Genomic DNA, 286,417 nt, shown 5'->3' on the forward strand with positions numbered 1-286,417 from the left:
TACATTTCTTTGTGCTGAAATGCCCAGAAGCTGCACAGAGGAAGTAGATTACTTTCTTGTTTTTGTTCTTTTTTCCAGTGGACTCACTTTTTTGTTCTTTTAACTCGTTCCAATAGGTCCAACTTTGTCTCAAATACCTCCTTCCATCCCTGAACATTTCTCTGCAGACATCAATTGGGACATCAACTGACCAAGAACCAAGGGGCTTTGATTATCAAGGTGTTAGCAGCCCATGAAGAAAGTCCTTTCTTTGAACCAAAGAATAATGTGGAATCCTCCTAGATGTTAATCAGGACTTTTTAACTTGTAATGGTGCAGCAACCTTTTGTTTGACTGTTTGACAGTTGTGGGAGCCTACCAGTCCTCTCTGAACCTCAAGTTGAAAGAACCCAACAAAAGGAAGACTGTGAAATATTATTAAATAGGTACTAAATAGCAGAAATTCATTGCTCAGGAAATGTTTGCTCTGAAAGTCTGACTCTCTCTGTAGGAAGTAAGGCAGATGAAGAGACTGCAGTGGGGTTGGAATGAGCTACCCTCCTCTCCCCTCTACCCCCTCCAGGTCTGACAGCTGGTGGGAGTACATAGTTGAAAATGGTGGTTCCTTTCTATACACTTTTAATGTAATTCCACAGCCATTGGTCCTTAAAGCAGATAAAAATACTTTCTGGGGATGCGTCTGGGAAACTGAAATAAAAAAGGGTTTTCTGCATGTGATCCTCAGCTGATGTTTCATACAGTGATCTTTGGCTAACAAGGGTCACAGATGCTCTGATCTTTAGGAACATCTATGCTCTGTTCTGTAGGAATTTGCTCCTTTAGCACAGACACAATTGTATGTGATCAGAAACCATCAGGGGCTCAGCGTTGCTGTACAGGTTGGCCTATAAAAAGGGGAAGGCTTGACCCTGGGATACCTAAAATGGGAGAACGACTGACAAATGATGTTAGGGACCCACTCCTCTTGAGTGTCCTGACGTCTCCTAATGAAGCAGTCCATGCCTCCTGCATCACCGTGTCTGCAATTTCACCATGGAGCCTCTGCCACTCCCAGGAAGGTGGTCTGTGACTTTTAGATAGAAGTCCTGTTCCCATTCTCTCCCTTGCCCTGCCCAAGTTGTTTTCTAAGACTAGATGTTTTTATCTTTGTTGGGAGTTTCCATTCTTGATGTCTCCTTGTTTTAATAATTTAGAATAATAGGAAAGAAGAGTAAAACAAAAGCAAGAGTAAATTTCCCTTTGGAGCTAGTCCTAGGATTTTTCTGTTTTATATCTCAGCCTTTTTCAAATATTGGATTCCACTGAATGAAGTAACAAGATAGAAAGACGATCCCAACTTCATACAAAAAAATCAAAGATGGAACCAAAGCCTCAGGCCTCACTAAAATGCAGAAGGAACCAACCAACACTCTCCATGATATGGACTCCATGTTAGGCAATGGGGCACATGAGTTCCAGGCCTCATGAGAGAATTATGGAGCAGTTACAAAGGGATCTTCAGCATGAATAAGGAGATGAAAACATGAAGGTGAACCCACAGCCCTTCCCTGCTGGGCAGCCGAGCAGATCCCACTATCTGCTCATGGCCACTAGATCCCTTCAGCCTTGTCTGGTCCTTCTTACTTTCCCCAGCATTATTTTATATATGTATGATGTATTTGTTATATATATTATATATAATATATAACAATTACACATAAATTACATAAATGATTTATAAAAAAATTTTTTCCCCTTTACTCCTTACTGGGACTCCACAATTCCCCAGCCTTTGGAGGCCTGAAGATCTCTCAGAAATTTTTACTAATTCCCAGAGTATTTTTTGAAACATTTTTTTGAAGCATAATACAGTTATGATCTAATAATGTTCACAAGCTACAATATAATTTATTTGGAATTAAATCCTACACAGTGAGGTTGTATAGTCTTTGTATTCATCCGATAGCTCTTGTTAATTTCCTAATTTCAAAGATCTTTTTTATTTTTACCATTATAGCCCAAATTTCCAGCACTCCCCACCTCTTATTGTTACATAGTTATAGAGGATGTAAGTAAATAATTGAAGGTTGTGGGAATAAGTAAAAATTGCTTTGTAGAGAGGCATAAATGCCACAAATGCATTAAATCTTTTCTGGAAGAAGGTGGACACACACACACACACACACACACATATACATACACACACATACGTACATATTGAGTAAAGAAGTGGGGATTTCTGGCAGGTTCACATTTTGTTTTCCATGTGTTTTCTAACTCAACCAATCCATAGATTCTGTTTTGTAATAAAAAATATGCACCCAGTTTCCATCAAATACTATCAATCCCGAGTGCCCCCCAAACTCCAATTATTTTATGAAATTGTATGGAATAGGAAAGACTCTGGATATCTCTTATTAAGTGTTTGGTTGGTATATTTTGGTTCTTTTTTAAAGATTGGACTGTTTCTCAGCAAATGTGCAAACAGATGAGTACGAGGTCCCAGAAGCCATGAAACCCTGCATGTCATGACGAGGACTATGAGCCAAGATTGTGTCCATGATCAAGAGTAAAAGGTCTTTGATATGTCCGCGTAATTCCCCTGTGGGTAATTATAAACATGACTCCAGTTTATGGTCCATGGAGAGAAAATCACAATCCTTGGCTAGATGCTTAATGGAGTTCTTATTGTTGCCATCAGAAAGAAATTTTAGTTTGTGACTTGAGAACTATGTATTTCAGAAGTTCCGCCGGTGATTCTTTTAGCTTGGGTGTGTGCAGGACTCATTAAGCATGTTATTTTGCTCCTATTTCTTTATAGTTGTTTAAATAGATAATTATTAGAGAAATAATTTCATTTGTATTGCAGGAAAAATATTTATTGGCTTGTAATTTAATTATAGTGCATGTTTTTAGTATAGAATTAATAAGATGTATAGACAATGCTTTCCTGTTCTACCTCAATAAGTAGAAAATAATTGTTATGATTGTCATTACACTAGGGCTCTCTTAGTTTATTGAGCAATTTTGGAGGCTGTGCTATGATATACCTTCAGTGGTCCCCAATCTTTTTTGCACCAGGGACTGGTGTCATGGAAGACAGTTTTGCCACAGATGGGGGAGGCAATCTGTCAGGAGGCGGAGCTTAGGCAGTGGTGTGCAAGATGGGGAGCAGCTGTAAATACGGATGTAGCTTCGCCTACTTGCTCTCTACTCACTTTCTGCTGTGTATCTTGGTTCCTAACAGCCCATGGACTGGTACCTGGTCTGCAGTCTGCGGGTTGGGGACTGCAGTCCTATAACCCCAGGAGATACCTAGTAAATCACAGCTGTTGTAATGGACTCGCAAGATTGAAATGTTTGTACAAAATTGCAGGAGAGAATAACATAAAAAGCAGGTAATAGCTTAGAAAGTCAGCAGGGCTCTGATGAATCCACAAAAATTGTCTTAACTTTTCAAAGGATTCTTCCACTAATGGGATTTTTGGAAAAAAAAAAAAAAGAAATATGCAAACAGGAAAACCCTTAAAATCTTCCAAAGTGGGGAAAAATAATAAACCAAACAAAAACCGTCCCACATATCCTTGAATCCAAATGGAATGAGGCAACTTTGTAGCCCACCGTTGCTTTATGGGAAAGGTGAATCCCAGTTACAGAGAGCTGAGGTGGTGCTATCAGTTAGTGGAAAGTACTTGCTACAATTTAAAGTACTTGCTGGTTATAAAGCACATAGTAATTTGCAGTATTGCCCAGGAAAGATATATGTCATCTTAACTGCAAGTTCTTTATAACTTGTTATTGCTCAGACACCTTTATATTAGTTGATTTTGTGTTATATTGATCAAATAGGATCAATCCAATTTCTCTCCTTCTAACTGGCCCATCAAAGTGACACAGGCCACAAGCGACTTCTGCCACTTAGAGACAATGGTTTAAATAGCTGTGACATTTCTTTAAGACCTCTTTTTACCTGAGGGCAAAAGGAGAAGAAAGTAAGATATTTTCAAGGTCTTGGAAATAAGGAATATAAAATTTCTCTTTTATTATTAAACTACAAAGTTGTAAATGGATGATAAAAGTAGAGACAAGAAAAGCCAAACTCCTATGACCTCAGCCCAAAAGGTGGGATAAGGATATCTGAAAACTCTTTCTTCTATAAAAGCAGTGAGAGTGAGGGCAAGAAATGGTCAGAATCTACTTTTTCAGAACTCTGGAAATTAAAGTTAATCTAAAAGTGTCAATGCTTTTGAGATGTCCTGCATTGGAGTTCATGGTATAAATCTTCAATTTATTGCAGTCTCCCTTCAAATGACAGCGCACCACTTCATGTGTAGTAAAAGTTAATTCTATTTGTCTCCCTCTACCCTGTATGTGGTTATACTGTTAGAACTGCACACTGTGTTGTTATTGATTTGCCTTTTTTTTCAATGATTAACTTTTAAAGAGATTCTAAAAATAAGAGAAAGAGATATATCTTTACCCATGTATTGACCATTCCTGGGGTCTTCATTCCTTAAGGGTAGATTCATGATTGCCCTCTGCTCCCGTGTTACTAGGGAGAATTCATTCCTTGCCTCTTCCATCTTCTGGTGGCTGCTGGCATTCCTTGGCTTGTGGCCACAAAACTCTAATCTGTGCCTCTGTGGTCACATTGCTTTCTTCTCTTCTGTGTCTAATCTTCCTTTGCCTCCCTTTTCTGAAAACATTTGCCATTGTATTTAGGATACACCTGGATAATCCAGAATAGTCTATCTCACATCCTTTTTTTTTTAAATGTGTATATATAGCATTTTTTTCTTTTTCTTTTCTTTTCTTTATTTATTTTTTATTAAATCATAGCTGTGTACATAGATATGATCATGGGGCATCATACACTAGCTTCATGGACCTTTTGACATATTTTCATCACAATGGTTAACATAGCTTTCCTGGCATTTTCTTAGTTATTGTGCCAAGACATTTACATTCCACATCTACTAAGTTTCACATATACCCCTGTAAGATTGCACCGTAGGTGTAATCCCACCAATCCCCCTGCCTCTACTCCCTCCCCCCTCCCTCCCCTCCCTTTCCCCTTCCCCCTATTCTTAGGTTGTAACGCATCTCAAATCCTTAATGTAATCATACTTGCAAGAGGCTCTGTTACCGTGTAAAATAACATTCACAAATTCCAGGAATTAGGACGTGGATATCTTTGTGGGCTCTCATTCAGGCTACCTCATCCTTCTATCTTTGTTCTTTCTTTCTCAAATGTCAGCTGTTGGGTTGGCTTTCTGCTTTTCTTACTTTCTCTCTCTTATTTTCCTCATCTGTCTTTTTGTTCTACCATCTATATTTCTTTTTCTTAAGTATATTTTCTAAATCTCCTTTTGAAATTTTAATTTGTTTTATATGTTTAATTTCCAAACCTTCTTTCTTGCTTTCACAATACTCTTGAAAGCATCTTTTGTTCTTATTTCACACGTGTAATATTTCCTCAAGGTCTTGTGATTCCTGGCTGGCAGTGTTATTCATACTTAGGAGGGAGACAGCTAAAGGTGATTTCTGAGTAGGGCTTGTTGAGAGGCAAGAATGTGCTCTAACTTTATTGGTAGTTCTCTTTTCCTGGGCTGCTAATTTTCCCTTGAGCAGAAGACTTCAGTAGCCCACATTTATCTGCTTTGGTAAGTCCATTGGCATCTGTTTGCCATCTTCTAACTTTCATTTTATCTCTCACTTGTTATTTTATTTTTTAAAATAAAATATTTTATTTTATAAATATTTTATAAAATATTTTTATTTATTTTTTTAAATAAAATTTTTTTTATTATTTTTAAAAATGGGGATAAAATTTATCAAACATCAGATTAACCATCTAAAAGTACAATTCAGTGGCACTCAGTACATTTATAATACTGTGCTCCTCTATTGAGCTCCAAAACATTTTCATCATCTTCAAAAGAAACACTGCACCCCTTAAGCAGACATTCCCCATTTCCCCCGCCCCTATTCCACCTCTGGCAACCACAAATATGCTTTCTGTCTCGATAGATTTACCTATTCTGGATATTTCATATAAATGGAATTATAAAATGTATGACCTCTATGTCTGGCTTTTCTTCACTTAGCATAATGTTTTCAAGTGTCATCCATGTTGTAGCATCAATATTTCATTTGTTTTTATTGCTGAATAATATTCTGTTATATGGATATACTGCATTTTGATATTTTGTTAATCAGTTCATAGATTCATCTATTGTCTTACTATTCTGCTCGTCTTGGTGGACTTGTGCCATTTTATATCTTTAATGACATGTCTGTAGGATTTGGAAAAGCAGAGAAAAGTATGTGTTTGATCTGCCATATTTAATCCACAGTATGTCATAATTTTTAAAGTAATGATATCCATATATTGTACTCTCCTTTTTGACAAACACATAAGCAAAAAATTGAGCTTTTACAATGCAAATTAGAATTTATCTTATCCTCTGACAGCCCACAGTCAAAAGCAGCAGGTAATGACTTGGACTGATGTTCCTTATTAAAGCTGTATGTATCCATGTATTCATTACTTTCCTGGAACTGGCTTTTCAAATGGCATGTGTTGAATATTTGATTTTTATTCTGTTTTTACTTTTTAATATAGTATGATTACACATTATATCATCATTGACACCAATTAGAACTGGCTGTAAAATTCACCCCCTTTGAAGAGTTTCAGTTACTGAAAGTATTAGAGTCTGAGTTAGCAGCCCCACTCGCTGTCTGGAGTAATTCTGGATAATATCATAGGATGGGTTCTAAGCAGAAATTGCTACGTTCATTTGGTTAGAAATATGATAAGTAATGATTTTAAATGTTTCATATTTATTGTGTCCTTCCTTTTAAGTTTATTGTCAAGACAATATTATAATGAAAATTAAATTCGAAAAGTCTGCAATCCTTCAATTATAACAAATTGTGAGATTTTAATGTTTCCTCTAGTCCTTATATATGGTATGTACATCTCTAATATTTACATAGTTACAATCATTTGGATAAGTGCAATTTAATATCTTGCTTTATTTCGAATACATTGTTTCATGAACATTTAGTTTTATTGCTTTAAAACTTTTATAATCATCACTTAGTGGCTGAACTATATTTTATTATATGGGCATACCATAATTAATAATTTTCTTAAGGTTAGGCATTTGGGCTGTTTTGATGAGTAACTGTGATACTTGAATGGGAGCAGTTAATACACATTTGGGGGAATGTAGTCCTACTTATAAATCATAGATTCTCTTCTTGGCTCAACTATTAGCTTTGTGGTCTTGCGTAAGCCATTTCCTACTTATTTTAAAATGATAGTACTTGACTGAGGTCTTATCTACATATAGTAAAATGCACAGATCTTCAATGTGTAACTCAGTAAATTTTTACATACAGTAAATTTTTCTATGTATCTGTACGACCCTATCCATGCCCTTCAAATATACACATTATTCTATTCTCATTTATAACTCTATGAATTAGTTTTATATGTCAAAATTTATATAAATGGAATCATACAGTATGTATTCCTTGGCATCTCTTGTTTACTGTTTTTGAAACCACCTATGTTGTTGTATTTATCAGTTTAGAAGTCTATTCTTTTTAAAATTATTGAGTGGTATTGCATCGTATAGTTTTGCCAATATGTTTATCCGTTCTTCTGCTAAAGGAAATTTATGTTTCTATTTTGTGATTATTACGAATAGAGTTGCTATGACTCTTTTGCACAAATCTTTTTTTTTTTTTTTTTTTTTTTACAGATACACACACTCAATTATTTTGGGTGTCTATCCAGGAGAGAAGTTGCTGTATTATAGAGTGAGTAAGGGTAGTTGATGAAGTCGACAAATATGAAAAATGTGGTGCTGTAACAGTATTGAATGGGATAAAAAATATGCCAGGAACAGACATGGGCAAATCTTTTAATCTCTCTGAACCTGTTTCATCAACTCTAAAGTAAAAATAATAATACCTACCTTGAGGAGTCACTATGGAGATTAACATATGTGAATAGTACAAAGTGCCTGGCCTAGAATCTGGGCCCTAGTAAAGTATTTATGAAATGAGAGCTGTGATATTGGTGGTGATGATAATGACAAAGAGGACAATGGTGACATAACTCTTTTATGTGGACCGATGTGCAGACTTGTTGCATTAAAAGACAGAGCTGACTACTTTCTCTCTTTCTTGAAAGATAGTCGGAAAACATCTGTAAGGTCCCCTTGTACCTTGGCTGGGCCTGTGGTTCTCAAAGATTTCAGCTTTCCACTCCTGAGATTCTGATTTAATTTTCAAAGGATGGGCTCAGGTATCTGTTACTTTAAATGTCCTTTGGTGAGTTAATTGCTATTACGCCTGAAAACCACTTCCTAGCAAATGAATTGATGTACAGCTCACTTCCCCAGACTGCCATTTTCCAGTACTCTGAAGTAGCAGATTTGTTGCATTACTTCTGCACAACTGAAGACCCTAAAACCCCTCTAAGGTTTATGTCTTACTGGTGAGCTTCCTTCCTTCTTTCCCTCTTTTTTCTCTTACAAATTTCAAGTCATTGCTTTTAGAGGGTATCTATGTTTCCCAGTTGCTACTTGGTTTCCGTATGCAGTAGTAGTCTTCCCTAATGTCACCTTATCAATATTTTCTGCTTATTCTCTCTGTGTTTTTACTTTTTCATTTAAATAAACACAAATAGGGCGACCCCCCATGGCCTCCGGCAGCTGGCAGCCTGCATGCTTGGCTGCTCTCGCCTTCGAGGTGCAGATTTCCTGGCAGACTGTTGAAAATTGTGATTTAAAGAGCAGCTGGTTTTTCTTCTTTCTTCTTCTTCTTTTTTTAAACTTTACTACATTCTCTTTCTTAATTATCAAAGGAATATATGTATACTCTGGCAGGAAATTTAGACAATTAATTATAAAGTTTCAAAAACAACAAAAATCGGGAGAGATTAAAGATGGCAGCCGAGTAACAGCTTCCTTGCAACTGGGAACAGTGAGTCTGGGGAGACAAGACTCCAGGCATCTCTGGCCGGTGGGATCTGCCTATAACCATCCCTTTGAGGATACAGGGAGCCAGCAAGGGACTTCTGGACCCCAAGAGGAGGACAAAAACAGTGGAAAACTGACAAGTGGTTGCGTGTGTTTGATTGACCTAATCATGCTGGCAACTGTAAGTACAAGCAGCAGTGAGACTGCAAACCGGAAAGGCTTTACCTGTGAACTGTTTCGGTGTTCTTGGACTTGGCACTCAGTTGAACTGCCTTGGGGAGAGCTTGAGCAGGAGTGTGGAGAACTTTGGGCATTGTCTGTGGCCCCAGACTGAGCCACTGAGCTGGGCGCAGGAAGCCATTGTGAAAGAACTGCCCCGGCAAGCTCCGCCCTCAGGGTCTTAGAGCAAGGATTGGGCGGGTCAAAGTAACCTACTGACTGAGCAGCCTAAAGGTGGGGACTGAGCTGCCTTACAGCCTTAATCCTTAGGGGCAGAGTGAGATGGTTTTGGCACACTGGAGCCTTGGGCTGTTGCCCTGGGTAGAGTGCCGTGACATTACAGTTCATAGCAACCTCAAACTTCTGGGCTTGGCTCCACCCAGACCTCCATAAGAGCTGTGCAGCGACCCCCGACCGGTGACCCGCATCCACTGGGCCTCCACATTGCCTGACCAGGAACTGCAGGAGCCACGCAACCCTGCGTCCTCCCTCCTGTGTCCTCTCAGCTTCCACACTAGCCCATTCATCTGGACAGGGACTCTGGTAGCTGTGTGCCCTTTGGAGCCCTCCCAGCCTCTGCGCAGAGCTCTTCTCCTGGCCAGAGACTGCTGCAGCCTTGGGCTCTCTGTGCGAAGGTCACTGGGCGCCTGGCACTCCCAGAACTGTCTGCACCACCCCCAGCCCGTTGCTGGATCCAGGTGTGTCACAAACCGGAGCTGCTTCCACAACCAGAACTCCCTAGCTAGAGCAGCCCCAGAGGAACTACACAGGGTCACTCCCTACAAAGATCCAGCAATAATAGAGTGATCCCGCTGGGGTCTAATCTTGGAGAGATACCTCCCCAACTCTGAGGACAGACAGAGGCAATGGTGAAAAACAATCAACAGAAAAACTCTGGCAATATGAATAATCAGAGTAGATCAACTCCCCCAAGGATCAATGGGGCAGAAACAGCACAAGACCCCATGCCCAAACAAATAGCTGAGATGTTAGAAATTGAATTCAGGATCTGGATAGCAAATAAGATCAAATTAGAATTCCAAAAGTTATCTCAGGAATCCAACGGATTCAAAGACTAAATGACCAAAGATTTCGACACATTGAGACAAGAAGTTTTATTCCTCAAAGATCTGAGAAGCACAGTAGAATCCCTCAGTAACAGAATGGAGCAAGCAGAAGAAAGGATTTCTGACATTGAAGACAAAGCTTTTGAATGCTCCCAAACCCTCAAAGAAGAAGGGAAATGGAGAGCAAAAACAGACCACTCTCTCAGAGAGCTCTCGGATAATTTGGAGAAAACCAATATTCGTCTTATAGGGATCCCCGACAGTGATGAAGTGGCTTCACAGGGCACAGAGTCTCTTCTCCATGAGATTATGAAGGAGAACTTTCCAGACATGCCAAGAGATTCCGAAATTCAGATAGCAGACAGTTTCAGAACTTCAGCACGACTCAACCCAAATAAGGCATCCCCCAGACACATCATAATCAATTTCACTAAAGTTAATATGAAGGAGAAAATTCTGAAAGCTGCCAGGCGAAAGAAAACCATTACCTACAAGGAGAAGAATATCAGAATAACTGCAGATCTCTCTGCTGAAACCTTTCAAGCTAGAAGAGGATGGTCATCGACTTTTAATCTCCTAAAACAAAATAACTTTCAACTCAAGATCCTGTACCCAGCTAAACTGAGCTTCATTTATGATGAAGAAATTAAATACTTCAACAACATTCACATGTTGAAGAAATTTGCCACAATTAAACCAGCTCTCCAGGAAATTCTTAGACCTATCCTCCATAAAGACCAGTATAATTCTGCACCACGAAAGTAAACCCACCCCAAAAATTTTTGATCAAATTCCAACTTCCACAGTCGCAAAAGGATTAAAAATGTCCACTTGTCTCTCGAAAGGCTTATCAATACTCTCAATTAATGTGAATGGTTTAAATTGTTAAAGAGGCATAGGTTAGTGGACTGGATACCAAAACTGAAGCCAGATATCTGCTGCATCCAAGAATCGCATCTTAGATTAAAAGACAGATATAGACTCAAGGTGAAGGGATGGTCATCTGTATTCCAGGCAAATGGAAAGCAGAAAAAAGCAGGTGTTGCAATACTGTTCGCAGACGCAATAGGCTTTAAACCAACCAAAATAATTAAGGATAAGGATGGACACTTCATATTTGTTAAAGGTAACACTCAACATGATGAGATCTCAATTAATAATATTTATGCACCCAACCACAACGCACCTCAATTTATAAGAGAAACTCTAACAGACATGAGCAACTCGATTTCCTCCACTTCCATAGTAGTTGGAGATTTTAACATCCCTTAGCAGTCCTGGATAGATCCTCCAGAAAGAAGCTAAGCAAAGAAATTTTAGATTTAAACTCAACCATTCAACATCTGGACTTAACAGACATCTACAGAACGTTTCATCCCCCCCAAAATGAATACACATTCTTCTCATCAGCCCACGGAACCTACTCCAAAATCGACCACATCCTAGGCCACAAATCTAACCTCAGCAAATTTAAAAAAAATAGAAATTATTCCTTGCATCTTCTCAGACCATCATGGAATAAAAGTTGAACTCAATAACAACAGGAACCTGCATACACATACAAAAACATGGAAGCTAAACAAACTTATGCTGAAGGATACATGGGTTATAGATGAGATTAAGAAGGAAATCATGGGCGGCGCCTGTGGCTCAGTGGGTAGGGCACTGGTCCCATATGCTGGAGGTGGCGGGTTCAAACCCCAGCCCCAGCCAAAACAAAAAAAAACAACATTTGTACCCTCATATTAATTTGAAATAAAAAAATTAAATTAAAAAAAAAAAAAGAAGGAAATCACCATATTTTTGGAACAAAACAACAATCAAGACACGAATTACCAGAACCTCTGGGATACTGCAAAGGCAGTCCTAAGAGGGAAATTTATAGCACTGCAAGCCTTCCTCAAGAAAACGGAAAGAGAGGAAGTCAATAACTTAATGGAACATCTCAAGCAACTGGAGAAAGAAGAACACTTCAACCCCAAACACAGCAGAAGAAAAGAAATAACCAAAATCAGAGCAGAATTAAATGAAATTGAAAACAAAAGAACTATACAACAGATCAATAAATCCAAAAGCTGGTTTTTTGAAAAGATCAATAAAATAGATAAACCTTTGGCCAACCTAACCAGGAAAAAAAGAGTAAAATCTCTAATTTCATCAATCAGAAATGGTAATGATGAAATAACAACAGACCCCTCAGAAATTCAAAAAATCCTTAACAAATACTACAAGAAACTCTACTCTCACAAATATGAAAATCTGAAAGAAATCGACCAATACCTGGAAGCACGCCACCTACCAAGACTTAGCCAGAACAAAGTGGAAATGTTGAACAGGCCTATATCAAGTTCTGAAATAGCATCAACTATACAAAATCTCCCTAAAAAGAAAAGCCCAGGACCAGATGGCTTTATGTCAGAGTTCTACCAAACATTTAAAGAAGAACTAGTACCTATACTACTAAACCTCTTCCAAAATATAGAAAAAGAAGGAATATTACCCAGTACATTCTACAAAGCAAACATCACCTTGATCCCCAAACCAGGGAAAGACCCATCAAGAAAAGAAAATTATAGACCAATATCACTAATGAATATAGATGCTAAAATACTCAATAAGATCCTAACAAACAGAATCCAACAACACATCAAAAAAATTATACACAATGACCTTCCATAGAAGGGACATTTCTTAAACTGATAGAGGCCATCTACAGCAAACCCACAGCCAATATCGTATTGAATGGAGTTAAATTGAAATCATTTCCACTTAGATCAGGAACCAGGCAAGGTTGCCCATTGTCTCCATTGCTCTTTAACATTGTAATGGAAGTTTTAGCCGTTGCAATTAGGGAAGAAAAGGTGATTAAGGGTATCCACATAGGGTCAGAAGAGATCAAACTTTCAGTCCTCGCAGATGATATGATCGTATATCTGGAAAACACTAGGGATTCTACTACAAAACTTTTAGAAGTGATCAAGGAATATAGCAATGTCTCAGGCTACAAAATCAACACCCATAAATCTGTAGCCTTTATATACACCAACAATAACCAAGCCGAACAAACAGTCAAGGACTCTATTCCTTTCACAGTAGTGCCAAAGAAGATGAAATATTTGGGAGTATACCTAACAAAGGGCATGAAAGATCTCTACAAAGAGAGAACTATGAAACTCTAAGAAAAGAAATAGCCGAAGATGTTAACAGATGGAAAATATACCATGCTCATGGCTGGGAAGAATCAACATTGTTAAAATGTCCATACTGTCCACTGCCCAAAGCAATATATAATTTAATGCAATTCCTATTAAAGCTCCATTGTCATACTTTAAAGATCTTGAAAAAATAATACTTCGTTTTATATGGAATCAGAAAAAACCTCGAATAGCCAAAACATTACTGAGCAATAAAAACAAAGCAGGAGGAATCACGCTACCAGACCTGAGACTGTACTATAAATCCATAGTGATCAAAACAGCATGGTACTGGCACAAAAGCAAAGAAGTAGATGTCTGGAACAGAATGGAGAACCAAGAGATGGATCCAGCTACTTACCATTATTTGATCTTTGACAAGCCAATTAAAAACATTCAGTGGGGAAAAAGATTCCCTATTTAACAAATGGTGCTGGGTGAACTGGCTGGCAACCTGTAGAAGATTGAAACTGGACCCACACCTTTCACCATTAACTAAGATAGATTCTCACTGGATAAAAGATTTAAACTTAAGACATGAAACTATAAAAATACTTGAAGAAAGTGCAGGGAAAACTCTTGAAGGAATTGGCCTGGGTGAATATTTTATGAGGAGGACTCCCCAGGCAATTGAAGCAGTATCAAAAATACACTACTGGGACCTGATGAAACTAAAAAACTTCTGCACGGCCAAGAACATAGTGAGTAAAACAAGCAGACAGCCCTCAGAATGGGAGAAAATATTTGCAGGTTATACCTCCGATAAAGGTCTAATAACCAGAATCCACAGAGAACTCAAACGTATTAACAAGAAAAGAACATGTGACCCCATCTCAGGGTGGGCAAGGGACTTGAAGAGAAACTTCTCTAAAGAAGACAGACGCAAAATCTACAAACACATGAAAAAAAGCTCATCATCCTTAATCATCAGAGAAATGCAAATCAAAACTACTCTGAAATATCACCTAACCCCAGTAAGAATAGCCCACATAACAAAATCCCCAAACCAGAAATGTTGGCGTGGATGTGGAGGAAAGGGTACACTTCTACACTGCTGGTGGGAATGCACACTAATACATTCCTTCTGGAAGGATGTTTGGAGAACATTTAGAGACCTAAAAATAGACCTGTCATTCGATCCTATAATTCCTTTACTAGGTTTATACCCAGAAGACCAAAAGTCACAATATAACAAAGACATCTATAACAGAATGTTTATTGCAGCCCAATTCATAATTTCTAAGTCATGGAAGAAGCCCAAGTGCCCATCGACCCATGATGGGTCATGGCACATGTATACCATGGAATACTATGCAGCCTTAAAGAAAGAGGGAGACTTTACCTCTTTCATGTTTACATGGATGGAGCTAGAACATATTCTTCTTAGCAATGTATCTCAGGAATGGAAGAAAAAGTATCCAATGTACTTAGCCCTACTATGAAGCTAAATTATAGCTTTCACATGAAGACTATAACCCAACTATATGACAAGACTATGGGGAAAGGGCCAAGGAAGGGGAAGGGAGGGGGGAGGTTTTGGTGGAGGGAGAGTTATGGGTGAGGCCACGTCTATGGTGCATCTTAGAATGGGTACAGGCGATTGCATTAATGTACACAGCTATGATTTAACAATAAAAAAAAAAGAAAAAAAAAACAACAAAAATCTTCTGTGCACTTTTCTCTTTATACAGTCAACATCCAGTTTCAGCTCCAGCAGTTCCTGTGGTAATGACACTGGGTTTCTTCTCTTTTTGAAGCCTGTTGCCTCATGTGTTAAAGATGGATGATAACAAAATAGAAAAATGGGCTAAAGACATGAGGGATAACTCACAAAAAAAAGATGAAAATGGTCATTAAATATATACAAAATATTACATTGTACATATAAAAATGCAAATTAGTGGCCATTTAAAAACTTGAGAACATACTTTTCTGGTGAGGTAGGGGAAAAGCAAGTATGCTCATACACTGCTAGGGTCAGCACAATGTGGCATGCTCTAAGGGAGGGGGCGATGGCAATGCTTACCAGACGCTAAATGTGTATATATTTGATACAATAATCTCACGTCAAAGAATTTACTCTGAAGGCGTACCTCAACAATAGTAAAAAAAAAAGAAAGCCCAAGGTTACTCATTGCAGCGTTATTCATAAATGTGAAATATTGGAAATAACTAAAATCTCTAAATATTTTTAGGGAAATTTTTATTAAATGAACTATGTAATGTTCATACCATGAAGAACTCTGCAACTGTAAGAAAGAAGGGAAAAAAAATCTCTATAAACATAGATAGATACAGTAATCTGTGAAAAAAGCAGAAGGCAAGTGAGTATATATAGTATGTTACCTTTTGTGTAAGGAAAAAGTAATAAGAAAATATACATTGCAAGAAAGATGAATAGGAAATTAATGAGATTAATTAGGGATGGATAAGAACAAGGTGAACGCACAGGAAAGTCAATGATGTTTTTCTGAATATTTTCCATTGTGTAGCATCATGCTAATGTTTTCTACTCTAAAAATAAATAAATAAAATCAACAATAATGTAGGGAAAAAATATCCTAAAATGAAATACAAAGAGAAGCTGATGAACCTAACCTTCAAATGAATAACGTACTACACTGAATAGTGAAAGAGCTAACTCATCTAACTTTGAAGATAGTACTTTCGCTGTTTACTGTCAGTCAACAATCTCTAATCATATTTATTAGTGATTTTCCCCAACAGCATATGGGTCAGTAATTCTGAAATTACATTCTATGTATGGTAGGACTGAGCAAGGGAGTAAATACATTGGCTATGCTGGCAACCAGATTTCCTAGCTGGGCAAAAGAGATACAAATAAAAAGCAGGAAGGCTGTGGTCTTTGGTGTGGTATTGCAGATAGTATGAATATCCATTATGTGCTTACATAGGCGTATATGTCCGTATGTACTTATATGTGTGTATACACTTGTCAGCACTATTTATGTATATGGATACATATGTATCCATATGTGTGTATATATAAGCATATATATGAAAGTATACACACATATTTTTTAGCTGCTCACTGAAGAGACATAGAAGAAAATAACAATAAAAATAGGCTTTTGTTTTTAGCTATCATGTCCCATTAAAAATAGTTGGTGATGCTTGGATTCATGATTGATTGTAGGGCCAGAGAAGAGAAAAATCAAGATAAGATTGGCATATCTTTTGGCTAAAAAGTAAGAATGTGCTTAAAAAGTAATGGTAATCCATGTTAGATAGGATTCTCTGGAGAAACCGAACCAATAAGGTGAATGGATACACACACACGTATGTAATTAGAGATGTTTATCATAAAAAAAAATGGCTTATGCAATAATGAAGGCTGGCAAGTCCCAAGAGCTGCAGCATGAGTCAGCAAGCTGAAGACCCAGGAGAGCTGCTTGGTGTAGTTCCATTCTGAGTCTGAAGGCTGGAAAACCAATGGTGGTGGTCCAGTCCAGAGGCCAGTAGGCTCAACCCTAGGAAGAGCCAATGTTTCAGTTGGAGTCAGACAGGAAAAATGGATGTCCTAGTTTGAAGACCATCAGACAGAAATAATTCCCTTTTTTGTGGAGGAGGGATGGTTTTTTTGGTCTAGTCAAGCCATCAACTGATTTGATCAGGCCCACACAGATTTTCCTCACTCTATTGATTTAAATCTTAATCTCATCCAAAACACCTTCACAAAAATGTTTGTGATAATATTTGACCAAATGTGTAGGCACCTCATGGTCCGGTTAAGCTGACACATAAAATTAACCATCATAGGATCTACAAAAAAGAAAATAAATAATGATATGAGATTATAATTCATTAAATAAAATAAGAATTGTGAATCCATAGTGGTAATAGACAAAGAAGAAAAAGAAAAAAGAAATTTCTTCCTTATGGGAGAAAATGAGAACTGGTAGAGTTGGAAGATTACCAGATGGCAAACATTGTAGTAATAACTGATTCAGACAAATATCTATAAATATTTCATTAGTAAATAAAAGTTTGATAAGGCAAAGCACATATACCTACTCTTAAAGAATTACAAAAAAGATAACTACCATGGAAAAACTTGATTGACCCCACATAGGGGTCAAATATGATTAGAGATTGTTGACTTTCTACCCAAGATGTGCAGAAAATGGCATGTGTGTGCACGCGCATGTGTGTGCAGAAAGAGAGACAGAGACAGAAAAGCAGAGAGACAGAGAAAAAGATAAAAAGAGAATGAGAAGAAAGACAAAACAAGTGTGGAAATTATTAATTGGCAAATCCAAGTAAAGAGTCTAGAACAGTGTTTTTCAACCTTTTTTAAATCCCAAGGCACACTTGAACCTATAGTTAAACTCCTATGGCACACTGAAATTGTGTTGATCAAAATAATAATAATAATAATAAAGAAAAAAATATACTTACTGTGCTTTGAAATTCTTTTGGAAATAGTTTAATGATCTTTAAAACTTTTCATGGTACATGTAAACTCCTATCACAGCACACCAGTTGAAAATCACTGGTCTAGAAGAGTTCACTGTGATATTCTTGCAAGTTTTCTGTGAGAAGTTATTTCAAAATAGTTTTTAAAGTTTTTTTTTTTTTTTTTTGGTCGGGGATGGGTTTGAACCCGCCACCTCCTGCATATGGGACCGACGCCCTACTCCTTGAGCCACAGGCGCTGCCCGGTTCTTAAAGTTTTTTACATTGAAATGAATACTTAATAGTCTTGCGATAAAGACTAAATGAAAAAAATCTATAAAAAGGGTTTAGCATAGAACCTGGCATGGAGAAAAAGTCTCAATTGTTAGCTATTACCAGCACTAATATGAACACAGTATCAAAATAGTAACATTTGATCATTATACTAATTTACATCAATCAAAATATTCATATAAATATCAAAAATTGGCATCAATATTATAATATTTGACCAATATATTTACTATATTGATGATAGCATTGATACCCTAATAGCAAATACTAATATTAATATCAATATCAATATATTAATATCTACTATTATAAGAAATTTTATTTTTAAAATGCGTAATAATAATTATATTACAGACTTCCTTTTTCCTTCAAATTATGCCTTAAGAAATTTTATTTTTAATGAGGTGTGATAATTTATTATTTGTCTATATCACAGTTTAAAAAGTTTTCTAATTTTAGGTTTTTATATTCTACTTTTCTTTTTGGGGGGTCTTTTATATTTTTGAGAAATTTTCATAGATTCAAGGGGTACAAGTGTTTTTTGTTACATGAATTAACTGTATAATGCTGAAGTCAGGGCATTTAGTGTCCTCATCACCAGAATAGGATACATTGTACCCAATAGGTAATTGTGTTTTCCCCACCCCTCTCTCTAACACCCCCATTTTTAGTTTCCAGTGTCCATTATACCACTTTATGGCCATGAATACCCATCGTTTAGCTCCTACATAGAAATGAGATCATGTCTTTTGTTTTTTTATTCTTGAGATACTTCACTTACAATAATATCTCCAGTTCCATCCAAGTTGCTGAAAAAGACATTATTTCATTCCTTTTTATGGCTGAGTAGTACTCCATGATATATATGTACCATCAGTACATGGGCACTTACATTGATTCCACATCTTACAATTGTATATGTGCAAATACATTTGGGTGCACATATATTTTTGATATAATAACTTTTTCCCCCTTTAGCTAGATACCCAGTAGTGGGATTGTGGAATCAAATAATAGGTCGACACCAACATCTTTTGTTTTTCGACTTACTAATAGCAGCCATTCTGGCAGGGATAAGTGAAATCTTATTGTGGTTTTAATTTGCATTTCTCTGATTATTGATGTTGAGCATTTTTTTTCAGATATTTGTTGGCCATCTGATATCTTCTTTTGGAAAAAAATCTGTCCATGTCCTTTGCCCACTTTTTGATCAGGTTGTTTGTTTTCTTCTTGCTGATTTATTTGAGTTCTTTGTGGATTTTGGATATTAGTCCTTTGTCAGATGTATAGTTTGCAACTATTTTCTCCCATTCCATGTGTTATCTGTTCTGTTGATTATTTCTTATGCTGTGAAGGAACTTTTTAGTTTAATTAAGTCCCATTTATTTATTTTCGTTGCTGCTGTATTTGCCTTATATAAGACCCTTATGATTAGGGTCTTAATCATAAGTTCTTTGCATAGGCCAATGTTCAGAAGAGTTTTTTTCTATATTTTCTAATAGAATTTTTATGTCTTTAGGCCTTACATTTAAGCTTTTAATCCATCTTAAGTTAATTTTTGTGTATAGTGAGATGTAGGGGTACATTTTTATTCTTCTGGGCTGTCCAATTTTCCAGCAGCATTTATTGAATGGGGCTTCTTTTCCCCCGTGTATATTTTTGTCCCTGTAGGATGTTTTTCCAGTTGTTTATGTCATTCGTGATGTCTTTCATCAGTGCTTTGTAGTTTTCTTTGTGTCTTTCAAATACCTGGGAGTATATTTATTTAACCAAGGAGGTGAAATAGCTCTCCTTTTATTCTTTTATAAATAAATAATACATGATAACCACAGTATTATATATAAAATTGTTCATAAACTTATAAAATAACACAAAAATTATAAATTTGTGTCTTTTTTCTTGATTATGTAGGACTGAGTCTTTGAGATGATATTTACTTTTTTAAATTTAAAAATTTTAACATTAATTTTTTTTAAACTTCAGAATATCAGGTGGTATACGTGTTTTGTTTACATTGTTTTTGTACTGATTGAGTCAAAATTGTACATGTAAATATGCCCTTCACCCAGACAGTGTGCACTGTTTAAAAAACTCTTGAGTTAGCTGCCAAATGACTTTCCAGAAAAATTTCTCTCACTTTCTCTTGTGGGATATGAATGTGTTTGTCCTGTTTTTCCCTCACCAACATTGCATATCAGCAGTTATTTTGATTTTCAGAAGGAGTTGATTTTCAGGCATTTCTGAGTGATGGAATTTTATTAGTTTAAAAATTCTCTACTTTGTATGTTTGTCTATCAGAAGAAGGAGGGGAAGTAGGAGGGAGAAGGGAAGGGGCAGGGAAAAGGGAAGGAGAAGAAGGGGAGAAAGAAAGAATAAAAAAGAAGACTTTAATGGTGACCAAAGTAATAAGGGAACCAGTGCAGGTGGCATGGATCTTAGTATCTGCAAGGGAAAGCATTTCTCCCTGGAAAATTACAAGTCTCCTTGTGTGTCTAAGCCTGAGATAGATTTTCCACGAGGATCTCATATGTTGAAAAACAAGGTTTTGGCCTTAGAGAGACCTGAGTTCAATTCTTGATTCCTCCACTTATTAGCTTCTGATCTTAGGCAAGTTACTGGATCTTCCAAGTCTCTGTTTTGTACAGGAAAAATGAGAATAAAGGTGTTTTTCTTACAGGATTGTTGGGAATTTTAAATGAGGTAATGAGGAAAACATGGTAACATACTACATGTTAACAATTCATGAAACAGTGCGTTTTCTTTTCTTTTCTTTTTTTGCAGTTTTTGGCCGGGGCCAGTATATGGGGCTGGTGCCCTACTCCTTGAGCCACAGGTGCCACCCTGAAATAGTGTGTTTTCTACCCATATATGTAGTGCCATATGTAGTGAGTTAGGAAGAGAATACTGTATTGCCAAAGTGTTACAAACAGAAAGTAAATTTTGGGGGTAGTTAGGTGTTGTTCTAGGATTATAATCCCTAATTTCTATGACTGTTGTTATTAACAAACTAAAGCCAAGATCTGCTTGCCAGATGATCACATCCTAAATGCTTGAGTACATTGCTACACTTGCTCAGGAGACCACCAAAGAACTGCTTCCTGCTGATTAGATTCTGAGCTAAGACTTTTTTAGATAGGAGAAGCAGCTTTATTTGTTTTTGTTCCGAAAGTAACAAAACCAACTGTTTGCATAAAAAACATTGTAAAACAGTATTTAGATTACCTAGGAACTGGACATATGTGGGAAGATGTGACCATTTCACTATTCTTTAAATCAGTTTTGCCTTGATTGAAAATGTCTAACATATCTCCCCACCAAAAGACCTCTTAACAGAGCAATCGTCTACTTTTAACTGGCGATAAAGGAACTACAGTTCCCCCCAGCTCTAGGTTCTCATTGTAAAACCAGATAATTACTTGTAAATGTGCTGTTAATTCAAAGCTTAAAAGAATGAATGTTGAAAAATTAAGTTTTTTTTTTTCAGTTTATCTCTCCAGGAAATAGTCATCATAAAATGCAATCCATTGCCTCTTGATAGTAAGCAGATGCCACACTCCCACAAAACAGAGCTCCGGAAACCTTAGCCTATGAAGCAGAATCTGCCATGAATGTCTGAGGATATTTACTTGGCCAAGATTTATGTTATATTGAAATTAAGTCTAATCTTAAAAGAAATCATCCATTTAATTAATATTTATGCATACTGGTAGATAACTTGAAAACATATGCTATATATTTCTAATATGGAGTGGGAAGGCAATGTGCAATCACACTGATGCATAGACGGAAAACTACCCTGTTTCCCTGAAAATAAGGCATCCTCCGAAAATAAGACTGACTTACAGGAAAGATAAGACGTCCCCTGAAAATAAGACCTAGCGCATCTTTGGGAGCACACCTTAAAGTAAGACACTGTCTTATTTTCGGGAAAACAGGGTAGAGCTTGGTTTAAAGAAAAAGAAATTTCAAACTTCCCTTGGATAGTGCCTCTTTTCCGAATTCCCAAGTTGCAAAAAATAATGTCAACAAGGGTAAAAATAGAAACACATCCCAAAGTTTCAATTTGTGAATAAGGGACTATTAATTTACATCCATTATAACTTTTTTGAATGTAGAGATAAACTCGGTGGTGCCTGAAAATACCCAGGTGAAGCGTCTTTGCAGAATTTACAGAAACATGGGGAATTTCATCAATTATTCTGGTAAAATTACTTCCTTAATTCTTTAACTGTCTAGGTGTGCTATACTGGGGCCACAGTTGGGGAGTGTGTAAGGCACATCAGGTCATATTTTCAAAGCTTGCTTTTGTCTTTGAGTTCTCTGATGACTATATAGCCCAACTTGTGACTGTGATGTTTGGCCTTTTTACAAAGGGACACTTTATTATTGTTTTTGCTGAAGCTACATTGCTGCTGAAATGTGATGACTTGCTTAGGGAAGGTACAATGTAGTGTTGACTTGCTATTCCCTGGTAGTTACTCTAAAGGCACTTAATGCATTTAGAGAGTCTTTCCTCCTCATGCTCTTGTTTTGGCAAGTATAGGATTCTGTCATTCTGATACAAAAACCAGTTTCAAATGACCAAAATTTGGCAAATTTCATAATCTTGCATGATGGGGATGGGTTAGAATTCTCTAGGCAAATTTAAGAAGGTAGTTTTAAAGAGCAAATTCTTACCTCACTCTCCATTCTCGCCTTCAAACCCCACTGCCCTTTTCCTTAATGCTGCTACAGTTTTAATTATGGTATAATAACTAAGTGACTAGTACTATCTGGAAGTTTTTCAAATATAAAAGTTGCAAATTTATACTTCAAATGTTTAATTAACATTTATTTGGAGAACTCAAAAGCTTCCTATTAGTATAAGGTATTATTTATTTTAAAAGTGATTGAGTATTCATTACTAAGTATTAAGATGCTTGTATATTTAGGAATTTTTGAAGCCTTTTTAACAACCATGCTTAAAGGTGCTCCTGGCTCTAATTACCTTGTTTAATTACCTACTTCAAATTATTGATATTTCTGTGAATATAGCAATAATAGAACTTGTCTACATGGTTAGAATCTCTTATTTAACTACTCCCAAATTAAAACTAAAATCTTTGTTACCTAATACTTGGCCATCTTACTCAGTAAACAATTTATATTTTGTATTTTATATGTCATTTTTAGTTGATTTCTTAAATTAGAAGTTGGCTTGGCATTAATCTCAAGAAGAAATGGAAGCATTGATCATAACTTGATCACAGGTTTAAGAAGAAAATCAAATTGTGGGGGAGAAACTCACTAGTTTGTGAAGAACTTTATAGAGAGAGAAAGAAAATTATCAATAAATCACAGAATAACTGTTCAATACTTGGTCTTAAGAAAGGATTGCAAAACCTGTCTTTTTAAAATTAATTAATTAACTTTAAAAAGAATCTTAATAATTTTTTTTTTTTTTTTTTAGTAGAGACAGAGTCTCACTGTACCGCCCTCAGGTAGAGTGCCGTGGCGTCACACGGCTCACAGCAACCTCTAACTCTTGGGCTTACGCGATTCTCTTGCCTCAGCCTCCTGAGCAGCTGGGACTACAGGCACCCCCCACAATGCCCAGCCATTTTTTTTTGTTGTTGCAGTTTGGCCGGGACTGGGTTTGAACCTGCCACCCTCGGCATATGGGGCGGGCGCCCTACTCACTGAGCCACAGGCGCCGCCCTTAATAATTTTTTTTTTAATTTAAAAACTCACTTGGTTCTCTTAAGGTTTTTAACTGCTATCAGTCTGCTGTTTTAAAGACAGGTTCCAGTCTTTTTGTGGAGTATATGATATTAACTTATAGTTTTTTCTCAGACGATACATTTATTTCTAGCCTCAATTAGACTGTGCTTACTTTTAGTGAATGAAAAGGCAAGATGCATATTTGACTTCTTGACTCTTGAAATACACAACAACTTTCAGAAAATCAGCTTCATTTAAGATATCTTCAGGTTTGATGAAAACAGGTTTTAGAGAAAACAATGAAGACTTTTTTGAAAAAAACAAGTCAGGAGGATAAAACTGATTAAGAATTTGGTGGTGCCCGTGACTCAATGGAGTAGGGCGCTGGCCCCATATGCCGGAGGTGGCGGGTTCAAACCCAGCCCTGGCGAAAAACTGCAAAAAAAAAAATTATATATATATTATATATATATATAATTATGGATTTGTAAAATATTCAGACACAAAGTTAATTTAGTGAATATTTAGGTAAAATTCCTACTTTCAGCTACATGGAAAGAATCCTTGAGAGAGTGTCACAAATATCTGTGTTCCAATTCGGTTGGATGGATCAGTCACTTAACTTCTTTGGGTCAATCTCCTAATCTGTTAAGAGATCTGAGAATTAAATAAAATTATGGAAATAAACGTAAAATCATGAACCATGACACAATTTGTGGAGACAGAATAAATATATGCCTAATATTCTTTGATAGAAAGTACAATTGTTTCTGGGTTTCTGTGAGCTCCATTTTCTTTGATTCCATCCTGGCTAGTAGAATGCCAGACTAATCCAGGAGCTTGATACATTAAGGAGATTTAGAATGTCTGTGAGATATTTGTTTAGACCAGTAGTTTTCAAACTGTAAGTGTTGCTTGTCACTCTAAAAAATTGTTGGAGATCCCCAAAAGCTATTGTTTATTTGAGTTATACCTATCTATATTTGCCGTATTCGAAATTAGAACTGAGAAATAGTTACTTATTAGAAAGAAATGACATTTATTATATATAAACATAAATATGTATTTTGGTGAAAAATAACTATATTTTTGAAAACAAAAAAATTAGTGAAAAAGTGGTGGTGTATATTTTTACAAATCTCTTTATTGTCTGCCTTAATGAAAAACAGCTGGATCTTCACAGCTGCTTCTGTATTCAGTATCTTGTGATATTACACGTCATGTAGCCTCTGGAAAATTGCATTCTAAACTCATGAGAGGATGTGAGTGAACAAGTAAAAGAATATCTTTGTATTAATATAAAAATAATTTTAACCTTGTACCTTCCCTAGCGTCCCTGACTGCTTTGAGGATTGCAGGCTTAGAAGATACTAAAGATGTAAGTTGTAGTACATGTTGTGATGAGGGCACCTTCAATCAGAATGATACCCGAATCTGATTTAGTAATCATTAAGATCTTACTAAGCTATTATTTAAAGATCCAATCAGTTAACAATCTCCTATGAATTTAACAATTGTTTTTATAGCTAAAGATACAATTTGTTTTCAGGGGAATGGAGTTTTCTGTTACTTCACTTGTATGTAAAGTGATGAAATATCTTTTTGTAGGGTGGCACCTGTGGTTCAGTGGGTAGGTGCTGGCCCCATATACCAAGGGTGGTGGGTTTGAACCGAGCCAAATTGCAACAAAATAATAGCCAGGCATTGTGGCAGCCGCCTGTAGTCCCAGCTACTTGGGAGGCTGAGGCAAGAGAATCGCCTAAGCCCAAGAGCTGGAGGTTGCTGTGAGCCGTGATGCCACAGCACTCTACTGAGGGCAACAAAAAGAGACTGTCTCTAAATAAAAATAAATATCTTTGGGGGCAAGACACGATCGCAAGAGGGACTTTACCTAACAAATGTAATCAGTGTAACCTGGCTTATTGTACCCTCAATGAATTCCCAACAATAAAAAAAATAAAATAGATAAATATCTTTTTGCAGTCACAAGAATATCAGGACTGCTTGTCTGATACTGGCTTATTTTTATAATTGGTGACTAGATTACAAACTAATTTCTTTAAGCAACTTAAGAGGAACAATACACTTTGACAGAAATGTAAGATGGTATTCTCATTGCAGATGAGACCCAGGAAAGTAAGGGATTTGCCCCACATCATGCAGTAGCCTGTTGGGAACACTGCAGATAGAATCCAAAGTGCTTTTTTCATGACTCATTCTCACCCCTTTAGATGGAAAACTTAACTTTTAGTAGAAATAGGGAAATGCTACCAGCCTAAGAGCAGATCAGAATGCCTGTTGTATGTTCCCATGGTGGCTTTCAGTTCTGCTTTGTAACACTCATCATGTTCTAATTTCTAGTTTGTTGTTCACCACCCTACAGGTGGTAAACCTCATGAAGGCAGGCTGGCATCAGCCTGGTTCACTGCTGTCATCTGTGTTCAGTCTGGGTTCTCCAGAGGGAATTCTGTGAATCAATAGGACATATGGCTGGGCATGATGGCTCACACCTATAATCCTAGCACTCTGGGAAGATGAGGCAGGAGGATTGCTTGAGCTCAGGAGTTTTAGTCCAGCCTGAGCAAGACCAAGACGGCTATGTTAACCATTGTGATGAAAATGTGTAACATGGTCTATGAAGCGAGTGTATGATGCCCCATGATCATATCAATGTATACAGTTATGATTTAATAAAAAAAAATAAAAATAGAAAAGTTAACTGGACATCGTGGTAGGTGATTGTAGTCCCAGCTACTCAGGAGGCTGAGGCAGGAGGATCACTTGAACCCAGAAGTTTGAGGCTGCAGTGAGTGAGGCAACAAATAAGAGAAACATAGACATATAGAACAAGTTTTATTATGAGAGGTTGGCTCATGTGACTATGGAGGCTGAGAAGTCTCATGATCTGCAGTCAGTAAGCGAGAGGCCCGCAAAACCCAGTGGTGCAGGTCTCTTTAAATCCGAAGGCCTGAGAAACAGAGGAGCAGATGGTATGAGTCCTGGTCTGAGTCTAAAGGCCCAAGAACCAGAAGTGCCACTGTCTAAAAGCCAAAGAAGAGAATGTTCCAGCTCAAACATTCACCCTTCCTCTGTCTTTCTGTTCTATTCAGCAGATTGGTGTTGCCCACGTAAATTAGTGAGGGTGATCTCGTTCTACCATTTCAAATGTTAATCTCTTTCAAAGAAACCCTCACAGGCATCCCTACAAAAAAATGTTACCAGCTATCTGGGCATGCCTTAGCCTAGTTAAGTTGCAAGTAAAATTAACAATCATAATTCCTTACACATAGTAGATGCTAAACAAATATTATTGAATTTATGATATTGTAACAAATCCACAGATTTAGAGCCAGACCAGGTTTGACTGGATGTGGAAGTTAATGTTATTTGTTAAAATTCTGCCTCAAGATGCTGTGGCTAAAATATATAACTCATTTATAACATAGCCATTTTAGGCCTGAAAACATACCCAAGAGAAATTAGTACATAGGTCCCCCTAATGACATGCACAAGAATGTTTATAGTATCTTTATTCATAAAGCCCCAAACTGGAAATAGCCCAAATGTCCATCAATAGAGAATGGACAAATAATTTTTTTTTTTTTTATTGTTGGGGATTCATTGAGGGTACAATAAGCCAGTTACACTGATTGCAATTGTTAGGTAAAGTCCCTCTTTTGAGTATTCATACAGTAATATATTACACAGTAATAAGAGAAGAAACTATATGTGACAAACATAGATTGACCTCAGAGATTTTATGTTGAGTGAAAGAAGCCAGACACCAGACAAATACACTGAATACACCGTATGGTTCCACATATACAAAGGTCAAGAATAGGCGAAACTCATCTATAGTGATTGAGGCCAGCAGTGACCAGAAGTGAGAATCTCTAAGTGTATGTGTGGGGCTGTTGATGGGGCAGGGAAATGAAAAAATCTTTTGGGATATTGAAAATGTGCTGTATGTTGATCAGGATGATAGTTACATGAGTGTATTTGAATGTGTACATTCATTAAGCTCTATACCTAGAATTAACGTACGGGGTGTCCAAAAAATCACCCCTAAAGTCACCATACATAGAGAAAATGGGGAACAGTTCACCCATGGTCAGTTCCTTGCTAATATCCCTTAAAAGAAACTCTGTGAATACATTCTGTGAATATGAGCCTCAGAGGCAGCACCTTGATGCAGATTGCAGCTACAAGTCATTGATTTTTCTATCTGGGAGATGGACGCATAATGCCCAAATTGCAGTGTTTTCTAATGATCAAACAATGTTTATGAAATAGCTTTGGAAATAGAAAAAGGCTTCCAGACATTATATTATGCACATTATTTGCAATAATCAATTAGAATCATTAAGGCTCATTGGAGATCAGCCAACGGCTCAGATCATTCGCATCTTTTTCTTCACATACTGAGTCATAGTGCTGCCCATCAGATGCTGCAGTTTATGTTTTTAAAATCTTTAGGGCCACTATAAGAAGCCAGAGTTGCAACACATTTGGTAGTTCTACCAATGATTGTGAAGAGTCAAGTCTAGAGGATTCACTATTTAAGAAGACGAAAACACTTGACAAATACCCTCTTGGTTCCAAGATACCATGGCAGAAGTTGAGGAAAATAGTAGATCAGTGGACAAGCAGGGACCAGATAGGTAATAAATTTCTACTCCATTCATCATGGCAGTAAGCATTTGTTTTGCTAGTGATGCTGTTCTGATATAGCATGGAAAGAGTGTCTTTACAGAATAAATTTTGGGAAATGGAGTTTCTGGAATTGTGTAAGGCCTTTTTGAACCCTATTAATCAGGGTTGTGACAGATCTGGGTGTCATCTTGTAACATTTAGTGATGATAAAGCATCTAGAGTCACAGTTTAGATTCAAACAATTGCGGTCCTGTCTAATTAAATGTCTCAAGGGATCCAAGTCCAAGAATTGTAGAAAGACTTACATTTCCATTTCTCAGAAATAGATGATTAAAAAGCACCCCACCCTTTTTTATTGCTGTTGTTAGAGCCTGGGTCTTGCTTTGTAACTCAGGCTGGAGTGCAGTGGCGTGATCATAGCTCATTGTAACCTCAAACTCCATAATTAGCAGCTGTGGTGTCAGCACGCTTTCCAGGCATTCGGTGCTGCCATCAGCAACACGTGCTGAAACTGAGATCCTCTGGGGAGGGGGGATGTACAATACGGAAAACGGAAGATGTCAGGAAATTCTCCACCATTTTTTAGTGATAGTGTTTTTTCAAAAGAGGAAATTAGATGACAGGAGAATGCTGAGTTGGGCACCTTTATCACTGACAGTTAAAACCCCTGGGGACAAGATAAAACTATAATGAAGATTGGGGTTGATAAGTATGCTGTAAAAAACACAGTTAGGGTGCACTGTTGGAGACTGAGGCTGAACGTGAGGGTGAGAGCATATTTATCATGACTGGGGCAGAAGTACAAACAGCCCTGCTGGATTACCGAGAAGCGTACACAAAGTTGTTAATGGCAACCATACACATTGTTGCATGTCATCAGAGATTGCTGGGAACCTGCCATATCATATCAAAATCACAAAAGGCCAGAGACATGGGCTCCTTTCTGTTCAGAGTGATTTATCCCATGCAGACTCAACCATTTGTTCTCCAATGCCAATAGGGCAAAGACTAAGCTCTTTGGCAAAACATTAAAAGCCCTTCAAACTCTAGGTCTTTGCCTGGATCACTTTATTTTCTGGTGCCTTTGACCTTCTGCCGGAAGCTTCAGTGACACCCATTTTCTTGCAGTTTTTACTTGTATCTATGCCTTTGGTCTCTCAAAAGCTGCTGGTTAAATAATCTCCCTCCCTCTTTCTATATTTGCTCCTCCTTATTCCTCCTTCCAGACCAGCCCTGACAGGTAGGTCCTCTAAGAAGCCTTCTCTGAACGCACATCTTCCTCAATTTTGGTTGGTTACAAGCCCATTCTTCCCATGGTACCTCACATATATTCTGTCATTTTATGTGCTATCTTATTATGCTAACATTTCTAGTCCCTTTTTTAGACTGAAACCTTAAGGGAAGGGACTGTGTCTTGGGGAGACACTTTTCTCTTGTGTTTCTGTATGTGTTATGCATTGATTGCCTTTGCTTCGAACTACCCTTTCAAGGATGTTTGAGCAAATAGCCTTGGCAGATAGACATAGTGTTTCTCTCCCGAGCAAAGGCAGGTTTTTTTGACTGTCCAGTATAATAAAGAAAATGTTTTACATCAGGGAAAGTGGCAGGAAAGTTAATATACCATATATAATGTGATATTCAGGTTCCTTAAGCTCAAGTTTTCTCTCATATACAAATGCATACTACTGTAGATGCAGCTATTATCTGACCTGCACATTGTCTCGTGATAACTGAATTTCATGGGAGTGGTACAAATGTTAATACATTGGCTACTGCTATTGCTGTGAGTAATAAAATGTTCTTTGTTTCAGATCCATATGTTTTGTGTCTTCTGCAAGCATCCATGAAAAATTGTGGCAGGCTAATTTTTATTTTACTTTATTTTATTTTATTTTACTTGCAGCTTTTTGGCCAGGGCAGAGTTTGAATCTGCCACCTTTGGTATATGGGGCTGGCGCCCCACTCTTTGAGCCACAGGTGCCACCCCTGGCAGGCTAATTTGTTAGCTTGCAAGTAGAGTCAAATCCCAGATTCTTTATAGTTCTTTAAGACTATATTACTATAAGTCAGTGGTTCTCAACCTTCCTAATGTCATGACCCTTTAATACAGTTCCTCATGTTGTGGTGACCCCCAACCATAAAATTATTTTCATTGCTACTTCATCACTGTAATTTTGCTACGGTTATGAATCATAATGTAAATATCTGATATGCAGAATGTATTTAGGCGACCCCTGTGAAAGGGTCGTTCGACCCCCCCAAGGGGTCATGACCCACAGGTTGAGAACCGCTGCTATAAGTAATAGTGATTATTATACTTCTAGCACCAAAGTAGTATTCAACATATGCTTAGTGTTTAAAAAAAGTTAGATGAATGAATGGACTTCCTCTAGAGAATAAAAAAGAGAGTAGCACAAAGCGATTAGTCCACTTAGACATTCATTTGTAGCATGAATCCAAATTGTCATCACCATCACCATCATTTGTTCCATGCTTACCAGGGCGAGATACTGTGATAATTTTCATACCATTGAGAGATGAAGCTTATGTAATTCCTTTGAATTACTGAGCTTAGATACTATGCAGCATTAAAAAAAAGGAGACTTTACCTCTTTTATGTTTACATGATGGAGCTGGAAAATATTCTTCTTAGTAAAGTATCTCAGGAATGGAAAATAAAATATCCAATGTACTCAGTACTACTGTGAAACCAATTTGTAATAATTCACACTTTAATATGAAAGATGAATCACAATTATAGCCCAGGATGAAGGAGGGAAGGGGAAGAGGAGGGGAAGGGAGGGGGGGGTGGGTCAATAAAGGGAGGGTTAATAGGGGGACAACACCTATGGAGCATATTGCAAGTACAAGTTGGATCTATCAGGTGTAGAACACAAATGTCTTAACACTGTAATTGGGTAAATGAGGTGAAGGCTGTTAATTAGTAGGATGTAAGCACTCCAAATTGTACAAATAATCAACACATTGAATCCCATAATGGCATAAATGTATTCATGATCTATGTACAAATGAATTAATAATAAAAAAATATAATAAAACACTAAAAAAAGAACAGACAGCATTAAATGCATATGTATTAAATAGGCAAACCACAGAATTATACAGCACAGAAATTAAACTAGAGAAATTAAATAAAAACATTAAAGACTAAATATTTACAGCCTCTTGCGCATTATAGGAAGTTTAATAGGTCTTTATTATTCATGGGTATATGGCACATACTTCTTGGGTGAGAAAGGCACAGCTATAAATCAGACTAACCTTACATGTGTTTAGTGTTTATACCCTCATATTAATCTGGAATTCTAAGAGCTAGATATTTATTGAAGGAATGTATTAAGTATGGCAGAGAGAGTCTTATTTTCAGAGGGAGGAGCTGTAAACTCTACACACAGAGCTGCTACTAAACAGCAGAGCTTTCTTGGATAATTCAATTACTCTCTCAGCCTTGGTTTACTTTACTGTAGAATGAGGGTTCCATATTCAAATACTTCCCTCTCCCATAGATAATGTCTCCTGGGTCCTAGGATTTCTGGCAGGTGTCCCTCAACTGTAGAATGCTGAAATGCAAGAGATGGGGGGTCTCGGTCTTTTATTCCCGCTTTCCAAATAAAGAACTTTACTTATCTCTGTTGTATGTATTAGGATACTATGACAAATTTTATTTACAAAATGATGCAATGCTTAAAAACAGTTGAAAACCCAAAATTTAAGTTAGAAAATTTCTGCGGTCGCTTTCAACACTAACTGCTTGAATTGTTCTTACTACAGAATCCTCACTTCATCCAGTTTCCTCCTCAGAGACACGTAAGCACCATGTCTGCTGGTATAATTAGTTGACTATAGTTATTCTCATTTTGTGTGGCAGATACAAGTCTCCAATACCACAGGGTTTTTGGGAACAAGAGCCATATAACATATATCCTTTCACTAATCCTAATCAGTATTTAATAAAGAGCCAGAAATGTAATGAATATTCATACCCACCTCCTTTATTCACAAATCTTTAGTGAGCACTTGACATTCACAAGTCTCTAAAGATTTCATTCCCTCAGCTTTAAAATGGGAGAAAAAGGCTGGGCACGGTGGCTCTCACCTGTAATCCCAGCACTCTGGGAGGCCAAGGCGGGTGGATTGCTTGAGCTCATACGTTTGAGACCAACCTAAGCAAGAGCAAGATCCCGCCTCTAAAAATAGCTGGGCATTGTGGCAGGTGTCTGTAGTCCCAGCTACTCGGGAGGCTAAGGCAAGAGAATCGCTTGAGCCCAAGAGTTTGAGGTTGCTGTGAGCTGTGACACCACATTCTATGGAGGGTGAGAAAGTGAGACTGTCTCAAAAAAAAAAAAAAAAGAAAGAAAAAAGATAAATAAACAAATAAATAAATAAATAAATAAATGGGAGAAAGAGTATTTTCTTCAGAGGTTTGTTTGGAAGGTAAATGGAAACCATACATTAAATAAGAACAGCAAAACTATGGTGAGATGGAGATTCTGGGCAAGGTTCTTCCCTCACCACCTGGATGATCAGGGCCATGTCCCTTGTGTAATTAAAATCCTTTAATGGCTCCCTATTGACTGAAAGATTGAACTAGACACAACTCATGGTGCCTGACTCTCCTGCCCAACTGCCTTTCTATCCCTCTTCCCCTGCTACTCTTTGGAAGATCTTTATCGACTCCATGTGGTTCTGATGTGTCAAAGTTCAAAACCCTACTCCTTCCCCAGTTGCCCTGGGACTTTTCTGTCAAAAAAAAAAAAAAATTCAAACAACAAGTCTCTTTCTTTTGGATTGCAAGTCATAGGAGTGAAGTCCTGGCCTACTGGTACTCTTCTTTCCTATGACAAACTTGCATATAGTAGGAGATAAGGTTAATATACAAAGTGAAGCAAAGACAGCTTGGTGAAGGGAGAACTAATGCTCTTGTGTGAGCCCTTAGATACACTCAAGGCATTAAGGTTTTTGACAGGTTTAAATGAATAAATGCATACAAATAAAAATGTACACAGTGTGTACATGATCAATAACTTTGCTATCTTCATTTGTGTCTCAGTGTCTTTCTCTGTATTCTTATCTTCTTGCTCCATCTGGAATGCAAGGTTTTTGAGAGTGGGTACTAGATCTTACTCTTCTCTGTACCTCCAACTATTAGTACAATGCCGGACTTATGCTAAGATTCCATAACTCACATTGAAGAGGTCAGCATATTCTGGTTCCTGTGACACACAACCAGCAAGTGACTTCAGCCTCATCTTTCTAAACAAGTCTGATTTTGGTAATAGAATTGTGATATTTACTCCTTAGAGGTAGAAAGCATCTTTGGCCTATGGTTTTGTTTTGTTAATTTCAGAGTGTTCTGATTTGGGCTAAGCTTCCATGATAACTGTTTTTATGCAACAACTATTTTCACTATTGTTTTTTATCATGCAAAATGCATTATCTTTTGAGACACCTGCAGTTAGAAACTTTTTCTAGAGTCACATTAAAAAAAATAATAAAGTACCAGGAATAATGGCTCATTCCTATAATCCCAGAACTTTGGGAGTCCAAGGCAGGAGGATTGCTTGAGGCCAGGAATTTAAGATCAGTGTGTACAACATAGTGAGCTCCTATCTCTACAAGAAATAGAAAAGTTAGCCAGGTGTGGTAGTATGCACGTCTAGTCCCAGCTACATAGGAGGCTGAGGCAGGAGGATCACTTGAGCCCAGAAGCTCGAGGCTGCAGTGAGCTATGATGATGACATTGCACTCTAGCCTGGGTAGCAGAGTGAGACCCAGTCTTGAAAAAAAAATATATAGGTCAGTAAGAAAAGATTCCCCACTCCTTGAATTATCTTTGGAAAGATGAAACTGCTCCTGATGCTAAGCTTTGAACACACCAAATCACTCCCAAGTCCCATAGAGATAATTACAATAGAAAGCATCTTAAAATTAAATTCTTTATGTTGCCTTTGGTGCATTTTCTTTTTTCTGTAAAAGATGGATATAAAAAGGATTCCTGAAATTTTTTTCCATGTTTTAAAGGCACGTGCAAAATCCTAACGTCTGTTTAACACTAGCATTTGAAGCTGTGTTTAAGTTAATTATTAATGAGGAAAATGCATCACCAGTTTGATTATCAGTTGTGAAGGCAGAGTGGAATGGAATGAATAAGTTCATTTTCATTTTCTGCCTGAATTGAGTGGGCAAGTGGGATTGATAATATAATGAATAGAATATTTAGCCTGAAGTTTTCATGTCCACAGTGGTAGTATTGAATATGAAGGATGAGAAATGTTTGCTCAGATGGATTCACGGAAGCACGTGATTTGAGTTTGAGCCCTCATAAAGTCAGAGGACCCAGATCCTTCAGAAATATAACTAAGTGCTGGGAGAAGGATTTCTTTGTTATTAACAGCTATAAGTGTGCATGGCCTGTACATGTGTGTGTTTGGAAAAGTCTGTCCAGTCAGAAGCATCCTCTTCCAAAGCCCTCATTCAGACCATTTCTTTAAAAACTCTTGTCTGAAATAAAACACTGGCCTGCTGCCTCAGGGTCTTTGAGATAATTGCTGTATTGAAATTAGTGTGCATCTTTTTCATCTATATTTTTATATTTTTGTCACATATGTACCAATAAACAATTCAGTTTTGGGTTTTGAATTTAAAAAATTACATGGCATTATTCTGTTCACCTATTTTTAAAATGGTTTTATTAAGATAACTGATAAACAAAAAACATCCATATTTAATGTATATGATCTGATGAGTTTGAACACACACATACATACATATATATACACCACAATCAAGGTAATAGATATATAAATCACCTGCAAAAACTTCCTTGTGTCTCTTGTTTTTTTTTTTTTTTTTGGTGATAAGAACATCGGATGTGAGATCTATCTTGACAAATTTTTAAATGCACAATACAGTTTTGTTATCTATCAGCTTAATGTGCAGCTGATTTCTGGAACTTTTTCTTCTTGCATAACTGAAACTTCATTCACATTGAGCAGCAGCTCCCTGTTTCTCCCCCAACCCTGACAGCCACTATTCTACTCTTGTTCCTGTGAGTTTGACTGTTTTAGTCTTCACGGAAGTGGAACCCTGCAGGCTGTGTCCCTCTGTGACTGGCTCATTTCACTGAGCATAATGTCCCCAGCTTCATCCATCTTGTCACATATGGCAGGATTTTCTTCTTTTCAAAGGCTGAATAATATTCCATTGTATGTAAAAACCATATTTTCTTTTTTTTCCTTTTTCTTGCTTTTTTTTTTTTTTAGATGGATTCTCACTTTGTTGCCAAGGTGAGAGCTCTGTGACATCAGCCTAGCTCACAGCAACCTCAAACTCCTCAGTTCAAGTGATTCTCCTGCCTCAGCTTCCCAGATAGTTGGGACTACAGGTGCCTGCCATGATATCCAGCTAATTTTTCTATTTTTGGTAGAGATGGGGTCTTGATCTTGCTCAGGCTGGTCTTGAACTCCTGACCTCAAGGGATCCTCCTGCATTGGCCTTCTAGAGTGCTAGGATTACAGGCCTGAGCCAGTGTGCCTGGCCCTGAAATCCCATCTTCACTACCAATTCATCTGTTAATGGATATTTAGGTCATTTCCGTATCTGAGCTGTTGTGAATAATGCCATAGTGAACATGAATGTGTATAGATCTCTTCAAGATCCTGATTTCAATCCTCTCGGTTGTGCATCTAAAGGTGGGATTGCAATATCCTATGGTAGGCCTATTTTTAATCTTTTTGAGGAAACATCAGACCACTTTTCATAGTGGCTGTACCATTTTATATTCCCACTAACAGTGTACAAGGGTTAAAATTTCTCCACGTCTCCACCAACACTTGATATTTTTTATTTTAAAATATAAAATAAATATCCATCCTAACATGTAATGTCTCATTGTGGTTTTAGTTTGCTTTTCCCAGAGGATTAGTGATACTGCACATTTTTTAAAATTGGATATCTTTTGTTCATTTTTTTTCTTTCTTTCTTTTTTTTTTTTTTAATTGTTGGAGATTCATTGAGGGTACAATAAGCCAGGTTACACTGATTGCATTTGTTAGGTAAAGTCCCTCTTGCAATCGTGTCTTGCCCCCCAAAGGTGTGGCACACAGCAAGGCCCCACCCCCCTCCCTCCTTCCCTCTCTCTCTGCTCTCCCCTTCCCCCACCCCCACCGTGATCTTAATTGTCATTAATTGTCCTCATATCAAAATTGAGTACATAGGATTCATGCTTCTCCATTCTTGTGATGCTTTACTAAGAATAATGACTTCCACTTCCATCCAGGTTAATATGTAAAGTCTCCATTTTTTTAAATGGCTGAATAGTATTCCATGGTATCCATATACCGCAGCTTGTTAATCCATTCCTGGCTTAGTGGGCATTTAGCCACATTTTGGCATTTGTAAATTGAGCTGCAATAAACAGTCTTGTACAAGTGTCCTTATGATAAAAGGATTTTTTTTCCTTTTGCGTAGATGCCCAGTAATGGGATTGCAGGATCAAATGGGAGGTCTAGCTTGAGTGCTTTGAGGTTTCTCCATACTTCCTTCCAAAAAGGTTGTACTAGTTTGCAGTCCCACCAGCAGTGTAAAAGTGTTCCCTTCTCTCCACATCCACGCCAGCATCTGCAGTTTTGAGATTTTGTGATGTGGGCCATTCTCACTGGGGTTAGATGGTATCTCAGGGTGGTTTTGATTTGCATTTCTTTACTAGATAGGGATGATGAACATTTTTTCATATGTTTATTAGCCATTCATCTGTCATCTTTAGAGAAAGTTCTATTCATGTTTCTTGCCCATTGATATATGGGATTGTTGGCTTTTTTCATGTGGATTAATTTGAGTTGTCTATAGATCCTAGTTATCAAGCTTTTGTCTGATTCAAAATATGCAAATATCCTTTCCCATTGTGTACGTTGTCTCTTTGCTTTGGTTGTTGTCTCATTGGCTGTACAGAAGCTTTTCAGTTTAATAAAGTCCCATTTGTTTATTTTTGTTGTTGTTTTAATTACCATGGCAGTCTTCTTCATGAAGTCTTTCCCCAGGCCAATATCTTCCAGTGTTTTTCCTATGCTTTCAATGAAGATTTTTATTGTTTCATCCCTTAAATTTAAGTCCTTTATCCATCTTGAATCAATTTTTGTGAGTGGGGAAAGGTGTGGATCCAGTTTCAGTCTTTTACATGTGGATATCCAGTTCTCCCAACACCATTTATTGAATAGGGAGTCTTTCCCCCAAGGTATGTTCTTGTTTGTTTTATCAAAGATTAGGTGGTTGTAAGATGTTAGTTTCATTTCCTGGTTTTCTATTCGATTCCAAGTGTCAATGTCTCTAGTTTTGTGCCAGTATCACGCTGTCTTGACCATTATGGCTTTGTAGTATAGCCTAAATTCTGGTGTGGTGATGCTCCCAGCTTTATTTTTATTACTGAGAAGTGTCTTAGCTATGCGGGGTTTTTTCTGGTTATACGAAATGCAGAATCATTTTTTCCAAATGATTCTTGAAAGTACGAAGTTGGTATTTTGATAGGAATGGCATTGAATAGGTAGATTGCTTTGGGAAGTATAGACATTTTAACAATGTTGATTCTTCCGATCCATGAGCATGGTATGTTCTTCCATTTGTTAATATCCTCTGCTATGTCCTTTCTGAGGATTTCATAATTTTCTTTATAGAGGTCCTTCACTTCATTCGTTAGGTATATTCCTAGGTATTTCATTTTCTTTGAAACTATGGTGAAGGGAGTTGTGTCCTTAATTAGCTTCTCATCTTGAATGTTATTGGCATATACAAAGGCTACTGACTTGTGGACATTGATTTTATATCCTGAAACATGACTGTATTTTTTGATGACTTCTAGGAATCTTGTGGTTGAGTCTTTGGGATTCTCTAAGTATACGATCATGTCGTCAGCAAAGAGGGAGAGTTTGACCTCCTCTGCTCCCATTTGGATTCCCTTTATTTCCTTGTCTTGCCTAATTGTATTGGCTAGAACTTCCAGCACTACGTTGAATAGTAAAGGTGACAGAGGACAACCTTGTCTGGTTCCAGTTCTAAGTGGAAAAGGTTTCAATATTTTATTCAGTAAAATATTAGCTGTGGGTTTGTCATAGATAGCTTCAATCAGTTTTAGAAATGTGCCACCTATGCTTATACTCTTCAGTGTTCTAATTAGAAAAGGATGCTGGATTTTATCAAATGCTTTTTCTGCATCTATTGAGAGGATCATATGATCTTTATTTTTGCCTCTGTTAATATGGTGAATAACGTTTATAGACTTGCGTATGTTAAACCAGCCTTGAATCCCTGGGATGAAACCTACTTGATCATGATGTGTGACTTTTTTGATGATAAGCTGTAATCTATTGGCTAGGATTTTGTTGAGAATTTTTGCATCTATATTCATGAGTGAAATTGGTCTGAAATTCTTCTTTTTGGTTGGGTCTTTTCCTGGGTTTGGTACCAGGGTGATGTTGGCTTCGTAGAACATGTTGGGGAAGATTCCTTCCTCCTCGATTTTTTGGAATAATTTCTGCAGTACAGGAATAAGCTCTTCCTTGAAGGTTTGATAGAATTCTGGTGTGAAGCCATCTGGACCAGGGCATTTTTTTGGTTGGAAGCTTTTTTATTGTTTCTTTAATCTCAGTGCTTGAAATCGGTCTGTTCAGGAGCTCTATTTCTTCCTGGCTAAGTCTAGGGAGAGGATGTGATTCCAAATATTGATCCATTTCCTTCACATTGTCAAATTTCTGGGCATAGAGTTTCTGGTAGTATTCAGAGATGATCTCTTGTATCTCTGTGGGATCAGTTGTTATTCCCCCTTTATCATTTCTGATTGAGGTTACTGGAGATTTTACTTTTCTATTCCTCATTAGTCTGGCCAATGGTTTATCTATTTTATTTATTTTTTCAAAAAACCAACTCCTTGTTTCATTAATTTTCTGAATGATTCTTTTGTTTTCAATTTCATTGATCTCTGATTTGATTTTGGATATTTCTTTTCTTCTACTGGGTTTAGGCTTAGATTGTTCTTCTTTTTCCAATTCCACAAGATGGCTTGTAGTTTGTTGATGTGTTCTCTTTCTGTTTTTCGAATGTAGGCATCTAAAGCGATAAATTTTTGTCTCAAAACTGCTTTTGCAATATCCCACTGGTTTTGGTAGCTTGTGTCTTCATTGATGTTATGCTCAAGGAAGTTAATGATTTCCTGTTTTATTTCTTCCTTCACCCATCTGTCATTCAACAAAAGGTTGTTTAATTTCCATGCCTTTGTGTGGGGTCGAATGTTTTTGTTAGAGTTGAGTTCTACCTTTAGTGCCTTATGGTCTGAGAAGATACAAGGTAAAAGTTCAATTCTTTTGATTCTGTTAATATTTGTTTTGTGTTCCAGGATATGATTACTTTGGAGATTGTTCCATTGGGTGATGAGAAGAATGTGTATTCTTTATCTTTGGGATGGAGTGTTCTATATGCGTTATGAAGCACAGTTGTTCTAGGGTCTCATTTAAATCTCTTATATCTCCGTTTAATTTCTGTTTAGAGGATCTGTCCAGCTCTGTAAGAGGAGTGTTAAAGTCCCCTGTTGTGATGGTATTATCAGATATCATATTGCTCAGACTGAGTAAGGTCTGTTTCAGGAATCCGGGAGCATTTAAATTGGGTGCATAGATATTTAGAATTGAAACGTTTTCTTGTTGTATTTTTCCCTTGACCAATATAAAGTGACCATCTTTGTCTTTTTTGACTTTAGTTGCTTTAAGTCCACATGTATCTGAAAATGATATCACAACTCCTCTTTTCTTCTGAATTTCATTTGCCTGAAAAATTGTCTTCCAACCCTTGACTTGGAGTTTTAATTTGTCTTTTGAAGCCAGGTGTTTTTCTTGCAGACAGCAAGTAGATGGCTTTTGTTTTTTAATCCAGTCAGCCAATCTATGTCTCTTCAGTGGGAAATTCCAGCCATTAACATTTATTGAGATAATTGATAAGTGTGGTAGTGTTCTATTCATCTTATTTTGTGAAAGTCCATTGCTTAATTTTATCTTTTGCATCAGTGTGGAAGTTGGGTTCTGTCCTTTAATTTCTGAGTGCTTACTTTGGTGCTGATCCATTGTGATGGTCAGTGTGTAGAATAGGTTGAAGTATTTCCTGTAAAGCTGGTATTATTGTGGTGAATTTCCTCAATGTTTGTATATCAGTAAATGATTTGATTTCTCCATCAATTTTAAAGGATATAATAGAGCTGTATACCAAAACAATTTCTGGGCTGGAAATTGTTCTGTTTAAGTAGATTAAAGGTAGACGACCATTGTCTTCTTGCTTGGAAAGTTTCATTAGAGAAGTCTGCGGTCACTCTGATGGATTTGCCCCTGTAGGTCAACTGGTGCTTACTCCTGGCAGCTTGAAGAATCTTTTATTTTGTCTTGAATTTGGACAGGTTCATCACAATGTGTCTTGGAGAAGCTCGGTTAGAGTTGAGGTAACCTGGGGTCCCATATCCCTCTGAAAGCAGTGTGTCAGAATCTTTGGTGATATTTGGGAAATTTTCTTTTATAATATTCTCTAGTATGGCTTCCATTCCTCTGGGGCAGTCTTCTTCCCCTTCTGGGATTCCTATAACTCGTATGTTGGAACACTTCATAAAGTCCCATAATTCTGACAGTGAATGTTCTGCTTTTTCTCTCTTCTTTTCTGCCTGTTTAATAGTCTGAGTTATCTCAAGAACTTTGTCCTCTACCTCCGAAATTCTTTCTTCTGCATGGCCTAACCTGTTGCTGATACTTTCCATTGCATCTTTAAGTTCCCTAATTGATTGCTTCAGTTCCTTCAGCTCCGCTATATCTTTTCTATATTCTTCATATCGTTTATCTCTTATTTGATTCTGTTTTTGGATTTCCTTTTGGTTATTTTCCACTTTAGTAGCAGTTTTCTTCATTGTTTCCATCATTTTCTTCATTATTTTCATCATGTGTCTTCTAAATTCCCTTCTGTCATTCCTAACATTTCTTTATAGGTGGAATTCTCTACAGTAGCTACCTCGTGGTCTCTTGGAGGGGTTGCTCTGGACTGATTCTTCATGTTGCCAGGAGTTTTCTGCTGATTCTTCCTCATGAGTGATTTCTTTTATCTGTTTCCTTACCCTAATTTTGCTTTCACTTCCTTTTGCTCTTTAAGTTTCCATGCCTATGGACTAAGGTTTCGATGAGTTCTTTTGGTACAGGACCAGAAGTATGAGGAGGTTGAAGAGTAAGAAGGGATAAAAGAAAGAAAAGGAAAGAAAGAAATAAAGAAAGAAAGAAAAGAAAATAGAGAAAGGAGAGGGGGTGTGTAAAAGGGAATATTGACAGAAAGAAGAGAGGCACAAAAAGAGGGAGACAGAGCAATATAGGTGTCCAGTAGGTTGACGCAACCTTAAAAAAACCCCAACTTCTGGTGGTGCCAAGTTGGGTGGTTCCCTAGAGGTCAGCAGCTCTTTGCTAACCTGATCAGACACAGTACCCCACCTCGACCAAGTAGAGAGGAAAGACAAAAATGCTATGAATCTAACCAAAACAAAGAAACAGAAAACTTAACGGGATAAAATTGGGTGAAAAACCAAATAATAGGGGTAGAAACACTAGCAAAAATGAAGTTCTAATTATTGAAAAAGGCAGAAATGGGAAATTGTATTTAAACTAGAAAATGGGGAAAGAAAAATGGGGAAAGAAAAGAAAAGAAAAAATCTGTACAGAAAAGATTGAAATTAAAAAACAAGATAACAACAAAATAAAAAACAAACAAACAAAAAAACAACCAAAAACAAAGCAGTATATATATCTTGTTAAATATTATTTGGGCAACAGGTGGTCTGGGCAACAGGGGTATGGGATGTTAATCACAGTGCTGAATCGACTGGAGGCCTTCGCTGATTTCTCAAACCCTACAGGGTGGAGACCCTAAATCTCTCTTCAGTCCTCTTAAAAGGCACTTTAAACTTCTAAACTTGGCTAAGCAGAAGCTTTCCCAGGAAAGTGCTTGTTGCTGGGATCACTGTTGAAGTGGCTATCCACTTACCCTGTGTACCCAAACCGGTCTCACTCTGCCCCTGAGGGTTAAAGCTGTAAGGCAGCTCAGTCCCCGCCTTTAGGCTGCCCAGTCACTAGATTATGAGCTCCCGCCTGATCCTTGCTCTGTGACCCTGAGGGCAGAGCTTGCCTTGCTCTGTGAACCTGAGGGCAGAGCTTGCCGGGGCAGTTCTCTCACAGTGCTCCCTGAGGCTCACAGCCGAACACTATTAGCTCCGTCCTTCTGGCTCAGCAGCTCAGTTGGGGCCCTAGACAACGCCAAAAGTTCTCTGCACTCCTGCTCAAGCTCTCCCCAAGGCAGTTCAACTGAGTGCCAAGTCCAAAAACAACAAAACAGTTCACTGGTAACTTTTCCAGTTTGCAGTCTCGCTGCTGCTGTACTTACAGCTGCCAGTGGGATTAGACTAATTGAACACGCAACCGCTTGCCAGTTTTCCACTGTTTTTGTCCTCCTCTTGGGGTCCGGTAGTCTCTTGCTGACTCCCTGTATCCTCAAAGGGATGATTATAGGCAGATCCCACCAGCCAGAGATGCCTGGAGTCATCTCCCCAGACTCACCGTGCCCAGTTGCAGGGAAGCTGTTACTTGGCAGCCATCTTGCTATCACTCCCTTTTGTTAATTTTTTAATTTTTTGGGTGTTGAGTTATAAGAGTTCTTTGTATGTGTTGGGTATTAATCCCTTACCATACGTATGCAGATATTTTCTCCTTTTCTTCAGATGGCCTTTTCACTCTGTGAATGTTTTCTTTGATGTGCAGAAGACTTTTAGTTTGATGTATTTCCACTTGTCTAATTTTGTTTTTATATTTATTTATTTATTTTTTAATTTTTTTTTTTTGAGACAGTCTTACTATCTTGCCCTCGATAGAGTGCTGTGGCATCATAGCTCACAGCAACCTCAAACTTGGGCTTAAGTGATTCTCTTGCCTCAGCCTCCCAAGTAGCTGGGACTACAGGCGTCCACCACAACAGCACCCAACTATTTTTTGTTGCAGTTGTCATTGTCATTTAGCTGGCCCCAGCCGGGTTCAAACCTGCCAGCTGCAGTGCATGTGGCTGGGCCGTAACTGCTGTGCTAAAGGTGCCAAGCCCAATTTTTCTTTTATTGCTTGTGCTTTTGGTATTGTGTCAAAGAAATCTTTGCCAAGAATATTTAAATGATTTTCTTTTTATTAATGATTTGTATAGGTTTCTAGAGGTTCTTTAAATTCTAAACATAAATGTTTTATAATTTATTTTTATTGTGAGTTTGTGTGTTTTCTTCCAGTTTGTGTGTTTAAAAAAAACTCTATGTCTTTTGGTCTATGGAAATTTAAAATTCTAATATAAAATATATAAAGTTTTTCTTTTATATTTAAATATATCGTACTTAAGAAATCCTCCCCAGCTTAATATTAAGAAGATATTCACCCATTTTTTTTGTTCCAAAAGTTAAAATGTTTGCTTTCAAATTAAGATATTCAAACTAACCACAATTTATTTTGATATATGGTGTGAGGTGAAGATCTAGTGTTAGGTTTTCCCATATGGGTGCCCAATTGTCCTATCATTTATTCAGTTGTCTTATCATTTCTTCACTGACTTCTATTCTGAAGTCCTGGTTATAAATCAGGTTGCTATGCATGAGTAAGGTGCTTCTGAACTTTTCTAGTCTCTTTCTTTGCTTTTTTCCCCTTTCACTATGTCAATTCTATAGTTTTTTAATTATTAAAACTTTATAATATTAATATTATAGTATAAAAATTCATTCTTAAATTTATCTTCTTCAATTAGTCTTGGAAAGTCTTAGCTTTTACATTTTCAGATAAATTTTAGTATCAGCTTGTTAAGTTATATATATACACACACACACACACACACACACATATATACACACATACACACACACAGTACATGTCTTGTTGGCATTCCAGTTGCCTTTACATTGGAATTTTAATTTGGGGAGAATTGACATTTTTATAGCATTGAATCTTCTCATCCACTTAGATATCCCTTTCTGCTTATTTACTTACATCTTCTTTTATGCCTTTTAATAATTTTTATACTCTTCATAATAATTTTACCCCAATTTAATTAATTAATTAATTCATTCCGAGGCTCATTAAAATTTTGTTGATATTATGAAAGTTGTCTTTTAAGAAATATATATAATCAGTTGTTATTAGTATATGTATATGAATGTCATTGATTTTTGTATGTTTATGTTACGTGCAAAAAATTTGCTGAGCTCTCTTAATAATTCCAGTTCTTTTGGATATTTTACAGAGAGACTCATATCTTTTTCAAATAATGAAAAGTTAATTTTTTCTGATCTTCATGTCTTATTTTTTTCTTTTCTTCTTTTCTGCATTGATACTATCCAATGGCTGGTTGCAGTTCAGCCGGGGTTGGGTTTGAACCTGCCACCCTTGGTATATGGGGCTGGCGCCTTACCAACCGAGCCACAGGCGCCGCCCGATACTAACTTTTTTATTATTAGTTTTTATTAAATCATAACTTTGTACATCGATGCATTCACAGGGTTCAGGGTACTGCTTTGATATACAAAGCGAAATGCTTATATTGAACTAAGTAACACATCCATCACAATTATACTAATTTCTTAATAGTTTTAAAATGTACCATTACATCATGCACATTAGATGAGGTCCCCCCAAATACCCTCCCTCCTCTCATATCCCCCCTCCCCTCCCCTCTCTCTCATCTTCCCTTCTATTTTCTGAACTATAGTTATGTTTTGCCATTCGTATGCATGTGCAGGTGATTATATATTGATTTCATAGTAGTATTGAGTACATTGGATACTTTTTTCCCCCATTTTTGAGATACTTTACTAAGAAGAATGATACTAACTTTTAAGAAATTACCATTTATCAAGTTTTGATGTATCAAAGAATTTTAACTGGAAAGGCTATTAAAATATCTCTTCCTTTTGTAATTACATATTTGCATAAGGCTGATTTTCTTCATTTACTTCAATCAAAATAGCATATCGCTACAGAATAAATAAAAAAACATGACAGGATAAACAAAATAACATTACTATAAAATAAATGCAGAAGTACATATGAGAATCCAGTTATATTCTACTAAGCCTGACATTTAAAAGTTCAAAAAAAACTCAATTTTGATATGAGGACAATTAATGACAATTAAAGTTATGGGGGGGGAGGAAAAGCAGAAAGAGGGATGGAGGGAGGGGGGTGGGGCCTTGGTGTGAGTCACACTTTATGGGGGCAAGACATGATTGCAAGAGGGACTTTACCTAACAATTGCAATCAGTGTAACCTGGCTTATTGTACCCTCAATGAATCCCCAACAATAAAAAAATAAATAAAAAAAAGTTCAAAAAAAAAAGTAAAACAATCCAATTCTTATCACTAAATTTTTGTATGTTTTGAAATATATAGTTATTTTTATTTGAAATTCTACAACATGTAATTGGTATAGCCTTGTTTATAATGAATAAATATTTTAAAATCTTTTTCTAATATGGGAATATTAATACATACAATCCACATAAACAAAGCTCTTTGGATCCCTGAAAATTTTAAGAGGATAAATGCATCCTGAAACCAAAAGTTTAAGAACTGTTCCACTAAAATACAAATATATTTAAAGGTTATTCACATCTTATTTTTTTCTTGACTTACTGTGTTGGCGAGGATCTCCTAGCCAATGTTGGATTGTGGGGATTGTAGCAAAATGCCTTTGATTGGGTTAAAAACTTTTCTTTACTTCCTAGTTTCCCAGTAGGTTTGGGTTTTAGTTTCTTAATGAATCAATATTAGATTTTACTGAATGTCTCTTTTCTGCTTTCCTCAAGGTGATAATTGTCTTTTTTTCTCTTTTAATATATTAGATTGTTAGATGTTTTAATTTGGAACCATCTTCACAATCCTAAAAAATAACCCTCATGTTCATAGTATCTTTCAGAATGCAGAGTTGGATTTGATTTGCAAATACTAGGATTATTTAGGACTTTGCATTATGTTTACTAGCAAAATTGGTCTGTATAGTTCTGATTTCAAGCAGAGCACGTCTCACTCAGGGGTTGTTTATTTCCTGACATCCCCTCGCTCCTCTGCCAGCTCTGAACTCTTGAGTTCAGCAAGCCCCTTCCTGTGAATTCCTTCCTTGTGTTGTATTTTTGTTATTTTCTGGTGCATCGAGGTGTTTATCTTGCTTTTATTTTATTTATTTGTTTTTGTGCTAATCTATTTTGAGTGTAGTACAGATGACCTTTCTGCTCCTGGACTGATCTTCTTTTCTCACAGTATTGCTTCCCAACGTCATCCAGTTTTAGAGACTCAGTGGAAAACCACCTTCACAGCGCAACGGATGACAACTCTGTCCTGCTGCCATCAGCAAAATTTATAAGCACACTCCTAATTCTTTTATATGAGTTGTTGGTGAAGGTATTAGCTGTGATGCTCAGAGAAGGCCACATTCTACAGCAGTTCAGCAGAAATCATTCATGTTTACAATCTGAGATAGTATGCTAATCTCCAACACATGTTCAATAGTTTTCATATTGTTTCAAATAGGATTAGAAATAAAATGATTTCTTTAAAATATATTTTGTTCCTGCCCTGGGTTCAACAGCACCTGCTTTTGGAGGGAGAATTCCTTATTGTTTCTTTGACTAGTTCTTTTTAAATGCCCTGGCTTTGCATTTCGTGTTATTCAAAGAATACGTCGTTGATTAGAACTGATAATTGTGTTATTTCAACAGGCCCCCATCCATTTGTGAAAATATAAAGAGCAATTTATTTGTAAAAAAAGGTACTTTAGATTTAGGACATTTCAGCTAATCGAACTCTAACTGTCTCTTTTAAAATATGTTCAATACAATTAGGTCAAGCATCATGTAATATAATTAATTTTATAAAAATTATTTTACTTGCAGATACTTTGAAATATGTTACAATTTAAGTTTGTTTGTTATTTTTGCTTAGTATGATGAAGTTATTTTTCCCATAGAAGTAGTGTAAAGCATTTATTTCTGTTTCTAGACTAATTCATAATATCTGGACTTATTTAGCCTAGATGGTGAATACAACCACCTATACACAGTATACCATTCCTTGTTAAATGGATCCTGAGTCTCAACTAATTGGCTCTGAAAGCATCCTTATTCTTTGTAGGTGAGACATTCACAACCTGGGTAATTTCAAAATTCAATTTGAGAACACAACTGTCTGTTATGTTGTTTGTAACTCTCATTATTAAAGCTTTATTTCTTCCCTTTTCAAGATGAATACATGATGCACACATTGGTACTTCTTCATCAATAATAATAACTGTATTTAGCAAATAATGTTTGTTTACTTTTAAAGAGCTTAGTGATTCTTAAGTTTCACCCATTTATTCTCAGAGCGAATGAAGTGAATCAGGGGGTTCTCAGATTTTTTTTTCCAGTTTTTGGCTGAGGCTGGGCTGGAACCCACTACCTCCAGCATGTGGGGCCTGCACCCTTCTCCTTGAGCCACAGGCACCACCCAGGGATTCTCAGATTTTAAAGCTTTGGTGACTTTGAGTAAGTGTATATGCACCACTCTTTGCCAAAGTATCCACAAATAAATTTTTAAAAATAAATTCATTGTTTTTCTTTCTTCCTTTGCATTTTAATTTCTTTCCTTTTTTACCTTTTCCCTTCCTTCCTACCTTCCTTTCTCCCTTTCTTACATACTTGTCCCTTCTTTTCATTTTCCTCTCTCTTTTTCTCACTGCTTCCAAGGACAGGGGTTCGCTGTGGTGACTTTGTCAGGGGAAACCACTGTCTAGGTTGAGTTAGAGAGTCTTGAATTTTGAGCTGGGATTTAGAATAGCCAGACATGTGTTGAAAGGACCAACCTGGGCACAACAGTGTCAATACAAAAAGTTTTCCCTAAGTGAGATAGTATTTCAACTTCTCTATTTATGGTTAACTTAAAAGTTAGGCAGGTGGTATGCCATTTCTTTTTCTGATGGGGATGAAATACAGGGAAGCATTTTGTGAAACACTTGCTAAGGACCAAGACTTTCACGCACCACTGAATCCTGATAAGTTTAACCAAATGAATCTTTGTTGAGAGGCTAGTTCTTGCCCTGTGATGCACCTGAATCAATGGATCACAAACTATAAGCAGATGGGACCAGATTAATGGGGCAATGGGGCTTTGATGGATTTTCAAAGAGAACCAGACACAAAAAGCCTTATAAATGCAAGAACTAAGCTAGTTCTTAAAGACAGGCTCCTAGAATCAAGTTCCGTCTTACCTTTTCCTTTAAATGCCATGGCAAAAGTTAAAAGGGGCCTGTCCTACCTCCTTGTCCCTTCAGAATCCTGGGCATCTCCTCAGAAGTTGAATAAAAGCCTTTCTGCACGGGAATGTGTTTGAAGAAAAGAAGTGCAGGAAAAAAGTATGCTTGAAGGGTCTAAGGATGTATGTGGGTGGGGGTGAGTGTTGGTGTTTGGGTGCCTGTGTGTGTGTAACGTATGTGAGTGAGTGTGCACATGTGTGTGAGGTGTGTCAATGTGTGTGTATGCCTGAGAAGATGTTTGCTTGTGTGTGTGTGTGTGTGTGTGTGTGTGTGTGGTGACTGTGTGCTGCGGGTGGGAGAGGCTGCTTCGGCTCAGCCAGTGGCAGAGCAGTTAGTACATAACTAGTAGTGAGAAAGGAAGCTGGGGAGAGACTAGGAAGAGAAGCGACCGACCTTGTTCACAAAAGCTCAGTTTTGTCCCTGCGGACCCAACAGCAGACAGGACGCTGAGCAGTGAGCGGTGAGCAGTGGCTCCCTGCCAGGGAGGTCGGCAAACAGTGGAAGGCATCTTTACCTTGCCCTTCTCAGGGGGAGTCCTGAGGCTGGGCGCTCGGGAAGTTTGCAAAGCCGCAGCAGCAGCCTTGGAGGAGACCAGCCAAAAGAGTGCAGTGTGTATGTGAACTTCAATTCTATGTTGTTTTGTTGGGTGGGTTAATGAATTTTTAGTACAAAGAAAAACTCAAACTCAGCTGACCTGAAAGACTAGAATTTCAGCTCTCTTTCTTGCCTGGGTTATTTTTCCTCCCCCTTCCCCTCAAAGCCCTTTAAACCAGATTACCGGGTCAGGGACGCTTATCCTGCTCACCGGTTCTAAGGGTTTCTAGCTTTTTGGCTTGGGAAGGAAAACCACTGCCACTAAGTATCTTCTTTATGTGCTTCCTCAAACCCTGGCTGGGAACGTTCTGTCAGCAGACTGCCCTAGGCTTGTTTGTGTAGTATCCTTAACCCCAAGGAACAGGGCAAGAAGTCGGCAGCACCCGGCTTGCAAAACTTTAATTCTCTTGTTAACTCAGAAGGTGGTAATATGCAGGTTAACAAACCTAATGCCACCAAGGGGCTTCTTTTTATAACTGGACACAAGTTTCTAAGTCTCTTCTGAATCCATCCCCAATGGCACTCACCAATAAAATAGATGTTTTTTTAATTTTACAAAATTTCCCCTGAATCTAGAATGTTTCTCCTCAGCTAAATGAAACTGCAAATGGAAAAGATGTAAAAATTAACAAAACAGGTAAATCCTTATGGTATAAAAACATAGAAATTTGGATGAGATAATTTCTGAATACCTTTGCTTTAGTTTAATTATATTTGGATATATATTTTAAAGACATGATTTCTGTTTTATGGGGATGAGCAATAGTGTTTGGGGAAACACATTGTTCTGAAGTAGACTGATCTTTAGGCTTTTTCTGCTGATTACTGAAATTTGGTCTAGTGACTTGGTGCTATAGGAAATAGTTTCTTTAAGTTTTCATCTGGCTTGCAGAAATCATTATCAAGCTGTTTAATTTTAGTTTCCGTTTTTTTTCTTTTTTTTTTTCCAAGATTGCACCCAGTCTTACTCTGTGGTGTGCATTACAAAGCTTAGAAAGAGCATTTCCGGGCTAGCTGGTGTTTGTAGCCTGGGATTGCTGCAGAGATTAACCTCTTCGGGTCTGCTTCACATACCAGACCTGACCTAGAAATCCAAATGCTGTTCAGGTTTCTGCTCTGGAAAGCTGGTACTGCTCTTCCTGGCTCTAGGTAAAGCTTGAGAATTGCCCTGTAGCTCCCTGCCTGTACTTGAGAAAAGTACCTTCTGTGCAACTCTAGGAAAGTGCTAACTCCTCTTGTTTGTTCCTTCCATCAGGCGTCCTCAAAACTTAACGCGTATAAAACACCAAACACACATTTGGTGCAAAGGCAGGTTCTCGGTCCCCAGCTCCAGAGCATTTTAGACCTGGGGTGGGGCCATCAATCTGCTCAGATGATTCTAACGCAGGTGAGACCATATTTGGATAAATATTTGTTCATATTGTCCTTGGCAGCAGAATTCTTGCCATGTTCTTGGTTAATATTAAACCTCACATCTAAATAACCTGAGTTCGAGTTGATGCCGAACGTAACTTGTGTGCAGTGTGGTTTTGCATGCTTGGCTGACAAACCAGAGCTAATCAACCAGCTTTCCCACCAACTGCATCTTTTTTTTTTTTTCTTGTTCCCTATTCCATCTCTCTTTTTCATTCCCATGAATGAGAAAAAAGTTGGGCAAATGTCCCCGAATGTTGTTACCTTGCTTCTACGTTTTGGTTTATTTGGCCTGATCTGCCCCCACAGGGCTAAGCAATGTTTGTCTCAGAAACTTTAAACCCAGGGCTGTTCTTAATTCTTTATCAGCCTCCTGGGGATACTAGGCTTTTGGGGTTGGGCTAGCCTGGGTTGCACTAAACCAAGCTGGATTTCTTGGAACTATTCAAGAGGAGTCTTATTCTTAGAAACCAAGTTTGGACTGGGCCAATCCACAGGGATTAGGAGAAACAGGAAGTGAGTCCTCCATCATGTTAAGGTCATCATTTGACAACATCTGAAAGCCAGAACTCAGCCTCTATCCATCCCCACATTGTATGGCAATTAACATTTGCAGTAAAGAGAAAGCAGATGTGTTCATCAGAGCCCCTTCCTTTCTTCCCTCTCCTTCTTCCAAGAACCTATTTGAGGGGACCTGTGATAAGCCTGGTTCAGCACTAATTTCTGAGGATTCCAAATGACCAGTGTGAATCGCCCGTGCAGGTCCTGGTTCTCCTGGCGTTTCATACCCTAGCTGTTGCTGATCAATCTTGGATGAACCACCCAATTCCTCTATGCATCACTTTCTCCATCAGTGAAATAAGTTGAATTAAATAAGTTTTGTTATCTTTTCTAGCCCTGCACTCTGATATTGGTGGATATAACTCAGTCTCCTAAATGCAGTTCTTACTATAAGAACAGACACAAAGATATAACTTACTGCTTTTCTTCAGAAATTTTCAAATGTATTTCTTTCTCTGAAAGGACCACTACCACTGGTATCACTGGCATATTGAATTAGACAAACATGACCTTTTCAGAGTACACAAGCCGATCCTCACAATAGGATCCGGTAACTTTCCAGAAAGGCTGTTTCCCTGGGCCGGGTTCCATGGGAGGGCAGCCTCTTATCTAGTCTGAATCTGATGTTGTTGCTGCTTTGGAGAGCTGGGTGGTCTGAACAGGGCATGACAGCTCCCCTACAAGCACAGCTTGCAACCTGACCTTTTCATTGGAGGATTCAACAGCTTAGTGCTGCCAGGTGAGAGGCTCAGAGAACTTACAGGGGCTGGAAAAAACAAAACAAAACATCAAACCAAACCTCTGCTCTCTAATGAACTGTTGTCTGTACTCTATTTTGTCTGTAAGGTAGAGTCTCTTGCTGTGGTGACTGGGGCATCATTTCAAAGGGCTCTAAAACTTGGCCAACAAGATAAGAAATTATAGCTGTGATCCGTGTGTGGTTTTCTGACAAATGTAGCCTCCAGCTGTGTGATGATACTGTGTTTGGGTAGGAAACCATTGGCTGCAAGACAGAGTATCAGGGTCTTGCAGAGTGAGCATACTTTAAACCAAATGTTCTTTGTTTCTCACTGGTGAGTTTTTATAAGAGAAGGCAAAAATAGTTTATACCTGCCTATTTGTGGGGTTGATGATACTTGGTGATGATGCCCCAAATGCTCCTTTCATATTTCATCCAAAGGCTGCTAAGATTGCAAGTCACACTTCACTGTCAACTTTATCCTTAAAACTTTCCTGTCTGGCTCCCTAGACACAGGGCCTGGGCTTCTGTCTCCCTGGGACTTAACTCTGCATTCTCTCAAGGCTTACCAGCTGCCCAGTCCTCACGGGTGCTCCCTGCAATTTTCTCTTCAATAAGCTACCACTTAATCTCAAGGTCATGCTTAGGGTCACAATATCTTCATTCCTCCGCTTATCTTACCCATTAGCACAAAATTCTTCACTCTATAAATTATAAACCAAAACAATTACAAAGCTAGAAAAATTTCAGAAAGGATAGAAATCCCCATATAAAACCTCATCCAAATGTTTAAAAGTTGGTAGGTATTTCCTATCAAGTACCTTTTATAGTCCAGACTTTTTTTTTTTTGTAAAAGTGATCCTACTCCTTACAAAGGCAACAATTTAACAACACAACAGCAATACTTTAAATCTGTTTTATATAAAAATTTTCTTTTATTATAACATGGTAGGATATTTTTGTTGCATCCAGTAAACATTGTTTTGAAACCAAAGGTAGCATTGATACAAGAGTCTGAAGGTTAAATCAAAGATGTAGTAGAAATAAAAGAATGGCCTTTAAATAAATTTCAATGGGGTTCTCATCCTAGGTCGCCATGTTGTTTGGTTCAGTTAGGTGGGCCGAGTTTTTTAGCCATTTTCCTCAGAAGTAAAATGAGGGAATTAATACTTATCTTACTAGATGTTTGTGCATGGTGCATGAATATAAGTGTTCAATAAATATTTGTTCTTTGGGAGAGGGCTAATAAAAATGCGAAGGCTATAGAGAAGCCAACGTGTAGCAAGCTACATAATTTATAGGTGAAAAGATTAAAAAAAAAAAGGTAGAAATAAAGCCTTATTCCAGATCCCACTGACACAGCAGAACAGATCTCAACTCCCCACTCCCTGGCCTTTAATCAGCAGCCCAGTTGTCACTTAATTATTTCTCATGGACTGAAAGCCTAAAAAGGATCCATCGGCTTACAGACTACCAAAAGCGATTAGTGTGGCCAGACCAAGGGCAATGTGGAAATCATTCTGTCCTCATCTTTTCCTGACTCTCTAGAATCAAAGATTTTTATAGCTGTTTCAGATTAATATAGAAGGAGATAATTCATCTTGTTTTTGTCAGGATTTTGCTCCATTGTAGCAAGGGGCCCAACCTCTGGGGGAAAATGTTAGAGAATTTGAAACTCTGGGGTTGCCCCATAGTAAAGCCTATGAGCTATCAACAAAGGAAGGACATATCCATTCAAACTTGTGGAGGCACCTGCTCGCTTTCTCTCTCTCGTCTACCATTTCTTATAAGCCTGGTGTTTGCATTGGGGTTAGTCACTCAACTGATACTTCTTGAGCTTCTCCATGCAAGACTCAATGGCCAGCATGGAGAAACTTGGGTGAGCAGAACAGTCATGGATTTTGTCATCAAGGAGCTTACAGACTAGGAGAGAGGGCAGGCATTTCTTTTAAATGGTTAAGAGTAAATAATAAAATTCCTGTAGGTGTGTATCTTGAGATCCTACCTGAGCTGGTCTGGTAGATTGAGACCTGAAGGATGGGTAGAATTTAGCCAGGGATATGGCCTGGTTGGTGGAAGCAGGGAAAGGGCATTCGTGGTAGATGGACCAGACAGCAGGTGCAAAGGCTTGGAAGCTGGGGTGCAGGGCAGTGAGTTTAAGAAAGGCAAGAAGGGCAGCTTGACTAGCACGCCAATGACAAGGGAATTCATGCACAAGGAGGTTGGAGAGGTGAGTAGGGGGTAGATGTTAAGGGAAATTTAGCCTCATAGTTCAAAGGGACCCTAGAAAATACCTAATCCCCCTTCCTCCTTTTTTTTTTTTTTTTGTGCTTTTTTTTGGCCGGGGCTGGGTTTGAACCTGCCACCTCCGGCATATGGGACCGGCGCCCTACTCCTTGAGCCACAGGCGCCGCCCCCCCCTTCCTCCTTAAAACAAAAGAACCCATGTTCTGTGTCTAGACCTCAGTCCTTGCCATTATCAGACAGCACTGAGGGAAAGTTCTTTCTGAAAGCAAGTTGAGGCTTCTAGCCATTCTCCCTGGTTCTGCACCCTAGAACCAGAGAGTAAAGTCACTCCTCCTTCAAATGTCTGGAGACAGACTGTTATTTTTTAACTTCCGCCAGAGCGGATCTCCTCTTCCTCATACACATGCAATGGATTTTTGGAAATAGAGTTAATAACTTTTGCTTGTGAAAAGCTAGCTTGCTGGCTTGAACGTGTCATTCCAGCCTTTGATTATTAAGACTGTGAATCTTGATTGTGTCCTCAGTGATGACAGTTGATCCTTTTAGATTCGTGCTGTCTGTGAATTGAATAAGCTTATCTGCTATATCTTTGTTTAAAGATTAAGAAAAATTTTTAAACAGAGAGAACTAAAAACAGAGCTATGGGACCTAACTCTAGATGTTTTTAAAAAGGGAAATGATGTCCCTAAAGCTCTCTTTAATTTTTTTTTAAAGAAGCAGGCAGTCGCTAGTTTCTATAACCCCAAATCATAGAAATGTCTAAGTTTTAATGAAAAGTGTTCAGTGATATCAACGTGTCAGTGTTTAATGAAAAGTGTTCAGTGATATCAACAAGAAGGCTAAAGGCACAGCAATTTCTGATTTCATTCACTGATACGTATGTTGAATGCAAACTACATGCAACCTTTAAAACAGAGCTAAATAGATTCTCCACCAGGTAGGGTGTGAGAAATGCCCTGTGAGGAGTTGAAATAAGATAGGATTCTTCTGCAGTGGCAGGAGGGGAGTCTTTCCAAATGGAATGATCAGGGTTTAGTGCAGCCTCCAGGAGGCATTCCATGAAGGGTTATTAAGTGGGAGGATTTCAATAAGGATGGAGCAAAGTCATTCAGGGGTATATAAAATAGCCCCTTTAAACATGAATTCATTGTCATTTAATGCAATGGGACATAATGACCCACTGTTCCCCAGCAGTCAAGGCATCAACAGTCCATTTCAAATTACAGACACAGTTGCCTTTTGCATTCCTCATCTTTCATTCTTCTTACTTTTTTTTTCCTTTAGTATTTTCTTTGTTCTAAGAAAATCAGCTTCCTCTTAGCCACATGTCATGGCTCAGTGACTTTGATCTCCTCAGTGACTGTGGCCTCTGCAAAGCTCCGCCTATGCTCGTGTTTTACATCTGAATGAAGCCACACAGCTTTTAATAAAAATGATTTTACTTAAATATTAGGAAACAGTCACTGTCTCAAGCCTTTAGAAATTTTGGAATTGTAAAAAAAATACCTGCTAGAGGTACTGATTGGTGATTAGACGTCTACTTCAGGGTGTTTTATCAATAGAAGAACAAGAGTTAAATGGCCTTAAGAGTTGACTACATTAAATAGTATTCAAAGAGTTTAAAATTGCATTTTATATCCTTTTTTTAATCCTGTTGATTATGCAACCATGTCAAGACCTCCTTTTGGTTAGTTAGCTGATCTTTCAAATTACTATAGCGGAAGAGAATAGAACAAAACCTATAGCCACAGAGACCCACAGTTAAAAATCAGTTTATAATGCAATCTGGACTTAAGAGTTTGGCTGCAGGATGGAGTGACAGGGAAAGTTCTTCAGGCGGGACTAGCTTTGCACTTTTATAGAGTCTTTCAAAACCCCCAGGTGGAACCCATTTTATCTTTCTCTCTTTGAGCCTGTGTGGTGTGAACTTGACTGCCTAAGCCAGGAGGGAGCATTGTGTACCATTTCCCATTAAAGATGCATTGATTGCTACTGAATTGTTTTATTGGGAACTATTAATCTTCATTTGCCCCCAATAAAGAGACATTTCCTGATCTGTGGCTTTGTAGATTGCTTTGGTGCTAGGCCCCCCATGGAGCATGGAGATGACAGGTTATAGGATTCACTGGTAGGGGTACTCTGGGGTCCTCAAGTACTCTTTCCCCACTTTTGCCTATGTTGATAGTGGCAAATGATGACAGCCATGTGAGCTGAGGAGACATGGGCAGAATCACACAGTGTTTCACAGCAGTGCTGAGAGGCATCAAATCTGAATTTTTAGCTTTGTGGCCAGAGAAATCTAAAATTAAGACTTGAAGACAATGTCATGGTAAGGAGCAGAGGTGCCAGGAGTGATGGTGGTTGAATCTTTCTATCAATTAAAAAAACAACAACCAAAAATATCTTTACAACAGTTCTGTGAAGTCAAGGTTACAAATCCCCACTATGCAGTTGATGAATTCAAGGCTGAGAAATCTAAATAATATACATTGTTGTTTGAGGTTCTTTCCACCGACACTAAAGTGTTCAAAAAGTAAGCAATGTAGTCAAAGTGTTCATCCTTAGTTTATGTGTTTAAATGAGATCTGCCTATGAGTGAATGGATTGCAGGTTACATATTATTATCATGCTTTCTCTTTATGTTATAAAAAAATCTATTTTGTTATTAAAAAGCAATTGACTTTTTTCTGTCAACAGATTGATGTTTTTTTTTATTATTGAGTAGAAAAAGACAGATTGTTTATCGCAAGGAGAAGGCTGGAGGTAGTCAGATGAGCAGAAATGAACAAGGTCAGAGTCCATGAACATGATAGGAATTGTTATGGGGGTGTGGGAAAGTGGCCATTGTTTCACTGGAGAATTTTATTTTATTTTTTAAAATTTTTATTGTTTCAGGTTAATTGAGGGTACAAAGAATTAGGTTGCACTGTTTGCATTTGTTAAGTAAAGTCCCTCTTATAATTGTGTCATGCCCCCAAGAGGTGTGCCATACACCCACAATGTCGTGACCCTTAAGTGGGAGCACCATCATCCCTCTGCCTCCTCCCCCTCCTGGCTGCCCCGCTCCCTACTCCTCCACTACCCCACTCCTCCCCACTTCTTCTACTCCTGCACCCCTAACCCTGAACTGACCTGAGTTTTCTCTCATGAGGGTATTCATTGGATCATCTACTGGCTTCATTCTAGAATTGAATACATTGGATTCTTGCTTCTCCATTCTTGTGATGCTTTACTAAGAAGAATGTGTTCCAACTCCATCCAGGTTAATACAAAAGATGTAAAGTCACCATCCTTTTTAATGGCTGCATAGTATTCCATGGTATACATATACCCAGTTTGTTAATCCATTCCTGGGTTGGTGGGCATTTAGGTTGTTTCCACGTTTTGGAAAGTTGAGCTTTCACTGAAGAATTGATAAGAAGTAATTGGTACTTTAGAATCAGAGGGGATTCCCACTGTGGGATGGTGTGAGATTTTTAATTTACAGATTAGAAGGTTTGAATTTTTCTGCTTTATAGCAGATGATTAAGTAGATAGCCACAAATATTCTCATATGATCAATAAAGAGTTTGCAAGTAATGATTTTAGGGAGATCTATTACTTCCTGCCTAAACCCAAGTACTCATCTCTATCTCATCTTGACATATCATATTATGAAAATAAAAAGAGTGAAGAAACATAGCCTTGTGAGTAATAAAATTTACTGTTATTATATATAGTTATATAATATATAGTTATATATAATATCTATATATTATACCTTTCTAGATAATTATATATTAATATATTAATATGTATTAATATTTATATATTATAATATAACAATACATTGATATAATATATTAATAATTAAAATATATAATATATTATAATATGTAATATATTTTAATTATAAAATAAATATATTATATTTTTATTTTATAATATATAATTTTATAATTTATAAATTTATATAATTTTATATTATAATATATAATTTTAGTTTATATTATAATATATTATACGTATATATAATATATATAATATATAATTATATATAATACATTATATAATATATATATTTACTGCATCTTTAAAGATTCACAGCAAGAGAAAAAGTTAAAATGCAATAGAAACTAGTCATAGCACAAAATTGTACTAACAAAACTTTCTGCTCTTTCTTTCATTTTAGACTGTGCTTCCTTTCTGACAGTGATGGTAATTCAGGAAGCTGCGGGCTGTTGTACGCACTTCTCACACATGTGCCTGGCTTCCTAGGGATGGCCATCCCGGCTAGGCTGCGAGTGGAAAGCTCTTCATGTTGCCTCGCTTGGGGCTTCTGCCTTTCTGTACCCTCAGTGTCAGGCCCTGTCTGTCTTGGGCCATCCTATCCCCCCTCCTCTTCCCCAGCCTCCCCTGGCCACCTCTGATGGGTCTTGCTTCCAGGCTCTTCCTGGTGCTGATGTTGGCAGTAGCATCCTCGGCCCTCGGCCCACCCCCGGCTCCCCTGACTGACAGACTTACAGTGTTTGATGAGTTTTCAGATGTGCCAAAGAACTTTGGTCACTAAGCCTCTTTTATGTCATTTTTATACTTCAAAGAAAACAAAGTGCAGTTATTTACAGCACTAGTTCTCAATTCTGCCTGCTCCTGGAGTACTTTTGAATTTGAGTGCCTGGGCCAACTCTGAAAAATCAAATCAGAATCTCTGGGAGCGGTGCTTGGGTGGTGGGAACGTGAAGCTGTGGAGGGGGTTTGCTAGTATGTGTTAAGGGCAACTCTTTCATCTTGGTGTTTCTCATTAACAGCTTGGACCTCATAGGCCCTTGTGAGGGCGGCTGTTTCCTTCTTTCCAAAGCAGAGAGGGGTGGAGTGAAGCTGTGGAAGCGAGGTTTACTTTGCAGGCCCTGGGAGTCAGCCCCACCATGGAGTCAGCACAAGTCCAGGGGCACCGTTCACACTGATGTCTGTGGAAACAGGGTAACTAGTGTCCTGGAATTTGTCACACCGAATTGAGGAGTCTCACCACCTTCGGCTAACACTGTAAAGAACAAATATGATAGTATATTTTTCCATGGAAGTACCTTCTACCATGATGAGTTTCTGCACTGCCCAGAGACATTGTGTCTTGGGAAAGTATGTTTCCACTTTTAGACAAATCTTGCAAAGCAACGTTTTGAATGTAGCCTATTTGTGTCTTGGAGACTCTAAGGAAGTGTTTTGGCGAAGACTGCTTGTGTGCGCCATAATTTTGCCTCTTTAGAAAAATTTCTCTGAATTATTGGTGTTTGTCATTCTTATATGATGTCATTCTTTTACATTACTACATCCTCCTGCACATTTACTCAACAATAAGGCATCTAATCAGACATTCAGATCACTTATTCACCTACTTTATTTACAGCCTGGTGATGTTTATGGAGATTTTGCCTTTGCCCAAGTGAAGCATTTCTAATCCCACTGCCTGAGAACACCCTCGCCCAACCCTCCCCAGCCAACCCCAAGTTCTGCCTAAGTAAGCAGATTAAGTTTTGCTTTTCTTAATGCGATTAAGCTCGCTGAGCCACGACTACATCAGGGACTCAGGCATTTGCAGCAGGACTTACCCTGGCAAGAGTGTGCAGTCATACTCTGTGTTGGGGAGTGTCCTCTGTACCGCCTGAGTGGCATTTGAGTAGCTGGGGACATGCAGATCCCCCAGAAAGGACAGAACTATGGAGCCTGGCTGAAAGCACGCTCACGCTCCGTCCCCTCTGTCTCCAAATGCCAGGAAGGGTGATAAGCAGGCGCTCTCTGCAGTTTGCCTTGTTTCTTTTCTGTTGCTGTTGGTCCTGCACTGCTCTAGAGAAAATTTTCTCTGCTCTGCCCAGTGTCACAGGAGAGTCAATTCTACCTCAATCATAAGGCATGCCAAGGAATGGCTCAACTAATGAACTTTTTGTCAATTCATAAGCTTAGTATTTTAGAAGTTTTATGTTTATAAGAAAATTGAGCAGAAAGTTTAGAGTACCAGGACATGTCCTCGTTTCCACCCCTGAAGTCCCCAGCACCCCTATTTTGTATTAGTGTGGTACATTTGTTACAAAGGATGGACCAATTATTACAGCTAATGCCCATAGTTTACAATGGGGTTCACTCTTTGTATTGTACACTCTGTGGATTTTGGCAAATGTTTAATGACATATACATATTCACCATTAAAGTGGTAATTTTTAAAATAAGTTTTAGGAAAAGCTTTCTTCAGCAGGGTGATAAGGGGCAGGCAGGGAGCTAACTCAGGCTGGACTGTGCTCTGTGTGTGTGCTGGGGACTTTAATTTTCATTTATGTTATTATCACATTAGACCAGTGCTTCTCAACTTTCCTAATGCTGTGGCCCTTCAATACAGTTCCTGTGGGTTGCGACCCACAGGTTGAGAGCTACTGCGTTGGACTATTTTGACCCTGAAAGGTATCATTCACTGTCTTCATTTTATAGATGGGGAAATGGATCCTAAGCAAGAGTAAGGACCTTGCTCAAGGAAATGGCAGGACCACGATAGGTGGCACGGGATCTGATTGACAGTCCGGCCTCTGCACTTCCACTTCAGGTCTGGTCGTGCATCAGAAAATTAAGTTCTCTTACCACCTTTTCTCAGTACTGTTGAATCAGAAAATTATCTACAAAGCTTTTTGTAAAAAAGAAAAATTATAATTAAAAAAAATTTACTAAGATCTTCATCAAGCCCTGTTAAAGTTTTTTTTTCTTTTCTTTCTTTTTTTCAGAGACAGTGTTTTGCTCTGGTTGATTATAGCTCACTGCAGCCTCGAACTCCTGGGTTCAAGTGATCCTCCTGCCTCAGCCACCTGAGTAGTTGAGACTAGAAACATGTGCCACCATGTCTAGCTAATTTACTTATTTATGTTTTGTAGAGACTGGGTCTCACTCTGTTGCCCAGGCTCATCTTGAATTCCTAGTTTCAAGAGACCCTCCTGCCTTGGCCTGCCAAAGTGTTGGGATAAGAGGCATGAGCCATCATGGCCAGCCTGCTGGTTTTAAACAATGCAATTTTTTTACTCTATTACATCTTAGTATACAATGCTGTACTTTACTTTCCACACTCTGCTTGCACTGATGGAAAAGGCAACAGGTCCAACCAACTGTCTAACCTTTGACAAATCACTTAGCATTTGGGGGCCTCATTTTCTCCTCTTGATCACCCTGTGCTAGAACACAGAGCATGGGTTTCAGGCACCTGTCTAATGGACTTGGAATCACAGCTATGATATTGATTAGCATTTGCCTTGGACAAATTATTTATGTTTCCTTAGCTGCAAAATGGGAATGACAATGTAATCTATTCCATACCTTGTTGTGAAGATTAATGAGTTAAGAAAAGTGCCAAGCACAAAGTGTTTAGCACATGCTTATTATTATATGTTAACTTTGGAAAACTCCTCCTAACTCTAGAATTCTAGGGTTTTTTTTTTTTTTGCTATATTATGACTTAGGCTCAAACAACTTTGCATCTTTTGTCATTTCCCACCAAATCCTTAGGTCACCAAAATCAGTTCCTTTACAGCAGATCTCATAACAAAAATTGTGGTGGTGGTTGGTCTCTTTTCTGCTCTCTACATTCGTGACTTTGAGTTTCATCATTAGCTATGGCATGCAAGTAAGATGGTCAAGGTTACACAGCACAGCTTGGAGAGCAGAGCTGGATAGTTTTATTTATTTATTTTTAATGCCTGAGCAATCTTTTTCACAATGAAGTGTTTCCACCTGAATGGTGGAAGTTTCTTGAAGTGTATACTGATGAGTTTGATGGAATCATCCAAGCATTTTGCTCCTATTTCATCACCACATATACCATTTTGTGATTTTGTGTTGCAAAGTACCTGGACTCTTTCCCACAAAGTATCAGTCTCTCAAAAGTAGGGTTACCTGCCCTTTGACTTTATTTGCACAATGCCTCTCTACCCTTTCTCATAAAAAGCCTTTTGACAGGCCATCTACTTGACAATTCTCAGACTATACCACATTTTTTCTCTCCATCTTCATACATGTCCTTTGCTCTCCTTTCCACCTTTGTAAATCCTATTGATTCTTTCAAATTTAACTTTCTCTCCTAGAAAGCATCCCCTAGGCACAGTTTGTGTCAAATACTATCCTCCTATTTACTCCTGTAGCCACATAATCCATCCCACCATTATTGCACTTACCATGCTATTTGAACTATATGTTTACCTTTCTGAATTACACTACAGACTCTCTAAGGGTAAGAATTTTCCCTGTCTCTACAAAAAGTAAAAAAATTATCTGGGCATGGTGGTGGATGCCTGTAGTCCCACATACTTAGGAGGCTAAGACAGGGGGATCACTTGAGCCCAGGCATTTGAGATTACAGTGAGCTGTGATGTCGCCACTGCACTCTAGCTCAGGCAACAGAATGAGACCCTGTCACAAACAAACAAACAAAAATCCTGAATTTTTGGGTCTTTTTTGGTCTTTGTAATCCTAACACTTGGTGAAGCACTTGTTCCAGAGTGGGTACTTAACACTTGTACAATGAATGAACAAATGAATATGTCATATTCAATTAAAGAATCAGGCTGTATTCTGGAAGTGGGATTGGGTTCAAAGATGAATTCCTGAACATGATTTTATGTGAATTTAAACAGAATTTCACTTTTGGACAATCTGGTGTTTCATTTTGTAAATTAAGAATTATAGAATTCACACAAAAAGAAGGAAACTGGTTTTAGGCCAGGTGATTTTGGTAGGGAAGGCAGTAGGTGTGAGTTTGCGTACATACCTGTGCTAAGTCCAAGATAAAGAACGGAGTTTAGTTAACCACAGAGAATTGTAATTATTCAGTTAAAGCAGCCTGTTGTGAAAATTGGTATGATGCAACCCTTTGGCTGAAAGCAAAATTAATTTAAATGATGGCTACTTTCTAACTAATCTTCAAGGAAATGCTTTTGATGGTTTAAGAAGTTTTCATAGTCATTAAAAACAGAACTGTAAGTTGGGGCACAAATTTTTTTCTTCTGCAATCAGTTTTTTCTGCCTTTGAAGGTAGTTTTAGTAGAAAGCCTCTGTAGAGACAGGCCAGGTGTCTGGTTTTCAAAGGGCAGCCTGGAATTTGGGTTTCTGATGTAGACTCATTAAGTATGAATTTATTAGGCATGGCCAGAAATTTTGTAGATACCATCTGGACATCCTATATTTCGATCATTTTAATTCTTTAACCTAATGTCTCTTGATGATGTCTGAAAGAACCTGGGGTTTTTAATGAAAAAGAACAAAAATGCTTTTCTATACATTTGCAAATTTTAGGCTTAAAAGTTTCCTTTCCACGGGACTTTTACAGCCTTTAATATGCTATTGTGTTGTGAATCTTTAAAAGAAATTTTAGCATTGTCTGTTTCAAGCATATTTGTATATAGAAGACTTTTAGTATTTCCAAATGTGCATTTTCAGAAGGCTCTGTCTCCCTAGTTTTGAGTCTGTCAGTGCTTCCTGCAGAAAACACTGAAAGGGTTATTTCTGGATTGAGCAACTGTGATTTAGAGAATCTGCCTGGATAATGGACATAGTGCTGGATGTCGAAATTGAGACGCCAGTTCAGGCGTGGTTCCCCGATAGCTGTGTTGTCCTAGTAGGCTCTTAGCTGCCTTTTTTTCTGCAAGTGGAGGGGCTTCTGGAGAAGAATATACACAGGGCTAATGGACATTAAATAACAAAGAAAAACATATTAAATCTTCCACATAAACGAAATGCAAATTAAAACCATGTCAGATGCAACACACTTTACTTAGAAAGTGTATACAGGTTACAGGAAATAATACTGAATGTCATCAGTGAAGAAAGCTGATAAGGGTGTGAATTGGCACCATGTTTCCAGGGAGCATGCATTTCCAGAGCCTCAGAATAAGTTTACTTCCTCTAGCCTTGCAATTCTACTTTTAGAAATCTAACAAAAGGAAAATAACTAGAGAAATGGACTGATTTATAATTAAGGATTTTTCATCATAATCCATTGCATAGTAACTATTTCCTTGTGACAGTGGAATGACTATTGCAACTGGAGTGCCTCGACTTAGTGGGTAAAGGGCACAGAGTACAGTGAGGTGGTAATGTGGAAAGTGCTTGCAGTAGAGTGTTATGTCAGTAGAAAGGAATGATACATAACTCTTGGTAGTATGGTCCCAATTAAGTTCAAAAACTGTGTGTACGTACGTTTGTATAAATGTATGTATATATACACACACACAGTATATATAAAAACATACATAAATATATGAAAGCCTAAGAGTGCTTTATTTGGGTGTTGGGAAGTGTATTTTTTTTCTTCCTTTATGAGTTCCTATATTTTTATCCTTTAATTAATGATGCATCTCTTTTACTTTTTAAAAAAAGCTATTTTCAGAATAGCTTGATAACTAAAAATGAAGGATATGGACTACTTGATTTCTGATGTTCTTCCTAAACCATACATTGTGATTTAGAAATATGGTTTAGAAAAAATTGCAGAGAGGAGGAAACAGATTGTTAATAGATAGAATGGACACATATTTTACTGATTTAATGCACTGGAATTACTAAGCACCCTGTTTGCCTTGAAGCCTTTGAACTGTGTGTTGTTTAAGGCCTTGGAGCCCTGAGATACTAGGAGACAGGATACTTCATTTAATTATTTGCTCTTAAAGTAACACTACTTCCTTTGGAGAACATTGCCTCTAGTGAAAGTTTAAGTCCTATAACAGGCATCAATGGCCATCTGGAACCATAAAGGAAGTTGTTAAATTTCATGCATACTGTAGGAAAAAGACCTTGGGGCTAGTGTAGCAATTTCCAGGAATATAAGGTTGTGAGTGTAATGTGAAGCAATATAATGCAGGGGTTAAGTACAAGCATCTTAGAGTTGGGCAAAACTGGGCTACGAATACTACTCAAGGACAAGGTAAAACTGATGATCTTGGGGAAGTTACTTAACCTCTTTTCTCCTCATTTGCTCGTCTACCTCCTCAATTACTGTCTACTTCCTAAAACCACGGTAGGGATTAAATAATATACATAAAACACTTTGAGCAAAACCTAGTATATATAGTGAGCACTTGATAAGTGTTTTTATTAATATTATGTATATTGTGTCACTTCTAGAAGTCACTGTGTATTTATCCATAAAATTAGTATAATACATAGAAGCTCATTGGTAGGTTTGTTGTGAGGAATAAATGAAAAGACGCATATGCAGAATGTAGCCCGGGGCTTTTATGTAGTAAGTGAAAATACTAATAAGCAAAATACAAAGGAAGAAAATTGTACATAGGGAATACTAAAAATTGTTTGATCAGGGGACAGTGGTATCTTAGAAGTCACAAGTTATTTCTTTCTCCATGATTGTATTCATCCTGTCTGAGAGGATTCACTCGGAAAATCTTATGTTTGGCAAAGTCTTAAGGATTTTCTATTCCTGGCGGTGGTTGTCAACCTTCCTAATGCCGCGAACCTTTTAATACAGTTCAAAGGGGTCGCGGCCCACAGGTTGAGAACCACTGCTATAAGGTCAATGAACACTTAAAGCTCCCTTAAGAGGTCACGAGCTTCTGGAAAGAAAAGAATCTGCTGTTTGGTTGTGTCTTCCCGGAACTTCTTTGTAGTTTGGCTCAATGGCTCTCGGGGAAAGAACAGAATGAAATTGTCAGGATGGAGGCCAGAGGCTGCTCCTGCCACAGCTCTGCGCTCTTCACAGGAACTCGCGCAAGTGGCTCGGAGTGTTCTCCTGTTGGCTCTAAGGAAGAGCAATTACACTTCTCTATCTACCTCAGGGACTTGTACGGTCAGAGGAGACAGTGGTCCTGGAGTCCTTGGTAAAGACTAAGTCTTGATCTCCTCACTAAAATACAAAGGAGACATTTTTCTCTAAGTGTAGACAGCCAGCTATTCCCTGTGGCCACAGTTCTCTTGATTTCCTCTTTGTTGCTTTTCGGTGAATTACTTCATGTCACATGTGATTTTGATTCAGTTATCATATGGTAATTATATTCCGCTACAGGTTCATGCTTAAGACTTTAAATTAGGTTTGTATGAATTAGTTTAGAAATTTATTTGTATGAAAATTATGATGATTTTAAAAGTACATCTTAAAAGATTCCATGCTAGCTTCTAAATTTGGCTTCTGACTGGCATTTAAAAGATTTTAATATGGAGAAGAAGTTAGGAAATCTTTGTCAGCTTACTTTACCCTTGTAGTCAAGGATTTTAAAATCACCTTATGGGGCGGTGCCTGTGGCTCAAGGAGTAGGGCTTTGGCCCCATATGTTGGGGGTGGTGGGTTTGAACCCGGCCCTGGCCAAAAACTGCAAAAAAAAAAAAAAAAAAAAAAAGTTTATGTTTCAATGGGTAGAGTGGATTGATCCTGAGTTAGCTATTTTTTTTACACTTAAATATCAGTTCTCTATTAGATTTTTATTTCTTAAAGGATGTTAGGGTACTTGTAAGGTCTAGAAAAGCTGAACCCATAGAACCAGAAAGAAAGTTGAAGATGGTTGCTAGGAAGTATTGGGGAGATATCAATCAAAGGATTCAGAATTTCAGTCAGAAAGAATAAGTTCAGGAAATCTATTGTATAATATTATGACTATAGAATATAGTTAATAATATTGTGGGTTTTTTTTTTTTTTTGAGACTGAGTCTGGGTGGAGAGTGCCATGGAATCATCACAGCTCACAGCAACCTCAAACTCGTGGGCTCAAGTGATCCTCCGTGCTTCAGCTTTCCAAGTTGCAGGGACTACAGGCACACACCACTATGCCCAGCTAATTTTTCTATTTTCAGTAGAGATGGGGTCTTGCTCTTGCTCAGGCTGGTCTTGACTTCCTGAGCTCAAGCAATACACCCACCTCAGCCTTCCAGAGTGCTGGGATTACAGGTGTGAGCCACCATGCCAGGCCAATAATATCGTACTTGAAAATGCTAAAAGAGATTGGAAGGGTTCTCCCCACAAAAAAAGGGAGGTAGTGAATATGTTAATGAGCTTGATGTAGCAATTCCACAATGTGTACATGTATCAAAGCATCATATTGTACACTAAAAATGTGTGTAACTTTTATTTTTCAATTATAAATAAATAAAATGTTAAAAAGAAATAAAGGGATGAAGGAGGTAATAATAGCCTCAGGCCCAGGGAAAACAGAAGGGTCCATTGCTCTTGTAAGCTTCATTGTAATGGCAAGTAACCACCTGCAGCACTGATGAGAAGTCTCAGGCCACACATGAATTCTGCAAAAAGCAGAGCAAATAAAAAGCTACAATGGATTATTGGTATCTTGATGTCAGTGCTGGGCATGGATGGGTCAGGCACCTGCCTTGTGTTGTATAGCTACCACTGCAAAATTCCAGAAAGGAGAAGGTAAATATTATTCTCATCAGGGCTGACCATCAAGAATTTCCATTGCAATGAGGAGCTAGAGTACAGCTGGGACCCATTTTTTTCTTGCTGTGCGTGGATTATCTCAGATTAGCGACAGGACTATGTTCACATCAACATGGAGAACGCATGCTCGTGTGGTTACGCTGAATGTGTAATTATGACACAAATACTAGCTCACACTTCCCCTCCACCAAATGGAATGTTGCTAAACTATTCTCTTCCGTTCAGAAAATTTCCCAAGGAAGAAAGTGGAGTTAAAAAAACCTTCATGAAATTTGATAAGAAGGAATTCAAAGCAGGCTGGTTTCCTACTTTTCAGAACAATTTTCACACACTCTTATTGGCTTCTACAGATATACTTAGTATACATGATTTTTACATAAAGAAGAAAGGAATGGTGGGGGAAATGATCAGTGAGAGCAGAACTAATTTGTGGGCATGACAGGATTTCAAAATGCCCCAAAACAGCTGAACCACAAAAACAAGCAAAGATACACTTTGTTTCTATTGCGGAATCTGAGGTGACTGAAAGTTAGTTTACAAGCTCCTTGGGGAATATAGTTAAATACCCTTTCTACCTCCATTTCCACATGCCCCCAGTAATTCCGCTGACCCCACAGAAGCCGTAACAGCAGTCAGAGCAAGCTGGGGACAGATGGATTCTGAGGATCCATCTGGGATGGATTCCTATGCTGGGATCAAGAAAACAAAATTCTCAAGTGTGCTAGACTTCCAATTAGGGTGTTGTTAAGTAAATGTTGGCTGCCACTGGACAAAATAATTTTGTACCAGAGTCAGTTACAATGAGTTACCCGTCTCATTTTGGGGAGTGGTAAAAAACTCATCGTCATCTGTAAGATCTTGTTTGATTCAGAATCCGGATTTCCTTCGTTCTTCTGTTCTTTTTTTTTTTTTCCTCCTTTCTCTGTCTGTTCATACAAATTCTTTTCTTTTTCCCTTCCTGTTCCACCTATTTGAAACAGAAAATCAGTCCAGTATTTTCCTTGGGCTGTGTTCATCCTTGGTGTTTTCCAATACCAAGAGAAAACACAGGAGGAATTAGAATGCAAATAAAACACAAAGAAAGCATGTTCTTTTTTATCTTTTTATTTTTATTTTTTATTTTTGGGGATTCATTGAGGGTACAATAAGCCAGGTTACACTGATTGCAATTGTTAGGTAAAGTCCCTCTTGCAATCATGTCTTGCCCCCATAAGTTCTTTTTTATCTTTATTGTGCTTAATTCTGCAGCCTTTATCCAGGTTCAATTGATTGAAGCTTGAGTTTTGTTTAATTTTGAATTTGGAAATTGCTACGCTTATACTTCCCCCCCCCCCAATTGTGTTGCTTTGGGTTGCTTTCGACATATTAAAATTTGAGCTTTTATTACACATTCTGTCTTCAGACTAGGAGGAAGAAAAAGAGACCATTCAGATGTAAATAAAACATTCTATTTGACATTGATTAAACTTAATTTTGCTGTCTTCACACTGGCCCATTTCCTGCTATTCTGTTTGTTCCTGAGAAAGCTTTACTCCCTTATTCCTTTGAAATATTTTGTAATGATGATGTTACATGTGTTGGGGCTTTGGGCTTTATAATTAAGGAAATACTTCCACATAGATTGTTTCATTTGGTTTAACAGGGAAACTCTGGATGAGGCAGGATTGATGACCTCATTTTTTTTTTGAGACAGAGTCTCAAACTGTCACACTGGGTAGAGTGCTGTGGCCTCATAGCTTACAGCAACCTCAAACTCTTAGGCTTAGGTGATTCTCTTGCCTTAGCCTCCCGAATAGCTGGGACTACAGGTGCCTGCCCCAACACCCAGTTATTTTTTTTTTTGGTTGTAGTTGTCATTGTTGTTTGCCAGGGCCAGCCTGGATTCGAACCCGCCAGCACCAGTGTATGTGGCTGGCACCCTAGTGGCTGAGCCTGGGTGTCAAGCCTGGATGACCTCATTTTGGAAGGAGAAAAGTGACATTCATAAACGTCAGGATTAGAGTTCAAATCTTCAGAATTTAAGTCTACTCTTTTCCAAAATTTCATGGCATAGGAAGCCAAGAAATAGGTCTCCTCTTTCTCTCCTGTCTCTTCCTGGTGGATGAGCATCAAGATCTTGGACTTACCTCTTACTCAGGGGTTTACTAGGATATAATGGAAAAATGAGCTATTGCCCCACAGGCTATTTGGTAGGAAGTTATGATCTTTAGATGATTAGTGACTAACCCAAATCAATGCAAGAAATTGAATAATAAAGTGACTATTAAAGATGTAGTTTAAGTTCAGTTGTGAATCACAAAAAACTCCCAAATAAGAAGTTAAATAGAAAAGTAGTTCATGTTCTCTACCATGTGAAGTTTTGCAAGAATGGGCTGGTAGGGTGACTCTGCTTGGCAAATGCCCTGGAGGCCGAGGCTCCTTCTAGCTCAGGGATCTGCCAATTTATGGCATAGCCCAAATTTTCATGTGCAAAGCAGCTTCCTCTATCTGGGCAACAAGATGGGGGGAAATGTGGCATGCAATAACCGCCTCTTAAAGGTGGTTTCTCAGAGCTACTGACATCTTTTCTTAAATTCCATGGGCCAAAATCTTCTCATATGGACACAGATGGCCACAAAGGAAGCTGTGGAACACAGTCTTTGTACTAGGTGAATATATACCCAGTTAAAACTTCTATTTCTGTAAAAGAAAGTGAGATTGGCTCTTTTCTAATACCTATCTGATAGATACTCAGAGTTACTGAGTTATCATAACAGAAAGGAAGGAAAAATTTGCTGTATTATTTTTGAAATATATCTGAGAGTTTATTTGGTATTCTAAATTGCTTACATGAAATAGAAGACTTTGATGGAGTTGTTCCATTTCATTCCACATTGCCTTTCTTACTAAGGCAGTGCTAAACCAAAACATATTTAAGGTTATTAAACACAAATTTGTGACATAATGGCAAAGCCTCTAAGACAGAATTCCTTCCCTTGAGGTTGCTTTGTTCATCCTTTATGCTCAGGTCTGGCTCTAAAAGTGTGGGGGTGATCACCAAACTGTGATCTATTGTAAAAGGTGAGGGGCTGGGTCTGGTCTAGAGACAGGCTGACCTGTGAGTCACAACAGGTGCAGAGATCAGGAACTTGACTCTGGATCAAAGCCCTTCTTTTTTGTGCCTTTGTTTATAATACAAGATCTCTGTGGAGTTTTGAAGGGGATTTGTTTCAGCTGCTGGCTGAGTGGGTGGCAGGAATAGAGAATTCCAGGACCATGTGCTATGCCTATGTGTGCCAAGGGCTGTTCTTGTGGGGCCTGACGCTGTGCTCTCACCAGATGGATGACCAGGCCTGAGGAGGCTGTACAAAGTCTTTGCTTTGTACCTAGATGGGCTGGTACTAGAGAACTCATTACACTGATGATTTCTTTTAATTTATTTTCAGCTAAGCAACATAATGACATGAGGACACATTTACCTGTAAGATAGGTCTGCTCTTCGTGGACTTTGTCTGAAGATATGTCTTTAATTACTTAATACACAGAGGGTATAAAAAATGTACAGACATTTTAAGAAAGGAAAAACTGTGTTAGGTGATGTATTAACAGTCTGTATGAGCGAGGCCAGGTCATTGTTTTCTTCTATTTATTCCCTCATTTGACACATTTTTATTGATACATCAGGCATTATTCTAGGCATTGGGGATGAATCCATAAATAAAAAAATAAAAATGCACACCTTCCTGAGGGGAATGGCAAATGATTAATATAAATAAGCAAATGTATTATGTTCAATGGTTATAAAGCATGAATTAAAAACAAGGCAGGAGAGGGTAGAGGATGCTGAGGGATGATAGTGACAGTTTTAATGTAGCAGTCAGGTGTGACCGCACTGCAAGTGTGACATTTGATAGAAAACTTGCGGCCGGAGTGGGCTGGGGAGGGATATCTGGGGAAGAAGGTTCATATCAGACATGTTAGTTGCAAATGGGAGGCTGTGGTGAGGGGCAGGGAGGGAGGCTGACCTTGATTCGCTTGAGGAAAAGCTGAGGCTTAAGTGTGGCTAGGGCAGAGTCGGCAAAGGGAAGACCATCAGGAGATGTGAGGAGGGACATGGGGGAGAAACAGGTCACACAGTACCCCTCAGTTATCCACAGGGCTGGTTTGACTCTAAGATGAGACACCATTGGGAGTTTTGAGCAGAGATGTGACCTGATAACAAATACCATTTAATAGGAATCTCTGCCCTCTGCCAGGAGATGCTTCCAGGGAGGCAAGTGTGGAAGCAGGGAGATAAAATAGGGTGCTGCTGCCGTCACCCTGCAGAGCTAGTGAGCACTCAGAGTAATTGGATGCTAGACATGTTTGGAAGGACGAGTTTATTAATAGTTCATTTCTATGTAACAAATCATTGCAAACTCGGTGGCTTAAAACAACTTGAGTTTAGCATCTCCCAGTTTCTGTATGTCTGGGGTCTGACTGACCGTGGCTCAGCTGGGTCCTCTGCTTTAGGTCGTCACTAGGCTACGATCTAGATGTTGATTGGGCTTCATTCTTACCCAGAGGCTTGACTTAGGAAGAATCCACACCCAAGCTCATTTAGGTGTTAGCAGAATTCATTTCCTTGTGCAGGAGAACTCAGGGAGTCTCACTTCTCAGGTTCCCGGGAGGATTTGTAGCTGCTGTCTGCTGACACAGCCTTCTATAGAATGAAGGGTAAGCATGGGAATGGCACCTAACACCTCTGTTTTATTTTGCTGGCGGAAGTGTTATAGCTTTTGCTGGAACTCAAGGGAAGTCTGGAATTACTGGAGGTCTGTCCACACAAAAAAACAAGATATTTTTTGGCTTGTGTTTGAACATAGAACATGAGACATAGACGAGACCAGCTGAAATGCTGGAGTTGCTATTCAGATAGGGAAGACGGGGAGGGAAGGTGAAGAACTGAATTTGGCTACATTATACACCCACACAGAAATGTCAAGTAGAGAGTACATATATGAATCTAGAGTTAGGAAAAGTCCAGGCGGCACCTGTGGCTCAGTGAGTAGGCTGCCGACCCCATATACTGAAGGTGGAGGGTTCGAACCCAGCCCCGGCCAAACTGCAACAAAAAAAATAGCCAGGCACGTAGCAGGTCCTAGTTCCTCAAAAGGCTGAGGCAACAGAATTGCTTAAGCCCAAGAGCTGGAGGTTGCTGTGAGCTGTGATGCTATGGCACTCTACCAAGGACAACAAAGTGAGAATCTGTTCTTTTTGTTTATTTATTTATATATTTTTATTGTTAAATCATAGCTGTGTATATTTGTGCAATCAAGGGGTACAATGTGCAGGTTTCATATACAATCTGAAATATTCTCATCAAACTGTTCAACATAGCCTTCATGGCATTTTCTTAGTTATTGTATGTAGACATCTGTATTCTGCATTTAGTAAGTTTCGCCTGTACCCATTCTAAGATGCACTGTAGGTGTGGCCCCACCCATTACCCTCCCTCTACCCTCACGTCCCTCGTCCCTTCCCCTTCCTTGGCCCTTTCCTCGTAGTTGTGCTATAGTTGGGTTATAGCCTTCATGTGAAAGCTATAATTTAGCTTCATAGTAGGGCTGAGTATATTGGATATTTTTTCTTCCATTCCTCAGATACTTTGCTAAGAATATGTTTCAGCTCCATCCATGTAAGCATGAAAGAGGTAAAGTCTCCATCTTTCTTTAAGGCTGCATAATATTCCATGGTATACATGTACCACAATTTGCTGGTCCATTCGTGGATCAATGGGCACTTGGGCTTCTTCCATGACTTAGTAATTATGAATTGGGCTGCAATAAACATTCTGGTACAGATGTCTTTGTTATATTGTGATTTTTGGTCTTCTGGGTATAAACCTAGTAAAGGAATTATAGGACCAAATGGCAGTCTATTTTTAAATCTCTAAGTATTCTCCAAACATCCTTCCAGAAGGAACGTATTAGTGTACATTCCCACCAGCAGTGTAGAAGTGTGCCCTTTTCTCCACATCCATGCTAACATCTCTGGTTTTGGGATTTTGTTATGTGGGCTACTCTTATTGGGGTTAGGTGATATCTCAAAGTGGTTTTGATTTGCATTTCTCTGATGATTAAGGATGATGAGCTTTTTTTCATGTGTCTGTAGATTGTGTGTCTGTCTTCTTTAGAGAAGTTTCTCTTCAAGTCCTTTGCCTGCCCTGAGATGGGATCACTTGACATTTGAGTTCTCTGTGGATTCTGGTTATCAAACCTTTATCGGAGGTATAACCTGCAAATAATTTCTCCCATTCTGAAGGCTGTCTGCTTGCTTTACTTACTATGTTCTTGGCTGTGCAGAAGCTTTTTAGTTTGATTAGGTCCCAGTAATGTATTTTTGATACTGCTTCAATTGCCTGGGAGTCCTCCTCATAAAATATTCAGCCAGGCTGATTCCTTCAAGAGTTTTCCCTGCACTTTCTTCAAGTATTTTTATAGTTTCATGTCTTAAGTTTAAATCTTTTATCCAGTGAGAGTCTATCTTAGTTAATGCTGAAAGGTGTGGGTCCAGTTTCAGTCTTTTACAGATCGTCAGCCAGTTCACCCTGCACCGTTTGTTAAATAGGGAATCTTTTCCCCACTGAATGTTTTTAATTGGCTTGTCAAAGATCAAATAATGGTATGTAGCTGGATTCATCTCTTGGTTCTCTATTCTGTTCCAGACATCTACTCTGTTTTTGTGCCAATACCATGCTGTTTTGATCACTATTGATTTATAGTACAGTCTCAGGTCTGGTAGCGTGATTCCTCCTGCTTTGTTTTTATTTCTGAGCAATGTTTTGTCTATTCGAGGTTTTTTCTGATTCCATATAAAATGAAGTATTATTTTTTCAAGATCTTTAAAATATGACAATGGAGCTTTGATAGGAATTACATTAAAATTATATATTGCTTTGAGTAGTATAGACATTTTAACGATGTTGATTCTTCCCAGCCATGAGCATGATATGTTTTTCCATTTGTTAACATCTTTAGCTATTTCTTTCCTAAAGTTTCGTAGTTCTCTTTATAGAGATCATTCACGTCCTTTGTTAGGTATACTCCCAAATATTTCATCTTCTTTGGCACTACTGTGAAAGGAATAGAGTCCTTGACTGTTTTTTTGGCTTGGTTAATGTTGATATATATAAAGGCTACAGATTTATGGGTGTTGATTTTGTAGCCTGAGACATTGCTGTATTCCTTGATCACTTCTAAGAGTTTTGTAGTAGAATCCCTATTGTTTTCCAGATATACGATCATATCATCTGCGAAGAGCGAATGTTTGATCTTTTCTGACCCTATGATACCCTTGATCACCTTTTCTTCCCTAATTGCAATGGCTAAAACTTCCATTACAATGTTAAAGAGCAATGGAGACAATGGGCAACCTTGCCTCGTTCCTGATCTAAGTGGAAATGATTTCAATTTAACTCCACTCGATACTATATTGGCTGTGGGTTTGCTGTAGATAGCCTCTATTAGTTTAAGAAATGTCCCTTCTATACCAATTTTCTTAAGTGTTCTGATCATAAAGGGATGCTGGATAGTATCATAAGCTTTTTCTGCATCAATTGAGAGAATCATATGGTCTTTATTTTTTTAGTTTGTTTATGTGCTGAATTATACTTATTGATTTACATATATTGAACCAGCCTTGAGAGCCTGGGATAAATCCCACTTGGTCATGGTGTATAATTTTTTTGATGTGTTGTTGGATTCTGTCTGTTAGGATCTTATTGAGTATTTTTGCATCAATATTCATTAGTGATATTGGTCTTTAATTTTCTTTTCTTGTTGGGTCTTTCCCTGGTTTAGGGATCAAGGTGATGTTTGCTTCGTAGAAGGGTAGTATTCCTTCTTTTTCTCTGTTTTGGAAGAGGTTTATTAATATAGGTACTAGTTCTTCTTTAAAGGTTTGGTAGAATTCTGATGTAAAGCCATCTGTTCTTGGGCTTTTCTTTGTAGGGAGATTTTGTATAGTTGATGCTATTTCAGAACTTGATATAGGCCTGTTCAACATTTCCACTTTGTTCTAGCTAAGTCTTGGTAGGTGGCGTACTTCCAAGTATTGGTCGATCTCTTTCAGATATTCATATTTCTGAGAGTAAAGTTTCTTGTAATATTGGTTAAGGATTTTTTGAATTTCTGTGGGGTCTGTTGTTATTTCATCTTTACCATTTATGATTGATGAAATTAGGGATTTTACTCTTTTTTTCCTGGTTAGGTTGACCAAAGGTTTATCTATTTTATTGACCTTTTCAAAAAACCAACTTTTGGATTTATTGATCTGTTGTATAATTCTTTTGTTTTCAATTTCATTTAATTCTGCTCTGATTTTGGTTATTTCTTTTCTTCTGCTGGGTTTGGGGTTGGAGTGTTCTTCCTTCTCCAGTTGCTTGAGATGTCCCATTAAGTTATTAACTTCCTCTCTTTCCGTTTTCTTGAGGAAGGTTTGCAGTGCTATAAATTTCCCTCTTAGGACTGCCTTTGCAGTATCCCAGAGATTCTGATAATTTGTGTCTTCATTGTTGTTTTGTTCCAAAAATTTGGTGATTTTCTTCTTAATCTCATCTATAACCCATCTATCCTTCAGCATAAGGTTATTTAGCTTCCATGTTCTTGTATGGGTATGCAGGTTCCTATTGTTATTGAGTTCAACTTTTATTCCATGATAGTCTGAGAAGATGCAAGGAATAATTTCTATTTTTTAAAATATTTCTGAGGTTATATTTGTGGCCCAGGATGTGGTTGATTTTGGAGTTTGTCTGTGGGCTGATGAGAAGAATGTGTATTCAGTTTTGTTGGGATGAAATGTTCTATAGATGTCTGTTATGTCCAGATGTTGAATGGTTAAGTTTAAATCTAAGATTTCTTTGCTTAGCTTCTTTTTGGAGGATCTATCCAGCCCGGCTAAAGGGGTGTTAAAATCTCTAACTACTATGGAACTGGAGGAAATCAAATTGCTCATGTCTGTTAGAGTTTCTCTTATAAATTGAGGTGCATTCTGGTTGGGTGCATAAATATTAATAATTGAAATCTCATCATATTGAGTATTACCTTTAACAAATATGAAGTGTCCATCCTTATCCTTCCTTATTTTGGTTGGTTTAAAGCCTATCACATCTGCAAATAGGATTATAATGCCTGCTTTTTTCTGCTTTCCATTTGCCTGGGTATAGATGACCATCCCTTCACCTTGAGTCTATATTTGTCTTTTAATGTAAGATGAGATTCTTGTATGCAGCAGATATCTGGCTTGAGTTTTTGTATCCAGTCAGCCAACCTGTGCCCTTTAGAGGACAATTTAAACCATTCACATTAGTTGAGAATATTGATAAGCCTTTTGAGAGACCGGTGGACATTTTTAATCCTTTTGCAACTGTGGAAGTTGGAATTTGATCAAAATTTTCTGGGCAGGTTTACTTTTGTGGTGGACAATTATGCTGGTCTTTATGGAGGATAGGTCTGAGAATATCCTGGAGAGCTGGTTTAGTTGTAGCAAAGTTCTTCAACATGTGAATTTCATTATAGTATTTAATTTCTCCATCATAAATGAAACTCAGTTTAGCTGGGTATAGGATCCTGGGTTGAAAGTTATTTTGTTTTAGGAGTTTAAAAGTCAATGACCATCCTCTTCTAGCTTGAAAGGTTTCAGCAGAGAGATTTGCAGTTATTCTAATATTCTTCTTGTAGGTGATGGTTTTCTTTCATCTGGCTGCTTTCAGAATTTTCTCCTTCATATTAACTTTAGTGAAATTGATTATGATGTGTCTGGGGGATGTCTTATTTGGGTTGAGTCATGTTGGAGTACTGAAATTGTCAACTATCTGAAATTCAGAATCTCTTGGCATGTCTGGAAAGTTGTCTTTCATAATCTCATGGAGAGGAGACTCTGTACCTTGTGAAGCCACTTCATCACTTTTGGGTATCCCTATGAGACGAATATTGGTTTTCTTAGAATTATCCCAGAGCTCTGTGAGAGAGTTGTCTGTTTTTGCCCTCCATTTCTCTTCCTCTCTGAGAGTTTAGGAGCGTTCAAAAGCTTTGTCTTCAATGTCAGGAATCCTTTCTTCTGCTTGCTCCATTCTGTTACTGAGGGATTCTACTGTGTTTCTCAGATCTTTGAGGGATGCAACATCTTGTCTCAATGTGTCAAAATCTTTGGCCATTTGGTCTTTGAATTCGTTGAATTCTTGAGACATCTTTTGGTTTACTGCTTGGAATTCTAATTTGATCTTATTTGCTATCCAGATTCTGGATTAAATTTCTGACATCTCACCTATTTGTTTGTGCATGGTATCTTGTGCTGTGACTGCCCCATTGTTCCTTGAGGGAGTTGATCTACTCTGAGTATTCATATTGCCAGAGTTTTTCCTTTGATTTTGTCTCATGATTGTTTTTCACTGTTGCCTCTGACCTTCGTCAGAGTTGGGATGGTGTCTCTCTGAGATTAGACCTGGGGGGGTCACTCTATTGTTGCTGGATCTTTGTAGGGAGTGACCCTGTGTAGCTCTTCTGGGGCTGCCCCAGCCAGGGAGTTCTGGTTGTGGGAGCAGCTCCAGAGTGTGACACCCCAGGATCCAGCAACAGGGCGGGGGTGGGGTGGGTGGGGTGGTGGTGCACACAGTTCTGGGAGTGCCTGGCACCCAGTGACTTTGGCACAGAAGGCCCAAGGCTCCAGCAGTCTCTGGCCAGGAAAAGGGCTCCGTGCAGAGGCAGGGAGGGCTCTGGAGGGCACATGGCTACCAGAGTCCCTGGCCAGACGAGCGGTGGTGTGGAGGCAGGGAGGGTACAGCAGGGAGGATGTGGGGTTGCGTGGCTCCTGGAGTTCCTGGTCAGGGAGTGTGGAGGCCCGGTGGGCAGGGTAATGGTCCTCGCGCAGTTCTTACCGGGGTCGGGAGGGCGCAGCTCTTCTGGAGGTCCGGGAGGGTGCAGATCGCGGGTCCCTGTGCAGCTCTTCCAGAGGTGGGAGAGTGCCGATCACTGGTCCCGGCTTGAGAATCTGTTCTTAAAAGAAAAAAAGAGAGAGAGAGAGAAGCTCAGGCTGGGGATATAACTTTGAATCTCATTACATACAAGAGATGTTAAAACCAAAGAATGAGATCACTAGGATGTAAGGACAGAGAAAAAACAGGTGCTAGGACTGGGCCTTAGCATTAAAAGGTCAGGGGGTCTAGGAAGAACCAGCAAAGGAAACTAATTGAGATGGAGTGAGGTTAAAAAGGAGAGTGTGGCGTGTAGACTCCCTATGTATCTCCCAGTTTTGGGAGACACTTACCTATCCTGTTACCTCTCCTGTCCCTGAATGAGCTGCCTTTTTGAGTGATCTTAGATGCCGAACGTGAACAGAAAAAAAGATTTTATTTTGTTGTGAAAGTTCAGATTTGCATTCTTGACCTAATAAGCCAGGCTAATTTAGCAGGAGTGTGGGCAGCATAGTGGGAGGGGAATGTATGAACAGTTTTATGTGGGGAGTGACATCATGAAAAAATAGGCTAATCTGTAAAGCATCAGGTGTCAGGGGACACATATTAGCCAGCCACTGCCTCAAAAGCGAAAGGTTTCATACGGCAGCAAGTCTTCCTTCAGTGTATTAGACAGGAAGAATAGAGGCCTTTTCTCTACAACTTTCTGACAAACGTGTATTTTGGTATCCACTGGTTATGTATAGAAATATATTAAAATTACTAGCATTGAAGTCCTTTTCTGAGGCAGAACAAACCATGATTTGTTTATTGAATCATACTCTGAGTTTAAGGATATATTTCAATACATTTTACTTATTTTTTGAGACAGAGTCTCATTATGTCACCCTTGGTAGAGTGCTGTGGTGTCACAGCTCACAGCAATCTCAAACTCTGGGGCTTACATGATTCTCTTGCCTCAGCCTCCCAAGTAGCTGGGACTACAGGTGCCTGCCACAATGCCAGGCTATTTTTGTTGTTGTTGTTGTTGTAGTTGTCATTGTTGTTTAGCAGGCCTGGGCCGGGTTCGACCCCTCCAGCCCTAGTGTATGTGGCTGGCACCCTAACCACTGAGGTACGGGTGCTGAGCCAATACATTTTACTGTAGATAAAATATTTTTTGTTCTTAAGGAACACAGAGAAATAATCATGAAATTCCAAGTGGTTAAAGTAAAAACAAAGACTTTCTTTGTGCAAACTTAGTACATAATAATGTAATTAGCATTGTAGATAATGTAAACACGCATGCTCATACACCATGTCATTAGCTATGAGTACTGAAGCCACATCAATTGCTTCATAGAAACATAAACTTGAATGTTCACTTTAAAAAGGATATATTTTCTCCAGTTTCCACTCAAGTGTTCCTTAGATGTCTTCATTGCCCAGCAAAGTCAGAATTGTGCCCAGTGTGGCAAATTGTTAAGTTTCTTTCTTGTTTGGATAGTATTGACTTAGAATTAATCACGTTTTCAGTGTGCAAATAATCCTATCAGCTCTCTGGTGTAATTAGAATACAGTCCTCAGTGGACAAATAAGAAAACACAAGCAAAGAGTTCAACAACTGTCTCTGAACTCACAGGACCAAAAGGTGTTCTTTGGGGCACCAGCCTGGCTGTCTTAGGCTGTACCACACAGGGTATGTCAGGGCCGGAAGCAGGAGCTGGAAGCTGAGGATGAAATGGCCGCATTGCCTTTCAGGTGGGCCTGGAGGTCAAGCTAGTTTATTTGTTTTTAGTTTAGCTGAAATCATAAGCTGGTTGAAAGATCCCTTTGTTGGTAGTGATCTTTTGAATAGCCACACAAACCTTTTGGTCTCACTCTCACTTTCCTCCAACCTCTTCTCCCATTTACAGGATTAGAAAAGCACTTGGGAGGCACATTAATCTTGCCGGCGTTGTCAGGAGTGATCAGCAAGTTTTATTAAAAGCCCCAGGATTGCCTGAAAGGCCTCCTTGTCTCCATTTGACATGAAAGGGGTGTATTAAGATCTTGGGGCACGTTGTTGGGACCCTCGCCCTGCCCCTTGGACTATGAGCTGACACCCCAGGAGGGAGCACAGAAGCCTTCCTTTGTTGAAGGGATTTCACCAGTGGATGAGAAAACGAGTTGGTCCTTGTCAGCATGAACTCTCTGACGTGGGGGGGCTCAAATGCCCTGCTGCTGCTGTTCCTTGTGGGCTGGGCCAGCCCCACCTTCATCAGCGTTAACCGCGGGCTGAGGGTGATGAAGGGCAGCTCTGCCTTCCTGTCCGAAGACAACCTGAAGTTTGCCGTTCCCAGAGAGAAAGATGCCTGCAAAGTGGAAGTGGTGACAAATGAGCCAGTAACACAGAGGGTTGGGAAACTCACTCCACAGGTAGGTCACGCAGAGCTTGGATGTGAATGTGTGACAGCATGTGGGGGGGACACAGAGACAGAGACAGAACAAAGATAGGAAAGGGCTCGTCTCACGAAGGTGAGACTTGCTAAGATGTTCGTGTTTGAAATGCTGGAGTTGAAAGGAACAGGCATAGGAGTGCGTTGTTTTTCTAGGTGAGGTAAAACCTATTTTTTTAATGTTTTACGTCTGTTTCCAGATAGCAAACCTGGCACTGGCAAGATTTCGTCCTCGAGGTGCTAACCCCGTGGAGGACGTCAGGTTCAATGAAAGTGGACGCAGACACATGTGCTTTTTCTTACTGCACTGTTACAACACATCTTTCCGATCTCTCCTCTTTTATTGAATCAAAATCTTGTACATCTTGCCAGATGCTTGACCTCATAGAGTAGCTAATCATCCAGGAAAAAGCAGAATGTAAGACAGCTGCATATCTGTCATTTTTAGGTCTATTGCCATTCAGAGAGAGAAAAAGAGGGAGGAAAGGAGAAGCGGGGGAGAGAAAGGGAGAAAAAACAGGGCAGCCTTCCAAGGGCCGAAATGAGAAATGCTTGTGTGGTGTGATAGGACCGAACAGTCTTTATGGGATTATTCCTGCCCCAAATGATCTCACTCATTGCCAGTCAGGCTGCCATTGGATAAGAGATCAAGGTTTCAAGACATTTTTAGGACACACTTTGACCTCAGAGTAGCAATGATAAAACCTGAGAACATTTCATCTATTAACATGAATAGGTGAAATTATTCATGTTAATGAATTCTCTTGAGTAAGGGGGGAAAAGTGAAGATGCTTCACTTTAAATATGCACTGTTCTTTATTTATTTATTTATTTATTTTTTTACTTTGTAAACATTTTAATTTTTTTAAAAACTTTTGACCGTTTTGTAATAACGCTTAGCTTAAGACACAAACGTTGTTCCTCTATACAAAAATATTTTCTTTCTTTATGTCCTTGTTCTACATGCTTTTTTCTATTTTTAAAAATTTATTTATTTTTTTTGAGACAAAGTCTTACTATGTCACCCTCAGTGGAGTGCTGTGGCATCACAGCTCACAGTACCCCCCAACTCTTGGGCTTAAGTGATTCTCTTGCCTCAGCCTCCCAAGTAGCTGGGACTACAGGCGCCTGTCACAGTGCCCAGCTATTTTCTTGTTGCAGTTGTCAGTGTTGTTTAGCTGGCCCGAGCTGGGTTGGAACCTGACAGCCTCAGTGCATGGGGCCGGCGCCATAACCACTGTGCGATGGGCGCTGAGCCTATTTTTAAAAATTTATTTTAAAAAATAGTTGGCTGAGCATGGTGACTCACACTGTTGTCCCAGCACTCCAGGAGGCAAGGAGGGTGGATTTCTTGAGCTCAGGAGTTCGAGACCAGCCTGAGCAAGACTGAGACCCCCTGGGTGTCTGTTAAAAACTGAGACAGGAGGATGTCTTGAGCCCAAGAGTTTGAGGTGGCTGTGAGCTATGATGATACCATGGCACTCTACCCAGGGTGACAGAGTGAGACTCTCTGTCTCAATAAATAAAAATAAAAAAATAAATTTCTTATTTTTATGTTTAAAACAAAAAATAAATTTCTTAGCCTTAGCCTCGCCGACACAGGGTCAGTCAGGTCCCCCATCTGTCTTCCATCTCCATGGCTTATCCCACAGGCCTGGAGTTGAGGTCTTCTGTGATGACAGTGTCTTCTTCTAGAATACCTCCTGTAGGACCTGCCTGAAGCTGTTTCACACTTAATGATTTTCTTTTTTATAAATAGAAGAGCATGCTCTAAAATCCTGATACAAAATAGTGTAAATACATAAACCAGTAACAGTCATTTATTATCATTATTGTGTATTATGTGCTGTATATAATTATACTGCTAGACTTTTATACAACTGGCGGAGCAGTAGTTTGTTGACACCCACATCACCGCAAGCTGGCACTATGATGTTACGTCTGCCGTGATGTCAGCAGGTAGCAGGAATTTTTTAACTGTATTATAATCTTATGGGACCACCTTTGTATGTGCAGTTTATCATTGACCAAAATGTCATTATATGGCACATTACTGTACTTAAGGACGAGATGGCATTTCTTTTTCTTTTTTTGAGACAGTCTCACTCTTTTGCCCCGGGGCTAGAGTGCCATAGAGTCATAGCTCACCGCAATCTCAAACTTCTGAGCTCAAGTGAATTGCCTCAGCTTCCTGTGTAGCTGGTACTACAGGCACCGGCCACAACACTCAGCTAATTTTTCTCTTTTTAGCAGAGACGAAGTTTGTCTCTTGCTGAGGCTGGTCTCGAACACCGGAGCTCAAGCAATCCACCTGCCCTGGCCTTCCTGAGTGCTAGGATTATAGGCGTGTTGGCCCAGCATGGTGGCTCACGCCTATGCACTGTTCTTTAAAAATACCTGTGGTCAATCCTTTTGTAGAGTGAAGAATTACCATTTCACTATGTTTAAGATATCTGTATTTTCATACATTGTTTTTTGCTTTAAGTAGGAGCTAGCACCTATGGTGCATCTTACAAGGATACATGTGAAACTCAGTAAGTGTAGAATATAATTGTCTTAACACAATAACTAAGAAAATGCCAGGAAGGCTTTGTCAACCAGTGTGATGAAAATGTGTCAAACTGTGTATAAAACCAGTGTATGGTGCCCCATGATCACATTAATGTACACAGCTATGATTTAATAATAAAAAAAAAGCAGGAGCTAACCACTACACATAATAGAAAGTTGATTTTGGTTTATTACTTGTTCCTGTTGTGGTTTAGCTTTGCTCCTAGTGCAAACCATCCTAAAAATATTCAGCACTGGATGCTGCTGCTTCTGGAAATACGGACCTGAACTGTGGAAATGGTTTCCTTTTCATTTGGCTAAAGAAACACACTCCATGAAGTTGTTCAAAAGTGATACTTAGACATTGGAAATATGGAATAAGGTGACATCTCCAGACGTTCCATTAACCACACTTCAAGTTATAGACCAATTTTGAAACATATCAGAATTCTATGATGGGGGGACTCACATTGAGGGTGTTCCTGAGGATCAAACGTCTCTCTCCAGTTTCCTATGAGCTTCTTTCTTCTTCTTTTTTTTTTTTTTTTTTTGCCAAAGAGCTTCAGATGGCATCTAAAAATGTTAGAGTACAATAATGGGCCCAAGATGTTGTTAGGTAGTTGTGACTTTTCATTTTCTCTGGACATTATTTGTACTTTGAATGTATTTTGATTGGCACTTATCGGTCAATGGGAAAAGGAGAAATATGGCATTGCTCATGCTGGAGCCCTGATGCAGTAAGACTGGGCAGGTGATACCCTGGGCCCACCAGCAGGTGAGGGAGACCCAACCACAGGGACTGAAGTCAAAGCCAAGTGCAAACCCTTAGAGTGTTAAGGAGCACAAAGACAGGAGCCCTGCACTAGAGGACTGGGGTCCTTGCGGAAGTAGGGGGAAGAGACTTAGGGCTTTACTGGCATACATGGGCACCTTTTAAAGATGAATGAGTTGATAATTTGGTAGCCCTTCCAATCAATATTCTGTAAAGTAATTATTCAACAGTTATTCAAATGTGAGGCTGAGTATTTGGTGGGGGGAGAAGAGAAGCAGAATTCTTCCCCTGGTAGCCTGTGGGGCCAAGCTGCCTGGCTATCTTCCAGTTGGGACCCCAAGCACACATACCCCACTGAGCAAAACAAAAGCCCTGCCAATCACCAGATTCTCCTTAAAATGTTAGAGTATAATAATGACCTCAACAAAGATGATCAGGAGGCAATTTGAGGAGGATCTAGTTTGCCTAAGACAGCCTCTGTGGGCTACTCCCTCTCCACTCCAAGTAGCCTTTGACTCCTTAACATTATTCTCTCTCTGAGTATAATGAAATCATCTCCATTATTTATTTTTAGTGTTGCTTTAATAGCCCTGATTCTTTAGCTTGCGCCAAGGCACTGGGGAGAAAAAAGAGATCTAAGTGACTGGAACTAGGTAAAAAACATAGTTGGTCACAAGGATGAGCAGTGGGATTCATGTCATCTCCAACCCAGGCTCCCTGCTTTTGAGAGCGAGTTTGGTTATTGGAAAGACAGCATGGAGCATAATAACAACGTGGACAGTAGATTCAGACTGCTGAAGAAGCCCCCCCCACACACACACACATTTGCTTCCCTAGAGTGCTGCTGCTCATTAAAAAGTAAATAGAACTCAGTCCCGAGTGTTCAGTGTATGTATTTCCAGAGGCAAACATGACATCTCAAATTGATTTATATCATCTAAAGTAGATATGTGGTTTATATCTTCTATATATTTTTTCTGTAGTAAAGGAGCCCATTAAAATGTGGAGTTTCAAAAAAAAGTGGAGTTTCATCACCTTTTTGCCAAATATTAGAATGTTGTAGTATAGAGAAATCTATAAAGTCAGGAAACTTTCTCAAACTGCTAGGTGATTGTTTCTTTTTTTTTAAAAAAAATTTGACAATTTCAACAAAAACAAGGTTCCTAAGCAAGGTGATTTGTTAAAAAAAAAAAGGAAATTGTGCTTGGTTTTTAACCCAGGCTGGTTCAGCCCTCCCCAAGGGATTTATGTCTTACAGAGTTTTATAAGTTCAGTACAGCCAAGTTCACGTGCGCACACACATGCAGTGCCTACACATCATTCTTTAATGGAGCTTAATGGTAAGCTGAAAGCCAAGCTTATGTGAACCCATTTCTAGCGACAGGACTGTGTTAACAGCACCCTGCTGTGTAATGAACAGTTTCATGTGATTTGCAAAGAAAATGTTTTGTTTAACATCTGTTCAATTAATGTTTTCATTTCATTACTAAAGTTTGTCTTAGGACCAACAGGTTCATTTTCCTATTGGATATTTGGAAAGGGATTTCAATTGTGCACAATAGTACCTTCTGTTTAGACAACCCTCTTGCTATAGTCAATGAGAGGAGGTCCATGGCAGTGTGCTTTTCTCATGTTCTAGGACGAGGCTCCCCGAGACACAGCACTTCATGCACCTGGGTGAGAAATATCCCCCGTGGAAAAGCAACACAGCTTAGTGCTGAGGTTGCTTTTTTGACTAGGAAATACTGTGGTAAGAAAGTCTCTCTAGGTTGAAGCAGTTTACTGTCATTAAAGTGAGTAATGAGTTAGGAATGTGTGACAATTTAATTATAAATTGTAATTGAAAAGCAATTGAAGTGGAAAAAAACAAAGCTAGACAGTAATTAGAAAAGGATTTAGCTCTCCTTTGTTTTAGTTAGTAAATTTATGGACAATTATGGTTGTCGCCTTTTATAAAAGGAAAACATATTATGAAACATAAAACAGATGTTTCTTTTAACAAAGCAGATTGTCTCTTTATTACCGTGACTATTTGTCAATGATAGGGGGAAGGTCTTTGCTTTATCTCCTTCCTGGTTGTCAGTTAAAAAGAGGAACCAATGATATCTGGGGGAAAGAAAATCATTTGTATAAGTGATAAAGTGGATTATGTTGTCTGAAAATGTTTGAGCTGTGACAAGGTACAGAAAGCACTACGGAGGCTGAGTGAGTGCCTCAAAGGTCTTTCTTAGAACTCTACCAAGTCAGAGTGGGAAGAATGAAGGTCGTGATATGGGTAGGAAAGAAGAATTTTCTTTTAAAAACCAGGGTTCCCCAAATATAATAGCAATTTCCTTAACAATTTTGAGTGAGGTGAGACAGTTAATTATAACTTTATTTGAGTAGAGCAATTGCCTTTAGATTTCTATTCATCTCATCAGCTATGTTTTCTATTATTCAACTAATGAAAGCAGTCTTTTGCAAGCATTTAAGAAATAACTGTGTATCATCTTTGATCAACCACAATAGTGTCCACAGCCAGTGGTTTCATCTTTGACCATAAAAACACTATTTGGAAAAGGAAGAAAGAAAAGGAGAACAAAGGCATATAGAAGGAATATAGTGTGTTTGTGGGTGGGTTAATGTGTGCCTTTTCATGCAGACCCAGAAAACCTCTCTAACTGAATTGCTACGAACCCCTGAATGAGGCAAATAAAATTTGGATAGATGCAACTATGTTTTAAATGCACTATAATTATGAAAAGATAATTATGTATAGAGGTAATCATTCTTAATTTATTTGCCACATCTGCTTTGGTTATCATTTAGATTTCATTATTTAGATATTCTCAGGATAAGACTTGGCTATGTAAGCAGGATGGTGAGTGGCATGAGGGTAGGGTAGAGGTGATGGTGGTTAAAATGCATACACACACATCAACACACACCCCTTGCTAACCATAATTTCTCCAGGCAGGCCTCTATAGTTGGAAAAATTAAATCTTGTACCAATTTTCTCATAGATATTTATTCATTTCTTCATGTGAACTAGGTCTTTGATTGCCACTTCCTTCCCAATGAAGTAAAGTATGTTCACAACGGTTGCCCAATTCTTGATGAAGACACAGTGAAGCTTAGACTTTACAGGTGAGCATCCCCGGAGCACAGCTTGCTCTGTACCAGGTAACCATTCTGGGCCCTTCTGGGTACATGTTGTCAAAAGGTGACTTAATAGATTTCAATTAAGAAAGTAATCAATCAAAACTGGAGACCCAAGCAGGTGAGGCAAGAAGTGTAGCCAACTTTTAATTATTCCCATTTGCATAATTTTCCTTAGGGATTTTTTCTGGGGGGAGAGGAATTATTAGCCTCATCCTGTTTCCTTTTAGGGTTCCTGTACAGGTGTCTCTGCTATTCCAACCTACCATTTAGGCTATTAATTCTCTTAATAATGAGAATTAAGGGGAAAATATACTCCAAAAGTGAATGAAGTTCTTCTTTTGATTACCAGCTGCTTGTTAAAAGTGCAATATGTTCTATTTTGAAACATGAAATAATTTAAAATGTTTTAAAAAGCAATTATAAAGTTAGGCATAGAATGATCATATGAGCCAGCGATTCCACCCCTAGGGTACCCATGAGAGAAATCAAAACCTGTGTTCACAGAAGAACTTGTACATGAAGGTAGCTTTATTCATAATAGCCAAAAACTTGAATCCTAAACAAAATGTTGTCCAGTCATAAAAAGGAATAAAACACTGATAGGTTCTACAGGATGAATGAACCTTGAAAATATTACACTAAGTGGAAGAAGCCAGACTTAAAAGGTCTCTATTGTATGATTCCATTATATGAAATGTCTAGAATTAGCAAATCCATAGAGACAGAAAGTAGGTTAGTGGTTGCCAGAGCCTGGAGGAGGGACAGCTGGGGAGTGACCACTAGTGGGTGTGGGTAATGAAAATGTTCTGGAATTAGACACGATAGTTGTACAACCTTCTGAATAAAAAACACTGACTTAAACATTTCAAAAAGAGAAATTTTAAGTGTATGAATTATATCCCAATAAAAGTTAATTTTAAATTTCAGCTTGTGATTATGTTATCACTGACTTCATAGAAGCAAGTAAGAACTCTGTGGAGGTGAAGCAGGCCTTCTTGTTGTTCTTCACTGGATTTCTATTCCTCTTAAGAGTATTGAATTATGTTGGTATGAATTTCCCTTTAGCAGTAAAACAATGCGAAGACTTTTGTAGAAGAGGTGGGAACAGTGAAACCTTCTATAATAGTTTATGAGCACCTACTATAGATAGGGCTCTATGCTGGGCGTAAGAAACACAGAGAGGAGGCTACGTGGACTCTTAAGGTGCTCATAGTCTAATGCGAAAGATGGGAGACAATGATGGTAAAGAAGAGCAAGTGTCAGAAGAGAGGCATGAGCAAAATGCTGTCCTCGGAAAATGAAGTGTCAGCCAAGACTTCCTTAGGAAGCTGTAAAATCAGCATACAGAGCCATCTGGTCTTTCAGAACCAAACTGACTTCCAAGAGCTTGCCTAGAGGGGCTGGAAAAGGTGTGGAATTCCAGCTCCTCTTGAGTTTCTACGAGGCAGGAAGGTTGGAAGAGCACACATGAAGGGTAGGCTTACAGGAACCACCGTGGCCTTGGTCTTGAGTACATTTAAGGTCAAATGTTCAGAGGACTTGGAGGTGGAAGATCAGGGAGCATTTTTGTTCTTCTCTTCCTTCTTCTCTTGCCCCTTTTTGCAAGTTACTTGACCTCTCTATGCCTCACTTTCCTCACATGTAAAATGGGATTGACGATGCTTATCATAGGTTTTTATAAGGATGGAATGAGTTACTGTCATAAAGAGTTCAACGCAGTGCCTGGGCTGTGATACAAGCACACCAATTAGAAGCTACGTCATTGATACGTAGTCTTCATTCTTTAATTTTCTCTCCTCAAAAAGCATATTGATTGATGTCTCTTAGTTTTTGTAAACATCCCAAGGTTGGAGTTGCTAAAGGGATGGAGGGAATGGAAGTAACAATGGCCGAATACCTTCACATGCTAGGCATTGAAGTGGGCTGTAAATGAGCAGCTAGGTAGTGGTGTTTCTGAAGAGCAAAAGATCTGGATGCTTCAGTATTCACCCCTTTACTCCTGAATTAAAATCCAATCTACGAATTACATAGGTTTGATACTCTTAAATTATGTATGTGCTAAAATTGAGACTCTGAGGTCTCAGCAGTCATTAAATACCAGCATGGATGATGAGTTTGAAAGTAGGTGCTGAAAGAAAGATGTTTGGAGGGGGGGAGTAGCAGGAAAAGGTGGTGACACTAGAGTAAAGAGAAGGAGGGAGGGGGACAGAGTCTGGGAATTGAGCATGAAACAAAAGTTCAGCTCAACCTGAGGCATAAGTTTGGGGAGGGCCAATCTTTAAGCTTCAAGCTGAGCACACAGGTCTCAGAAGTACCTGAGCGCCAGTTCTCACTGCCATTGCTCTGTGTTCTCCACAGGTTTACTGAAACAGACACCTTCACGGAAACGTTTACCCTGCGGGTCTATCTCCTGGAGCCAGATTGTAACATCATCCGCATGAGTAACAATGTGCTGGAGGTGTCCGAATTCTATGGCCTGTCCCGGGCAATTGATAAGAACCTGCTCACATTTGATTATGATAAGATGGTCAGCCTGGAATGCACTGTCAGGCTGGACCCTGTGAGAACTTGGCTGCCAGCCCATGGCCACATGGTTCTGGTGGAGCCTCAGCCAGGAGAACCTCGTGGAGATCAGCCACATAGTTTTTTCCCTGAGTCCCGTATGATATTCTTAATACTTATCGGGGTGTTACTAAAACTGACAAAAATATCCATACATGGTCATCTTCTACCATGACAAAGGGTTCTATTTAACTAATGTAAAATTTAGCTGGTTGAAAATTGTTGGTTAGTGGTTAAGAGCATAAACTATAGAATTAGACCTGGTTTTGAAAACTGCTTCTGCTGTTTATTTCCTGTGCAATCTTAGTTATTAACCTGTCTAAGCCTCTGTAAAGCAGGAAAGGATATAGCAGCTCTGTAGGGTTATGTAAGGATGGGTACAAATCCTTACCTACACAAAGTCCTTAACACAGTGTCCAGTGTACAGAAGGTACTCATTAATTGCCACCTGTTATTAGTAATAGCAATGGCAGGAGTGGCAAGAGTAGTGGTGCATTTATGAAGTATTACTGGATTATGAGCAGGTTAGAAGTAAAACTAGCTGGTAGAGCTGATGGATAACGTTCCTTCTGCTGTTCATTTAATCCACATACTTTGGGCATCTCCTGTTGATAGTATTCTAGGAACTAGGGGAAACCAGGAAATATGAGGCACAATCATCTTCATAGCAGTAATACTTTGAACGTGATAGACGTTTACAGTTAAAGACACGCATGTGCATAAATCATCTCATTCATCTTCACAATCTGGTTAGATGCAGAGTATTTTCTACGTCAGGGAAATGAGACTCGAAAAATAAGTGGTCTTATGAGTATCATATACCATACAAGAGTGAAAAATACAGTTGGGCAAAGACATGAAGGCTACTGGAAAGGCAATTGTGGTTTCTGGAAAAAGAGTGGGTTGATTCAGGTGGTCAAAGACAGTTTAAGGGAAGATTTAGTAAAAAGACTAACTGACATAGGATATGAAGGATTTGAGTGTGTGGTAAGAATAACAGGGAGGTTCAGTGAGTAGAACAGTCCAGTAGAGATTGTCCAGTGGAGACGGGGATGCTGATGCTGTGAGCTACCCACAGAAGGCCTCTAGTGAATTCCTGGGCTATTGTCCAGAGAAGTTCGAGCATTAGAAAATACATTTTCTATACTTTTTTCTCTCACTGTAACTCATGGTGGGCAAAACCCTGATGAAACAACTGTCAACTGTTTTCTATTCAGGCTATCAGAATAATGACTACCCACAGGGTACACATGGGTATTCTTGGGGCATTGCATAGGAATAAGTATCCATGGGAGGTGGTACTGGTTTTTAAATTTTGCGAGTGTTCAAGTGACTATCTTGATGCAATACTGTACATTTTAGAAGTGGGAACAGAACTGAAGTGTCCTGGTGGCAGCTGCTCCCCAGGATTGAAGAAAATAGGAAATCTCAAAGTAAGCTGTGAGGAGTTCCTGCTGATGGGGCTTCGCTATCAACATACAGACCCCCCTTCACCCAACATTGACTACATCTCCATCCAACTGGACCTCACAGACAGCAGGAGTAAAATCGTGTACAAGGTAGAGTTTGGCGTTCTGTGTCAGTGTCCCCAGCTGATTCACAGCCACAGAGCCAACTCCATAGGGGGTGTTCCTGTGTCTGTTCTTCCACTAAGTACTTGAAACTTAGCTTTTGTACATAATGTCAGTATCTAATTTCCCTCCTCAGGTTCTTTGTAGCTAAGGCAACGTGGGAGGACTGGGGCTAGTTATATGCTCACCTTCTTCCTTCTCCACCTCCAGGACTCTTCAGCCTGTCATTCGACCTCTTGTGTCACCTTCCTTCTCTTTGATGCTCCCTTTCTCCTTTTTGAAGTCAGGCAGTCCATTCTGCAAGGCCACAGGAAACTAGGAGCAAGGAGAACCTCAGTTCCGCTTTTATGATGGTCACAGATTTTTCACTCTTACAGATTCTGGGATGGAGGACTCAGTGTCAAGGAGACAGACCTCCTTCCTCTTCCAGTCTTGTTATTCTCCCACCTTTCCTTCTCTGGATCTCTTTACACCGAAATCATGACAGAAAGTAGAATCAGTTTAAATGAAATGTTTAACATGCTAGTCTACCAATTCGTGTACTCTGTACTTTCTTTATTTGGGAAACTGGGGCAACTATGAACCTGCTGAAACAGCTCAAATTTTGTGCTGATAGATGATTCAAGACAACATTTGGAAAGGCCTCCATCTGTCATAATCTGGCTTCTTACTAGGGTTTCTCCTAAGGGGCCCAGTCAAACATCGAACATTACTACCCCGAGGCATTGATAAGACAAATGATAATGAAATGAAACAGCATTATAGAATTTTAGATTGAGAACTATGGATATCTGCAAAGTAGACTGGTCAAATTGATCAGGTAAATCATTCGTGCATTTGTAAAGGATGAATTTCTGAATCTAATGTAATAGTTGAAAGCATGAATAGTGGGCCCAGATTGCCTGGGTTAAAACATCTACTTAACTAGATGTGTAACTTTAGACTTTGTATTTCATTTTCTTCATCTTACAATGGGAATAATAGCACTTACTTCTTTTTTTTTTTTTTTTTTGTAGAGACAGAGTCTCACTTTATGGCCCTCTGTAGAGTGCCGTGGCCTCACACAGCTCACAGCAACCTCCAACTCCTGGGCTTAAGTGATTCTCTTGCCTCAGCCTCCCAAGCAGCTGGGACTACAGGCGCGCGCCACAATGCCCAGCTATTTTTTGGTTGCAGTTTGGCCGGGGCCGGGTTTGAACCTGCCCCCCTCAGCATATGGGGCCTGCGCCTCACCGACTGAGCCACAGGCGCCGCCCAGCACTTACTTCTTAAGAGTAAGAGAGAAGATTAAATAAGACAATACTTACCAAGTGCTAGGCGCAAAACTTGGCACACAATAAGCACCATGCTTGTTTTGCTGGTTTAAAAGCCACCCAGTAAAAAACTGATGATCAGCCAGGTTTAGAAAGCCAGGTCGGGTTTAGCGCCAGCCTCTTATTTTATAGTGGTGGCCCAGAGAAGTGCTATACCTTGTCAGTACACACATGGCTGTTTTATGGCTAGGCAGGACCTAAACTCTAGATCTACTGACTATGAGTAGATGTTTTCTGTTTGTTTTGACACAGAATTCCTTTTGCTTTTAATGATTTCTTATGTCCATTAAAAAAATTTAATGCTGTATTTCTTTCTGAGTTTTCTTAATTTTTTCTCACTATTATTGAGTTAAGTTTATTTTATTGAGTTTGTTTATATTCTAAAATCTGTTTTATTGGGAGTTTATTCCTTTAAACGACCTTCATACTTCATTTAGCATTAACCTGGTCCATAGTTAATTTGACATGTCATAAGACAGATTTGTGTATGAATATAAAAGTAATATGCTCACTGCAAAGAATATTAAGAAAAACACAGAAATCAAAGTAAGGAGAAAATAAAACTATCACTATCTGTATACTCACCATTTTTACACACACACACATACATAGTAGGAGACAGGCATACCAGAGTTAGTTTTGTGAAATTGAATTTATATTATATGTGAAGTTTTATATCTTGATTATTTTATTATTTTTATGATTGTGTAGTCTGTTCTCATCAAGAGACTAAATGTCAATTCACCCATACTTTCTTCTAGAGTTTTAAAGGTATTATTATATTTGCCTTTTTATCCATCTGAAATAAATTTTATTACACGGTGAAATACAAGGAACAGTTTGTTCCAGATGGCCCAAATATTCAAGACCATTTGTTTCCATTTTATTTTATTTTATTTTATTTTATTTTATTTTTTGAGACAGAGTTCACCCTGGTTAGAGTGCCATGGCATCATAGCTCCCAGCAACCTCAAACTCTTGGGCTCACGTGATCGTCTTATCTCAGTTTTTCATTTTTCTAAGTAGAGATGGGGTTTACTCTTGCTCAGGCTGGTCTCAAACTCATGAGCTTAAGCAATCTGCCTGCCTTGGCCTCCCAGAGTGCTAAGATTATAGGCATGAGCCACTTTCCCAGGCCCAGTTTCCCATTGATTTTAAATGATATTGTAACCTAGTTGTTTGTACCCTCACATTAACCTGAAATGAAAAAAAAGAAAGACATAATGTATATTATTTCAAGTCTAGCTCTTTTGTTTGTACTTATTCTTGTGTTAGTGCCACAATTGTAATAATCCATTACGATTATTCTAAACGTAATGGATCTATAATACACTTTACTCATTGGCAGGGGTGTCCATACTTTTTTCTTTTCTGGTGCCCATTGGAAGAATAAGAGTTGTCTTGGGCCACACATTAAATACACAAACACTAACCAAAGCTGATGAGCAAAAAAGAAGATCCATACTGTTCATGATATTGGACATCACAGATAAGTCAAACAGTCTTCAAATAATCTGCATTGACCTTGGGCCACAGGTTGGACACCCTGCATGTCTTACAGGCAAATACTTCCTCATCACTCCTATTTAAAACTTTTACAGTCATTTTCACCTAGTGTTAGTTCCAGATATATAATTAAATCATTTATGTGAGTTTCAGAAAAAAACCCTCCTAAGGTTATTTATTAGCATTGGATTAAAACTAGAAATCATTTGTGGAAGGACTGGAATAATAGAACATTAACCATATTGAACTTCTCAAGCAGAAATGAGGTATCTCACTTCACCTGGGCAAATGGTTTCTTCACATACACTGAGCACACTTTGTAAGAATCGAAACTTTCTTAAAATAATTGAATTCAGGAAGTTTGTTTTTATGAAACAATAGTGAATAGAATATTCCCCTCCACCCCCGCATTCTACCTCCTCACTGGTTATTGATGATAAATAGGAAGCATATTTTTTGGTATAATTTTCTCTTACCTGACATCTTTCCTGAATTCAATTATTTTAAGAAAGTTCAATTCTTTGAGCTTTTAAAGATCATAATTATATCTTTCATTAAGGATAATAATTTTGTGCTCCCCCCATCATTATGCCTCTTATTTCTGCTCTATTTCCCACTGGCTTAGCCAGAACAATATTAAATACAATGTTGTTTTATATACACGGTGTACCTACAGTTCATGTGTAATTTAAAATAGCTTAACATAGTAAATTGCACATGAACTTTATGTCTACCTTGTATATTTCATCAATATCAACTGCCTTTCTAATACCTTTTGCCTTGAATTCATCTTTTGAAATTAATATGATCCCTCTGCTTTTTCCCTTGCACGATAAATTTGGATCATCCTTTTACTTTTAATCTTTCTATATAATTTTATTTTAAGTGCCTTTCTTGTAAGGTACACATAATTAGTCACATTCATTGAATTTTAGAATATTTTCCTAGAATAAGAAAATATAAACTATGTTTAGGGTAAAAATGGGTACACACTTTTTTATCATCTTATTTTATGCTTTCTTGCTAATTAAAAAATTATCATTTTATTGCTTGCAAGATAAGTATTTTTTTGCTTTGTCCTTATTTTATTTGAGAATCCTTTATCCCACTTTGTTTTCTTTAGATTTAATTCTAATTTTAAAAATATTCTTCAACCTGTATTTACAATATTGAAAGTCAAAAATAAAATGGAGTCTCTTGGCTCCCTCCTATGTCTGAGGAGGATCCATCCAATTGTTCATTTCTACTGGTAATTGCTTTGTTTATATAATTTGTGATTTCAATTCTAGCACACAATTGTTATACATCATTATTTCCATCATCTTTTATTTCAAGTAAGCTCTTTTGACATTTGTCTCTGTTTTATTAACATGTTTTAAATACCATGTTTATTTAGCCTTAACTCTAGACTTAATTAGCCTCTATGTTCACTAATCCTTTTAAATCACAATTTACCCTTTCTTAAATTTTCTACTTATGCATCTTCCAATAATTCTTCCCCAATGGCACATGAAGAGTAGATATAATATCTAAACCCTAGGGTGTCTCGGTCTATCATCCATTTGTCTTTATTAACCACGCACCGGGAAAGGAAGGGATTGATTGTTCTTCTGTGTTTCTTTTGCATCTCTCTCTTCTTCTGAGCTTTGCTGGCTACTTTTCTAAGCTTTTAGGCTCATGGCAGGAATGGTTTTGGGGAGTACTTGAAACAGACATCAATTTGATCTGGCACTGATGAAATAGGATTTCACGCTCTCTGAGCCTGGCAGGTGTTTCAAGCTGCCTCCTTGTCTCAGAGGTTTCTCTGGAGAGACTGGTTGCAGAGCTCTCTGACTCGTAGCTCTCCTTATCATTGGGAAGGATGTGTTTCTTGCCTGAGTGGTCATTTGTGATTTCTCCTGCTGCCCCTGCAATATTAGTTTCATCTCCAGCTTTTTGCTGCTGGAGTTTTGTCCTCTCAAGAATGCTCCCTTGGCTGGCTGCAGTTCTCACACCTGTAATCCTAGCACTCTGGGAGGCTGAGGCAGGTGGGTTGCCTGAGCGCAGGAGTTTGAGACCAGCTGGAGCAAGGGCGAGACCCCCGTCTCTAATAAAACGTAGACAGGTGTTGTGGTGGATGCCTGTAGTTCCAGCTACTTGAGAGGCTGAGGCAAGAGGATTGCTTGACCCAAAGAATTTGAGGTTGTTGTGAGCTATGATGCCATGGTGCTCTACCCAGGGTGACAGAGTGAGACTCTGTCTCCAAAAAAATAAAAATAAATAAAAAATTGCTCCCTACAGGTCAGGGTCAGGGCCCAGAAAAAAACCAGATTAGCTCCTTGTCCTACTGGGTGCATATGTGGGAGCTGCTTATATGCCCCTTGTTGCCACAAACAGGATTCCAGTACAGTCACCATTACTCTTCTGCTTCTGGCCATTTATGTGCCTCTGGTGTGCACTCCACCTGCAGGAAATAACATTTCAAGGAAACTCCCCTCCTGACACCTGAGATAAGGGATGTAGCATTTCCCCACGCTCTCTGCTTTATGGGGTGTGTGATGTTGAGGGTTGGGGAAGTGATTCAGCACAGCGCTCCTCTCTCCAAATAAATGTCTTTCTCTTACCTCTCTCAGTCTTTTCATTTTCTTATAGTGAGAGAGGGTTTTAGAGTCTGGAACTGGTTCTTCACAAATTCTGCATATTACAGTATCTGTCTTATATCTATTTTTGAAATCTGGTTTCTCTTTTATGGGAAATTCAGTTGAGACTGAGCCAAGAATAATTCCACTTTTAGTAATCTGTTATTTATAGTTTACAACTCCTAGTCTAATATCCAGTGCTCAGTAGTATTAGACTAATGTGATATTGATAATTGAGGCTTCTTTTCCCAACAATGGAATTTATTAAACCCTGTGGTAGCCAGCATCTACTGCTGTAAGGATTCTTCCGTCCATAGCACTTGTTGATACTTCTGGTCTCATGATGCGGTTTCATGCTGTCTTTGGAGGGTCTCTTACTCATGGCACTTTCATTGGAGGAGGATGCATGCTTAGCCTGACTGATCATTTCCAATCCCTGATACTTACCCCTCACTCAGAGACCCAGGGTCTTCAATTAACTGGACAATGAAACAACCATCCTTTTGTTGCATGAGAACTGAATTATAAATGTTTTTCCTTCATTCTTTTCCTGCACTCTTTAAAGCCATATGAAAGGAGGTAAGCCCTGTGGCTAGAGAAGGTTTTGGGTGTGTGCCAGAAGCTCCTAATTACCTTACTTTAGCTATTTCTTGTAATACTTGGAAGTCTAGTATTTTCATTTATAGATGTAAGAACCGTAAGACTTAGGAGTATCACATCTAAAGTCATGCAAATTAGGCCAGAAATGTTGGCTCAAGCTCATAATCTAGCACTTTGGGAGACTGAGGCAGGAGGATCTCTTGAGGCTAGGAGTTTAAGACCAGCCTAAGAAACATAAAAGACCCCCATCCCTACCAAAAAACCCAGAAAAATAGCCAAGCATGGTGGTGCATTCTTTTTTTTTTGTTTGTTTTGTAGAGACGGAGTCTCACTTTATTGCCCTTGGTAGAGTGCTGTGCCATCACATCTCACAGCAACCTCCAGCTCCTGGGCTTAGGCGATTCTCTTGCCTCAGCCTCTGCAGTAGCTGGGACCACAGGCGCCTGCCACAAAGCCCAGCTATTTTTTGCATTCTTAATAGTCCCAGCTACTCTGGAGGCTGAGATAGGAATCACTTGAGCCTGGGAATTTGAGGTTGCAGTGAGCTATGATCGTATCACTGCACTTTAGCCTGGGCAACAGAGTGAGACTCTGTTTCAAAAAAAGAAAGAAAGAAATTGGGCTGCAATAAACATTCTGGTGCAAATATCTTTGTTATAAAGTGATTTTTGGTCTTCTGGATATATATCTAGTAGAGGAATTGCAGGATTGAACAGCAGGTCTATTTTTAGATCCCTAAGTGATCTCCAAACTTCTTTCCAAAAGGAATGTATTAGTTTGCATTCCCACCAGCAGTGCAGAAGTGCTCCCTTTTCTCCACATTCATGCCAACATCTATGGTTTTGGGATTTTGTTATATGGGCTACTCTTACTGGAGTTAGATATCTCAAAGTGGTTTTGATTTGCATTTCTCTGGTGATTAAAGATGATGAGCATTTTTTCATGTGTCTGTAGGCCATGTGCCTGTCTTCTTCAGAGAATTTTCCATTCAAATCTCTCGCCCACAATGAGATGAGATCATTTGTTCTTTTCTTGTTAATTCGTTTAAGTTCTCTGTGGATTCTGATTATCAAATCTTTGTCAGAGACATAACTTGCAAATTTCTTCTCCCATTCTGAGAAGAATGTGTTCTTGGCTGTGCAGAAGCCTTTTAGTTTGATTAGATCCCAGTAATGTATTTTTGGTGTTGCTTCAAATGCCTGGGGCATCCTCCTCATAAAGTATTCTCCCAGGCCAATTTCTTCAAGAGTTTCCAGAAAACCAAAAATCACTTTATAACAAAGATATTTGCACCAGAATATTTATTGCAGCTCAATTCATAATTGCCAAATCATGAAAAAAGCCCAAGTGCCCATCAACCCATGAATGGATTAATAAATTGTGGTATATGTACATCAAGGAATATTACGCATCCTTAAAAAAAGATGGAGACTTTACCTCTTTTATATTTACATGGATGGAGCTGGAACATATTCTTCTTAGTAAAGTATCTCAAGAATGGAAGAAAAAGTATCTAATGTACTCAGTTCTACTATGAAACCAATATATAATCACCCACACTTCCATATGAAAGGTATAACCCAACTATAGCCCAAGATGAAGGGGAAGAGGAGGGAGAGAAGAGGGAGTAAGATGGGTTAGGGAGGGTTATTGGTGGGACCACACCTATGGTGCATTTTACAAGGGTACATGTCAAATCTATTAAGTGTAGAGTATAAATATCTTAACACAATAATTAAGAAAGTGTGGTGAAGGCTATGTTAACCAGTTTGTTGTAAATATTTCAAATTGTACATAAAACCAGTACATTGTACCCCTTAAATGCCTTAATGTACACAGCCATGATTTAATAAAGAAATAAATTAAATGACCATTTTTAATATAAAAAATTAAAAAAATAAAGGTATCCAAAGTAAAAGTGCTGAGATAGAATGATAAGCACAGTTCCTTCTGATGCCAAAAGAGGTGCTTCATTCTTAACCCTGGATACATATTAGAGTCACCAAGGAGCTCTGAAAATACTGGTTCTCTTTTTGGCACAATTAAATGGGAGCCTCTAGACATGAATCCCGATTACGCATATGTGTTACAATCTCCCCAGGTGACTCTAATGAGGAGCCAGGTTTCAGATCCCTGCTGGATAAAGCCTCTAAGCTGTGGCTCTATCAAACATCATGCTACGAACCCTGTATGCTACAGCTTCATTCATATCATTTCCTCCTTCATATTTTCTTTCTTCTTCCAAAGTCAGAGAGTGCGTGGTTGCCCGTCTATATCCGAGCTGGCATTCCAAATCAGATCCCAAGGGCAGCATTCATGGCCATGTTTATCCTGGAAGTGGATCAGTTCATCCTGACCTCTTTGACGACATCTGTTCTGGATTGTGAAGAAGATGAGACCCCCAAGCCCTTGCTGGTGTTCAACATCACTAAAGCCCCTCTCCAGGGCTATGTGACTCACCTGTTGGATCACACCAGACCCATCTCCTCGTTCACCTGGAAGGATCTCAGTGACATGCAGATTGCCTATCAGCCTCCAAACAGCAGCCATTCTGAGAGGAGAAATTACGAGGTAAGGAGGAGGAGAGGCAAAGCTTCTAGCCTTGTTGGCATCAACAGAGTTATTTAAGAAGCCTCTTTTGTTAACCCTCAGGTTCATTTATACAATCATGGCCTCCAAAGAGAATCAGTCCCTGTAAATCAGAACGCACACTAAGGCCTTGAGGAGCCAGGCAGGTGAGCTGGTGTCCGCAGCAGCAGCTGCCACCCAACTTGTACCCAGATGTACCCAGTGTTGCTCTAGCTCTCATTTGTCAAGAAAATTTGCAAAGCATATATTTTAATATATTTTTCAGTTTTTAAATACAGAAGATATAATTTAAAATCTTAAAACATATAGTGCCACCTACAAAATATTTCTGAGGGCCACATCAAGCCCAGGACTCACCAGTTTGAAAATAGCCCTCTATTGCCCTCCTGCGTTACATAGACTCCCAGGGGTGTCCAACCCTTTGGCTTCTCTGGGCCTCGTTGGAAGTCTTGGGCCACGTTAATACACAAACACTAACGAAAGCTGATGAGCAAAAGGAAAGATCAGTGTGTAAGTTTCGTAATATCTGCCACCACAGATAAGCAAAAATGTCCTCACATAATCCACATGCAGCCCCCAGGCCTGATGGATGTTGGAGATGAGGGTTTACAATTCTTTTATTAATAAATTCTTTTATTTTTTTGTTTTAATTGGTAACACTGACTCAGGATAGGAGATTCCATAGTTTTACTTGATAACTAATTTCACTGTTAAACACTTCCCATCAGAAAAGTCCTCCCAACTGTCTAATCTAAATCCTATTTTTTTTTTTTTTTGCACTTTTTGGCTGGGGCTGGGTTTGAACCCGCCACCTCCGGCATATGGGGCTGGCGCCCTACTTCTTTGAGCCACAGGCACCGCCCTAATCTAAATCCCTTTTGCTGTAGGTTAGCCTTTTTCTTTTGGCTTATAGTATTCAACGAGAGTGAAGAACAGCTGGTTATAGTCTTACACATAATAACGCTTCATATACTTAAAGACCTACCAACAAGTTGATTCAAATAGAATGGAAATTTTAAGTGAGCAGATTGATATAGACTTGAGTTCAGGTTTATTAAGGAAAATGAGTGTCCCTGGGGTTACCAAATTGTTCTCCGTGTAATTTAGGCATTTTCTGCATTTAGCCTTAAGGGCAGACAAAGGGCTTTAACTATCAATGCTGTGCTTTGCCTGCACTTTGGCAGCTGTTTTTCTTTCCTTCCCTTGCCTCTCAGACTTTCCCTGTTATGAAGTAATTTCTCATTACACTTCCAGTTTTACCTCAAGCTCACAAACAGAGCACCGCTTTTCTAGCTGCTTCCTGTATGTGTTTTCTGGCATTGTACAATGCAATTTTAAAGCAGAAGCTGTGCAGATGCTGTTTTTTTTGTTAGAAAGTAAGTCTCAATTTTCTCAGTGGCGACTAAGCACTTTTCAGATTGTACGGGCCGGAAGCCCTGGGCTGTGGGCCCAGCCTAATATGTATTTACATTGTACATCTAAAATTGACATTGCCTGCCCACGTAGAGTTTCATTTTCAGTCTGTTGCTTTGGTAGCCTCGAGAACGGCTTCTTTTGTTATTCAGTAATTGCTGATATTTTCCTGCCTGATTGTTTCTCTAATATCCTTAGTGGACCACGTATTCTTCACAAGCAGACAACATGCCTTGCATGTCTGGGGTACCCTTCTCTGCCAACGTCTGGTGCACACATAAGAAAGCTCAGACTTATCAGATTTCATGAGAGCAAATAAAATGTAGATATTTCTAAACATGTCTAGTGGGATAGATACCTCTAGATCAGGGTTTCTTCACAGGGGCACCACCGCCATTTGGATCAGATAATTCTTTGTTGTGGGAGCTGACATGTGCATGGTACGATGCTAATATCCCTGGCCTTTACCCACTAGATGCCAGTAGCACCCTCTCAGATACCTATTTTTGAAATTAAAAATATCTCCTGGCATTCAGGGGACAAGATCACCCTCAGCTGAGAACCACTGGTCCAGATCCTCCCCCTTCGAAAGAGATTTGAGTGGTCTAATGTTGGACTGAGATGGTCTCCCAAGCAAGTGGAGGGACACTTCTCCAGCATATTTGCTAATTTCAGATTAATAAATTCTTTTATGGAGAAGATTTTAAAACACTGATAAACTAAGGAAGAACAGCTAGAGCCTGAAAAAGTGAAATCAAGTTGTCAAAAATGAGATCCAGGTGCAGCAGAAGCTGGGCTCCATTTTGCCTCCGTCTGTGGGTACACCCCAGAATGAATGATACTTCTTGCTATAAGTTGTCAGCATCTGCTTCATATGTGTGTGTTTGTTTGCAGGTAGAGTTGGAGGTATTTGACTTCTTCTTTGAAAGGAGTGCACCTGTTACCATCCACATCTCCATCAGAACAGCAGATACAAACGCTCCCCGAGTCTCCTGGAATACAGGTGAAATTCAATATAAGACATCAAGCCACACAGGTCCAAAGGGAACATAAGACTGTAGCTGGCTCAGGAACGAAAGGTAGTTTTACTCCCATTTCACACACGGGGCGACTACAACCCAGACAGATGAGGGCATTAGATAGTTGTTTTTGTTTTGTTTATTCCTAGTGGCAGGGCGAGAAATTTAAATCCAGGATTCCTGTGTCTAATGCCAAGTCCTTTCCTCTGCAGAAGATAAGCCAAAGGACACCTTTTAACTAAATGAAGCAAAAAACAAAAAAATGACTACTTTTTGACATTGAGCTACAGTTGGACTGAGAGAGAAAAAGTCTCCAACTCAAATTGTCCAGAGGATTGGAGAAAGGTGTAGCCTTTGTCATCCACTGTCCTACTTTTTTGTTGGGTAGCATGGAAAGCAGAGTACATAAACAAGAGCTTTAATTGCTTTAAGAACAATACTGCCTTCAGTTCTGCCCTTCGGTTCTAAGTGGGCTCATAATGCAATGTATATATTAAATCAGTTGTAAATGTGGAATATAAATGGAGATATTTTTCCTTTCTTACTGATCTCATCAGTAGCATTTAAAACATACCTATAAACAGCCATGGTAGGTGTATTAAGGGGAAATATAAATTATTTGTGTCTGATTTAAATCCTTGGGTGGCAGCTTAAATGAGTTTCCTCTTGGGGGTGTGTGTACATATCTGTGTCTGTTTTTGTGTGTGTGAGAGTTCAGTAGAGATGGGAAACAAAGATCGAGTATCCTTGATTTATCATTCTGGCTCTATGACTCACTTTATCTCTGTTAGAGGGATAATGAAAGAGAACAAGACATTGGTAACATGCAACTAATAATAATCACACGTTCCATATATTACTGCTTGAGTATAGAGGTGGAGTATTCTGTATGTGTATATGTGATCTGTGACACCCAGGTTTGTTAAGGGAACTCCAGGTCAGATTTTGGTTGCTTTGGACATCAGAATCCTTTCAGAAACAATTTCTTATTATGAACTTAATGTATGCTCCCATCATCAAACACTTGGAGAATATGTTAAATAAAATTAAAATCATTATTTCATCATGAAAGCATAACCAGTGTTAATATTTTGCTGTATACTCTTCTAATCTTTTTGGTTGCTTGTCTGTTGGGTCTCATGAGGCTTTTTCCCATGCTGGATTGTGCGCTTGTTTTCAAATCCTTACTCCCAGTCACAGAGATCCCTTGAATGTGTTTCTTCCCTCCCTCCCTTCCTTCTTCTCTTTCACTCTTTTATTCACATATTGCATGTATTCGTCCGGTTTCCCCAGAAAACAGACCCCAAGGTCTTATGTATTAACCTTATACTGAAAACAAGGGTAAGGGGAGAAGCAAATACGAAGGTGGTGTTGCTGAGCTGGTCACTGCTTTACAATAAGATAAAGCCCATTGCTCTGTAGTGCCCAGTACCTCCAGGAAGAAGATGGAACCACTGTGTCTGGGAAGAGTTGGAGGAGGGGTGAGGAAAAGGTGAACAATCTCTGTATGTTCAGTTCCTTCCCATTTCCTGTTTCCAATTGGTTAAGGTTTGCCTCACTGGATATAAACTCCCCACATGTCCAGGATGTGATACCTGACCCCTTTTAGCTGCCACTGCACAAACTCCCTGAGTCCCACAGTGTAGACCTGGCCACAGTCATGAGGAAGGTCGCACTCCCAGAGGGCTGTTGAAAGAAGCAGCTGCAGCAGAAGATGAGGCAGCAGTGGCAGGAGGGCTTTACAGTTTTGGAGAGTGTGGGAGCCCTTAGGGAACTGCTCCAGCTGAAAAGCAGGCAACTTGTCAAGGCCGGGGACGCAGGTAAAGCTGGCAGATTTGAGGGGAAGCCATAAACTAGAACACTGTCTTTTGATTTTGTCATTTTGTTTCTTTAAAAAGCTCTCTTCCTTTTTAAGGTTCTCTGTCATCTGTTGGCACCCAGCTCTGTCAAGTAAGGAGAATATTTGTTGATACCACAACGCCATGTCTCTAATCTGAGCACTTGCTGCAGAGCCTATGTTCTTCTTGCTGTGACAGCAAGCAAATCTCTTTCCATAGATTTTTCCTCCAGCAGGCTGAATCCAAGGAGAATGTTTTAATTCCCTTGGTTACAAAAATCCCTGTCTTATTAGAATCTACATTAAATACAGACCTCATTGCAAAGTGTTTGTTACCATTAAATACCTCCACCACCTACCTGCCCCACTTTACATTCTCCACGCTGAGGGCTACCTATGTGCTCATAAATTTTATGTAAGAGCCCTCTGGGCTCTTTTGCACACTTAAAATGTCTGGATGTAGCCTCTGAAAAATTCGTCTTCTCTGAAATAGAGATGATTGTGAATGTGACATCTATTCTTTCCTTCAGTGTTTATTTTCTGGAATCATCAGGCTTCTAAAGGACATTTTATAGTGAACCCATGGTAATATAATAGTACTAAAATTAAAAATTTTAATAGAAATAAAAGCTACATTCTGGTTTCTTGAAAAGGTTTTGAAGATACAATTTTCAGTTTCATGAGTGGAAATTCATTAATCTTTTCTTTAAGCAAGCATGTTGTCATGAGATCGAACTTTCCAAGACACTTTTGTACTTTTTCTTGTAGGTCTGACTCTCCTGGAGGGGCAGTCTCGGGCCATCACTTGGGAACAGTTTCAGATTGTAGACAATGATGACATTGGTGCTGTCCGGTTAGTCACTGTTGATGGCCTACAGCATGGACGGCTTACACTAAGAGGTGAATGAGCTGCCTTTGTAACTGAGAAAAGAACCCAAGAAGTATTTTCTTCAAAAGCTAATAATATCCTAGCACTCTGGGAGGCTGAGGCTAGTGGATTGCCTAGGTCCAGGAGTTCAAGACCAGCCTGAGCAAGAGTAAGACTCCATCTCTATTAAAAATAGAAAAATTAGCTGGCTGGTAGGGCAGGTGCCTATAATCTTAGCTACTAGGCTGAGGCAAGAGGATCTCTTGAGGCCAAGAGTTTGAGGTTGCTGTGAGCTACAAAGACAATGCCACGGCACTCTACCCAGGGTGACAGAGTGAGACTCTGTCTCAAAAAAAAAGAAAGCAAATAATATTTAACTGGATATATGTAGCATCTCTTGTGCTCCACTTCTAAATAAAATTGTCATGTTCAGAAAATCTAGAGATCTTGAAATCATCAGCTTTTGTGTTAAAATTCTCAAATCCACGTATAACGATTTATGAACAGTACTGTGGGCTTGGCTCATTATTTAAATCTCAGTTTTGCTTTCTGGATGCCATGGAGGGCTTCTACTAGATATACTCCTTCACTGATTAGTTTTTCCCTATTGGAGGACAATATTTCCCTGCTTTAGAGAAATACACTGAAAAATAGAAAAACTTTTGTTTTTTAATACTTTAATAGTAATGATGTTAGTAGTAGTAATTGTCATAGTTTAAAAGAAATGAATTTATAATTTTAAAGGATGATAGTTAACAAAGTAATAAACTAATAAATAATATTTATACTTTATGATGAAACAATTCATTCCTTTTAATGAGCTCAAAGGATTTAATCCAGTTATCTTCTTAGCTTGCCTAACTATAAAACCGAAAACTCTCATCATCATTTGTGATTAAGGAACACTGAAGTCAAAAATAAAATGATAAGTTCATGATAAATTCTCCTGCCTAATTCCAGGATAATGGGATGCTGGTTTAAACCTGGGGGTATGAGTTAGGATGGATGGTGTTCAGTTGCATATAAGAGAAACCCAACTACAGTGTATTAAAAATTGGAGTTATTCACTCTGGGAAGCTGAGGCACTGGATTGTCCAAGCTCAGGAGTTTGAGACCAGCCTGAGCAAGAGTGAGAACCTGTCTCTAAAAATAGCTAGGCATTGTAGCTGAGGACTGTAGTCTCAGCTACTTGGTAGCCTGAGGCAAGAGGATCACTTGAGCCCAAGAGTTTGAGGTTGCTGTGAGCTGTGATGCTATGGCACTCTATCAAGGGTGACAAAGTCAGACTCTGTCTCAAAAAAAACAAAACAAAAAATTGGAATTATTTCCTTCATGTCTTTGAGGCTGGAGAGATGGAAGGAACGGTAAAAGAAGTCTTTCCATCTAAGTTTGCTCTATTTAACAAGTTTTCCCAGTAACACAATGCAGTTTCCACTTTTGTCTTCCTCTCAAGCTACGTCACATCCAACCCCTTGGTGCCATGGAGTCTGGGAACTGGAGTATTTTTAAATGGTCATATTGCCATGCCAAATACAACTAGGATTTTGGTAGTGAGGAAGAACCCTAAAGTGGCTACTGGGCAGAAAAGTGTTTAATCATCTATTTTCTTTAAATACAGCCATGTGGTGTGAGGAGCATAATGAGGTGCACTTGCCATTAAGAATTGCAGGAAGTGCAATTGCAGGAAGTGAAGTAATGATTATTAACACCATAGAAATGAAACAGGGAGTGGTAGACTATGACAAAATGATGTTCCCGTTTCAGAGTAGGTAGGAAATAGTGCTAACATTTATTAGGTGTTTCTTTTGTACCAAACACTGAGTAAAGCATTCTACATGCTTTGTCTCATTTGTCTCATATCAACTTTATGAAATTAGATACTATACAGGGTGTCTATAAAGTTCATGTGTAATTTAAAATGGTTTTATAAATTGTACACAAGTTTTATGCGCATCCTGTATTTGTAACCATTTTACAAAAACATAACCTAAAACTTAGAGAAGTCAATTTAGCTAAGGTTAGAAAGCCAGAAAGTGGCAGAATTGGGATTTGAACTCAGTCTTTTTGATATTAGAGCTCTAGTTCTTGGTCTTTAAAAGCCAGCCATTTTCAAACTTCACCATGCTTTAAATGTTCCTGGAGAGCTTGATAAAAACAGAGTGTTGGGCTCTTCCTCCAGAATTTCTAATGTCCACGGTGGGGCCTGAAAACTTCCCTTTCTAAAAATTTTTAGATGATGTTGATAGTACTACTGATTTGAGATCCATCCTCCAAAAACTGTTGTTATGTAGGATGATAATGAGTGGAAGAATAACATTTATTATAGTCTTACTAGTGTTTAGGTTGTCTCATTCTTGTTATAGAACATGAAGTAGGTGTTTGTATTAGTCAGGGTTCTCTAGAGAAACAAAACTAAAAGGATGTATATGCTTCTATAGATACATAAGAGGAGACTTATTATGGAATTGGCGTGTGTAATTTTAGGGGCTGAGAAGTTCTATGATATGTTCTTGGAGATGCAGGAGTAATCAGTCCTAGTCTGAAGGCCTGAGAACCCAGGGGGGTGGATGATGTGACTCCCATTCCAAGGCCTAGGCTTGAGAAGTTGTGGGGGAAGGGTCAGTGTGGTGGGACAGGGTTAGGGGGTGGAGGGGTCAGTTGGATATAAGAGTGTAGGTGGTTTAACCTCAAAGTCCAAAGATCCAAGAACTAGAAGCTCCAATATCTAAGGAAATCCCAGCTCCAGAGCAGAGAGAGAATTCGTCTTTGTTTTACACAGACCCTCAACAAATTTAACAATGCCTTCCCACACTGGTCAGGGTGATCTTTACTTAGTCTAATCAAGTGCTAATCTTTTCCAGAAAAGCCCTCTTCACAGAACCACCTAGAAATAATGTTTTACCAGTTATTTGGGTATTTCTTAGCCTTACTGAGTTTGATAGACATGTTAGAACTACTATTCAAAAATAGATCTGTGGTATCCCAGAACCCACTAAACTGGTTATTATTTTTCCAAGTGAGGGAAGTATGGCTGTACCATTTTCCTTAGCACCTGCTCCTATACTGATATTTTCACCATGCAGAATAGAGCTGCTGCCTCCATGCTCTCTTGTCCAATCTGTCCCATCTCTGCTCTTTCCATCAGGAGGGAAAGGGTTTTTCTTCACCGTGGCTGACCTTCAGACTGGAGTTGTTCGCTATCATCATGATGACAGTGACTCTACCAAAGACTCTGTAATCTTTAGGATATTTGATGGCCATCACAGCATCCATCACAAATTTCCCATCAGCATCTTGCCCAAAGATGATAGTCCTCCATTCCTCATAACCAACATTGTGATTGAACTGGAGGAGGGGGAGACCATCATGTTCCAGGGCTCCATGCTGAGAGCCTCCGATATGGACTCCAGCGATGACTACATCTTCTTTAATATCACAAAACCCCCACAGGCTGGAGAGATCATGAAGAAGCCAGGGCCAGGACTGATAGGTAATCTCTGGGCTGTTAAGTTTACTTGGGTAGAATTGATTCTTCCATATGAAACTTTCTATGCAGCCTTCGGAGGGGTGTGCTGAAATTGTGTCAGAATTTGTGGACACCAAGTTTCAGTAAATACTACTATTATTTCCATTTCATAGAAAGCTTAAGATTTAGAGAAGTTCATCTATTCAGATTGGTCTATCTATTTAGAAAGTTCCAGAACTGAGCCTCACCATTGCACTATAAAAAATTAAGTCTACTGAGCAAGGGGATAGAACAAATAAATTTGAGGAGAGATGTTGCATTATTTTAGATTATTGATAAGGTGATTTCATGAATAACATTTGTTTTCATTTTGTTAGAATCGTTTTATAACTACTTCTTCAAGTAGGTAGGTCAGGAGTTTGACAAAAGGGAGACCAAGTGAATAGTTAGTATTACTTTTTATATTTCAAATAAGACTATGTTTTCTGAAAATATTTTTCTAATGTTAGTTTTTCTACATATTAAAATTGATGTAACAATTTTAGTTTTTCCTTTATTATTTATAAGCTTGGATAAAAACAGTTAATGCAGATTCCTTGGGTGCATATAACGTATTAGGCAGAAAATATTTTTGAAGTTCAATCCAATATCATTGTACCCAGACACCTGGTAGACTCATACAAAATATCTGATATTTTGTGGACCCAATAGGCTATTCTGTTTCTGGATTCCTCCAGAGAGACCTGTTCAATGGGATCATTTACTATCGTCACTTTGGTGGAGAAATCTTTGAAGATTCTTTTGAATTTGTCTTGTGGGATAGCCATGAACCTCCAAATCTCTCCGAGCCACAGGTAAGAAAGTATTTCTAAAAATTCTCCCAATGTCTTGAATATCGATATTAATTCTGGGAGATGTGATTAGAAACTACTTAAAAACAGATTTCAAGGTTTAAGGGTTGAGAAGCAATGGATTAAGCAAAATTAGGCAGACTTCTTCACAGCAGGACTACTTTTTGACTAATAAGTCAACTCTTTTTTAAAAGATAGCCCCCTCTTTCACCAATGTATTATATGCCATTTCTGAATTAAATTTTTGCTTGAGACTTTAGTTGACTTGATAGCTAAAAATGGCAATAACAGGGTTTATTTTTAAATCCTCCATGTGTCTATTCAGCCTGAGTTGTTTCTGGCTAGAATACCATATCACTTTTAGCAGACTATATGCCTTTTCGAAAGTGAAAATTCCAGGACTTTGTTTCTCCTCTTTAGCTGTTATATATTTTATAAATAATGCTTTTTATACATAAAAATATAGATGTCAGATCCTTCCATAATAAGGGCTAAGGTAATGAAAACTTTAGTGAGATATGTAGGTGGGGAGCAAGATGACAGACTAGAGATATCTCAGCACCTGCCTGTCTCGGTGAGATCGTGAGCTTCGTGACCTCCAGCCACCCCTGGCAGGATTATTCTGCTGAAAACATAGTGCTGGGGTCACAGTAAGTCAGCAGGGAACTCTAGGAGTCAAGGAGGAGGTCAGGACCAATGGAAACTGGCCCGGAAGTTGCATGTCTGGGCCATTCCAACACTCAAACACAGAGATAAGGAAATTTCAGGAGAGGAGGAAGTGAGAGGAAAAAGTAGGGAAAGGAAGTGAACTAGAAGAAAGCACACAGGAAGAGGAACCAACAAAAAGTTCTAGCAACATGAAAAACCACAACAGATCAACCTGCCCCAAGCGATCATGAAGTAGCTGTCACAGAGCATCCCACCTATAAAGAAATTACGGAAATGATAGAAAGGGATGGCAAAACTTTAGTGAAACAGAATTATATCTCAAACTAGGCAAATAAGTCAGACTCAACTCTATAAATCCAGTTATAAGCTTATTTCCTATAAACTTATGGCTTTCTATGGAAGTAAGTCATATTTTTCTCTTCTTTCATCTTCTTATGTTGAGAGAGAGAGAGAAAGAGAGCGTGAGCGAGCACTACCAACTTGCCCTGTCTTCATGTTTCTTGTATTCTTTTTTTTTAATTAAATCATAACTGTGTACATTAATGCAATCATGGGGCACTTCTTAGTTATTGTGTTAAGACATTTATATTCTACATTTACTAAGTTTCACATGTACCCTTGTAAGATGCACCACAGGTGTAATCCCACCAATCACCCTCCCTCTGCCCATCTTCCCCCCTCCCTCCCCTCCCTCTCCCTCTTCCCCATATTTTTAGGTTATAACTGGGTTATAGCTTTCATATGCAATGTACTCAGTCGTACTAGGAAACTAATTTATGGCTTTCATGTTTCTTGTATTCTTTGGCTCCTAAATATTTCTCCCGCTTAGACTTACCTACCTCTCTACCTGACATCTTTAAGACATCAGTTTACGCATGTGTGTCTTAATAGCATTTTAAACTCATCATTACAAAAACATTTAGTATGTTTCGCTAAAAACTTGCACAAAACCACTGGAGCTCTAAAGTCGTACCTCATTCTTTTCTCTAATACCTGTGTAAACAGTCAGCAAGTCTTACTATACCTACTTGATGAATTTATCTCATATCTCTCCCCTTCCCCACCCCACTGCCTTCGCTTTATTTCCAACCTGCATCTAGACTAGATTATCTTAAGAATCCCTCACCTGGTCTTTTAAGAGTAGAAGAGACTAGCAACATCCTTAACCCATCAATACAGTAGCAGTATGCTTAGTGAAATTCATCTGGCATTTATATTTTTCCATTTTCCTTCTTCTGGTTGGTAGATTTAGCTTAGTTCTTCTCCAGACTATGAACCTGTGCTTTGCTATCCCACCTGCTCTGGGAATCCTCTGATAACCACATTCCATAATCCCCCAGGTTGGGTCAGCTTGTCTTTTTATGTGCTGTGGTTTTCTACACATATCTTTGTTGTTGACCTTTCTATAATTAAGTGAGACCTTTATTTGTTTTATTGGATCATCTCTGGGCTCATTCATAGCAGAACCCCTAGGTTATTACTCTCTGTGCATTTAAACCTTGGTATGTGACTATGCAAAGACCTTCAAGAACTGTTTGTTGATCCCCAAATGAACCCTGGTTCTTTCAACTTTTGTTGAAACTAGGAATAAGTAAGAAGACCCAAACATTTGGGAGGAATTGGGAAGGGAGTGAGATGGGGAGGTAATAACTATAAAGATACTCTGTTCTTTAGAGTATCTAGGAATTAGTGTGTACATACCAACAAAACAAATATTTTTTGCGTGTGTGTGCTCCAATAAACCTTTTTATATTGTACAGCTCTTGATATTATCATTGAAACTCTGATTTGTAGGGAACTCAAGCGATCATCTACTTTATTTGATGTTTGCATCCTCAATTGGGACAAGAATCTAGTCAAGTACTACAAATAAAAATATTTAAAATATTGAAAAAAATCTGTAACCTTCAGCTCCTCAACTATTTTAAAAGTCCAGATGAGATGGTGATTTGATGGTAGTTTTTATGATCTGAAGGGTACCATGGTTTTGATTTATTTTAATTGTCAGTGAAACATAGACCAGCAAAGGTGATTTTGCCTGTAACAATGTTGTTAAAAATACTCAATTTGAAAATAAAGATAATTCTTTCTTTTTTTTTTAATTGTTTATTTTATTGTTAAATCATTGTTCATTAGTGCAATCAAGGGGTACAATGTGCGGGTTTCATATACAATCTGAAATATTCTCATCAAACTGTTCAACGCAGCCTTCATGGCATTTTCTTAGTTACTGTATGTAGGCATTTGTATTCTGCACTTAGTAAGTTTCGCCTGTACCCATTCCAAGATGCACCGCAGGTGTGGCCCCACCCATCATCCTCCCTCCACCATAACCTCCCCACTCCCTTCCCCTTCCTTGGAGAATTCCTTCTTAAATTGATGTACAAAGGAAAATTAATTCCTGATTAAGCTTCTTCATGATATAAAAAAAGAAAACACTGTAACATCAGCTCAGTCACCTATAAGCCATGCTCCTTAGAGCAAATCATTGAACCCCTTTGGGGCTCAATAAACAGTAACACCAAGAATAACAGCCCTGGCTATTGTAGTGAGGTATTGTCAGTATCAAACAAGATAGCTAGTAACACAATGAGTAGCTGGTACTTAGTAGGTGCTCAGTAAATTAATTCCCTGTCTCTATCCTTTTATCACCTAACGAAGTTTACAGCATGTTTACTATCCATTATGAAGCATTTCAATAATTAAAAACTAAATCCTGTTGTCAAAACAAAGAAACACAATGGCAGTCATTTCTGAAGTCTGTGCCATGATTTTTTTCCCTCCAATTATGGTATTTTGCTAATCTACAAAGTTCAGAAATTCTCTATGGGACTTTCAAGCCTTAGTGTGGATCAGCGAGACTCCACTTAATTGAAAAACTGGATTTAATAAGGAAACAATAGTTATTGTGCCTTCAAAGAGACCATTTTCCATGCTAATTTATTCTCCAATGGGTTCTTTGTGTCAAAAGAATGCACATGCATGCTTTCATATACCCCTGCAGTAATTCTTGGTGGGCACATTTTTCAACATGCTTTATGAATGCCTAAGTTGATGTGTCTTTACATATTTATGCATGTTCAAACAATTACTGTGTGTGTTTCTGTGGGTGAGAAAAATCCCATTTTAACAAACTCCATGGAGAAATAAAGAATTCTCAATGTACCGAAATTTGGTTGGAACAAAGATTATTAAACATCCTTTTCTAGGCAAATAATGGAAAGCTAGTGCTCAAACAAACCCCTGGGCTCTTGCTTGCTGGCTTTTCCTACATCCCCCCAGTCTACTTATGATCACAGACTTGGAAGGAATCAGAATATGAAGAAACACATCAGTGTTCAAAATCACAAGTCTGACCTTGACCCTTAGGTTCAGGTTTACAGTATAATCCTCCACCAACTGGTATCTGACTCTATGGGTTCTTGGTCCTTTCTCTGACTTCATCACTGAGTCCTCCCTGATCTTTTTTACATCTCCCTTTGAGATCATATAGTGCTATTTCTCACCTCTGGGAACCACTCCCAATGTTAGTTTTGCCTACCCCACTGTCTTCTCCATCTGAGATTCTCTGAGGCATTGTTTGAAATCTAGGTGGAGGAGCATGCTTGCATAGCTCTTGTGCTCAGCACGCTTGCAGAGCTGGCACTGTGCAGAAGTTGCCAAGTAGTAGCTTGGGTGCCTAAGCTACTCTGGGCCTGCTTTAGTCACATCTAGGATGGCCAAGGAACATTGCACCAGAATGAGGGGAGCAGAGACTTGAGACACTGCTGGACAGTGATCCCTAAGGTCCCTCCGTTGTGATAGGCAACAGCCTGGAAGATCTGTGAAATGCCTTCAGAGTCATTCTTCCATTGTCTTGACAAATAGCAACTGGATTCCTTCTATCCATTCCTTCTGTCCAGTCTCCTTATCGAATGGGCACTTGGCACACCCTTGGTGGCCTCTCTTGAACATTTTTCTTTTTAATATTTTATATGACTGGGCTGAGAATTTTCTAAATCTTCAAGTTCTTCTTCCCTTTTGATTATAAATTCCATCTTTAATTTATTCCTCTCTTTTCACATTTACTGTAAGAAGAGAAGCCATGTAGCACTCTCAACACTTAGCTTAGATATTTGCTCTGCCAAATATCCAAGTTCATCACTCTTAAGTTCTGCCTTACACAAAGTGATAGAACACAGGCCTGATTCTGCCAAGCTCTTTGCCACCTTGTATCAAGCATGGTCTTTCCTCCAGTTTCAAAAAAAATATTCCTAATTTCCTTCCAGGACCTTATCTGTCTACAGATAAGAATGGCCTTTACTGTCTACATTTCTACCAATACTCTGACTCATGTAATCTCTAAGGTTGAGGCTTTGTCTTTACCTTTGCTCTTCTGGCCCTGGCTAGAATTGCCCTGTAAGGTCCATTCATAGCAATATAGACCTTTTATAGCCTGTTTCTCCAATTTTTTTCTGTCTGTACCCATTATCCAGTTCTAGAACGGCTTCCAGATGTTCAGGTATTTGTTATGTAAGCACCCGACTCTAGTACCTATTTATGTTTAGGGCCATTTATGTTGCTATGAAAAAAATGCCTCAGACTGGGTAATATATCAATAATAGAAATTTATTTCCACAGTTCTGGAGGCTGAGAAGGCCAAAAACAAGGTGCCAGTAGTTTCAGTATCTAGTGAGGGCTGCTTTCTGCTTCCAATAGTTTTTAAATGGTGCCTTGTTGCTGCATTCTCCTGTGGGAACAGATATTGTGTCCTCACTGTGGGAACAGATATTGTGTCCTCACCTGGCACAGGGATGAAAGGGTGAACTCACTCATCAAGCCCTTTTATAAGGCACTAATGCAGTCAGGAGGACTCTCCCTTATGGCCTAGTCACCACCTAAAGGCCCCACCTTTTAATACTGTTACATTGGGGATTCAGTTTCAGTGTGAGTTTTGGAGGAAAAATAACCCTTCAAACCATAGCAAGGGATAACCATAATTCAAGAATTCAGTATTTCTTAGTTAATTCTAGCTATAAAAATTGAGAAACTCTTCATGAAGAGTCTTTAAAAGTGAGAAAGACTCAGATAGCTTGAGAAAGAGGAGAAAAGCATCTTAGATTGAAGAAACAACATGATCCAAAGCATAGTTGTACACTCAAGGACAAGGACATGGTCCATTGTGACCAGAGTGTTGGATTAATGTTGACAGGAAGCAAAAGATAAAGTTGAATAATAGAGTGCATCTAAACTGGCTCGGATGCCATGAGGAGTTTGAATAAGTCTATACTTCCTGTGTGGTTGTTGATTTTTGAAGAGGTAAATTATCTGATTTGATTTGTATTTTTTTTTAAAGACAATGCTAGGGATATGAAAAGTCTAGATTAATTGTTAGGGTTAGGGCTAAGAAATAACCGTTGCAATAAATAATATAAAGAAGAAATTCTGTGAGCTAAGCCAGTGACAGTGGAAAGACACTTGGGGGTAAGGTGTAGGGTGTGGTCCCTATCTAGGAAATTTTGTACGTTGAAACTCTGGGACTTGGTGATGTGTTACACGTGGGTGGAGAAGGAGGAAACAAATTTACTTCAAGGTCTCTAAGAGTGATGACCAAGTAGAGGGAAATATCGAAGAAAGCACAGGTTTGCAGTAGAAGGGAGATGTAAAAATAAAATCAGAAACACATTTTGTGTTTATGTGACCATAGCACTCATGACTATAGCACTCATGACTATAGCACTCATGACTGGATTAACTCTGATTGTGATAATTATATGCTTAAAATATTACACCAAATGAGTAAGGAATATTCTGTATTTTGGCTCATACACTTAATAGCTCCTAAGTCATTTTGACAGGAATATATTGTGAAGGATAGTTTTAGAAAATGATCCTAACTGTGACTAGGTGTTTGTGGGGGCATTCTGGTTTGATGTTTTCTTGGTATTCCAAATTAGTGGTGCAGATATTTTTACTCCAGGTGGTGACGATCCATATCACTCCGGTGAATGACCAGCTTCCAAAAGAGGCTCCTGGAGCTTCTCGACATTTGGTTGTCAAGGAAACTGAGGTGGCCTACATAACTAAACAACATCTACATTTTATAGATACAGAATCATATGACCGGGAGCTGGTCTACACAATAACGACGCCTCCATGTTTCCCCTTCAGCCACAGGTACCTCTGAAAAGTCATCATCTGGGCTAGGAGTTCTAGAATTGGACAATTGAAAGTGTTAGTCTGTGGCTCTTTTGGTCAGAGGTGAACTTATGCTCAATTCAGCATTTACTTTTATCTCAAACTCATCTCATAGCTCCTTCAAAAGTTGTATTAATTGTTAAGTGAGCTGTTGCTGATAGTGACTTCACCATAGGTAGACTTTCACATAGGTAGACTTTAAATCGTCTTTAATCCCCTTTTTCAAAACACAATGTTTATTTTCCTTTTTAGTAAAAATGATTGAGATCTTCATAGCATGAGCAATTATATTCTATGATCTCAATTCATACAAGTGGCATGAATATACCTTAGACTAATATAATATATATGCTAGCAAGGAAACACTTTTAGGATAACAATCCCCTTTCATGATGTCCAAGCAAACATTTCTGCACATACTTTCTACACGGATGATGAGGATGACATTGGTGATACTGGATGCAAGGTTAGAACCCCCCAACGTAAGGAAACACTATAAAGATGGAACATCTGATTTCTAAAGATGGGGGTCTTTTTGCTTTTGAAAATTTGGCTGTGGGCTATTTGAGTTAATTTTTCTTACCTATAAAGTTAATTGATTTATTTCTCTTTAGACAGTTGGATGCTGGAAAATTATTCCTGGTGGATAGCATACCAAAGCTGACCAAAAATCCTACAGCCTTGGGGCTGAAGTCTTTTACTCAGGTATGATGATACGTTACAATATGACAAATGTGACATAAATGCTGCATCTGGGAATGTTGCCTCCTGACATGTGCCATAAGTACTTGATATATTTATATTCTCTGATCACATATTTCCATTAGGTGTGTGGCATCTATTGGAAAGTGCCTATCAAGTTGGATATAATTTCAATATCTCTTTATAATTCAATGCAGACTTTTGCATTGTTTTGCCATCAGCAGGACTCTGATTTGGGGACCCAGTGCACATGTTTTTGTTCTACCAAATCCAGTCCTTTCAGTAGCTTGCCGTATTTGTTTCCTAGGGCTGCCATCACAATGTGGCACAAAGTGGGTCGCTTAACATAACAGAGATTTATTTTCTTATGATTCTAGAGGCTAAAAATCCGAAATAAAGGTGTTGACAGTGCCATGCTCCTTCTGAAACCCTATACTGTCTTCTGTGCCTTCTAGCTGCTGGTTTTGCAGCAATCTTTGGCATTCCTTGGCTTGTAGATGTGTTGCTTCAATCTCTGCCTCTGTCATCACATGGCCAACTCCTCCCTATGTGTCTCTCTCCTCCTATAATAATGACACCAGTTACATTGGGATAAGGGCCAAACTTATTCCAGTATAACCTCATTTTAACTATAAATAATCACATCTTTAATATCCCTATTTCCAAATAAGATCACATTCTGAGATACTATGGTTAGGACTTCAGCATATCTTTTTGGGGGGCACGGGGAGGGCGACAGTTCAGCCCATAACATTTGCTACCTTCCAAAATCCCTCACTAACCTTCTACCTACTCCTGTGGACTCTACTCTGAAGACCTCATTGTGGTCACAATATTAGTGATGAGTGCTTAACCAGTAGATATCACTGTAGCCAGGAGCTAATTATGTCTAATTTTTCAATCGTTACAGGTTGTAAATGAGTTTGTCATGCCCATATGATAATTATTCCTATTTTATTCATTTTTTCAGATAAGGAAACAGAGACTTAGCAAGTTAAGCAGTGAGACCAATATCACACAGATACTTTGTGTACCTGGATTGAAATACATGACTCACATCTTTTATATAGTTGGGTAGTGTCAGGCACCTGACATATTTGCTTAAGGTTTTTTGTTTTTTTTACTTCTGGTGTGAGGGAAAAGTTAGACCTTTACAGAATCTTCAAATTAATGATGGTGGCATTACATTGTTCGATTTCAATTAACATGATGGTTCTTTTGGGTCTAGATCTCTGAAAATTTCTAATCCTTACAAATCAAACATGTCTATCCGAATTTTCCTTGCAGCATGCTGTGAACTATATGAAAGTGGCCTACATGCCACCCATGCAAGATGTTGGCCCCCATCTCCGACACGTCCAGTTCATGTTTTCTGTCAGTAACCAACATGGCGGCACTTTGCACAGGGTCTGCTTTAACATTACGATTCTCCCAGTGGACAATCAGGTTCCTGAGGTATGTATGATGTCTGCTATGTAGGATAAAAAGGAGAGAAAGAGAAGAAAGACTTAAAGACTTACTGAAAATGGTAACTTTCCTTTAGGCTATTTTTAAAAACTGTTAACAATTTTTTTTTTTCAGCTACAGTGTAGTTAAAGGAAAAATTGGGAAGAAGAGGTTCTTTATCTCCATTGAGACTCTTTATCTAAAAGGTGATGTTTGCCAGTTGATGAATTTGATATTATTTCAAAGCTTCCTTTTCTTCCTGCTGAGCTTCACATGTTGATGAGAGGAAGGGGATTAAATTATGGGTCTCTTCAATAAGCCCACGAGAAGGGGCTTATTTGCCCTCCCTGCAGGTCAACAATGCTGCTCCGTAATCCTAAGAAGCTCTTTAATTTTCCAAAATGAATTAAGATGGACCGTTCCATCCTCCCCATCCCATTGCCCTTCTGTTTACGTAAGCATTAAAGGACTTGGGTCTTTCATTAAAACCGAACTACAAAGGTGATGCTACCTTGTACATCTTATCTGTGAGGCTGGGATGCATATTGAGAATTTGTTCCATACGTACCCTGTCCCCTCCCTGCCTTCAGAAGGGAGGCTTAGGCTACACTTAATTAGTGTGATTATTACTGGTCTCATTTTTCTACTTAAAAGTGGAAATATAAAATAGTCTTCCCTATGCATTATGAGCCAAAAGGGACCAGAGCCGCTACGTGTGCCTCACTCCTAAAGAAAGAGGTCACCCTCCCAGGTACCTCCCTAGGATATAGCCAGTACTGATGTTCTCTTTTCCAGCTACACCCCACCATGTCTATAGCTGCCCAAGGCTGTGGGGCAGAGATCTTACCTTGAGGTCTCAAATGGCTTTCCCAACCCCTGGAAGTGGTCCGATGGTCCTAACCAATATTTGAGCATAATGAGTTACTGACGTCTAAAGATCAGGAGATTTCTCATCAAGGCAGATTCCTGGCTTCTCTGGAAAATGTGGAAGCTCTAGCAGCACTGAGCCCACACACTCCCCTGCAGTGGCTGGCAGGGTGTGCTGTCCTGTCCACCACAGCCGGACCCCGCCTCAGCCACCACACTCATTTATACCAATGGCCTGAATCCCACACCCATGAACTTGCTGTCCATGGTAGAAGATGTACCAATGAACTTGTGCAGAGGAATCTAAACCAGCTCTATTCTTTGAAACCTTTCCTGTGGGGACCAGATCATATTCCCTTTGGTGAAAATAGTTTCGAATGCATGTGGAGCTAACTTGGTCAGGTGTTATTCAGACCGTCTCTTTCTATGTGTAAGATACGGGCCCTGAAATAGCCCAGAATCTAAAAAAGCCAAAGCTTTTCATAGAACTATCATGGAGGAATACCCTTTTATGCAAAGTAGCCCAAGCCTCTTGTTGGAGATGATCTGAGGGGGAAACTAAAAAGGGCAAAGGGAAAAGGTACCTTCATTTAACGGTGGATTGAATAATTATGAGGACTTGGGGCTAAAATGGCAGAGTGGCTTCTTTCTCTCTCTCTTTTTAAAGTGTTTGGGACAAATAAAATAGTACCTTAAAGAACTAAGAATATTAGAAATTAAATTAAATAAGCAGCTTCAGTGAAACCAGTCACAGGACTGGTTCCCTGGTGTGAACTATCACCATAGCTGCACTGAGTGGTAACTTGGGGATGTTAACACCACACTAACCTGAGTCTCTGAAACCTCAGCACTGGGTTGAGGCAAAAACTAAAAAGTTAATGATTAATGAGTGGGGGCAACTTAGCCTTATGTTTTTATTTTTTGGAAAGCTATCCTAAAATGCAAATTTTAAAATTTATCTAAAGTAGCAAAGTATATTTCTTGAAACATTGGAATTTGAAGATCCTATGTTGTAACACCAATTTGATACAGCTCAGGAAAATGAAGCTGGCAAGCATAGACTTTGGTTCAATGATAATGCCCCTCTAAAGAAGAGGCATTTCTTCTTCTTTCTCTTTATTTTTTTCTCCCTCCCTTCCTCCCTCCCTCCCTTCCTTCCTTCCTTCCTTCCTTCCTTCCTTCCTTCCTTCCTTCCTTTTTTCCTTCTTTCCATCTTTCCTCTCTCCCTGCCTCCCTCCCTGCCTTCCTTCTTTCCCTCCCTCTACAAACAGTCAAAATCAAGGTTTGGCAAAAAGAGACTGAGACACTTGGGGAGGGCCTGAGTAGGGTGGTTGTAGGGAGATAAGTCTATTGTTAACATGCTTTCTTTTGATGGTGGGAGTTTATTAAAGAACACAAAGCAGTGGCCTCAAAGTTGTAGGTCTCATAATGTCTGTGATCCTAGGGTGCTGCCCTAGGGACACCTGTGAATGCACCTGGCTGCTAAGGCCTGGAGTCCTGGGCAGCACTAAGCCCTCATGGGCAGGAGGATGGAGCAGACTCTTGAGCGGAGGCTGTGGCTTCACTTCCTTTCCTCTGCCCAGTCACTGTTACTCCCCACTTCTCCTTTCTCCTTACCTCCTTTCCCCTTTTCTTCCTTTCCGGGAGCTGTAGCTGCTCTAAGGAGAGTAGTTGCATCCAAGGAGGATACTGAGTCCTCACATGAGCAACACTCACCCCAGACTGTTGGTGAGGGGCCCTCACAGTCCATGATTTGGTATCCAACTGTATCTGCTTGCTTTTACTTCTGCGTAGCAAAATTCCCACAAACTGGGGCAAATGATAGGTTAAATAAAGTTAACAGTTTTCTTCCGGCAACATCTCAGATCCTTAAATATGTTTACGTACCATATAAACTCCAGGTAAGGATATCGTATGTGACTATTTCCTAGACTTATTTGACCATAGAATACTTCTTGCCCACTTCCAAAATGGTGATAAAATATCCTAAGCCATTCTATCTGACTTTTTACTTACAAATGAATTATTAGTCAGCTGAGCAGTGGGGTTTTCTATTATAGAAAATTATTTTTTGTGGCTTTAATTTTTTATTTTAGATTTATATGAGGGTCATGGCTTTGATTTTTAAGTTTAATGTTTGAGTACATATATTTCCTCTGGAATCTTCAATCTTCCTGTTTTACTTCCATCTCTAAAATACTTATTACAGCTGAAACTTAAAAGCTCCAATCCACTTCACAAATCTTTAAGGAATTTTTAGGAAATTTGACATAGATTTTGCTTATTTTTTTAGGCAGTGTATATACATGTCAAGCATTGGTGGGAAAGGATGTGGTGATGAAAGTTACTATTTCCTCAATTTAGCAACAAGATAATATTCACTCTGTTGTTTCTACTATACAGGCTCTGAGATAAATGGAATGTAGATACCTTCAGGTTTATAGATCTGCCTTGCTTTTGTACACACCAATGCTTGTAACTGTAAAGCAGTCTGGAAAAATGAATTGACCTGTAAAGATGGTACTGGAAGTTTCAAAGCGATTTAATGTGCTCTGTATTCAGGAGTAGTTATGGATTAAGGCTTTGATGGTTTCCTTCCTTCTTCCCAGGTATTCACCAGCCCTCTGAGAGTGGCTGAGGGTGGCCAGTGCACCATCAGCACAGAGCATGTTCTGGTTTCGGATGTGGATACCTTGCTGGACAGCATCTCCCTCTCGCTGAGGGGACTCCCTCTGCATGGCAGGGTGGAGCTGGGTGGATTTCCACTAAACACCGGGGACACATTTTCTTGGACAGACCTCTGTACCTTAAAAGTTAGGTTAGAGCATTTCATTGCTTTTCTTTTCTTTATGTGCTTTAGCTCCTCATCTGATCAGTTGTGAGGCAGAGTAAGAGAAAGGAATTTGTCCAGTTCTTTCCGGGATGCTAACATGCCACTCAATACTATCGAAGGTCAGTTGAGAATCAGAAATGGCAAATTTTTTATTTCCCTCCAGTCATTCCCTCTGGCTTGCTGTACCAGTGGGGATGGCTTTATGGCTATTCGAACAAAAATTAATTACCATGAATATTAAATTTGCTGTAACTGTACATATTGCAAGAGGTAACACCCAAACCAGACTGTTGAATAGAGACTGATGAATAGAGACTGAAATAATCTGAGGCAAACCTCTCTAATTTGAATTTGGCTCTAAGAAAAACCAATTTTATAACCCTAGGAACTCTTATCTTTAATGTAACTCTGTCTTTAATGTAACCTTTTTTTCATTTTGTTGGGGTAAGGATTTGTAGGCAAAGGTAGGGTAAGCTGAGTAGGGAGGGCGTGGAGCAGCATTTGAGTGTCTGATCAGGAATGAAGCAATTGCTGGCCTTGTGATCCTACAGAAGTTTCCCCTTACCTTACGGTCTTCCATTTTTCCTACCTAATGCAGTTCTATTAGAAACTTTTCAATAAAATCTAGTAAAAAAAAAAAAAAAAAACTCTGGAAAACAATGCAAATCATTCAAAATCAAAGGTCAAGTAGAAAGACATACTGGCTAATTTCTCAACTAAAATTCAACTTACAGATAGGAACTCTTGCCTTTTTGATAAATTGTGTAGGGGGAGGTACATGTACATATTAGGCATCGAATGCTTACTTCCACGTGGGAGGAGAAAGCTGACTAGAAATTAAGGCATGTATACTGGCTGATTTCTCAACTAAAATTCAACTTAAAGATAGGAACTCTTGCCTTTTTGATAAATTGTGTAGGGGGAGGTACATGTACATATTAGGCATTGAATGCTTACTTCCATGTGGGAGGAGAAAGCTGACTAGAAATTAAGGCATGTATACAAGCAGGTCACTTTAACCCTGATAGTTTGGTGTCATCATTGATTTCCAATATTTCCAATATCTTGACCTCTTTTCACTGCTCATTCTAATCCCCATTAAAAATAAAATTCATTTTTTGAGATCTTAGCTCTCTTCCATGTGTTAGAAAGAGAACTCTGTTAAGGTAATTCTTACTAAGAACTAGAACGATGGATGGAAAAAAAGTACCAATATTTGGCAGAACTGTATGTTCAAGCATACTGCTAGAGACTAGCAATTATGAGTTCTTAAAAAAAAATTAATCTTTGCAGTAATCACACCTGACAAGGTAGATGGTTCTAGTCTCATAATATAGTTGAAGAGCTGAGTACCAAGAGTTAGGAATTTGCCCAAGGTCACTCAACTAGAATGTGGGTTTTGAAAGATCTACCAGACTGCACTCTCATGCCTCTGGATGTGTACTCTCAGGTCCACTTAGCCATTTTAGGTTAAAAATGGAATTACACATTACTATTCACCAATATATTTTTTACAAAAATGACAGGAAGCATGGCAAAATTGACGACAGGCAATAGTGTGTGGGAGAGATAAAGGAGGTCGGGGGTTGTGGGCCCTCTCCAACATTGGAATGGAATTTCGAGCCTAAATTTCTACCCAGCCTATGGGGAAAATGGTCCTGAGTAAAGCATCTCTTAGCCCTGACTTTTTCCCGATTGATGAAGATTATAGATGTGCATTATACTATATTATATTTAATACAACTTTTATTTTCAATTCCTGGGACTAATTTTCATTCCTCAGTATCTTGAAGAGGTCATTGGTATGGTAAACATTTGGCTCGATTCAATTCAACAGCTATTTATAACATTCCAGGCCTCACTGCAGTGGGCTGGAGAGTACATGGAAAGCCTGAAATTAGCCAAGCCCTTTAAGACACTTGACCAAGAATTAAGGAAAGATAGGTTCAAAGTTAGACCAAAGAAAGATATTTTAAAGTCTGGGAGAGATTTGAGAATGTTTACAGGTTGAAAGGAAGACAGGTAATTATGGAAGAGGAAAAATGGTAGGAGAGAGGCAGCACATAATTAACAGAGCAAGGTTTTAGAGAAAAGCTGATTAGATCCAGGAAGATTAGCCTTAGAAGTGGCAGAGGAGAGGAATCATCAAATCAACACAGCATCCATCACACTTTTTTCTGTGGACTGCTCAAACTCAGGGCTCCCTCCCCTCATCCCAGGCAGTGTACTCCACAGGTAGGCAGACCCAACCAAATGGTGCCCATGGCCATAGCCCAGTTAAAGGATAGCTTTTTGATTTGGAGACAAGTTACAAAGGTATATGACTATTTTATTAGGGCAGAGAAATTTTATATCCAAGGATACTTGAATAGTTAATTTTGACTTCATGATTACCCTGGGTTTTTGTTATTTACTTAGTGAACATATGGCCAAAGCCATGGAAAGCTTGTGTGTCACACATCTAAAGGTGCTCTCAGTGCTTTTGAGAGATTAGTGATAAACATTAACCCAACAGGTATCAACATGATGGATCCGAGGTTCTTCAGGATGACATACACTTGGAGGTCACGGATGGCACAAATTCAGCAGAATTTGTTCTACATGTTGAGGTGGGTAGAGAGTTTCCTTTAGGGGCCATTGCTAGTCCATTCCACACTGCTATAACACAATACCTCAGATTGCGTAATTTATAATGAACAGAAATTTATTTGGCTCATGTTTTGGAGTCCGGGAAGTCTGAGATCAAGTGGCTTCATCTGGTGAAGGTTTTCTTGCTGCATCATCCTGTGGCAGAACAAAGAGAGACCAAGAATCTGAACTTGGATCCTCAAGCCCTTTCATAGTTGGCATTCATTCATTTGTGGAGGTAAAGCCTCCTCCCAACACTATTGCCTTGGGGATGAAATTTCGAGTGCTGGCTTTTGGGGGGACACAGTCAAATCATAGCAGTCATAGAAATAAAGCATCCAGTTGGAAACTTCTCACTTTACCTGATAGAATTTGAAACAACTCAAAATGTAGAGAATGCCTGCTTACATCCTTATATGTCTCAGGCAACCGAGAACAAGGTTATATTGGTGAAATGCACATAGTGTATACTATTCTTTGTCTCCAGTCCATTTAAGGATGGAATTAATCTGACCTCAAACCCAGATACTTAAGTGAGAAATTAATTTGTCTCTTGTATAAATTATTTCTAATGTTTTCTACCTGTAATGCTCAGAAATATTTATTTAGCAGCTGGGCAGGTTAAGCTAGCATCACCAGGATTTTCCCTGTTTCTGGAAGAAGCCATGTGCATGTATGTTTGTGGTGTCCCTATGTAAGTTCCTGTATCATATAGCCCTCATGTGAAGTCTATTTGGGTAATTTCACCTCTTTTTGATAAAAAAAAATAAAAATTTATACATAAATGTTGAATACACACCCAAAGCATTTTTGGGAACTCCTGAGTTTCTCTGTTGGGTTATCCTAGTCTATGAGCATAACTTAGAGGATTTGCAGATGGTATTTATAATATTGTCGTGTTCCCTGAAAAGCCACAGATTATTCTCATCATACTAAATTCTTTCTCTTTATGGTTGCATTTTGTCAGATCTTTGATGTCAAATTGTTATTAGGGGTAATAATAATAATGCATCTGTAAGACACTTCATAGTGAGTAACTAATCAAGAATGTTCATATGCCTCTATTGTTCTACGAGTCACACGGCTATCCCTGTTTCATAGCTAAGGATGCTGAGACCCAAGACCGCTCAATGACTTGGTCTAACATCATCACCTTGACAGCATAGACTGGGTGGCATTTCCACACTTTGTCACCTGTGCTAGTGTTCTTTCCTCCTTGCCATGGCCACACTCTATGGTATCAAGTGATTATGATGGTTACATTTGCCAACAGTTCCGAGTACCTTTCTGTGCCAGGCACAGCCTATTCCTTCAAGTTTTTCCACATAATCCACATAATGGCCTTTGAAGTCTAGGTGACAAACTATATTATTTCAACTTCAAAAAGGAAAATTTCTTTATTGGCAGACTTTTACGTACAGAGAAAGCTTATCTGAGTTACATTTTTTTCCTATAAAGCAAATTTCAGAGGGAAAAAATTCAACTCTATTTTCTAACCATGATCATCTTATTATCATTGACAATGCTCAATGCATTGTGGGAAAACATTGTTTATTGTTACTTTTTAAGGAAAAAAGGATGATCTTTAAAAGCCAAACAGTCACAATTTTTGGACAAGTGTTTGTGGTGTTTTTTTTTTTTTCCTTTGAAGTTTACTTTGAAGTTTTTTTAAATTTTAATTCCATTGCCTTCGGACTTTATTATTCATTTGAAAGCTGAGGCTCTTTTGTAAATCACTGCAAGATGGTTATCACTGAATTTATTTGGTGAGATTCCTTAGAATCCAGAAACAATAGTGGACAGTCTTTAATGAATTCACTCAGAGGACTTGAAGAAAGATACTAATAAGCCAATAGAAAAACAGAAGGTATTGTATGCTTTTTTTACTTTTTCCATCACCCATTCCTCCACCCATTATGTGTCAACATAATTCACATGTATTTTTTGTAGAGTTGTTGATCTGTTTAAATAGCAGGGTGACCAATACACAAAGTTACATTTACTCTTTGATTTATGCAACAAATATTTACTAAGTGCTCTCTGCATGCCATGTCTTAGGTTAGATGTTTGGAATATGATGACAAATAGAACACACAAGGTCTCTGTCCTAGAGGCTACAGGCCAGGGACTAAGATCGGCATTGAACAGATTATCACCAATATAATTAACTGATTAAAATTCACATGGGTTCTATAAACAAATAAGATGCTTATTAAATATAGAGTAAATAATAGAAGCTGCTAAATTAGCTGAGTGGTCAAGGAAGGCTTCCCTGTGAAATTCACATGTAACCTGAAGGAGGAGTTAGCCAAGCAAAGAATTGGGGACTGTGCCTACTGATGGGGGTGGGGGTGGGGTGGGAGTAGAGTCTGATAGAAGGAAAGAGAGGTGATGCAAAGACCCTGAGATGATAAGGAATGGGCACTGGGGTGAAAACAGAAGGAGGTGACAAAGGCACCTGATAGCACAGCGTAAGGCCAGAGAAATTCTAGGAGAAATAATGGGAAGCCACCAAAGTTTCCCTCAGGGCAGTGGCTTAAAATCCACATTTTAAACATATCTGGGCTGAAGCCTTGGTGAGGGCCATGCAGTTTTGAGAAGAACCACAGGCTGGATTTGACAACTCAATAGCACACACCAAGCTATTTGACAACTCAATAGCACACAACACTCAAGAGGACTGTTCTTCATTCCCATTTAGAAGACAGGTTTTTTTCAAAATTCTACAAAATCTTCTGAAATTCAGAGAGCCAGCGTGATCCCTTGTTGCTTTTCTTTCCTTTCTTCTTGGAGCTTTATTTTCCTGAGAGAGAAAAACATTTTGTCAAGTTGAAACCAGGAATTGGTTGAATAGCTGTGGAGCATCAACTTTAACTCCAACTGTTTCAAATGCAGCTGCTGCTTGTTATGAGTCCAGAGAAACTTCCTGGGTGGAAATTGAAGGTGGAGGAAAGCTCTGTAATCACCAAGTAATTTGCAAGAAAAATAGCTTCAGTGCAGTAAATATAAATCCATCAGACCACCGGGACCAAAATTTTTCCAGAATATAGGTGAATTTAACCAATTTGGTGGAGAATGCTTTATGGTACATTTATATTTGCTAGAAACAAATGAGACTGTTGAGTTTCAAACAATAATCGTATTCTTCCATTTCCACCTAAAATGTTGCTTCTGTGAGGCATTCCTTACAAGATGGTGCATATGGAGAGTGTTAAAAAACACAGACTACTTGGCCAGACTCCATGGCTATTGTTTCATGTGTCTGAAAGATCGAAAACGGCTGTCATTCTGATATGAATGACATATGAGCTCTGCATATGAGCTATGGGTTTCCCTTTGGGAAATTCTTCATTTCTTTCTTTTTCTTGAAAACCTGTGTTTTTTTCGTTGCCTAGGTATTCCCTGTGAATGATGAGCCACCAATCCTGAAGGCTGACCTCATCCCCTTAGTGCATTGCTCAGAGGGCGGAGAGGTAGTCATCACCTCACAAAACATTTGTGCCACTGACATGGACAGTGATGATTTGAAACTGGTGTTTATGATTGTTCGAAAACCTCAGCATGGGGTGGTGAGGAACGCTGGAGTCCCAGTGGATCAGTTCTCTCAGGGAGATGTTCTCTCAGGGGCCATAACGTACAAACACACGGGTAAGTGGCAGCATCATGACTAGGGAGCGAATACAAACAACTCCACTCCTTCATGTGAGTCCCCATAATCAGTCTTCCATTGAAAAAAGAAACAAAAAAGAAGCAGCAGGAGCCTATATTCCATTTTGCTAGGCATCACCACCATATATGGAAGTATTTTCTGAGCTCGTTATTATAACGAATTTTAAAGACTGAAGAAAGGGTAGATGTTATTTGCTGCTGTGTTCCTGACATGATCACACAGGCCTTGTATTAACCCTGTGACTCTCCTCATTTCCTGTGTGGTCAATTTAAAATGGTCTTACTTGATTGCCATAGTTTACAGATTCGTTGATTACAATAGAAATGCCTATAGTAAGCTTCTTAAAGTAATTTTATTTATTTATTTATTTATTTACTTTTATTTCAGATTAACATCAGGGTACAAATGATTAGGTTACATTGTTTGCATTTGTTACAGAAAATTCAAGTTATAGTTGAGCTCTTCACCCAAGGGGTATGCTACATACCCTTACATTGTGCCCATTAGGTGAGAGCTTACTTCATTACTAATTTTAAATTTTACTGATTACTGACTAGCTTCCTAAGAAGGAACTAGTATGTTTTTTGAGTTCCTGAAAAGCAAAGATGATACCTAAGCCATTTTATGACTTGTTCACAGCATACAACAGTGTGAACATAGATCAGAGGTATAGAAAATGCTTGTTTATGAGCACTGTGCTTTGGACATGGTATTGAGTTGCTACCTGGGTGGCATTTGTTCTGCATATGAAGTGTTTAACCAAAAAAAATTAATCTAGTATCTGATATCTACAAGGTCTAGCCCTAGACACTGTGGGGTACAAAGGAATATAATCCAGATCCTGCTATAAGGAACTTTTAAATAGGTGGACAAACCCATTCACATGCAAAGATGACAGTGTGACTCACTGCCCACCATCACACCCTCTCCCAGGACTGGGAGGGGAGATACAGAGATAATGCCATATACTTCCTCGGGTGGCTTTTACCACACTCTAGAGCAATTTCCTGGTTATTCATCCACATACCGCTTTAAACTGCACATTCCATGTGGGAAGGAAGATGGAGCAGTGAGGCCAGGTGAGCAGCACAGGAAATAGAATTCAAGCAGTGAGGCGACGAGGAAACTCAAGGAAAAGAGATGGAGAGATAGCGATGGAAGAATTTGGAAATGACAGAAAACATTTTGAAATAATATCTTTCATATATATTTTGAAAAACAATGATTTAGGGCAGTGCCTGTGGCTCAATGGAGTAGGGAACTGGCCCCATATAGCGGAGGTGGTGGGTTCAAGCCCAGCCACAGACAAAAACTGCAAAAAATAAACAACAACAACAAAAAACCCCCAATGATTCATATTAGGAAACCAGTTGTTTTACAGCCATTTAGTAAATAAGGGATAGTGTAAACTTTTCACCAGGTATCTTTTCTCTTTACATTGTATCTCACTATCTTCTTACTAGTGTTTAGTCTTAAGAAAGGTTTCAGTGCTTATTTCCTCATCCCAGGAAGCACAGGCCACTTGTTTGAGATCTCCCAGGAGTTCACAGCAGGTGCTTCTTTTTGATTTCCCCTATAGATCTGAAATAAACAGGCATAAAAAGGATCCAAAGACCAATGACTTGTTTATTGTGTGATTTTAGAACCTTTGGCAGGCTCATGCCGCACAGGTAAATCAGGGGTGAGATGAATCTGTCTTTTCAGTCAGTGCCTTGTTCCGTGTGCTAAACAACAGGTGTATAGTTTTCTATGTCTACTCTAGTGTGATGGTCATGTAAGGGAGTATTAACTAAATTTTGTTTTATAAGACTTAGAATATTGGGGACAAATTATTTCAAATAGATGGTTTTTTGGTTATGATTGCAAGAGAGACTTTACCTAACAATTGCAATCAGTGTAACCTGGCTTATTGTACCCTCAATGAATCCCCAATAATAAAAAAAAAAAAAGAGAGGGAGGCGGAGCAAGATGGCAGCCGAGTAACAGCTTCCTTGAATCTGGGCACCGTGAATCTGGGGAGATAGGACTCCAGGCATCTCTGGCTGGTGGGAACTGCCTATCATCACTCCTATGAAGATACAGGGAGTCAGCGAGAGACTTCTGGACCCCAAGAGGAGGACTAAAACAGTGGAAAACCGGCAAGTGGTCGCGTGTGTTCAATCCGTCTAAACCCGCCCACAACTGTAAGTTCAGTAGCAGCGAGACTGCAAACCAGAAAGGCCTTACCTGTGAACTGTTTTGATGTCCTTGGACTTGGCACTGAGTTGAACTGCCTTGGGGAAGGCCTGAGCGGGAGTGCGGAGAACTTTGGCCGTTGTCTAGGGCCCCAGTCTGAGCCGCTGAGCCAGACTGAGCTAATAGTGTTTGGCGGTGGGTCACACGGATCCATTGTCAGTGATCTGCCCCGGCAAGCTCCGCCCTCAGGGTCGCAGAGCTAGAAACGGGTGGGAGCTGGTAACCCAGCAACCAAGTAGCCTAAGGGTGGGGTCTGAGCCGCCTTGCAGACCTGACCCTCGGGGGCAGAGTGAGACCGGTTTTGGCACACTGAGTAAGTGGATAGCCACTTCAGCAGCGATTCCAGCGAGAAAGCTGGGAAAGCTTCTGCTCAGCAAGTTTACAAGTTCAAAGTGCCTTTTAAGTAGGCTGAAGAGAGATTTAGGGTGTCTACCTGCTGGGGTTTGAGAAATCAGCAGCCTCCAGTCGAATCAGAACTGTGACTAACATCTCATACCCCAGAAGACCACGTGTTGCCCAGACAATATTCAATAACATATACAAACTGCTTTGTTTTTGGTGGTGTATTTTTTTCTTCTTTTTTTTTTTTCGTTTGGTTGTTTTTTTTTGTTTGTTTATTTTGACGTTGCTGATGTTCTTTTCTTTTTTTAATTTCAATCTTTTCCACACAGATCCCTTTATCTTTCTCAATTTTCCTAGTTTAATTATAATTTCCCATTGCCGCCTTTCTAAATAACTTCAACTTCATTTTTGCTAGTATTTCTACCGATATAATTTGGTTTTTCACCCAATTTTATCCCCGTAAAGTTTTCTGTTTGCTTGTTTTGGTTTGATTTATAGCATTTTTGTCTTTCCTCTCTACTTGGTGGAGGTGGGGTACTGTGTCTGATCAGGTTAGCAAAGAGCTGCTGACCTCAAGGGAACCACGCAACTGGGCACCCCCAGAAGGTGGGGTTTTTTAAGGTTGTGTCAAAGTACCCTACTGTACACCTATATTGCCCTGTCTCCCTCTTTCTGTGCCTCTCTTCTTTTTGTCAATATTCCTTATACCCACCCCCTCTCCTTTCTCTATCTTCCTTTTTTTCTTATCACTCGGTCCTCCTTTCTTTCATCCCCTATTTTTGCTCTTCAACCTTCTCACCCTTCTGGTCCTGTAACCCTTAGTCCACAGGCACAAGAACTTAAAGAGCAAGAGGAAGTGAAAGGAAAATTAGGGCAAGGAAACAGATAAAAGAAACCACTCATGAGGAAGAATCAGCAGAAAACTCCAGGCAACATGAAGAACCAGTCTAGAACAACCCCACCAAGGGACCATGAGGTAGCTACTGCAGATGATTCCACCAGAATAGAAATGTTAGGAATGACAGAAAGGGAATTTAGAATACACATGTTGAAAACAATGAAAGAAATGATGGAAACAATGAAGGAAATTGCTAATAAAGTGGAAAATAACCAAAAGGAAATCCAAAAACAGAATCAAATAAGAGATGAACGATATGAAGAATATAAAAAGGATATAGCAGACCTGAAGGAACTGAAACAGTCAATTAGGGAACTTAAAGATACAATGGAAAGTATCAGCAACAGGTTAGACCATGCAGAAGAAAGAATTTCAGAGGTAGAAGACAAAGTTCTTGAGATAACTCAGACAGTAAAAGAGGCAGAAAAGAAGAGAGAGAAAGCAGAACGTTCACTGTCAGAATTATGGGACTTTATGAAGCATTCCAACATACGAGTTATAGGAATTCCAGAAGGGGAAGAAGAGTGCCCCAGAGGAATGGAAGCCATACTAGAGAATATTATAAAAGAAAATTTCCCAAACATCACCAAAGAGTCTGACACACTGCTTTCAGAGGGCTATCGGACCCCAGGTCGCCTCAACTCTAACCGAGCTTCTCCAAGACACATTGTGATGAACCTGTCCAAAGTCAAGACAAAAGAAAAGATTCTGCAAGCTGCCAGGAGTAAGCGCCAGTTGACCTACAGGGGCAAATCCATCAGAGTTACCGCAGACTTCTCTAATGAAACTTTCCAAGCAAGAAGACAATGGTCATCTACCTTTAATCTACTTAAACAGAACAATTTTCAGCCCAGAATTCTGTACCCTGCTAAGCTAAGCTTCAAAATTGACGGAGAAATCAAATCATTTACGGATATACAAACATTGAGGAAATTCGCCACAACAAGACCAGCTCTACAGGAAATACTTCAACCTGTTCTGCACACTGACCACCACAATGGATCAGCAGCAAAGTAAGAACTCAGAAATTAAAGGACAGAATCTAACCTCCACACTGATGCAAAAGATAAAACTAAGCAATGGACTCTCACCAAATAAGACGAATAGAATACTACCACACTTATCAATTATCTCAATAAATGTTAATGGCTTGAATTCCCCACTGAAGAGACATAGATTGGCTGACTGGATTAAAAAACACAAGCCATCCATTTACTGTCTGCAAGAAACACACCTGGCCTCAAAAGACAAATTAAAGCTCCGAGTCAAGGGTTAGAAGACAATTTTTCAGGCAAACGGAATTCAGAAGAAAAGAGGAGTTGCAATCTTATTTTCAGATACATGTGGATTTAAAGCAACTAAAGTAAAAAAAGACAAAGATGGTCACTTTATATTGGTCAAGGGAAAACTACAACAAGAAGACATCTCCATTCTAAATATTTATGCACCCAATTTAAATGCTCCCAGATTCTTGAAACAGACCTTACTCAGTCTGAGTAATATGATAACTGATAATGCCATAATAACAGGGGACCTTAACACTCCTCTTACAGAGCTGGACAGATCCTCTAAACAGAAATTAAACAAAGATGTAAGAGATTTAAATGAGACCCTAGAACAACTATGCTTGATAGATGCATATAGAACACTCCACCCCAAAGATAAAGAATATACATTCTTCTCATCACCCCATGGAATATTCTCCAAAATTGATCATATCCTGGGACACAAAACAAATATCAACAGAATCAAAAGAATTGAAATTTTACCTTGTATCTTTTCAGACCATAAGGCACTAAAGGTGGAACTCAACTCTAACAAAAATGCTCAAGCCCACCCAAAGGCATGGAAATTAAACAATCTTCTGTTGAATAACAGATGGGTGAAGGAAGAAATAAAACAGAAAATCATTAACTTCCTTGAGCATAACAACAATGAAGACACAAGTTACCAAAACCTGTGGGATACTGCAAAAGCAGTTTTGAGAGGAAAATTCATCGCTTTAGATGCCTACATTCGAAAAACAGAAAGAGAGCACATCAACAATCTCACAAGAGATCTTATGGAATTGGAAAAAGAACAATCTAAGCCTAAACTCAGTAGAAGAAAAGAAATATCCAAAATCAAATCAGAGATCAATGAAATTGAAAACAAAAGAATCATTCAGAAAATTATGAAACAAGGAGTTGGTTTTTTGAAAAAATAAATAAAATAGATAAACCATTAGCCAGACTAACTAGAAATAGAAAAGTAAAATCTCTAATAACCTCAATCAGAAACGATAAAGGGGAAATAACAACTGATCCCACAGAGATACAAGAGATCATCTCTGAATACTACCAGAAACTCTATGCCCAGAAATTTGACAATGTGAAGGAAATGGATCAATATTTGGAATCACACCCTCTCCCTAGACTTAGCCAGGAAGAAATAGAGCTCCTGAACAGACCAATTTCAAGCACTGAGATCACTTTAAAAAACAATAAAAAAGAAACAATAAAAAAGCTTCCAACTAAAAAATGCCCTGGTCCAGATGGCTTCACTCCAGAATTCTATCAAACCTTCAAGGAAGAGCTTATTCCTGTACTGCAGAAATTATTCCAAAAAACTGAGGAAGAAGGAATCTTCCCCAACACATTCTATGAAGCAAACATCACCCTGATACCAAAACCAGGAAAAGACCCAAACAAAAAGGAGAATTTCAGACCAATCTCACTCATGAACATAGACGCAAAAATTCTCAACAAAATACTAGCCAATAGATTACAGCTTATCATCAAAAAAGTCATTCATCATGATCAAGTAGGCTTCATCCCAGGGATGCAAGGCTGGTTTAACATACGCAAGTCTATAAACGTTATCCACCATATTAACAGAGGCAAAAATAAAGATCACATGATCCTCTCAATAGATGCAGAAAAAGCATTTGATAAAATCCAGCATCCTTTTCTAATTAGAACTCTGAAGAGTATAGGCATAGGTGGCACATTTCTAAAACTGATTGAAGCTATCTATGACAAACCCACAGCCAATATTTTACTGAATGGAGTAAAACTGAAAGCTTTCCCTCTTAGAACTGGAACCAGACAAGGTTGTCCTCTGTCACCTTTACTATTCAACGTAGTGCTGGAAGTTCTAGCCGATACAATTAGGCAAGACAAGGAAATAAAGGGAATCCAAATGGGAGCAGAGGAGGTCAAACTCTCCCTCTTTGCTGACGACATGATCTTATACTTAGAGAACCCCAAAGACTCAACCACAAGACTCCTAGAAGTCATCAAAAAATACAGTAATGTTTCAGGTTATAAAATCAATGTCCACAAGTCAGTAGCCTTTGTATACACCAATAACAGTCAAGATGAGAAGCTAATTAAGGACACAACTCCCTTCAGCATAGTTTCAAAGAAAATGAAATACCTAGGGATATACCTAACGAAGGAAGTGAAGGACCTCTATAAAGAAAACTATGAAATCCTCAGAAAGGAAATAGCACAGGATATTAACAAATGGAAGAACATACCATGCTCATGGATGGGAAGAATCAACATTGTTAAAATGTCTATACTTCCCAAAGCTATCTACATATTCAATGCCATTCCTATCAAAGTACCTACATCGTACTTTCAAGATTTGGAAAAAATGATTCTGTGTTTTGTATGGAACCGGAAAAAACCCCGTATAGCTAAGGCAGTTCTTAGTAACAAAAATAAAGCTGGGGGCATCAGCATACCAGATTTTAGTCTGTACTACAAAGCCATAGTGCTCAAGACAGCATGGTACTGGCACAAAAACAGAGACATAGACACTTGGAATCGAATTGAACACCAAGAAATGAAACTAACATCTTACAACCACCTAATCTTTGATAAACCAAACAAGAACTTACCTTGGGGGAAAGACTCCCTATTCAATAAATGGTGTTGGGAGAACTGGATGTCTACATGTAAAAGACTGAAACTGGACCCACACCTTTCCCCACTCACAAAAATTGATTCAAGATGGATAAAGGACTTAAATTTAAGGCATGAAACAATAAAAATCCTCAAAGAAAGCATAGGAAAAACACTGGAAGATATTGGCCTGGGGAAAGACTTCATGAAGAAGACTGCCATGGCAATTGCAACAACAACAAAAATAAACAAATGGGACTTCATTAAACTGAAAAGCTTCTGTACAGCTAAGGACACAATAACCAAAGCAAAGAGACAACCTACACAATGGGAAAGGATATTTGCATATTTTCAATCAGACAAAAGCTTGATAACCAGGATCTATAGAGAACTCAAATTAATCCACATGAAAAAAGCCAACAATCCCTTATATCAATGGGCAAGAGACATGAATAGAACTTTCTCTAAAGATGACAGACGAATGGCTAACAAACATATGAAAAAATGTTCATCATCTCTATATATCAGAGAAATGCAAATCAAAACAACCCTGAGATATCACCTAACCCCAGTGAGAATGGCCCACATCACAAAATCTCAAAACTGCAGATGCTGGCGTGGATGTGGAGAGAAGGGAACACTTTTACACTGCTGGTGGGACTGCAAACTAGTACAACCTTTTTGGAAGGAAGTATGGAGAAACCTCAAAGCACTCAAGCTAGACCTCCCATTCGATCCTGCAATCCCATTACTGGGCATCTACCCAGAAGGGAAAAAATCCTTTTATCATAAGGACACTTGTACTAGACTGTTTATGGCAGCTCAATTTACCATTGCCAAAATGTGGAAACAGCCTAAATGCCCACCAACCCAGGAATGGATTAACAAGCTGTGGTATATGTATACCATGGAATACTATTCAGCTATTAAAAAAAATGGAGACTTTACATCCTTCGTATTAACCTGGATGGAAGTGGAAGACATTATTTTTAGTAAAGCATCACAAAAATGGAGAAGCATGAATCCTATGTACTCAATCTTGATATGAGGACAATTAATGACAATTAAGTTTATGGGGGGGAAGCAGAAAGAGGGATGGAGGGAGGAGGGTGGGGCCTTAGTGTGTGTCACACTTTATGGGGGCAAGACATGATTGCAAGAGGGACTTTACCTAACAATTGCAATCAGTGTAACTGGCTTATTGTACCCTCAATGAATCCCCAACAATAAAAAAAAAAAAAAAGAAAATATATTGAATTCAAAAAATATTTTGGTATTTGAATCTTAGGTTTTTTAAAACATTCACTCATTTACTCAGTGGTAGTTATTTAACCCTGTGCTAGGATCAGTACAAAGAACCACATTATTTTTTTTTGTTTTGTTTGTTTTATTTCATTTTGTTTCCTGAGGTAGGTGAAAGAGACTGCCAGAGTTGGAGTTTTGTTTTGGAGGGTTGATTGGTGGTGGTGGTTCTTTTTTTTTTTTTAATTGTTGGGGATTCATTGAGGGTACAATAAGCCAGGTTACATTGATTGCAATTGTTAGGTAAACTCCCTCTTGCAATCATGTCTTGCCCCCATAAAGTGTGACACACACCAAGGCCCCACCCCCCTCCCTCCTTCCCTCTTTCTGTTCCCCCCCATATCCATAATTGTCATTAATTGTCCTCATATCAAAATTGAGTACATAGGATTCATGCTTCTCCATTCTTGTGATGCTTTACTAAGAATAATGTCTTCCACGTCCATCCAGGTGAATACGAAGGATGTAAAGTCTCCATTTCTTTTTTTTTATTTATTTTTTATTTTTTTATTTTATTTTTAATTTTTTTTATTTTTTTTTATTGTTGGGGATTCATTGAGGGTACAATAAGCCAGTTACACTGATTGCAATTGTTAGGTAAAGTCCCTCTTGCAATCATGTCTTGCCCCCATAAAGTGTGACACACACTAAGGCCCCACCCTCCTCCCTCCATCCCTCTTTCTGCTCCCCCCCCCATAAACTTAATTGTCATTAATTGTCCTCATATCAAGATTGAGTACATAGGATTCATGCTTCTCCATTTTTGTGATGCTTTACTAAGAATAATGTCTTCCACTTCCATCCAGGTTAATACGAAGGATGTAAAGTCTCCATTTTTTTTAATAGCTGAATAGTATTCCATGGTATACATATACCACAGCTTGTTAATCCATTACTGGGTTGGTGGGCATTTAGGCTGTTTCCACATTTTGGCAATGGTAAATTGAGCTGCAATAAACAGTCTAGTACAAGTGTCCTTATGATAAAAGGATTTCTTTCCTTCTGGGTAGATGCCCAGTAATGGGATTGCAGGATCAAATGGGAGGTCTAGCTTGAGTGCTTTGAGGTTTCTCCATACTTCCTTCCAGAAAGGTTGTACTGGTTTACAGTCCCACCAGCAGTGTAAAAGTGTTCCCTTCTCTCCACATCCACGCCAGCATCTGCAGTTTTGAGATTTTGTGATGTAGGCCATTCTTACTGGGGTTAGATGATATCTCAGGGTTGTTTTGATTTGCATTTCTCTAATATATAGAGATGATGAACATTTTTTCATGTGTTTGTTAGCCATTCGTCTGTCGTCTTTAGAGAAAGTTCTATCCATGTCTCTTGCCCATTGATATAACGGATTGTTGGCTTTTTTCATGTGGATTAATTTGAGTTCTCTATAGATCCTAGTTATCAAGCTTTTGTCTGATTGAAAATATGCAAATATCCTTTCCCATTGTGTAGGTTGTCTCTTTGCTTTGGTTATTGTGTCCTTAGCTGTACAGAAGCTTTTCAGTTTAATGAAGTCCCATTTATTTATTTTTGTTGTTGTTGCAATTGCCATGGCAGTCTTCCTCATGAAGTCTTTCCCCAGGCCAATATCTTCCAGTGTTTTGCCTATGCTTTCTTGGAGGATTTTTATTGTTTCATGCCTTAAGTTTAAGTCCTTTATCCATCTTGAATCAATTTTTGTGAGTGGGGAAAGGTGTGGGTCCAGTTTCAGTCTTTTACATGTAGACATCCAGTTCTCCCAACACCATTTATTGAATAGGGAGTCTTTCCCCCAAGGTATGTTCTTGTTTGGTTTATCAAAGATTAGGTGGTTGTAAAATGTTAGTTTCCAATTCGATTCCAAGTGTCTATGTCTCTGTTTCTATGCCAGTACCATGCTGTCTTGAGCACTATGGCTTTGTAGTACAGACTAAAATCTGGTATGCTGATGCCCCCAGCTTTATTTTTGTTACAGAGAACTGCCTTAGCTATACTGAGTTTTTTCCGGTTCCATACAAAATGCAGAATCATTTTTTCCAAATCTTGAAAGTACGATGTTGGTATTTTGATAGGAATGGCATTGAATAGGTAGATTGCTTTGGGAAGTATAGACATTTTAACAATGTTGATTCTTCCCATCCATGAGCATGGTATGTTCTTCCATTTGTTAATATCCTCTGCTATGTCCTTTCTGAGGATTTCATAGTTTTCTTTATAGAGGTCCTTCACCTCCTTCGTTAGGTATACTCCTAGGTATTTCATTTTCTTTGAAACTACTGTGAAGGGAGTTGTGTCCTTTATTAGCTTCTCATGTTGACTGTTATTGGTGTACACAAAGGCTACTGACTTGTGGACATTGATTTTATATCCTGAAACATTACTGTATTTTTTGATGACTTCTAGGAGTCTTGTGGTTGAGTCTTTGGGGTTCTCTAAGTATAAGATCATGTCGTCAGCAAAGAGGGAGAGTTTGACCTCCTCTGCTCCCATTTGGATTCCCTTTATTTCCTTGTCTTGCCTAATTGTATCGGCTAGAACTTCCAGCACTACGTTGAATAGTAAAGGTGACAGAGGACAACCTTGTCTGGTTCCAGTTCTAAGAGGAAAAGCTTTCAGTTTTACTCCATTCAGTAAAATATTGGCTGTGGGTTTGTCATAGATAGCTTCAATCAGTTTTAGAAATATGCCACCTATGCCTATACTCTTCAGTGTTCTAATTAGAAAAGGATGCTGGATTTTATCAAATGCTTTTTCTGCATCTATTGAGAGGATCATGTGATCTTTATTTTTGCCTCTGTTAATATGGTGGATAACGTTTATAGACTTGCGTATGTTAAACCAGCCTTGCATCCCTGGGATGAAGCCTGCTTGATCATGATGAATGACTTTTTTGATGATAAGCTGTAATCTATTGGCTAGGATTTTGTTGAGAATTTTTGCATCTATATTCATGAGTGAGATTGGTCTGAAATTCTCCTTTTTATTTGGGTCTTTTCCTGGTTTTGGTATCAGGGTGATGTTTGCTTCATAGAATATGTTGGGGAAGATTCCTTCTTCCTCAATTTTTTGGAATAATTTCTGCAGTAGAGCAATAAGCTCGTCCTTGAAGGTTTGATAGAATTCTGGAGTGAAGCCATCTGGACCAGGGCATTTTTTGGTTGGAAGATTTTTTATTGTTTCTTTGATCTCAGTGCTTGAAATTGGTCTGTTCAGGAGCTCTATTTCTTCCTGGCTGAGTCTGGGGAGAGTGTGTGATTCCAAATATTGATCCATTTCTTTCACATTGTCAAATTTCTGGGCATAGAGTTTCTGGTAGTATTCAGAGATGATCTCTTGTATCTCTGTGGGATCAGTTGTTATTTCCCCTTTATCATTTCTGATTGAGGTTACTAGAGATTTTACTTTTCTATTCCTCGTTAGTCTGGCCAATGGTTTATCTATTTTATTTATTTTTTCAAAAAACCAACTCCTTGTTTCATTAATTTTCTGAATGATTCTTTTGTTTTCAATTTCATTGATCTCTGATTTGATTTTGGATATTTCTTTTCTTCTTCTGAGTTTAGGGTTAGATTGTTCTTCTTTTTCCAATTCCATAAGATCTCTTGTGAGATTGTTGATGTGCTCTCTTTCTGTTTTTCGAATGTAGGCATCTAAAGCGATGAATTTTCCTCTCAAAACTGCTTTTGCAGTATCCCACAGGTTTTGGTAACTTGTGTCTTCATTGTTGTTATGCTCAAGGAAGTTAATGATTTCCTGTTTTATTTCTTCCTGCACCCATCTGTTATTCAACAGAAGATTGTTTAATTTCCATGCCTTTGGGTGGGGTCGAGCATTTTTGTTAGAGTTGAGTTCCACCTTTAGTGCCTTATGGTCTGAGAAGATACAAGGTAAAATTTCAATTCTTTTGATTCTGTTGATATTTGTTTTGTGTCCCAGGATATGATCAATTTTGGAGAATGTTCCATGGGGTGATGAGAAGAATGTATATTCTTTATCTTTGGGATGGAGTGTTCTATATGCGTCTATCAAGCACAGTTGTTCTAGAGTCTCATTTAAATCTCTTATATCCTTGTTTAATTTCTGTTTAGAGGATCTGTCCAGCTCTGTAAGAGGAGTGTTAAGGTCCCCTGTTATTATGGTATTATCAGTTATCATATTGCTCAGACTGAGTAAGGTCTGTTTCAAGAATCTGGGAGCATTTAAATTGGGTGCATAGATATTTAGAATTGAATTGTCTTCTTGTTGTATTTTTCCCTTGTCCAATATAAAGTGACCATCTTTGTCTTTTTTGACTTTAGTTGCTTTAAATCCACATGTATCTGAAAATAGGATCACAACTCCTCTTTTCTTCTGAATTCCATTTGCCTGAAAAATTGTCTTCCAACCCTTGACTCGGAGCTTTAATTTTTCTTTTGAAGCCAGGTGTGTTTGTTGCAGACAGCGAATGGATGGCTTGTGTTTTTTAATCCAGTCAACCAATCTATGTCTCTTCAGTGGGGAATTCAAGCCATTAACATTTATTGAGATAATTGATAAGCGTGGTAGTATTCTATTCATCTTATTTTGTGAGAGTCCATTGCTTAGTTTTATCTTTTGCATCAGTGTGGAGGTTAGATTCTGTCCTTTAATTTCTGAGTTCTTACTTTGCTGCTGATCCATTGTGGTGGTCAGTGTGCAGAACAGGTTGAAGTATTTCCTGTAGAGCTGGTCTTGTTGTGGCGAATTTCCTCAATGTTTGTATATCCGTAAATGATTTGATTTCTCCGTCAATTTTGAAGCTTAGCTTAGCAGGGTACAGAATTCTGGGCTGAAAATTGTTCTGTTTAAGTAGATTAAAGGTAGATGACCATTGTCTTCTTGCTTGGAAAGTTTCATTAGAGAAGTCTGCGGTCACTCTGATGGATTTGCCCCTGTAGGTCAACTGGCGCTTACTCCTGGCAGCTTGCAGAATCTTTTCTTTTGTCTTGACTTTGGACAGGTTCATCACAATGTGTCTTGGAGAAGCTCGGTTAGAGTTGAGGCGACCTGGGGTCCGATAGCCCTCTGAAAGCAGTGTGTCAGAATCTTTGGTGATATTTGGGAAATTTTCTTTTATAATATTCTCTAGTATGGCTTCCATTCCTCTGGGGCATTCTTCTTCCCCTTCTGGAATTCCTGTAACTCGTATGTTGGAACGCTTCATAAAGTCCCATAATTCTGACAGTGAACGTTCTGCTTTCTCTCTCTTCTTTTCTGCCTCTTTTGCTATCTGAGTTATCTCAAAAACTTTGTCTTCTACCTCTGAAATTCTTTCTTCTGCATGGTCTAACCTGTTGCTGATACTTTCCTTTGCATCTTTAAGTTCCCTGATTGACTGTTTCAGTTCCTTCAGGTCTGATATATCCTTTTTATATTCTTCATATCGTTCATCTCTTATTTGATTCTGTTTTTGGATTTCCTTTTGGTTATTTTCCACTTTATTAGCAGTTTCCTTCATTGTTTCCATCATTTCTTTCATTGTTTTCAACATGTGTATTCTAAATTCCCTTTCTGTCATTCCTAAAATTTCTGTATAGGTGGAATCCTCTGCAGTAGCTACCTCATGGTCCCTTGACAGGGTTGTTCTGGAGTGGTTCTTCATGTTGCCTGGAGTTTTCTGCTGATTCTTCCTCATGAGTGATTTCTTTTATCTGTTTCCCTGCCCTAATTTTCCTTTCACTTCCTCTTGCTCTTTAAGTTCTCGTGCCTGTGGACTAAGTGTTATGGGACCAGAAGGGTGAGAAGGTTGAAGAGCCAAAAAGGGGATGAAAGAAAGGAGGACCGAGTGATAAGAAAAAAAAAAAAAGAAAAATAGAGAAAGGAGAAGTGGTGGGTAAAAGGAATATTGACAAAGAAGAGAGGCACAGAAAGAGGGAGACAGAGCAATATAGGTGTACAGTAGGGTACTTTGATACAACCTTAAAAAAAAAAAAAACACCTTCTGGGGGTGCCCAGTTGGGTGGTTCCCTTGAGGTCAGCAGCTCTTTGCTAACCTGATCAGACACAGTACCCCACCTCCACCAAGTAGAGAGGAAAGACAAAAATGCTATAAATCAAACCAAAAGAAGCAAACAGAAAACTTTACGGGATAAAATTGGCTGGAAAAACCAAACAATAGCAGTAGAAACACTAACAAAAATGAAGTTCTAATTATTGAAATAGGCAGCAATGGGAAATTATAATTAAACTAGAAAAATTGAGAAAGAAAAAGGATCTGTATGGAAAAGGTTGAACTTAAAAAACAAAACAACAATCAACAACATCAAAATAAACAAAAAAACAACCAAACCAAAAAAAAAAAAAAAAAAAAAAAAACCACAACCAAAAGCAAAGCAGGATGTATATGTTAGTGAATATTGTCTGGGCAACACGTGGTCTTCTGTGGTATGAGATGTTAATCACAGTTCTGATATGACTGGAGGCTGTTAGTTTCTCAATCCCCAGCAGGTAGACACCCTAAATCTCTCTTCAGCCCACTTAAAAGGCACTTTGAACTTGTTCACTTGCTGAGCAGAAGCTTTCCCAGGGAAGTGCTTGTCGCTGGAATCACTGCTGAAGTGGCTATCCACTTACCCTGTGTGCCAAAACTGGTCTCCCTCTGCCCCCGAGGGTTAGGGCTGCAAGGCGAATCAGACCCTGCCCTTAGGCTACTTGGTTGCTGGGTTACCAGCTCTCACCCATTCCAGCTCTGCGACCCTGAGGGCGGAGCTTGCTGGGGCAGATCGCTCACAATGGCTACCTGTGACTCAGAGCCAAACACTATTAGCTCCGTCTGGCTCAGCGGCTCAGACTGGGGCCCTAGACAAAGGCCAAAGTTCTCCGCACTCCCACTCAGGCTCTCCCCAAGGCAGTTCAGCTGAGTGCGAAGTCCAAAGACACCAAAACAGTTCACAGGTAAGGCCTTTCTGATTTGCAGTCTCGCTGCTACTGAACTTACAGTTGTGGGCGGGTTTAGGCGGATTGAACACACGCGACCACTTGCCGGTTTTCCACTGTTTTAGTCCTCCTCTTGGGGTCCAGAAGTCTCTCGCTGACTCCCTGTATCCTCTCAGGGGTGATGCTAGGCAGATCCCACCTGCCAGAGATGCCTGGAGTCTTATCTCCCCAGATTCACGGTGCCCAGATTCAAGGAAGCTGTTACTCGGCTGCCATCTTGCTCCGCCTCCCCGGTGATGGTGGTTCTTTTTCTTTCTTCCTTTTTTTTTTTTTTTTAAACTGGCAGCAAAGTGGGTGCTGGGTATAGGGAGATAAAAGAAGCCTCCTTCCCGCACCTCGAGAAGTGCACAGTTTACTATAACGGGGCATCTACACACAAAAGAGGCATTTAGCAGAGGCTGGAGAGAATGGAATGTCAAAGAACCACATTATTATAGGACCTGAAGTTTCAGTGAGTTACCTGGCCCTGCGTTTGCTTCTATGTTTTGATTATAAAAGTTACTGGAGGATGATTTTATCAGCATTACTTTATTTGCTTTAATATATAATTATAAAATACACTTAGTGCATAAAACTTAAAAAGAGTGGAAAAGTACAGTTAAGTTTTGAAAAATCACCTTATTATACCTTTCACTGTTAACATCTTAGTATTAGTGTTTTATCTTTTTTATTCTAATCACAATTTTTAACATAGTTGCAATCATGTTGTATATGCAGTTGTGCATATTACTTGTATTGTTTAGATTATCACCTAAAATGCTTATTAAAATATCTAGTAAATCTTATAGTTATTATAAACATGTTTTAGAAAAACAAATATTTTACTATCTAGATGTACATTATTAATTTGCTAAGTCTCCCAACATTAAACCTGAAGTCATTCAAAATTTTTCTTTTGAATAACACTATGATTAATATTCATAGGTATAAATCATGTCTTTAGACTAAATAATTTTCCTGCCCATGCTATATCCTTTCTAGTAGCTTTATGTGCAGCCTGCTTTTCCAATTATTTCTGTAAATATATGCTTCCCTTACAAAGAAATTACTTACTGAAGGTGCTAAAAAAAATTGTTTTCTTTTCCTGGAATGATTTTTCTATTTCTTTCCCCACCTGCTTCTCCTTATAAGTCCTCTCCCCTACCTCCCAATTTGGGGCCTTATCTGCCTGGCAAACTCCTACTCACCTCTGAATGTACACCACAAAGCCAGCCAAGCCTGCTGAAAAGACTTTTCCCACTTTCTCTGGCCCCTGCTCCTGCCCTGTGCTGCTGTCAGCTGCACACTGACCTTTCACCCTCAGCACCATATACATAATCAGGCTGAAGTATGTGAAGCCATCAGTTAATGGGTAAAAATTGTCTACTAGTAGTAATTTCATTTGATTCCACGTAATACACATATATATCCGTGCCATTCTAACCACAATGCATTTCCTTCTCTACCTTTAGATTGTGTCAGTGCCTGACACTGTGGGTCTTTTGACATTTGACATTCATCTGAAATGTATTTTAAAAATTTCAAAATGTCTGCCTTTTTCTTTGCTATTGCACCCGGCCCTCTAATTATCACATACCAAGCATTAAATAGTTATGGACTGAATGATGGATGAACATATTTTAAGCCAATTTGTTTTTGTGAGTTTGAATAGGAGAGAGGACTCTTCTGTTTTGAGCTCTCAGGCTCGACCGTGCTTTTCCTTATAAGCCCAGCTTTCTCACCCCTTAATTATTTGGGTGTGCAATAATATCATGTCTAGGTTTTCCTTGTCATTTTTCTCAAAAGGGAAAATAATGCCAAGCACAGTGCTTTGCAAATTAGACCAGGTTGTCTGGTGAAAAGAGAGGATGTCCCTGATTTTTTGCCACCTTGTCTCAGAAAAGCGCCAAGCAGAAATTGCTTCCCTCCTAGTGTTTTCAAGGTGATGCATGAGAGTCGGCAGGGCACATGCGTAGAACTTCCTGTCCTGGGGAGCCCATGCTCCTACTCTGTGCCATCGCTTAGTGACCCCACAGCAGGGTGTCCTGGTCACTGATAAACTGTCTAATCCTGGCATTTTCTTCCTCTTCCTCTTCTGCCTGAGCTGCGGCCATTTTGGATTCCATAGGTATAAGACCTAAAAAATTAAAAAAAAAAAAAAAAAAAAGAGAGAAAAGAAATGCTAAAATGTTCTTCTTTTCCAGGCACTGTTGCTACTTAAAAAAAAAAATAAATCTTGCCTAATATATGACAAGGAAAACGTTGAAAGAAATGACAGAAATATGAACCGACTATGTTTCACTGATCCAGCGTCCTCTATTTCACATAACTGCTGGGTGTTTGTGGGTATTCATTTGAGGTGGTAATTGCAAATGAAAAGACAATTACCAAAGGGACCAGGATGGCTTCTGCCTCTCCCGGAGGTTGGTCCCAACATCAAGTGATTAAGAGGAGAGAATAGGGCGGTGCCTGTGGCTCAGTGAGTATGGCGCCGGCCCCATATGTCGAGGGTGGCGGGTTCAAACCCAGCCCCGGCCAAACTGCAACAAAAAAATAGCCGGGCGTTGTGGCAGGTGCCTGTAGTCCCAGCTGCTCTGGAGGCTGAGGCAAGAGAATCACGTAAGCCCAAGAGTTAGAGGTTGCTGTGAGCCGTGTGACCTCATGGCACTCTACCCGAGGGCGGTACAGTGAGACTCTGTCTCTACAAAAAAAAAAAATAATAATAAGAGGAGAGAATAAAACCGTCTGTAGTCAAGCTTTGTGTCACTCCCTTGTTCAATTGTCAGACCCTTCTTAGCCCCGTTTTACCCCTTCCATATGGTGGGAGAGGTTGGCAGGGATATCACCAGAAGCAACAGATGGGCAAGAATTGTTGCATTATTTTCATGACTGTATTTAATTTCATAGTGATAAAATTGGGTTTTACATTTTATCCACTGAAATTTTTTCTCCCTCGTCTTTCAATGCTTATAGAAGAGATGTGTGTAAATCTCATGTTGGTATTTTCAAAAATCCAGGTTTCAGCTATAGCTCTGTCTTTCAGGTGGTGAGATTGGTCTGATGCCCTGTTTTGACACCATGACATTGGCGGTTTTGGATGCAGATGCTGGCCCTTTTGTGAATGGCTGTTGCTACAATGGACCTAATCCATCTGTTTCTCTTCATGAGTCCTCTCCAGTGTATGATCTCAACATCACAGTTCATCCAGTAGACAACCAGCCACCTTCAATTGCAATAGGTGACAATGTTTTATTCTGTTAAAGTACTATTGTCTTACCTGGTATCATATCTGTGGTTCAGTGAAATAATACATTTTACTTATAGTCAAAATTTAAAAAAAATACCATATAGAATTGCCCCTCAATAATTGCATCAACATAAATTTGCGAACAATCCCAAATCTATACAAGATTATAGGGTAAATTAATATTTTCAATATTTCTATAGGGAGAGAGAATACCAGTATGTGTATGTGTGTTTTGGGACAAGGACAACATTGGAATCTTCAAATATTCTGATTTTATTTCACATAGGAACATATAATTTGCCTGCTAAAGAGACCATAATTTAGTTTATCCATAATAATTTCTATTAGAATAGAATGAGCATACCGTAGAGACCATTTATATACATTTCCTTATTTGCTTATGGGAGGGGAAAGCAGAAAGAGGGATGGAAGGAGGGGGGTGGGACCTTGGTGTGTGTCACACTTTATGGGGGCAAGACATGATTGCAAGAGGGACTTTACCTAACAATAGCAATCAGTGTAACCTGGCTTATTGTACCCTCAATGAATCCCCAACAATAAAAAAAAAAACAAAAAACCTGTATTTGGAGGAGGCAGGGTACTGAAAAAAAGAAAAAAAAGAAAAGAAAGTCATCTCTTCACAGGCTTTATGTATATGTTCTGTCTCTCAGAAAAAAAAAAATACAAGCATATGTATGAATGTTATTGTAATTTGCAAACTATCTCCCAAGCAGTGTTCTGGAAAGGAAGCATTATCCCAGCAGAATAATTAAGCACCAAGGCATGAAAAAATGTTCATTATGAGCCATTCATAATAGCTCTCAGGCAATTAACGCTCTGACAAACAGAGGTAACAACTGATCTTGAAGAGTACATAAACTACATTTAGTGGCTTATCATTAAAACAGTTTGGCAATTCTTATTTTCATTTGTCACTTCTTTAGAGACACAAGGGAAATCAGAGTTGCTTGAGAATGACTGAGGGGCTGAACTGGAGCAGTTAGTATTTGCGCTCTCTTTCCATTAGTGTCTGACTTGCTTATACAAGAAAAATATATATAATTCTACGAGTCAAATTAAATTCCACCCGTTACCCCTGAATATTTTCATGTTAAAGAGAATTACACCAAAGAAAATGAACATCACCCATGGAAATGTTTTTGCAACAGGAGGCTTCCCTGAATTGGTAGTTCAGTCACTCCCTTTTGTTCTCACTCTTCTGATTAGAGGATTTCACGCTATGTCGTTCTTGTGTTGTTATTTGTGTGCAGGTACTGTGTTCCTTGTCGAGGAAGGTTTCTCAGCAGCTCTTACCATGAACCATTTGTCGGCCACTGACCCTGACACTGCAACAGATGACTTGGAATTTGTTTTGGTTTCTCCTCCCCAGTTTGGCTACCTTGAAAACACACTCCCTTCGGCAGGTTTTGAAAAAAGCAACATGGGCATAAGTATAGGTAAGACATGGTTTCACGATCAGCATCGACTCCTTCATAATTATGGATAAGCATGACCCAGCTCATGCTTAATAACTGGGTGAGGACGTTCAAAAGGTACCATAAAAATTCAAGTTATTATTATTACCATAGCTGATACTCTTGAATCTTTTTAATTTTGACTTTGCCCATGCAGCCAAGTTTACTTCAAAATAAATGGAAATTTTACTTAGAGAAAATAGGAGAATAAACATTGAAGAAAATAATGGGTTAAAAGGCACTCATAGCAACACGATGTATCACGATAGAAGGAATCTAGTGTGAGCTCACAAGATCTCATTCTCACGACCTTTTAGTATTTTTATAAATATTGGTGGGAAAGACTAGGAAATATACTAAGGGTGTAACAGAGAGAAAAAGCCTGAAAATGTTGAAGCAGATGACATGAATTTTGAAACCAAAATGTGTCTCAGTTACTTAAATAGCTGTTGTATTTCAGGCAAAAACAAAACAACCAAAACAAAAACAGAAAGCAAAACGAAAATCTTTGAAAGACAACACTTTAGAGATAAATGATTCTCCAAGCCTCTTTTGAGGTACATCCATTTTCAAAATGAGTGAGACTGGGTTTAAGATTAATCACATAAAGATGACCCAAATTCTCCTGTGACAATGCACAACTCAAGAGCATTTTCATCTATGACCCAAATTCATTTTCATCTATGAAATTCTACCCAAATTCATCTACCCAAATTCTCCTGTGACAATGGACAACTCAACTCATTTTCATCTATGACCCAAATTCTCCTGTGACAATGCACGACTCAGAGTATTTTCCTGTTCTGATTTAAGGCCATGTCAAAATACTAAAGAAAAGGTCAATTAATTCCACTCAATGCAACCAGTTGCTTGATATGTGCATCTTCAGGTAGGCAGATGATTGATTGACTCTTCTTTTGCCTTTATGGGGAAGAGGTAGTCTCTCTCTCTCTCTTTTTTTTTTTTATGAAATAATCATCAGATTTTAATTAACATATATATTTTTTTTCTATATTTGGAGATTCATTGAGGGTACAATAAGCCAGGTTACACTGATTGCATTTGTTAAGTAAAGTCCCTCTTGCAATCGTGTCTTGCCCCGAAAAGGTGTGGCACACACCAAGGCCTGACCCCCCTCCCTCCTTCCCTTTCTCTGCTCTTCCTTTCCCCACCCCCCCTCCTTCTTTCTCTCTCTGCTCTCCCCTTCCCCCACCCCCACCGTGACCTTAATTGTCATTAATTATCCTCATATCAAAATTGAGTACATAGGATTCTTGCTTCTCCATTCTTGTGATGCTTTACTAAGAATAATGTCTTCCACTTCCATCCAGGTTAATACGAAGGACGTAAAGTCTCCATTTTTTTTTAATGGCTAAATAGTATTCCATGGTGTACATATACCACAGCTTGTTAATCCATTCCTGGGTTGGTGGGCATTTAGGCTGTTTCCACATTTTGGTGATTGTAAATTGAGCTGCAATAAACAGTCTAGTACAAGTGTCCTTATGATAAAAGGATTTTTTTCCTTCTTTCCTTCTGGGTAGATGCCCAGTAATGGGATTGCAGGATCAAATGGGAGGTCTAGCTTGAGTGCTTTGAGGTTTCTCCATACTTCCTTCCAGAAAGGTTGTACTAGTTTGCAGTCCCACCAGCAGTGTAAAAGTGTTCCCTTCTCTCCACATCCATGCCAGTCTGCAGTTTTGCGATTTTGTGATGTGGGCCATTCTTACTGGGGTTAGATGGTATCTCAGGTTGGTTTTGATTTGCATTTCTCTACTAGATAGGGATGATGAACATTTTTTCATATGTTTGTTAGCCATTTGTCTGTCTTCTTTAGAGAAGGTTCTATTCATGTCTCTTGCCCATTGATATATGGGATTGTTGGCTTTTTTCATGTGGATTAATTTGAAGTTCTCTCTAGATCCTAGTTCTCAAGCTTTGTCTGATTCAAAATATGCAAATATCCTTTTCCAATGTGTAGGTTGTCTATTTGCTTTGGTTGTTGTCTCCTTAGCTGTACAGAAGCTTTTCAGTTTAATGAAGTCCCATTTATTTATATTTGTTGTTGTTGCAATTGCCATGGCAGTCTTCCTCATGAAGTCTTTCCCCAGGCCAGTATCTTCCAGTGTTTTTCCTATGCTTTCTTGGAGGATTTTTATTGTTTCATGCCTTAAATTTAAGTCCTTTATCCATCTTGAATCAATTTTTGTGAGTGGGGAAAAGGTGTGGGTCCAGTTTCAGTCTTTTACATGTGGATATCCAGTTCTCCCAATACCATTTATTGAATAGGGAATCTTTTCCCCACAATGTGTTCTTGTTTGGTTTATCAAAGATTAGGTGGTTGTAAGATGTTAGTTTCATTTCCTGGTTTTCCATTTGATTCCAAGTGTCTATGTCTCTATTTTTGTGCCAGTACCATGCTGTCTTGACCACTATGGCTTTGTAGTACAGCCTAAATTCTGGTGTGGTGATGCGCCCAGCTTTATTTTTATTACTAAGAACTGCCTTAGCTATACGGGTTTTTTTCTGGTTCCATACAAAATGCAGAATCATTTTTTCCAAATCTTGAAAGTACAATGTTGGTATTTTAATAGGAATGGCATCGAATAGGTAGATTGCCTTGGGAAGCATAGACATTTTAACAATGTTGATTCTTCCCATCCATGAGCATGGTATGTTCTTCCATTTGTTAATATCCTGTGCTATTTTCTTTCTGAGGATTTCATAATTTTCTTTATAGAGGTCCTTCACCTCCTTCATTAGGTATATTCCTAGGTATTTCATTTTCTTTGAAACTATGGTGAAGGGAGTTGTGTCCTTAATTAGCTTCTCATCTTGACTGTTATTGGTGTACACAAAGGCTACTGACTTGTGGACATTGATTTTATATCCTGAGACATTACTGTATTTTTTGATGACTTCCAGGAGTTTTGTGGTTGAGTCTTTGGGATTCTGTAAGTATAAGGTCATGTCGTCAGCAAAGATGGATAATTTGACCTCCTCTGCTCCCATTTGGATTCCCTTTATTTCCTTGTCTTGCCTAATTGTATTGGCTAGAACTTCCAGCACTATGTTGAATAATAAATGCGACAGAGGACAACCTTGTCTGGTTCCAGTTCTAAGAGGAAAAGCTTTCAGTTTTACTTCATTCGGTAAAATATAAGCTGTGGGTTTGTCATAGATAGCTTCAATCAGTTCTAGAAATGTGCCACCTATGCCTATACTCTTCAGTGTTCTAATTAGAAAAGGATGCTGGATTTTATTGAATGCTTTTACTGCATCTATTGAGAGGATCATATGCTCTTTATTTTTGCCTCTTAATATGGTGGGTAACATTTATGGACTTGTGTATGTTAAACCAGCCTTGCATCCCTGGGATGAAACCTACTTGATCATGATGTATGACTTTTTTGATGATAAGCTGTAATCTATTGGCTAGGATTTTGTTGAGAATTTTTGCAGCTATATTCATGAGTGAAATTGGTTTGAAATCCTCCTTTTTAGATGGGTCTTTTCCTGGTTTTGGTATCAGGGTGAAGTTTGCTTCATAGAACATGTTGGGGGAAGATTCCTTCCTCCTTGATTTTTGGGAATAATTTCTGCAGTACAGGAATAAGCTCTTCCTTGAAGTTTTTTTTTTTTTAATTTAAAGAACATTTTATTTTATTTTATTTTTTTATTAAATCATAGCTGTGTACATTGACATAATCATGGGGCATCATTCACTAGCTTCACAGACTGTTTACCAAGTTTCAAATATACCCTTGTAAGATGCACCACTGGTGTAATCCCACCAATTACACTACCAGACCTCAGACTATACTACAAATCGATAGTGTTCCTTGAAGGTTTGATAGAATTCTGGTGTGAAGCCATCTGGACCAGGGCATTTTTTGGTTGGAAGCTTTTTTATTGTTTCTTTCATCTCAGTGCTTGAAATTGGTCTGTATTTCTTCCTGGCTAAGTCTAGGGAGAGGGTGTGATTCCAAATATTGATCCATTTCCTTCACATTGTCAAATTTCTGGGCATAGAGTTTCTGGTAGTATTCAGAGATAATCTCTTGTATCTCTGTGGGATCAGTTGTTATTTCCCCTTTATCATTTCTGATTGAGGTTACTGGAGATTTTACTTTTCTATTTCTTGATAGTCTGGCCAATGGTTTATCTATTTTATTAATTTTTTCAAAAAACCAACTCCTTGTTTCATTAATTTCTGAATGATTCTTTTGTTTTCAATTTCATTGATCTCTGATTTGATTTTGGAGAGTTCTTTTCTTCTACTGGGTTTAGGCTTAGATTGTTCTTCTTTTTTCAATTCCACAAGATGGCTTGTGAGTTTTTTGATGCACTCTCTTTCTGTTTTTCGAATGTAGGCATCTAAAGTGATAAATTTTCCTCTCAAAACAGTATCCCAGTACTGTTTTGGTATGTACCAAACCTTTGCAGTATCCCACAGGTTTTGGTAGCTTGTGTCTTCATTGTTTGTTATGCTCAAGGAAGTTGATGATTTCTTGTTTTATTTCTTCCTTCACCCATCTGTCATTCAACAGAAGGTTGTTTAATTTCCATGCCTTTGTGTGGGGTAATGTTTTTGTTAGAGTTGAGTTCTACCTGTAGTGCCTTATGGTCTGAGAAGATACAAGGTAAAATTTCAATTCTTTTGATTCTGTTAATATTTGTTTTATGTCCCAGGACATGATTACTTTGGAGAATGTTCCATGGGGTGATGAGAAGAATGTATATTCTTTATCTTTGGGATGGAGTGTTCTATATGCGTCTATCAAGCACAGTTGTTCTAGGGTCTCATTTAAATCTCTTATATCTCTGTTTAATATCTGTTTGGAGGATCTGTCCAGCTCTGTGAGAGGAGTGTTAAAGTCCCCTGTTATTATGGTATTATCAGATATCATATTGCTCAGACTGACTAAGGTCTGTTTCAAGAATCTGGGAGCATTTAAATTGGATGCATAGATATTTAGAATTGAAACGTCCTCTTGTTGTATTTTTCCCTTGACTAATATAAATTGACCATCTTTGTCTTTTTTGACTTTAGTTGCTTTAAATCCACATGTATCTGAAAATAGGATCACAACTCCTCTTTTCTTCTGAATTGCATTTGCCTGAAAAATTGTCTTCCAACCCTTGACTCGGAGTTTTAATTTGTCTTTTGAAGCCAGGTGTTTTTCTTGCAGACAGCAAATGGTTGGCTTTTGTTTTTTAATCCAGTCAGCCAATCTATTTTTCTTTAGTGGGAAATTCAAGCCATTAACATTTATTGAGATATGATAAGTGTGGTAGTGTTCTATTCATCTTATTTTGTGAAAGTCCATTGCTTAATTTTATCTTTTGCATCGGTGTGGAAGTTGGGTTCTGTCCTTTAATTTCTGAGTGCTTACTTTGGTGCTGATCCATTGTGATGGTCAGTGTGTAGAACAGGTTGAAGTGTTTCCTGTAGAGCTGGTCTTGTTGTGGCGAATTTCCTCAATGTTTGTATATCAGTAAATGATTTGATTTCTTCATCAATTTAAAAGGGTATAGCAGAGCTGTATACCAAAGCAATTTCTGGGCTGGAAATTATTCTGTTTAAGTAGATTAAAGGTAGACGACTATTGTCTTCTTGCTTGGAAAGTTTCATTAGAGAAGTCTGCGGTCACTCTGATGGATTTGCCCCTGTAGGTCAACTGGCGCTTACTCCTGGCAGCTTGCAGAATCTTTTCTTTTGTCTTGACTTTGGACAGGTTCATCACAATGTGTCTTGGAGAAGCTCGGTTAGAGTTGAGGCGACCTGGTGTCCGATATCCCTCTGAAAGCAGTGTGTCAGAATTTTTGGTGATATTTGGGAAATTTTCTTTTATAATATTCTCTAGAATGGCTTCCATTCCTCTGGGGCATTCTTCTTCCCCTTCTGGGATTCCTATAACTTTTATGTTGGAACGCTTCATAAAGTCCCATAATTCTGACAATGAACGTTCTGCTTTCTCTCTCTTCTTTTCTGCCTCTTTAACTATCTGAGTTATCTCAAGAACTTTATCCTCTACATTCAGTTCCTTCAGCTCCGCTATATCCTTTCTTTATTCTTCATATCGTTCATCTCTTATTTGATTCTGTTTTTGGATTTCTTTTCTGTTATTTTCCACTTTATTAGCAGTTTCCTTCATTGTTTCCATCATTTCCTTCATTGTTTTCATCATGTGTATTCTAAATTCCCTTTCTGTCATTCCTAACATTTCTTTATAGGTGGAATCCTCTGCAGTAGCTACCTCATGGTCTCTTGGAGGGGTTGCTCTGGACTGGTTCTTCATGTTGCCAGGAGTTTTCTGCTGATTTTTCCTCATGAGTGATTTCTTTTATTTGTTTCCTTGCCCGAATTTTCCTTTCACTTCTTCTTGCTCTTTAAGTGCCTGTGGGCTAGGGTTTAGATGAGTCCTTTTGGTATAGGACCAGAAGGATGAGAAGGTTGAAGAGCAAGAAGAGATAAAAGAAAGAAAAAAAGAAAGTAAGAAAGAAAAAATAACAGAGAAAGGAGAGGGGGTGGGTAAAAGGGAATATGGACAAAAAGAAGAGCGGCACAGAAAGAGGAAGACAGAACAATATAGGTGTACAGTAGTACTTTGATACAACCTTAAAAAAACCCCAACCTCTGGGGGTGCCCGGTTGGGTGGTTCCCTGAGGTCAGCAGCTCTTTGCTAACCTGGTCGGACACAGTACCCTACCTTTACCAAGTAGAGAGGAAAGAAAAAATGCTATAAATCAAACCAAAACAAGCAAACAGAAAACTTGATTGGATAAAATTGCGTGAAAAACCAAACAATAGGGGTAAAAACACTAGCAAAAATGAAGACCTTATTATTGAAAAAGGCAGCAATGGGAAATTGTATTTAAAGTAGAAAAATGGAGAAAGTAAAAAGGAAAAACAAAAGAACAAATCTGTAGGGAAAAGGTTGAAATTAAAAAATAAAACAAAAACAACAACACAAAAATATAAACAAACAACAACAAAAAAACAAACAAAAACAAAGTAGTATATATATCTTGTTGAATATTTTCTGGGCAACAGGTGGTCTTCTAGGGTATGAGATGTTAATCACAATGCTGATACGACTGGTGGCCTCTGCTGATTTCTCAAACCCCACAGGGTGGAGACCCTAAATCTCTCTTCAGCCCTCTTAAAAGGCACTTTAAACTTCTAAACTTGACTAAGTGGAAGCTTTCCCAGGAAAGTGCTTATCCCTGGGATCACTGCTGAAGTGGCTATCCACTTACCCAGTGTGCCAAAACCCATCTCACTCTGCCCCTGAGGGTTAAGGCTGTAAGGCGGCTCAGTCCTCGCCTTTAGGCTGCTCAGTCACTAGATTACTAGCTCCCGCCCGATCCTTGCTCTGGGACCCTGAGGGCAGAGCTTGCTGGGGCAGTTCTCTCACAATGGCTCCTTGTGGCCCACAGCTGAACACTATTAGTTCCCTCTGGCTCAGCAGCTCAGTCTGGGGCCCTAGACAATGCCCAAAGTTCTATGCACTCCTGCTCAAGCTCTCCCCAAGGCAGTTCAACTGAGTTCCAAGTCCAGAAACACCAAAACAGTTCATAGGTAAGGCCTTTCCAGTTTGCAGTCTCACTGCTGCTGTACTTACAGCTGCCGGCGGGATTAGACCAACCGAACACACACAACCACTTGCCAGTTTTCCACTGTTTTTGTCCTTCTCTTGGGATCCAGAAGTGTCTCGCTGATTCCCTGTGTCCTCAAAGGGATGATTATAGGCAGATCCCACCAGCCAGAGATGCCTGGAGTCTTATCTCCCCAGACTCACCGTGCCCAGTTGCAGGGAAGCTGTTACTAGGCTGCCATCTTGCTCTCCACCAGTGGTGTCTTTTTTAATCTAAGTGTGGCAAGAACCACACATGCAGAATCAATGATTTAATTAAGGCAAGGTCTCTTTGACATTTATCTCAAGTATGTGAAGTGGTCATGAAGTTCCTATGCCTACCAGTTAGCAGTTATCTCTCTTCTGTTCTCCATGCAAAAGTTATCCTTGCTTATGATCTATGAATCATGTGTTGATGGTGAGGCGTGTTGCAGCCCTTGATAGTGGATACTTAGATCAACTGGTATGATCTTTTATTTGCTCTGCTGAAAAAAAAAAAAGGCTATAATTGAGTTAAGGATTGTGCACCAATAACTTAAAAAGGATGTTTTTCTTATTTACCTGTTCCATCTTGGTGTGCACCAGCTTCATTTCAGTGGAAAGACATGAAGGATTTGCACATTAACTACGTGCAGTCCAGGCATCTGAGGATAGAACCAACTGCCGACCAGTTCACCTTGTATGTCACAGATGGGAAGCAGCGGTCCTTGGAGATACCATTTCACCTTATTATCAGTCCCACAAATGATGAAGTTCCTGACTTTGTAGTGCAGAATATTACGGTAAGAACCATGTCAGGCTGTTCAATTTCTCTCTGATCATTTTTGATTTTGATTTTTGCCCAGTCCATTTACACTGGTCCACATGCACTTAACACATTAAATTGATAAGGAGCAGGGAAGGCAGTATTCAGTGTCATGTAATGCAATCATTTGATAGCAAACTATTAGTCTAATAATAATGATGATGGTAATGGTTATAATAATTACCAACACATCGCGATTTATGCATGTAATTATGAAGTTGAATATACAGGGTGTCCATAAAGTTTATGTGTGATTTAAAATTTAAAGTTCGTGTGCAATTTAAAATAAGGTAGAGTTGTAGGTTTTAAGCCCTTTACATGTATTCATATTTAATACTCACAACAGGCTTTTAGGGTGATGGTATAATTATTGTCATTTCATAACTGAAGTAATGAGGCATAAAGAGGTTAACTAAGTAGCCTATGATCACAGGACTTGGGAGTAAGTGGCACACAGGAACTATGCATCCAGACCATCCTATCCATAGTGTGCTCTCTTAACCAATGTTATAACAGCAAGGACACTTAATTCACAGACTATAGGCATCTTTATTATGTAACTACAGTAGAGTGTTCATAGTTGACCACCTCCTTAAGTTGACCTAATTTTCATAGACTGGACTTGTATCACATGTATGGATCAGTACAGTAGACCTAGTTGACCACCTCTGTATGTTGACCAGTTTGATACAGTCTCTTGGATGGTTAACTTACAGAGATTCTACTGTATTTATAAAGATATTAATGTATGAGATGAAAAAATACAATTTGGATCATTCTTTTTATGCAGCTTTAAAAACATTTTATATAATAATATTTGTTAGTTTAAAAAAATCCCAATATGTACTTAAAATGGCTCATAAAATCACACCTTAGATGGCACCTGCTGACTTTTAAAAATAATAATATATGCATGTGGTTAAATAAAATCAAATGTTGATAGACATACAAAGAGAAATGTGAAATTCTCCCATAATGGCTAGTCACTCTCCAATGATAAAGTTTTTAGTAGTTTACTCCCACAAAAATAATCTGTGAACAGGCCAGTAATGAGTATGTGTACTGTGATTTTTCTGTATAATTTTGCTTACAATGTATCGCATTAAACCAAATATTCTATACTTTAAGAAACAACTTCATCTATATTAGAAGTCTTTTCATATCAAGATATAATTCTTTCTAATCTATTTTTTTTTTGAGACAGAGTTTCACTGTGTTGCCCTCATTAGAGTGCTGTGGTGTCACAGCTCACAGCAACCTCAAATTCTTGGCTCTTGCCTCAGCCTCCCAAGTAGCTGGGACTACAGGCACCCACCACAATGCCTGGCTATTTTTTGTTGTTGTTGTAGTTGTCGTTGTTTAGCAGGCCTGGGCCAGGTTCGAACCTGCCAGCCCAGGTATATGCGGCCAGCGCCCTAACCACTGAGCTATGGGCGCCAAACCTCTAATTTTTTTTTAATGTATGATTATTTAATCTAGACATATGTATAATAAATCCTGGTTAAATGAAATGAGCACAGGCTTGGAATCAGAGGGACTTGGGTGTTGCTTTTTACTAGTTATAGGGTTTAGAGCAAGTTATTTCTCTCTGTGCTTCTGTTTCTTCACCTGTAAAATGTGTGTCACCTCTTCTTTAAGGGTCACCGTGATGATCAAGGTAGTCAAAGTACAGAGCAGACCCTTAATAACTAGGTGCTATTCATATTATTGACATGTTGTTATGCTTGCTGTCTTTTTTCTGATAGGGACCAAACCAAATTTTAGCTATTTTGAAAGTGTTATTTTGCCTTATTTTTCACTAAAAATCATCAGATTCTAAATGCAAAGTCTCTATTTGATTTTAATTTTCTGTTGAATTTTAATGGTACATGAGAGTCAGCTTAGCATGAAATTTAAGAGCCAACTCTTGCCTTTCCTCCCATTTTGGCACATGGGTTTCTCTGGAGAGCCCTTCAGTAATTATGAGTGAGAAAAAAAAATCTACAAATGACTCCTTCTATACCTACCTCCATTGTATCTGTCTGGGGTTGGGGCTTCTGAGGTAATTAGGCCGCTGGGAAGTTGTCTTTTATTCTCTCTTAGTAATCATGATTTTTACTTGTGTATTCCTTATAGAAACTGTGAGAGAGTGATAAATATGGAGTCTCATGTATAATGGGCAAGTCTATTTTAGCTTTCAAATAATTTTTTTAGATGCCCGTATTTTGCTTTCTCGTGAGGAAATGTATTTATCTGGTAGATGGCTAGGCTTCCATCAAGTTGTGCTGCAAAATGATTTGCGGTTTTAGTTTATTATAATCCATTCCAAACCTACTTACTGATAAGTTTTCACATTTTATTAATATGTATATTGACCTAAAATTTCGATTTTCATAATCTCAACAAATAATTCAATCTTTAAAAGAGAATCCCACATTTTAGTCAAGCTCTATTAAGAAGGATAATTACAACGTACTTTTAGGTTGCTTTATTGAAGGACACAAAGGGAAAGTGACCATCCACAATGACTTTATAAGCATATCATTGTGAATTAAACTATGAGGCCACTTTAGTCTTTAAGAAGTAGGGCCAGATAGAAGAAAATCAGCATCATATTAGTCCAAGTATCACATATGGTGACTGATTCTTCTTTGTGGAATTTCAGTAAAAAGTAGGTACAGAGAATTCTCTTCCAAGTCAGTAAGAGAGGCCAAAAAAGAAAGGGTATTTTCGAAAATCTGAACTGTATGTAGCCTTCAAATCTTAATCACCCTTCACCCATGAAGACAACCTGGTCTCCTGTGTCCTTGCGTGTTTCTTGTTTATGAATATCTTGCATTTTTAGACATTTTCTTCCTTGCATTATAGTTGTTAATGACAGGCCTTTCCAGTCTCACCTGACTTGCATTCTTGGGAATATTTGTGTTCCCTACAGCATGTAGCCTGCTGACTTTGTAGACACCCAATAAACATGTATAGAATTTACATACTCTTGTTATTTAGATCTTGCTATATTTCAAAATAGGAAACAACTATTTCTTTGTTCCCTCTCTTCTCACTATGAGAATAAAATGATCAAGACAACTAACGTATATTTAAGTTCTAGATGTCTAGCTCCTGTGTGAGATCTTAAACGTTTAGTTCTCTTTGTACTTAATGTATTATAAAACCTTAAGTGAGGTGTGAGAAGGAGTGGGAAGGGTAGTTCAAGAAAATTGGAGGTGTGAGGACTGGGGAGACATGAGGGACCCAGCATAAAAAATATGCATTATTCTGAATACAGAAGCATCCTTTTCAATTGTTTATCACAATAAAAAACAGAAGTTTTTACTGCAAAAATTAAAAAAAAAACAAATATCACCAGTGTATGTAGCAGATTCTTGTGCCATTTATATAGCAGTTAGAAACATAAGAATTATGGAAGAAAGAAGGTTCAGTAGGCTAAAATAATAGATTGGTGTCTGGGTCCCATGGCTCATGCCAGTAATCCTAGCCCTCTGGGAGGTCAAGGCAGGTGAATTGCTTGAGCTCAGGAGTTTGAAACCAGCCTGAGCAAGAGTGAGATCCTGTCTCTACTAAAGATAGAAAAATTAGCTGGCTGTGGTGACACACACCTATAGTCCCAGCTACTGAGAGGCTGAGGCAAGAAGATCTATTAATTAGTAAAAAAAAAAAAAAAAAAAAAAATAGATTGGTATCTGAAGGTGAATGTTCTAGATTCAATTTTACAACTGAACTTTTCTATGACTTCCTGAAAGTAAGTCTTCTTTTGGTTTCTTTTGTTCATGACTCTTGAATTAAGAACAAAATATATTCTAAAAATCACATGTCCTTTGTCCTTTATAGAAAGGAATGAAGTGCTTTAAAATATTCGGGAAAAATGTGAGGGAGATTAGTAGGTTTCTTTCTTCTTTCATGTTCCTATTAAATCAGCACTTTCTTTTTGGGACTCATAATATACAAATCTTATAGAAAATTTGAAATAGAATATCTTCAAATGATTTTTTTTAACAGTTTGACAAAAAAAATAAATAAATAAGTTCAAGCCGATCTGAGTGGCTCACATCTATAATCCCAGGACTTTGGGAGGCTGAGGCAGAAGGATTGCTTGGAGCAAGGAGTTTGAGACCAGCCTAGGTCTCAAACATAGTAGAACCCTGCTGTGCAAAAATAAAATACTTAGCTGGTATGAGGGGACATGGTTGTAGTCCTAGCTATTCAGGAGGCTAGGCAGGAGCATCACTTGATCTAGGAGTTTGAGGCTATAGTGACTATAATTGCACCACTGCACTTCAGCCTGGGCAACAGAACAAGACACTGTCTCTAAAAATTTTTTTTAATTAATTAAAATAAAGACAAGTTCTATTTCATTCACAGCTGACTTTTCTGACTTGTTCTTGTTCAGGTGTGTGAAGGGCAGACGAAGGACCTGGATCTTTCCATCATCAGTGCTGTTGACCTGGATGTTCCCAAGGACCCCCTGCTCTTCAGCCTTACTCATAACCCACGCCACGGTCTCATCATCAATGGGGGCTTCAGGAAAGACCTTCCTCAGAATAAGCAGCCAGCCAACCCTAATCAGAAGCATGAACTTGTCCAAAACTTTTCCATGGATCTTCTCAAGACTGGTATATCACGTTCCACTTCTATTCATTTGTTATTATTGATTTAATAATTTATAATAGATTGTAGATTCCACTTAAATGGAAACCTCCATTTAGACGTTTGTAGATGCCACATATAAGTGGAATAAGGAGACAATAGATTGATCACCAGATCCTAGGAGGTGGGAGGATTGGGGAGATGTTTGCCAAAGGATACAACATTTTGGGGTGGCACCTGTGGCTCAGTGAGTAGGGTGCTGGCCCCAGATACCGAGGGTGGTGGGTTCGAACTTGGCCCTGGCCACACCACAACAAAAAATATAGCCAGGCATTGTGTCAGGCTCCTGTAGTCCCAGCTACTAGGGAGGCTGAGGCAAGAAAATCGCCTAAGCCCAAGAGCTGGAGGTTGCTGTGAGCTGTGATGCCACAGCACTCTACCAAGGGTGACAAAGTAGGACTCTGTCTCTAAAAAAAAATACAACATTTTGGATAAGAAGAATTAGTTCAAGAGCTCTCTATTGTACATCACAGTGACGACAGTTAACAACTATATATTGTACACTTGAAAATTCCTAAGACCATAGATTTGAAATGTTTTGCTACAAAAAAGATAAGTATGTGCAGTAATTCAAATTAATTACCTTGATTTAACCATTCTACAATGTACAAATATATCAAAACACCATATTGTATACCATAATTGCATGGAATTTTTGTCAATTAAAAACAAATTTAAAAAACAATTTAACTCATAAAAGATAATAATAAATCACAGATATAGGGGTTGAAAAAATATCATTCACCTACTTTCTTTATACCTCAAGGTTTCTTTCTGGGCTAGGATTAGTGTGGAGCATAAAGACCCAGCTAGAGATAGTAATAGAAAGGCAGTAACATGTTTTCTTTTACTTTCAGAGTACCTTTAAAAATGATATTTATGATTTCTGGAATTTTAGTTCAAGCTTTCAAGGTCATAATAAAACATTCCTTTCTGAAACTACCGAAATTATAAAACTAAATTTTAAGAAATTTGTCTGCCAAAATTTCCGCAGTTGAAACAAATATAGAACCACATACAATAATGACTCATTATTCTCCAAGGAGATAATTTGCTCTTAAGGAAATGACATATTGGAATAGCTGCCTGAATTATTTTGTAATTATTTTTTTATTTTTATTTATTTATTTATTTATTTATTTATTTATTTATTTTTATTAAATCATAGCTGTGTACATTAGTATGATCGTGGGGCACCATACACTTGGTTCATAGATCGTTTGACACATTTTCATCACATTAGTTAACATAGCTTTGATAGCATTTTCTTAGTTATTTTGCTAAGACCTTTACATTCCACATTTACTAGGATTCACATATACCCTTGTAAGATGCACCGCAGGGGGATTAATGTAATTATTTTTTTAAAACCGATTTTATCCCACATTTGACATGTGAAAATACTTTTAAAATTTTGGGAAAAGTGTGCAGTTCCAGAGTTTCCACTGGTCCTTATTCTCCTCCCTTCTTCTGTTTTCCGAGCCTGGAAGGTTCTTCCCCCTTCTCTGAGAGGCCAGCCACACCTATGCCTTCAGAACGCTGCTTTCTGTTAACACCCCATCCTCCTAGAACCCACTCAAGCTCGCTTCTCTGTGCTTGCTTTGTCTTAGCACTTGTTAGCCATTTTTCCAACAGTATTTCAGTGAGTGGTCTGCCCAAATAGAGTGTTAGCTCTCTGCCCTAAAGTTTATTTTGCATCAATTGTACAATGTCATCTCATGTTTGCTTGCTTATTTATTCATTTCTATTGTTTGGGGTTCATTGAGGGCATAAAGAATTAGGTTACATTGATTGTATTTGTTAGGTAACGTCCCTCTTCTAATTGCATCCTGCCCTCAAGAGGTGTGCCGTACATACATCGTGACTCCCAGCCCCCCACCCCCACTTGCTCATTCCCATATCCCCCACCTTATATAGCTCATCTACTTCCTTCATATTAGAATTGAGTATGTTGGATTCTTCTCCATTCTTGTGATGTTTTACTAAGAAGAATGTGTTCCAACTAAATCCAGGTTAATACAAAAGATGCAAAGTCTCCATATTTTTTAAAGGCTGAACAGTATTCCACAGTACACATACACCACAGCTTGTTCATCTCATTTTAAATTTAAAAAGCTAATTTATATACCGCTTAATTTTTATCTATTGCAAATAAATAAATTCCAGAGCATAAATGATAATATTACCAAATCAATAACCATGTGCTGCAAAAAATAAGATATATTGTTAAAAGTATGGGTTTTTATTTTTTCAAATTTAAGACCAAGGAAAAAAATAATTCAAATTCTACTTACAAAAAAGTCATGTTTTTAGAAGTATCATTTATTAATTATTGTCAGGCTAAATAAGTATTATATGCTCACATTGTGATGTTTGGAATATATAGTCATTTCGAAGAAAGAATTAGTATTTGGTGACATTTTCAGAAATCAGATATGTACCTCTATATATTTATTTTATTATGTTATTTTATTTTCATTTCAAAATATTAAGAGAGTAAAAATGTTTTTATTGCATAGATAACTTGTATGATGCTTAAGTCAGTGCTTTTAGTGTGCCTGTCACCAGAATACTGTTCATTGTGCCTGTTTATTGAACAGGATACTGTTCAATGTCTTTTTTTGTTTGTTTTTAATTTTTCTGTGTAGTAATTCGTATTAATTACCTTGATTTAACCATTCTACATTACTGTTCAATGTCTTTTTTTTTTTTGAGACAGAGTTTTACTGTGTCACCCTCTGTAGAGTGCGGTGGTGTCACAGTTCACAACAACCTCAAACTCTTGGGCTTAAGCAATTCTCTTGCCTCAGCCTTCCAAGTAGCTGGGACTACAGGTGCCCACCACAACACCCGGCTATTTTTTGGCTTCAGTTGTCATTGTTGTTTAGCAGGCCCGGGCGGGGTTCGAACCCGCCAGCTCCAGTGTATGTGACTGGTGCCCTAGCTGCCGAGCTACAGGTGCCAAGCCCTGTTCAGTATCTTTTAAGTGGGGCATTAAGGAAGTTCACACTCAGTGTTAGTGTTATATGCGGGATATTCTTCACTTCATCATGTTTGATCATACATTTTTGTTTTGTTTTCCCACTTCTGACAGTGTTTTTATAAGAGCTGTGAGCTTTAATTTTTGGGTGATTTTACACTGGTGATTTTCTATCGTGCTGTTCTAGGTATAATAAATACACTTTTGAGCATCTCTCTCTTTCTTTTTTTTCTTTCCTCATTCTGTTGCCACAGGCGAGGGTGCTGTGGTGTCATACCTCACAGCAACTTCAAACTCCTGGGCTCGAGTGATCCTCTTGCCTCAGCCTCTTGAGTAGCTGAGACTACAGGCTCCTGCCACAATGCCCAGCTAGTTTTTCTATTTATAGTAGAAAAATAAAAGAATGGGATCTTGCTCTTTCTCAGGCTGGTCTGGAACTCCTGCGCTTCAGCAATCCACCCACATTGGCCTCTCAGAGTGCTAGGATTATAGACGTGAGCCACTGCATCTAGCGCCAAAATAAATTTTAAATAGATCAAAACTTAAATATAAAAAAGTAACTTCTAAAAAATCTACATAATATTCATATGCAGATGTAAGAAACCCAGAATAGCCAAAACAGTGTTGGAAAGAATAAAATCAAAGACTTTTCATTTCCCCATTTTCAAAACATACTACAAAGCTATAGGAAGACTATGAGATGTGCAAACAAGATTTTTATAAAATATGTTTATTTATGTGTAACTATTAATACCAGGAAATGTATAACTGTCTAGATAAGTAGCTGGATAACAGCTGGGCTCAAGTTATCCTCTTGCTTCAACCTCCCAAGTAGCTGGGACTATTGGTGCCCGTCTCAATGCTCAGCTAACTTTTCTATTTTTAGTAGAGATGGGGTCTCACGCTTGTTCAGGCCAGTCTCGAATTCCTGAGCTCAAGCAATCCACCTGCCTTGACCTCCCAGAGTGCTAGGATTACCTATGTGAGTCACCACCCCTATCTTTTTTTATTTTTCTTTTTCTCCCTCAGGAATACCTATAATTTATATATCAGTTCACCTCTCATAGTCCCATATTTCTGAGTGATTGTTCATTCTTTATTCTTTTTTCTGAATCTCTCACTGGGTTAATTTGAAATCCTTGTCTTCAAGCTCTGAGATTCTTTCTTCTGCTTGGTCTAGCTGGTTTTGAAGGTTTCTGCTGTATTTTGAATTCCTAAATGACTCTTTCATTTCTTTACGTTCTATTATATCCTTTCTTATGCTGTATATGTCTTTTGCAACTTTCTTATATTTTTCATTCATGTCCTGAAATATTCTTTTAGCTTCTTTGTGTTGGTTTTCAACTTTCTCTTCAATTCTATTCCTTTTCTTTGCCATCTGTATTCTGAATTCCACTCTGACATTTTAACAATTTCTTTCTGGCTGGGGTCCATAGCGGTAGATCTGTTGTGAGCCATTGAAGGTTATTAAATTAACCTGTTCTTTCATGTTGCTAGAATTATTTTTCTGGTTTCTTCTCATCTGAAACCTCTTCTCTTGGCTTAGGGCAGATAGGTTTGCAGGGCATCTGCTCTTCTTTGCTGGGATCTCTCCTACTTAGTGGAAAGGAGAGGTCGTACATGGCACTTTTATGACCTACTTTGGAAGATTCACCTAGTAGGAAAGAGGCAGAGATGGGCTGAGAATCTGTAATTCAGCCGTCCTGTGTTGTCTTATTCCCCTGTTGAGTGTCACAGTCCAAGCCAATGCTGGATGATCTTTGCGTGGAGTGATGGGTTATTCCTCAGCTGCTGTTGGAAGCAAAAATGGGGGACTGGGTGAGTCCTTCCACACATAGGTTGGCATTATGGGAGATTGCTCTGCCCAGGTCTCCTCACAATGATGGCAGTGGGAGCTGTGCAAGGCTATCTAGGCAGTAGTCGTTGGTGTCAGGGCTGTGAGTGATTCATTCCACTTAGGTCCAGGTGCAATAGTGGCTCACAGCTAATGGGTCCCTGGAGGAGCTTGGTCCATGGGGGCAGTTCCCACTAGGGAGCAAGCGAGAGTCACAGGGGCAGAGCTGCAGGACTGAGTCCCCTGGGAAGCTATGGATCTCCCCCTGCCCAGGTCCCAGCAGGGCAGTCACCATGGGATTTCTCAGGTGGTATAAGTGGTGCCTATTCTGCTCAAATCCCCTGTAAGGGGGAAGGATGCTCAGCTCCTAGTCATGGGGTGCACAAGAGCATCCGTTCTCCCTGCTCCCTTCCTGGCCCTACTGGGGAAATGAGGAGGCAGCTATGGTAAAGCCAAGCCCTATGTGGACCAGGCCCTTGGGGTCTGAAAGCTCAGAATGGCATCAGTTGCAGCAACCTGGGATTGGAAGCCACCAGGTCCCTGCTGTGCTTACTCTTTGGTACCAGTATCACTACACAGACTCTCAGCAGCTCACTGATCAGTCCAGAGGTCTGTGGTGGTGGTGGAGATTCCTCACATCCCAGGCTGCAGTGTCCGTGGGCGCAGCATGGAGCCCGAGGGCTCTTCCTGTTCTTCCCCACACGTGGATGCTCCCTGGGTTCCTCTGCTCTTGTTGAGTGGATCTCCCTGTCTCTCTCCCTCTCATTCAGTTTGAATGTCCCCTGTCTTCTGTCTTCTTCTAATGATTCATGATGCTCTCTCCAAAAAGGCCCATTCATAAGTAGTCATCTACCTGCAACCTTTGATCCTCTTCCTAAGAGTGGTGTGTACATGCTGCTTCTAGTTCACCGTCTTGCCCCCAATTTGTGTAGAAAATCCAAGGATTTTTGAAGAATAAATTGTTTTCTAAAAGCCAAAAACATGCTTCTCCATGCAACAACCTCCTCTACTTTATTTTTGGTTCATTTATGGCTACATTAAAAAAAAAGAACTTCGGTATATTCTCATAAACATGCCCCCACACAAACATAGAGAACTTGTAAAACTGCTACCATATTTGGTAAGCTTTTTTCTCATGAATTATTATATTCATCTTTCTTTTCAGTTTAAAAATATTAATTGAAAACCTAGTTTTGATAACTACAGTGTTTCATTATATGGACTTTGCTATACTTTTATACAGCTGTTTCCTATTTTAAATATCCAGATAGTTATCCATTTCCTGGTATTAATAGTTACACATCAGTAAGCATCTTTTATAAAAATCTTGTTTACACATCTCATAGTCTTTCTGTACCTTTGTAGTAAGTTTTGAAAATGGGAAATGTAAAGCCTTCAATTTTATTCTTTTTCAACCTTGTTTTGGCTTTTATCTGCATATGAATGTTATGTAGGTTTTTGGAAGTTACTTTTTTATATTTAGGTTTTGATCTATTTAAAATTTATTTTTGTGCTGGGCATGGTGGCTCATGCCTATAATCCTAGCATTCTGGGAGGCCAAGGCAGGTGGATTGCTTGAGCTCAGGAGTTCAAGATCAGCCTGAGGAAAAGCAAGATCCTGTCTCTACTAAAAATAGAAAAACTAGCCGGACATTGTGGTAGGAGCCTGTAGCCTCAAATACTCAGGAGGGTAAGGCAAGAGCTGTGAGCTATGACACCACAGCACTCTCGCCTGGAGCAACAGAGTGAGACTGTGTCTCAAAAATAAAAAAAAATTATTTTAGTGATTGGCTTGAGGTAGATATCTAACTCTATAATTTTCCCTAAGTAATTAATTTTCTCAGTTTCATTTAAACACTCTAACACCTTTGTTCTTATATAGTTTATTACATATTCTTTACTGATTTTAAATAAGAACCTTATCAAATATGAAATTATTTAAATAAAGAAAGACTTAATGGGCTATCCTTTTACTTCATAAAACAAATTTAATTTTACTCTACTGATTACTAAATTCTTGGTAATAACAATCTTATACTAACCAACTTTGCCTTGAAATTTAAACCTTATCTGTGATATGTGTGGGGTTGGCTCAATCATAAGGTTTACTTTCTCCCTTTTTTCCCTTCTTCCAGGAATGAAGTTGACGTATGTGCATGATGACTCGGAGAGCCTTGCTGATGACTTTACAATCCAGTTATCAGATGGGAAACATAAGATATTTAAAACCATTTCAGTAGAGGTCACCCCAGTTAATGATGAGAAACCAAAGCTGACCAAGTAAGAGTCCCTTTCAGATTTTTATAAAATTCTATGAAGTCTGGAATATTAGGCATAAGGATAGTGTGTCGGCTCAGCACCTGTAGCTCAAGCAGCTAAGGCGCCAGCCACATACACCAGAGCTGGCAGGTTTGAACTCAGCCTGGGCCTGCCAAACAACAATGACAACAACAACCAAAAAATAACTGGGTGTTGTGGCAGGCGCCTGTAGTCCCAGCTACTTGGGAGGCTGAGGCAAGAGAATCGCTTAAGCCCGGGAGTTGGAGGTTGCTGTGATCTATGATGCCACAGCACTCTATCCAGGGCAGCAGCTTGAGGCTTTGTCTAAAAAAAAAAAAGTATAATGTGTCTCTCAAGGAAGCAAGTCTTTGACAGCACCTGCCAATCACAACTTGTCCCTCTCACTCAGGCACCTGGAACCTTTAGTGCAAATGTTAACATAACTTCTCCTTAACAATTAGTCCTTTAAGTACTTGATTTTCTTCTAAAAGGTCTAAATTATTTATAAAAAATAAGAATGACAAGGTATAGTATATTAATAGTCTACTAAATATTTAAATACACGCATGTACACAAACATGTCTGCACATACACACCAAAGGGCAATTAGTATATAGATACAACTAAAGTATAACAATATTAGCTGCAAACAGTCCTTATAATGGATTTGGTTAAACTTTTAACTAAGAATGACTGAGGGAAACTTATTAACCCACTTCTTTCATTATCTTGGTACTTTTTGTCCACCAGCCCTTTACTACGTTCCATAGAGATCAGCATCTCCTGCCTCCTCGTGTCAAAATGATCACTTTCTAAACTTCTGAGCTAATGTTATTAATCATCAATTTTCTTAGTATCTCCCTCTGCTGTTGCTCGGAGTTTGATCACGGGGGACAGAGTCTTCATCGATTATATTTCCATTGCTCCAGTCATTTCTTTCATCACTGGCAGCTGTGCAGAACTGTACAGAGCTTCAGGGCACCAACACTTCTCTGTTGCTAGGAGTAGAAAAGCACCTGGTTCTCAGGATCTCCTTGACGACTTTCCCTCTTTACTCACTGGTGCTGCAGCAAGAGGCATCTTGTAGACAGTCTGGGTTTTTATCAGGAAGTGAACAACTTCCTGAAAACATACAACCTTTCAAAGCCTCCTCCACGCTGTAGAAAAGAGCCTGAAACAAGACCCTTCCCTACCTACCGTCTCTCTTGCTGTGGTCTATGGGAACAAATGTCTTTTACCTGAATCCCAAGGAATTCAGTTAGCCTGATTTTTCTCAGAAAGAAAGCTGTAAAGTTGGACAGAGTTAAGCCACGTGTGATGACCAGACTGTACCTGAGAGCTATAAATGCAGGTCGAAGGAGATCCTTCCCCCATTTGGTAAGACCAGAGGAAATGCCACTTAGGCTGCGAGAGCCACAACTCTGGAGAGGACCACAGAACCCTCAGCAGTGGCAGCCACAGTTGAGGCAGCAGCAGCTCTTTCCCCCGCCCACTGTTCCAGAGACCAGCAGCGAGGTTGGCAGGTGCAGCACTGGGAAAAGATGAATCTGTAAAGAGAGCATCTGCCAGAACATTACCTGGGAGAGAAGTGATTAGAGGGCCACAAATTACCTAAAGATCACCCAGCTCAGAATGGTGTGTGACAAAGAGAACTGAAACACCTGCAGATAAATCGCTAAGTCTCTTCAAGTAGGTTCTGTCTGTGAAAATAGAACGATTATAACTGGCTCATCTGGCTCAGCGTCCTTAGCTCAGTAAGTAGGGTGCTGGCCACATACACTGAGGCTGGTGGGTTCGAGCCTGGCCTGGGCCTGCTAAACAACAATGACAACCCCAACAAAAAAAATAGTCGGGCGTTGTGGCAGGCGCCTGCAGTCCCAGCTACCTGGGAGGCTGAGGAAAGAGAATCGCTTAAGACCAAGAGTTTGAGGTTGCTGTGAGCTGTGACGCCATGGCACTCTACCAAGGGCAACATAGACTCTGTCTCCAAAATAAATAAATAAATAAACTAACTGGCTCATTTACTTCATGAAGCTGTGTTGTCAGTGTCAAATGGAATATTGGAAAGCAAATCATTTTATAAAATAAACTATAACTAATAGAATTGTAAAGTTCTATACATGTAAGTACTTGGAAGGATCTGGTTACCTCATACCATACGCATTAGTACCGATTCGTTGTCTTTTCAGATTTGCAAAGTAGGTGAGACTATTCCATGTGTCTGAGTAATCACCTCCAGTACTCAGGATACTAAAGAGCATTCCGTAATTGTTGGAGGTTGAGAAGGGTAACAGTTACTAGGCGTACCCTGCTAAAGTAGTACCTTCTATTTTCATACAAACCCAGGCATTTTTCTTTTTACAGGAAGGCTGAAATTGCAGTGAGTATGGGGGAAACTCGTATTATTTCTAGTGCTGTTCTCTCCGCCCAAGATGAAGACTCACCCAGGGAGAAGATTTACTATTTATTTGAAAGGCTTCCTCAACACGGGCAACTTCAGCTTAAGGTTAGTGGCCTTTTTACTTTCATTTTTCCAAAAATTAATGTAATAAATTTTCTCATTATACACATTTCTACAATTGAATTTATTCTGTAACAACCATATTTTAACCAGAAGAAGAAACTTTAATTTTCCTGCCCTAGGGTGAACTCATGCTGTTCTGAATATTAATCAACCAGCGTAAATTCAACCAATATCAATGTTCTTCATTGCCTGCTTCCCATTAGGGCTGTTCTTAAATTCTGAGAGAGGAAGGAAAAAAGGTGTCCGGTTTCTGAGTGGAATCCAGCATCTTTAGATGCCTTCCTTTTTGCCAGAGTTTTGACTTAGGATCCATGTCACTTTTATCTTTAGCATCTATCATCTCAATCATAAAACTTGTTTAATTCTACGATCGCTTTCTGTCTCTCAGCTAAGTTCCAGACCATTCTCAGGGACATAAACAATTTAATTATTCTTTCATGATAGCCAGGCCTAAGGAAATGTGGAGGGGCTGCCTCTAGCTCCTTCTTTCTGTACTGGTTCCTGTTAAGACGCTGTCCGAGTATCTCCACCTCCTGCCTTCCCAGTGATCTGCTGCAGTCAGTAGCTTTTTCATTTCCCTCCCAATTCTCATCTTCCTTCCCGAGCAGGGACAATCCTTATCTGTTCTCCATGGAGACAGCTTACTCAGAAAATAATATACCAAATTCTTCTGCCGTCTATGTGAGATGACCTTCAATGCTGAAGGTCTGGTGCCTTTAATCTGTAGTCCTCCTTCCCCTGGCTGCACCAAAGCCCTCATGCTAAGGCTTGGATGGGCAATGCCTTGACCGAGAAGACTTCATGTGGGGTGTCTTTCCACCCTAATAACATCTGTCAAATTTTAAGAGCCTCTGTGTTTGAATCCAATAAACTGCATGACATAATAAAATTATATTCTTGGATTTGTGTATATTTTAGAAATTACATGCTTTACTGGAAAGCAAATAAGCATGAAAATATTAAAGGACATTAGGGGTATGGTCAGCTGGACTCTACTATTAACTCTTCCAATAGCTTGTTCTTCGGTCTGATAATACCTTCTTGTTTCATGTTAGTCCTGGAATAGCAAAATTTCAGTCAGATTTGGATGGTGTGCATCACACCTAGGGATTAGCCCAACATGAGTTATAGATCAGTCACTTGGGAAGGTCCAGTGAGAAATCAGTCAAAATGTCTGCTTGAATGGTGGATTAAGACTAGCAACCATGACCACCACCCATCCCCAATGCGATTATTAGACAGAATGCTTACCTTTCCATCAGTGTAGTAGGCACAGTCTTAGAAAAGCAGCAAGGATTCATTCTGTGTGGAGCAACTTGATTGTCGTAGACTGTAGGCACCATAGAGAATCAGAATGAAGAGCAATCACTGGTTTAAACTGAGGTACAGCTGTGTCCTTATTTCATTTCAAAGAGTAATGAAGCAGAAAGGCAGTGAGAGCTCACACATTTGGATAGCTTGGGAACTGGACTGTTTTGGATATGTGAAAGTCCAGATGGGTCCAGGTTCTCAGCATGGCTCACGCAGTTCTCTCCCAGCTCCCTAGCAGTTCCCCAAGTCTTTCTGAGACCCGGACTCCTGACCTCCTGGACTCCCCCAAGGGTTGTTGTTTTCTGGTTGACTTTTCTTAGTTTTCCTCTCCTTGAGTCTGAATCTTCTTTTCTTCCTCTTTCGGCGTCTCCCAGTGATTCCATCAAGTCAAACTCACATTTCGTGATGCAAATGATGAATTAGAATGACATGGAAATGAGTGAGAGCAAAAGATATCTTCTTTATTTACTTTTTCAGACAGGATTGCAAAAGGAGAAAGTTAAATAGAATTGCTGGTTGTCCAGTTGAAAGTGAATCGGTTTTGAAAATTTTATTTGCAAATAGATCTCACGACAGAAACAAACACTGAGCTTAATTATTATGCTATAATTAACTTTTATCAAGTAGGCACTGAGGTGGAACATAAGTCCACAAACATCAGATGGGCAAAAACATTAAAGGGAAAGAAACTTTATCAAGTAGCAAGACATAAAGGGTAACATAAGGAGAGAGAAAAGAACAAGCTCTTTTACCAGGAACTGGGAGTCCGGGGAATAATGTACCAAGGGAAATGAAAAGAAAACGATTTAATTTATGTTTTTATCTCTTAAACCAGACGAGAAAAGAGCAAGATAATAGGTACATATATTATGTAGTAAATTTAAGGTGGTGTTCTCCTTGAATTATGTTGAATGACTTTTTATGAGCTATTTCTAGGGAAAATACCTTAAGAGAATAATAATAGGATTATTAATAAGATACACATTTATTATTAATTTTTCTAACACTATCAGTTGTTAACCAGCCCTCTCAGTTAAAGAACCTTTTTAAAATTTAAAATGCCCCAAATCGGTGTAACCTGGCTTATTGTACCCTCAATGAATCCCCAACAATAAAAAAAGAAAAGAGGGCGGCGCCTGTGGCTCAGTGAGTAGGGCGCCGGCCCCATATGCCGAGGGTGGCGGGTTCAAACCCAGCCCTGGCCAAACTGCAACAAAAAAATAGCCGGGCGGTTGTGGCGGGCGCCTGTAGTCCCAGCTGCTCGGGAGGCTGAGGCAAGAGAATCGCGTAAGCCCAAGAGTTAAAGGTTGCTGTGAGCCGTGTGACGCCACGGCACTCTACCGAGGGTGGTACAGTGAGACTCTGTCTCTACAAAAAAAAAAAGGAAAAAAAATTAAATTAAATTAAAAATGCCCCAATTTCTGTACTAAGCTTTGTGAGGTTGGCTTTCTTTTAGAAGATGCTGATAAAAATAATATATGATATTTGCAGTTCATATGTTTTGCTTACTTAGGATATAAATGCAGAGAGTGATAGCAATCGTGATCATTTTCTTTGGGTTTTAGTAAGGCTATAAAATGTATTGAAGAGTAAATGCCTCCATTTTATTTTTGTTTTATCTATATCAGATAAGCCCCATAACAAATCACTTTGAAAAAAATAAGTTTGATTAGTTGTCCAATGATATGAACTAAAAAAAGAAGGGTAATCTAAAGGAAACACATTTAATTTCTAAAGAACTCATTCCAGCAGCTCAATTACCCACCTGCTCTCATTAATTGGAATATTTAATCAGCTATGATCGCTCATGATAAATAGAAATAGAAATGTTGCTGTATGTACGCATGACTTTGATTGAAGCTGTTTTTTGTCCAAGAACTTAAATTATTTGAATATATTTCTTCGAAAAGAAAAAAATAATGTAAAATGGCTATAAGTAGTCTGAGATTTTTCTGAAATGTCATTTCTAATGGAGAATTTCTGGGGATGTGGAAAATGTCTGCTAACACAGCTCGAGGGAAAAATGTCATGGGCAACTGCTAATTCTGGCACCTTTCAGACAGGGAGGGACTGGGTCCCTCTCGACTCTGGCATGAAATGCACTCAGGAGGAAGTGGATCTGAACTTGCTGAGGTACACACATGCCAGGACAACGGATTCCCAGAATTGGGATAGCTTCACCTTCTACCTTTGGGATGGCGACAACAGGTCACCTGCTTTTGACTGTCATATCACCATCAAGGACATGGGAAAAGGTAAAGGTGTGTCCACCACGGTTTACTAGGACCAATTTTTGTAACAGAAGTGAGCTGGAATAAGGACACAGTATGTGCTTCTTTCTGCCTCCCGCGCTCTCTCCCTTCTTTTCTTTCTTCCTTCCATCCTTCATCCCTGAAATTCTATCACTTCTGTTCGGATCCTTTGGCTCCTTACCTGTTCTGCCTGAGATCAATGTAGATCATAAGAGTAGTCACTGCATTTGTTATTTTCAGTATTTCATATTGGAAATCCAGCCTTGTTTAAAAAATGGCTGCACAGGCTGCGTTAACTGTTAGGAATTTTTTTGCTTTCAGTAAAATTTTACCAAATTGATATAGTAACTCTGGTTCTATCTTTAACAAGTGCTCCATCACTTAAAAATGGAGCTTCAAAGGAAAACTATCTCTAGTATAATTTTTTAAAATAAAATAAATATATTTTATTTGTATAATTTGATATAATCAACTTTTATCAAGTTGGCACTGAGGTGGAACATAAGTCCACAAACATCAGATGGGCAAAAACATTAAAGAGAAAGAAACTTTATCAAGTAGCAAGACATAGAGGGTAACACAAGGGAGAACAAGTTTTAAAATTTTAAAATGTTAAAATAACAAAATGAAACATTGTCATTGAAAAGGCTAGAAGTTGTTGCTCTTTTCACTTTTGAAGGTACTGATGTACACTTTTTAGGGATAAAGGAAAATCCTATAAGATAACAAATTTCTCTTGAATCAAACAGAATTATTTGTATAATATAATTTTGCAGCTTTTAAATGGTAGGTGGGGTAAATTTTAAAAAACCAAAGTTCATCAAGGCAGAGTTTAAGCCCTTGATGCCCAACTTTCATGAGCACACCATAATTCTGTTTGTAGCTTATGTAATGAGGGTAGGGAAATATCATAGCTCATTCACCTCTATAGCCCAGACACTAGGTAGTCCTGAACCTAGTTAGATCCTCAATACATACTTGACTTACTGAAGGCTTTCTATTTTTACCTTGGCTGCCAGGAAGCTCAGAACTAAATTAGGTGCCTAAGTCCAATTTTTAAAAAATTGAATTGCAAGTGTAGTAGAATTGCAATTGTCTTTAAATTTTCTTTAAAATTTTCTGCTATATAATAATATATTTTATTTGCTCATTTCTGGTTGTAAATTGTGTTCCTTAAGGGTGTCTAATAAGTGACTTTAAGATAAAATAGATGTTACTGGACTCATTTATTTCTCCCTCTTCAAAAAAAATATGTTCATCATAAGTAGATATCCAGGCAAAATGTAATACAAATAATATGAGAGCAGACAGCTAACATTTTAGGGTAGGCTGTCTTCACAGGGGCTTAGCACAGTGTCATTTCACAGTGAGGTAGGAGAGCTCTGTTCCACATAGTCATTGAGAAACCCTTTTATTTAGAAAAATCCCTCATCTATATCTCTGGGGTCAATCAGGAAGTGAGATGTGGAGGAAAATCAAAGGATTTCATGGACTAGCCTTGAAGGTGCTGACTGTCTTTGGTACACATTCCAGTGGTCAGGTCATGGTCACATGCCACATTAAGAGAGGCTGGCTGGGCTCCAGGAAGAAAGGAAAACAGGCTGACCAGTGTGCCTCACCAGGCTCTGCCACAATTGCCACTTGATCATTTTCCAAAATGATTTGGAAAGCCTATTTTTTTTTCAGACGGAGTCTCAGTTTGTCGCCCTAGGTAGAGTGCCATGGCATTGTAGCTCACAGTAACCTCCAACTCTTGGGCTCAAGCGATTCTCTTGCTTCAGCCTCTGGAGTATCTGGGACTACAGATGCCCACCAGAATGCCTGGCTGTTTTTGTTTTCTTTAGAGACAGGGTCTTGCTATAGCTCAGGCTGGTGTCAAACAGGTGAGCTCAGGCAATCCACCCACCTCAGCCTCCCAGAGTGCTGGGATACAGGCATGAGCCACTGCACCTGGCCTAACATACATTCTTTTAAAAATATATGATGAACACCTGTGCAATCATCACAAAATTCAAGACTAGAATATTAACAATAATAGACATCTTCCCACATTCTCTTCTCATCCTGCAGAGAAAACCACCACCTTAAAATTTTGTATTATTTTCTTTTGTTCGCATAACTAATATGTTTGTGTTTTGCATGTAGCTGTAGTTCATTCATTTTCCTGCTGTATGAAATCCACTGTATGAATTAGACCACGGGTTCTTCATACATTCATTCACCTTTTGAAAAGGTCTCCAGTGGTTTCAATTACAAGCAGTGCTGCAAAGTCCACTCTGCTACGTGTTTTCTGGGGCACAAGTGTAAGCATTTTTTTGTCACATACACAGCTGAGGTGGACTCACTGGCTCTGGGCATATGTGAATATCCAATGCATTACAAAATAATACCAAATTGTGTACCAACTTACACTCTTTCCAGAATCTTGTTCTAGTTTCTCTTCAACAGACAGACTTCTACCTCTTTGCCAATCAAAGAGCTATGAGATGGTAACTTATCATAATCTTGCTTGTATTTCCACAGTTGTTAATGAGATTGAACATTTTTATATCCTTGTTGGCCCCATATGTTTCCTCTTCTGTGAAGTATCTGCTCATGTCTTTGGCTGAATTCTTTTATTAATGATGTAATAGTTACATAAACCTTGCTATGTCGCCCAGTTTGACGTTTATCTTCTACCTTTGCTGGGGACATTATGTATTTTTTTAATGTGGTTCGTAACTACCACCTCTTCTGCCCACAGGTGATATTGTCATCTTCAAAAAACCACTTGTGGTATCTAAAGGTGACAGAGGTTTCTTGACAACCACCACTCTCCTGGCTGTGGATGGAACAGACAAGCCCGAGGAACTGCTCTATGTCATCACCTCCCCCCCACGATATGGACAGGTGGAATATGTTCGCTACCCTGGAGTCCCCATCGCAGGTTTCAGCCAGATGGACATAGCTGAGCAGACAGTTTGCTATGTTCATAAGAGCAAGGCAGCTGTCCCCAGTGATGTGTTCAGGTGAGCTCCATAGAAACTGTTCTGACCCCACTCCTTGGATTAGTACTTAGGAAGAAAAAAGGCTGGGCATGGTGGTTCATGCTTATAATCCTAGCACTCTGGGAGGTTACAGTGGGAAGGTCACTTGAGCTCAGGAGTTCAAGGCTAGCCTGAGCAAGGATGAGACCTGTCTTTACAAAAAAATAGAAACATTAGCAAGGGCGTGGTGGTATGTGCCTTTATTCTCAGCTCCTTGGGAGGCTGAAGCAGGAGGGTTGCATAAGCCCAGGAGTTTAAGGTTCCTGTGAGCTATGAGGTGCCAGTGCACTCCAGCTAAGGAAAAAGGATGAGACCATGTCTCAAAAAAAAAAGAAAGAAAGAAAAAGAGAAAGAAGAAAAGAGAGAGAGAGAGAGAGAGGGAGAGAGAGAAGGAGCTATGTTAATGTGTTGCACTATTGTAATCATTTTACTACACACACACACATATATCCTATAACATCATGTTGTATACCTTAAGTATATACAATAAAGTTTATTTTATTTTTTTTTTAGAAAAGGAAAGGAGAGAAAAAAATGAAATCGTTTTCCATCTCTGGTATAGCCCTGCTTTTCTTATATTGTCTTTTATTCTTTTCTTATATTTCATTGTGCCTAGAAGGTGCACAATGAAAAGGGGCAGCGAGTCTAGACATTAGAGTCTGTTATTGAAAAATAAATGCAATAAGGCAGACCCAAACACAAGCTCTTCAATGAGGAGAAATGTGAAGAGCTGAGGGCCCCAGCTAAAGAGAGACGCAAACAAGTAATTTCCCTCTTTGGGGTATGTTTGTCTATCTAAGGAAAAGACATTTATTAGTAAACATTTGGCATAAACAGACACTGCCTTTTGACACAATGTGTTCTAGCAACTATATCATAAATCATGTTGTCATAGAATGGATCATATTTCCCCACAGAAACTATATTATAATTGGGGGCTGTGCACCTGTTCAAAGATTCTGTATCAAATAAATCACTGGCATGAATAACAGTCTGGTGAAAAGGCATAGATACAACATTAATGAAAGTCCACATTCGTTTAAAATATGGAAATGGGTTTCAAGTCACATAACGCGAGAGCAACCCTGGAAGATGTGTAATCAAGCAGTCCTCAACGCTGCCCAAGCTCGAGGTCCTAAATAGAAATACAGATCCCAGAGCCAAAGATGAGAACCAGGGAATGTTAGATGAGACTTTGAGGGAACCACAGTACTAATCCAATTTTGAATTTTACCCTTTAAGAAGGCCCTGAGAGCGTTGACTTGTCTGCCATACACTCAAGCTTTTGGCCCCTGAGGTACAATTTTCACCATGTCACAATGCAAGCTTCTAAAGCGTGCTATAAAATGACACAAAAGGAGTGCACGCCTGTATTATTCAATGGGTTCCCATAAACTATCGAGCATTACCCATACACCCAGGTTCAAATACCTGCCACTATCCTCTCTCCTATATTTTACCTATCTAGATCAGTATGTTTGCTACGACAAACACTGTTTAAAGGTCAGCAAAGATGATTCTTTTTGCCTTGTTAGCATTTAAAATGTTTTCTGAAACCTGTTAAACCTGTTTAACCTTCAACTGTTAAACCAGGAAAGATAAACTAATACTTTCTTTTTTTTCTCTAGATAAATGTTCCTTCAACAAGCAGATAATAATTTCATTGATCAATAATATCTTTACCAATTCAGCACTTGCGTGTAGTGAGGCATTAATTAAAACATTAAGAATTGGGATTCCTTTTCAAGCTGGTTCTTTTGTTAGATAAGTAGTATGCTATACTTGTTAAGGCAATTACTCACAAATCTGTGGCCTTCATCAAGTTATACAAATTCCTATGTGTGTTTCCTCTTCTGTGAAATGAAATGAGGTCTCATAGGGTTGCTGGGAGCTTTAAACGAGCTTATGTATGTAAAGTTCTTAAAATAATACCTGGCACATAGGAAGAACTATATCAGTGTTACCTGAGAAATCAATATCATCATTACTGTTACTATTGTCATTATTTATTATGTTCTGCCTTTGGCCCCCTTATTACCATGGATCTTTATTAACACCAAGCATGATCCTGAAACAGGAACGGAGTTACAGAGAAGAGCAATGATTGTTCTTCTTTTCCTGTTTGCTAATGAAGGCTGGTGGTTCTTGGCTTAATACACGTACATCAGGTCCGGGGCTTTTAATTTCACACTCGTTTCTGGAACTTACTTCTCTCCATTCCTACTTCCCTCAGTCAGTGCCCACAGGACAGTCTGTTGAAGACACTAATGACTCTATTGGAGAAACCAGTGACCTTGCTGGAGAAGCCAAAGAATGAAGGTGTCAAAGATGTTGAGGAAGGAGGTTAGGTATTAATCAGATGACGAGAACAAAACACACAATCTCCACGTGTTACGATTGGTGATACTGTACAAATTTTCTAATTTGCATCCAGAGAAAGTCATACCAGATGATGACATTTTAGAAATCATTTATCTCAGGATTTCCTACCTTTCTAGATCCTCAGAGAATTACCTGGAAAATTACAAAATAATAATTCTTGGGCTTCTCCCCAGGGAGGCAACTTTGGTAAAGTCCTGTCTCAGGCCCAGAGATGTATTTTTAAAAGCTCTCCTGGCAATTCTGATGCAGTCAGGACTAGTAATCACTGGTCTGGTTTATCCATTGTTCTGAGTATGTTCCAAGGAGACTTTAGGATTTATGAAAGCCCTCCCAGGGCTGCCCAGCGACAGAAAATGAAGAGCTAAATTGGTGGGGTTCTGGGGCCTTCAGAACAATGTACTGATCAAACTTTGTTTTGACACTTCATTTTCTAGTTTATTTTGCACACTGGGTTTCTGAGCAAGGCTTTCTTCTAGCAGAAAAAGGCTCCTTAGCAGAGTGGTGGTAATGTGTCTTTACTAGCTGTTCCCACTTACCGTTTCCCCTTTCTAACAGAGTACAGGCCTCAGGTATCAAGCCACTGGGCAACGGTATCTAGCTAGAATTACAAACACTCCTTCCTTATATGTTTTCTTTTAGTATTTATGGTAATTAAGTTTTCAGTATTTAAAATTTTCAGTCTCAGCAGTTGAAAAGTTTCCTTTTAAGTACATTTATTTAAGTCAAAAAGTGAATTGATGTAAAGCGAAATAGTAAATAATGAGTATGAGGAGTACAGGCATATGTCAAAAATTATGATGGTGGCATCTGAATGGCTTGAGATTAGGAAACAGGGCTGTAGGGAGAAAACCAACAACAGAGGTCGAAAAGCACAGAGCGGGTCCAATCCTTTCATTTACATATAGGATAGCTCATATTGCTCAAGCATCAGCAATGCACCAGGCAGGGTACCAGACTCTTTTTTTTGGTATTTTCTTTAGACCTTAAACTACTGCCTGGAGAGACATGTAGTCATCCCTCATTTTATGCATAAGAAAACCAAGTTTCCAAGAAGCAAATCAAGTCACCTAAACGGACATCAACAAGTCATCACTGAATATGGGCCTACGAGCTCATTTCCAGTGGAGATTTCTTTCCATTATACTTTGTTGTACCAAAAATTTGTGGCGAAGATGCATTCGTGCAAAGGAACCTCCTCGATGTGTCATTCTGGTATTTGCCAGCAGTTTTGCATATTTATAATGGAAAAGCCTAGCATCTGCCCAAGACCCACATTTTAATCTCGTCATTTTGCTAACCCAATCACGGACTGCTGTGTTGTTTGTTAAGTGGCGCTAAACCAAAGCTGAAAGTGTGGTTTTAATGAAAGTGTGATCAGAGTGCTCTTAAAAAATTAAATATATGCAACCAATCTAATCGCCTAAATTTATGTTGCTTGCTGTTAAATTTGGCAAGGAATTTGGCTGGATAGAAGAGATAAATCCTGTGGAAGAGGATTTTTTTCCCTCTCCCTTTTTAATGTAAGACATGGCAGCATTAATTAAACAGGGGAGTTTAATGGTCAGATTTTACCTTCTGCAAAAATATTTTGTGAATCATAAATTTCTTCTGCATTGTTTGGTGCTGCTGGCCTGGAAGGAAGATTTGGCAGCCTGTTCTAGCACAGATGACACCAAGTGATTAGCAAGCTGACTTCAGCGGCTGGCAGCCGGGTGCTGAAAGAACACGCTAATGTCCCCCATTTTGACATGCCGGCTGGACTTTTTTTTTTTTTTTCCTGAGGAGCTGGCGCTATTTATGATTCCATTTTTATCTTTTAAATGCCATGACAGATGGCAGATTCTTCAGCCAATTTTATTGCCAGGAAATGCAGAAAGCTTGAAAGCACTGTGGTAATGGTGAAATCAGACCAGTCAGGCACCCCAGAAAAATCGGAGAGTCATTCCCCAAATTTCATGAGAATAGTGGTCATCTTGGCTGCCTCCCTCGTCAGGAGGTTGTAGTAAGGAAAATGGAACAAACCAGACTCATGGAAGGAGCGGCCACCTCGATACCACCGGCTTCTTCACCTCAGACTGGACACCACTGTAGTCTTGGCACCATTGTTTCAAACCTTGACAATATCTTTGGAGGATTTTTTGAGGAAGGGGAGCATTTGGAAGATCACTGGGTCAACCTCTGCAGACATGAACAGCCCTGTCCTGGCTTCCCTTGCTTTGCTGGCTTTATTTTGCCCAGGAACGCAACCATAACCTCTCACTCTGTATCTCTCTGACCATGTTTTTCGGCCCGTGAGTAGTTCGCTTGTTACGGGTGAAAGTGGAAGGATGCATTTGACCCAGGCATATTTAGAAACTGCATCCCTTTCCTCCTGGCTTATTAGCTTTAGGTCAGTGCAGACAGCTGCCTCGGTGTCCCCGTTGGGAACAGTGGCCTCAGTAAACATATTTCTTACTCCCCTGTGGTCTCTGGCCTGGTTGCCCTCCTGCCCATCTGTCTGATGGCAGACTGCCCATCTCCGACATGGTCAGAGCCCAGTCAGCAGGCAGGGAGGAGTCTGAGTTGGGCAGCCTGGATCAGAAGAACCTCAGTGCTCTCACACAGTAAATGCAGCTGTCCTTAGAGTGACTATCGAGGACCCTGGCAGGCAATTTTGGAAAGCAGTCTCCAGAGAGGAATGGCAGCATCAGATACTAAACATGGCTGCCTCTGATGGAGCCACTGGGACTCGTGGGAGCTCACTTTCCACCCTGTTGCTCCCCATCCCATCTTTCCCTTTCTCCTCCCTTCTTCCTTTTCCTCTGATGTTTGGCAGACATGCAATGGAGAATAAAGTCTAACTCCATATTACTGCTAATACTAAAAACACATGAACTTTGGCTTTCATTTGTACTAAACTATCCTTAGCTGATTGAAAACTCTCGGTAAGTGCACATTTGATACAGGGGTCTGGTAGGGAATAGAGAGCTACATTATTTGTAAAATGGTCAAATGAGATGTGTGAAACCTGTTTTTGGAGGGGTAATGTGGAGAAGGGAGAGCTTGGAGGCCCTGGGAGACACCTAGTTTTCTTTGTATTTTACCTTGAATCAGATGATAGGGTCTAGGGGGGAAAATAACAGGAAAACAATAAAATAAGGACGTAATTCCATGAAATGCTTTGCCTGAGAAATGGAGCCTGGTTTTATGCCTAAACATGCATCGCACTTGACCTTTGACTGCCAAAATTAAAAGGTCTGAAGAACACACACTTTCTAGGTGTACTTTTTATTTTTTACATATAACTAATTTTGTAAACACTTCATGCTTCAGCAATGAAATGACCCAATTTTCTTAGAATATACTTTACCAAAGGTTTAGAATTACAAAAAAGAAAACTATGTGATGTTTCTCAATTACAATTCTAAAGATAATTTAAAATCCTATTCAAATGGTAAAAATATGCTGTGAAAAAAGAGTAGGTTCCGTTCTTTATAAGCCTAGGTGTATCAAATGTCAAAATTTGTTCTCTTTGTTATGTTTCACTTAGCAATTTTAACTTTTTGGACAAAAATTTCCTTATCTTTGCATCACAGTGTATTTTCCTGGTAGGTAGTTTTATTAATTAGATAATTGGAAAACTCAAAAACTTAAGCCTTCAAGGAAAAATGTACCGGTGAGATTAACTCATCTCCCTGTTTGCCCAGCTGCAATTCTCTCTGTTCCGCTGCCTCAGGCAGGCTGGTTGATTCTCACAGTCCCACAACCTGCTTCAGGGTCCTTCATGAAGTAAAGCATCAGCCTTCCAATACTGAAGAAACCTTGGACAAAATTGTGAATAATAGAGAACTTGTTGGTCAAATTTGCCAGATTAATAAAATCAGAATATAATCCCCATATGTTCTCTAGTAAAAAAAAAAATCCATATATATAGTTTTATATATAATTTTTATATATGTAAATATATATATAGTTTATTCCTGTATTTTGTGCAACATTTTTCACAATTTTTGCATCTGTGGAATATGAGCGTATCCTCCATGAATGTTTCTGGCAAGTATGGTGAATGGAGAAAAATGAATGGCAAAACTCTGCAATTATTTCTAATACATTTCTTTGGAATATGGTAAACATATTAATCCCATTTGATAATAGTGATTTCCTAACTTTTTAGAGTTTTAATATTGCATCTTTCTTGCATAATTCTATGAAACTTTTTTTTTTTTGAGTCAGAGTCTCACTTTGTCACCCACGATAGAGTGCTGTGGCATTGCAGCTCACAGCAACCTCAAACTCTTGGGCTTAAGCAATTCTCTGGCCTCAGCCTCCCGAGTAGCTGGGACTACAGGCACCCACCACAAGGCCCAGCTATTTTTCTTTTGCTGCAGTTGTCTTGGTTGTTTAGCAGGCCCGGGCTGGGTGCCAACCCACCAGCCTTGGTGTGTGTGGCTGGCACTGTAATACTGTGCTCTGGGTGCCGAGCCAGGTGATGACATTTTTGAAGATCATTTAAATTAATGTGAGAGATTGGCTGTATCAGGTAGAATGTGATTTAGTGATCAATGTATTAATAATCAAAAAGAACATCATGATATCACAAACCCAAGATTGGCAGAGAGGTTTTTCTCATCTTCAGTGAGTATTATTTCTGCACTCTCTTTATAGTTTTGCAATGGTGGTTAGGTGCCATAAGTCTTTTGTGGTGGTTACTGAAGCATCATTTATTAAAAACTCTGCAAGAGCAGAGGGTGTAAGGTCAAAAAACCTGGTTCTCCAGCTACTACTTTCCTTACGATCTCTTATGAAGTTTCTGAACCTTTCTTTTAAGCAAGGGAATAATCCCAGTCTAATGTAACTCTCACATATTTTATAAGGAGCAAATACAGAAACACATGTGAACTATAAGAGAGTAGAGCCTCATATAACACTTTAGAGTTACAGGGCACTTAACAATCATCTGATCCATCCTTTCATTTTATAGAAGAGTAAAAATGAGGTCCAGAAAAGGGAGATAAGTTAGGTAATGTTACATGGCTGAGAAATGTGATCTGTCACTACAAAATTTACTATGAAAACATGAATAAAATAAAATTAGCCACATTCAGCTTATTCAATACTTTATTATATTGGCCTCTCGATTATCAATCTTAAAAGTTAAGTTTATGGCTCAGTGCCTGTAGCTCAGTGGTTAGGGTGCTGGCCACATACAACGAGGCAGGCGTGTTTGAACCTGGCCTGGGCCAGCTAAATAGCCGGGCATTGTAGTGGGCACCTGTAGTCCCAGCTACTTGGGAGGCTGAGGTAAGAGATTGCTTAAGCCCAAGAGTTTGAGGTTGCTGTGAGCTGTGAAACCACAGCACTCTACCAAGGGTGACTCTGTCTCAAAAAAAAAAAAAAAAGTTTATTACATTTCCCAGGAAGTATAATACAATTGTAAAATTATAAATATATAAAAGTAGTATACTCTTTGAATTCATATAATGAGTCTCATTGGATGGGCAATTCCTTTTTCGGCTCAAGGAAATATACAACAAGTGCTGACAAGGCTGAAAAGTATCTTTGGCAGAGTTTCCACCTCCATCACCTGGGCCTACCATTAATATTGTTGGGAAAATATTTGTGGGTGTGGAATGGTCAATATATGTGTTACTCAGTGACTGGTTTAATGATAGAAGGAAGGGTGTTCTCCCGAAAGAGCTGCCCTTGATTGTTTCATCTGAGTCACAGCACGACATATCTTTCAGTAAAGGTGTGTATTATCATTTCATTCCAGTAGATGGTGACACAAGAATCCATGCTGAAGGCTGCCTTGCCTCTCTTTGCCAGATTCATCATCAGCAATGGACTGCGGACCAAGCACGGAGTGTTTGAGATCACACTGCAGACTGTGGACAGAGCCTTGCCCATTGTGACTAGGAACCAGGGGTTGAGACTGACTGAAGGGGCCACGGGCCTGCTTTCCCCTGATGTCCTGCAGCTGAGTGACCCTGACACACCTGTGGAGAACCTCACCTTCCTCTTGGCGCAGCTCCCAAAGCATGGCCAGCTCTACCTGCGTGGGACAGTGCTGCTTCAACACAACTTCACTCAGCAGGATGTGGACAGCTGGAACGTGGCCTATCAGCACTTAGGAGGGGACACCCAGACAGACTGCTTTACTTTTGTGGCCACAGACAGGACAAACCGAGGCTTCATTGTGAATGGGAGAGTGTGGGAAGAGCCCATTGCATTCACCATTCAGGCAAGTATAAGAAACACACAGTTCATTGCCAGCGATGTGATAAAAGCAACTTTAAGAACTATTTCCTTACTTCCTTTTCTCTTTCATTTAAAATCTGGATTGTAAATCTATACCATGTCTGGAGTCTTGGTATGACAAAAGCAGACATGGTCCCCAAGTATGGGCTAATGACTGCTCTGAGAGTTGGTTGTAGTACAGAAGGGAGAAAACAGCGGGCTTTGGAGTCAGATGAAGATTTGGATTTCTGCTTTGCCATTTACAAAATTTTACAAAATATTTACAAAATATTCTCTATATTTTGACCTGCTCTTTGTAAAATTTTATATGAATATTTTGTAAATAAAGGTGCATATAGCTACAATTTCCCATTTTCCCTACGTAAGGGCAACCTTTGGAACACCTTGTACTGTCACACAGTATGACTAACTGTACCATTACAATGATACTTATTGGACTTACTGGGCCAAGTCATCTACTGGCATTGTAATGGTTTCCAACTAACTATATAAAAACTTACAAGTCAGCAGTGCCCACAGCTTGGTGGATAGGGCACCGGCCCAGCCACATACACTGAGGCTGATGGGTTGGAACCCAGCCCAGGCCAGCTAAACAACCATGACAACTGCAACAACAATAGCAACAAAAAGAAAATAGCTGGGGGGTTGTAGCAGGTGCCTATAGTCCCAGCTACTTGGGAGGCTGAGGCAAGAGAATCACTTACGCCCAAGAGTTTGAGGTTGCTGTGAGCTGTGACCCCACGGTACTCTACCCAGGGCAACAGCTTGAGACTCTGTCTGAAAAGCAAACAAAAAAACCTTACAAGTCATCATCAATATTATACATGTAATAATGGTGAGGACAATAAGAGCAGAAGCTATAATTTCTTTAGTGTTATCTGTGGGTCAGATCTACTTTATATAAATCTCAATTGATTTTTCATAAAAATCCTATGAGGTAAGTTTTATTGTCTGCATTTTCTTTTTCTTGTTCTTTTTTCTTTCTTTTTTGCAGTTTTTGGCTGGGGTCAGGTTTGAACCCACCACCTTTTGGTATATGGGGCCGGCACCCTACTCCTTGAGCCACAGGCGCCACCCTTCATTGTCAGCATTTTATTATAGATTAAGGAGCTAGGTTCAGAAGTTAAATAATTTGATCAACTGTATGCAAAGACCCTCAAGTCTTTTTGATACCAAATTTGGTATCCTTTGTATGACACTGTATTTGTTGACTATTACAATGATTCTTGGAGGGCATAATGTGTTTTTTGTTTTTTTAGTGAAAATACATCAAGTATATCTGGCTTCTAAACTCTTGAATCCACTTTTCTGGGAAGTAGTTCACCCCTGTTCTACATACTTCCACCAATAGCAAAATAGATACAAATTTGTCTCTTACTTCAGGATACTTTGTGACTACTAAAATAATATTTTCCCATGTTGTTATACATATGTACATATACAGTATGTATGTATAAGTCAATGTAGATAGATATATAGAGAGATAAAGACAGAGAGAGATTTATCCTAAGGAATAGACTGATGCAATTGTAGGACCTAACATGTCTGAAATATACAATACAAATTTCAGAAGGAATTGATGTTGCAGCCTTGAACCCAAAGGCAGTCTGCAGGCAAAGTTCCTTCCTCCTTGGGGGACCTTGGTCTTTTTCCTTAGGTCCTGTAGCTGATTGATTGAGGCCCACCCACATTATGAAGGCTATCTGCATTGCTGGGAGTCTACTAATTTCAGTGTCAGTTGTATTTAAAACACACCATAGCCTAGTAGCCTTGACACCATCTTGATCTAAAGTGGAGAGTCATGATAACACAGCTTGGTTGCTGGGTGGGCCTTTGGCACTAGGGAGGTCCCGCAAATGTAATAAATGATGAGGCACTGGGAGAAGAGAGAAAGTCTTGGTATCATTGACATTGTCCGTACTTTTTATATATTCAAATTATTCACTTTTTAATTATCTTGTAATTAACTTGTAAATTATATTTGAAAATTTCTTCTTATTAGTCCCATCCCACTCTCCCATCAGTTAATATCTTTTTTCTGATTTCTAACTGCCCACTCTAGGGGCAGAAATACCACCATGCTGTCCAATCAGGGATATAGTCTGGGTCTGCGTGTGGATGCAAATTTGTAAGAGTTATAAATTCTAAGGGCAGACATAGAGTTCCTTCTTACACTCCATAACAGAGATGGAAAAGGGAGTAAAGTTGGAGGAAGTATCAGAACTTAAATCAGCTCTCTTCTCACACCGGCATTCATCTTAAAGAGCATGGTTATAAGAGAGTTATCCCTTGGAGCCATGGAGTTTATTGATAGGAAAATGTTGAATGTATGTTGTAAAGTTTATTTTTCATCAAAAATACAAGATTTTTCTTGTGAAAAAAAATCATTCTATGTAAAAATCTCATAAGGAAAGCCTGCAACTTTCTCCCATATCCCTTCAACCATTCTGGCCTCTCCAGGCAGAGAGGTCAAGAGGCTTTAAGATGTGACTAAACTTCGCTAGCAATGTGGGAGAAATGACTCCATCAGGTCTTGCCTTCAAGAGCTTTTTCCAGCAAGAAAGTATATTGTTGACCTCCTTTGAGTGATGAGTTGGTTCTCCAAGCATGGGTTAATACTCTCATGGTGGTACCTGGGTAACTGAGGGGGAAGCTACTAGATTTAATGAGAGCAAAAGACAGACATATTTTGCTGATACCAGCACACACAAGCTGGCATGTGTTTTATATGAAATCATTTTTTTGTCTGAACAAGATTACTGCAACTGATGCAACCTGCCGTCCTTATTTATTTATTTAGAGACAGAGTGTCACTTTGTTACCCTGGGTTTAAGTGACATGGCATCCTAGCTTATAGCAATCATAAACTCTTGGGCTCAAGTGATCCCCTCACCTCAACTTCCTGAGTAGCTGGGACTACAGGCACCTGCCACAACATCTGGCTGGTTTTTTTTTGTTGTTGTTTGTTTGTTTGTTTTTAGAGATGGTCTCACTCTTGCTCGGGCTGGCCTCGAACTCTTGAGCTCAAGCAACTCACCCATCTTGGCCTCTCAGATATAGTCCCCTTCTAAAGAAAGAAGGGTTCAGGGTGAGGTAGAAAGGACTCCTGTCTCTGCTTCCTGTGACTCTGGCAGGCTTGAGATGATTTTCAGTAAAGTGAATACAAGCTATCATAGGATACAGCTTTCTTTTTAAAAAACACATCTTGTACTCCAATATTGAAAAATGCTTCTTATGTACCATGCCGGAAGATCTGCTTTTGAAGAAGCTATGTACCCTAATAAGATCTGTGTATATTTGAGCAGAGCAGGACCAGATGCACAACAGGGAACCATGTAACTAGGGGTTAGAAATTAACAGACATTTATTACTTTGGTGACACTTTTGTTTTTAAGGATAATATAATATCCCAAAATAAAACAATCCTACGCTCAGCTATTTATGAACTTGGAGGATTACTTTCATGGTTTGGAAGTATTTTAATTTGTTCCTCTTTTTCCATTGATCATTCCTCATCCTGGCCACCTGGTGATGTGAGCTTCTTTCTGAAAAGGACATGAGGACAGTTTGACTCTCCAACTCCCACCCAACCTCACAGCCCTGAAAGTTGCCATCTACTCTTTTCAGCAGAGGAGAAGAATGTGACTTTTGAAAATGTCTGTTGCTTTTTCAGTTTATAATATAGCAGCTTATTGTAAAGAATTCATAAACTACATAAAGGAACAAGAAAAAAATCTTTGCAATCATACCACTCAAAGATAACTATTTTTGATGGCATCCTTAAAATCTTCCATTTAGACTTTTTTATTGCACAGAAAAAAGAATATAAAAAAAATCTGGATGAGATTGGGCATGGTGGCTCATGCCTGTAATCCTAGCACTCTGGGAAGTCTGGAGGGAGGGAGGATGCCTTAAACTCAAAGTCTGAGAATCCCCTGAGCAAGAGGGAGACCCTCATCTCTACTAAAAATAGAAAACCTAGCCAGGCATCATGGATCATGCCTGTAGTCACAGCGACTCGGGAGGCTGAGGCAAGAGGCTCACTGCAGCCCGAGAGTGTGAGCTGTGATGATGCCACAGCATTCTACTAAAAAACAACAACAGCAACAAAAAAAACCTGGATGATATTTTATGCACTATTATAAATATTTCCTGTTTCTACTCTTCATATACTGTGAACATTTCCTCATCTCATTAAATATGCTTTGCAAATATGATGTTAAAGGGCTGAGTAGAGCTCTGTCTCAGGTAGAAATGATTTATAATAACATTTTGGGAATTTTTAAACTGCTATTATAATGTTTTATTAAATATATCTAATGCATAGACACATTTTTCTGTAACATCTAATTGTTTCTATTAGATACCGTTTTTCTTCAAAATTTTTTTATTATTTTGCACCCCTACCAGCAAAATATAAAAACATCTACATATTTACCAACATGAGTTATGATTACTTTTTCTTTTAAAAAGGATTCTTGCCAATTTGAGAGGAAAAAGTAGTTGATTTTGACAAAATTCCATGTAGATATACACCAAGGAGAAGTTGTAATTTTTCCCCATTTCAAGAAAAATGAACAGATTTGTGCAAATGATCCCAGACGTTTGTCTGTCTATATGAAGATACCCACACCCACATATATATGTATAATTGTTTTTAATAAAAGTAACACTGCAGTCATCTTTTCTGAAACTTGCTAGATTTTTTTCTATCAACACAAAAGTGTGGACAATTTTTATTATTGATTCATCTTTTGATTCTTTTTAATAGCTGCTCAGTAGTTTATGTCAGAATATTAAAAAATACATATGGTCTTATCATTAACATGAATTCTTTACTTTGTTAGGGTGAACTAAGATTTACAGTAACATTCTGGAGTAAATGAAGTTAAGAATTAAGAGATTAGGAGTGAGCAGGCTAAAGGTAGTTTTCTTGTGCCTGTTTTCCAGTATCAGAGGTGAAGCTGTACTAATCCATCATAAGCTGTGCCATCCCCAGCCTACAGCAGGGCTCCCTACAGACCCCCATATTTGAGAGTAGTGGTGCTGAAACCTGGACTCCTGTTCTAACTTATGAGTAACTCCCACTCACCATTTTTACAAATCTAATACACCTATTTAGTTAGCTGGCTCCTATTCTCAAATAAATATGCAAATACTAAAATATTCACCTTTCATCTTTTAATTATTGAGGTATTTTTAGTTTTAGTTAACATTTTTGTCATTTGAAGAAAGACATACCCAAAATTAATTTTTGTGTATTTACAAAAAATCACCAAACACTGGGAAAATGTGGAAATCCTTCTGTGGAGCTAACATTAAGTTGGCCATACAATTCTTGGGTCGGTTTTAATGTATGTATTCAACAAACATTCCCTGGGCTTCTGTTATGGCTCAGACACTGTGCCATGTGCAAGGAATAGATTGGGGGGGGCGGGGAATCTGGAATCTGACGTCTGTCCTTACAGAGCTTGTATGCTAAAGGGATGTCAGATGATGGACAAATTGATAAAGTTGGCTCGAGGTTTACAATACAAAGTTGGCTTCTCTTCCAGGCACTGAGATATTTGCTAAGGATATTACAAACAGGGCAGTCTTTAGCTGAAATTACTTAATGAGGAGTAGAAGGAATCTGAAACTTGGGAGCATTTGTCTTTGTTGATCCATTAAAACCCTACATTGCCTGGGGGTGAGAAACCTTTGGATAACATTGTATGGAACATTGCTGATTCAGGTGGACCAGCTAGACAAAACAGCCCCCCAGATCACACTCCTGAATTCTCCTTCTCAAGTGGGACTCCTGAAAAATGGCTGTTATGGGATTTACATCACTTCCCGCGTGTTGAAGGCCTCAGATCCTGACACTGAGGATGATCAGATCATCTTTAAGATTTTACAAGGCCCACAGCACGGACATCTGGAGAACACAACAGCAGGTACTGGCTTCCTTAATCCTTATAATTGCTCATTTTAAAATACCCAGTGGCTGGCAGAGCTAGAGAGTAATTTAATTAAGTGTAGGCCCATTTGGTAAACACTCCCCAGGGCTTACTGATAGATGCAGTTTATAAATCAGTATTGGTGCTAAAGAGGGTTTGAAGCTGGGCTTTACTAAATTCATCTTGACTGGGAGAGCCAAATGCTGATGTACAGCTGTTTATTGTTTATATATTTTTTCTCAACAGCAGATTGTGATATATTCAGAGGAAAACAGTGTCAAATTTTATATTTGTGACTAATTTTTCTTCTATTATGAGTTCTAAGCTGTCAGTTCATTTGTTCAAATTCTCGGGGTTTTTCCTAATGGTCTCTCTGGGTTGTGTGCTATTTCTACTTTATGAACATGATGATCAGAATATATCTTGAAATGGGATGGCACAGAATTACAGGTATCTATTTAAAACTCTTCCTATTCCCCTTCTATTATATTTTCTTTAAGGCAAATATTTCTGAAGCAAAGCAAATATAGAGTATAGTTTATGTTCATTGCATTGGAGTTTTAAGACAGCTGCAGTAATGTTGATTTCTTTTTTTAAAAAAAGTACTTCAGCTGTTAATTAAAGCTGTTTAAAATAGCCATACCATTTCATCAGCCTTTATTTAATGTTTTGTTTGATTACCCTTGAGAGTCACTTGTTTCCTTTTTTGTAGGTGAATTTATCCGTGAGAAATTTAGCCAAAAGGACTTAAACAGTAAGACCATTCTTTATGTCATAAACCCAGCTTTGGAAATCAATTCAGATAGCGTGGAATTTCAAATCATGGACCCTGCCGGGAACTCTGCCACTCCTCAAATGTAAATTCTTTTGCTTATTTAGTAGTCCTCTATATAACATTCATAATGTATCTGAATATTGGGAAAGAGAAATGTTCCTTTTCAAACGGAACCCAAGAAGGTAAACTGATAGATCATTTCACATGCTCACAGAATTTACTTTGGAGAGAGAATTTTCTGTTCATTACTCCTTACTAATGGGAAAGCCAATATAGCTTTATAGACCGTAGAAACATTACAAAGTTAAGCTGAATAGTGCTGGGTCATTCATATTATGCATGTAAATGCAAACACTTTCACACACACAGAAGTTTCTGTCTCGATAATCCACAAGCCTCCAGGACTGAGCTTGCTGGCTCGTGTATAAATTGTGCAGCAAGAGGTCACTCTAGGACCATGTTAGTAACCACAGGCTTCTAAAATACCCAGGGTTGGGAAGAGTGAAGTGGTGATGAAGGGGTTGCCCAAACATCTTCTCTTTCCCTTATGAAAAAATTACAGTGACTTGAAAATGCCTTTATGAGTTAATTAACCTCGAGAATATGAGGACAGTGTAAAGAGGAAAATTAGACTTAGGAAGGTCTTAAGTGACACTGGGAAGGTGTGTGAAGAGTATGGCCCTCAGAATAGCAAGAGAAACAGACATTCAACATTAAGATCAACAGACTCTAGTAATTTCACTGACCTGGTCCCTATCTAGACTTTTCTTCAGTAACTTACCAGCTAACAGATGTTCCTAGAAAGGTCTATCAGAGTCCCCTTCTCCTAGCACTGTTTGCTTTTCTTTTCTTTTTCCTTTTTTTACTTGATACCTTTCCCAGTTGTCTCAAAAAAAAAAATTGTTCATTTATCCTAGTTTTAGTATTAACCACATCCTAGTCATACTAAGTATTATAAGTGGGAACAGCCTTATTATGATCCTTTGATGATGGAATATGAACAAAGGAAGAAAAGACAGCCCAGAAACCCTCCCAGCAGAATCCATTTTTGCTTTCTTTCAATCCCAAATCGTAGTTTCAAAAGGTGGCCAGCAGAGGTCACTGTAGTCATTGTTAGAAAAAGCTGACATCCTTTTCTTAAGAAAATGCACTCCAGGATCCCGCCTCCCTTGCACTGGTAAAGTGTAGTATTTGACCCAGATTTGTTGACCTCTGAGATTTTTATTGAGTAGCTACAATATGCCAGGCACACAGTACTAGGAACTGGAAAGTAGGCGAGAACAAAGAAGACGTGGCCTTTGACATTAAAATGTAATCCTGAGGTTACAAACTTAAACAAATGATCCTCTCCCATTAGACTGTTTTTGCCTAAGAGAAATAATTCCTTAGGACTACAGTCTTTTTAGAAAACATGTCAACTACTTGCAAGGTAATACAAATATTTTTCAATTATCAAGAGAATGTAATCAAATTCAAATCACTTCAATCACTTCAAATATGTTAATAAATTGACTTCACTTAATTTTTAAAAATGTTTTAAATAGGTCAACTAAAAAACATAAGAATATCGATTGTACTTGCTCTGTCCTCTTATCCTTCCTCTATGAACACAGTGTAGCTGACAGAGAATTGTTTTCCCTCAGTGATGGTACCAGATTGATATCACGTCACTCACATGCCCTTTTCATTTCTCATGTTACCATGCTTTTTGAAGATGGTCATGTTTTTTAAATAACCCTCAAATTCATCTGAGAATTACAGCAGAATTTACTCAACTTAATTAGAATCTTAATTGAGGCTATTTTAAATAGGATTCGAATTTGTTGGATATCAGTTTTCATGCACTGATGCTGGAGATGGTTCTAATTCAACTTGACACGACGGGGACCAATGCAATGAAATGTAGTAGTGTAAGTCTACCAAGGGGTGACACAAAAATAACTTTGATTTGATTCTGATGTATATCGGGCTATTTTCTTTAGAGTGGAAAAAGGAGGGAAAAATTACTCAGAATTTATCTTCTTGATTTTTAAATGATACAATTGTCCCCAACCTCAGATATAAGTATTTTTTGGAACTAAATGCACACTTTCCAATGAGAAACAATATTCTGAATAGTGGTTTGTTTTCCCAAGATAATCATCAAGAGCTTAATATGACAGAAATCACCATCATTTGCAATATCATTGTCTTTTTGCCTTATTTCATTGCTATTTATTTAATCATCACAACTACCTATGAGGTGGTACCTAGGTACCACCATAATCAAGAACTTACATATGAGAAAACTGAGGCACAGAGCTAGAAAGTCACTTTTCTAAGCTCGTGTAGCTCACCGTGTTTTTGCCTTATTTCATTGCTATTTATTTAATCATTACAACTACCTATGAAGTGGTACCTAGGTACCACCATAATCAAGAACTTACATATGAGAAAACTGAGGCACAGAGCTAGAAAGTCACTTTTCTAAGCTCGTGCAGCTCACCGTGGGGGAGCTGGGATTCAGGCCCAAGAAGTGTAGCTTCGGAGTCCACAGTTTTTCCTCACTGCACTGAAGAACTTGCCCATTCTTAGCAACTGTGCTAAACTGGCCTGGAGGGTATGGAGCAGCAGACTTACTTTCTTCCTTTCTCTCCAGAACATTCAAGGACCTTAAAGTTTAGTGTTTATTTAAAAAATATACATGACAGATATCAATGTTAGTAATACACTCCATATCTAGCACTCTTGGATTCATGGTATGGCTAATAAACCCCTGGACTTAGAGCTAACAGACAGGGTTTGAACTTTGAGTCTGCCATTCACACAGTGGTCATTCAAACCTTTAGTATCTCATCTGTAAAATGGGGACAATACTACAATTTGGTTAGAGAAGCAAATATGATAAAATCTTGTGTATTTCAAATATGATAAAATCTTGTGTATTTCAATTATGATAAAATATTGTGTATTTAAGGCCCTTAACAAATGCTAAGGATTTGTGGTGGTGATTACTGCTGTTGTTAATGCACGCAGGTACAACAATTGACTGCTTGAAGAGTATCCCAGAAATATGGAGGGTTAGAAAGCTCACCTCTCATTAGAAGTTGCTTCTGGGGGGCAGCGCCTGTGGCTCAAGGAGTAGGGCGCTGGTCCCATATGCCAGAGATGGCGGGTTCAAACCCAGCCCCAGCCAAAAACCACAAAAAAAAAAAAAGAAGTTGCTTCTGGGATGAGTCACAAAGTGAGCAATCAATGTGTTTATTAATCAATAAGCTAAACACTATGGAACTTTGTGTTCTCCTTTGTCCTAGGAAGGATTAAGAGACCAAATTCTTCATATTTGAAGGGGTGAAACCCTCTGTAATGAAGCTAATAGGACTGGTGGATGCAGTCTGGAAAGGGGGCCTCTTTTGGAGCGTAGGAAGGACCCACGTTCGGTGGGAAGTCTCAGAATCTCGAGAATCTCAGTTATTATTACTATTGGAGCATTCCTATAGGGTATCAGTCCCGAAGGTTCAGTTGATGTCCTATCTTAAAAAGAGTTAGAAAATGCTGATTTAGGTGAGATGAATCAAGTTATTGTCAGCTAACTGGGACGTGTGCTTGTTTAACTGCATCATATCCAGAATTGCCAAGATGCATGTGTGGATTGGGACTGACTGAGGGAGAGCATGCTGCACATCTCACCCTGGCTGGGCTGTAGACTTGCCCCCCCCCACCCACCCCCACACACACGTACATAGCTCAGGGAACATGTTTCATGGAATACATCTGGGAGACAACTTGTTGTAAACAGACATTATTTTCTAACACTGAAACCTGTGGAAATTTGCATGAAAATTTAGATTTGGCTAAGTGGCTCAATGTCAGGCACTGTGCTAGGTACTCAGATAAGGAAATGAGGCTCAAAGCTTAAGTAATTATCCCAGAATCACTGGGCGAGTGAAGCACTAGAAGTGAACCCTGACCTCCGGATCTAAGTGAGCGCTCATCTTATGGTGCATTTCCTGGCATGACTCATTCATGGGCTTATGTAGGTTCTCTAGAGTAAGTTGAACCTCCAAAATGATCTGCAGAAGCCCCAAACTAAGTTACACAGGACCTATAGCAGGCATCAGAATCACCTTTGCAGACCACAGAATGCAGTCATTTTCCTAATACATCTTCCATGAGGATCTCTTTCTTGAGCCCACTGACAAAAAGTGAACATCAAAAGAAAAACTGACCCAAGCTGAAGTTCTTCCTAAATCAGTGGCTGGTTCTCTAGCTCTGCATGAATCCAAGCCTTCTGATTCTTCCCCTGCATCTGCAACCTTCATTCTGCTATTCTATTATTGATTTTTGGTTTTAATTTTATTTTTATTTTTTTTTGACAGTGTTCAATAAGGATTTATTGTCTTTGTAAGCATAACAACTTATCTATAGAAGTCAGAGTTTTGGTATATATGAGGTATCAAAAGAGTAGGGACACAAGAAATAAAAAAGAAAAGGAATTTATATCATGAAAACTTTGCAATGTTTTACCAGCTTTTATGAAACACTTGCAGGGGAAGAGGTTGACACTAGCAACCTCAGATTGGCTAGCTAACACCTGCATGTTACCTGTAAGCCAGGAATTAAAGTATTTATCTACAGACCAGATCTTAGGAAAGCACAGAGGAAGGGAAGGAAAATGGCACTTATGAAGCACCCACTGTGTGCAGCTGCTTTATACATATTAACTAATTTTAATTTCAATCATTTGACATGAGTGTAATTCTCTTCATTTTAAAGATAATGAAAACAGAGGCCCAGAGAGACTAAGCAACTGACCATAATCACACACTAATAAGTGGTTTCAAGGTGCGTTTGATTCTAAAGCACTTGTTTTGGGTACTCACTATGCTGCCTCTTGGCTAAATACTGTTTCTCCATTATCAGGAGAAAAAGAGAAAATGAAAACACAGGTGTTCATAGCATTAGATAATGGAGTTTAATAGCATCATCTTTGAATTGATAAGTCTTAGATTGAATACTTGGAAAAATACTTTTTAACATTTCCATTTTCTTAAATTATTTGATACTTCATTATAAGTAAAGATCTAGTTATAAAAATAGTAATTTAATCAAAGTGTTAGCTCCTGTAAAACCTTTTACTGAGAAGCCCAAAATACTTAATGAGAATTCATGAAGGTTCATGTAACGCCTTTGAAGTATAGGCTCATCATTATTATACTTTGAAATGTATAATAATTACATTATTATAGGAAGTGAGGAAACTGAGGCAATAGAGAGGCTAAGTATCTTCTTCATAGACTCTTGTTAACCTGGATTCATGTCCCAAATTCCAGACTGGTGTTTTAATCCCTAATGTTTCTTTCCATTTATTGTTTCTTTATATAATTGAATAAAATATCAAAAAGTACATATGTTTGCTCTACTCTAGGGTCTCTTAACCTTGCTACTAAGGTGGCAATAGTTGACCATAAGGCCACCATAGTTGACCATGACACTACATTGACCAGCCCCTTAAACTGACCTAATTTTCATAGACCAGATATGCACCACATGTCAGTATCAGTATAGTAGACCTAGTTCCTTATGTTGATCACCTCTGCATGTTGACCAGTTTGTTATAGTCCCTTGGGTGGTCAACTTACAGAGGTTCTACTGTATTTATATTTTGGAACAGATAATTCTTTGTTGTAGGGGAGTGTCCTGGGCATTGCAGGGTGCTGATCAGCATCCCTGGCTGCTATCAGCTGAATGTCAGAACCACCCTCTTCCCAGCTGTGACAATCAGAATTGTGTTCAGACTCTACCATATGTTGAGAACTGCACACACGCCTTAGAAAATAGCACACATATGTGTTAAGAAATTATGATTTGTGGTAGAATGCTCTTTTATCAATGCCATCTTTCTCTCTATACTAATAAAGTCCAATAATAGAGAATGTAGAGCAAGTCTGGGCTGGAGAGAACATGTGAGAATCATCTAGCTTAGCAGTTTTCCAAAGTGTGTGAATGATAATGTTCATAATGCCAGGGAGAAAAACACTTTTGATGAGCACATAGCTTGTGAAACAGTGGGCTGAACAAGATTCATTCATTCAGTTAATATTTATTGAGCTCTTATTATGTTTATGACACTCTACAAGGGACTTTGGATATACCAGTGAACCAAAGACCCATGTTTCCTTGGAGCATACTCAGGCTCTAAGTAGATATAATACTGTGTTATGCAACATATATGCTTTGGAAAATGAAAACGTTGGTCAGGAGAAGGGGGTTATCTTAGGTACTGGGCTTTGGGAAAGAAGTTGCTTTTTTTTTGTGTGTGTGTGTGTGTATTTTTAGAGACAAGGTCTCACTGTGTCACCCAGGCTGGAGTGTAGTGGCACAATCAGATCTCACTGTAGCCTAGAGCTCCTGGGCTTAAGGGATTTTTTTCCCCTCAGCCTCCAGAGTAGCTAGGACTATAGGCGAATGCCAACATGCGTGGCTACAGCTTGCAATTTTAACTTGGGTATTTAAATTGTATTTCTTATCACTGACTGTTTAGAGTTGAGGAGTGGCAGAGGAATCCGAAGCCACACATCTTCTAGTCCAATTTTTAAAATTTTTTTTATTAATATTAAATCATAGCTGTGTACATCAATGCGATCATGGGGCACCATACACTGGTTTTATAAACAGTTTGACACATTTTTATCACACTGGTTAACATAGCCTTCCTGGCATTTTCTTAGTTATTATGTTAAGACAATTATATTCTACATTTAGTAAGTTTCACATGTACCCTTGTAAGATGCACCGCGGGTGTAGTCCCACCAATCATCCTCCCTCTGCCCATCCTCCCCCCTCCCTCCCCCCTCTCTCTCTAGTCCAATTTTTATTTGCTTCTTCATAGTATGTCTTCCATTCTCATTATTGGTCGTTGAGGACCAAAATTTAACTTCACATTGAACCAGATTTTTCTATTGTGATGAATATACTAAGACCACTTATGGAGGTGATTCTCAACTGGGGATGACTTTCCTCAGAAGAGACACTTGGCAATATCTGGACACAGTTTTTGTTGTCATCCCTGGCGGGAAGTGATGTGATAGAGGCTCATGAGTAGAGCTCAGGGATGCCGCTAAGTGTCCTGTGACATGCAGAACGGCTCCATAGCAAACAACTATCAGTACAAAATGTTAATAACACGTGGATTAAGAAACCTGACCTGGAGACTTGAGGAGTTCCCACATCCTGCTAAATGACTTACAGTGATTTGACATATGGATGTCACATAAAGAATGACTGACGGTAGAAGGATGAGCTTTCCTCAACAGTGAAAGGAGAGTGGAGGGACTATTAAGGGGAAGACTAGACATGAAATGGTCTTCACCTACATGACGCCTACAGGCCCAAAGCTTTCCAAATCTCTCTCATCTGGATATTGACATAACGCCAAGCACAGAGCTGTGTAACTTCTTGTAGAGAAAATTCCCAAGTGATCGACTACATCTGTAATTTTCTTCTGGGTATTTGTGTAGAGTTTAAGCCGATCACAGTCTCAGCATAGAAAGATCTTCTCAAACACAGTATTGTAAAAAGCGAAAAATCACATTAAGAACCTTTATTGCACATATCCTGTAGTCATGCAAGTGCTTTTTTATTTAGGTATTTAAATATATAGCCTGGCTTAGATTTCATAGCCTTTCAACAGATAGTATTTGTAGTGAATAGTTTTAAGAAAACAAAATAGAACATTGTGTAATGGCGACTTTGACCTGTAAGCATTACACAGCATTCAAACGGCATGTGGGGAGATACACACATGTCCCCAAACACAAAGGTCCTTTATTCTTTGAAGCTGAACAGCCCTCTGAAAGGTTCCCTTCTGGATCTAGATCAGCAAATTGCATTTAGCTTCAGGCCTCGAGGGCACCTGGATCTGCAGGGACTCTGAAGGATTTTTGCTTGTCCTGGTTGGCATGAGCAATGGAGGAATTCTCAGAAGAACTGGATATTGAAACCCATTTGAACCCATTGATAGCTGAAATCCATCCACATTTATCTGTTTCACTCTTTCCTGCTGCCCTACTTCCCTTCCCGTTTCATCTTGCTGTCTTCTCCCCTAATCCTTCTAACTGAATTTTTTTCCTTTCTCATTTATCTTGGCCCTTTTGAAATTCTTTGAAACATGTTATTTCTATTAGCATTTATGACATCTTTATTGCTTGTTATCTTGTAACTCTCTAAGCATGCAGTAGTCCCCTGTTAACTGAGGGTGACACATTTCAAGAGCCCAAATGGATGTCTGAAACTAGAGATTGTATTGAATCTCTGTATACTATATTTTCTCCTATCCCATGAGTACATATCTAGGATGAAGTTTAATGTATAAATTAGGCACAACAAGAACATAATAAAATAGAACGATTGTAACAATATACCAGCATCACTCTCTTGCACTTTGAGACAATGATTAAGTAAAATGAAGGTGACTTCAACACAAGCACTGTGATACTGTGGCAGTCAGTCTGATAACAGAGCCGCCCACTAAGTGACGAAGGAATGTGGATATGCTGGGCAAAGGGATGACTACACCCTGGTGGGACAGGAGGATTTGAAATTTCCCCACATGACTCAGATTAGCATGTAGTTTACAATGTATGACTTGTTTGTTTTGGGAACTTTCCATTTAGTATTTTCAGACCACAGGTGACCACAGGTAATTAGAACTGTGGGTAATGAAACTGTGGAAAGGTAAATCGTGGATAGAAGAGGTCTACCATAGTCATGCATTTTTGTATTTTCTGATCTGTTTCATGCCAGATTTGAATTCACTTGCATCAGAGACTATGATGGTCCTAATATTTTAAAATATAAAGATGCTGTTTTCATGTCAAGGATTTTAAGCTTACCATGTCAGTAACAATGTTTCATATCTATAGATTCCATAAACATGTATGTTTATGTAGATTCATGAATACCTGTGGTAATTCCAGGCTCCCATTCTGTCCCTCCCCCAGCCCACGATCCCCAGCTATGAACCAGCACTGTTGAGTTTATTTTGCTATTGAACTGAATTTAACTTTATGTTTTTGCATCCATCATGTGATTTTGACACATGATTAATGAGTACGAGAGCAAAAAGTACTTATTTGAAATAAACTTACTCTCTAATATGAACACCCCCAGGAAACCCTAGAGCAGCAGTTCCCAACCTGTGGGTCGTGACCCCTTTGGGGGTCGAATGACCCTTTCACAGGGGTCGCCTAAATACATCCTGCATATCAGATATTTACATTATGATTCATAACAATAGCAAAATTACAGTTATAAAGTAGCAATGAAAATAATTTTGGTTGGGGGTCACCACAACATGAGGAAGTGTGTTAAAAGGTCACAGCATCAGGAAGGTTGAGATCCACTGCTCTAGAGAGTCTATCAAATTTTTGAATTTATGTTCTATACAGTGGCTCCTGGAATTTCCAGGTTTGAGAAGGAAAGAAGGGAGGGAAGGAAAGAGAGAGAGAAGAAGGAAAGAAAGAAAATTATAAAAAATGTGTGTGTATATATGTGTGTGTGTGTGTATATATATATAAATAAAACTTGAGAGGGTGGAGTCTGAATCTGATTGGAAGTTTGGGAAGTGCGGTAAAGCAGCCACTGAGGGTTTATAAATCCAGGGTAAAAGGGAAATGAATAAAACAAAAGGAATTGAGTTGTGTTCAACCATCATAGTGAAGGTTGCTTGTATCTTTTATATTGCTATATTGTAAGGTTGGAGGTGGTAAAAAAAAAAAAAAGGTAAGAATGTATTTGGAGAGGAATGTTTAGATGAATCATTTCAAGTGTCACCTCAAAGCCTCAAAAAGGGAAATATTTCAGGGTGAAAATGACATTGTATTGCCCTGCTTGAGCTCACACAAGAATAATGAAAAAGTTCAATTGGGAAGAGGAAAGCCAGAGGAAGAATAGATTCCCTGTGAGGCTTGAATTTCATCTCTGCTACTTACTAGCTTTGTCACTGTTTTTTGCCTTTGAGCTAATTATTTAATCTGAGGTTAGTTTTCTTTTCTTTTTTTGAAAAATATAATGTCCCTCACTAGATGAGGATTAAGGAAGACAATTTCCTTTAAATGTTGAACTCGCTAAATACGTTATGGAGAAAAATACCACCTTCTGTTTATCAGGCTTAATCAGTTGAATAGTTGCATCTAAGCTATACAGTACAGCTCTTTTATATGCAGAGAAAGAACAGAGAGTTAAAAAACACATGTACATTTTAATTCCCAGGCATATTCTCAAGGATGACGAGTTAACTGAACCCAAATACAGAGAACTTGGTCTGTGTTTTTGGAACAGTTCTTATTGCACTAACAAGGAAGGGCAAAAGTCAACTTAGGAAACTTCTTATCATTGTCTTTTCCAAAAATGAATGTCTCCTTGAACTTAACAGCTGCTGGTTCCTTTCCCTTCAGAACACTCAAGTTTGAGTCCCCTGTTTGTTGTTACTGTCTCTGGGAACTTCAGCAGGCTGTTAACCTTTGGCTCTTTATTTGTGAAGTGGAATTCTAATGCTTGCTGTGTCTGCCTCACAGTCTTGTTGTAAGGATCAAGTGAAATAATGTTGGTGTAAGTTTTGTGTGAACTAAAATGTACCAAACAAGGGTAAGGCATTTCTGTCATCGGTGTTGGCTGATCAACCACCTTTGCCACCATGATGTGAACCAGTGGCTCAGTCTCCCACCCAGCAGAAAATTTGTGCCGGGATTTACTATGCATTTCTTATGATTTCCCTTTTCTTTTTTTTCATGCACAGTTTGGAATTCAAGTGGTCTCATATTGAATGGTCACAGACTGAATATGAGATCTGTGAGAATGTAGGCACGTTGCCCTTGGAAATTACCAGAAAGGGATATTCAACGGACTCAGCCTTTGTGGGTATAAAGGTAACAAATCTAAAATGCAAACTACCAAGCTAAAACTTATGTTGCTGGTTAAGTACCTTTGATTTTTTTTTTTTTTTTTAGAAAATCCAGACTGTAGACATTTCGTATTCTTCTGAAGATTCTAAATATAAAATCTCCTTGTCCTTCCATCCATCATCTAGGTTCATTAACCCTGAAATATGTTTTTTTTTTTGCTGTTTTTGGCCGGGGCTGTGTTTGAACCCACCACCCCTGGTATATGGGGCCAGTGCCCTACTCCTTGAGCCACAGATGCCACCCTGAAATATGATTCTTTAACAGCACATTTTCAGTTTTGAAATCAGATCATTTGTCTCTATAAACTCATTAAGTTTTGAAGTTTCATTTCACAGGGAGAAATATGTAACTTAGTGAAATTGGGCTCAATTCTACTTTGGAAAGAGAAGTTGGATGTGAGACCTTCGTAGGGTACCCAGAGCAAGTTTTACTATCTAAATGGCTTCTTCTTAGTATCCACCCTATCACTCTCCATGGTCTCAGTGGATGAGGCAAATCAAGAGACTTAAGCCTATTTTGAGAGTTGTCTAAGCCATGCAAAATTAGGAGAGCATGTATTAATATAAGCACCTTGAAATATAAAGGATTTTCAGGTAATCCTTTTTGAATTAGTCAAGTCACTTCTTTCCATTGACATTAACCATGAAGCAAAACCTATGGCTTCTGGCATTGAAGAAATTTGTTAGGAGTCCTTATATACATAGTAATAGCACTTCAAAAAAAAAATGAAAGTATGAAAAGCTTGTGTATATTTATGATGGGGAATGAGTTTTAAAGACTCCCCTCCTCAGTCTGATGGAGAAGTCATTAATATTAGCTTCTGAGAAGAATGGCATCTCTGTTAAGTCTCAATTTTAATGATGAATTCCAATCACCCTCAGTACCCTGTGCCCCTAAATTCAATCATACTCAGACTCAGTATTTATGTTTCCAGTAGACACAGACTCTTTTTCCCTGAGCTGTCGGTGCTTTATTGTTATTAAATAGCAGAAACTTGGTATGTGCTATAATTTTCTAGAGGATTGCTTATGGAATAAGAAAGAATCTGCCAAGATGGTTTTCTAATAATCCTCTAGTCTTCCATAGAAAACACCATCTGCTTTAGTCTGGAGTTTCAGGCCACCCACCTTACCAGGTAGAAAGAACACACATGGTGTTTCATGGAACCTTATGTCTATCAAGCTGAATTCATCCTGTGAATCTTCCAGCTGAGTATGCAGTTCAAATACAGTCCCAGAATCTTTCAGGACAGCTCTACCCTCAGCACAACCTGCCATCTTACGTAAGAGCTTCTTGGCTACTTGACTAGGAGCAGGGAAAGAGAAGGTATTGTTACCCAGTGTGCTTTGTCCTGGGTAGAATCACGTACTTTCATCTGACTAATTTTTCCAACCATCTTGCCTCAGACCATTGCTTTTTCTACATAGGATTCTGTAAACTCAGTGGTGGTAAATACTAGGTAATTGTACGTACAAGAACCATGCAGGGAAATGTAACTCCCAGCATATGGTGGATGCAGGTATACAATGCGCTGCCTTTTCACAATGAAAAGTGGTTCAGGAGGGGCCTTGGCATTGTAGACAAAGAGCAAATGGAGGCCTGTGAGGGAGTATCCTTCTTCAACAAAATGTTTCCACTGCAGACCAATTAGTGCATGTTAGAGCCTCTGATTTGAAATGGACATATTGTCAGAGGCCATAGTATAGGAATTTTAAAATTTTTCATAAAGTACTTTATTTGTTTGTAAGAAGGAACATATAAAAAATATGCAGAAGAGGGTAGTGCCTGTGGCTCCAGGAGTAGGCCACTGGCCCAATACACCAGGAGTGGTGGGTTCAAACCCGGCCCTGGGCAAAAACTGCAAAAAAAAAAAAGATATGCAGAAGTAACAACTTCCTGTTAGCTTTGAACAGGGTTCTCCTTCTATCACTTATTTTTCAAATGGCCAAGATGTTTCTTAACACATATTTAGGCTTCCACTGGGGAGAATTTGAGTCCCTGACTTCAGAGTCTTCAGATCACCTCTTCAGTTTTAGGTCTGGAGCCAGGACAGTCAATAGTCCTCTCAGACCGGGTGACTTTTTTTCACAGCTCACTTGTTGAGAGCCTTGAAAGCCCTGGCTCCTGGGTGTGGATCTCCTTTGTGTGGCTGTTCACCAGGTCTTTCAATCCCACAAAGCTCTCCTTCAGATCTGCAAAGAGTGGTGGTTTCATCCAGACAGGAAAATGGAACAGACTTGAGTTAATCTGGTCTAAAGGCTTTCAGTGCCCTGGAGCTTCCAGGAAACCTCAAAGCTGTCTGACAGCTCATCACAGGGGTTGTCAGGAGAGCCTGCTTTTTCTTTCCCTCTTCAACTTTCTCTCTTCCTTTTTGTAAAGGTACTTTTCAAAAACCAAATTGGGCTGGAAGAAGGAAATAAAATTGTGCTCATAATAAAAAGAAAAATATTGTTTAAAATTTATGCTATTTTCTTCAATAATAGGATCCTTTACATATATAAAGGAAAAGAAAAAAAAGCTTTCCTTTCTATTGATATTAGTCTAGCAAAAAAGTTAACTTTAAGGAAAACCCAAAATGGTTTAATATAATAAAAAATCTATTTGATATTAAAACCAGATTTAAGAGAGTGAGTTTAGTCTAGCATGGGAGAGAATAGATGTTTCTCTATTATGGAATATTTATTTTTATTAAAAAAGACATTTTTTTTCTCTCTTAAGGTCAACCAGGTGTCAGCTACAGTTGGAAAAGATTTCACTGTGACTCCATCTAAACTGATTCAGTTTGACCCAGGTACGTTTCGTGCCTACACTTTGTTTTATGTTTTTGTAAGCAAATCTAGATATTGCAGAGAAGGCAGAATACCATGTAACTTCAGCCAAGTAGACACTCCTCAGGGAACCATATCATCTCCAGAAGAGATGAATTTGAGTTTGACATTTTGCTTTCATGTATTTTTAGTAACAAGTGAATATTTATTTCATATGAGAAGAAAGACTATAACAAATGTAAAATATCACATATCAAAGCAAACATCTAAAAATACAGAAAAGAATAAAGTTATTTAAAAATTATTTAAAAGTCTGACACAAAGTTATAATAATTTAATTGACTCATATTTTTAATGGAAAATTTCAGAATGCTATGTTTACATGGGTTTTTAAAGGGCATTTCTAAATGATCCATGTTGGAATAGGTTGATATGAGGAGATTCCAGGGAAGATATTATTCTTTTCAATAGCACTTTTTTTTTTTTTTTGCTTTAAATCAGTTGAAACATTTTTCTGGGTGAAAAGGGGAATACAACAGTCTAGCATTTACTCTCAAGGATGTGCTATTGTCTGGGAAACAAAGACATGAAAATACCATTATGTTGAGACTGAAAGGATAAGCCATTCCGGCTAAGGAAAATCTTGGAAGACTTCCCAGGGGAGGCAGTATTCTAATAGGCAGAAGAAGGAATCTCTAAGCACCAACACACCTTTGGGGATCTGTGCCTGGAGCTGAAACTGAAGTCCCACTGTCTTTCCCTGGCTTCTGCAAAGCAGGCAGATAACACTTCCTTACCTCACTGCCTACTTCTCTCTCTTTTCCTGTGGTTTGGGATATACCCGAATCATTCATTGGGGGATGGGAGGGACAATACAAAAGGCTTAGTGAAGCAGACAGGGATTGTGATTTTGTGCTTTCCTCCAAAGGAGAGGTACTGTGTTCTAAGAGGACTCCGCCAGGTCTAAACTCACTGGCCACTAACTCATAAAGTTTTGGGCAAAGGCAAAAGAAAATGGTCTAAAGACCATCACCATGCTAAAACTGAGAATCTTAATATCCAACATAGAAACTAGGTAGCTTAAAAAATAGACAATTAGTGTCTCACAGTTCTGGAGGCTAGAAGTTCAAGGTCAAAGTGTCAGCAGGTTTGATTCCTTCTGAAGCTATGAGGGAAGATTTATTCTCTGCTGCTCTTTCATGCTTCTCCAGCATTCCCTGGCTTCTGCTGCACCACTCCAATCTCTGCTTTCTTCTTCACATGGTGGTCTCTTTCTGTGCATGTCTGTGTACACATTTCCTATTTTTATAGAGTCCCAATCATAATGGATTAGGGGCCCACCCTATTGCAGAATGACCTCACATTAATTACACCTGCAATTGTCCTATTTCCAAATAAAGTCTCATACAGAAGTACTGGGAGTTAAAACTTCAGCATATAAATTTTTAAAGGACACAATTCAGCCTATAAATAGTGAGCCTTAAATTTGACGTGCAACAACCCAAATATTGTTATTGGTCTCCTTCCTGTGACATGACTTTCTAACTTAGATAAGTTCGTTCCTCCTCCTTATGGTATATAACTTTCTAACTTAGGTGGGTTTGCTTCTCAGGCTGACCACCCTCAGTGGGAAGAGTTATTCCTACTATGTGTTTGATGTTTACCCTCACACTGCAACAGGCCCTGGTGTTCTGGTCATTCCTCCTATAAAAGCATTTGATAAGCTTGCACTATCTATGCCTTTTGTACTTCATTTTCCATTTTTTGAGAGTCTGGAGTAGTGGTTCTCAACCTTCCTACTGCCCTTTAATACAATTCCTATGGGTCGCGACCCACAGGTTGAGAACCACTAGGGTAGAGTCTTTGCCATATGTCATCTTTATTATTGAGGTCCGTTTATTATAAGGTTAGGAATGATCCAGTAGGTTTTGAGCAGTCCATCAGGTGCTCCTAGAATGAAGCACCTTAGGGGAGGCTTTAAAATCTATATCTTGGAGATTCTACTGGATAAGATAAATGCTCATTTGTCTAGAAGAGTTTACATGCTGTTTTGAGTAGAGGGATACTAATGACTTCCAAAGGATCTAGATAGTCTTATGATTTTATATATTTTAAGAAATAATATAAGCATATCCTATATTATTTTTTTAAAAAAACATTAAACCATTCATTGTAAACAAAGGACCAATTGTGTTCTTCAAAATGGTTTACCTTAACCGTTTATTGTGTGAAACAGTTTTATAAATTGAAGTCTTGTTTTAGAGAATTATAAATTATAAAGGTTCCCAGGTCCACAGGTCAAGAAAATGTTTATTTACTTTCACATTGTTAATCCTTACTTTTTTTTTTTTTTTTTTTTTGAGATCTGTAGCCCTGAGTAGAGTGCTGTATCGTCATAGCTCACAGCAACTTCAACCTCTGGGGCTCAAGTAATCCTCTTGCCTTAGCCTTCCGAGTAGCTGGGATTACAGGTGTCCACCACAATTCCTGGCTAGCTTTTCTTTTTTCTATTTTTAGTAGAGATGGGGTCTCGCTATTGCTCAGGCTGGTCTCGAACTCCTGAGCTCAAGCAATTCACCTGCTTCAGAGGGCTAGGATTATAGTCCAGAGGGCTGGGACTACAGTCTTGAGCCATTGTGTTTAGCCAATTCTTACTTCTTTTGGGTCTGGTGTCCACACCTTTTGCCCAGAGCAATCTATTTATTTCTTTACAAATAGCAGCTTCCATGATTGGGTGGAGAAACAGTGAACAAAGACAGTGGGATGTTGTAAGGTTTGAGAATTCTTAGGAGGGAGCTGGAAAGAAAGCTTACCTTGCAGGTATTATAGAAAAACCACAACCCAGACAAAGAAACAAACAAACAACAGAACCCTCAGAAAAACAGTGAATATTTTGCATTCAGGTACTTGTGACTAATCTTGAGCCAATATATGTTCTTAAGAAAATGATTGTTTTCCTATAAAATATGTGTTCTTGAATGTTTTGCTATATTCTTAATTAAAATAACATCACTCTTAAGATTCAAAATGTTTTCCAAGGAAACAAATCTTTAATGTAATATTTACTCTGAAATATTGAGAAAATATCTTTCTTTTTTTTTATTTATCATTAAATCATAGCTGTGTACATTAATGTAATCATGGGGCACCATACACTGGTTTTATATACCATTTGACATATTTTCATCACACTGGTTAACATAGCCTTCCTGGCATTTTCTTAGTTATTGTGCCAAGACATTTATATTCTACATTTAGTAAGTTGCACATGTACCCTTGTAAGATGCACCGCAGGTTTAATCCCACCAATCACCCTCCTTCTGCCCTTCCTACCCCCGCCCCTCCCCTCCTTCTCCCCCTTCCCCATATTCTTAGGTTATAACTGGATTATAGTTTTCATATGAAAGCCATAAATTAGTTTCATAGTAGGGCTGAGTACATTGGATACTTTTTCTTCCATTCTTGAGATACTTTACTAAGAAGAATATGTTCCAGCTCCATCCATGTAAACATGAAAGAGGTAAAGTCTCCATCTTTCTTTAAGGCTGCATAGTATTCCATGGTGTACATATACCACAATTTATTAATCCATTCGTGGATTGATGGGCACTTGGGCTTTTTCTATGACTTAGCAATCATGAATTGGGCTGCAATAAACATTCTGGTACAAATATCTTTGTTATAATATGATTTTTGGTCTTCTGGGTATATACCTAGTAGAGGAATTGTAGGATCATATGGCAGGTCTATTTTTAGATCTCTTAAGTGTTCTCCAAACATCTTTCCAAAAGGAATGTATTAATTTGCATTTCCACCAGCAGTGTAGAAGTGTTCCCTTTTCTCCACATCCACGCCAACATCTCTGGTCTTGGGATTTTGTGATATGGCTAATCTTACTGGAGTTAGATGATATCTCAAAGTAGTTTAGATTTGCATTTCTCTGATGATTAAGGATGATGAGCATTTTTTCATATGTCTGTAGGCCATGTGCCTATCTTCTTCAGAGAAGTTTCTCTTCAAGTCCCTTGCCCAGTCAGTGATGGGATCACTTGTTCTATTTTTGCTAACACGTTTGAGTTCTCTGTGGATTCTGGTTATTAAACCTTTGTCGGAGACATAACCTGCAAATATCTTCTCCCATTCTGAGGGCTGTTCGCTTGCTTTACTTACTGTGTTCTTGGCTGTGCAGAAGCTTTTTAGTTTGATCGGGTCCCAGTAGTGTATTTTTGAAACTGCTTCAATTGCCCAGGGGGTCCTCCTCATAAAATATTCACCCAGGCCAATTTCTTCAAGAGTTTTCCCTGCACTTTCTTCTAGTATTTTTATAGTTTCATGTCTTAAATTTAAATCTTTAATCCACTGAGAGTCTATCTTAGTTAATCGTGAAAGGTGTGGGTCCAGTTTCAGTCTTCTACAGGTTGCCAGCCAGTTCACCCAGCACCATTTGTTAAATAGGGAATCTCTTTCAGTAGAGAAATCTGCTTTGCTGGAAAATCCCCAGGAACTCACCTACTTTGTAAAGGGGATACATCTGCATAAAATGACACCTTCTCTCTTTTCTTCAGCACCTTTTGTTTTGTGGGAACAAGGGGCCAGGTCAAGCCCTCTGAAAATGTTTGTGTATTTCACAGACTTAACAAATTGAAATTGGAAAAGGAAGGGAAAATATGATAAAGTTCTTACTTCCAATCTCATTAACCTAAAAAAGTTGGTCCTCCATCCACACCTGGTAGGCATAGAAACAAAGCCAAAATGCAGACAAATCAGAAGCACGTGAATGAAATAGAATGGATTTTCTCTCACCATTGGGTTCTACTCATAAGCCCAACAAAAATTTCAAGGATTTTTATTTTTTTATTTTTTGAGGTAGGGAAAAGAATGGGCAGTGATATAATATAACCTTTAAAAAATGAATCTAAAATAAGCGGAATTGGTTAGGGCTTAGAAATAATTTTTGCATTGGATTTATTTAGGTAATGCTTAATTTTAGGGGTCAAAGCAGTTCTCCAAATAGTAGCATTTTGCTTTCTTCATTCTTTGCCCCTTATCTTTTCATGACAATTTTATTGAAATAGCTGTCTATGTGGTCTCGCCATTTTTAACCTGTCTATCTGACTGGGTCCCCAGACCATCTCGCATAAGACTCTCAGGCTCATGTTGCTAAAATATCCACTTCACGGAAACCTTCCCCATTGCCCGTGGCTGTAGAGTCTGAATCTGGCCACCCGGTGCCCGGGGCTCATTGTGGTCTGACCCCCAACTATCTTTGCACCATTATGGCCTCATTTCCACCAATGTAACTCTCTATTCCAGCCAGTTAATTCACTCACCCCCTAGTCAAGGCCTCTACTTTGCTATTTTCCTGCCTTTGCTTGTACTATTTTCCTTCCTCCTACTCCTTCTTACTCTGGAGTCCACACATATGTAGGATAAAGCATCTATTCTATTCTTTTGGCAGCTAATCAGACATAGCTTTGAATGATTATTGGATTTTTCTAGTATTTATGTCTGTCTCCTCTAAGAGATTTTAAACTTTTTTAGGTCAGGGCTTGGCTTATGTTACTACTTAATGGTCTCCATAGCCTCTAATGCACAGGTAAGCACATAACAAGTACAAACTATATATTTGGATGGATTGATTCATCTATCCATGAGGTGGGAATTATATAGTATTTTCTATTAGATGCTTCAAGTTCTGTTTTTGTAAAGACTAAAAAAGTTACTGATTTAAGAACTCAGTTGATTACTGAAAGCTTAAGAAATTAGCTGTCAACCTATTTTTAAATAAAATGGTTCCAAATAGACCACTTTTTCCCCCTTTAAGTGCAAGAGTAGTGTAAGGGAACAGCTAGCTTTATCTTTCCATTGGATTCTGTTGGGGATTGATGAGATTTTGATCCTGAGACCCACATGATGATTACCTTCAAGAAAGAGGCCATTGGGCTGGGCACAGTGGCTCACGTCTGTAATCCTAGCACTCTGGGAAACTGAGGCAGCTGGATTGCCTGAGCTCAGGAGTTCCAGACCAGCCTGAGCAAGAGTGAGACCCCAACTCTAAAAATAGCCGGGTGATGTGGTGGTGCCTGTAGTCCCAGCTACTCGGGAGGCAGAGGCAAGAGAATCGCTTGTGCCCAAGGGTTTGAGGTTGCTGTGAGTTATGATGCTGTGATACTGTACCAGAGGTGACAAAGTGAGACTCTGCCTCCAAAAAAAAAAAAAGGCCATTATATGGATGGCACTGTTGAGAGGCATAAATCTATAGAAGGCAATCTGCAAGGGGGGAAAAAAGCCATATTTTTAAGAGAAGGTTAAAGAAAATATTGTTTAACTGCCTTATATAGAGGAGTGTAGGGGAGAAAATTATCAAATAGCCATTGAGTGAAAATAGTTAAATAGCCATGAGTAAGAGGCAGGTTAAATTTTTTCAACTTAGCCCCCAAAATTAAAACCACAAGTTTACAATCTTTTTTCTCCTTAACCATGAGCCTTGTCTCTCCACTAAGCAGTGTACTCTTTCCTTCCTGTCCCCATTGTTTCATCTAAGTAAACTCAAAGGATATCCTGTAACCCACATTATGGAAACAGGTCGGGAGTAGACATTCTTAGAAATTTCTTCCTGCCTTAGTATTTTGTATTTCTGGGGGTTGCTTTGCTTTCCCTCTTGCTGGTGACAGGACAGCTGGAATATGTTATAACATGAAAGCTATTTTGTTAGGTTTGCAAAGTTATTGTGAACCAAGTTTGACTGTAACTTCATGAATAGAGGCAGACAGAAAGGGAGGCAAAAAAGGGCTCTATTTCTAGAACCCCCAGCCCATAAATTCTCTTTAGGAAGCTATCAGACTGCTGTGTATTACATCATTAGAAAAAGCATCTGTGGGCTAGAAGGATCTCAGGAAGTGGGACAGCCGATGCAGGCAGCTGTCTTTAGAAATCAGTCATTTTAAGGGTTCCATGAATAGCATGAAGTATCATCTGATAATCACTTCTGTGATTTTTGGAACTATTAAGACTGTAAGATTGCAGTACTTTATTCTTAAGAACAGAAGGGACAGGTTAGGGGAAAAAATTGTCTTGCTTCTCATCTACTAACTTTTTTTTTCCCATCCCTTACATAATGCAGCTTACTTTTTTTGTTACAGTGTTTGCATTTAAACAGAATCATCATTGTCCAGGAACAAATGCAGTCTTTTCATATTATTTGGGAGAACAGCAGGACTTCACTGAGTTGGTAGCAGTACAATGGCTCACTCAGGCTACTGCAGTCTCGCTGTAGACATGTTAATTAATATATTTCTCTGACACCTAGGTGATTGAAATAGCAATTAAAGAGTAATTAAAATGTTTACTTCTTGTAGGAATGTCAACTAAGATGTGGAATATAGCAATTACCTATGACGGATTAGAGGAAGATGATGAGGTCTTTGAAGTAATTCTGAACTCCCCTGTGAATGCAGTTCTTGGCACAAAGACAAAAGCTGCAGTGAAAATTTTGGACTCAAAAGGAGGTATTCTTTTGATCCTCATCTTGAAATCAGGAGCGGTCCTGGCGCTATGGCTCTTGCTTTCAAAAGCCAACGTGCTTGATAACACCTTCAAATCAAAATGCTTAATTTCTTGTCAAGAAAGCAACCTCAGTCATGATGGAGGTCCTTTATTCTGGTTTCTGCTTCATGTGGTTTTCCTCCTGCTAAGAACCATTGCTTGAGAAAAGCAACAAGTCAGTGCCGTAGTTGTTTTTTTCAGGCTCGTTTGTTGTTCTCACCGAGGGGGAAACAATGTTGGTGAGAATCTATCGACAATTATTTTCCCCCAGAGTTTGTCGGGCTGTAATTATCTTCCTCAGTTAAAGAGAGCTCTCAGTGCCTAAAATCCAAGCCCCCAGTGTAGTGTGACCAGGAAAATTCTAAGAGAGGTAGGAATTGGAGAAAAATAAATGTGAGAGATGCAGCTGGCCTGGGGAGTCAGGAGCAGCTGGAGAATATTAATGAATGACTTTGGGCTGCAGAGCCAAACAGGTCCTGGGCTGTAAATGCTAAAAAAACAACCTGTGAACTAAATAAAAAAAGACCAAAGTCCTTGGTGCTCAGATTTTTTTTCTGTCCGGTACCTTCTAGTTGTGTTTTTAGCATTTGATAGTGACCAGAATCATTCTCAGTCTTATGCCCTCTTTTTCACATCCATCATGCCTTGTGTCCTATATATTTTTTTCTTATCTAGAGTGCATTATCTTTTTCTCTCTCTCCAAAAAACATGCACACTGTCCTCTTTTCTTTATACTATGTGTGTTTCCACATCTCTCCTGCTACCTATCCTCACCAAATTCATTTTTTTCCCAGTAGAAATTTCTGGTCATGGTAAGTACGCAAAACACATAAAATATACACTTTATATATGAAATATAAAATTTCCAGACAAGAGTTCTGACATTAGATTTTTTTAATGCCCTCCCAGAAATACTAACTGGTGAGGTTTGCAATAGAGGAAAGTGCTTAATTTCCTGTCTTTGTCCTGACAAAGTACTTGTCATTGTTCTGTTACAACTGAGTACAAATTTTTATAACTGTTATGTGATTCTATGACATTGTTAAACAACTCCAGTTTCTACCTCTCGGACACGAACATTTTGATGTGCTGGTGGAATAATAGTTGATCAGAGAATAAACTTGGTATATTGAGGAGTATCATAATGTGAAGAGAAGTGAGGCTGTTTTCCCAATATATGGTATGATTATAAAATCATGAAGATGATTTTTATTGGGGGTTTGTGAAATCAATTTCATGAATTTATAAACACCCTATAGATTTGCAGAAGGCACAGCTTTCCTGGATGGGAACTGATGGAGAATAAAGGAGTTTCTGGCAAATGGCAAAAAAGCAACATCTGGTGGGAAAATCATCCATCTAAGTTTAATGACAAGCTGCTCCAGGAGCTGTATCAATGTGATCCCTTATCTGTTTGTGTAAAATGAACTGACCGCCTGCCATCTTGCATGCCTCCAGGACAGTGCCATCCTTCACGTCCCGTCAACCAAAGCAGGAACAACATGGGGCAGAGGGGCATTTGGCGTCCACCACCCCTAGGGGCTTCATCACCCACCACTTCTGGGTCTTTTCATCTGGAAAGAAGACCTCGTCCATCTTCCAAGTGGCTAGCGGTCACCAGGGGGTATACACTACAGGGCTTTGATTCTACGGCCCTTTCTCAGAGGAAGCTCAGGCCCCACGGGAATGGCAAACTGGTAAAGATGGGGCCCTTCCAGGAGTTGATGAGTGGAATACATTAAAAAAAAAAAACAAAACATATTGATAAGTATTCTTAAACATTGAAGAAGCTGTTTTGATTCTCATGCTGAGTGAGTTCCTCACACACTTACGCAGTGCCTTCTGTATACAAAGATCATGGGCTGCCCTGCTTCATTAGTTGTACTAACTGAGGTGAGATACACTGATTCATCCATATGATTTCTGCTTTGGTTCCTTCTGTGATAGAGACAGATAGGTAATGACCAGTGGCCCTGAAACAGAGTGAGATTAAGTGAACCACTGAGGTGTGGAAGCCATGACTTTGACCTTATTAGCACAGCATTCTAACCAGGCACACTCTCACAAGGGAGGGAGGGGTGCGTGTGTGTGTGTGTGTGATGTGCCAAACAAATAAAGATATATTTTCTCCTTAACTGGGACTGTTTACATGTAAATCAATACGATAATCACAGATTGTAACTAAGCCCAGTGATTTTTGAAATTCCAATGTTTGGGCATGGCAAATCTTAATATGTTTATAATATATTTTAATTTTTTTCAAATATTAACAATATCTTACTGAGAGGGTAGGTTTTACCTATTGCTCATTATTATTCCAGCCAATTCTGTTCATATATTATTCTCTGTTGATTTCAGGTTCATCCATCCTCTGTTTACAGAAATGGAACAGACATCATTTATAAGGTAAGCATTGTTGGAGAACTACTAAATTCCTTATATTTATAGATGCAAAATATTTAGTGAAGCTATTATTTTATATCTTATATGTTATTTCTCTTAAAACTTGTCATAAATTAGAGGGTAAAAAACCTCTTGTATCTTTTTGCTTTGATCAGATTCCTAAACTGCTCATTTTTATAACAGTTTTTTTTTTTTTTTTCTGTTTGGTATCTTGATGTATGTGTTTTCCATATGGTCGGTGGTGGTTTCCTCAAGTATCATGGAGTGGTTTCCCTTAAACTAGAGAATGAGAGTTCCCCAACTCACACAAGGAATTCCCATGTATCCATCCTTAGTCCACCTCAGAAGGCAGCCGGAGTGGCAGAGCCGCTTCAGGCAGATAAGGTGGAATCCACAACTGACTCACACTTGCCCAGACAGGTATGGAAATCTTCTTCCCTTCCTATTCGCCTTACCACAGGCTGTTTGCTGGGCCATAAACACACTTAATTTACAGAACAGCCCCTAAGCATGGGGATAGTTTACTCAACACAAATACTTAACAACAAATGAAGACCCAAAGGAGGTTAAGTGTGTGATCAGATTAAGTCAATTATAAGTTGCCTTTCCTTCCCACAGGACCCACTGCCCTCATTTGCAAAGAACTGCACTCTGGAATTAAAAGGGCTCTTCCATTTAGAAGAAAGCACCCAAAAACTTTATCAGTGCAATGGGATTTCCTGGAATGCCTGGAGCCCCCAAACCAAGGTGGGAGACAGGGTGAGCAGCCAAGCACCTTTCCCCCCTGCAGTGTGCTCTGTAATGAAGGGGGAGTGGCCTGGGGTGTGGCTACGCTGCTGCTACATCTGCCTGTTCTTGTTACATCTTGAGGGCCAAGAGGAAAAAGGGGCCCAAAGTGTGTTTTCTTCATCACAAAATATATTCATGAAATAATTTAAGAGGATATTTACTCATTGTTTTAATTACAGGAATGTAAAAGGTATGAAATTGAAGCATTGCTGACTGTGGTAGTGTTTTTGGTAGGAGGCCATTGCAAGTCTGTGGGTAACCAACTGGGATTAAAGTTGACCCCCAGAGACAAAGCTACTCTGTTGAAGTGAGGAGACTCATAGAGTTCCTTATGTTGACAGCAGACTCTAGATTGTAAAGAATATAATGATGAAAACATGGGCAATTGTTTTTTAGGATGTGGAAGACAAATCCTGCCCAACAGGGTGGCACCAGCACTCAGGCCACTGTCACATTCTGATCACAGAGCAGAAAGGCACTTGGAACATGGCTGCCCGAGCTTGCTGGGAACAGTAAGGCACCCTATTTCACATTTCATTGATGTTTTCTTTCTCACTACTTTTCTATTTTCTCATGGGACTATGGGGCTGCTTCACTTATTCAACAAGCTCTGTGTGTTTAATATCTGCCTGGCTTTGTTTTTGGAACCCGGAGGGAGTGCCATAGTTCAGAATGGATTTATGACTACCTTGACAATGTCTTTGACTTCGCTTCTTCTGTTAAAACTGTCCATTGCTGCATTTGTTTATTTATTTGTCTCTATAGAATGAGCTGTTCTAAGTCAGCTGCATTACAGGGGTTCTGATATGGGATAGCAATCTTGCCCACTAATTTGAAAATATATAGCATCAGGCCATGAGCAAGAGGCATTGCTGATTGTAAAGTTTGACAAGGTGGACAAAGGCTTGTTGGGTAACAGAACAGTCAGTGAAAGATGACTTGTAGTCAGATAATGGCAACAAAGTGTATCTAGTCCAGAAGGACTTTAAAAATGCATCTGTGCCTCTCTGATGCTCCTTTTTTGCCAACCTGGATATTATTCAAACAATACAGGCTAATATGCCCTATGGCTAGAAGTTGAGACTAGAGAAATCCCTATTAATATTGATCACATCTTATACTTCATCAAATTTTAAAATTATGCTGATCTAAAGACACCATTAAGACAATAAAAGAACAAACCACATTCAGGAAAAGCTATTATCAAAATCACATTTCTGAGGAAGCTCTGGAATTCAACAACTACAATAAACACCTACAAATCAATAGCAAAAAGACAGCTCAAACAATAGCAAATGCAGTGTTCACCAGAGGACACGTACGATTAATTGGCCACTAAGTGAATGAAAAGGTGCTTTATACTCAATGGCTAAATGAAAATTTAAACCACAATGAAATACCACTTCACACCTACTAGAATAAGGAAAATTACAAAGTTGACAATACCAAATATTGGTGAAAAAAGTAGAGCAAATAGAATTCTCTTGGTGGATGTGTAAAATGGTACAACTTTGTAGAACTGTCTAGTGGTTTCTTACAAAGTTATGTACATCTATCCCATGACTTAGCCATTCTACTCCTAGGTATTTAACCAAAGTAAAAATATGTATTAAAGAAACTTATACAAAAGAATTTCATAGTAACTTTAATAATTTGGGTTATTTATTATTGGTATATTTTTAATAAACATGAGAAAAAGTTGGGGGATTTTTGTTTGTTTTTTTGTTTGTTTGTTTGTTTTGAGACAGGGTCTCACTCTGTCACCTTGAGTAGAATGCCATGATGTCATAGCTCACAGAAACCTCAAACTCTTGGACTTAAGTGATCCTCCTGCCTCAGCCTCCCAAATAGCTGGGACTACAGTTGCCTGCCAAAATACCTGGCTAGTTTTTTGTTTCTATTTTTAGTAGAGATGGGGTCTCACTCTTGCTCAGGCTGGTTTTGAACTCCTGAGCTCAGGTGATCCACCTGCCTCGGCTTCCCAGAGTACTAGGATTACAGGCCTGAATCATTGTGCCTGGCCAGTTGGGGATTATTTTAAATAATATTTTAGAAGCAATGATAAGGAGTAAAGTACTGAAACATCTAAGAATATGGATAAATTGTAGATAAAACAAAAACAGAATGTAGAGAGAAAGCAGCCCTACACAAAAGAATACAGTTCGTGAACTCATCCTAGAAAAAGTGCTACATGCCTTGTTGTTAAATATCACTACAGTCACCAGATGGCCATGGGGAGTACTTCCAACGTGATTGTAAAATGTTCAGCAGTGAGGTATGTAGCACTTTTTCTAGGATGAGTTTAAGAACTTAGTTGTCCAACCTCATATTGTATGATTTCATTTGTATGAACAGGAAAATCTAATCTATGGTCTAGAAATTAAAAAACATTATCTCAGGTAGGATTGTGGGATGACTCTAAAATAGCAAGAGGTAATGTTCTAGACTCTAGAAATGTTCTATGTCTTATTCTGGATGGTATGTTTATATACAATTGTCACAACTCATCAAAATGAGTATTTAAAAACCTATTCATTTTAAAGTATACCTAGATTTTTTTAAAGCTAATAAAATGTTTTAAAGTATGTTTAAAACAGGTTAAATCACCTCTTTCTTCATGGGTGTATTTTATGTCCTAACTATGACTAGAGACCCTCTGAGTAATCAGTGGCTTTCAGGTTTTTTATTGATTGAGTTGGTGGTGTCAAATAAGTTAAAATATAAAACAACGTTAAAGTAATCATTGTTTAAATGCATATATTCCCACAGTGTTAAAGAACAAATGAGACATTCTTTCACAAAAATAACCAGATGCCTTACGTTTATTTAAAACTTGTCTTAATGTATTGAAAGCCCTGGTAAAAGTAGTGGTGTTGGTCATTTCTCCTTGAGGAAAGAGCTTTGATGTAGATCAAAAGCTGTCTGAACTAGCAATAAGAAGATTGCAATATGCTACGAAAGGGAGCATATTTTCTCTACTAACAAAGATCAGGGCAAGAGCAGTTATGCGCCCCTGAAAGTTATCAAGATTAAATTGTTGCTGGGACTTGTTGGTTAAAATGTAGATGAAGAGAACTTCTCAACTTCAGGTTTGGCAGAAGCCTTATTGTTCATCTTCCTATGGTTTTTGAAGGGCTTGTGGATAATTATGCTGATCTATAGTGAAGTTTTCTTTGGTTCTTAATGTTATGAGAAAAATAAGGACAATGTATGTTGAGAGAGATCTTTCCATCCAGCCATAGATGGTGGTGTAAAGTTGCCAAATGTATTTTTAGAATAACTGTTCTTTATTCTGAAATTATGATCTTCCAGCTTCTTAGTGTCAAAAGTCACTTTTAAAAAAATAATGACAACTTATAGTAATGTTGTTGATGGCCTTATTTTGACAACCCTATACCAGTCTCCTATTTTTTAAAAAAAATTTGATTGATCCAACTAATTGCAGCTGGATTTTAATGGTGAGTAGCAAGACTAGTTATAGAAAGGTTCTTACATTATCTATTAATATTGTACAATTTAATCATCCCATTAAAAAACTGAACACCCAAATTTATTAAAAACCTAACTACTTCCTCATGCACTTACAAGATTTCATCTGCACCTTGTATTAATAAGCACTTTCATTCCTGGCCATTTTATATTAGCCTAGCCTGGTCCTACATGTATCCTTAGTTTTATATTTACAGCTTACGAAATTGTTGCATGTGTATTAACTTCTTTAATTCTCTCATTGCTGCTATTATTATCTATAGTTTACATATTAAAAAGAGGTTCCAGGAAGTAAAATCATTTGCTCATGGTCATATAAGCAAGTAAATGAAAGCGATAGGATTTAATTTTTTACATACTCTCCAAAACAGCTCTTAAGTATAAGTGATTTCCCCTCCCAAGTGCATTGACAAGCTTGTCTAATAACTTTGTGTTAGGCTAACCTAAAGTAGGTTTTCAAAATTATGTTTTAAGAGTTTTGTATCTCTCAGGGCAGTGCCTGTGGCTCAGTGGGTAGGGCGCCGGATTCAAACCTGGCCCCGGCCAAACAGCAACAAAAATATAGCCGGGCATTATGGCAGGCACCTGTAGTCCCAGCTACTTGGGAGGCTGAGGCAAGAGAATCGCCTAAGCCCACGAGTGGGAGGTGGTTGTGAGCAGGGTGACGCCACAGCACTGTACCGAGGGCGATAAAGTAAGACTCTGTGAATTTTGTATCTCTTACTACAAACATATTCTAAGTTTCCTTTGGATTTGAATCATAACCTCTCAGGGCAAACCTAAGGCACAAAAAATTCTGAGATTTTAGATTCATTCATTTAAAAAATATTTATCAGCACTACTGTGCTATAACTTTTTAACCCCCCAGTATTAGCCCTACTCCCAGTCGCTCCTTCTTTGATAATGAGCTTCAGGGAAATAGACAACTATGACTCTCCAGATCCAGCTGTCCTCTATGTCAAGTCCTAAATGCTTCATTTTACATCAGCAAAATTGTCATACAAGACTGGCAATTCCTCCCAAAATCCCCTTCCCGCAAAGTTTTACTAAGAATATGAAAGTTGTTAAATTTAATAAGATTTAGCTTTCATTAAGTTGCTTTCTTACTTTAAGTTCAATCAAGGAGTTCTCTGGACTTAAATGTAATAATATTATGCAAGCAATATTTGTTGATTGCATATATGAAAACATAAGAGGTATTTAGAACTGCTATAACTGGAAAGAGATTTTGTTCTGGAATAAACCATTATAAAATCTATGACAATACCTGAAAATTTTCTGCCTTCCCTATTCAGTCAAAAGTGATGATATCAAAGAGATCAAACATGGTTCAGAACTACTTTGTTAAAATTACTTTGATAAATTCTGGTCTCAGAAAATTGTTTTATGCTATAAAAATTCTGTCTTTTTAGATATAAAAATGAAAAATCTCTCAGAACAACTAGAATTTTTCTGCCATATTTTAGAAAGCAACTAATGATCTACCAGTAACATAAATTATTTCTAATTATAAATTATCTATTATCCATATTGGCACATGAGTTGAAACATTTATCAAATATCATTTTTGATGGCATTTCAAGGTGTGTAAGAGAGGCAAAGAAAGTATATACAGTGAGAGATTTTAAAAATAGCATAAAAAGCTTCTAATTTTAAATGTTAGTTGAAAGAATACTTTATCTGATTACATTTGTGTGATACTTCAATGCACATTTTATTTCAAAAAGGCAAGAAGGATGATTATAGGTATTTAGAAAAAAAGCCTAGCAACAAATTGTAAAAGCAAATTAAAAGTAAAAGAAAAGATTTCCTCTAGATCGGTCATTCTGGGCGGAACATCTTTGGGTGGCAAGACTACCTCCCCAGTATCGTTTTCCTCTGAACTCAAGTCTTCCCCTGCCCTTTCAGCACACTTTCATTCATCCTTTAGGCTTCTCTGCTTTTCTTCATTCGTTCTTTTTCTTTTTCATTTTGGGCTCTTCTGTGATTCCATCGGTTTAAAAATGGGGATTCCTCGGGGCATGGTCAATTCCTCTGTGAGGTAAAATTCACAGTTTAGCACTTTATAACCTGGAAATTTACCTTCACATGAAATATTTTAGAAGATGATCTTAGATTCTATAATTAGAATGAGTACACATTAGTATGTTTTGTCTTAGGGACCATTATTCAATTCTGTTTCCTCAGGCTCCCTTACTGGTCTATGTACCTGAAGGTCCTTTACAGTGGGTCATTAACAGCACCCATGTTTCAATAAGGACAGCAAATTTTACTTTATCCCTTTCCTCTAATCAGATTACTAACATGGCTCAATTTTTATCTCCAGTCTTCTTCCCTCCCTGTTGATGTTTTATTACTTTTCTAACTTAAAGGAGCTAGACTCCTAGATTAGGCATTTCTTAAATTTACATCCAGTAATCTCATCTGCTCACTTCCTAGGCAGTCATTGTACATTTGGTAATTGTATTATTATAGATCGTTATCTAGGAAACCACTTTGTTTTTCCACAGAAATGTCTGGAACCCCTGCTGGCCTGAATTACCCTGAAGTATACCTAAACTTAATCAAAAACTTTCAAAGAAATAGATATTTATTTCCATAACTAAAAAAAATTAAGTTTTCTATGTTTAATTCTACCTATAAAAGATTCTTATTTATGTACATGTGCCCATGTATTTTATTTTCATATCCATATGTACATATCAATACACATAATATCCACATATTTATATGGATGTAAGCATAAAAAATATTTTTATAAAATAATCAACACACAAATACTCAAATATTTCTTTTGTGAATAACTAAAAACTTTACCTATTTGAAACACAACTATTTTCCCATCTCATTCTTTTAAGACTTCTTGCTTTTTGGAGAGTCAAAAAGAAAACTGATATTGTACTTGACCACACAAAAATGAATTTTACGAAGTTTTTGTTAAAGATAGTTTCAAGAATCCTCAAGCTAGAGATATAAGCAAGGAGGTTTAATAACCTTGAATAAAATATGTTATTTCCTGATAATGAAATTAAGACTGCAAGATTAGGGAACATTAGTGAGGGAATTAGTTCAGTAAGGGAATTAGGGAATTCAGTGAGGGAATTAAGAGCAAAAAAGTAGAACCCTGGTTTCCCACACTCCATCCAGTATTCCATGTGATTGAGAGAGCTACTCCAGCCCTTCCTCTCTGCCCTGAACACAGGTTTGATACTCTTGTGTTCTAAGCCCACAATGCAGTAGAATGATCATATTGTGTGTGATGGGGAGGAAAGGAAAGGAGATGCCCGGAAAGGAAAGGAGATGCCCCCACATACCTGCTGTACTTGTCAGGCAAAGGGGGGCAGTAAACAAATAACAAGGTCAGAGCCAAGTCATAAAACCCACATGCCTCAATCTGAGGCCATTCAGCAGAGGGGCTAAAAGCCTCACACATCTCTGGAGGCCTAGAAGACACCTTTGCATTGTAGAACAGCAAAGTACTGGTATTAGAGGGGAAAATCATTGTGAAACAAACTGCATTCACCATATCTGGTCCAGAAAAGTAGAGAAATAAATCTGGATTTTGAAAAGACATAGACAAAATAAATAGAATTCAGTCCAACAGTTGTGTAACTTTATTCAAGTGTTGCTAACTTTGTTTCTTTTTTCATATCAGGGGATATTAACCAGGCAAGAAAATCAGCATGATTTTACTTTTTTTCTTGTTTAATTTTTAAAAACATTTTAAAATTATTTCTTTTTTAAAAATTTAATTTTATTTTTAATTGACAAATAATAATTGTATATATTTATGGGGTACAATGTGAAGTTATGACATATGTATATACCTTGTATATTTATCTTTTGTTTGGAACTTTGTTCTTAAAGAAAAAAAGAAAAATAATTATTAGATTTTTATTTAAAGCATTTTTAAAGAGTTTTTAATAAGTACTGCTATGGAATTGGGCACAATCAAGTATTTTTTGCTTCTAGAAATAATTTACATAGCTGTAAAAATAATTCAGAAGAAATTCTAAGTTAAGGGAAATTTTTTATTTATTTTTATAATAGGTACTTTAATTTCTATACAGTATGTGAAATTTTGATACTGGGGCTATGCTCGTTTCACTGATTATAATGAAAGGGTCGCAATTATTGGGTTACTTTATTAAACACACCCAGCTCCAAATTTAGACCTCAAGTAATTTTTGGGTTTCCTTACTGATCACATTAACTAGATAATTGCCAAATTTGTAATAGTTAGAAACAAACTTATGGGAAGGATTTTGGCATTAAGTAATTAATCTTAATAAGTGGGGAATTGCTCATTTTCCAAAAAGAATATTTACAACCTACTGATCTGTGCTTTAACGCCCAGATATTATAATGAAAGATCGCTCCTTGATGTTGCCGCCCCTCACCAGGCAGACATTCGTAAAAGTCAAAATAGTGTATCCAAACTCTCAGAAAGTTCTTTCTACATATATACTTCATTGTATTTCAAGCTTATTTTTTTTTTCTATTTCACATTTTATTATTTATCAGTGGAAATGTGAACTCCTTGTCTCTGATGCTCTCATTCTCCTTTGCTTGCATGTAGATACCGGGGCAGCCTTGTAACTGTGTTCTCCAGGAGGCACATGCGATGGCTCTGGGACATCAGTGGGAGAAGGCCCTTTTGGATTGGCAAGTACCTGTGCTGTGGGAGGAGGGAAGCCAGGACATGAACAGATTGGGCGTCACCACTCACTGCTCCCTTCCATGGACCAAATGGTTGTGATTTACAATAATGAGTAATGGTTACAGTAATGAATAATGGTTAGATGGTTATTCGAAAACCATCTATCTTTTAAAACTCATCTTAAACCGTCTGACATAATACTTTTAGTTTTAGACATCTATCCCAAGGAGATAATTAGGGATGTTGTTAGATTGAGAGGCAAGAGAATTCATTACACTAATATTTCTAAAAGTAAAAAAAAATTGGGCGGCACCTGTGCTTCAACGGAGTAGGGCGCCAGCCCCATATGCCAGAGGTGGCAGGTTCAAACTCAGCCCTGGCCAAAAACTGCAAAAAAAAAAAAAAAATTAGCCATAACTAGAGAAAAGTTAAATAAATTATAGTATAGCCATTTGGAGGAATATTTAATATTTAATGCTTTTGCAACCCACTAAATAACAAAAACACCTTATGTTTATTTATTAATTCATTTGACAAATACACGTTGGATGCCTATTATTTTATTTATAAAATATGTGAGGTAATCTATTGTGGCAGGGTCCATAGTCATATGAAGCATGAAATAATTTATAATAAAAAAAAAGTATGTGCATGTGGTGTATATATATAAATACATATGTGCCAGAAAATGATTTACCTCCAGTCAAGAATTATAGGTGATGTTTTCTGATGTTTGAATACCTTCTACAGTTTTAATAAAAATGACAAATCTTTTCAAGTCACTTTAGAAATAGAATTCTAAGCATACATTAAAGCCAGTATTCTCACTACTTCTCCTTAGAAGCATTGCATTTGAACAAGCTATACTAGACTCTGAGCTTCTCAGAACTTCTGTAGTACTCACTGGTTCTCTAAATTCTGAAATGATCTCAGAGTATTAAGAGTAAAGGCTGAAGGGTAAGTTTTCTCTACACCCACAATAACTGATGTTAAAGTTCTGTTTTCACGAAGTACTTAGGCATAGGTCACTTCATCAATAATTCAAAAGAGCACTCTGGAAGAAGATAGGCTATGTCTAACCAAGGGTATTCTATTTAATTTCACCCAAAAAGATTCACAGGGAATCGGCTGGGGGAAGGGAATATGCTGTGTAACTCGGACTTTTCATGGTCAAATTTGATAGGGGAGATGTCAGATCATGCTACTGCAGGGGGTTCTTTTCTCATTTTGTTCTTTTTTATTTCCATTAGGAAAGGGAGTGAGGGGGAGGAATGGTTCTTTAAGAAAATATTAGAGAAGCTTTACAACAATAAAGTGTAGTTTGTGAAAATTGCCAGTGGGAGTAGAGAGGCAAGTAGAGAAAAGCTGCTTTGTATTGGATTATAGCAGATTGATACATCTTAAGCGTCAGTCTGAAGATAATACATAGTAAGCTACTTTCAAATATGAAAACCAGCGCATTGAAATAATGAGGAAGAGGGACAATAGATGAGAGTATGTTTCCCTGCGGTAGGAGTTCTGTGTGTACGGTATGAATGATAATATTAACAGCTGATATTTATTAACCGCATATTACATCCCAAGAGCTTTACATATATTATTTAATCCTCAAGACCCATTCCTTAGATGAGAAAACTAAAACTCAGAGGGGTAAATAACTTGTCAGAACATGCTCAATTAGCAAGTGGTAGAGCTAGAATTTGGACTCGGATCTGCCTGAACCCAAAGCCTTACCCTCTTACTTGCATCTTACAGTGCCCCCGGTTCCTATTCCTTGTTTGAGAACCCAGGCCTTTGTCTGGATGTGATAACTGAGCTCAGAGCAACAGACTACATGTGACATCCAAGTACAAATGTAATAAAGTCATTTGGCATATTCTTTTGGTTTGCGTTAGGTTTGAATGACCAAGTCCACGGTGGCCACTGGGAGTGGATCAGTGGGGAACCTGTCACCTTCACCAGTGGGAAGAGAGGGCCCGCTCAACACTTACAGCCTGGGAAGAATTGTGTTTTGGTTCAAAGACGGGGGAAATGGCAAACAAAGGACTGTCAGAAGGGCACACCTCACAATTATGTGTGCTCCAGGAAACTCTAAATGTAACTGGCTCTGCAGGTGCCCATCTGGGATTTATCACCTATTTATGTACAGAAAATGAATTGTCACGACTGACTGGGTACAGCTTCGTTAGCTTCGTCATTCTACCTAATGAAAATGAAACATAGATGAATCATTCCGGGAAGATTGATAAATGTGTATTTCTTATGAGATGAGAAACAATTTTTGCATCTCTATACCTTTCAAGATAAATGCCTACAGTATTATGAGGTGAGGGATTTGGTTGTTCCAGAAGATCTTCACCCTCGCTCCACTCCAAATCTCAGGCAGCGCCAATTTCATGGTCCTCGGATATCTTTGTCCCTTTACCTCCGGTGAGTCCGTTCTGAAATTTATATTGTAGGAGTTCCTACCACATCATTCTGAGTGGAACTAACGCTACCAGCTCATTACACCAAGGTTGAACTACAGAGGGCTGCTTTGTCCCATGGGAGCCCTTTAAATGTGAAACCTCAGATGAAATTTGTGGATGAAAAAGAGAATTCTCTGTAGTGAAAAAGGAAAGGCTTTGGATGGAAGGATCTTGCAGGTGGAGGCTTATCTGCAAAGCGCTAGTTCCCATAAGAATTCATGGGACTTACTGTATTTCACTGATCTATCCATCCATACTCATGAAACATCTCCTTTTCCAATATGGATGTTAGCATTGTACCATTCCAAAGCTAATGATTGGATTTCCCCCAGCCTTACAGAGTCATCTTTTCATCTGTGTTTATCATGCTGACCAGCATTTTTCAAGGACATTTGGACTAGAGTATAAATAAATGATGGTTTACATATGGAAGAAAAATATTGCTTCCTCAGATGTGTCCCCATGAACTATGCTGATGAGCAAAGAAAAATAATACTGAAAAGAGAGCCCTTGAAAGCTTATATTCTCGGAAAGGATTTTGAGGCAATTTTGAGCCCTTAAATCTTTAATATTTGCAAAAATGGCATGTTAACTTGATTCTCTAATGGAAAGGTATCTTATTAATTTATAATCTCAGCTGAGTGGAATATTTTTGTGGCAATGAAGCATGTTGCAGCCTTACCAGAACTTCCTTCTGAAATCAAGATTTAATTATAGGAAATTAGAACTTTATTCTGAAACATTTATTTAAAATTTTTCTCTTTCATAATCATTAAAAAATATTATTGTGCCAAATATAAATTGCTATAGTGTACCAGCATAACTTCATAATCAAAATGGGGATATCAAGTAGACTACAGCTTTGGTTTTATTATAAAAGTGAGTGTGGTAGACACTAAAAATGCTTGAACAAAGTCAGTCTAGCGGGCATGTGAAAACATGACAAGCGTGTTTTATTTCACCTCATTTATCAAAGTTTTAATTAATAGAAAAATTTACCAAGAGAGATGGAGATAAGACTCAGACATTTTACCTCTTACTTAAATCTAAACACAATTGTAGAGTTGGGGGCTCTTCACTTAGATGACCCAGGCAGGCTCCAGATTGCTATAATGGACACATTTTCTGTGGGATACAAGCAAAGTCTTGTGTTTAACTAAAAGATGCCATGCTCTGTACCAGCTCCAGCCAAATTTTTTCTGATCCACTGGTTTCTATTGTGCTGATCCACTGGTTTCTATTGTGTAAAAAAGTGAGATTCGGGATTAATACAAAAGAGTTATTTGCCTAAAGAGTTAAGTCCTAGGAAGGAAAGTAAACATTTGAGAAATGAGAGAATACTGTTTCCTTCTGGAATTCCAAAACTACACAAACTATATAAAACTGAAAAATAGAACCATGTCAACTGTGTAGAACCTGGTTAGTATGGTAGATTTTCACACATTTCTGTAATGAAAATAGCAATAATTGTAACTATAATTGAGAGTGTTAGCATAAAGGGAAAATGTTTTGATTTTTATAACAATTAGAAATACTAGAAGAATATTTACAAATATTCCTGATTGTGAAAGCATTAATCAAGTTGGAAAATCCAAGTAATTGAAAGAAGAAAAAAGTAGAAATTCAGGCACACTGGGGTGTTGGGCAATATTCGTCATGACCTTCATTTCTTTCTCATGATTGGACCTTGGTCGGGGAAGGGGGGGAATAAATGATTGTCATAGTTCCCTCTGCCTTGATTGGTCATTTCTGCTTTTTAAGTTCCGGTAAGAGCGAAAAGGAGGGAAATGAAGTAGTGGGTAAAATGGGAAGGAAGGATTATAGGAGAAACACGAAGAGGGCTGGTAGGAAACAATAAGAGCTGTTGGGAGGTAGGAAGAAAAGCATCAGGACAAAAGACCTGAATGTACCCAGCTCTTCTCCCTGAACTTGAACACCAACTCAGGAAAAGTCCCACTATATTCAAGGGCATCCATCCACCTCAACAACGTGTAGCTTTTCAGGATCTTCTGGTTATTTGGTCCTTAACAAATACACAGCATATACTTACTAAAAATAAATTTAAACAACATATGATAATCATTTCATCTTCTTCCAAGAAAATGAACCAGGTGACATTAATTTGCTTTCCTGTTTTTGTTTATTTTTAATACAGCCGAAAAGAAATGCACATATATTAATTAACACTATGGTTCTGTGTAATTTAAACCGTAAACTGGTGCTGATTAGTGTCTGCAATAAAGCAGCATATGAAATGTACTGTATTTAGCGTTGTATCAAAGTTAATAAAAATAAACTTATTTTAAGTTCTGAGACACTGTTCATTTAGTTTTCAACATTTTGTATCTTTCCTGGGGACACATGGGTCTTATATTTTAATGATTTTGTTAAAAAGAGACAGAAAATGGACCAGGCTTTAGCTGCATGGCTTCTGTGTATCCATGCATCCATCCACCATTCACTGAACAAATGTTGCACATGGAATGCCAACTCTGCACTTGACATTGTTCTGGATACTGAACGTACGTAGTGATGGAGATAGAAAATTAAAAGTATAAAAGCATAGTACATACATACAGATTTCTTATAGACTTTTTTAAGCCTCAAGCTTTTCATCAGGGAATAAGCCACAGTGGAAATCAGTGATTATGTTATTCCTTTTCAAATTTGAAGGAAATACACACAAACAGCTTGGTAGCCTTTTGTTGTATTTCCCTCTTGATTAAGAAACTGGTGTTAACTTCTGAATTTTATAATCAGGTCAATGTTATTATTGATAGCAACTGTCCCAAATTTCTTGTTTCCAGAATCAAGTCGGGAACTAAAATTTTTAAATCTAGTTAATTGATTTTGTAACAACTATTTTTTCTAAAATGACAAGCAGTATGTGTCTCTGTATCTTAGAGATTCCTGAAGCAACAGAAATTAGAGAGACTTTGGTATTATCTATTACTTTTCTTTTGATAACAGAGAAGGTTACAGTGTGACGTATTCAGGGCTAGGACTGAGGTCTTCCAGATTGTGTGCTGAACATCCTCTGGTTATTCTACATGTCTGTTACCACTCTGAGCAGATGGTTTTATTATATTCAGTTAAAATATCTTTAATGAGTGTAATAAAACTCATCATATACTTGAAAGCATTACTATAAGCAAAAGACGACAGACACAGAGGCCATACCTTTTATGAATCCATTTACATGAAACGTCCAGAGTAGGCCAACCTATAAGGACAGAAAGTAGGTTAGTGATTGCCAAGGTGTGGGTGAAGGGGAGAATTGAAATTAACTGCTAATAGGTACAGTGTTTCTTTTTGAAGAAATGAAAATATTCTGGAGTTAGCAGTAGTAATGGTTGCACAAATAGTGAATGTACTAAAAACTACTGAAATGTACAGTGTAAAATGGCAGCTTTTATGGTATGTGAAGTGTACCTCAATAAAAACGCTATTAAAAATGAATCACATAAAATTTATTTTAGAAAGCTATAAATTAGTTGATATATGTTCTGTAGGTATATTTGACTCATCAAAGACACATTTCCCGGTATTTGCCCCAAGACTCACTCAGACTTTTGTTTATTTGTTTACATAGTTGGTTAAGGGGAAGGGGATTGGTTGGTTAAGGGGAAGGGGATGCTGATTTGACCTATTTTTAAATTTATGGTACTACTTTATTGATCTTCCTCTCCTTTCTCCCCATCAATCACAGGAGAACTGTCACTAATAGCAGTGTGTATATGGATGTCACGGTTTTCTCAAAATTAATTTGACAAGCCTTCAGAACAGGATTATACAGGAAATGAATATACTATCCTTATAACTTACACATATAACTTTATTTCGAGCCATTTTTATAGGTCTTATATTCTGCTAGGCAATAAAGTTTAGTTTATCTTAAGACAGAAAGGAACAAAAATCAACCAACACTTCTATTAAAGGCCTCACGGTAACCCGCAATGCTTTTTCCAAGCAATGACGTATGAGTTCACCTTTTGTTTCTATCCCCATCTGTATTTTTGCTTTCCAAAAGCAATCAATCCCAACTTATCCTACAGGAAAAAAGTACAGACCCAACTATGTGCTACCTACAAGAAATATGGTTTAATTATAAATACACAAATACATTAAAAATAAAAGAATGGAAAAAGAGATGCCATCCTAAACTAGCCAAAAGAAAGCTGGAGTGCTATATTAATATGAGATGCAGCAGATTTTAAAGCAAAAAATACAACAAAGGATACAGAAGATTATTTCATAATGTTAACAGGTCAATATGTCAAGAGAATATAATAGTCCTAAACATTTATCCATCTAATGACAAAGTTTAAAAACACATAAAAAACAAAAGATGGTCGAACCACAAGGAGAAATAGACAAATCTATATATATAGTCAGAAATGTTAATATTCCTTTCTCGATAATTGATAGAACAAATAGGAAAAAAATCAGTAATGATATAGATATGTGGATACTATCAACCAAGTTAACCTGATTGAAATATATGAACTCTTTCCCTCCAAACAGCAAAATACATATTCTTTCCCATTGCAGATGATACATTTACCAGGGAAGACCACTATCTGGTTCTTGATAAATTTGAAAGGGTCAAGTTGTATTAAATATGTTGTCTGATCAAGTTGTATTAAATATGTTGTCTGAATGCACTGAAATTAAGTTTGATATCAATAACAGAAATATTCCTGGAAGATTCCCAAATATTTGGAAACTAAATTGTATCCTTCTTTAACACCTGGGTTAAAGAAGGAGTCAAAAAGGAAATTTAAAAGATGCTTGACTTACAAGGGTATATGTGAAACTTGGTAAACAGTCTGTGAAGCTAGTGAATGATGCCCCATGACTATATCAATGTACACAGCTATGATTTAATAAAAAAATAAAATATGCTTGAATTGAATAAAATAAAAACACAGTATTTCAAAGTTTTGAAGATGCCATTGAGGTAGGACTTGAAGGAAATTTTATAGCTTTAAATGCTCATATTAGGAAGAAAGGTCTCTGCCACGTTAAGAAATAGAAAAAGAACAAAGAAGAAATAAAGAAATAATAAAGATCAAAACAGATATCAATGAAATAGAAAAGAGAAAATCAGTGAAGGAAATCAATAAAACTAAAAGCTGATTCTTTGAGAATATCAATAAAATTGATAAACTTCTGTTCAGACCGATCAGAAAAAAAAGACACAGATTATTAATATCCAGAATCAGAGAGGTAACGTCCCTACAGATTCCATAACTAGTCAAAGGATAATAACAGAATGTCATAAAAAACTTCATGCCAATAAATTTGACAACTTAAATGAAATGGACATATTTTTTGAACAATAAAAATTATGATAACTCAAAAAAAAAGTTGAAAAAGCCCTATAACAACTAAAGAAATTCAGTTTGTGGTTAAAACTTTTTCATGAATAAAAAGTTTCTCTAGGCTTGGAAATCATCACTATTGGATTCTACAAATATTTAAGGGATAAATATTACCAATTCTATAAAAACTCAGACATTTGATGAAGAAGGAATACTTTCTAACTCATTCTAGCAGGCCAATATTACTCTGATAGCAAAACATACAAAGAAAAAGAAAACTACAGACCAATATCCCTCATGAATATAGATGGAAAAAGTCTAAACAAAATTTTACCAATACAAATCCAATAATATATACAAATGGATCATACAGGTTGACCAAGACATGGTTAAGAGAATGAAAAAGCAAGCCGTAAATTATGAGAAAACATCTACTATGCATATATATCTGATAAAGGAATTATATCTGGACTATATAAAAAACTTCAAAATTCAATAACACAAACTTTTAAAAATGAGATTGACATAGATGTTTTACCAAAAAAGTATATGGATGGCAAATAAGCACATGAAAATATGTCCAACATCATTAGTAATTGAGAAAATATATTAAACGCATAATGAAATAGAATTATGCACCTATTAGAATATTAATTTTTTTTAAAAATACTGACCATACCAAGTGCTGGTAAGGATGTAGAGGAATGGAAACACTCATGCTGCTAGTGAACTATAAAATGGTGCAACTACTTAGGAAAACATTTTAATGATTTCTTAAGAAGTTAAACATATTCTTGCCATATGATCCAGCCATTGTATCCTTAGGTATTTACCCAAGAGAAAGAAAACATAATTTTTATTAAAAGACTTATTTGTGCATGTGTATAACAGCTTTACTTTTAACACTCAATACTGTAAACAATTCAAACGTTCATTATCATGGGAATGAATGAACAAATTATGGGATATCCTTTCAATAGAATAACAGAAATGAGCTATTGATACAACATAAGCGATTCTCAGAATAATTACAATTAGAGAAAGAAGCCTGACAAAGGAGAGGAGGTAATACAGGGGTCCTCAAACTGCGGCCCGGGGGCCACATGAGGCAGTGTGACTGTATTTGTTCCCATGGTGTTTTTTACTTCAAAATAAGATATGTGCAGTGTGCATAGGAATTTATTCATAGTTTTTTTTTTTTAAACTAGAGTCCGGCCCTCCATCTGAGGGACAGTGAACTGGCCCCGTTTAAAAAGTTTGCGGACGCCTGAGGTAATGCATGGAAATTTGTAGAAAGTATAAGTTAGTTCATAGTGATAGAAACCAATTCAGATATTACCTAGAAATGAAGGAAGGAAGCTGGGAAGAACAGAGGGAAGGATGGCAAAGGGATGCAAGTAAACTTTTGGGAGTGATGAATATAATATATTCACTACCTTGACTTGTAATAGTTTCACAGCTATGTGCATATCTATGTCAAAATCTAACAGATTGTACACTTTAAAGATGTAGTTTATTGTTTGTCAATTATACATCAATAAAGCTGTTTAAGGAAGAATAAACAATAAAAGCAATTTCCACAGCACAATGGAAAACCTTCAAAAGAAGGTGAAAACTGTAGCAGGAAGATATGTTTATTTCAAGACAATAAAGCTATGGAGCAAAATATGGTGATAGAAGGACAGTAAAGGAATATTATTTTGCCTCATTAAAATGACACTTCTATCGCATAACACCAATTTAACACGGAATATAAAATAATGTATGCACCATTGTAATAGACACGTTGCAATAGGCAAACTGACGGGGTGAAAAACTTGAGGTGAGTTTGTTCTCATTACTACCACTTACTAGCCATGTCTCCTAATTCCCTACATGTCTCATCTATTAAGTGAGGATGTCTATAACTTCATGACAGAATCGTGAAAATGAAACGTGAAACTGTAAAGACTGTGCCTGCGACCTGGGACACACTAGGTGCACTTTTTCAGAACTGTAAAATGTTTGTGTGTGTGTGTGTGTGTGTGTGCGCGCGCACATGCATGTTGTGTAGAATGCAAAGCCAGCTCTGCACTTGGAAGTGGGTGACAATTTCAAGCAGTGCTTGTTCTCACCAGTAACTAACCCCAGCAGGAAGGAGAAGCTGGGAGCGGGCGAATTGGGGCTTTAAGGGTCCGTGTTACAAGTGAGAACTTTCCCACATGTTAGGACATTTGTGTTGAACATGGAAATGTTTTCAGTTTTTTGAGAAATCCAGATGACTGAGGGAGCCCTTTTTAAAACCCCCATATGCCTTGCTTTCAGACATGATCGATGATACACAAGTCTCATTCTACAGAGAGACAAATTAGGGGATAGTTTTTCACTTGACAGAAGGGATTACCGTATTTGCTTTGCTAATGGATTGGGCTTGGGTGATAGCTATTTTCTAAGCATAGCATTTCCATGAAGCCACATTTTCCACATTTCCTTTTGCATTCAGCATTTAAGGAACACGTTTGTTACATATATGGAAGAGGACTGTGTTTACAAATCATGCCCCACGTCAATACTTATAGATCTAAATGGTGCTGACTTGAGAGAAAGGTGGTTCGGTGTATTCAGTGTACATGAGAGTGAGTTGAGATTCTGGGCAGAACATAATTAACAGAAAGGGCCAGGGGGACTGGCTCCCAGCAAAACTATTTCCTGGCCTACCGACTTCCTACCCAGCATAATCACTTGGGTCTTTTCGGTGACTAGACACAGATAACAGACTTCTTAGAGTTTCACATTTGAACAAAGAGTCAAATTTTTGCAAATGTGACTAAGGCCTGCCAGCTTTATGGCAGACTTGGGCCCAGCATCAGGTACACAGCAGAAAGCAAACCTGGCTGGAAAGTTTTGCTTTGCTTTTGCATTTTATTGTCACCATTTTTCACAGTTTGCCTCATGCCACCTTGTTACTTAATTCCCACACCTTGGAGGGAAAATGTGTAATATTTTAATATTTATGTTACAGATACTTAAGATTATGTTTCTGGATAGGTGTTGCCAAGAAAGTGAAGCCAACTTTTGTTTATAGAGGGTAGAAAATATAAATCTGTCTAAAATCTTTCATGAAATGAAGGTCTTAATATTTCCAAAGAGTTGATTCGGGTAGCACTCTTGGAGAGCCTTAGAGAAGCGCTGTCACCACAAGGCATCATTGTTTAAGGTTTCCTATCCATGACTCGCTTTTTTCCCCAACTTCCCTCTCTTTTGGCAACTTCTCCTCACATTCTGTCCTACACTTGGCCCTGAGTCAGTTGAAAGCTTTGCAAGTTGATTTTCCATTCCCATCTGAATTTTAGCTTAGCTGCAGAACTGTTTTCCATGTGTTTTTAATCATTTGTCCATGTGTTATGAGCTTATAGGGACAATATGGTTCCCCCAAGCTGCCTGCATTGTATAAGCAGAAACTGGCAAGGTGGCCAGTGGGGGAACAGTTTTCAGACAGATGCCCCTACACTCATTTCTGTTGGTGATACACCACCCCCATCTTCCAACTGGAGTAAAACAGTTTACAAGCTGCATAAAGTTACCCAACAGACATAGAGTCCTCTGGCATGACTTACCTTTTTTAGGAGTGTGATTACCTTTCAGGGGAGACGTGCCTGGGAACTGCGGCTAGTGTGACAAGGTTCAAAGACCTACACTGAGATGCAGCCAAGCTGGGAAATAAAGAATGGTTTATTCCCAGATACAGTGGAAGTTTTATTTTAAAATAGAATTCAAACACAGATAATTAAGGATAAGTTCTGCAGGACAAAGAGATACCACTTAACAAAGCACAGCACAACAAGGATTTGTGTCGGGCATTTCTGTCACATGTTATTGAATTTGGTATATTAAACAAGCATTCATTAACCTCCTAACTGTAGAATGAGGGGCCAGGAAAGGAAGAGAAATGGAAAAATGCATTAAATAAAATCCCTGTTCTCAAAGTTGCTGACAATGCAGTCTCCAGCAAACACAGTCTGCCTGTGAGGAGTCTTTTCTTTCTGATTGGAAGACACTAATGGGCCCAAATTAAGCAAAGCCCAAGGAATTACTAAATGACTAAGTAAAGAAGTAAGCTGACTTCCAGGATCCCAAATAAATCTCAGTGTTATGGGTGGGATGGCTCTGTTATAAATCCTTGCCCTCCTAGGGAGCTAGCTAGATGGAAGGTCTGCTCTTGCAGCTTAAAACATCAATGTTCTCATAGCTATTTTGCCCACATTGACCTTACTTTCTTCCTCCAAGGCTTTTGGCGATTAACTTCAAGAGAAATATGAGGTAAATGTTACAGTGTTTTCAAATAGATAGCCCTGGGAAGTGTGTCTTAAAGGAGTGCTGGAGCAAGAGCCAGGCTTCTGTGGGTTCAGTGGATGGGAGAAGTAGAGGCTGGGTTTGGGCAAAGCTGTCCAAAATCGTGTGAATGCAGAAGACAGCACTGAGGTGCAGAACCTGAAAACTTTTAAGGAGTCAAGAAAATCTGAAGGCCGAGTGCAGTTACTCACAGCTGTAATCCTAGCACTCTGGGAATCCGAGGCAGGCAGATTGCTTGAGCTCAGGAGTTCGAGACCACCCTGAACAAGAGCAAGACCCCTTCTCTACTAAAAATTTTTTTAAAAAACTAGCCAGGTGTCATGTTGGGAGCCTGTAGTCAGGAGGCTAAGGCAAAAAAAGGATCACTTGAGCCCAAGAGTTTGAGGTTCCTGTGAGCTATGATGAAGCCACAGCACTCTACCCAGGATGACAGAGTGAGACTCTTGTCTCAAAAAAAAAATTGAAACAACCAGACATTATATAAAAGCAACAAGGAGAGTGAAGGAGTTTGACATTATGGGGGGCACTATTCAGTAAGGAGCATTGGGAAGGAAGTGACTCTGAAAGCAGTGGAGAAAGGAGAAATAAACTGGTCTGCTTTGATGGTCAAACATGAGGAAACTCTCCAATCTGATAGCTTCTGTCTTTCTCTGCAGAAGTGGTGAGGTCATTTGCTAAAAATGATGAAACAAGGAGAGCATTGGAAGGTTGAGGATAATTACAGAAGAGTTTAAATAATCAATGTAGAAAATGAAGAGCAAGTTGACTCTAGTAAAAGAAAGATTGCTGGGCAGAGCTGAGGGTTCGTTGAGACAGAAGATGATTTATACAGAATAAATTTTTGCCATTTTATCTTTGTCTCTGAAAGCATTTCATAGACTAGGTGGGGGCCCAGGGAAGGTGGACAGCTGGGTTGTTTCTAGGGTTGGACTTTTACTAGATGGGTGTAACAAAGGGAAAAGGGACCCGGGAGCTGGGAATATTGCAGAAGTTTAGGTGGTAGACCATGGAATTCAGGCTGGGCAGCAAAAGAAGTGAAGAACAAAGAATTACAGAATAATATGACTTAATTAAATCATTCATTCTTCAACCAGTGTTTTGAGGTATTTACTAGGTGACAGGAACTCCACCACAGCTTGAGATGGTGACTAAGAAAGACATAGCTTCTACTTTCATGGTCTTGAAAACCTAAAGTAGAGACAGATGTTAAACAAATATTCACCCAGAAAGGTACTGAGTTACAATTGTGGTAGTACTAGTACAGGGATGGAGCAGAGAACAGATGCTGTAGGAGCAACTGAGCTTTTAGACCAGTCAAAGTAAATTTTAAGGATGAAGAAAAAGGACATGAGGCAAGGGAGCACCAGTGAAAGCATCCCGCCGGCTGCAAGCAGAGGCCTGGGCAGTCGGGGCTGGCTGGGCAGGGGGGCATGTGTGCACCTGGGGAGCCCAGCTCACGCTGCCTCCACCCGCTTCTCAGATGTGTGGGAGTCTTCTCTGCACACCTGGTGAGTAGCAGACTGGACACAGTTAGGTGTTGCTCATGACTTATGCACGGTAATAGATACATCCCCAGTTGCAAAAATAAAAAAAATACTTCTCAATGGTGTGGAGGCTGTTGGAGATCAAAAATCACTGAAATGACAAACAGAAAAATCAAATCTTTACAGGACAATTTAGTCGTCAGTGCTTAGAAGTAGAAATGGGGAATTTTTGTAGCCAGTTTGTCCTTCTCTATTCATTACACACTTCAGTCTGTTTCAGTGACAGTTAAAAAAGACTGAATAAAGACAGTAGTAACAGTTGTCGCCTTGGCAAGGTGGGGTCAGAAGACCTTCCTTTCACTGTGCAATTTTTTGTGTTACTGACTTTTGGTGCTAGTGTATTTATTAACTACTCAAAAATAAGGGAAATTTTTTGCACATTATCTATTGCACTTCCTTTCATTCAACAAATGTTTTCTGAATAAAATGAGCACAAACAGCACATAGTCCACTTTGTCTTTGGGATTCGGACCTTTCTGAAAACCCCTGATTAGTACAAGAATGGTACCTGCCTAAATTTTCCTTGTCAAGTTTGTTCCAAATTAACTAAACTCTAAATCTACTAGACCTGGACAAAAACACCATCGCCATTTATCCTGGGCCCTCGCACAGATTTGGCATTTACGTGTATGCTGCATAAGAGAATGAATGAGTCTAGGACGTGGAAAGCAGGGGGCAATGAGCTCTTCCTCACCTACCCTTAACATGGAATTGGGGGGCTGGGGAGAGCACTGGGGTAGAGTTCTATGTTTTGAATCAGTTACTAAACTAAATTATTGATAAAAATGTCTAAAAGGTAGCCAGGCGTTGTGGCGGGCGCCTGTAGTCCCAGCTACTCGGGAGGCTGAGGCAAGAGAATCGCTTAAGCCCAGGAGTTGGAGGTTGCTGTGAGCTGAGTGAAGCCACGGCACTCTACCAAGGGCCATAAAGTGAGACTCTGTCTCTACAAAAAAAAAAAAAATGTCTAAAAGGATACCACTTATCCTAGTTTATCCTTTTTCTTGTTCTTTGGAAAACAAGAAGAAAGAAAATTCTGTCATTTTTGAATTTTTATTTTTTATTTATTTACTTTTATTTTATTTTTTGAGACCGAGTCTCACTTCGTTACCCTCGGTAGAGTGCTGTGCTGTCTTAACTCATACCAATCTCAAAATCTCGGGCTCAAGTGATCCTCTTACCTCAGCCTCCTGAGTAGCTGAGACTACTGGCACTCACCAGTAGCAAGCCAGCCCAGTTTTTTTTTTTTTTTTTTTTTTCCTATTTTTAGTAGTGTGGAGTCACACTTCTGTTGAGGCTGGTCTGGAACTTCTGAGCTCAGGTGATCCACCTGCCTTGGCCTCCCAGAGTCTTTTGAATTTTTTTAAATAATCCAAATTCCCTTGACACTCTTGGCACTCTGTATTTTAAAAACAGGGTTAGTATGAGGTAATGGCATACGCCCATAGACCCATCAACCCAAATTCCCTTTTGCAGCTGTCAGTTGCCCTGTTTAACTCTAATGCCCATCCCTTTCCTCAACACTGCCTCTCTCCTTTTATTGATTTAAGACTGGGGTTATCAGGAAAGAACTTAGCCCCTCTGTTTCCCTCAGAGAGCACTAGCCCTCTTTTTACCTCCCCTCTGAGAGTCTGGAAGAGGAATAGAAAATGTCACTGTTTCTTTCCTCTCACAGGCACACTGGGGAGCTCAAAAAAGGCATCCAGACTCAACGACCTCAACACGTCTCATGAGTTGCTAGGCCCTATTTTCTTGCCCATTTTGTGAAAGTGTCTCTAGCATATGGAAATATATTTTATTTAAGTATCTTCATAAATCCCTTTAGGGTTTCTAAAGACATTTTAGTGCCTAAGAAAAACAGGTCAAGTTGAAAACTGAGTCAGCTCATGCTGAGCATGATCTGTAAATTGAAATGAATGAATTCTGAGATTGGTCCCTCTGACTCCCACACGTGGCTGAGGTTGGCCCAGGAAGCGGACTTGGCAGGTTCAGCCTCACTCAGGTAAGTAATCTCGGGCCTGTCTCTCACTGTCCTGTTTGGTACTGAGCACACCACCAACTGGGGAGGCTCTCTGCACACAGTGGCTTCCTGTCTGTCTCCTTTAGACCTATCTCCATTTGTTTCATCCAGATTAGGAGATAACTACATCTGTATCCACTGAAGACCAACAGAGGTAGCATATTTTTGCTAAATATGGTAAATAGATAGGCAGTTACAGGCATATATGTGCCTATATATGGCACATACATGGCTTGAGAATTGAAAGGACACAGTAGTGAAAAGTGAAACTCATCTGCCCTTAAGTATAAAAGACAAGGTTTAGAGGTGGGCTTACGTTCCATAGTTCCCTCCATAGATAATTGACTTTGCTAGATTTGCTTTTTAGGGTATTTGCATATTTTTTCTTAACAGAAATGACAAAACAATAAAAGGAAATTTTTCATGAGTGATTTTTAAGTGGCATTTATAAGCACCAAAATTAGGATCAGAAGAAAGGAAGTTTAGGACTAAAATGGATAACCATCATCCCTACAGATGATACAATAAAGCTAAAGGGTGCATAATACCACTAGACTATTGATCCTGCCTGAAGGCAGAGTCTAAGTTTTAATCATCTTCAATCATCTCCCATTGTCTGATGTGATTCTCGGCCCTTGTGAACCTTCTACAAATCCTGGTTCGACAGAAATTATTTCAATTGTATTCCATGTTAAGTAATTTCAGAGCCAAGCAACCTGAGACCCCAGATGGAATCTCTGGGGTAGTCTTCAGTTTGGGGAAATGCTAGATGCTATGATTGATAGCAATGGAATTTCAATTACTGAAAAGTAAAGCTTAAAAGGAATCAGGAAATGCATCACAGCTGGCCACACCATTTGTATTTGTGTGTGTGTGTGTGTGTGTGTGTGTGTGTGTGTGAGAGAGAGAGAGAGAGAGAGACAGAGTCTCCCTCTGTTGCCCTGGGTAAAGTGCTGTGACATCATAACTCCCAGCAACATCAAACTCCTGGGGTCAAGAGATCCCCTTGCCTTAGCTTTCCCAAGTAGCTGGGACTATAGGCACCCACCACAATGTCCAGCTAATTTTTCTATTTTAGTAGAGATGGGGTCTCACGCTTGCTCAGGGTGGTCTTGAATTCCTGAACTCCAGCAGTACTCCCACCTCAACCTGCCAGAGTGCTAGGATTAGCAGGAGCTACTGCACCCAGCCACTGGCCACACCATCTTTGTTATGGGAGGCCTAGTGGCTGGCTCTGGAAAGCATATTGCACTGGGTGGCTGAGGGGCATTTAAAAAATTTAAATAATGACTAAAAAACACAGTTGTTTTAAAAATAATGGCAAATACAAATGCTCATTTAGTATCCATCATCAGTAATTTAAATTAATAGCAGCATAGGTTTCATGGATATTTGGTATGAGTAAAATATATCTCTTCTTACAGAATTCTGACAAAATGATCTATTTTAAAATAATTCATTATCATAGATAAAGGCACTTACTTGAGGCTTTATTTCACAAAAATCAGGCATGGCTATCCATAAGAACATAAAATGACTGGAAAATGGTTCCAGTGGGTCACTTCTTGGAAAGAAAGCTTAACTAGTACTGAAAAAAAGAGGGGACACATACTGGGATTATTTGTGTTACTAAAAACAAGGAATGTGGTGATTAAATTAAAGGGGAAGAAATGTAAGTACTGCATTGATTCCCAGGGGACATACTGTTTCAATTGTGTGGCAGGGTGATTAGGCATGACTCTGGGCCATCAGTTTTGTGAACCTATTTCTTTCTCATACTCTTGACTGGTTTATGGTAGTTTGGAATGATAGTCATTTTTTAAAATGTCCTTTGATCCCTGAAGACTCATGTTTGTCTCAATCTTCACTTAACTTGGGCATCAATTACTGTAGAATAGGGGAAGATGATGTGATGTGGATTCAGTAAAGTAAGAAACTCAGCGGTCAGCTTCATGACCCAAACTATCCAACCTGATTCTTAGAATCCACAGTTCTCAAGTCTGGGTCTCTGTTTAAAGAAAGAAAAAATCAACAGGGTGGCTCCAAGAGAGACATTTCCCCGACCTCACTAAGGATTGATGAGCTGTCAGGCTACTTAGGATCCTTTTGAGAAATATGTGAGCAATTGAGAGAGCTTATCTGATGACTGACCAGTTGTGAAATTTAGCACTCGGTAATTGATTCTTAATATGAGAGGATTAACTTGGGAATTGTGAGTTTCCAGGTGTGGAAAAGAGAATGTATTTATACTCAATTACCATCCAAAAATCAACAACCCCAATTTGTGTGTAAGAGATAGTAAAGCCTCTACTCAACAAAGTCAACATCCTCTCTTTTCCTTATAATTTTGATATACTTCTTTCAGGGGAGATAGAAAGAGAGAGAAGTCTTTCTAAAGGCCTGAGCTTTTGCTAAGTGCTTTTTTTACCTGATATACTTCTCTCATAAAAATATATCTTGCTTTCTATTCCATCCCAGAGCAATGCAGATGAACAAAAAATGTTAGCTAACTCTAATCCTTCTTCCAACAACACTGGTGGGAAATCTAGGCAAAGAATGTGTTGTTTTTTCTAATGCTGCTCTTTAAATCTCAGACAATAGTTAAAGTGTCAGCTAATTACCCCCTGGGCCTCAGGCTTTCACTGGGACTTTTAAATACACAAATCAAAGGGAAGGCTGGACACCATTAGCACTACATAATTCAAGCAAACAATAAATGTGTTTACTCTGCCTGGCTACTGACCACCCGCCTTGCCATCCCACCAGGCAGGTATCTCTATATAGGATTTCCTTGTTCACAGTCCCACAGAAAGCAAGCCTCTCCTTGAGGCCTTGCCAGCTGCAAATCTGAAGGAAGCTCCCCACAGCATGTATAGCCTCTTGCTTCATCTCTTGTTGCTCCTGCCTCTGGGAAAAGCCAGGTGGCACAGGGTTGGCAGCAAGGGTCAGCGTTCTCCTTCCCTTGTGCTCCTAGACAGGAATCGGAGAGAACTCCCTTTGGACAACCATGAGGAAGGTGAGGAGAAGCCAGATCTCTTTGTGGCAGTGCCACATCTAATAGGTGCAGGCCTGCCAGGGGACAGCCAGAGGCAGAGAGAGAAGATGCTATCCAGGTTTGGAAGGTTCTGGAAGACTGAGCAAGAGCTACACCCATCCAAGGACTCAGATAGTGAGCACATCCCACCTGGGACCCAGGCTCTCACCCAGCCAGCGGATGGCATGAAAATGGAGAAATCTCCTCTTCGGGAAGAAGCCAAGAAATTCTGGCACCACTTCATGTTCAGAAAAAGTCCAGCTTCTCAGGGGGTCATCTTGCCCATTAAAAGCCATGAAATACATTGGGAGACCTGTCGGACTGTGCCCTTCAGCCAGGTATGTGCCCTGCAGGGTGAGCAGATAAGGGTTCTCACAAGGAGGGTGGACCGCTGGGATGGACGGAGAGAAGGGGGAAGGGCTGTCGGGAGCCTGAGTGTTGCCTAACTCCAGATTTGGCCCTTGAGCATTCATCATAGAATTTGGCAAAGGTTATATTTCGTTCTAACCTTTCCATTGGTTCTTAGCATTCTGGAGTGTGGCATGGCACTGTCAATATCAGCGATCATTCATATTCATGACACAACACTTTGTTTTATTTGTGTATGTTTGTATTGGGGATCATCTATCAAAAGAGATAAGCAAGACGATCCTCTGAGTTAGGAAACCTGGAATTTAGAGCAATCACCAGAACTTTTCTGTAGCTATATTTGCACACTCTATTAGGATGTGGGTGAGCAGTTCAAATTCATCTGAGGATATGGCGAACTCCTCTCCAGACACCCTCACATCCATTTATTATGATCTTAATATCTATATTTCACAGCTAACTACTTCATAGTTTTATTAAAGGCTTCTTTAGTAGCTTGTCAAAGCCTTTCGACTTAAAAAAAAAAGCTATCCCACATCCTCCAAGTATGTTGAAGCTCATAGGCAAAAGCTGTCAAATCATATCTGGTATTACCATAGCTATAAATAATTTGGTTTAACTTATCTTTTCATAACCTTTCAAATAATAATCTTGATATGAAAGCACCTCTCCTCCCCTTAGGAATGCCTTTCACTGATTCATGTTGTGTTGGCTGACTTGTAGTTATAGTAATCAATTCTACACTATTAAGACAATGGGGCATACTATTATCTACTTCCTTCAGTCTGGCAACCCTCACATTTCAAATGTTAAATTAAAATTGAGAACTTGCATCAGGTCCTTAAACATGAAGATAATGAACCAAAAACAACACAGGGTAGGATAAAATTTTACAGTCCAGTAATGCTACCCAATTAAGCAAGCAGTATTATAAGGCAATTGACTGTGTGAGGCAGTTAAGTATTCTGCTTGAAAAGGCAAGGATATGGAGTGATGACAAGTCAATTATCAAATAATAATGACTGCTTTGTTGCCCATGTGCAATTAGAATAGTACTGCTAAGAACTGGGCAATCAAATTTCCTTTGAAATTTTTTATTTTCAATTTTATTGCTAATTAAATTAAAACCAAGGTGTCTGACCCTTATGTGTTTTGAAAGGTGCATAAAGCTATGTGTATGGGGTTATGAGAGAGGCAAAGGTGATGTAATGTATGATGATTTGCAGGCATAAGCATTGCAACTCTGCTGCATGCAACTTCAAAGCTTTGAATGCACTACAAGGCCTTGCAAAATAGGATATCATTAAACTCATGGTATTCTGATCTATGCATCAGCTGAACTAATATGTATTGAGAACCTACTATGCACAAAGCACTGTGAGAAATAAACAGGTAAGGAACATTACTTATGTAAGGAAATTGCCAGTACAATTTTTCTAATTGGTAATATCCAATTAGACAAAATTTCTTAAAGTTCGGCACAAATACGGTAGCATGAAACATTTTCATGTTAACTTAGAGATTTCTTAAAGGCTAACTTAATAATTCACTCAATAAAGAAAATTTAGTTGAGGTAGTTCTGTGTCCTTATATATACCAACACTTGGATATTGCAAAATGTATTCCCAGTTGGAAAGCTTTGCAATTTTTAGTCTAAATTATCTTCAGACTTACAGTCTATAGCATCTGTATCATGTTATGTTAAACGATTCAAGATAACATAATGGAAATGTGTTTGCCTTTTAGACTATTACCCATGAAGACTGTGAAAAAGTGGTTGTCCAGAATCATCTTTGCTTTGGGAAATGTGGGTCTGTTCATTTTCCTGGAACCGCACAGCACTCTCATGTCTTCTGCTCTCACTGCTCACCCACCAAGTTCACTACTATGCACTTGCCTCTGAACTGCACTAGCCTTGCTCCTGTGGTCAAGGTGGTGATGCTGGTGGAGGAATGCCAGTGCAAGGTGAAGACAGAGCATGGAGATGGACACCTCCTCCAGGCTGGCTTCCAGGATTCCTTTATCCCAGGCGTTTCAACATAACAAGCTATCCCACTATGACCTTTGAAAAGCAAAACCACAACAGCACAGGTGCTGATTATTCAATCTGAAAATGTTAAGTGGGTGCATAATATTTTAAGAAAAGGTGGCTTAGAAAGTAGTTTTAAGATAACAGGATTTAGAGGAAACAGTATTTGTCTAGTTACAGGTACATGTTTGGGATCTAGTTTTGGCTCTGCCACTAATTGTAAGTAGTAAAAGCTTCCCCCATCTAAAGTTTTTCATTTATAAATGAGGGACTTGACCTTGATGATTGTCAAAGTCTTTTCTACTACTACTACTGTTCCAAGTCCTACTTTCTCCAAGCCTTATACCTATAGAAAGAAAAGAGATAAACTAGGCTATAAACATGTACTTCATTAGCTTATCAAATAATCAGCAAAAAATAGCTGGGCGTTGTGGCGGGCGCCTGTAGTCCCGGCTACTCGGAAGGCTGAGCCAAGAGAATCGCTTAAGCCCAGGAGTTGGAGGTTGCTGTGAGCTGTGTGAAGCCATGGCACTCTACCGAGGGCCATAAAGTGAGACTCTGTCTCTACAAAAAAAAATAATAATAATAATCAGCAAAAAAGAAAAAAAAAAGAAAGGAGAAGTTGGAGTACTTTTAAAAAAAGATTCTTTATACTGGTAGCTGCCTTCACATCTCAATGTTTTGTTTGACTTCTATGGATAATTAAGTTCTTCCATAAAATGAAGAAATAACTTGCCTTGATAATCCATATAAGAAATAACTTGCCTTCTTAGTCCAGTCTCTGGCTTTGAAGAAGGAACACGGATGTTACGTTTAGTAGCCAAACAAGTGTGCATATTTTGAAGAAAGAAAAATATCTGATCAGTACCAGGTTTAAAGATCAATCCAGAGATTGAAGAACGTAAGAAAACATTTCAGTAGATGTCAAATTAAATAAAAAATGGAAAATAAAAATGGAAACAATTTACAGGTGAAAATCCTTACTCACATGCATTTTGAATTAGATAGTAAGGTTTCTGAGTTTGGATGACTGGTTTTTGCTAGTGAATAAAATTTTGTATTTTAAATTTTATTCAGCAGACGCCAAGTACTGAAAATCTGAATATTTTAATGAATTAAATTTTAGTATATGAAGCATTGTGAAAAATATTCTTATATTTTGTCTTTATTTGTTTTGCCTGTCTCATAATATAAAGGCATTATCAGGAGAAAAATTCAGCTAGAAGCCTTTCTGAAATGTCTTCATGGGCCTATGACCCTGGCCCAAAGGTTTCTTTTGATGCCATATAAACAGCTTTCTGTTTACATCCTTCAACGATTTTCTTTTAGCAACTGCCTCTCTCCTTGCCTGTATTTGTCAGTATGCATATACTGTGCAAAACCGGCTCTCTCCCCAGATTACTTTTTCTGTAATAATTCATTTAAAAAATTATTTTAATTCTTTGGATCCCTATACTTTCAGTACACACACATGTGCACACAAATTTTCCCAGAGTAATGACTAATTGCTTTTTTAAAAGAAATCAATTTATAATTTAGTTCTATTTCTGTATGATCACGCCACCTTACCTGATATTCCAAAGAAGCAAATACATTTATATTTAGTGTATATTATGCAACATATTAATGTGAATATGAGCTACACAGATACACATGTGGCATTTGCATCAGAATATATTACACCCGTTGGCGGTCAAAGAGAACCTAATTGGCCAAGATATGGTCGTAAGGATAAAACTGTTAAGCATTAATGATACCCCAGCTGGTCAATATATTTTGGTGCCAAAAGCTATTGAGCAGCTGTCCTGTTTGCAATTGCCTAACCCTGATTATGTAAACCTGTCTCTGCCAGTTGGACTGTCCTTCTCCTCCCTACATACTTGTAAATCCCTTTTATTGATTCTTGCAAATAGGTGCTGAAACCCAAGCTACTAACAATTAAGCTTTATTCAAACTTGGGTCCCTCCTTCCTTCACATGTAAATTCAAGATGGGATACCTGGTAGTCATATCAGAGTGTACATTCATAGGGTGAGTGCATGAATCTCACAAAATTGCCCATATTCAACCATTTTTTATTTTCAAAAAAGGAAGTTTGGAATGACTCAAGCTAATATGAGGGAGCATAAGAAACCAACAGAAAACACACAGATACTGAATGTCTTTTTTTCTTAGCAAGGGGTTGGGGTCTTGCTCTTTCACTCAGGCTGGAGGGAGGTACCTCAATTAGAGCTCACATTAACTTCAAACCCCTGGACTCAAGAGCCTTCTGCCTCAGCCTCCCCAGCAGTTGTGACTACAGGTGTATGCCACCATGAGTGGTCTCAGCTATATTGCTCAAGCTGGTCTTAAACTTCTGGGCTCAAGAGATGCCCTCAATTCAGCCTCCTGAGTTGCTGGGATTGTAGGTGTGCGTCACTGCATCTGGCTCTTGAACATCTATTAATTACCAGGTATTGAACTATGTCTTTAACAAAGGTATTCCACTTCATTCTTACAGAAACCATGTAAGGTAGGTAATCATCCTATTTTATGGTGGGAAAAGTAAGCCTTCACAAGTTTAAGCAACTTACCTAAGATCATCTGAGGATATGTTCTGTTTGGTTTAAAATATTTGTTCATTTGTTCTCCATCACTTTTTTCTTTTATTTTATGTTATTTTATTTCATTTTTTGTAGCTCATCATTTGCATGGCTTGTTTATTCTTTTTTAAAATTTATTTTGGATTGACAAAATAAAGATACATAAGATTAGGCTACATCATCTGTGTTTATAAGGTACAGTCCCATTTGTAGTTGAGTCTTTTATCCAGGAGATATGCCGTATACTCCTACATTGTACCTGAAAGGTGGGAGCCCACTTACCCTTTCTCCTACCTCCCGAATTTGTGTTTTTCTCTTTGTGTGGGCCTGTAGTTGTTCATCAGCTAGTTTCAAATTAGTCCTGATTACATAGGATGCTTGCTTTTCCGCTGTTCTCCATTACTTTAGATTGAACTCGTCCAGCTCTCTCTGCTAGAGGCCTCAAAGCTCATTTCTTTTAACCTCTTATCTGGTTCTCATATCTGAATCATATCTTTTTCTTGAAAGAGAAATCATCCCTACCTAGGTCATGCTTTCAGCCAAATGTTGCCCTGACTTGATTGGTCCTTATGAAAATTCCCTTCATAAATCTAGGTCTTATTTCCTCCCTCCCCCCCCATAAAAACTAAGGCTGAGGATAATTATCTCAAAATTACTGAGATGATCAAGTATAGGTAACAGCACTTCAGAGATCTTTAGACTCTGTAAAACTACAAGGGGTTAATTTACTCTTCTCTATTTAAACTTTCTATTTTTTTTTAACTTGTTCTGAGAACTCCAAAAAAAGAATAGTGTAGTGCTCAAATTCTCATCATCAGAATAAATATCAATAGTTAATATTTTGTCACCTTTTCCTTCTAGTCTATTTAAAAGAAATAATTTCAGATAAAAGTAAGTAAAGTTCCTTCTAAGCACCATGCTGAGTACCATTCCCCAAGCCTCTGCCCGTTTAACACCTCACTCCCTGAAAATTCCTGTGTATACTTGCAACTCCCTTTTATTTTTTGCGCCAACTTACATAAACTTCCACAAATCATACATACATGTTGGTTTTGTTTGTGTGCCCCTTTATTCAGCAGGCATGTGCAAGATACAGTTCTGGGTACTGTGACTCGAGGAAGGGAAGAAGTCAGGCAAGATCATTACTCATTCTAGTGGGAAAGACGTGCAATTCAAAAAATCAATTAATTCGTTAATCGACCAATGGAAAAGGAAAAGTATCAGATAGCTGTAAGTGATATGCAAAGAGTTAAAACAGACAAGTGTTCTAGAGACTGATTAGATTGAGTGGTCTCAGAGAGGGTGGCATTAAAGCTGTATGCTTTGAATCACATATATGATGTTTTCTATGAATTATTTTACAATGTTCTCCCCTGCCACCCCTGCACAGAATTCTGGCTTGTTTTTACATTAGTTTTTGGAGTTTTTTTATACATATATTTTATCTCTGCTCTAGAAACAACATTAAATGTTCCCTGCAGAGTGTACTTAACTCGGCTTTAGTATTTTATTTTCTCAATGCAAACAGTTTCCATAATCTGTCAATTTAATTCCTAATTAAGAATGTTATTTATTCTCTGAATTTTTCTTTTCTTTTTTTTTAACTCTCCGAATTTCTACAGATGATTTATTCTTTGCAAGTTGTTCTAAGAACCTGGGGATGTTCAAAGATAAATAAGATACATTTCCTACCACTCAGAGCTTGCAATGTAGCAGCAGACTTATGCAAACTTTAAGACAATAATAGTAATAAAGGCTACCAATTATTGAGTTTTGATATGTGTTCAGGTGCTTTTTATTCCTTATCTTCTAGAACTAGATATTTTACACTTTTTTTTTTGACAAGGAGAATGAGGGGATTGTTTACTCAGTCCACAAATATTTATGAGTATCTATAATGAGCTTTGCCACTGTGCTGGGCACAAAGAATATAAATAAATGAATATATGATTATCTATAATCCTGGACTTTAAGAAGCCTACCATCCAGGAGCAAGCAATTATGTATTTTTGCTGCTTGTTTATTCTTCCTTATATCCTAGAATGATGATCACACCATCATCCTCTACCCCCAAGCTCCAGCACCACCTTCCCTTCACTAACTCTCAGACAAGGTCAAGTTCACTCATCTGAGTTTATAATTATATCCTTATTCATATCACTGTTAATAAAATTATAAGCTCCATGAGATCAGGGATCATAGTGAGGTTTCTTTCTCCTTGTAATCAATGAGTAAGAAAGGAACAGCACACTGTAGGTACTCAAGAAATACATTTTGTCTGCATGAAAGAGACAAAATCATTGATACCACCTACTGAAGGTATGCCATGTGTCAGGCACTATACCAATGTACATCATTTCATCTAGGCCTCATGAAACCAGGTGAGGAAGGGAGTACTATACCATTTCACACATGATGATACTAAGGTGCACATAAATAAATAACTTGTCCAGCATCACTTCTGTTAGTACCACACGCTAACCAATTGTGCCACTGGAGCACTTCCAGCATCACTTCTAAGGACCAACAGGAACTAAACGATTTCTTTTTGTTTGTTTGTTTTAATTTATTTATGTTTATTGTTAAATCATAGCTGTGTACATTAGTGCAATCAAGGGGTACAATGTGCGGGTTTCATATACAATCTGAAATATTCTCATCAAACTGTTCAACGTAGCCTTCATGGCATTTTCTTAGTTACTGTATGTAGGCATTTGTATTCTGCATTTAGTAAGTTTCACCTGTACCCCTTCTAAGATGCACTGTAGATGTGGCCCCACCCATTGCCCTTCCTCCACCAAAACCTTCCCCCTCCCTTCCCCTTCCTTGGCCCTTTCCCCATAGTCTTGTGCTGTAGTTGGGTTATAGCCATCATGTGAAAGCTGTAATTTAGCTTCATAGTAGGGATGAGTACATTGGATACTTTTTCTTCCATTCCTGAGATACTTTGCTAAGAAGAATATGTTCCAGTTCCATCCATGTAAACATGAAAGAAGTAAAGTCTGCATCTTTTTTAAGGCTGCATAATATTCCATGGTATACATGTAACACAATTTGCTAGTCCATTCGTGGGTCGATGGACACTTGGGCTTCTTCCATGACTTAGCAATTATGAATTGGGCTGCAATAAACATTCTGGTACAGATGTCTTTGTTATATTGTGACTTTTGGTCTTCTGGGTATAAACCTAGTAAAGGAATTACAGGATCGAATGGCAGGTCTATCTTTAGGTCTCTAAGTATTCTCCAAACATCCTTCCAGAAGGAATGTATTAGTGTGCATTCCCACCAGCAGTGTAGAAGTATGCCCTTTTTTCCATATCCATGCCAACATCTCTGGTTTTGGGATTTTGTTATGTGGGCTACTCTTACTGGGGTTAGGTGATATCTCAAAGTAGTTTTGATTTGCATTTCTCTGATGATTAAGGATGAAGAGCTTTTTTTCATGTGTTTGTAGATCGTGCATCTGTCTTCTTTAGAGAAGTTTCTCTTCAAGTCCCTTGCCCACCCTGAGATGGGGTCACATGTTCTTTTCTTGCTAATATGTTTGAGTTCTCTGTGGATTCTGGTTATTAGACCTTTATCGGAGGTATAACCTGCAAATAATTTTCTCCCATTCTGAGGGATGTCTGCTTGTTTTACTTACAATGTTCTTGGCTGTGCAGAAGCTTTTTAGTTTGATCAGGTCCCAGTAGTGTATTCTTGAAGCTGCTTCAATTGCCTGGGGAGTCCTCGTCATAAAATATTCACCCAGGCCGATTCCTTCAATATTTTTTCTGTACACTTTCTTCAAGTATTTTTATAGTTTCATGTCTTAAGTTTAAATATTTAACCCAGGGGAAGTCTATCTTAGTTAATGGTGAAAGGTGTGGGTCCAGTTTCAATCTTCTACAGGTCGCCAGCCAGTTCACCCAGCACCATTTATTAAATAGGGAATCTTTTCCCCACTGAATGTTTTTAATTGGCTTGTCAAAGATCAAATAACAGTAAGTAGCTGGATTCATCTCTTGGTTCTCTATTCTGTTCCAGACATCTACTTCTCTGCTTTTGTGCCAGTACCATGCTGTTTTGATCACTATGGATTTATAGTACAGTCTCAGGTCTGGTAGCATGTGTGATTCCTCCTGCTTTGTTGTTATTGTTGAGTAATGTTTTGGCTATTCCAGGTTTTTTCTGATTCCATATAAAACAAAGTATTATTTTTTCAAGATCTTTAAACTATGACAATGGAGCTTTAATAGGAATTGCATTAAAATTATATATTGCTTTGGGTAGTATGGACATTTTAACAATGTTGATTCTTCCCCATGAGCATAGTATGTTTTTCCATCTGTTAACATCTACAGCTATTTCTTTTCTTAAAGTTTCATAGTTCTCTTTGTAGAGATCTTTCACATCCTTTGTTAGTATACTCCCAAATATTTCATCTTCTTTTGCACTACTGTGAAAGGAATAGAGTCCTTGACTGTTTTTTCAGCTTGATTATTGAGGGTATATATAAAGGCTACAGATTTATGGGTGTTGATTTTGTAGCCTGAGACATTGCTGTATTCCTTGATCACTTCTAAAAGTTTTGCAGTAGAATCCCTAGAGTTTTCCAGATATACGATCATATCATCTGCGAAGAGTGAAAGTTTGATCTCTTCTGACCCTATGTGGATACACTTGATCGCCTTTTCTTCCCTAATTACAGTGGCTAAAACTTCCATTACAATGTTAAAGAGCAATGGAGACAATGGACAACCTTGCCTGGTTCCTGATCTAAGTGGAAATGATTTCAATTTAACTCCATTCAATACGAGATTGGCTGTGGGTCTGCTGTAGATGGCCTCTATTAGTTTAAGAAATGTCCCTTCTATACCAATTTTCTTAAGTGTTCTGATCATGAAGGATGCTGGATATTATCAAAAGCTTTTTCTGCATCAATTGAAAGAATCATATGGTCCTTATTTTTTAGTTTGTTTATGTGTTGAATTACATTTATAGATTTACGTATATTGAACCAGCCTTGAGACCCTGGGATAAATCCAACTTGGTTGGTGTATAATTTTTTTGATGTGTTGTTGGATTCTGTTTGTTAGGATCTTATTGAGTGTTCTAGCATCAATATTCATTAGTGATATTGGTCTATAATTTTCTTGTTGGGTCTTTCCCTGGTTTGGGGATCAAGGTGATGTTTGCTTCGTAGAATGTGCTGGGTAATATTCCTTCTTTTTCTATATTTAGGAAGAGGTTTAGTAGTATAGGTACTAGTTCTTCTTTAAAGGTTTGATAGAATGCTGACATAAAGCCATCTGGTCCTGGGCTTTTCTTTTTAGGGAGATTTTGTATAGTTGATGCTATTTCAGAACTTGATATAGGCCTGTTCAACATTTCCACTTTGTTCTGGCTAAGTCTTGGTAGGTGGCGTACTTCCAGGTATTGGTTGATTTCTTTCAGATTTTCATATTTCTGAGAGTAGAGTTTCTTGTAGTATTCATTAAGGATTTTTCGAATTTCTGTTGTTATTTCATCTTTACCATTTCTGATTGATGAAATTAGAGATTTTACTCTTTTTTTCCTGGTTAGGTTGGCCAAAGGTTTATCTATTTTATTGATCTTTTCAAAAAACCAACTTTTGGATTTATTGATCTGTTGTATAATTCTTTTGTTTTCAATTTCATTTAATTCTGCTCTGATTTTGGTTATTTCTTTTCTTCTGCTGGGTTTGGGGTTGGAGTGTTCTTCCTTCTCCAGTTATTTGAGATGTCCCATTAAGGTATTAACTTCCTCTCTTTCCGTTTTCTTGAGGAAGGCTTGCAGTGCTATAAATTTCCCTCTTAGGACTGCCTTTGCAGTATCCCAGAGGTTCTGGTAATTCGTGTCTTGATTGTTGTTTTGTTCCAAAAATTTGGTGATTTCCTTCTTAATCTCATCTATAACCCATCTATCCTTCAGCATAAGGTTGTTTAGCTTCCATGTTTTTGTATGGTTATGCAGATTCCTGTTGTTATTGAGTTCTACTTTTATTTCATGATGGTCTGAGAAGATGCAAGGAATAATTTCTATTTTTTTTAATTTGCTGAGGTTAGATTTGTGGCCCAGGATGTGGTCGATTTTTGGAGTATGTTCTGTGGGCTGATGAGAAGAATGTGTATTCAGTTCTGTTGGGATGAAATTTTCTGTAGATGTCTCTTAAGTCCAGATGTCGAATGGTTGAGTTTAAATCTAAGATTTCTTTGCTTAGCTTTTTTTTGGAGAATCTATCCAGCACTGCTAAAGGGGTGTTAAAATCTCCAGCTACTATGGAAGTGGAGGAAATCGAGTTGCTCAAGTCTGTTAGAGTTTCTCTTATAGATTGAGGTGCGTTGTGGTTGGGTGAATAAATATTAATTATAGACATCTCATCATATTGAGTATTACCTTTAACAAAGATGAAGTGTCCATCCTTATCATTAATTATTTTGGTTGGTTTAAAGCCTATTGCATCTGCGAACAGGATTGCAACGCCTGCTTTTTTCTGCTTTCTATATTTCTATTCTATATGCCTGGAATATAGATGACCATCCCTTCACCTTGAGTCTATATTTGTCTTTTAATGTAAGATGTGATTCTTTTGTGCAGCAGATATCTGGCTTGAGTTTTTGTATCCAGTCAGCCAACCCGTGCCTCTTTAGAGGACAGTTTAAACCATTCACATTAATTGAGAATATTGATAAGCCTTTTGAGAATCCAGTGGACATTTTAAATCCTTTTGCGACTGTGGAAGTTGGAATTTGATCAAAATTTTCTGGGTGAGTTTACTTTTGTGGTGGAGGATTATGTTGGTCTTTATGGAGAATAGGTCTGAGAATATCCTGGAGAGCTGGTTTAGTTATGGCAAATTTCTTCAACATGTGAATGTCATTGAAGTATTTAATTTCTCCATCATAAATGAAACTCAGTTTAGCTGAGTAAGGATCCTGGGTTGAAAGTTATTTTGTTTTAGGAGATTAAAAGTCAATGACCATCCTCTTCTAGCTTGAAATGTTTCAGCAGAGAGATCTGCAGTTATTCTAATATTCTTCCCATTGTAGGTAATGGTTTTCTTTCTTCTGGCAGCTTTCAGAATTTTCTCCTTCATATTAACTTTAGTGAAATTGATTATGATGTGTCTGGGGGATGTCTTATTCGATTTGAGTCATGCTGGAGTTCTGAAACCATCTGCTATCTGAATTTCAGAATCTCTTGGCATTTCTGGAAAGTTCTCCTTCATAATCTCATGGAGAAGAGACTCTGTGCCTTGTGAAGCCACTTCATCACTTTTGGGGATCCCTGTAAGACGAATGTTAGTTTTCTTCAAATTATCCCAGAGCTCTCTGAGAGAGTGATCTGTTTTTGCCCTCCATTTCTCATCCTCTTTGAGAATTTGGGAGCATTCGAAAACTTTGTCTTCAATTTCAGAAATCCTTTCTTCTGCTTGCTCCATTCTGTTACTGAGGGATTCTACTGTGTTTCTCAGATCTTTGAGGGATGCAACTTCTTGTCTCAATGTCTCAAAATCTTTCGTCATTTGGTCTTTGAATTTGTTGAATTCTTGAGATATCTTTTGGATTACTGCTTGGAGTTCTAATTCAATCTTATTTGCTATCCAGATTCTGAATTCAATTTCTGACATCTCAGGTATTTGTTTGTGCATGTGATCTTGTGCTGTGTCTCCCCCATTGATCCTTGGGGGAGTTGATCTACTCTGATTATTCATATTGCCAGAGTTTTTCTATTGATTTCACCTCATGATTGTTTTTCACCATTGCCTCTGGCCGTCCTCAGAGTTGGGGAGGTGTCTCTCCAAGATTAGACCCCAGTGGGATCACTCTATTGTTGCTTCATCTTTGTAGGGAGTGACCCTGTGTAGTTCCTCTGGGGCTGTTCCAGCTAGGGAGTTCTGGTTGTGGAAGCAGCTCCGGTGTGTGACACACACGGATCCAGCAACAGGGCGGGAGGTGGTGCGCACGGTTCTGGGAGTGCCTGGTGCCCAGTGAGTTTGGCACAGAGAGCCCAAGGCTTCAGCAGTCTGGGCAGGAAAAGGGCTCTGAGCAGAGGCAGGGAGTGCTCTAGAGCGCACGCGGCTACCAGTATCCCTGGCCAGACGAGTGGGCCAGTGTGGAGGCTGGGAGGACACAGGAGGGAGGACATAGGGTTGCACGGCTCCTGCAGTTCCTGGTCAGGGCATGCGGAGGCCTGGTTGGTGTGGGGTCACAGCCCAGATCTTATGGAGGTCCGGGCAGCTCCAAGCCCAGGAATTTGAGGTTGCCATGATCTGTGACAACACGGCACTCTACCCAGAGCAACAGCCCGAGCCTCCAGTGTGCCAAAACCGTCTCACTCTGCCCATAAGGGTTAAGACTGTAAGGCAGCTCAGTCCCCGCCTTTAGGCTGCTCAGTCACTAGGTTACTAGGTCCTGCCTGATCCTTGCTCTGGGACCCTGAGAGCGGAGCTTGCCGGGGCAGTTCTCTCACAAAGTGGCTCCCTGCAGCCCAGCTCAGTGGCTCTGTCTGGGGCCCCAGACAATGCCCAAAGTTCTCCGCACTCCTGCTCAAGCTCTCCCCAAGGCAGATCAACTGAGTGCCAAGTCCAAAAACACCGAAACAGTTCACAGGTAAGGCCTTTCCGGTTTGCAGTCTCACTGCTGCTTGTACTTACGGTTGCCGGTGTGATTAGGTTGATCGAACACATGCAACCACTTGCCAGTTTCCCACTGTTTTTGTCCTCCTCTTGGGGTCCAGAAGTCCCTTGCTGACTCCCGGTATTCTCAAAGTGATGATTATAGGCTGATCCCACCAGCCAGAGATGTCTGGAGTCTTGTCTCCCCAGACTCACTGTTCCCAGTTGCAGGGAAGCTGTTACTTGGCCGCCATCTTTAATCCTGTCCAGAACTAAACGATTTCAAAGCTCAAGCTCTTTCCTACTGTGCCACATTATGTCCAGATAGTAAAGATAGAAATATATATAAATATAAAAATATTTATATTTGCATATACATATGCGTATATGCCATAAAACTATATGCATATATACACAAATACATTCAGATATACACTTATGGCACATATATACATAAATAAGTCAGAGTTGAACATTTGATTCTCCCATTACTCTACCTCTTTGATTCCCACAGCCCATTATCCAGGCTTATCTTAAGGCGCATGTAACAATAAGGATGCTTTCAACTCCTGTACCAGAAAACACAGGTTAGAATGTATTAAACAAAAAAGGGATTTACTATGGCATTTAGGCAGCTAGTTTGTCAAGTCAGTGGCTCAACCATTTCAAAGACATGGGTTCCTTCCACTTTTCTGCTCTATCTCTTCCAGGATGTCCCACACAAGCTAGAACTTCTCTCAGTCATAACATGGCTGCTGCCATTCCAGACATAATGTTTCATTGTTCACACACCAATGTTCATAGCAGAAAGAAAGGAATTCTTTCTTGCTGAACATCCTTTTTAAAAAACTGAATAAAATCAGTTATATCCAAGAGGATTGAACAATAGAATAAAATCTTCGTTTTGACCATAAGGAATAAAGAGAAAATGGCTATTGGATGGGCAAGCAACATTGTCTGCCATTGCTGTTGCCACTTTTTAATTTATCAATATTTAGTTACCCATCTTATCTTTTTCTCTAGATTTTGAACTCCTAACTGAAAGTTGCATATATTATACATCTTTATTATCCTTCTGTTTCTAATATAATGAATGTTTTATATTTACGTATGTACATATACATAAAATTTTTAATTTTTAATATTTTTTAAGAGTAAATGCTCAGTACACATAACACAAATGAATGGATTTGGGGAACCACTCTTAGGCAGATAAGTAGTGTACATAATTTGGGGAGCTTTGAATAGCAGCCAACACATTTTAAGAATGGTTTTGGTAGGCAATGGGGAGTTTTTGAACAGATTAGGATGATATGGGCTTAATACAGTAGTTTCAGAGAGGCCCATGAACCCTCTGAAATGTGTGCAAATATTGTGGATATGAGCATACTTCAGGGGAGAAGGTTCAGAATTCTCTCAAGTTTCTCAAACTTTTCCATGAGCCAAATATTAGAACAATAGGAATAATAAATTGAAGAGAAAACATGGAGTTCAGAAAGCACCGGAGGATTTTAAAGAAGTCATGTGTACAAACTTCTTCAACTGGAGCTCAGAAAAACCAGGTTTCCACGTCAAGAACAGAGGATGAATTTTAAAAACCCACCATTGGGCCCTCTTCTCTTTGCTGGATCTAATATTCACACTCAGGAGGTTTGCAGTGGTTAAGTGGGTGAGTAATAATAGCCTGAGCAAAGGATGGATTTTCCTGTAATACTAGTTTTCCAAAGTCAGGCCTTACTTAACCACCCACATTTCCAGGCGTGAGCTCAGATTTTTATTTCATTGCTGTCCTCCTTTTTACTCTGGTTTGTTCCTCCGCCTTTCCTCCAAAAGAAACAATCACTAGTGATCCACCTAAGGGTGGGGACGTGAGCAATGTTTTTCAAGGGAATCGTCACAACTTCCCATTGTCTACCAGCTAAGGGAACGAGAGCTTCCAGTGAGCAAGTTTTATAAGTCACAATGTCATTTCTAAACAGAAACTTGTATCCTGCCCAAACCTAAGGCAAGAAACAGGTGAAAACTTAAAAGAATATACAGACCAACATTATATTCCAGTCAAGGAACATTGAAAGGATGCGATCTTCAGGAAGCCTGGGATCTTTAGGGCTTAATCGTGTCTTTGAACATTAAAAATAATAAGTCCTGGAGCTTTTGAGGATCAGGACAACACAGTGTATACGTATGATTAAAGGGGTCCCTAAATGTGCAGATATTAGCAAAGAAAGACTCTAAACTCCATTTTCCTGCTTGTCCTTAAAGGAGATCATAAGTCTTATCATAAGAGAAATTGCAAAGCAGGTAGAATTTTCTTTGGCATCTACTTTTCCTGCTTTCTGCCTCTGGTCTTATCCTTGGTCTCCCTTCCCTCTCTCACTTTCATTTCAGGATATTCAAATTATTTACAATTTCCTAGGGCTCCTAAGTAAAGTCTGTTCATCTGTCTAGCCTACTGATGTATTAATTTAATTAACATTTATAAATAATCTAGTATTAAGTATCAGGCACTGTACTGGCCCGTTAGGGTACCAAGATGGCTGTGTTAGGCTCCCACCCTTGAGAAGACAGAATTAGCCTAGTTGAAGAGTTGGGGTTTCATTCTGTGGGTGACGGCTTCTTAATCCCGCTGTGTATTAGAATTATCTATGAGCTTTTACAATACAGGAATCCTGTTCTGATGGGTGAGGATGGAGATTGCAGGTCAGCAGGCTTTGGTCTCTATATTTCTAAAGCTTCTCAGGTGAATTTACTGCAGATCATAAGGAGGTAGAGAGTCACTGAAGAATTCTGATCACAGGAATTCTGAACACTTGCTCGTATTTCTTCTAGAAAGAACATAGTATGCTGTTTTCTTAACCCTCTGATCCTCTTGTTTTTCACTGAAACTCTTTCAGTTTGTTTAGATTGCAGTTCTATGCAATTAAAGGGTAACTTTACTCCTACCCATTAACTCAATTTAAATGAAATAGGGGACTTTGGTTGAGTTGATTTTTCTCCTTAAAATAAGTTACTTTAAAAAGAAAAACAAAACTTTTTCAATTAGCAGAAACAATTATATGTATTTACTGTTTATAACCTATTGCTTTGATGTAAATAACATTGTGGAATAACTAAATATAGCTAATTAACATATGCATTATCTTACAAAGTTATCATTTTTGTAATGAGAATACTTTACATTTACTCTCTTAGAATTTTTCGGTATACTGTTAATGGTATCACCATGTTGTGCAATGGATCTCTTCCTATCTAAGTATAATTTTGCATCTTTTGACAAATATCTCCCCAACACCTATATCACCCCAGCCACTTCAGCTCCTATAATCGCTGTTCCACATTCTACTTCTGTAAGATCAACTTTTTTAGATTTCACATGTAAGTGAGGGCAGAAGTCTTTGTCTTCTGGGCCTGGTTTATTTCAACTCCTCCAAGTTCACGCATATTGCAGCAAATGACAAGATTTCCTTCTTTTTTGTGACTGGGTAAAAGTCCTTTGTGCATGCATACCATACTTTCTTTATCTTTTCATCTACTGACACTTAGGTTGATTCCATGTTTTGGCTATTGAATGATGCAGCAACAAACATGAAAATGTGAGTATGTCTTTGACATACTGATTTCATTTCCTTTGGATACATAGCCAGTAAAGTGGGATTGCTGGATCATATGGTAGTTCTATTTTTAAGTTTTTGAGGAAATGCCATACTGCTTTGTATAATGGAATGAATTTATATTCCCAAAAATAGTGTGCAAGAAATCTCCTTTTTGCCACATCCTTGCCAACACTTAATCTTTTGGCTTTTTGATAATAGTCTTTCTAACAGGCGTGAGGTGCTATCTCATTGTGGTTTTAATTTGCATTTTTCTGATGATTAGGGATGAGGAACATCTTTTCATATGTGTGTTGACTATTTTCATGTATTCTTGGAAGAAATGTCTATTAAGGTCCTTTAGCCATTTTTAAATTGGGTTACAGCAGTTCCCCTTATCTATAGGGAATATAGACCACCAGTGGATGCCTGAAACTGCAGATAGTACCAAGGGCTATGTGTACTTTTTTTAAAACTTGGTAACACAGATGGCAACTAAGTGACTAAGTGTCAGGTAGCATGTACAGCACAGACAGGAGGGACAGGGGATGGCTCACATCTCAGGTGTGATGGAGTAGGACAACAAGAGATTTCAACCCTTTACTTAGAATGACAAAAAATTGAAAACATATACCTTGTTTATTTTTAAAACTTCCCATTTAATATTTTCAGACCATGGTTTTCACTCCCCCTCCCCAAACCCAGTTGAACTGGTACGATTACTTGGCTGAGCTAGAAAGTTCAACTGAGGCTTTTGGTTATCACCAAAGTGAGTAGAAACTGAGAGTAAAACTGGAGCAGCACAGGCAGTGTGGGTACAAAGTAAAAGTGACCTACACAAGTTTCAGGGTAACAGAGAGGTTTCATTTTGGAAGAATGAGAAAGTTTAGAGCACTTCCAAAGAGTGTTGGAAGTGGGTCCCTCTCATGAAAGAGAAAGGTGACAGAGAGACGCAAACCATGGTTTTCAACCTAAAAAATAAATGTAACCAAGGTGAAAGGTATCTACGCTTAAAATTATAAACATTCCAAAACTACAGACCAAGGGGATTATTGTATTTGTTTTCTTGTTATTAAGTTGTTTGAGTTCCTTAAATAATTTGGATATTAACTCTACATCAGATATAGATTTTGCAACTATTTTCTCTCATTCTGTAGGTTGTCTCTTTGCTTATTGTTGCCTTTGCTGTGCAGAGCTTTTGTTTGGTGTAATCCCATTTGTACAACATTGCTTTTGCTGCCTGTGCTTTTGGAGTCATATCCAAAATAATTATTGACCAGAACAATGTTGGAGTTTTCTCCCTTTGTTTACTTCTAGTAGTTTTACAGTTTCTGGTATTATATTTATTTATTTATTTATTTGCAACGAGGTGTCACTTTGTTGCCTAAGCTAGAGAGCAGTGGTGTGATCATAGCTCATTGCAACCTTCAACTCCTAGGTTCAAGCAATTCTACAGCGCAGCCTCCCAAGTAGATAAGACTACAGGCACATGCTATCATGCCTGGCCAATTTTAAACTTTTTTGTAGGCATGCAGTCTCTCTGTGTTGCCCAGACTGGTGTTGAACTCTTGCCTCAAGTAACCCTCCTCCCTCGGCCTCCCAAAGTGCTGAGATTATAGGCATGAATGACCAGACCAGGACACACTTAAGTTGGTTTTTTTGTATATGTTGTGAGATAAGAGTCTAATTTCATTCTTTTGCATGTGAATATTAAGTTTTCCTGACACCATTTATTAAAAAATCTGTTCTTTCCTCACTGTATGTTGCTGGTGATGCCTTTGTCAGTGATTGACTGGTTATGTGTAAATTTATTCCTAGCCTTCTCTATTCTGTTCAATTGGTCTATATGTGTATTTTTATGCCAGTAGCATGCTGTTTGGGTTATTATAGCTTTGTATAATAGTATATTTTGAAGTCAGGAAGTGTGATGCCTTTAGTTTTGTTCTTTGTACTCAAGATTTCTTTGGTTATCCAAGGGTCTTTTGTGGCTCCATATAGGTGTAAGGATTGTTTTTCTATTTCAGTGAAGTATGTCCTTGGTATCTTGATTGTGACTGTGATGAATCTGTAGATCTTTTGGGGTAGTATGGATATTTTAACAATATTAATTCTTCTAATCTATGAACATGGGACATCTTTCCATTTGTTTGTCTTCTTCCGATTTCTTTATCAATGTTTATAATTTTAAGTGTAGATACCTTTCACCTTGGTTACATTTATTCATAAGTATTTTATTTTCTTTTGGAACTATTATACATGGGATTTAAAAATTATTTTTTAGGTAGTTTGCTATTAGCATAAAAAATGCTGTTGATTTTGTATCTTGATTTTGTATTCTGCAACTGTACAGAATTTGTATACTAATTTCTTTTTTTGTGGAGTCCATAGTATTTTCTATACATAAATAAGATTATGTCATCTACAAACAGGGGTAATATAATATCATTCCAATTTAGATGCTTTTAAAAAAAAATTCTTGCTTAATTGTTCTGACTGAGACCTCCAGTACTAGACTGAATAGAAGTGGTGAGTGGGCATCCTTGCTTTGTGGTTCCTAACCTCTAGAGGAAAAGCTTTCAACTTTTCCTTGTTAAGTATGTTAGCTGTAAACTTTTCCTGTATGATCAACCATTGTTGTGTTGAAATACATTTCTTCTATACCTAATTTGTTGAGAGTTTTGATTGTGAAAAAATGCTAAATTTTGTCAAATCCTTTTTTTGCATTTATTGAAATAAATGGTTTTTCTCCTTCATTCTGTTTATGCGATGTATCACATTTATTTATTTCTGTACATTGAACCATTCTTGTATCACTAGTGTGAATCCAATTTGATTATGATGAATACTCTTTTTAATTTGCTGTTGAATTTGGTTTGCCTACGTGTCATTTGGTGAGGACTTTTGGTGTATATATTATTGTGGACATTGGCCTGTAGTTTTCTTTTCTGATAGTGTTCTTGTCTGACTTTGGTATCAGGGCAATGCTGGCCTTGTAAAATAGTTTGAAAGTAATCACTCCATTTTAGTTTTTCACAACAGTTTGAGAAGAATTGGTATTACTCCTTCTGTAAGTGTTTGATAAAATTCAGCTTCAAAGCCATCGGGTTCTCAGGTATTCTTTGATACTACACTGATTGAATCTACTCATTATTGGTCTTTGAACTTTTTTTATTTCTTCATAATTCAGTCTTGGTGGATTGTATGTGTTCAGGAATTTGTCAGTTTCTTCTAAGTTATCTAATTTGTTGCCATTTAATTGATCATTATAGTCTCCTATGATCTTTGGTATTTTTCTTGAATCAGTTGTGTCTTCTTTTTTATTTCTGATTTTATTTGAGTCTTCTCTCTTCTTAGTGTAGCTGAAGATTTGTTGATTTTTTAAATGTTTTCAAAATACCAATTCTTAGTATTGATGAACTTTTCTACTGTTAAGTTTTTATTTACATATTCTCTAATCTTTATTCTTTCTTTGAATTTACTTTTCTCTTATTTATCTATTTTCTTAGGTGCAATGTTAGGTTGTTTATTTGAGATCTTGCTTCTCTTTTGATGTAGGTATTCATTTCTGTAAACTTTACTCTTAGAACTGCTTTTTCTATATTCCATAGATTTTGGTATGTTGTGTTTCCATTTTTGTTTGTTTGAAGACATTCTTAAATTTTTCTTTTACTTTGTTAATCACCCTAATGGTCGTTCGGGTATATGTTGTTTAATTTCCATGAATTTGTGAATTTTCTGAAGTTCCTCTGTTATTGATTTCTAGTTTTATATACCACTGGGGTTAGAAAAGATAATTGATATAGTAATCTTCTTAAATTTGCCAAGACTTGTTTCTGGCCTAATGTATAGTCTATCCTAGAGAATCCATGTACAATTGAGAAAACTGTGTATTCCACAACTGTTGAATGGAATGTTTTATATGTTTCTGTTAGGTACATTTGACCTAGAATGTTGTTTAAGTTCTATGTTTCCCTATTGATTTTCTGTTTGGTTGATGTGTCCATTGATAAAAGTGGGGTGATTAAGTTCCCTACTATTATTGCAGTCTGTCTTTTCGTTAGGTTTATAAATATTTGCTTTATAATTTAGATGCTTTGATGTTTGGTGCATGTGTACCTAGAGCTGTTATATCCACTTGTTGAATTGATTCCTTTAATATTTTGTAATGATCTTGTCTTTTAAAGAATTTTTGGCTTAAAGTCTATTTCACCTGATATAAGTATAGCTACTCCTGCCCTCTTTTGTTTTTCATTTGTATGGTGTATCTTTGTCCATCTCTTCATTTTCTGACCATATGTGTCCTCTTTTAGGTGAATTGAGTCTCTTATAAATGCCCCACAGTAGGGTCTTGCATTAATTTTGATATACATTCAGCCCTCTATGTCTTTTGATTGGAGAATTTAATCCATATACATTTGAGGTAATTATTGATAGGTAAGAACTTAGCACTGTCATTTTGTTCATTGTTTTCTAGTTATCCTGTAGATCTTTTGTTCTGAACTTCCTCTCTTGCTGCCTTCCTTTGTGGATAAGTAACCTTTCCTAGTGATATGTTTTGATTCCTTGCCTCTGTGTGTGTGTGTGTGTGTGTGTGTGTGCTCACGCTCATGTATGCATCTACTATAGGTTTTTGCTTTGTGGTCACCAAAAAGTTAACATAAAAAACCATTTTATAGTTCTGACAGGTTATTTTTAGTTGATAAAAACTCAACTGTAAGTGAAAAAAAAAAACCCTCTATATTTTCCTTCACTACTTGCCAATATTTTGAATTTTTTTTTTTTTTTTGAGACAAAGCCTCAAGCTATTGCCCTTGGTAGAGTGCTGTGGCATCACAGCTCACAGCAACCTCCAACTCCTGGGCTTAAGTGATTCTCTTACCTCAGACTCCCAAGTAGCTGGGATTACAGGCACCCACCACAATGCCTGGCTAATTTTTGGTTGTAATTGTCATTGTTGTTTGGCAGGCCCAAGCTGGATTCAAACCTGCCAGCTCTGGTGTATGTGGCTGGCACCTTAGCCGCTTGAGCTACAGGTGTGGAGCCAATATTTTGAATTTTTTATGTCACAATTTACACTTTGATATTACATATCTCTTAACAAAATTATTACAGCTATTATTATTTTTAATAGTTCTGTTTTGAACCTTTTCTAGCACTCTGAGAGGCTGAAGCAGGTGGATTGACTGAACTCAGGGGTTCAAGACCAGCCTGATCCAGAATGAGACCTAGTCTCTAAAAATAGCTGGGCGTTGTGGTGGGCACCTGTAGTCCCAGCTACTTGGGAGGCTGAGGCAAGAGAATTGCTTGAGCCTTAGAGTTTGAGGTTGCTGTGAGCTATGATGCCATAGCACTCTATCAAGGGTGACAAATTGAGACTCTGTCTAAAAAAAAAAAAAGAGAGCGAGAGAGAGAGATAAATCACTTATTCACCACCATTACAGTATTATTATAAAGATGGCTCCTATCTTTTGATGGTTCAACATTTTTTTGACTTTATAATGGTTTTATTGGGATGCAAACACATAATAAATTGAGGAACTCATATGAACTTCTAATGGGGTTATGATTTCTATTTAATGCATATTGCTTTAGCACCTTTACAAAGTAAAAAAAAAATTGTATGTAGAATTATTATAAGTCAAAGACTGCTGTGCTGCCAGCATTAAATGCATTTTCAATTTAAAATGAGTATCATAATCTCATCATAATTGAGAAGCACATGAATCCCAAATTTGACTATGTACTTACTTTTAGAAATATGTTCATAGCTTTTGGATTTTGTTGTTGTTGTTACTCATTAGTGCCTTTTTCTTTAAGCTTAAAGAACTCCTTGTAAGACACTTCTTGTAAGACAGATCTGGTGGTGATGAACTCCCTCAATTTTTGCTTTTTTGGGAAAGTCTTTATCTCTCCTTCATTTCTAAAGGATAGCTCTGCTGGGTACAGTATTCTTGGTAATCAGAGTTTTTTCCCTCAGTATTTTGAATATATAACTCTACTCTTTTCTGGCTTTTCCTGGATTTCTGCTGAGAAGTAGGCAGTTAGCTGTATTGAAAGACTTTTATAAGTTGTTTGCCTTTTCTCTTGCTGCTTTCAGGATTTGCTGTTTTTCTTTGACTTTTGACATTTTGATTATAATATATCTTGAAGTAGTCTTGTTTGGATTTGATGTGATTAGAGACCTTTTACTTTCCTATAGCTGGATATTTATATATGACTTCAGGTTTAGAAAGTTTACTGCTACTATTTCTTTAAATAAAGTTTCTACCCCTTTATCTTACTCTACTTTTTATTTAGTTCCTTCGGCTCAAATATTTGCTCTTTTGATGATGCCCCACAAATCCCATAAGGTTTCTTTATTTCTTCCTATTCTTTTTCTCTTCTGACTAAATATTTTCTTTTTTTTTTTTTTTTTTCCCATTTTTTTTTTTTATTGTTGGGGATTCATTGAGGGTACAATAAGCCAGTTACACTGATTACAATTGTTAGGTAAAGTCCCTCTTGCAATCATGTCTTGCCCCCATAAAGTGTGACACACACTAAGGCCCCACCCCCCTCCCTCCATCCCTCTTTCTGCTTCCCCCCCATGACCTTATTTTCAAATAATCTGTCTTTGAGTTCACAGATTACTTTCTATGTTTGATCAATTCTGCTTTTGATGCCCTCTATGACATTTTTAATGTAATTCATTGCATTTTTCTGCTCTAGAATTTCTGTTTGGTTTATTATTATTATTATTTCGATCTTTTTGTTAAATTTTTAATTCTGGTCATTTATCATTTTCTTCATTTCGTTGAATTATTTCTTTGTATTCTCTTTTTTTTTTGTAGAGACAGAGTCTCACTTTACTGCCCTGGGTAGAGTGCCGTGGCGTCACACGGCTCACAGCAACCTCCAGCTCTTGGGCTTACGTGACTCTCTTGCCTCAGCCTCCCGAGCAGCTGGGACTACAAGCGCCCGCCACAACGCCCGGCTATTTTTTTGTTGCAGTTTGGCCGGGGCTGGGTTTGAACCTGCCACCCTCGGTATATGGGGCCAGCGCCCTACTCACTGAGCCGCAGGTGCCGCCCATTTCTTTGTATTTTCTTAAAGTTCACTGTGCTTCCTTAAAACAGTTATTTTGAATTCTTTGTTAGGAAGTTTATATATTTCTATCTTTTTGGAGTTAGTCATTGTCCATTTGGTGATGTTTCCTTACTTATCTTTGACCCTTGTGGTCATGTGTTTGTATTTGAATAAGTAGGTTCATTTTGTGTGTGTGTGTGCGTGTGTGTAGTTTTTGGCCAGGGCTGGGTTTGAACCCACCACCTCCGGTATATGGGGCCAGCATCCTACTCCTTTGAGCTATAGGCGCCACCCTGAATAAGTAGGTTCTTATCCCAGTCTTTGCAGACTGGCTTTCTCTGGGAAAATTCTTCAGCAGTTCTGCAGTTCTGGAATACACCAGAAATTTTGGGGAAATGTGGCTGGGATGGTAATGTGGTATTCTGGGCCTCTAGCAGACTAGAATCTGAAGTTCCACTGTGGATAATGTGGTACTTTCAGAAGCCCGGGGCCTCCTGGAGTTGGTATGGCACTAGTCAATACTTCAGAAACCTGGTGCCACTGAGGGCTGCCTGCAGCTGAGAGCTCTGTGGAGACCAAAGCCACTGAAGTTGACCCAATCATGATGCAGGTTGGAAATTGAGTCTACTATGCAAGCTTGAAGACTGGTGCTCTGTGGTCCTATCTGGTGCTGAGGCTCAGTCTATGGGCAATGGCCTGGAGTAAAAGGCTATAGAGGTCAGCGCAGTAAACATCCATGGGGTTTTAGTTGTGGCAGGCCCACTACTATTGGGGTACAAGGTAAAATCCTATTCTCACTTCCCTCTGTTTTCTCTGAACTGACAGTTTCTCTCTTCTGCTGTGCTACTTGGGGTTTTGGGAAGGTTGTGTGTGACCTTCCTATCCTATTTAATGCATCTTTTCTTATTTTTGTGCTATAATCAGGTACTTGTGAGGTATTTTGTGGATATTTATTCAATATATCTCTGTGGGGGACAATCACTGAGAGTGCTACTTTATCACCTTGCTCCACCTCTCTTCTAAGTTGCTAATTTTATCACATACTTGTGGCACTTTTTCCTTTGCCAGCATTTAGCATTATAATTCAATAATTCTTAGCCATTAGTGGGCTTAAAACTTACTCTGGGTATCCACTAGCAATGTCTGTTTCTGGATTCTAGGATTTTGATTCAGTAATTTCATGGTATTCTCAGAAATCTGATTTTTTCCACATTTTCATTGAGAAGATTTTCAAACATACGAAAAATTAAAAAAAAAAATAGTGGCAATCATATCTACCATCTTAATTCAATGATTATTGTCCTTTTGCCATTGATATATTGTTTATATATCAATTTGTATGAATGTAGTGAATACGAACTCACTACATATTTTTATATTGTTAAAGCATGTGAACGTAAGTTTTGTAATCATTACACTTGGCCCTGACACTCCAGGATGTATCTCCTAAGAGTAAGAATATTATCCTGCATAGTAATGATATTAAAATCACTCTTAAGAAAATTAACAGTATTTTAAAAATATTGTCTGGATTTTTGAATTTTAAGAGACATATTCTGGATCTAGTTCCCTGTACCAAATACAGTGGTGGAAATTTCAGACATTATGGAGAGCCAATAGAGAAGATTTAAGGGGAATAAGCAGGACTCATGAGACACCCCAAATAAGTCTCAATTAGCTCTGGGAAGATTTTACAAAGTACATCAGATGGATTTCTCTTCTAGCCAGGATGTCCATTCCACCTGATACACAGTCTAACTAGGTCAAGCCAGATGGGTTATATAGTTCTTAGGATCTACTCCTACATACTGATTTTAACTCTAAGAAAAGTATAATGCTCTTTCTGCCCTGGGAAATTTCAAAGGAAATCTACCATCTTCCTCCCCTCACTTTTACAGTAGAAAGTGGACTGGTGAATGCAAATAAAGGCATCTATCTCAACTATACACCCTGGCTTAAGGAATAAAGTTCTTCAGCATACATGCTCAAATAACTCCCTACTGTGATTAAAGAGTTAAAATTATCACCCAGCATCATGCTGTGGGGGACCTATAAGAAATAGGAATCATGGGAGTTGTAGTGTGATAACTCTGCACACTCTTTAATATTGCCTTCATAAAATAGCATCAGCTGCTGCTGCATACGGTATAATTTTAATATGCTGTTTTAATATTTACAGTGTGCCCATAAAAGGTTTCATGATGACAGCAGGTGGTTCCCGTGGCAATTAATAAATGCAGTACAACTGTGATCAGATGGCTTTCGGAAAGAGTCTCTCCAGAATATCAGCTTTCACAAATCTAGGCCTGGGGATGATTACCCAGTGTAGGATTTTCTACACCTAATTTTGACCCCATTTTACTATTTACCCATGTGTTTCCATAGCATCATATCTCCATTATCTTTCTAAACAGCAAACAAAAAGTGGGATTGGAGAAAGGAGTGAATAAGGAGGTTGCTTGCTAGACCAGGTATGAGCTTAAGAGTGACTTTTTGTTTTTGTAATACAGTTATAGTGACTGTTGCTACTTGACTAAGAAAGCAAGGAACAAGGTTATCAACAAAAGTGTGTGTGTGTGTGTCATGCATATGGGTATGAGTTTTGTAGGTATCGTTATCCAAAGCAGTGCAGGTCTTTTATAAATCTGAGGTGTAGCCTGACTTCTAAGTAGTTGGTCGTCTTTCACCATTAATTCTTCAAAATTCCTTGAATGTATCTGCTTGCCCAACGCTGTTCATCATGACACTCTGAACCTATACATACCTATGGAATTTTCTCAGGTATCTCTAATTGCTGTTAAACCTGTGTAATCCACATTTTTATCAGCTAAGGGTGAGGCTTCCCCCTTAGTATGTCAAAAGGTGAAATGCCAGGTAGCCTAAATTTTTTCTATGTATTAGATGTGGATACCATGAACAAAAAGCAGGCCTACTGAATTAACGTATTTGGAAGACAACAAAAATTAATTCTCCAACTTGTTTTTGAGCCATAAAATATAGACAAATATACTATTTTTAATACTTCCGATACCATGATTTTTCTTAAAGGACTCAGATTTATCTCTTTAGTCAACGTTATCTCCACCTGGGCAATGAGTGCTGTCTCCTGCAGTCTCTTCATCTCCGTTCCTGGTGCTGAGCACTATCTTATTTCCTTCTCTATCTCAGAGCTCAGTACTGCCTGTTCTTGTGTCCACACTTAGGTGATGGAAGTCATTCAATTTAAACTCTTAGTTTTCCTTCATACCCCTTCAATATCTCCCATTTGGCCATTCCTGGCCCTTCTATTTCCTCTGACTTTGAGCATCAAGTAACTGTTTCTTCTCCTATCAAAGACAACCCTTATTTGGACTTAATTCTACTGGTGCTCTGCCCCATACTGTGTTTAAGCTCCCAATTCTAACTTGTCTTTGTATTCTCTCTTAATTATTTTATCTTAAAGAAAAACTCAGGTTTCTTTATCATAAAACAAAAAATGGAAAATAAACAATTAACTCCTTTTAATACTAACTTCTTGTACCAATAATCTGCACCTAACTGCCTCTATCTCCCAATTATCTCTCCTTTTATTTAAAATTCCTGAATTATAAAAAATTCACTCTGAGTTTCTCCAATGGTCTGTTCTCAAGCCTCACAATTAACTTTTCTTCAGATACTTGCCTATCTTCCTGCCTATCCCACCCTTCTTTTTCCTCCTTGGACTTCTGTAAACCCTTCATATCAGCAATGGACAAAGACTGGATCCAGACCCCTCTCCAATGACCTGCCAACTCCTCTGATTCTCCTTTTGTACTTTTTTTTTTGCTGTATGGTTTATTAATTTAACCAGCTTATTGAATACCTGTGATCAATCTGGTATTGTGGGAAGCAAGGGAGAGATAAATACAAATAAGACTGGATTTGTTCTTTCATGGTGCTGTCTTGTGGGGAAAAAGTATAAGCAAATAGATAATTACAACACAGCAAGAGCTAGGATAAGTGAGTCAAAAGAATCCTATGGGAGCTCAAAGGAAGGTGCCCAACTTATATTGCTTGTTTCAAAGGAAGAGAATATCAGAGATCTGAAGCAGCAAGCAGTTCAGTACTACTAAAACATACACTGGAATGAAAGGCAGAAGAGGGAGAAGGGAACAGAGACTGAAAGAACTTGCATGTCATGCTAAGGAGATTTCACAATAAAGACAGGAAACAGAAAATGATGAGAGATTTGGTTTTATGGATGAGTCCCCGAGTGACATTGTGCAGAATGGATTGGGGTTGGGGCAAGATTAGAGGAAGGAAGTACAGGGTAAAAAAATATGACAATGTGAACTAAGGTGGTACCATAGGGATGGAAAGACTCGAAAGAAAAGGCTCCAAAGATACTGTAGAAGTGGAATTGACAGAGTCTGGTGACTGGATATAGATGAATTGAGAAAAAAGCTTTTAAGTTTTTGAGTTTAGACACTAGTAGCTATTTCTGGAATTATAACACTAGGGGAAGAAACAGAGGTGGAGTGGTGGTGATAAAAGATTAGTTTTTGAGCATGTTGAGTCTGAAGTTTTGAGGAATGTATGGAACATTCTTGGGACCTGCAAAAACTTGGGTATTCTTCTTGCTTTGGAATAAGGTCTTTTTGATTTTTAAAATACCAATGAGATAAAAATTTGGGGGACAGCAGGAAATATAAACCAGTGAGAGGGCTTTATACATCTTTATTTCTTATCCAAAGCAATGTTGAAATCATATGTAGCTAGTACATTGTCTTTAGCCTTCCACCTGAAGATAATAGTGACAATAATTATTGTGCCTTTTTTTTTTTGCCAGATCTAGGTCTAAATGCTTGTCATACATAGATTAATTTAATTTACATGAAATTTATGACAATGACTATTGTTATCCTATTTTAACACATGAGGAAACTTAAGCATTAATAATTAAGAATACACAGTAGTATTAGAGCCAGGGAACAAAGCCAGTCAGTCTTTCTCTACTGTACTCTCTACTGTCAATCCCAATCTTCTTTCTGGGATTGACAGCTTCCCATCATCCATAGGACATCTGCAGGGGTTCACAAACTCTGACCCCTGGGGGCCACATATAGCCTACTGCCTGTTTTTGCAAGTAAAATTTTATTGTTATACAGCCATGCCCATCATTTACATGTGGTTTATGGCTGCTTTGCAATATGTTGGTAGGTTTAAAGGTTTAAATTGTTATAACAAAGCCAAAACTATTTCTATCTGATCCTTAAAGAATGTGTCTGCTGGCCCTTGATCCACAGTGTCCAAGACCCCCAAGGTTTTCCTTTGGTGTGTGAAAGTAGACAATGACAACCAAATCTCTGCAGAGGTAGTCCTGATAACCTCTCACTCAAGGGAGAGACTTCTGATCCTTTTGTATCACTCTGTTCCAGAAATTATGAGCCAATGAGAAAACCATCCACAACTTCCTTTGCCTTATCTGGGGGCAAGAGTGGCAAGTTTATCCTTAAATTATTAATGGAGATATTTAAAGAACAAGTAGATTAAAAATAAAAGGGCATTTTTCGTTGTTCCTGAATAGAAATAATAAGGAGAACATTAACCTACCTGTGTGAGACTAATGATACCTGCTCCCTCTTTTACTTTTTATACTAGCCTTAAAGACTTTGTACCCATTTGAGCCATAATGAACACACAGGTGGGGCTTCTAGAATTTATGGCTCTGACATTCAATAAACAGCAGGGCTGAGTATATTGACTTTGAAATAATTGGAATAGAGAAGAATCTTAAATTATTTCTTTTTCTGTCTGACTCTTAAATGTACTGTTGTTGTTTTTCAAAATTCTTCCCTTGTCTCTCTCTCTTTTTTTTTTTTTTTTTACTATATCCTTCTTCTTGGTATCCTAATTCACTCTTATAGTCTCTTTGGTAGAAATTGCCCAAAGCCATATCACAACCTTAAACTTGCTTCCCTAGTTTTGCCCTAGAGTCCCACTTTATTTACCTATACCCATGACATTTGTCTCTCTTTTTCTTTCTTTATAAAAATCAACAAAAATATCACTCAATTTCTGTCCTTCAAGCAAAGAAGTTGGCATCAGCAGAAGAGCCCTATTTTTGTATATTCTTTATATTTTAACAGGGAAGAACTTTTTCTTATCTTTCTAAATCCATTTTACTTCTCTACTATCTTGGGACTCTGTTAATGTCATTTACTTAAATTAAACTGTTAAGTAGACGTTACTCACAGAAAGCATTTTTTTTCTTCTGAATTCAACTGTGATCTACATTTCTTCAAAGGATGAGAGATCAGGGCGAACTTCTCAAAATATCACTTCTTCCCACATTGGCAGAGTCTCTGTGTGAATGTACAAGTCCCATTACTTGGAATGGCAGCTACTTTATTGTGCCATTGACACAGAAAGGGTGACTCTTTCCTAAAGAATCTTGCCTTGAAGTCCTGACATTGAGAGGGTTTAATTATCAAATGTGTTGTTCATACCTAATCAGGCAAGGACTATCAGGAATAAGCCTGGTAGACCAGACTTATTGCCTTGCAAGGAGAGGGAAAAGGGAGGCACCTTCCATAAACTGAACTTCTATTGAAGGATTTTGAAGGGGTTCTAAGGTGGGGAACTTGCAGCCTGAAGGCCACATGTATCCTTTTAGATCCTCCAGGATAGCTTTTTGACTAAATCCAAATTTTAAAGAATAAATCTTTTTGTTTTTATTAATACACTTTTATTCACTTTCATATTTTTATTTTATTATGAAAATGAACATATTTAAAGTACCAAAGAATAAAATAAGTTTCAATGAAATAATTCTCCCAGATTGGCCCAATTAGAATGTTAGTAAGCCATAAGGGCTCAATTTATGGCTGCTACACTGAAGATTTAATTCTACATTCCCTGGCCTGGCTGGTGCCACTATTGCACAAGGCTGGTTAGCAAGAGTTTATGGGGTTGAGTATGCCAGCTTTTGACAATGGTGGACTGCATTTCTGTTTGAAGTGGAATTTGTGAATAGTTGCACACCTCAACAGTATTTTTTAATTCTGTCTGTATAGCAGCCCAACATGTCAAAGAAGACCAAGATAATGTTGAAGGACGAGAACAGACTTTTAAATGAGAATTGGGAATTATAATATTATCTCATAACTGCTAAAGATCATTTGCTTACTTTGTGATACTACAATAACAACATTACATAAATTAAATGCTCATCAGCATTATAATACTCATAAGAACTAGGAATATTTTAAAATAGAGGGAGCAGCCCCACAAATTTGCAGAAATTAAAAGATGAGAGACAAAAGCAAAGACAACTCTTTCATGCAGCAAACAAGACCTGGAAATAATGCCAATGAAACAACTTATATAGTCAGGAAAAAGGGGAAGGCATTCAGTGATGTGGAAATTGTGAAAGAATGCATTGTTCAAGTAGTAGGATGCTTAGACCCTGATAATGTTTCAAAGTGCAAACAACTGCCTCTTTCAAGGAGAATCATAACTGATCAGCAGCATGAATTAGTGTTCCACTTATTAGAACAACTTCCTGCAATCTTCAAGAGGAAAATGTATATGAGTCAAACACTTTGGATGAATCAATTGATACTAGTGACTTGGTGCATGTTTTATACCTTATTTGGTTCATAAAATAAAATTTTCTTTCCTACAAAAATTATTCACTTCTGGCACTCTTACAAATAAAACATGAAGGAAATAAATATCTTCCACAACTTTTAAGATAAATGTCATGCCATTTTATTGAATTTGGTAAATTTAGTGAGTGTATGTCAGATGGTGCACCTTCCATGACAGGAAAATGTGAAGGGTTATTGCGCGGGTTAAAAGAAGTATTAACAGATCTAAATGCTCTCATTTCTTTTTTTGTATCTTGCATCAACAAAATCTGTGCTAAAGCTACTATTTTAAATGATGCTTTCCAACAAGTTATTAACATAAGTATTGTTAATTATATTCATGCAAATGCACATAGCTTCATCAGTTTCCTAACATGCTATAATTGAAGGATGAGGCATTCAGTGTGGATTTACTGTATCATTCTAAAATGCATTGGCTATGGCAGGAACAGATGTTAGCCAAAATTTTATCTCTTCCAATATAGTTAAATTTTGGGACAAACATAATCAGCAATGTGACTTATGGAAAGAAGATTTCTATAGGAATGTAGCAGTATTTCTGTGTGATGTCATGTCAAATAAAAATGACTTGAATAGTTCTTTGTAAGGTAAAACTAAGTCTATATATGATATTGGGCAAAAAATCCAAGCTAGTAAAAGCTATCAATTATTCAAAACACTTCTTCAAAAGGAAATTTTGAAGGAACATTTTCTGCAGTTAGCATAGGTTATTGATGAACAGAATGATATGTGAGAATTATTTGAAAATACACAGCCATTATAGACCTATTAATTGCACAATACACTGAAAGCTTAACTAACTTTGAGAATCATGACATCATGCTCAAATTAGCATTTCAGCCTTACCTAGTTGATATCACCAAGGGACCTGAAGAACTACAGATAGAATTGATTGATCTCTCAGTAAATGATATTTTAATGCCATTTTTTGATAGTAAGAATGGTCCAATTGAAATGTGGAAAAATGTAGTAGAATACTCATGCCTCTGGAAACAAGCCCAACATAAGCTTTCTTGTTTTTCAATCACTTATTACTGTGAATTTATATTCTCCCACCTAATCCAAAATAAGACACCTTAAGGTCACCAAAGACTGGTACCCATCTAGAGGATCATCTGAAACTGTGGACTTCCAGGCTGCAACCAAATACTAGATTACTGGTAATCTAGTTTCCAACAAAAAGTAGACACAACAAAGTGTTAACCTTAATTAAAAGGTTAACCTTCAAATAATTTTCATTTATTAAAATTATTAAGTGCCTAGTAGTTAGATTTTTACTAAATAATGTACATTTTCAAAGTATACCTATTTAAAGTTTCTTGGATATGGCCTTATTTGATTATAGCTAAATTAACATGACTATCCAACATGAAAAGCTTCCCCACTCCTGTTCTAAAGGAAGCAGGAATCTGTTCTGGAAAAAAGGAAATCAAGTGGGGAATGAGTGGCTGTCATGAGGTGATGACAGCTGAACAATTGGGTGTCTCTAGTAACAAATGAAAATAGCAAGTGGTCTTGGGTATCACTGGTAAGAAGTCAGTAAGGGGCAGAGACAAGATGGCTGACTGAAGCCAGCTTTCCACAGAGGCTTACGTCCAAAAGGAAAGTTAAAGGACAGAAATTTAGCAAGTAACCTGGTGTATTAGAGCTGCACCAACAGAGAAGGTGGAAGAACACACATCAACCCTGCTGAGGCGAGCTGCAACCCCAAGATGCAAACAAAAGGTACAAAATCCATCACCAAGCAGACGAGAGTTCCCTCCCCCATGAGAATGGCTCAGAGTACCCCACAAACAAATGAGAAGAGTTCAAAGGTCTTTCCACTACACTCCATGGGACAGACTCTCTAAAAACTGGACTTACCTCCCCTACTAGGGTGCCATGGCATTCTCCTGCCAGGCATAAAACTGTATATATTCTCTACCTGCAAATCTGAGCTCCCAGCACTCCCTTCCACTCTCACTCTGAGGTCTGGAGGCCTGTCCTCCAGGAGTCCAGATTCTTGGGTGATTTCTATATGGGAGTGGACAGGGCCTGAACTGAAGCTGGTCAGTGCTGGCTCTTGGGCAAGGGAGTGAGGAGAGGATGGTTGGCTGAGAGGTAACCACACCGGAGCGGCAGTGCCCTGAGGCGCAGAGCAGCAGCTGTCTTTTAGCAACAATAGGGCTCACTCCTGGATATTCTGAAGCCACACCGCCTGTCACCCTGGGAAACCAGAGAAGGCCGGGCATCTACTCAGGTGGCAACCACCATGGAACAGATTGGGACAGAAACGCAGGCCCCATGAGTAAAGGGTTTGCTTGAGGCGGTACCAGCCTGGGTGGAGCATAGGGACTAAAAATGCACGTGCAGAACCGGGAAGTTCCCACGGTGCGGCAGACCCAGAGGACCACTTTACTGAGCCTAAGATGCACCCAGCCCTCAGGGGACGTCAGCCTATAGACAAAGGAACACAGGAGGCTAGAACTGACAGGTATCCAAATATATAAACCTGCAGGAGCAAAGACAGGGCCTGAGGTGCAGGCTCTGGGAACTCAAAACAGCTTCTCTTCTGCAGGGGAATTTAGCAGGGACAGAAACAAATTCCCACAAAGTTGTTCTGTTCTGTTCTGTCAGTAACATAAATCAGGAGAGGGGCTGGAACTGAACACTCCCCAGCCTCCATAAAGTGCCCAAGGTTGTCAGGCCTCACTTCCCCCTGCTAGATAGAGGCAGAGCACAGTGGCCTGGCTGAGCAAAATAGATTTCCTTGTGATTCATGCAGGTGCAAACCCCTGGAGTATTTGTTCATTACAGGCAACTGGGTGAAAGCCCTGCAGGACTATCAGTGACTGGGTGTGACAGAGGTGCAAGGTGGGAAGGAGGCATCAATCTTCCCAGACTGATCTATTTGCTGGGTGAGTCCTCCTGACTTCACGGAGGACTGGAACAAGCCATATCAGGGTAGTCACCAGATGCCTGTGATCCAGTTGGCAGACACATTTCAAACTCTCCCAAATGAGACAGGTGCTGACTGAGACAATTGATTTGGACCTTTTGAACTGAACCAATTGCCCAAGGACAATTCAGGTGGTGCCCTGGGTGTGTGGTTGTAGGAAGGTTTGATTTTCCTTTTCCAGTTGTTGCCTGTGGGGAGCAGGGTGACTTAATTGCTGGTATTTCTCCACAGCTGAAACTTCAACCCAGAGTAACTGTTTCAGTAGGGTCGAACAGAGACCAGAAAACAAGACAGAGCCACTTAACCCCACCACACCAAACAGGTCCCCAGTTTCTCAGGCCACAGCACTGTATGGGTCCTTGACAATGTGCCAGGGGAACAATCAAATGGTGTAAAACAATCATGGGGCAGAATCAGCAGAAAAACTCTGGTAACTTGAATAACCAGAATAGATCAACCCCACCAAGGAATTATATGGCAGATGTAACTGAAGATTCCATTCATAAACAGCTGGCCGAGATGTCAGAAATCGAATTCAGAATTTGGATTGCAAATGAGATTAATAAAATGGAGGAAAATGTGGAATTAGAAATTCGAGCAGCAATTCAAAAGTTGGAATTAGGAATTCGAGGAGAAATTCAAAACTTGTCTCAAGAATTTAATGAATTTAAAGACAAAACCACCAAAGATTTTGATGCACTGAGGCAAGAATTTGCAACCCTTAAAGATCTGAAAAATACAGTAGAATCCCTCAGTAACAGAGTGGAGCAAGCAGAGGAAAGGATTTTTGACATTGAAGACAAAGCCTTTGAAAGCTCCCAAACTCTCAAAGAGGAAGAGAAATGGAGAGCAAAAACGAATCATTCTCTCAGAGAGCTCTGGGATAATTCGAAGAAGGCTAATATCCGCCTCATTAGAATCCCTGAAAGTGATGAAGTAGCCTCACAAGGCACAGAGGCCCTTCTCCATGAAATTATGAAAGAGACTTTTCCAGACATGCCAAGAGATTCTGAAATTCAGAAAGCAGACAGTTTCAGAACACCAGCATGACTCAATCCCAATAAGACATCCCCTAGGCATATCATAATTAACTTCACTAAAGTTGATATGAAGGAGAAAATTCTGAAAGCAGCCAGACGTAAGAAATTCATTACCTACAAAGGGAAGAATATTAGAATAACTGCAGATCTCTCTGCTGAAATTTTTCAAGCCAGAAGAGAGTGGTCATTGACTTTTAATCCCCTAAAGCAAAATAACTTTCAACCCTGGATCCTGTATCCAGCTAAACTGAGTTTCATTTATGATGGAGAAATTAAATACTTTAAAGACATTCATATGTTGAAGAAATTTGCCATCACCAAACCAGCTCTTCAGGATATTCTCAGACCTATCCTCCATAATAACCAGCCCAATCCACTACCACAAAAGTAAACTCACTCAGAAATTTTTGATCAAATTCCAACTTTCACAGTGGCGAAAGGATTAAAAATGTCCACTGGACTTTCGAAAAACTTGATACCCCAAATTTTACCAGACTTATCAATATTCTCCATTAATGTGAACGGCTTAAACTGTCCTCTAGAGAGGCACAGGTTAGCTGACTGGATACAAAAACTCAGGCCAGATATTTGCTGCATACAAGAGTCACATTTTACCTTAAAAGACAAATATAGACTCAGGGTGAAAGGATGGTCATCCATATTTCAGGCAAATGGTAATCAGAAAAAAGCAGGTGTTACAATTTTATTTACAGCTACAATAGGCTTTAAACCAACAAAAGTAAGGAACGATTAGAATGGTCACTTTATATTTGTTAAGGGTAGTACTCAATATGATAAGATTTCAATTATTAATATCTATGCACCCAACCAGAATGCACCTTAATTTATAAGAAAAACTCTAACAGACATGAGCAACTTGATTTCCTCCAGCTCCATAATAGTTGGAGATTTCAACACACCATTGGCAGTGTTGGATGGATCCTACTATAAGAAGCTGAGCAGAGAAATTTTAGATTTAAACCTAACCATCCAACATTTGGATTTAGCAGACATCTACAGAACATTTCATCCCAAGAAAACTGAATACACATACTTCTCATCAGCCCACGGAACATACTCCAAAATCGATCACATATTAGGTCACAAGTCTAACGTCAGTAAATTTAAAGGAATAGAATTTATTCCTTGAATCTCCTCAGACCACCATGGAATAAAAGTTGAACTCAGTAACAACAGGAATCTGCATACTCATACAAAAACATGGAAGTTAAATAACCTTATGCTGAATGATAGCTGGGTCAGAGATGAAATTAAGAAGAAAATTGCCAAATTTTGGAACAAAACAACAATGAAGACACGAATTGGCAGAACCTCTGGGATACCGCAAAGGCAGTCCTAAGAGGGAAATTTATAGCACTGCAAGCCTTCCTCAAGAGAACGGAAAGAGAGGAAGTGAACAACTTAATCGGACATCTCAAGCAACTGGAAAAGGAAGAACATTCCAACCCCAAACCCAGTAGAAGAAAAGAAATAACCAAAATTAGAGCAGAATTAAATGAAATTGAAAATAAAAGAATTATACAACAGATCAATAAATCAAAAAGTTGGTTTTTTGAAAAGGTCAATAAAATAGATAAACCTTTGGCTAACCTAACCAGGAAAAAAGAGTAAAATTTCTAATTTCATCAATCAGAAATGACAAAGACAAAATAACAACAGACTCCTCAGAAATTCAAAAAATCCTTAATGAATATTACAAGAAACTGTATTCTCACAAATATGAAAATCTGAAGGAAATTGACTAATACTTGGAAGCACATCACCTTCCAAGACTTAGCCAGATCAAGTGGAAATGTTGAACAGGCCCATATCAAGTTCGGAAATAGCATCAACCATACAAAAACTCCCCAAAAAGAAAAGCCTGGGACCAGATGGCTTCACATCAGAATTCTACCAAACCTTTAAGAGGAATAGTGCCTATATTACTCAACCTGTTCCAAAATGTAGAAAAAGAAGGAAGACTACCCAACACGTTCTATGAAGCAAACATCACCCTGATCCCCAAACCAGGAAAAGACCCAACAAGAAAAGAAAATTGTAGACCGATATCACTAATGAATATAGATGCAAAAATATTTAAGGAGATCCTAACAAACAGCAACACATCAAACAAATTATACATCATGACCAAGTTGGATTTATCCCAGAGTCTCAAGGCTGGTTCAATATATGTAAATCTGTAAGTATAATTCAGCACATAAACAAATTAAAAAACAAAGACCATACGATTCTCTTGATCAATGTAGAAAAAGCTTTTGACCATATCCAGCATCCTTCATGATCAGAACACTTAAGACAATTAGTATAGAAGGGATATTTCTTAAACTGATAGAGGCTATCTACAGCAAACCCACAGCCAATATCATATTGAATGGATTTAAATTGAAATCATTTCCACTCAGATCAGGAAACAGACAAGGCTGCCCATTGTCTCCACTGCTCTTTAACATTGTATTGGAAGTTTTAGCCACTGTAATTTGGGAAGAAAAGGTCAAGGGTATCCATATATGGTCAGAAGAGATCAAACTTTTGCTCTTCACAGATGATATGATCGTATATCTGGAAAACACCAGGGATTCTACTATAAAACTCTTAGAAGTGATCAAGGAATACAGCAGTGTCTCAGGTTACAAAATCAACATTCATATATTGGTAGCCTTTATGTATACCAACAATAGTCAAGCTGAAAAAACAGTCAAGGACTCTATTCCTTCTATTCACAGTAGTGCCAAAGAAGATGAAATATTTGGGAGTTTATCTAACAAAGGATGTGAAAGATCTCTATAAAGAGAAACTATGAAACTCTAAGAAAAGAAAAAGCTGGAAATGTTAACAAATGGAAAAACATACCATGCTCATGACTGGGAAGAATCAACATTGTTAAAATGTCCATACTACCCAAAGCAATATGCAATTTTAAGACAATCCCTATTAAAGCTCCACTGTCATACTTTAAAGATCTTGAAAAAATAATACTTTGTTTTATATGGAATCAGAAAAAACCTCAAATAGCCAAGAGACATTACTCAGAAATAAAAACAAAGCAGGAGGAATCACGCTACCAGACCTCAGACTATACTATAAATCGATAGTTATCAAAACAGCATGGTACTGGCACAAAAACAGAGAAGTAGAGGTCTGGAACAGAATAGAGAACCAAGAGATAAATCCAGCTACTTACCATTATTTGATCTTTGACAAGCCAATTAAAAACATTCAGTGGGGTAAAGATTCCCTATTTAACAAATGGTGCTGGGTGAACTGGCTGGCAACCTGTAGAAGACTGAAACTGGACCCACACCTTTCACCATTAACTAAGATAGACTCTCCCTGGATTAAAGATTTAAACTTAAGACATGAAACTATAAAAATACTAGAAGAGAGTGTAGGAAAAACCCTTGAAGAAATCGATCTGTGCGAGTATTTTATGAGGAGGACCCCCAGGCAATTGAAGCAGCTTCAAGAATACACTACTAGGACCTGATCAAACTAAAAAGCCTCTGCACAGCCAAGAACACAGTAAGTAAAGCAAGCAAACAGCCCTCAGAATGGGAGAAGATATTTGCAGGTTATGTCTCCGACAAAGGTTTAACAACCAGAATCCACAGAGAACTCAAATGTAGAAGCAAAAAAAGAACAAGTGATCCCATCTCAGGCTGGGCAAGGGACTTGAAGAGAAACTTCTCTGAAGAAGGCAGGCACACGGCCTACAGACATATGAAAAAATGCTCATCATCTTTAATCATCAGAGAAATGCAAATCAAAACTACTTTGAGATATCATCGAATTCTAGTAAGATTAGCCCATATCACAAAATCCCAAGACCAGAGATGTTGGCATGGATGTGGAGAAAAGGGAACACTTCTACACTGCTGGTGGGAATGCAAATTAATACATTCCTTCTGGAAAGATGTTTGGAGAACACTTAGAGATCTAGAAATAAATCTGCCATTCAATCCTATAATTCCTCTTCTAGGCATATACCCAGAAGACCAAAAATCACATCATAACAAAGATATTTGTACCAGAATGTTTATTGCAGCCCAATTCATAATTGCTAAGTCATGGAAAAAGCCCAAGTGCCCATCAATCCACGAATGGATTAGGAAATTGTGGCATATGTACACCATGGAATATTATGCAGCCTTAAAGAAAGATGGAGACTTTACCTCATTTATGTTTACATGGATGGAGATGGAACATATTCTTCTTAGTATTCCATTCTCAAGAATGGAATAAAAAGTATCCAATGTACTCAGCCCTACTATGAAACTAATTTATGGCTTTCACATGAAAACTATAATCCAGTTATAACCTAAGAATTGGGGAAGGGGGAGAGGGAGGGGCGGGAGGGGGGAGGTGGAGAGAGAGAGGGTGATTGGTGGGATTACACTTGCGGTGCATCTTACAAGGGTATATGTGAAACTTAGTAAATGTAGAATCTAAATGTCTTAACACAATAACTAAGAAAATGCCAGGAAGGCTATGTTACCCAGTGTGATGAAAGTGTGTCAAACGGTCTATAAAAGCAGTATATGGTGCCCCATGATCGCATTAATGTACACAGCTATGATTTAATAAAAAAATAAAAAGAAGTCAGTAAACACCAAAACAAAGGGTCATTATGGCATTTTATACACTGCCCCATGACTTTGGCAGGAGCAGTGTTCCCGTTAATTTTGCAGCTGGCTTTATCTGTATCTCTCTTCCCAGCCTGATTAGTGATAGGACTTCTTTCTTCTTTTCGGTCCAAATTGATATTCACACTTTCAATCCTGAACTGATCTTAACTCTTTCTGCCTGGACTCTAAGCTCTAACATTCGTCAGGATACATTTCCTCACTGGTACTTAACCAACTATAAGAACCTCAGGTTAATCTTCATTTACTTTAATAGAAACTCCTAGAGCAAAAGCAAGCAACTCTAAAAAGTTGACACAAAGCCACGTGGCTTCACTAACAGGTTCCAGTTTAGAATATTTAGAACCTCTCCAGATGCCCCACTACTCCGCCTTTTGATAATGCCACAGCCTGCACTAACAGAGTTTTCTCCGGCTTAGAGCAAGTCTCCCTTCTCCACTAGCTCTGCATAGGGAATAGCATTGTTTCTGAGGCTCGCCCTGGTTTGACTGTCTTCTACCTCTACACCCCTCCTCCATCTTCATGTACTCTAAATTTACGCCCCACCAGATAGACCCTTGCACTTTCATGTCTCTGTGTCTCTGCTCATATTTACCCTCCCCTGAAATTTCTTTTCCTTTTTTGTTCCAATCAAAAGCTATTCTCTTTTACTTACTGCAAGAACCTTTCTCCATGATGCCTTTTCTGAACCACGCTGTTGAAACTATTAGTTTCTTTTTTAGCACTCCCATCGGATGTTGCTTGTAATTCTATTTAGTGTTGCTTTTCTTTTGTCTA

At 38.5% G+C, this 286,417-nt stretch overlaps 2 protein-coding genes across 13 annotated transcripts; both read left to right on the top strand.

Moving 5' to 3' along the window:
* The first annotated feature begins 49,239 nt into the window (after positions 1–49,239).
* Positions 49,240–232,264, top strand: FREM1 (FRAS1 related extracellular matrix 1). Of its 12 annotated transcripts, none has more exons than XM_053572312.1 (37): positions 49,240–49,518; positions 80,685–81,186; positions 87,560–87,654; positions 90,028–90,329; positions 91,594–91,790; positions 100,087–100,410; positions 102,736–102,844; positions 105,466–105,597; positions 108,711–109,055; positions 109,743–109,885; positions 116,511–116,707; positions 117,343–117,433; positions 118,718–118,885; positions 122,353–122,561; positions 125,092–125,185; positions 128,600–128,852; positions 147,494–147,688; positions 148,969–149,154; positions 157,398–157,594; positions 162,002–162,224; positions 169,208–169,352; positions 171,717–171,858; positions 175,247–175,442; positions 178,183–178,447; positions 186,653–187,067; positions 192,819–193,020; positions 193,736–193,880; positions 204,576–204,705; positions 207,460–207,532; positions 214,868–215,017; positions 216,513–216,751; positions 217,413–217,460; positions 217,713–217,877; positions 218,076–218,216; positions 218,643–218,758; positions 226,315–226,400; positions 228,291–232,264. In XM_053572312.1, exons 2-37 carry the CDS (start codon positions 80,953–80,955, stop codon positions 228,488–228,490), a joined length of 6,552 nt encoding a protein of 2,183 aa, XP_053428287.1. In that variant the 5' UTR covers positions 49,240–49,518; positions 80,685–80,952; the 3' UTR covers positions 228,491–232,264. The 12 variants fall into 12 exon arrangements, with proteins under 12 accessions (XP_053428287.1, XP_053428307.1, XP_053428298.1 ...); XM_053572323.1 differs by having other exon boundaries at positions 49,241–49,518; positions 218,076–218,204; XM_053572332.1 differs by lacking the exons at positions 216,513–216,751; positions 217,413–217,460; positions 217,713–217,877; ... (2 more) ...; positions 226,315–226,400; positions 228,291–232,264 and adding an exon at positions 216,314–216,480.
* Positions 232,265–243,301: 11,037 nt separating this feature from the next.
* CER1 (cerberus 1, DAN family BMP antagonist) lies at positions 243,302–248,627 on the top strand. The gene is made up of 2 exons (XM_053563767.1): positions 243,302–245,452; positions 247,230–248,627. Exons 1-2 carry the CDS (start codon positions 244,949–244,951, stop codon positions 247,524–247,526), a joined length of 801 nt encoding a protein of 266 aa, XP_053419742.1. The 5' UTR covers positions 243,302–244,948; the 3' UTR covers positions 247,527–248,627.
* Positions 248,628–286,417: the final 37,790 nt, after the last annotated feature.

Source organism: Nycticebus coucang, chromosome 2, assembly GCF_027406575.1.
Source record: "Nycticebus coucang isolate mNycCou1 chromosome 2, mNycCou1.pri, whole genome shotgun sequence".
Lineage (NCBI taxonomy): Eukaryota > Metazoa > Chordata > Mammalia > Primates > Lorisidae > Nycticebus > Nycticebus coucang.

Bases quoted from the DNA above. Each gene is read 5' to 3' on its own strand.
- FREM1 (XM_053572312.1), top strand. From the start codon at position 80,953: ATGAACTCTCTGACGTGGGGGGGCTCAAATGCCCTGCTGCTGCTGTTC. The intron at 87,655-90,027 runs GTGAGCATCCCC...TGTTCTCCACAG, and splicing joins GTGAAGCTTAGACTTTACAG to GTTTACTGAAACAGACACCT. The intron at 117,434-118,717 runs GTATGATGATAC...TTTTCCTTGCAG, and splicing joins GGCTGAAGTCTTTTACTCAG to CATGCTGTGAACTATATGAA.
- CER1 (XM_053563767.1), top strand. From the start codon at position 244,949: ATGTATAGCCTCTTGCTTCATCTCTTGTTGCTCCTGCCTCTGGGAAAA. The intron at 245,453-247,229 runs GTATGTGCCCTG...TTTGCCTTTTAG, and splicing joins GGACTGTGCCCTTCAGCCAG to ACTATTACCCATGAAGACTG.